Source organism: Leptodactylus fuscus, chromosome 2 (genome assembly GCF_031893055.1).
Source record: "Leptodactylus fuscus isolate aLepFus1 chromosome 2, aLepFus1.hap2, whole genome shotgun sequence".
Classification (NCBI taxonomy): Eukaryota; Metazoa; Chordata; class Amphibia; order Anura; family Leptodactylidae; genus Leptodactylus; species Leptodactylus fuscus.
Genome location: NC_134266.1, coordinates 129,627,620 through 129,886,529, shown reverse-complemented (window position 1 = coordinate 129,886,529; position 258,910 = coordinate 129,627,620). Strand labels below are relative to the sequence as shown.

Sequence of the window (258,910 nt, the reverse complement as noted above, 5' to 3'; positions counted from 1 at the left end):
ATTGCTGTCAAGTCATTGCCTCTTTCTGTCCTGGGACCCTGCCGGTCTTTTCTCGTCTGTTTGGCTCTTGTCTTGAACTTTTGGCTCTGAGCCAAGAATATATGCTCATAGCATATCACAGGTAGCAGCAAGATTATATAATAATAATAAAAAAAAATTATTTATATGGCGCCAACATATTCCGCAGCACTGTACAATTAGTAGGGTTCAAATACAGACAAAAAGAAACATTACAAAGAAAGTCATTTCACACAATGGGACGGAGGGCCCTGCTGCAAGATCTTACAATCTATGAGGTAGAGGGGGTGACACAAGAGGTAGCAGGGGCGGCATTGCTTATACAGAGGTCAGACAATTTTGTAATAGAGGTTACTGTCATTACACAAACATAAGACTTTGAGCCGTCACCAGTCGTGTCCTTTAACATGTGAATAGTGCTTGGATATATAGAGTTACCCTGAAGTGGCATCATATCATGTGGGGTAATGTGGGAGCTGGAACAGAGGAGGGTTAGATTTTGGGGATTCCAATTATGGTATGGAAGGATTTACATTAGGAATTTTGATAGACCTGTCTGATAAGATGTGTCTTTAGTTTGCGCTTGAAGCTGTAGAAATTGGGAGTTAATCTGATTGTCCGGAGTAGAGCATTCCAGAGAAGTGGTGCAGCTCGGGAGAAGTCTTGTATACGAGCGTGGGAGGTTCTGATGATAGAGGATGTAAGTGTTAGGTCATTGAGTGAATGGAGAACACGGGTTGGGCGGCAGACAGAGATGAGGGAGGAGATGTATGGAGGTGCAGCATTATGGAGAGCCTTGTGGATGAGAGTGATAACTTTATATTTTATTCTATAATGAATAGGCAGCCAATGTAGCGACTGGCACAGACCCGAGGCATTATTGGTGATTGTGGTCCGAAGGTTCATGAATGACCTGACTCTACATCTAAATGTCATCTCAGCCATGCAAGCTATCCCCAAGCTGTTTTTCTGCAATTTCAGCGGGATCACAACAGGCGTCCAACAGCGCAAGTGTGAACACCCCCTAACCTATGGGCCAATCTTAGCCTGAAAAACCAGGTTTATAACAAAAGTCCCACTAGGCAATAACCACTATTTTATAGTTCTTTAAATGGTTTCCACTAAGTTTATTTTTTAAATTTGGATTTTCTTCAGTATCTTTGTGTGAATAGGTGAGAAGTGTTTAGAAAAGCATAAAGAATTCTCCCAGAACGGAGGTGAACAATTAATGTATTAGTGGGGCGACAACTTTTAAACGGTCGGTCCTTTTTTATGAATGGGCAACATGTAATGCTATATTTTTCCTGTAGGGGCCACTGCAGGAATGGCAAGCTGCGTCTCATCCAGACAATATGTTCAAGGTCATTTCTGATCCCTGGAATGACATTCTGAGTTTGGGGTGGTGGGGTATCTGTGATTTACATTTAGTCTCAAGACAAACAAAGCACTTATATGAAGGATTGCCCTGCTTTGCCAAACCGCTTGGCACACCTGCGGTCACCCCTCTTACCTTACTGTCCACTCTCAGCCTGAGAGTGACCGGGTCTTATAGGATAATACGAAACAAGCTTTATAAACTTTATATATTTATTAACCCCAAGTGGGTCTCTGGAGTTCTTCTCATAATAATCAGGGCACATTGCTTAGACTCCTTAAGTAAGCCTCAGACTTTTGGGATGGCTTTCCCCATCAGTAGAACAGTCCAGAGCAGACCAGAGCACATGGCTTCTGCAGTCTCAGCACATGGTGTCCAAAAAACAAGAGATCACAGTCCAGGCGTGGCACATATCGTATCCAGGGTAACAGAACATGGAACAGATGCTTTTAGTCCATAAGAGTTCCTCAGTCCCATCACATGGCTTCCACTCTTTTATAGCCCCTGATGGCATGGTCTTCTGTATAGCTTGCCATGGGGCAATTTGAGCCCACTGTTGCTTCAGCTCATTGAGGTTTGTGGGCATTTGTTTATGCACAGCACTCAAGGTCCTGCCATAGCATTTCAAACGGGTTGAGGTTGAGACTTCTCTTTCATCCATTCTGTTGTAGATTCAATGGTGTATTTGTGATGAATGATCTGTTGCCTTGACCCTTTTTTTTTTTTTTTTTTTTGGGGGGGGGGATAGCTTTAGCCCTTCCTTGCAAGTCATACTTGATATTATGTTTTTTGTTTTAATTTTATTGCTCTGTTATGAACTTGATCACCTAACATGTTAACTGAGGCCTGTGGTTTCTCATATCTGAGCATTACAGTCTGACCTTAGGATGAATTTGATGGGATGTCCACTCCTGGAAAGATTGTCAATCATCTTTAATGGTTTTCCTGTTTGTGAATTAGCCTTCTCAATTTAGTCTTCTATATAGACATTGTGGTGGTTATTCAAAATTATAGTAGAATATCAGACACAATAGAAGCACACTCAATGACAGAAAAAAAGGCATCTAAATAGAAATGTTGGATTGCTGTATAACAGTATCCTGTCTGATGAAGATTTGTAAATTACCACAACAGTTTTGGAAATTACAGAAAATTACGCGCAGTGGAAATGCTGCAATGTGTAGATGGGATCCTCTAGAATTCCATCCGTTTTGCAGGGACTGTAAAATGCTACAGTTTTTGCCGTGGCATTTCTGCTATGTGGAGCTCTGCTTTTAAGTAGCTACTTTTGGGTAGTGTACCTCTTAGTGAAAGATTGACTGCTAGATATTTTGCTTTGTTGATAGATTTTGAGAGGGAGTGAATCATTGTACTGAGAGAAACAGGGTGGTCATCTTGTAAAACTGTCTGCCATCTAGATTATTCTGACCTACTTCTTACAAGGTGTTGAAAGTAGCATTTATGTGAGGGTATGCCCACAAAGCAAAAAGGCTCTAGAAAGTGCCCGGACTGACTACCAGTAGAAAGGACCATTTTGTCTGTCGACCAGCATGAACAGCTCCTACAGTTTCCTTATCCACTGTTCAGATACTGTTGGCGCCTTAATTACACACACACTCACACTCACTCACTCACTCACTCTATGCTTAGGCCATTTCCAGGTGCTCAGCAGAAGGAGATTTGATGTTCAGGCCCATTATTTGTCCTTCCTTGGCCTCAATCATTTCCTTTGGTGTTGTATGCTGAGAAACCTGGACTGCTGTGAACTAAAACAGATGACGATGATGGTCTGGATTGAGTATGGAGGCCTTGTGGTGAGTACGTCAGTTCTGCCTTGCTCGTGGAGCAACACACTGCCTTAGCTGCTAGTGTCATGAGCTAGGGAAACATCACAAGGGCCAGTTGGTTGCCCCTAGCAGTGATACAAGGGACACTAACAACTGCAGGACAGCCTTTGTTCATGTTAGGACTTCCATTTGGTGTTTTTCTCTTTAAATTCACTTTTAGTTTTCAAATGTTAAAGGGGCTCTATCATTGGGAAAAGTCATTTTTAACTAATCACATCCTTGCATAGCCTTTAGAAAGGCTGTTCCACACATACCTTTAGTATATAAATTGCCTCAGAGGTTTTTGAATAAGTCCGTTTTTATTCATATGCATCGTGCACCCTCTTTGCTATTGTCTCCTATGCGTGTATACAGCACAGGCTGCTGCTGATGACTTACCTTCCTGTTTGCACACACACATAGGAGATAATAGTAGAGAGGAGTGCTGCTGGGAACTTCCTGTGCTGGCTGGAAGCTCGTTAGCATATAATTAAAAACGGACTTATTCAGAAACCACTGAGGCAATTTACATACTAAAGGTAAGTGTGGAGTAGCATTTCTAAAGCCTATGCAAGAATGTGATTAGTTAAAAATGACTTTTCCCAGTAATAGAGCCCCTTTAAGTCAAAACAAGCAAAAAAAAAAAAAAAAAAAAGGGGGAAGATGCAGCCTCCCAATAAAAACATAAACCAAATTAATAGAGATGAGCGAGTACTATTCGAAACGGCAGTTCCGAATAGCACGCACGCATAGCAATGAATGGACGGCACGCAGGGGGTTAAGCGGCAGGACGCCGGGTGCGTCCTTCCTATGGGTGCGTGCTATTCGAAACTGTAGTTTCAAATAGTACTCGCTCATCTCTACAAGTTAAACAATGTAAGGGTAAGCAAAGAGATAGCACAATGTGAGCCAATTGATTTTCTGAGGTAGAAAATGTGGGTGTCCACTAGGTGGCAGCGACGCAGGCCATTTACCCTGAACCTAATAACAGATGTATCTCCATAGAGAGACCTGAATATAATTACATTATGCACTCAGCATGACAGTCATCAGAGTACTGGTCTTCAAACTTATGATGAAACTGCTGTAATATGCAATCTTCTCTCCTCTCCCTTTTTTTGGGTGACCGGGCCTAAGAACTATGCTGAAATGTTGCCTGGTGTGGTGTTCTCACATTCACACCAGTGTATTAGAGCAATGCGGTGCATAGCAGTTTGGAGCAATGGAGCCAGTGCCACATACTGCTTATTTGCATGTACTGAAATAAAGGAATGTCTTAGAAACAGAGGCACAGAATTGTCATGGGGAAAAAGGTGTTGCATTCAGGTGACTCTGACCTCTTTGTAACCCGAGGAATCAGTTGCAGGTTTCTGTGCATCTGAGATCAGCTTTAGAGGCTAAGTTCTAAAGAGCGTGTGTGGGCTTGCGACCGTGTTTTGATTCTAAGGGTGGTTTCACACAGATTTACGCTTCGCTCTTTCAGACACGTAAACACGTGTCAAAGTGACCGCTGTAAAACAGAATCCCATAAACTTTAATGTGTGCCGGTCTTACGCGCGCTACACATTGAAATCAATGTGTTTAAAAGCCTCCCATTGATTTCACTGTGTAGCGCGTAAGTCCGGCACCCATTGAAGTCTATGGGATTCTGTTTTACAGCCGTCACTTTGACACGTGTTTACTAGAGATGAGCGAGTACTGTTTGGATCAGCCGATCCGAACAGAACGCTCGCATAGAAATGAATGGACGAAGCCGGCACGTGGGGGGATAAGCGGCTGGCCACCGTCAAAGCAGAAGTACCAGGTGCATCCATTCATTTCTATGGAGTGTGCTGTTCAGATCGGCTGATCCGAACAGTACTCGCTCATCTCTAGTGTTTACGTGTCTGAATGAGCGGAGCGTAACTCCGTGTGAAAGCAGCCTAAGTGTCGTTTTGGTTTCACAGAAGGGAAAAGATACTGAAAGAACCTTGATAGCCTAGTGGTGCTCCTTTTTGGGGAGCATGCATAAGATTAAGTGGCATCCACTGCAGATCTAAGCGGGATAGAATCCTGCCTAGATTTGCAGTGGATGTCCGTTAATCCTATGGATGCTCCCCAAAAAGGGTCTTAAAAGAACAGTATCCCGAAAATAGATCTTAAAGGGACAGCACCTTCCCCTTAGGTTTTTGCATCAGCAGTCCTGATAACAGGCTATAGGGCCAATTTGAGTTATAATAACCACTGAACGTGGCATTTATATATCATAGGAGGCTCCACTCTCTAAGAGGTTATGTGCTCTAATCTGGTTCTGAGATATTGTTGGACTGAATATATTTTGCTGTTCCCTCTTCCTGATTTGGATAGGCTTGGTGTTTATACCCAACATAGGAGGAATCTTTTATTTATAGATGCGATTTTTAATCAAATACTTAATAAAAGTAAAATGAAATTATTTTCTGTAGGCTATCAAGGTTCTTTTGGTAACTTTTCCCTTTTGTCAAACCCCTTTAATTTTTGGGAAAATAAATAGCCCTACTCTGAGACTTTATTAAGTGTGGCTTTGCGTTAAGTGTGACTTAAGATTAAGTGATTTTAGGTTCAGGGACTTTAGGAAGAAAACCAAAAAACATTTCAGCCTGTTCACTTTTTATTTGAATTGTGCTTATTTTACTTGTATTTTTTTGTTTTGGTATAATAATTCCCATTAGTTAAGATGTGCTCCATGTCTGCTACAGGCTCCACCACCTTGGGTAGCACAGTGAATTGTATAGATCTTCTGCACCTGGCAACAACCATTAATATTCATAAGTATCTCCTTTGGGAAGGATACACAGGAATGTGCAGGTATGCAACTTTCAGGTCCAAAGTGGTAAGAACATCGCTTTGCTGCAGGTAGGAGTTTACAGATCTTATGGTCTCCATTCGAAACCACTTTTTGCAAATTAAACGATTGAGGTATCTATAATCATACATCAACAATAGGTCTATAAACATCCTCCAGTCTCCCGATGGTTTGGGCACCAGGAAGACTGGAGAATAATGCAATCCCAAAGCTCGAGATGACTTCCCTTAGGCCTTAGGGGAGAAGTCCTCTTTATGCCTTTTCTCTAGTCTCCCTTCTTGCAAATACAGATCTTGAATGACAAGTCATCAGTGCATCTTAAGCACAAGTATCTTAATTGCACCTTTTTGTGACCGGATATCCCGCTTCACTCTTCTTCAGATCTCAGGGGAACTGTATTCCAAGATTTCAAACAGAGAATCTTCTTCATCAATGTCCAGTATTACACCCAGGCATTCATCTCTGTCTCACAGCTTGGAAGCTGAAAGGGAAATCCTGAGATCCAAATGATTCAGACGCAAATATTAATACCCTGAAAGTAGTTTTTCAGGAATTGAACAAATCCCATAGACGACCAGAGAAGGTGTAAATAAAAAATAAATCATACTCACCTGTCACTGGTGCTCAAGTGTCCATCTACTCTTGGATATGAAAATTTTTCATTTTTGTAATTTCTCATAACCACTCTGGTACTTCTGCTGACCATCAGCATTTTCATCAGGCTGGTTTGGGGACGGATTTGAGAACCATTGAGTGACTTACTTGATGTACTGTTTAATTCTCAGAACTGGATTGAGAGATTTATTAAGGACTTCTCTAGAATGAATGCCAGATTTATAGGTCCCCCCGGATCTCTTCTTCTGCTTTACTGAAGGTCTTGTTTGAACCCTTCGAGAGACTTCCCAGCAGGCCATTACTTTTAAAACTTCCCCTCTGTTAGCAATCACTTGTGCACATAGACTTGGGGAAATCAAGGCCCATGGATCTAAACCTCCTTATCTGACCAGTTAAATTGGGAAAATGATACTTAAACACCATCCTTCTTCCCTACTTAAAGTAGCATATGACAGTAAAAGTATTTTAGGCTAAACACAAAAAAAAAAAAATAAATGAGAAAGAGAAGGTTTTCCATTCCCCAGATATTAGACATTGTATTCTGTTGTACCTAATCAAAACTTTAAAAAAAACAAACAGAAAAACAAAACAAAAAAACAAACAAACAAGACTAGCTCTTTGTTCCAGGGTCCAAACTCAGGCAAAGGGGGAAGTGAGATCTTCATTTCCCAATGGATTAAACTGAGTATTATTGAGTGGTACAAGCCCATAGGTAGCCTCCAATATATCATGAGGTATTTTATGCCCTTGAATTTATTTTTTGGAGATGGCAGATTTATTTGTGTGTATGTCTTATAAGGGCATAGGTCGGTAGATTCATGGTACACTAACCACAGTAAAATGAAATACTCCCAGGTTCTCAAATTGTGAAGAAATATGGGGAAAATTTATTGCTGGTGTGCAAAATTAGCAATTTTGGTGCAAGAAAAATTACATTTTTGACTTGTTTTGCTCCGCTCATGCCTATTTTTTAAAAAAAGGGACAGAGACTACTTGGCCAATGCAGCTTTTATATTTTAAATAGGAAAAATAGCATAAACTGTACCTGAAATTTACGCCACCTCTAAGCTGTTTCTGGTCTATAGTTGGCCAATATAGTAAAGAGCCATGTTTCGCTTAAAGGATCCTATCATTCAATCACAATTTCTTTTCATTAACACGTCAGAATAGCCTTAAGAAAGGCTATTTTTCTCCTACCTTTCTTTGTCTTCTCCGTGCCGCCGTGCACTTGAAAATCCGTTTTTTGTCGGTATGTAAATGAGTTCTCTCGCAGCCCTGAGGGCAGGCCCCAGCGCTCAAACAGCACTTGGGGCGTCCCCAATGCTGCCAGAGAACTCTCCAGCGCCGCCTCCATCTTCTTCTGGAACAAGGTTTTCATCGAGTCTTCTTCTGTCAGTGGCTTGTAACTTCTAGGCCTAGGGCAAAGCTAACTGCACATGCCTGCGACCACAAGAAAAATGGCCGCTTACACAGTATTGTAAGCGGCCATTTTCTCGTGGCCAGTGGGCATGCGCAGTCGGCTTGCCCGAGGCCTAGAAGTTAGAAGACACCGCCAGAAGAAGACGCGGTGAAGACCTCGCTCCAGAAGAAGATGGAGGCAGCGCTGGAGAGTTCTTTGGCAGCATTGGGGACGCCCCCAGCATGCTCTGGACTAGGCCCATTAATTTGGGCCTACACCAGACCGCAGTGCCGCGACTGTCGGAAGTTCCAGCAGGCGGATTTTGGCCATATTCTGACGCGGCTTCCCACGTCAAAATATGGCCAAAATCTGCCCGTACGCCCCCCGGGTGAACTAAGCTTTAGTCGTAGTCTGGAATCTACTGCAATCTAGAAATATTTATGTTTTATCTCCATAAAAAGTAAATAAAACTGGATTTTAGAATTCATGGTTGCTGGATTTCGTCTTCACTTTTTCCTCCTTAATAAATTTGGTACATGTTACTTCACTGCAAAAAAAAAAAAAAAAAAACTACTGACAGGTTCCATTTAATCCCTTGTCAAATTGCAAGTGTATTTCTGAATTTGGATGTACAGTTACAGTATGTCTGTTGGAAACTGTGGACACAGGAACCTGCGGAAGCCAGAAATACTACAGTCAGGTTCTTGCTGCAATAGCCAGGACTGGACATAATCTGGTCAATAGCAACCATGGCATAAGAGACTGATGAAGGGGATCTTCTTCTCTCAGCCATTGCTGCATGATTGTTGGGGGGATGACGACTGTCATAGCAACAACAGCCTCTGTGCCTGCTGAGTATGTCAACCTTCTAGGTACAGCCAAACCCATATCTAGTAGGCAGTATGTAGGAGTGCAAATGACAGAACTGTCACATTATTTATTCTGCACAGTGAGCATTGTAAAAAAAAAAAAAATGTAATAAAAAAACAATGGCAGAATTACAGATTTTTGGTTATCTCATGCGAAAGAAGTGAATAAAAAGTGATCAGTCATATGTATTCCTAAACTGTACCAATGAAATTGTCAACTTATCCCAACAGTTAGTCCTCAATATTTCATTTGGCAGAAAACATAACATTACAGCAGAGACCTGGTAGCTATGGTAGACGCTCTGTAGCATAGTGGCCGCTATCCTTAAAGACCCAGCATCTGCTGTAATAGTAAGGCGGATGTTGGGAAGGGTAAAAAAGCTATCCAAACTATCCTGGTTATATATGAAAAAATAATTGCCCTTTATACCTAATGACTGGTTGTGCCATCCTTGGCAGCAATAACTGCCAATGAGTCTTTCACATCTTAGGGTAAGTTCACACAATGTAACGTGCAGTGTGATCTGGCACGTATACGGCGTGTCAGAGTTTGCGCGCCGTAGAAGCTCCCATTGATTTCAAAAGGAGTTAGGATCGTATACACCGCATTATTTTGCGGCTGCAAAATAACGCGGCGTATACGATCCTAACTCCCATTGAAATGAATGGGAGCAAACTCTGACATGCCGTATACGTAACGCTGCACGTTACATCGTGGGAAAACTTTGGTCCACACTTGTTTACTGAATTGTTTGTTGAATCATTCATATTGGAGAGTGTTATAGAAATTAAAGGGATTTTCCGGGCAGAATTTTTATTTCTATTATATAGGTGTGTTAGTGCTAGTAATGGATTAATAAGTACACCTATATACCTTTAGCAGTGTTTTGAGTGATTTCTGAGTGTCTCTGGTTGCTGCTGGTTTCTCTGTTTTTGTTTATTTGGTGTTAACTTCTTGCTTGTGCAGCTTCTTGCGTAGCTACTCTAGTTCCCTCTCACTCAGCTCCCCTCTCCCTGTCTCACTAACCTAGCGATTCCGCCCATTATTAGCCTCTCCCCCGTCTCCCTAGCTAACCTATTCCGCCTACTACTAGAAGACAGGAAGAGGGAAGAAGCGGTCCTGGACACAGGAAGGCTTAGCAAGTAGTGATGGGGAGCGGGAAGAGTGATGGTGACATCCCATTTTAGATGCGGTGAAATGGAATGTCACTGGATTATCAGAAAGTGTCCCTGGAGCGGTCACATGACAGCTCCAAGGACAGGGGTGAACCTTCCCCTTTCGCCGCCTGAGCTAACTGCAGAAAGCCGCCCCCCCCCCCCGCTGGGAGGAGGGGGCGGATCGGGGGCGTGGCCGGGTGGATCGGGGCGTGGCCGGCGGATCGGGGGCGTGGTCGAGTGAAGGGGCGGGGCTTAGCCCTGTTCCCCGGCAGAGAGTAGGCCCGGAGACTGCCTGCTCTCTGCCTGAGTGTGAGGGGAGACTGCCGGAGCAGCGCTGCTCCAGTGGCCTCCCCAAACCACCGCTCGGTGATAAGCCAGTCCAGGACAGCTTGTCCTGGACTGGCTTAGGTTAGCAAAAATGCCGCCCTCCCTGAGGCCCTGGCATAGTGCCGCCTGAAGCGCTCGCTTCAGGTCGCCTCATAGGAGCTGCGGCACTGTCCAAGGATATGGGTAATTTATAGATTTTTTTCTAAATTGAAGTTAATTTGAATTGAAATTAGAAGTTAGGTGTGGGAGGGGGTTTAGTGTAGGGGTTAATTTTTAGTTTATCCTGGACAACCCCTTTAATGTTTGATTTTAATTATTTTCTATAATAACTCATCCTGCTGTTAACGTCCTAAGGGCCATATACTAGCATGTCAATTAAATATAAAATGTGATTAGTTACTTCAAATGCTATGGCAGTAATAGGCAAGGCCTCAGGAATACAATAAATGACTCGTTGTCAAGGAATTGAACAGCATCTCTAGTGATCTGTGTTGCTTTCTCCCTGGCTGGCCAGACAGAGAGAAATTTACTAGCCATAATCTGAATCTCACAGACAAAGTGATTAAGTCCTCAAATTCTTCAGCAACAAGGATTTTCGAATGGCCTATTTAAGGTCATATCACGGCATCTCAATCAGATTTAAAGGGGCTCTATCAGCAAAATCATGCTGCTAGAGCCCCACATATGCGTGCATAGCCTTTAAAAAGGCTATTCAGGCACCGGTTAGGTTATATTAAACTACCCCCCCCCCCCGTTTTAAAATAATAACCTAAAAAAGAATGTGCTCTACTTACGCATCGTGCACGCTGGGCGGGCATTCAGGGTGTGTCTTCATCTTCTTCCCCGCCTCTTCTTCCTCCGATGTCCTCGGGTCCCGTCCTCCTCCGGCGCTTGCTCGCGGACACTGATTAAAAAAAAAAATAGCCTGGGCGCATGCGCAGTAGTCGTAGTAGAAGCCGCGTGCTACTGCGCATGCGCCCAAGCTAATTTTTTTTATCAGTGTCCGCGAGCAAGCGCCGGAGGATGGGACCCGAAGACATCGGAGGAAGAAGAGGCGGGGAAGAAGATGAAAACACACCCTGAATGCCCGCCCAGCGTGCACGATCCGTAAGTAGAGCACATTCTTTTTTAGGTTATTATTTTAAAACGGGGGGGTAGTTTAATATAACATTTATGGTGCCTGAATAGCCTTTTTAAAGGCTATGCACGCATATGTGGGGCTCTATCAGCATGATTTTGCTGATAGAGCCCCTTTAAATCTGATTGAGATGCCGTGATATGACCTTAAATAGGCCATTCGAAAATCCTTGTTGCTGAATTTGAGGACTTAATCACTTTGTCTGTGAGATTCAGATTATGGCTAGTAAATTTCTCTCTGTCTGGCCAGCCAGGGAGAAAGCAACACAGATCACTAGAGATGCTGTTCAATTCCTTCCATTCATTTCTATGGGAGCGTGCTGTTCGGAACGGCTGATCCGAACGGTGTTCGCTCATCTCTAGTAACTATTATTTATGAGAGGGCTGTTATTAATAATAGAGAACTATTACAAATAAGGGGCACTATTTATCATTTATAAGCGAGCTATTACTTGTGGTGTAATATTATTATAAGCAGGGATTATTATTTATAAGGTGGCGCCATAATAACTGATGACTAGGTGCAAAAATCTATTAGGCGGTACAAAGTTGCTCATTTGAACTATGTGAGGGAAAAGGGGTTGTCTACTAACTGGTTACTGTTTGGGGGCAGAAAGGAGGCATTATTAAAGGGGTTGCCACTGGAAGACAATGGTGTTGTTTGTTTGTTAGCATTTGAGGCCCCACTTTTAATTTTACCCAGGGCCACACTTTGTCTAAAACATGCAGACATTTCTTCGTGTGCTTGGCTTCTTTTTTTTTTTTTCTCTGAAATCCTGCAGAAAAATTATCAAAACTGCCTGAAAAGGAAAAATTGTCTTTTGTTACTGTATCAGAGCATTTTGAGAAATGAGAGTTGAACTTTGGTTGCTAAGGAAAACAAAGACCGTTTTTCCTTGTAGGAGGCCATCATTTCTTGTAGCTTCTCATATTGTGCTTTTTTCACATTTGTTACCATGCAGTATCCCACCGTGCATGTAAGATAAGAATTTCATGTTAATATTACATAATATCATCCTCAGGAGCTAGGAAGGAAGCAATTTTGTATTGTTTTGAGGAAGGAAGGGCGGTGAACTTTGAAATATACACAAACACAGGTTCTCAGAAATAGCATTTATTATAAGACTGGAGATTCTAACAAAAGGTTCCATTATTACAATCCTAAAAGACATAAGAAAATGTACAAATTAGAAACCCTAATGGAAAATACCAATATCATAACCAACTTCACTAATGCATAAGACACGACTAGAGATGAGCGAGTAGTTAAATACTCGAGATTCGGATATTCGATTCGAGTAGTCCTCAATATTTGACTACTCGATCAAATATCGAATTCCATCATAGTCTATGGGAATAAAATGCTCGTTTCAGGGGAAACCAAAATTCAACAAATGGGGAGTCACCAAGTCCAGGAGTAGCAGGAGGAGAGTGTTGAGGAGGAGCGAAGGAGAGTACGGAACTTTGGGCAGTCAGCACCGGGAACAGTGGCGTAACTAGGAATGGCGGGGCCCCGTGGCGAACTTTTGACATGCCCCCCCCCCCAACAGACACCGACGTCGAAGACCTCGACCGACCCCCTCCTCCGCACTCTATTATGTCCCTTAGTAAGCCCTGCACACAGTATTATGTCCCATATTGGCCGCTGCACACAGTATTATGTCCCTTACTGGCCCCTGCACACAGTATTATGTCCCATAGTGGCCCCTGCACACAGTATTATGTCCCTTACGCTAGGTTCACACCTGCGTTCAGCCCTCCGTTCTGTGCTTTCCGTCTTCTACATGCAAGAAGACGGAAAGCACAGACCGGGTGCAGGCATGAGCGGCGGTGAGCGTTTTATGCTCTCCGTCACAAAACCGTTTTTTTTAATCCGGACACAGAGTACTGCATGTCCGACTCTGTGTCCGGATTGAAAAACCCGGTTTTGCGGCGGAGAGCATAAAATGCTCACCGCCGCTCACGGCCAGACATCTTTCTCACCCATTCAAATGAATGGGTGAAAAAGAATCCTGCAGGCTTCCGTCTCCTGCTCTGTTTTATGCAGGAAACGGAAACCTGCATAACGGAGTGCCGGGCGCAGATGTGAACGAGCCCTTAGTAAGCCCTGCACACAGTATTATGTCCCATAGTGGCCCCTGCACACAGTATTATGTCCCTTACTGGCCCCTACACACAGTATTATCCCCCATAGTGGCCCCTGCACAGAGTATTATCCCCCATAGTGGCCCCTGCACACAGTATTATGCCCCATAGTGGCCCCTGCACACAGTATTATGTCCCTTACTGGCCCCCGCACACAGTATTATCCCCCATAGTGGCCCCTACACACAGTATTATGACCAATAGTGGCCCCTGCACACAGTATTATGTCCCATAGTGGCCCCTGCACACAGTATTATGTCCCATAGTGGCCCCTGCACACAGTATTATGACCAATAGTGGCCCCTGCACACAGTATTATGTCCCTTACTGGCCCCTGCACACAGTATTATCCCCCATAGTGGCCCCTGCACAGAGTATTATCCCCCATAGTGGCCCCTGCACACAGTATTATGCCCCATAGTGGCCCCTGCACACAGTATTATGTCCCTTACTGGCCCCCGCACACAGTATTATCCCCCATAGTGGCCCCTACACACAGTATTATGACCAATAGTGGCCCCTGCACACAGTATTATGTCCCATAGTGGCCCCTGCACACATTATTATGTCCCATAGTGGCCCCTGCACACAGTATTATGTCCCATAGTGGCCCCTGCACACAGTATTATCCCCCATAGTGGCCCCTGCACATAGTATTATCCCCCATAGTGGCCCCTGCACACAGTATTATACCCCATAGTGGACACCCATAAACAATTATTATACTCTGGGGTCTTTTCAGACCCCAGCAGCGCCGCACCTCTAATGAGGCGATGTGAGGCGGCCGCCTCGGGCAGCGCACGGGAGGGGGGCGACTTTTTTTTTTTACTTTGAACCAGTGCAGGAGAGCTGCTTTTCTCTGCGCTGGTTCAGACGTCTACGTATCTGCGTAGGCGGCGTCGCTAGGCCGCCTACGCACGCTGGTACGTATCAGCGTGCGTAGGCGGCCTAGTGACGCCGCCTACGCAGACGTCAGCCTGCAGGAGAAGAGGATCGCGGAGGCGGCGGGAGCAACAACAAGATCAGTAAGTATAAAAACTTTTTTTGTTTTATAATAGGCCGCTACCTGATGGAGTATCTCCAGCAGATAGCGGCCTATTTACCTACCTCCCCAGACCTGTTCACTGCCGCCCCCGCTTTCCCTTGTACTATAGGCCGCGGAGGCCGGCAGTGAGTAGGCCCGGGCAGGCCGCGATCCCACTACCGCTATTATTATACCCGGGGGTCTTTTCAGACCTCCGAGTATAATAATCGGAGCCCCAGGGGAGGTGAGGGAACATAATAAACAATGTAACTTACCTCTCCGGGATCCGATGTTACTCCTAGCAGGCTTCGGGCCTATATGGTAATGCCCAGACGTCACGTGGTCTGGAATATTACCATATAGGCCCAAAGCCTGCCCTAGCAGTACCATATAGGCCCGAAGCCTGTGCTAGTAGTAATAGCCTGTTACTGCTAACACAGGCTTTGGCCTGTATGGTACTGCTAGGGCAGACTTCGGGCCTATATGGTAATATCCCAGACCACGTGATGTCTGGGCATTACCATATAGGCCCGAAGCAGTGGTGAACCTAGCCTCTCTGCTGCCTGAGGCGGATGATCGATGTTCATCTTTTGATCGTCAGCCAAAGACAGCGGGGGGGGAGGGGGGACATTACAATAAATACAATGCAGTAATACTCACAGGAGACGTCTCCCCACATTTCCAGTCTCTTCCCCTTGGACCGCCATGACCACTTCTTTCAGCTGTGACTTAACTCTGTAAAGTTTGAAACATAGACATCTTTGACTCCTCAATTCTCCAAGCAGCCAACCGGAATATATGTGTATATACATATATATATATCTATATTATAAAAATGAATTTCTGTCTGTCTGTCTGTCTGTGCTCTAATGCGAACCAAACGGCTGGACCGATCTTCACCAAATTTGGTACAGAGATACTTCAGATATCCGGTAAGGTTTAAGATGAGACTCCAACTCGCTCGGACGTACCGTTGCTGAGATACAGCATTCTGAACACAATGCCCCCCCCTTAGCCAATACAAACCTGCAAGTCTTTCACTCATATTCCAACTGCAATACACACGGTCACTCCACATACACAATACAACACTGATATCCAAACTGAGATACACGCATCAGAGGATTAGATACACAGATCAGCACACAGTATCACACGACATAGGATTAGATACACGGGTCTGCACACAGTCCCACACACCAGAGGATTAAATACGCGCGTCTGCACACAGTTCCACACACTGAAGGATTTGATACGTGCGTCTGCACACAGTTCCACATGCCGAAGGATTAGATAAACGCGTCTGCACACAGTACCACATGCCAAAGGATTCGATACGCGTGTCTGCACACAGTACCACATGTTGCCGGATTAGATACGCGCGTCTACACACAGTTCCACACTCCAGAGGATTAGATACGCACGTCTGCAGACAGTTGTACACGCCATAGGATTAGATACACGTGTCTGCACACAGTTCCACACACCAGAGCATAAGATATGCACATCTGCACACAGTACCACATGCCGTAGGATTAGATAGGCGCCTCTTCACACAATACCACACAGGCGAGGATTAGATACGTGTGTCTGCACACAGTACCACACTTTGGAGGATTAGATACATGCCTCTGCACACAATACCACATGCCAGAGGATTAGATACGCGCATCTGCACACAGTACCACACAGGGGAGGATTAGATATGCGCATCTGCACACAGTACCATACGCCAGAGGATTAGATATGCGCGTCTGCACACAGTAACACATGCCGTAGGATTAGATACTTGCGTCTACACACAGTTCCACAGGCCATAGGATTAGATACACGCCTCTTCACACAATACCACACAGGGGAGGATTAGATACGTGTGCCTGCATACAGTACCACACTTTGGAGGATTAGATACATGCCTCTGCACACAGTACCACAAGCCAGAGAATTAGATACGCGTCTCAGCACACAGTACCACACAGGGAGGATTAGATACGCGCATCTGCACACAGTACCACACGCCAGAGGATTAGATACACGCGTCTGCACACAGTAACACTTGCCGTAGGATTAGATATGCGCGTCTACACACAGTTCCACACGCCGCAGGATTAGATACGTGCCTCTTAATACAATACCACACAGGGGAGGATTAGATACATGCCTCTGCACACAGTACCACACGCCAGAGGATTAGACACGTGCATCTACACACAGTTACACACGCCATAGGATTAGATACGCGCCTCTTCACACAATGCCACACTGGGCAGGATTAGATACGAGCATCTGCACACAGTACCACACGCCAGAAGATTAAATACATGCATCTGCACATAGTACCACATGCCGTAAGATTAGATATGCATGTCTGCACACAGTTTCACTTACCGGAGGATTAGATACGTGCCTCTTCACACAATACCACACGGGGGAGGATTAGATACGCACATCTGCACACAGTACCACACTAACAAGGATTAGATACTTGAGTCTAAACTCAGTACTACACGGGGAAGGATTAGATACAGCTTTACTCCAGGTATCCATAACAACTGATCACAGGTGTTTCACTGATATCCAAAATGAGATACACATAATCACAGGACGCTTATGGACATACATACAAACCACATACAAAATACCTCAGTGCAAAACTGGACAATTCTTATGGGGCCACTACACAAACATAAAATGTAATATACCCGTGCGAAGCCGGGTCCTCCCTCTAGTATATATATATATATATATATATATATATATATATATATATATCCCACAGCGGCCCCTGCAGCCTATATTATGCCCCACAGTGGCACAATAGAGGTTGCAGGGGGGCTGCTGTGGGGCATAGGTATCGTCTAGGTATCAGCGAGATACCTAGGCGTCTGGGTACGTATCAGCGTGCGTAGGCGGCCTAGTGACGCCGCCTACGCAGACGTCTGAACCAGCGCAGAGAGAAGCATCTCTCCTGCGCTGGTTCAAAGTAAAAAAAAAAAAAAAAAGTCGCCCGTCTGACTGACAGACTGTCAGGAACGCCCTTCTGACTGTGAAGAGTTACGGTACCGGCACCAATAGCTCTTCACCCGGGGGCACAGATCGGGAAAGCCGACAGTGCGCTGAATTCAGCGCACTGTCAGCTTTCCAGCAGTATATAGAACTGCCTTTGCCCAAACCGATGAAAGGTCCTCTTTAACATCGGGTCCCGGAAAGGTGAGTAACAGTGTTTATTATGTTCCCTCATCTCCCCTGGGGCTCCGATTATTATACTCGGGGGTCTGAAAAGACCCCTGAGTATAATAATAGTTCATGGGTGTGCAACTGTGGGGCATAATAGAGCTTGAAGGTTCCACTGTGGCCCCTGTAACCTCTATTATGCAAAACAGTAGCCCCCCTACAACCTCTATTGTGCCACTGTGGGGCATAATATAGGCTGCAGGAGCCGCTGTGGGATATATATATATATATATATATATATATATATATATATGTATATATATACATATATAGGGGTTGGGTGCGTGGAGAATTGAGGAGTCAAAGATGTCTGTGTTTCAAACTTTACAGAGTCAAGTCACAGCTGAAAGAAGTGGTCATGGCGGTCCAAAGGGAAGAGACTGGAAATGTGGGGAGACGTCTCCTGTGAGTATTACTGCATTGTATTTATTGTAATGTCCCCCCCCTGCTGTCTTTGGCTGACGATCAAAAGATGAACATCACCCCCCGCCTCAGGCAGCAGAGAGGCTAGGTTCACCACTGGACCCCAGAGTATAATAATCGGAGACCCGGGGAAATAAAAACATAAAAAATTACTGTTTCTTACCTGTCTCCGGCTCCTAGGCTGTCTTCTCCGCTGGCGTCCTTATGAAATGACGTCAGATGTCACATGACCCGGGACGCAGGCCGGGTTCATGTGACGTCAGAGACGTCAGAAAGGAGGCCTGGCAGGATCATGGAGAGGTAAGTAACACTGTTTGTTATGTTCCCTTACCTCTCCCAATCCGCCGATCATTATACTCGGGGGTCTGCAAAGACCCCCGAGTATAATGATAGTATTTGTGGGGCCCGTGGTGTCACTTACCGATCCAGGCCCAGCCAGAATCGGCAAGTGAATAGGGGCCGTAACGGCCTATTTTTTTTAAAAAAAAACAAAAAACGCAGCGGTAGTGGCTGTCACCGGGCCCCCTAATGGCCCGGGCCCTGTGGCAGCCGCCTCCGCTGCCTCTGCGGTAGTTATGCCCCTGACCGGCAACTATCTAGGGCAAGTAAAAGCAAAGTGGAAGGAGTCCAGACCCACATGCAGAGAATAAAACCATACATAGCAGGACTTGTAAGATTTATCCCCGCGGAGTCTAAGATGACAATGACAATGAAGACTGCATATTTAACATTAGAGCAGTCTTCATTGTGGTCTGATCTTACACTCTGCCTCGTCAAAGACGAGCCTCCTGCAGAACCAGCGTTGATTGGCCGAATGCTTTACACTCAATAGCATTCAGCCAATCAACGCTGGTTCTGCAGGAGGGATGCTGGGGATTGCTACTCAAAGGTAAAATACTATCCTGCGAGTCTATCATTCTCCCCGCGCCGTGTCCTGCTCTGTACGGTTCTCTCTCTGTATGTGGGACCGGACTCCTTCCGCCTCGCTTTTACTCGTCCTGCAGAACCAGCATTGATTGGCCGAATGCTATACGCTGTATAGCATTCGGCCAATCAACGCTGGTTCTGAATCAAATTTTTACTGCAAATAGCGAGTGGTATTCGATCGAATACTACTCGCTCATCTCTAGACACGACCTAAGTTAACATCTAGACTTCACTGTGCTCATTTTAAGGCTGCGCCCACAGGTGGCGGTTATAGAAATTGCACCTCAGCTTTTTTGGCAAATCACTGGTGATTCCACAGCAAAATACACATTGTTGTTTGAATTTGCAGCAGATTTTACTATTTGAAAAAGGGGAATCTGCTTTAACTCACTTAGTCCCCTTGCAGACAACTGTTTGACTGGTCAGTGTGATATCCAGGTTTTTCCTGTATAGCACACTAACCCATTAATTTCTATGGGCATGTGCAGATGACCGTGGATGACACAGTCACGTGTGGGGGCGACAGTCTGGGCCGCAAAATATGGAATAGGTCCTATTCGTGTGTGATTTCACGGCCCTGCTTCCGCGGCTCCTATTAATTTAATGAAAGGGCATGAAAAAGTACAGCCAGTGCAAGGGCAGCATATAGTGACATCTGCATGACCCTTTTGTTTTATAATAGACTGCTACCTGCTGGAGTACCTACAGCAGGTAGCGGCCTATTTACCAACCTCCCTGGGCCTGCTCTCTTCCGCCAACACTTCCCCTTCTACTATAGGCCTCAGAGGCCGGTAGTGAGTAGGCCCAGGCCAAGCCGCGATCCCTTTACCGCTATTATTATACTCAGGGGTCTGTTCAGACCCCCGAGTATAATAATCAGAGCCCCAGGGGAGGTGAGAGAACATAATAAACAGTGTTACTCACCTCTCCGGGATCCGATGTTACTCCTAGGAGGCTTCGGGCCTATATGGTAATGCCCAGATGTCACGTGGTCTGGGATATTACCATATAAGCCCAAAGCCTGTGCTAGCAGTACCATACAGGCCCGAAGCCTGTGCTAGTAGTAATAGGCTAGCCTGTTATTGCTAGGAAAGATTTTGGTCCTGTATGGTACTGCTAGCACAGGCTTTGGGCCTATATGGTAATATCCCAGACCACGTGACATCTGGGCATTACCATATAGACCGAAGCCTGCTAGGATTATTTATTTAACATTTTAGTCTTACACCAGTAACATTTTATCCCTCTCTGCATTTCGGTATTCATAATTTTTTACATTTTATTTCAATGTAGCTTTACAAGACCTTGTATTTTGTTGTTACATAAAATTTTTTGATCAGTTTTTATTACTTTTTGAGAAGTGAGATGATAAGAAAACTCAATTTTGGCATCTGAATTGTAAGGTTTATTGTGTTTATCATGTAGAATAAATCACATACTCATTTTATTTTAGGTGTTGTTACGGATGTGATGATACCAATTGTGTATGGGTTTTTTTTTTGTGTTAAATGGGGGGAGGGGGGAGTGGATACTTTTTTGCACATTTTGCTGAGGTTATTCAAGCCAAACACAATAGTGGCTACAAAGGGAAAGGGAAATATAAAGTACTTTTACTTCTACCTTCTGTTCAACTCACTCCTGGTTTTGGCTCTAAAAACCTCAACAAAATCTGCAGCAAAATATGCATTTTTTCCACAACAAGGGGCTTTAGCCTCACTCTCCTCCTCTCAGTCTCCTCCCAAATACACTGTCCCACACTACAGCAGTAGAAAATCAGGCTTGCATATATCATCTCCTGGGTTCAAACCCTGGACTGCACGTTAAAATGGAACTTTCACCATGCCCAACAAATCCATCTCTTTGGATGGCGCAATTGAAACTTTTTCTCTAGCCTGTACCTTTTCCAAGCAATAATTTCTGTTCCCGTCTCACAGTAGACACCCTAATTAGCATGTTGATTTTAACAGTAAGAATTGCTGAGGAATGGTGGAAGCTAGAGAAAAAATTCCAACTTTGCCACAATCAGCGGAGAAGCCCCTATTGAAGGCTGCAAAGAGATATGGAGTTGGTGGAGGTGGTGAAAGGTTCCCTTTAATGGAAAAAGAAATTATTTTATTTTTTTATTATTATATTTTAGAAATGACTAAAGTGTATGGTGGGAAAGTAAATAATAAACCTGTTTTAGTAATACACTTTATTATCACAAAACATAGAAAGTGACATTGGAAATTTGGTATCCCCATAGCTATTATCAACTACACAATAAACTTAACACAATATTTAACTTAAACAATAAAAGGCGTAAGTAAAAATAATGCAATTATTTATTTAATCAATATCGTAATATGGGGTCTAAGTATATTTAGCTGTGCCCTTTTATGGAGGTCATGGCCCTGGAATAGTCCATTCCTACTTGCTCTGTTCCGTAACTTGCTGTATCATAAAATGACTCTTCTTCTTTCTGTGCAGTGTCCTATATGTCAAGGCTATTTTAATTTTTACGAGATAAATCAAAAAGTTTCCGGTTCGAAACGTCTGGAAATATTGGGTCGAAACTGATTCACTCTAAACTGGTTCACTCATCTCTGCTCTTGACATGGGTCACATGAGCTTAACCACACTAAACCACTGCCTGCAGGTGGGACCCTTTAAGATATCTCTGAGGAACCTGCCTTCTTTGCTCTGACCAGCCACTTACTATACAGGAATAAGGATATCAGCTCTCCCATATTGTTAATTTCTACGTCAAGATAAACTTAGATGACATGTATTGTATATGTGATGTTAGCATCTGGCTTCATTGTTATGTTGCTGCAGTTCTTGATCTATAGGTTTACCTACATAGCTAGGATTTCTAAATATGAAAATCACAAGTGCTCAATGGGTCCACATTTTACCTGAGCATAGGATTTATATGTTTTAGACCCCAGAGTATAATAAGGCCAGGGGAGGTGAGTAAATATAATAATCCATCACACTCACCTCTTTTTGTTTTACAGCATCCAGTGCAGCTCTCCGGTTTCTTCAGCCTCCTGAACAACCTCAGTGGATCACTCAGACCCAGTCACAGGGGCAAGGAGTACGGCAAGACGTGATGCCTTTGTTTATTATACCCTTACAGACATTGTCAATCACTGTCCAATATAGGGCTCACAAACTACATTCCCTTACCAGTATGTCTTTGGAGTGTGGCTGGAAACGGGAGGAAACCCACATAAACATGGGGAAAACATACAAACTCTTTGCAGGTGTTGGCCCTGGTTAGATTCAAACCCAAGGCTCCAGCACTGTGGGGATACAGTGTTAACCATTGTGGGTAGCAAACCCAAACCTGACTTTCTTGGAACATTTGTAACAAACCCAGCTTCCAAAATATGTTCATTCCTACTAATGACAGAATGTGTATACAGTAAATAAAATGAAAATGTTACACTTCATCAATTGTGTTCAACTTAGAATAAGGGGAATGTGGAACTGATGTATCATTTTATTAAGTGAAAATATCTATTTATCATCTCAGCTATGACCCAAGACATATAATGTATTTGCCAGCAAGGATTTTTCTACAGAGAGAGCTTCACAGCAACGATATAATTAGTAAAGACATCTGTCAGACCAATAAGCTGGTTGTCTTGGAGTGAATGTGAGAAAGCCAGCTGCTTTACCATTTGTGCAAGTTAGCACTTTCAGCTTAAAACAGCTGTAAATAGCACATAGTCAATAATATAACAGAATGTAAAATCAAACCTAAGAATATATGGGGTCATTTTGTTTAGCACAAATTTATCACCTGCTGATTTAATTTTAAAAACAACGGACACCTGACAACAGCCCACCTGTCTGTTGTTCTGGTCCTCTGATGGACAACCAATGCTAATGGGAACTTGGTGTAAAGCCACAAAACTGCCATTGTGAAACTCAGTTCCCGCAAAGTGAGTGAGGTTTCATTCAATATAAAAAAATGCAGCAGTTAACCCCATAAGTTAATGGTCTTCGCAAGCCTGATGAAATGCTGAGTGCATGAAACAGTCGTTGCTTGATCTGCTACCATCTCTCCTCTGACGTTTGGAAGATTTTTAAAAATTATACAATAAAGGATTGTCGTTTTTTATGACCTGCTCTGGTGAGTGCCCTGATTTTTTTCTATTGTTTTGGAATAGTGACTTTAGATTCAGGACAAAGAAGAAACAAACAAACAAAAAAATTAGGTAGGATGTGCTCCATGTTTAGCAACACAGTCCAATGTACACCTTGCAACATGTATTCTCTGCTTGAGCAGCAACTTCAGGGGGCATACTGCTGTGTAAAATGGAAGCATATTGCACATTTGGAAGCCCAGATCATGGATATAAATGAGCAAACTGTAACTAGGAGAGGAGCTTGTTGTTCACAGAGCAGGAACTCACTAGGGTAAGCACAGAGGGGGATGGTACCATGGAGGTGCAGGAACAGGAGTCAGCTAGATAGGTGACAGTGAGAAAGCAGCGGGGTAGAGAGATGATTGCCAGGGAGGTTAGTCCTGAATTGATGCACCGTAACAAGTTTCCTAAATTGGTAGATGAGAGAAATGTTAATACATGGGAAACAGCAGCAAGGAACAAGACACTTCACCAGACAGCCTTGAGAATGTCTACTCCAGTATGAAGGAAAATAGGAGTACAGACAAGCCAGACAAACGCGGTTAGTTGGGGATTCAATTATTAAAGGGGCTTTATCATTGGGAAAAGTTATTTTTTAGCTAAGCACATACTTGCATAGTCCTTAGAAAGGCTATTTCACACCTACCTTTTGTATGTAAATTGCCTCAGTAGTTTTTGAATAAGCCCATTTTTATTCATATGCTAATTAGCCTCCAGCGTGCATCAGAAGTCTCAGTGAGCACTGTCTCTGCTATTCTCTGCTATGTGCTGCGTGTGAGACCATGGAGATGAGTCATCAGCAGCAGCTGTCTCTCTGCTCTCACACACATAGAGAATAGCAGAGGGTACTCACAGACACTTCCAGGGTGCACACTGGAGGCTAATTAGCATATGAATAAAAAAACAGCTCATTCAAAAACCACTGACGCAATGTACATACAAAAGGCATGTTTGGAATAGCCTTTCTAAAGGCTATGCAAGGATGTGCTTAGCTAAAAATGACTTTTCCCAATTATAGAGCCCCTTTAAGGGAACAGACAAGGCAATCTTTTAAAAAGACTGGGATTGCTGATGTCTGTTGCCTTCATGGTGCTTGAGATTGACACATCACGGATCTGGTTGATAGATTACTTGGAGGGACTGGTGTGGATATGGTGGTCATGCTGCACATTGGCACAAATGACATACTGTAGTTAGAGGTAGGACGAAGGTTCTTAAAAATTATTTCAAAGATCTATGACGTAAGCAGGAGATTAGGGAAATAAACAAGTGGCTCAAGAGCTGGTGTAAGAAAGAGACGTTTCGGTTTTTGGAGAACTGGGCCGATTTTGCTGTGGGCTACAGGTTCTATGGTAGGAATTGGCTGTACCTCAATGGGGAGGATGCAGCTGTGCTGAGGTAGAAGATGGCTAGACGGTTAGGGACTGGGGGAAGGGTAACAGATGTAGAGGGTAAGAGGGTCAAGACATGAAAAAAGGGGTAAATAATGTAACTGGGGGTGGCGTGAAAACATTCAGGAATCAGAGGTAGAGCAGGAAAAGAGATAAACACAAAAAATGCATGTATAACAATGATGACAGAAGTCTCACTAACAAGATGGAGAAAGTAGAAATGATAATGTTAGAAAGGAATGATATATAACAGGGGTAGGCAACCTTTTTTGTTCGGCGTGCCAATTTAAATTAAAAAATCAAAGATGAGGTCCTCGGAGTGCCGGTCAATAATTGTAAAGCTGATGACACCTACACTAAAGTCATATAACATAAACATAGGGGTGCTGTCATACTGCGCTCCCAGCCACATGCGCTTACCACTATTTGCCTGGATATACATGTTCTTTTCCATTAGAAGCAATGTAAGTACATGTGTAACCCACAATTAGTGGTAATGTATGTGATTGGGAGCAGAGTGAGGTAACACCTGTAAAGAGCTGACACACAATGCACCTGGATGCTGCATCCAGTCCTTGGCCGTTAGTAACTTCAGTTTTCTGTAAGTGAAACGCAGATTAATTTCAGTCACTTTTAGTTCCTGGCGGTGCAGTAACTGCAAAACCCCAGCCAGGAATTAATGGGTGTCACACTTACACCAAAGTGACCGCACTGGTGCCCAGGAGCTGGCTATAATTGCATTTAGTTACAGTGTCACCACCCAATAGAATCACACTAAGGCTGAGGCCCCACATTACAAAAATGCAGCTTTTTCTGTTGCAGATTTAGCTGCGTTTTTTTTCCGTCAAAGCCAAGAATGGCTACAGAAGGAATGGGAAATATATAGGAAGCTTCTTAGGGAGCGTTCACACTACCGTCATAGTCCGACAGGTAGTGTCTGCTGCTAGTGTCCATTCAAAATCTCGCACAGCAAAAGCTGACATGTAGGTTGTTTTGCTGTTTGCTTGAAAAGTCGGACATCTTTACAAACGGACAGTTAAGGAAGGGCACGGAGTGCAAAAGAACACACCCGATCGCCATTTAAATGAAAGAAAAGTGTCACGGACACAGCTAGTGTCTGCTGCTAATGTCCGTGCGAGATTTCGAACGGACACTAGCAGCGGACACTACCTGTCGGACAATGATGGTAGTGTGAACGCCCCCTTATATGTCTCCCTTCTGCTCAATCCACTCTTGGCTTCGGCTCAAAAAATGCAGCAAAATCTGCAAGGAAAAAAAGCTGTTTCTGCAACGTGGTGCTTTAGCCTAAGGCTGGGGCCCCCAAGTTGTGGGAACACACCTTTTTTTTTGTTGTATATTTTGCTGCGTTTTTCTGAGCCTAAGCCAGGAGTGGATTGAGCAGAAGGGAGACATATAAGAAGCTTCCTATATATTTCCCATTCCTTCTATAGCCAATTTTAGCTTTGGTTGAAATAAACCGCATCAAAATCTGCAACAAAAACACTGCATTTCTGCAACGTGGGGCCTCAGCCTTATGCCTCCTGCGCACAAATGGCACGGATGTGGTTTTCACTGACCTATATGTTAAAAATGAATTGACAGGGCCGCAAATGCAGACAGATATAGGGTATGTATAGGACCGATATAGGACCTGCTCCATAATTTTTAGTTCTTCATTTTGGCCTAAATACACAGCCACAAAAATGGCAGTATATATGGGTCAATTGAAATGTATAAGTCTGTACTCTTATCCAAAGTTGTGGATAAAAAGTCCGGTCATGTACATTACAGCTTAGTAACTCAATGTGCCTCATATTAATAGCAGTTAACCCCATCATGTCCCTCACATTAACCCCCTGTGTGTTTTACATAAGGCACACTGATATGTGAGACATATGGAGGTAATAAGTGAATATCTTCATTATATAGGTCCCTTATTAGTACCTCCATATGTCTCACACCTCAGTAACCCTTATGTGAGCCACACAGGGGTTAATGTGAGGGACATGATGGTGTTAACTGCTATTAATGTGAGGCACATGGAGTTACTAAAACTAAAGTAATAACCCCAAATGCCTGACAGTAATAAGAATGGTTAGTAACACACATGTACCTGGTGTTTTTACTTTCACTTTGCTTCCTCTCCTCCTCAGGGCTGCAGAAGGCAGGAGCTCCTCCTCACGTGTAACAGCAGGTCCAGGGAGCCCTTATCCTGTGCAGTGAGAGGCTCACCTCTGATTGGTGGCAGGGAGAGAAGGGGGCGTGTCCTACACCTCAGCTTTAGCAGAGCACTGAAGGGACGCTCTCTCTCTCAATTTAGTGCATGAAGGTTGCGGGCTGGCTGCCGTGCCAGCAAAATATGCCTCGCGTGCCACGGGTTGCCGACCCCTGATATATAATATAGTGGGGATATGCGAGACATGACTGGACTCTAGCTATGACCTGGCTGAAAATATACAGGGCTATATTCTGTTAAGAAAAGAACATGCAAATAGGAAAGGGGAGGGGGATGGGTTTGCTTGTACATAAAGTCCTGCATTAAGCTGATCCTATGTGATGACATATTGAAGGAAGATGAATATGTGGAGTATATATGGGTGGAAATAAGGGGAAGAATAGAGAATAATAAAATACTGATAGGGGTTTGTTATAAATCTCCAAATATAACGGAATAAGCAGAAAATACAGTATAATAAGACAGATGAGGTTTCAAATCATAATGAAGTCATTATTATGGGAGATTTCAATTCCCCGGATATAAACTGGGAGTCAAATATTTGCAAGGAAAAGGTTTTTGTCAGAAATTAAAAACTATTCGTGCATGACCCCACAAGATGTATGGCACTTTTAGACTTAATTTTGACAAACCTTCCCCACAGATTGTACGTCAGGGGTCATCTAGGTAATAGTGACCACAACATAATAAGTTTTCATGTACACTTTAATGAAATGTTTAGTAGAGGAGGTACAAAAACACCAAAAGGAGCTTAGCAGCATAAACTGGGATAATGTCCTCAAAATGAAGGGAACACAAAGTCGGGCCCCATGCGGATGGCAGTATACTGGATGTGATTGATACCATCCGTGTGCTTCTGTAGCCCCATTCCTGGCCACATATTTCCTTACTGAGCAGTAGGAGAAACAGCCGATGATGATGATCATGTGTTAGGTGTAGTTGTGGGATGCCTACAAGGAAGATCACGGGGAGAAGTAGGAACACAGGCTTCCTTACTTCTATCAGTGAAACTGTCAAGTCTATTTTTCCAAATAAGAGTGTGATGCCTTTTCATGTTAGTACGTACAGCTATCATACCTACAATTGTTCATTCACGGCCATGGCAGATTGGCATAAAGTATACTTGCACACAATGCTAACTGTTCTCATCCAGCTCATCAAAAAAAAAAAAAAGATAAAGATAAAGACTGCTCTTACTAGGAGAAATAGATTGCTCAGCAGGTGCCATATCACTAACTGGGATCTGTGTCAGTGAAGAATTTGAAAGAGACATGGATGACATCCCAGAAAAGCCCTGCCATAAATAAAGTGTTATGTAGGAGGAAGAAGGACACACACAAGCTTGACTCACACTCACATCACTCTTGGATGCAATATTATTCTGTGACTGAGATGAGTCAGCTAATTAATCAAAAACCTCATCTTCGCTCTCAGGAGGTGCAATAATCCTGCGGCTACTGGTGGTGCCACCAAAACCAGAGGCAGTGTTGCTCTTTCCAACCACATTCTTACTGGTAGTACATGTTTCCTCATCCCCCTCCTTTTGTCTGCCCCTGCCCTTTCTTTCCAGTCATTTTTTTTTACTGTGCAGTACAACCAAAAAAAAAATGCTGAAATAAGAGAGTGTTTTTGTTTTTTTTTGATTAGTGGAAGCATTCAGAGAAAGGCTTAAAGGGGCTCTATCATTGGGAAAACTCATTTTTAGATAATCACATCCTTGCATAGCCTTTAGAAAGGCTATTCCACACCTACTTTTAGTATGTAAATTGCCTCAGTGGTTTTTGAATAAGTCAGTTTTTATTCATATGCTTACTCTTGGTGCACCAATGTGCACACTCTTTGCTATTGTTTCCTATGGGTGTATACAGCACAGGCTGCTGCTGCTGATAACGACTTTCTGTTTGCACATACAGATAGGAGAGAATAGTAGAGAGGAGGCTGCTGGGAACTTTCTGTGCTGGCTGGAGGCTAATTAGCATATGAATAAAAGCGGGCTCATTCAAAAACCACTGAAACAATTTACATACTAAAGGTAAGTGTGGAATAGCATTTCTAAAGTATGTATTTAATGAGAATATGTTAACTCTTGCCCAAAAAAAGTTCTCCACTAACAGGATGTTAAACAGTATGTTTAAGCAATGTGTGCTAGATTATTGGCAATCAAAGAGTTAAGTGTCTGCTTAAGCAGCGGAAAAAGCCCAGATTCTGCTAGTCACAATGTCTATATGAACTTATCGTATCTCTATTGAATTCTAAAGCTGGGCTAATGTCCGCAGAAGATTTTAGCATTGGACACTAGCTGTGTCCATTTACAATTTTTCATTATTTTAAATGGGATATCGTGTAGTGTCCTTAAGTGTCTGTTTACAAAGATGTCCGATTTTTCAAGCGGACAGCTAAATCCTACATGTCTCACTTACAATCAGTTCAAGGAACATACAGCACATACGTATACTTATAGTGAAATACTGATCTGTACTGCTGTAAATTAGGTACTTTGGATGTGATGGAGAACTCCTATTTAGCTCCAGCATCTCTCTCTATCCTCTCCATAGACTTTAATAAACATGTACTCTGAGTTATGTGACCTGCATTCCAACTGAAGAAGGATATAAGAGGAATTTTCTGTGTGAAAGTTATTTTAGCAGAGGGCAAGTGAGTAGTGACCCAGCTTGATTAGAGACTGGCTCACCTAGGTAGCCATGAAACAGTAAAATAGTATAATTAATTATACAGAGCCTTTCGAAAGTATTCAGCCCCCTTGAACTTTTCAACCTTTTGCCACATTTCAGGCTTCAAACATAAAGATATCAAATTTACATTTTTGGGGGAAGAATCAACAACAAGTGGGACACAATTGTGAAGTGGAACGAAATTTATTGGATATTTTAAACTTTGATGAGCAGATGACTGATAATGAGGCCAGAAAATTACATTCATTTTTAAAATTGTGCATATCTAGCAAAAAAAAGTCCAGAAAATGTTGCTGAATTGTTTGATTCCTCTAACTCCTTTGAAGGAGAACTTCAGTGTTCACAAGCAGATTCAGACATGGCAACTTCGGAAGATAATTATTTGTTTAAAAAAGAAAATTCTGCTTAGTTAATTAAAAATGTTAAAAAAAAAATCATGGAAACAAGACAGGTTGTCCCATACGTTATGGAGATGGAGTGGAAATCTCTAGCTAGAAGATGTGACCTTGGTTCCAGATTTAAAACTGTATACAAATTAGAACCTGTGGAATGTGAAGCTTGGGAAGAGCCAGCCAGAGTTGATCCAGCAGTTGCAAACCTCTCTAGAAAATCCTTTTTTCCAGCAGATAATTCATATATTTGCATTCAAGAGCTGACATTTTTCTTAAGAAAGCATATGTATCCATAGCTATATCTATGATGGCAGCCTTTCCTGTGTCCAGGGCTCTGAGATCATGGTTAAGCCAGTTGAGAAGAAACATTCAAGATGGCGTTCCAAAGGAAGAACTAACAGAGCAGCTTAATTCACAAGCTTGCTGCAGACTTTTCTTCTGACTTTCCCTTAGATAACTTAAGAATAGCTGCAAAGAATCTAGGAGTTACCAATGCAAGACAAGCCATATTGCTAAAACCTTTAACAGAAGAAGCTACATCAATATATAATCTATGTTCTATACTCTTTGAACCTGGAAGACTTTTAGGGGAGAAGTTGAATCATATTTTAGAAGCTAATAAGAAGGCAAGAGCCCTGGTCTTTCCTCAGACCAATAGAAGCTTTATGACTCACCTTTGTTACCAAAGAAGATATGAACTGATCATGGTAGACCCTATCAAAAACTCAGAACCACTACCTACAAGTATTGGCAAAGATTTGACATCAGAAGTTGTCCAGTTGGAGGTTGTTTACAATTCTTTTTTCGCGCATAGTACAGCATCACCACAGACAAGTGGGTTCTGGAACTCTTAGGGAGCCTTCACATGGAGTTACGGTGCGCTCATTCTGATCATATAAATATGTTCAGAATAAGCGCGTAAAAAGCAGCTCCCATTGACTTGAATGGGAGCCGGCATACGTGCGCTCCCTATTGAAATCAATGGGTGGCTTTTTTCCCTATTGCTTTCAATGTATTACGCGCGTATGCCGGCACCCATTCAAGTCAATGGGAGCTGCTTTTACGCGCTCATTCTGAACGTGTTTTTACGATCAGAATGAGCGCACCGTAACTCCGTGTGAAGGCTCCCTAAGAAAAAGGTTGTGTAATAGAAATTCTCCACAGACCAAAGAATCACTTTCTTCTGAACGAGCAATAAATTCCACATTTTTCCTCTGATAAAACATTTTTTGGCAAAAAATGCCGTAGAAGAAGTCTGAAAAGAGGAATAATGTTCTGAAATTTATTCAAGAATTTTTCCGGTTCCAAGGGTCGGCAGTTCTTGGAGATTGATCATAGATCTCAGGTCCCTGAATTGCTATGTGAAGAAAATTCTCTTCATGATGGAGACAATATGGACAGTTACAGCCGCCTAACATAGAGGCCAAGTCCTGGCATCCTTGGACCTGAAAGATGCATATCTGCATGTTTCCATCCATTCCGTTTCAGCAAAATTTCTGAGGATAGTGATCAATCATTTAGGATCAGTCAGTTAATACCAATTCAAAGCACTCCTATTTGGTCTAACTTCCTCTCCAAGGGTCTTCTCCAATGTGGTAGTAATAGTCCTAAAAGGAATTGAAGGCGGGGCTACAGACCCATCTGTATTGTTCAAAGAAAGCAAAAGTTCAGTTACAGCCCAATTTTGTATATTTCCTCTGATGAGATATTGTATACTACATAGCTTCTTATAACTCACTTACTATACCATGTAAGTACAGTTAGGGCCAGAAATATTTGGACAGTGACACAATTTTCGCGAGTTGGGCTCTGCATGCCACCACATTGGTTTTGAAATGAAACCTCTACAACAGAATTCAAGTGCAGATTGTAACGTTTAATTTGAAGGGTTGAACAAAAATATCTGATAGAAAATGTAGGAATTGTACACATTTCTTTACAAACACTCCACATTTTAGGAGCTCAAAAGTAATTGGACAAATAAACATAACCCAAACAAAATATTTTTTTTTTTCAATATTTTGTTGCGAATCCTTTGGAGGCAATCACTGCCTTAAGTCTGGAACCCATGGACATCACCAAACGCTGGGTTTCCTCCTTAAGTCTGGATTTGAGCAAGTGAAATGCATGCTCAATTGGGTTAAGATCTGGTGATTGACTTGGCCATTGCAGAATGTTCCACTTTTTTGCACTCATGAACTCCTGGGTAGCTTTGGCTGTATGCTTGGGGTCATTGTCCATCTGTACTATGAAGCGCCGTCCGATCAACTTGGCAGCATTTGGCTGAATCTGGGCTGAAAGTATATCCCGGTACACTTCAGAATTCATCCGGCTACTCTTGTCTGCTGTTATGTCATCAATAAACTTAAGTGACCCAGTGCCATTGAAAGCCATGCATGCCCATGCCATCACGTTGCCTCCACCATGTTTTACAGAGGATGTGGTGTGCCTTGGATCATGTGCCGTTCCCTTTCTTCTCCAAACTTTTTTCTTCCCATCATTCCAGTACAGGTTGATCTTTGTCTCATCTGTCCATAGAATACTTTTCCAGAACTGAGCTGGCTTCTTGAGGTGTTTTTCAGCAAATTTAACTCTGGCCTGTCTATTTTTGGAATTGATGAATGGTTTGCATCTAGAGGTGAACCCTTTGTATTTACTTTCATGGAGTCTTCTCTTTACTGTTGACTTAGAGACAGATACACCTACTTCACTGAGAGTGTTCTGGACTTCAGTTGATGTTGTGAATGGGTTCTTCTTGACCAAAGAAAGTATGCGGCGATCATCCACCACTGTTGTCATCCGTGGACGCCCAGGCCTTTTTGAGTTCCCAAGCTCACCAGTCAATTCCTTTTTTCTTAGAATGTACCCGGCTGTTGATTTTGCTACTCCAAGCATGTCTGCTATCTCTCTGATGGATTTTTTCTTTTTTTTCAGCCTCAGGATGTTCTGCTTCACCTCAATTGAGAGTTCCTTTGACCGCATGTTGTCTGGTCACAGCAACAGCTTCCCAATGCAAAACTACACACCTGGAATCAACCCAAGACCTTTTAACTACTTCATTGATTACAGGTTTACGAGGGAGACGCCTTCAGAGTTAATTGCAGCCCTTAGAGTCCATTGTCCAATTACTTTTGGTCCCTTGAAAAAGAGGACGCTATGCATTACAGAGCTATGATTCCTAAACCCTTTCTCCGATTTGGATGTGGAAACTCTCATATTGCAGCTGGGAGTGTGCACTTTCAGCCCATATTATATATATAATTGTATTTCTGAACATGTTTTAGTAAACAGCTAAAATAACAAAACTTGTGTCACTGTCCAAATATTTCTGGTCCTAACTGTATTTGCAGAAATGTCAAAATTTACACAGTCCAACGAAATGTCATATAAAGTGAATAACATGGACAGTTGTCAATAGCTTCAAATGTATAATTCATGTTTTATCGCTTTAAAGGGGTTATGTCACACAGAATATGTGTCCTCCATAGGAAAAAGAATAAATATCTGATTGGTGTGGGTCTGACCCCTAAGCCCCACACCAATCCTGAGAATGAGGATGTTTTGAATGTAGACCTGCCTGTGTTTTACGGGATACATCCAAACTCCCATTCACTTCAATTAGGGCATCAAGGATAGCTGATGTATAGCACTCTGCTTTTCATGGCACTCCCAATGAAGTGAGTGGGAGCGTGGATGTGTCCTGAAGGCAATCTGAATGCATACTGGGTGTAAAACATCCATGTTTTCAGGATCAGTGGGGGTCTAAGCATTCAGACCCTCATTATCACTATGCACATATTGCATTTATTCTTTGTGGTAAAACCCCTTTAATAACTTGTATCCAAAGACAACATATTAAAAAATATGAAATAAAAGCTGTGTCCTTACAGCATGGGGTTAATAGTAAAATATACTTTCCCAATTGAACCCCTGGACTGTCAATACCAAAGCCTGTGTTTGCTTAGCTGTGAATGGATAGCTAAGAGGTTTCTCACGATATGCATGTAACTGTTTACAGGTCAGTTGGGCAGATACATTACTTTTTGTATAAGTGCAAAGCAAAGCACTTTCTACTTTATCGAAATAACCTTTTATTTTTACAACTACATTTTATCACGTTACAATACGGGCAACCATGTTTGTCACAGACATTTCTGTAGCTAAAAATCTGTTCCATACATCTGGATTTAGTTGCTGCATTCTTTTCTGCATTCATAATTCAGATGACTTGGACAATCACATAAACTTTAGCAATTTGCAGTTTGTGAACTCGCCCTAAGGCCAGCTCCACTTAGGTTGAATTGGCTGTGACTAAGGGGGCGTTCACACTACCGTCGGTGTCCGACATGTAGTGTCCGCTCCTAGTGTCCGCTCAAAATCTGTCACGGACACTAGGAGCGGACACTAGATGTGTCCGTGACACCTGTCATTCACTTTAATGGGCATCGGGTGCGTTCTTTTGCACTCCGTGCCCGTCCTTCCCTGTCCGCAAGAGAAGATGTCCGACTTCTCAAGCGGACAGAGGAACCCTGCATGCAGGAATCTGCAGGAAAAACTGTACTGTACTGTACTTTAAATAACTACACCTTATTTATTATTTTGGAAATCTGCTAAGTACTTCTTAATAAAATTCTGCTATAAAGAAAGCAGGAATATCTCCATCTTCTCCTCCATAATGAAATGGCTGAGAAGAGCAGCAGGAGGCCAGATGTCCCGAGCAGCTTCCTCTGCAATTAGAAACTATGTGGCATTTCCAGGGTTGCTTTGTTCAGCAAAAACATACAACGCTGCTGCCGCTCCTACAATACACAGTCACAGACACATTATCCTGGCACTGAAGCCACAAAAGCAAACAGATGAGTTAGGCCTACAGAATGACTACTGTGTCAATATACGGCATAACAATGCTGGAGGGTTTATTCTTTATAAGTAAGAGCAAGCATTGTAAATGGACCCCAGTTCACATTCAGGTTTACAGCTGCATTTGAAAGCAAAACCAGTAAGGCTAAGACCCCACTGGGCGGAAACGTAGCGTTTTTGGGCATTGCGGAAACACAGTGGAAATAAACACTGCGTTTTACAGTACCAGCATAGTCAATGCAATTTTATCTAATCCTAGCCCCACATTGCGGAAAAAAAATGCTGCGGAAAAGCTGCGTTTTTCAAAAATGTTCATGTCATGTCAATTATAGTTGTGGAAATGCTGAGTTTTTCCCTCCATAGATTTCTATAGAGAGTGTGAAAACCTCAGAAAAAACGCAGCATGATAAATGTGTTGCGGAAACTCTGCGGAAAAGCATCAAAATCTGCAGCAAAAACTCACTGTTTTGCTTGGTTAAGACTAAGGCAAGATGAAGGCAAAAACGCAATGAAAAACTCAACAGAAAACTTATATGAATTTCCGCAGCACAAAACTGAAAAACACATGTACATGAGAGGTTTTTTTCTGCGTTTCCGCCTAGTGGGGCCTTAGCATAAAGAAGTGAAAAAAATGAAGTAGCATACTCAATACTTTTACCCCTTTTACCCCCTTCATGATCTACCTTGTTTTGAGTTTAAGACTAGGGCTGCGCACAGACTTCCATTGCTGGCTGCTGTGTCTCCCTGCGACTTCTTCACCAATATATGCAAATAGAGTCTCATTGCGACCCAGGAGATCCTGTGACTTCTGGATATAAAGTCCAGCAGCGCTCAATCTTTTTGCAAATAGAAGTTACAATCGCAACACACCATCCAAGGTAGCAATATATTTGTCCAAGGCCTCATGCACATGCCTATTATATGACACTGACAAATCCTTATTTAAAAGGCCTAAAGAGTTGTTTTGTTCAGAAACTGTGCAATTCTCTGATGATCTACCACTGAGTTATACAGGGATTGCCTGATCACAGCAAGTACTCCCCTATCCACAAATACAGAGGTGACAACCCGGGACAGCTCTTCACATTGTGATTCGCTGGAAAAGTGGGAATGGCCTTTTTAAGGGGCGTGGTCTTTATAAAAGTAGATAACTACATATATTCAGACCCCATATAACAATATTAAACCCCTGCACATTACTGGTTAAATAAAGTAAACAATTGTGCCATTTTTATTTACGACATTTGGCGATCACTTTATACATTGTATTAATTTTCTAGTGTGATTCGTAATGGTCAGGGTGATACCAAATATACCTGTTACCTCCTTTGTTTTAGGGCAGTTGTTTAATAAATTATATTACAAAAATGAGTTTATTGTATTTTACCAAACTGTTAAAGGGAGTCTGTCAGCAGGAAAAAAGGCATTAGTTTACTCACAGTTCCTTGTAGGACACTGTTTCCAAATATGCTTGTGCTAGTTTGGACTGATGCTCGGTTGCTGAGAATTTAAGGGTTTTATAATTATACTAATGAACTAAAAAGGGGGCCTGTAATCTGCAGCCTGGGCTTTTGTAAATGCTGCAGAATAACACCCCTAACTGATGACCCCCCTTTCACGGGGTCAAATGACAACTCTACCTTGTTTGTAGCTCTCCTCAGGTTTGGCAAGCCTAGTACAGTACTGTGCTCGCCCCCTCCACCGGGAGCTCTACACTTGAGCTTCAGAGTAAGGCACCACTGTACAGGTTTTCGGGTGGAGTATGACGTTAGTGAGCATGCTTATTACACTCAGTACTGCGCTTCCTTTCCGAACCCAAGGAGAGCAGCAAACATGGTAGAGGTAGAGCTGCCATTCATCCTGTGGGGGTCTTAGTTGGGAGGTCATTAGGGGAGTTTATCCGCAGTGTTTATAAAAGCCCATGCTGAAGATTATTCGCCCCCCTAAAACCTCTTTTCAATTTATTACCAGAATTATAAAACCCCCAAATTCTCTGCAACCGAGAATAGGTCCAAAATAGCACAAGCATGTTTGAAATCAGTGTGAGTCCTACAATGTGCTGTCAGCAGATTCATGTCCTTTTTTCTGCTCACAGTCTGCCTTTAAAGTGTAACTAAACTTTCGGAGAACCTTTGATTTTCTGTCAGTATTTGTGTTATTAATACATTTAGTAAAATACTAGCTATAACCCGCGACTTCGGCGGCGGCACCCTGATGCCTGCGCAAACCACCTGCAGCGCGGGCCGTGGGCCCCAAGGCCCCTCTACTTGTGGCCAGAGCGGGCCTGCCCCCAGTATCTTGCCCCCCCATCTCTGCCCCCAGTATGTTGTCCCCCCATCTCTGCCCCCAGTATCTTCCCCCCATCTCTGCCCCAGCTTCATGTCCCCCCATCTCTGTCCCCAGTATCTCCCCCCCATCTCTGCCCCCAGTATCCCCCATCTCTGCCCCAGATTCATGTCCCCCCCATCTCTGCCCCCAGTTTCTCCCCCCCCATTTCTGCCCCCAGCTTCATGTCCCCCATCTCTTCCCCCAGATTCATGTCCCCCCATCTCTTCCCCCAGATTCATGTCCCCCCCATCTCTTCCCCCAGATTCATGTCCCCCCATCTCTTCCCCCAGATTCATGTCCCCCCATCTCTTCCCTCAGATTCATGTACCCCCATCTCTGCCCCCAGTATCTTGTCCCCCCATCTCTGCCCCCAGTATCTTGTCCCCCCATCTCTGCCCCCAGTATCTTGTTCCCCCATCTCTGCCCCCAGTATCTTGTCCCCCCCATCTGTGCCCCCAGTATCTTGTCCCCCCATCTCTGCTCCCAGCTTCATGTCCCCCCCGTCTCTGCCCACAGTTCACTTCATGTGCCCCCAGTGTCTTGCCCCCCATCTCTGCCCCCCAGTCTCATGTTCTCCCATCCCTGCCCCCACCCCCTACATCATCCCCCGTGTAGTAGCTCTCACCTTTGTGTCATGTCCTCTGCTCCTGTGTCTGCTGGCTGCCTGCACACATGTCTCGTGCTGCTCCCTGTGGCGTTTATGTAGCAGAGCAGGCCCGGCGTCATAGCAACCTGACGCCGGAGCTCACTGTGCTTCATACAGGACACAGATAGCAGCACGAGAAGTGTGTAGAGTGGAGGAGACACAGGAGCGGAGGTGAGAGCTACTACACGGGGGCCGATGTAGGGGGGGGAACTGAAGCTTGGAACACCGACCTGGGGACACCTCCTCCCCCCTGGGACCCCCCCCCTGGAACACCTACCCCCAGAACACCCCTCCCCCCCGCTGCACTGACCTGTATGTGTAGTGTGGGGTGCAGCAGCCTCCTCCGCGATGTGTGTAGGCAGCGTGGTATAGCTGCGGCTCTGGGACCCTGTGGGCGGCCGCCATCTTCCTCTCTGTGTCCCTGGTGAATCGGCACGCCCACATTGAGGCCCCAACCTATGGTGCCACAGTCCTGGCTCTATAGCCCACCCACAGCCTGCCATGCACCAATAGGAGGAGCGTGGACAGAGCAGCGCTGGCAGAATGCCAGCTTCTACACCCGAGCCCGGAGGGGTGTTTGGAGGGTGACAGTGGCGATTTGGGGTGAGTGACCCACATTTAAAGTAGCCTATTGCACTTTCGTGGGAAATATTGTAGGTGTGTGTGAAATTTCCCCAAAATCCATTCAGCCGTTTGGCTGTGATTGAGGAACAAACATCTGAACATCCAAACACACAAACCCACAAACTCACAAACATTCACCTTTATAATATTAATAGGATTTTGTTAACAAATTTTGGATCATTTCTTTTGAAATCCTGTATTTTTTTCACTCTTCTCTTTTGTACTAAGAGCTGTTTCTGCCTCTCACTGAATGTTACTGTGTACGGGAGTATGGGGCTGTATAATATGTAGAAAATGAGTGTGGGGGAGGGTCACTTCAGACAGTTATATCTTGGACATTATAAAACGTACAAACTTGCTTTTTGTGTCATATAAAAGGAGATTCTCTTTCATGTGACACTAAGGTTACACTAAGGAGGTATCTAAATTATTTCTAGAGACATCACTAGATGAAAACACAGTCAGGATTGGGATATTTATCTGCAGCTGCATAATAATACTGATATAAATATCCTAATCCCAACTGTGTTTTCTACCTTTCAACCAGTGCTATCTCTGGAAATAATTTAGCGAACAGCTCTCAATAAAGAAGTTGTGGCAAGTAGAGATGGGTGAATAGGTTCATATCAAGCGCGGGTTTACCCAGATTTTCCAAATTATTTGTTTTTAACAAAATTGAAAAAATGGAGATTCATCTCTGTGCCAAACCCACCACATAAAATTGACTGCTACAGGTTCAAAACGCGCAGTGAAAGACAACTTGTACTAAGCGTTTTTTTTTTTTAACAGAAGTGCATAGCTGCAATTTGTTTAAAACTAATCCACTACATTGCTACTGTATATTGCAGCAGGTTAGCTGCCAGCTTCTATGCCATGTGTGGCACATCAATATATACACTTACTAGTATAAGTGATAATGAACTTAGATGTGACATTTATACATAAATGAAGATGTTAATGAATGGTGAAATATTACAATTGTCTACTGTCCATTGTGGAATGCGGCAAGACAAGATAATAGATCATTATAGTAATGGAGAAAGAAAACAGTGACATATAGACAACATGGAAATGTGGAAGACTGGTTCTATTGTGCACCCTGTGGAAACAATGGCTCAAAAGAATTCTATATTGTATATTCTTCCACAATGACAGTCCATTCATATATACCTTTCACTACTGCAATAATAGAAGGGACTGAGGTCTCTTTGAGAAAAAGCTGTACTACAACCATCATGTGATGAGAATATGTTTTTAATAAAAACTTGAGGTTATTGGCTGTGGCGTAACTAAAGTCTTATGTGCCCCGATGCAAACTTTTTTTTTCTGGGGCTCCCAACCCCCTTGCTATAGCGAATTCTTGATAGTTATGAGTGCTGCAGTATATCTCAGATACAGCTTTAGTACCCACAAGTGCAGTAATCAAGAATACAGTAAATGAGCAGAGCCGTGCCCGGTATATAAACAACACTGGGAGCTGCATGCTGGGGGAAACATCTAAACAATATTTTCTAGGCTGGGGAAGTTGATAAAAAGAAATTTAAAAAACACACTCGCCTCTCCCCAAAGCTCTGGTGTTCTCCCAAGGTGGTCCGGCCGGCTGCCTTCTTGCGATGTATTTCTTGCCGGCTCAGTATTATATGCACCACAGTAGGGCCCCCAGACTCGGTACTATATGTACCGCAGTAGGGCCCTACACTCAGTATTATATGCGCCACAGTAGGGCCCCACACAGTATCCCACTCAGTAATATATGCATCACAGTAGACCCCCACTCAGTATCATGTGCATCACAGTAGGTCCCCCACACAGTAGACCCCCCACTCAGTATTATGTGCATCACAGTAGGCCCCCCACACAGTAGACCCCCACTCAGTATCATGTGCATCACAGTAGGGCCCCCACACAGTAGACCCCCACTCAGTATCATGTGCATCACAGTAGGGCCCCCACACAGTAGACCCCCACTCAGTATTATGTGCATCACAGTAGGGCCCCCACACAGTAGACCCCCACTCAGTATTATGTGCATCACAGTAGGGCCCCCACACAGTAAACCCCCACTCAGTATTATGTGCATCACAGTAGGGCCCCCACACAGTAAACCCCCACTCAGTATTATGTGCATCACAGTAGGGCCCCCACACAGTAGACCCCCACTCAGTATTATGTGCATCACAGTAGGGCCCCCACACCCTGAGAATTTTACTTACCTGAAGTTCCACATGACATGTCCCACGAAGAGCAGCCAGCGTCCTCCTCCATGTTCTAGCTGCCAGCGCTGATGACGTCAGTCCCTGGCAGACGCTGCGTCAGGGCAGAGGTCACTCCACAGTCAGTGCAGGCCGTGGGCCGCGCGACCACAGCCTGCACTGACAGCTTTCAGCGGTATGTGCATTTGCACATATTGCTGAAAGCAACGGTCCCTAACTAACGGGAATTCCAGTACAGAATTCCCCGTTAGTTCTGTGCTGGGGCGGCCGGGCGGGCAATTGCCGGGGGCCCCCAGAGGCTATGTGGGCCCCGGCACTTGCCGAACTATGCTCTGTGCTGCCGCTGGCCATGCGAACTGCGTTCCGGGCTACGCCGCTGGGCCCCGCCGGGCGCGGGGCCCCCGGGCGGTTGCCCGGCTTGCCCGGCCCTGGATCCGCCTCTGCATATCCTTCACGTATAGAGAAAGCCAAAGTACATTTGCTGAAGTGACCCAATATTCTTGTATTAAAGGGAATAATTGGAGAAAACGGCATAAGCAATTATATTTTCTAAAAATAGGGCTAAGATCATAAAAACATACAAAACTGTCCTTCTTTCTTTAGGGTATTGGATGATGTCTCAGTATCAATTGGCGCATCATAGGCTAACCTATAGTGTAAGTATTGAAGAGTAAATAACTTGCTTGTTTGTTCTCCTTTATTACATATTATGCATCCCTGGGTTGCTCAATAGAGAGATTTAGTCCTTGTCTTGTTGTCTGCACATATAGATTCTGATTTAATTGTCAAGAACATTCTTGATGTTGCTGTACTATTGTCCTTCCATCCTGCCAGCTTGGATGCTCAACATGCCCATCATTCAGAGACCTCACAGTAAAACTGGAACCATTCTTCCGGATAATTATCTGACACGGATATCCCCAGGGATATGTAGAAATTGCCTCTTGTATCTTTTCAAGTTTGCTTTAAGTAGCCTTCTTATTTGCAAAGTACGGTATGATAAATTGGTAAAGATTTATTTCTGCCCCCTGAACTGTCACAGAGTGTCTTTCCCATGCTTTCCACAAAATCTCCTCTTTCTTAAAGTATTAAGGTAGTAGGCATAACACATATCTGGAAGATAGATAACAATTTTCCATTTGTCTTTGCACTCCCATACAATGCATTCGGTGGAATCATGACTGATGTGTTTTCCAAAGACAGTGTTAAATATTGAGTGTGAATACGTCGATTTTCAACAAACCTGTTAGATCAACTTCGGATGCATCTGAAGACAAAATGTGTGCCTGTATCCATCCCACAACCACTGGCTGCCATATCCTGGTAATGTGTTTGCTGTAATTTTTAGAATAAACCATCAAGGTTTGCTCTAGTTGGCAGTGCAAGTAACAAATAATGTTGCTCCTGCAATTCTCCATGTAGTCTTCTCATCTGAGAATTTTCCTGCACTGTAGCCACTAGTTTAGGTTGTCTCACTAGTATTGTGGATTCAGCCACAGAAATATTGCATCTCCACTGATAGGTGAGGCCATTCAGATTTAGAAAAAGGCAGATGACATTGGTGTCCCTCCACGTCTATTGGGGAAAACGGAGCATAGGACTATTTGTGAATGTAAAAAATACCTACTGTGCCCGCTCTACCATTGCCACCTTCTCTTTGAGCATTTCACCCTTGTCTTTTATCACACATAAATCAAAATCTCAACACACAGTCTTTGTTCATAATCCGTGGTGCAATTCTTAATGGACATTTTAAACCTTTTTTTGTTTGTATGCTGTATATGTTTAAGTGCACAGTCCAAACACAATTCTTAAAGAATTATTTAATAACAAATCTTAATGCACATTTGTGCACCTTTCTTTGTGTACACTTTATGCTTAATTCTGAAATTGTATTTTCTAATGCACATGCTTTTACGCAGCTCTTAATACACTCTTCTGGCACAGTTCTTAATATAGACTTTGGCTACAAGATTATGTGTAGTCTTTATAAACCTTTAATGTACTGACCTGAAGACACTGTATACTGCTTTAGTCTCTGCACGTACACCATATTCTGTACTCTAAATTCTGAAGCACTTCTTTAGAGAACGCTCCTTTTGACACGAGCGGAGTCCCTCTCTTCTTGTTCAAGAAGAACATTCTTACCAGTACTCTATAAATACAGCTAAGCGTTCGTTCACATCTGCGCCCGGTCTCCGCTCATACAGGTGTCCGCTTCCTGCACAAAACAGGAGACGGAAACCTGTAGGACTCTTTCATACCCATTCATTTTAATGGGTTTGAAAGATGTCCGGCTGTGAGCGCCAGTGAGCGTTTTATGTTCTCCGCCGCGAAACCGTTTTTTTTAAACCGGACACAGAGTTGGACATGCAGTACTCTGTGTCCAGTTTAAAGAAAACGGTTTTGCGGCGGATAGCATAAAACGCTCACTGGCGCTCACAGCCAGACCCGGTCTGACAGCTTTCTGTCTTCTGCATGTAGAAGATGGAAAGCTCAGAACGGAGTCCGAGCACTTGTGTGAACCCAGCGTAAGCCATCTCCGTCCATGAATCTTAGGGCTAGTTCACATGGAGTCTTTTGGCAGCGGATTTTGCTGCGGAATCCGCCTCAGGGCTCGTTCACATCTGCGCCCCGGTCTCCGTTTTGCAGTTTTCCGTTTCCTGCCCGAAACTGGACAGGAGACGGAAACCTGCAATCATTTTTCAAACCCATTCATTTGAATGGGTTTGAAAAGTATCCAGCCGTGAGCGCCGGTCAGCGTTTTGTGCTCTTCGTGGAGAAACTGTTTTTTTTTTTTTTTAACTGGACACAAAGACAGACATGCAGGACTTTGTGTCCGTTAAAAAAAAACAAAACGGTTTTGCTGCGGAGAGCACAAAACGCTCACCAGCTCTCACGGCCGGGCACGGTCTGCCATGTTTCCGTCTTCTGTCGGCAAAAGACAGAAACCTGAAAATGTAGATGAAGAGCTGGTGTGAACCCAGCGTCAAAATCCACTGCCAAAAATGTCTACCATTGACTGCAATGGGAGCCACTCGCTTCTTTTGTCTGCTAGCTAGCAGTGGAAAAAAGAAGCGTGCTGCCCTATCTTGCCGCGGATTCCAAGGCTGAATCAGTCTCGGTATCCGCGGAGCGAGGCTCCGGCCCATTAATTTGGGCCTAATCCGGAGCGGAATGCTGCAACAGGATGCCAGTGCATTGAACCGGCATCCTGTCGCGGCTAGCCACGACAGAATGTTCACACACGGAGTTCATATAACTCTGTGTAAACTAGCCCTTACACAGCCACATTGTATAACAGTTTTTTTTTATCAGATATTGTGGTCCAGGACATTCTCTGGCAGTATATTTTAAAGGGATCCTATCATTCACATACAATTTTTCCTATGTACCACGTCGAATAGCCTTAAGAAAGGCTATTCGTCTCCTACCTTTCATTGTCTTCTCCGTGCCACTGTTCGCCTACAATCCTGGTTCTTGTTGGTATGCAAATTAGCTCTCTCGCAGCACTGGCGACGGGCCCCAGTGCTCAGACAGCACTGGGGGAACTCTCGAGAAAATGGCCGCTTACAATACTGTGCAAGTGGCCATTTTCTCTTGGCCTGTGGGCATGCGCAGTCTGCTATGCCCAAGGCCTAGAAGTTACAAGCCACTGCCAGAAGAAGAGGCTGAAGAGGACGCTCCTGATGAAGATGGAGGTGGCGATGGAGAGAGTTCTCTCGCAGCCTTTGGGATGCCCCCAGTGCTGTCTGAGCGCTGGGGCCCACCCCTAGTGCTGCAAGAGAGCTAATTTGAATACCAACAAGAACCCGGATTGTAGGCGAACGGCAGCACGGAGAAGACAACCAAAGGTAGGAGATGAATAGCCTTTCTTATGGCTATTCCGAGGTGGTAGTGTGTGAATGATAGTGTGTGAATGATAGGATCCCTTTAAACCTAATATTAATAACCACCAGGTTTTGTCCAGAGTATATAAAGGACATCAACGTTAGTTCTGCCACTTCAGTGTTTGTAGGATAGCTGACACTCCATAAAGTATGGGTTAGAGTTGCTGAACATCAGAAGGTTGGATCTTTAGACAGCAAGCCGCTGCTTTAAAGAGGACCTTTCACGTCAGCTGACAGTGCGCTGAATTTGGCTTTCCCATTCTGTGCTCCCACTAAAGAGCTATCAGTGCCGTTACCGTAGCTCTTCAGTGCCAGAAGGGTGTTTCTGATAGTCTTTCAGGAACGCACCTCCTCACAGTAGCGTCTGTGCCTGTCAGCAGTGTCCAGAGGCTGGAGGCGCTACCAGGCGACATGGAGGGGGCAACAGGCAGACATGGACGAGGAGGGCAACAACTCAGCAGCACCGCTACCTCCACCTTTGTGCAAGGAGGAACAGGAGGAGCGCTGCCAGAGCCCTGCTAAATGACCTCCAGCAGGACACAAATGTGCATGTGTCTGCACAAACGGTTAGAAACCTACTCCATGAAGATGGTATGAGGGCCTGACGTGCACAGATGGGAGTTGTGCTCACAGCCCAACAGGATGCTTGGTTTTTGCTACAGAACACCAGGATTGGCAACTTCGTGCACTGGTGCCCTGTGCTCTTCACAGATGAAAGCAGGTTCACACTGAGCACATGTGGAAGACGTGACTAGATATACAAACAAATAACACAATTAATACAAAACAGCAAATAACACACAATCACTGCCATAGAGAAAGCAAAATAATAATAAAACAAAACAACTCTCTAAAGAATAGAACTGAAATTAATCGCCTCATTCAAACCATAAGGAGACACAGTACTCAAAATAGTGATCTATCTTGTCTCCCTCTGGAGAAAAGCCTTTTTGAGGTCACCACCTCCTGAACCCAAATGTACATGGTCAATGCCACGTACCTTAAGTTCACTCAGGTTGCAGTTATGATATTCTTTAAAACGTCATGTCAACAACACTGCCAGAGCATGCGCTATATGCCTCCTGGGACGCCATCATGGTGGAGGTGCGCTCTAGACTTCGTCACCTGTATGGTCACTATATAAAGACCACATTGGTCTCTGGCAGGTTATATCTCCTGAGGAAGCCTTCTTTAAGGTGAAATGCGTCTGAGTTTATCTTCTCCCTATTTGTGACTCTGGGATTGCAGGTTGTGACTATGTCTTCAGGAATTTGCACTGCTATTATCTTTATCTCTGTTTGAGCTCTCTGGGATACACTTTTCCTTGCCTCCTCTATCCTTATATCTACATTCAGTTGTATTATGGGATTATGTGCATTATGGAGGCATGTGATTATGTAATATAGTGGATCTTTTATAAACACTCGATATATAGTATACACATATTATCCAGATATATGACATTTGCTATATATTTGTGACTATTTGGGTCTGACATTTATTACATTATACCTTGCTGAATATATATGTGCCACACCATTTGTGTTATACAGTATATCTTTTTGGGCCTTTTTCTTACTTTTATGTGTCTCATCCAGTCCGTTCTCTATTTATTTATAGTCCTTGTCCACCTATTGGCAAGATATATATATCTTATTTCATCTGCTCTGCTGTATTACATTTGATTCTATAGTCATTATTTTTGTGATTATTTATATATATATATATATATATATATATATATATATATATATATATATATAATTTTTTAATGGGTTTTTGGCTTTTTTCTTTTTCCGCTTATTCTGTATGTTGTTTGGCCAATTTACTATTCATGTCTTTTTTCGTGGTTTGTGCTCAGAGTCAAGCCTCTCCTACCAGTCTTCATGCATCTTCTAAAACTAAGCAGAAGACTAAATCTGGACCCTGCACTAGCTGTCTACAACACCTTCCAACATATGCAGTGTTTGCACACATGTTTCTGAGGATGAACAGATGACTGATAAGGAGGCTAAAAATTCTATTCATTTTTAAAGTTGTGTATGTCTAGCAAGAACAAATCTAAAAAATTCAAGCAAGAGTTTGCGGAGTTGTTTGATTCTTCTTACTCCTTCTTACTCCTCTGAGAGAGAACTTCAGACATCAGAATAAGATTCAGGCATGGCGATTTCTGAGGATAACTATTTGTTTCAAAATGAAAATTTGGTTAAGTTCATTAAAAATGTTTAAAAAAATCATGGAAACAGGACAGACTGACCCGTCTTCTCTGGACAGGAAGAGTCTGTTTTATTTCCCAAAACAAAGGCTACAGTTCTTCCGGGGCAACCAGTCTTATAATCTATTTGGAGATGGATTCTAGGTTTAAAACCATTGTGGCAAAGTTAGCTCGGTAGAAGAAGTGGTGTGGACCTAAACAGTCACGACAGGGACACAAAATATGCAGCAAACAGGTTTATTTAGAAAAAAAACCAGGAAAATAAATAAACCTTGACTTCAGGCACAAAATTACCAAAACAAAATACAGCCTTAAAGGGGTTGTCCCATGAAAAGCATCCTAGTTATACTGCTAGTTTATGTGGATTTAAGACTTTTCCTAAATACATTGCTTTATCAAAACTGCCTTTTTTGGCAGCTATCTTAATTTATTCACTTCATTGTTGACACTGCGTTTCTATGGCCACTGGGCTTATCTGCTCATTTCCCAAGTGACCTAGCTGCCTGCTCTCAGAGGGGAGGGAGGGGCTGACAAGAAACGGAGCTCCTCAGAGAGGGGAAGGGGAAGTGAGAGCTCCGGGATTACTGTGCTGTCTATCTTCAGCTTTTCTACTTATTATTGAATTTGGCTGATAAGGGCTGAGATAAGGAGTCTGTTACCTCTGTATGTAATGCAAGCTGACTCAAATCCAGCTCTGCTACATCAGTTTCCACATCAGGTTCATACTGTGGTAATGCATAGCAGATAGCAGAGCAAGTGAAACCCCGCCCACCAATGTGCCGAGAAAGCCAGGAAGTGAAGAGAGCACACAGTCTGCAGGTTGGTGAACAAGAGTTATGGGAATACCCCTTTAACTTCAGGCAAAAACAAAATAAATACCTGCTCGTCCGAGCGAATAACTAACAGAACAGATAACCTATTGGGGAAAAGTTAGATCAGCTTTTGGAGCCTAATAAGAAGGCAAGAGCCCTGGTCTTTCCTCAGACCAATAAAAGCTTTCAGCCTCACCTGCATTACCAGGGAAGCTACAAATTGTTTCTAGGGGAAATAAGAGGCGAAATAATAGACAAATTTATCATTGTAGACCCTATCAAAAATTCAGAACCACTACCTCAGAGAAATGGAAGAAAAAACATGAAGACGCTAGTGTTGGCAAACAGGATTTTTGACATAAGGAGTTGTCAAGTTTGTTTAGAAATTTTTTTCCCTGCATGGTGCAGCATCACCACAGACAAGTGGGTTCTGGATCTTATAGAAAAAGGTTATATACCGTATTTTTCGGACTATAAGACGCACTTTTTTTCCCCAAAATTTTTGGGGAAAAGAAGGGTGCGTCTTATAGTCTGAATGTGCCTGGCCTGGCACCCGCCGTAATAGAGAGGCGGATGCCGGGGAGGGATAGACGCCGGGGCCTGAGACATCGCTGCGCTCCCCTGCCCTGCATGAAGCCAGCAGCAGCGGGAGGAGTGATGCTATTCCGCTCCTCCGTCCCCCCACCGCTGGCTTCAGGCAGGGCAGAGGATCGTTGCGATGTCTCAGGCCCCGGCGTCTATATCTCCCCGGCATCCGCCTCTCTAGTACAGCGGATGCCGGGTCTGCAGTCTGTCAGCGGCCTCTTCACCCCCGGGGCCGGTCCCCACCAGCCCCGTACCTGTAAAGTTGCAGGCCGGCTCCTGCGCGGCGATATCGCAGGAGCCGACCTGTCCGGGTGACAGCCGGGAGCCTAATGAGGCTCCCAGGCCTGTCACTGCTATATATTAGTATTGCGGCTGGTCTCTATGACCAGCCGTAATACTAATAGACAGAATGTCCCATAGACGGCAATACACTTGTATTGCCGTCTATGGGACTTGCAATCAAGTGACCGCAGGTTCAAGCCCCGGGGGGGGAATAAAATAGTAAAAAAAAAAAAAAAACCTTTAAAAATATGAATAATAAAAGTTCTAAATCACCTCCTGTCCCTAGAATATATATATAAAAGTAGAAAATCATATGTCATAAACCACCGGGTTTTTTTTCAATACAAGGTGATCTAAGCAATAGATATTCCCCAAAATGGTAAACTAAAAAGTACTTCTGGCCCCGCAAAAAAAAAAAAACACTATGCATCCCCGTACAGCTGCAGGGTCACCTGTAAATGTGGCCTTGCAGCTGTTGCAAAACTACAACTCCCATTATATTAAATATTTTACCATTTTTTGCTTCAAATTTTTTTTTTCCCTATTTTCCTCCTCTAAAACCTAGGTGCATCTTATAGTCCGAAAAATACGGTAATAGAAATTCTCCACAAATCAAAAGATCATTTCCTTCTGAATGAACAAGAAATTCCACATTTTTTTTCCCTCTGATACAAGAATTTTTGGCAAAAAAATGCCATAGAAGCTCCAAAGAGGAACAATGTTCTGGAATTTATTTAAAGGGATCCTATCAATCAGACATGATTTTTTCTAAGTACCACGTCGGAATAGCCTTAAGAAAGGCTATTCGTCTCCTACCTTTCATCCTCTTCTCCATGCCGCCGTTCACCTACAATCCCGATTCTTGTCGGTATGCTAATGAGCTCTCTCGCAGCACTGGGGGCGTCCCCAATGCTGCGAGAGAGCTCTCTCCAGCACCGCCTCCTCTTCTTCAGCAGCGTCATCTTCAGCCTCTTCTTCCGGCGGTGGCTTGTTACTTCTAAGGCCTCGGGCCTTGGTCAGAGCAGACTGTGCATGCCCACAGGCCACGAGAAAATGGCCGCTTGCACAGTATTGGAATGGGCCATTTTCTCGTGGCCCGTGGGCATGCGCAGTCTGCTCTGCCCAATGCCCGAGGCCTTAGAAGTTACAAGCCACTGCTGGAAGAAGAGGCTGAAGATGACACTGCTGAAGAAGAGGAGGTGGCGCTGGAGAGAGAGTTCTCTCGCAGCATTGGGGACGCCCCCCGTGCTGTTTGAGCATTGGGGCCCGCCCCCAGTGCTGCAAGAGAGCCCATTAGCATACCAACAAGAACAGGGATTGTAGGCGAATGGTGGTGCGGAGAAGACGACGAAAGGTAGGAGACGAATAGTCTTTCTTAAGGCTATTCCGACATGGTACTTAGGAAAAATCATGTCTGAGTGATAGGATCCCTTTAAGAATTTTTCAGGTTCCAAAGGTTGACGGTTCTTGGAGCTTGATCATAGATCTCAGATCTATGCTATGTAAAGAGAATTCACTTCAAGATGGAAACAATAAAGACAGTTACAGCAGCCTTACAAAAATGCCAAGTCCTAGTATCCCTGGATCTGAAAGATTCATATCTGCATGATCCGATTGATCCTGCTTCAAGGAAATTCCCGAGGATATTGATGCATCAGTTACTACCAATTCAAAGCACTCCCTTTTGATCTAATTTCCTCTCCAAGGGTCTTCGTCAAAGAGGTAGCAGTTGTAGTAGTAGTAGCAGCAGCAGCTTTGATATTAAAATCAAAAGTTGGTGTTACCACTTGAGCAGTGGTGCAGCCCCTACACATTTTGAACCTGTCTAAGGGCTAGTTCACACAGGAACATGAAGGAGGATTTTAACAGCGGAATCCACGTCATAATCCTCCTCCATACAATGTTAGTCTATGTAGACAGCTAGCTTTTTTTTTTCTGCTAGCAGAGAAAAAGAAGCAACATGACCTTTCTTCAAGCGTTTTCCGCCTGAAGAAAGCAATAGAAGTGAATGGGAAGCGTTTTTTACCGTGCATTTTTTTGCAAAAAAACCCGGTAAAAAACGCAACGCTTTTTTTGCGGCCTGTTCTTTTAAAGGATGGGAAAACCGCCTGGAAGTGGTTTTTACAAAAAAACGCTCCACAAAAAGCATGCCACGGTCAAAAAAACGCTTCCTAATTAGGAAACTTTTTTTCCGGTGCCAAAATAAGCCACACGTTATTTACGTGTCAACTAAGCCTAATAAGTGCTGCCAGTCAGACTATGCAAGGACCACCCACCTGACAAGGAGATGGTAACATCCAGGTGTTGATTTAGGAGGAATAGGTGGAATAACAGAGGAACAGCACAACACAGAGGGAGAGGATTTATCTAGTTCTGTGTTTTGTACATAATCCCTGAGGATATTCCTGAATGATGATGAAGCGCGGGTTATAGATTAGATCCATCCTCTGGCAGGTAGTGCATCTGAAATCAACGCATTCTTATCAGAAAGTGTGAAGGGAAGCTTTACCCCTTCCTGGCATCCACCATACTACTACAGCGGATGACGGATATTTAAATATTTCGACTGTTTGGGAGTCGGGCGACCGCCATAGGTGTCTGCTATACAGACATCCATCGCTAATGCCCGTACTGATTGCGGACAATAACCCCTCCGGTGTAAATAAAACCGTATAAGGGTGAATTCACACTGAGTAAACGCTAGCTTATTCTGAACGTAAAACACGTTCAGAATAAGCGGCGTCTAAAGCAGCTCCATTCATTTCTATGGGAGCGGGGATACGAGCGCTCCCCATAGAAATGAATGGTCTGCTTCTTTCACTCCGTGCAGTCCCATTGAAGTGAATGGGGAGTGCCGGCGTGTACGCTCCGGCATGAGCAGAGCTTGCCGTATACGCCGGCACTCCCCATTCACTTCAATGGGACTGCACGGAGTGAAAGAAGCAGCCCATTCATTTCTATGGGGAGCGCTCGTATCCCCGCTCCCATAGAAATGAATGGAGCTGCTTTAGACGCCGCTTATTCTGAACGTGTTTTACATTCAGAATAAGCTAGCGTTTACTCAGTGTGAATGCACCCTAAATTTGGTATCCTTGGAGTCATGGTACAGAATAACAACTGGTACCATTATGAAGAACAATTTGTCCCACAAACATTAGGACCTCATATGGCTCCGAGAGCAGAAAAATAAAAAAGTTGTGGGGGGGGGGGGGGGTCATAAAGGAAAATCGAAAAATGCCTTTGGCACGAAGGGGTTAAGGGTGCCATGGGCCAACATTTTTGTAGCAACTAGTGTTTAGAAAGTCACAAATCCAATCTGTATTATAATATTAATACCAATATTCAATAATCAGACATTAGAGGTGGCAAGTAATAATGTAAAGTATAGGCTAGGATTATAGAGATAGCCAAGTATAATACTATGTACGTACATTAGAAGTTGGACTTCCCTAAGTAACTGGCCGTAGAGTGTCCCTTTATACCTGTTATACTCAGATGGGCGCCCCCTGCCTGTACTAGCCCCGCACTGCAGCTACAGGTGTCAGTAAATGCGCCAGCCCTAATCCCGAAAACAGTGAACTATTAAGAAGGGGTGTGTCCGACCGAGGTCAGGTGACCATATTTACATAAATATCACCTCCCTCTACGACGTGATCATTCATCGACTCCAGGGAGGGAGGGGGAAAGAAGAAGGCGAAAAGTTTTCTAGAAGTTGTGAAGTTTGCGAGTGGTCGGTCGGGGCTGCTCCTCACCTCAGTGGGATGGACGCGCTGAAGTCTGCGGGAAGGGCGATCATCAGGAGTCCCAGCCTTGCCAAGCAGACATGGGGAGGCGGGCGGCATAAGAGTAAGTGCGGGGGAGCGAGTATATATATGGGGGGATCGTCTATATATAACGTACACTTCTGCCTCCCGTCCTGTACGTGTACTCACTTGTCTAGTTGTGCTCTGTGCTGGCGCGCTGTAACATGGGAGGAGGGCTGCTGACAGGACGGGAATGGAGGCGCAGCCCAGTATAAGCTTATTATACGGAGTATCTGCGGGCTAGCAGCAGAGCTGAGGTGACTACCTATAACTACCTACATACCGTCTGGCAACTCTATTCTGGACTATCTTGTGTTTAGGTCTATACAGCTGGGCAGTTTAGAACATGGCTGACCATTGCCCTACAGATAGATAGGAATCCCTCACATGTCTGCTTCAGATGACCTGTGGTCACGCCATAATGGCAGTCCTATGTAGACTTGTGGCGTACAGATAGATCACTTACGCCTGGCTCTGAAGCCCAGCTGCCATTTGGGATGACCCAGTGTTATAAGTGGCAGCCCTGTTATGATTGGCATTGATGCCTCTGGTCAAGTCACCAGTCTAGCGTGACTAACCCTATATTCACCCAGCAGTGGAAAAAGGCTATGCAATGGCAATGACCTAATTACTGTTTGTAAATAAGGGGGAGGGGCTAATTATGACTGATAATCCATTATAATGGCTGCACCTTTAAAATCTAGGTTCTGTCCTTTGTCCCCTGCAATGTGTGAAGAATCTGAGAACAGGCACCCCTCAGGTGTAAAATGGCTATGAAAACCTGATTTCTCACATGCCCACAATACCTGAACTATTAGGCTTGTGGCTATGTACTTTCCCCTAACTTTGAAACAAGAAAATGGGATGTCCTAAGAACAATTTTAGTAGCAGTTTTTTTTTTTGTTTGTGTTTTTTTTTTTTTTTTTTTTTTTTTCTTTTTGTGGAATCTGTCAAAAGTTGGAGCACTGTGAACCTGTTGCCATTCTGGGTTGGTGGTGGCAGTTTGGGGACCTAAATCCAGTTCACCAGATACCTTCCCATCTTTGTGTCTTTACACCTTAGGCTAAGGTGTTTGTTACAAATCTCTCAAAAAATTGTCAGAAGACCCAATTATAGCTGGTGGGATCTTGGTGTTGGTTTGTGATGATCTGGGCTCATGTGACTGGTGACAAATGGTAACATTGCCATGACCGATTAGCAAATTTATTTATTTTTTTTTTACTCCTTGACCTCTTTTCTTGACCTTTTTTAAAATGTTCTAAATTGCAATCCACTTACTTTCGGAAGTCTGCTGGCATATACCCCAGCCCCTTTAAATCCTCACACATTGCTCTCAGGCTTCCAGCCTCACACTTGCTCACACAGTAGTTGGACTTCCTTCAGGGATTAACTCTGCACTCCTGATCTATCTCCTCTGGCACCCTAGATTCTATGCAGTTTACCCATTTTATGCCCCCTCTCCCTCAATCCAGGAGTTAAGATGGGGTCCCTGCTCTCAGACTGACCCAGTCTTTTTTTGTTTTTGTTTTTTTGTTTCTTGACTTCCAAGTCCTATTTCTTGTCTGATCTACAGACTTTTTTTTTTTTTTTTTCCTTTAAGTGGGGTTCATGACATTGGGCTGACCCCTCTTCAATTTTGCAGAGCACTGGAATTTACTCAGTTTCACCAAATGCCAACCAGTACCTGGATTCAGGATATGCTTCTTCAGTGCTCAGCCACCCCCGAACACTGACCCATTCACTTGTCAGCCCACGCACACAACCATGTATTACAGGTGTCTGCGCTGTGAAACTCTGGACAGGTCCTATTCCTGTCCAGTTTTGCAGTTGTTTCCACGATCCCTATCTGTTGAATGAATGGGGCTGAGGAAGCACACGGATGACATTCGTGTGACGTTCAATAACAGCCAGCAGATCTCCTCCTATATTATGGTCGCTTGGGCTTTTCTCAGGAATTTGACTGCAGTTGTAAATTACTCCTGCCAGAATATTTTCAGTAATGGATAGGGGAGGGGACAGATTGCACAAGCTCCCGGGGTGAGACAAATGTAAACAAGTTCACCCATAGAAGCAAAAAATTTCATAGTAGGAAATGTGTGAAGGCTTATAATGTCCTAGAACGGACTGCGAAGCAAGACCCTGCACATATTTTAACTTTTCATGAAAGCTCGGGTACCCCTTAAATTGCCAACTCCCATACATTCCCATCTATTGTGCAGCGGTAATCCCACAACCAAAACAAGTGTGTGGGATGGGCAGCAGCATTGTGAATGTGAATGCGGCTTCTATCTGGCTGTAGCTGTTGGCCGCAGTTTCATGTCAGGTTTTTCCTCTGTAATGTGGCGAGTTATGCTGATCGTGTGTGTTTTACTGTTGTATCTTGCTGGATAAGGTTACCTGGTGTGTAACTTTTAGTGAGACTTGTTCTTCTAAGAGTTGGTTCGACTGTCTTTTAATCAGCTTTTAACTACTTCCAATTTTCTTACAGCCTAAGGGCCCATGTTGTGTGGGAAACCTTGTTAAAAATGTGTGGATGGAATGTAGTATAAAACTTAAAAAAAAAAAAAAAAAAAAAAAAAGGGGGGGGGGGGGGGAGTGAAAGTCATGCAGTGCCTAAAATAGGAAATGGGCACTTGTGGCTGTGTTAGGGGGTACACTTATACCCAGATTTTCGTAGGTTTGTGACTAGATCAAAATCAGGCACTTCTGCAGTGTAAAATCTAATGTGTATTGCCAGCTTAAAACTTTTTTTTTTTTTTTTCAGCCACTTATATCTAATTATACAATAATTATAATATAATTGAGTAATATAAATAGAATTGGTAAATCTTCTCCTACCAGTCTCTAGTTCCAGCTCCACTGTCCTGCCATAAACTATGTAGAATGATTAAACATGTGTCTTCTAAACCCCAACCCCACCCCGTGCATGGTTTCTAAGTATAGGGATGGTTTTTACTCAAGGTCACTTGCGTTCATGGAAAGTAAAAACGCACTTTATGAACTTGTTTTATTTCTAGAGCTTCCAGAAAACTGGACGGATACCAGGGAAACTCTGTTAGAAGGAATGCTGTTTCATCTGAAGTATTTGGGCATGACCTTGGTTGAACAACCGAAAGGGGAAGAATTATCTGCAGCTGCGGTGAAGAGGATTGTAGCAACAGTATGTGTGTAATGCTTCCAAATTTCCATTGTTTGGCAAGGAAAAGGGAGAACCTTGACTTTTACAGCAAGGAGTAATTTTATCCATGCAGCTACAGGAAATGTCATTCTCCTATTTTTGTGTACAGTGCATAACTCGGGCATAAGTATATTACCAGTAGGGTGATAAAGTAGTTTACATGTCGTTTGGGGTTTGTTTTTTTGTTTGTTTCCCCCCACAAGCTTAATAGTGACTTAAGAAACTGGCCATTATTGGGCCATAGACATTAATGTCTGGAAAGGTAGGGCATTATCACTCTTAGAATTCAATATTGGCATCCCAAAATTTTATAAATGGTGAAATATCAATTACTCAAAAGTGTAATAAAAATTAAAGGGGTTTACTTGCAAAGCCTTTCATATTGAGAGTTCCTGGTATATGTATTGTATGCCAGAAATGCATAGCTAATTATGAAATGCATTGCCCAGTTGGGCCTGTAAGCACGGTTTGCAGCAGTCTCTGCACTCTGTCAGCAAACAAGTGTCCAAAAGCTTTGGGACTTGTTTAGCCACCTGAGCAGAGTCCAGAATTTCACACAGCAAATTCAAAGAGGCTCTCTTACCACTTACAACAAGTGTAGCTCTTTAAATGCCGTATATACTTGAGTATAAGCCGACCCGAATATAAGCAGAGACCCCTAATTTTACCACAAAAAACTGGGAAAACTTATTGACTCGCGTATAAGCTGGGGGGAGGGGGGATCCACCATTGCAGATAAAGTCTGGTCATGAGCATTACAGCTTAGTAACTCCATGGGGATCATAGTAATAACAGTTAACCTCATCATGTCCCTCACATTAACCCCCTGTGTGCCTCACATAAGAATTACTGATATGTGGGACATATGGAGGTAATAACTCGGTATCTTCATAATTAAGGTCCTTCATCAGTACCCTCATGTCTCTCATATTAGTAACCATTATATTGGGAACACGGGTTAATATGAGGGATATGATGGGGTTAACTGTTATTAATGTGAGGCACATGGAGTTACTGAAGCTAAATTAATAACCCCAAATGCCTGACATTAATAGGCAGAGTAAATAAAGGAAGGTACCTGTGTTTCACTTTACTGTCGCTTCCTCTCCACCATACAACAGACATCTTCCATAAGACACAATGAATCCTGGCCACTCATCTGCAGGGTAGATGCTAAATCCTAGTGTGCTAAAGGACATCTGATGACATCATGACCATGTGATCGGACCCTGGTGTGGGCGGAGCTACTAGGATTTAGACTCAACCTTATCTGCAGATGTTACATACCAGTGGCTACAGGACCTTTGACATCAGTCATGTGACCTCAGACAAGCCAATCATGGAGCAGTAGCACTAAAGGACCTCCCCTTTCCAGGTCCTTCCAGTTTTCTGTGCTTCGTGGACTGACTCGTGTATAAGCCGAGGAGGGCTTTTCAGCATGAAAAATATGCTGAAAAAGTCGGCTTATACTTGAGTATATACGGTAATAGGGGCTGCTTCATGGATTCTGGCACAGTTGGAATTTTTTCTCTAGCCCCAACGGTTCCTGAGCAATCAATACAGTTAGTTTTAGTACTGTTAGGAGGGTGGTGTCAGACAGGAGCAGTCAAGGGGTGTGATTCTGAGCTCTGACACTAGCTGTCTGACTGGAGCTCCAAATCTGCTCCTCTCCCCAGGCTGGCTCCACCCTTCTGACAGAACCGGGTATAAATGGCACATTGGGCACCTACGCTACCTGTCCTTGTTGATCAGGAATGGTGAGCGCTAGAGAGAACTTCAACTGTGCTGGAAATTGGTAGAGTGGTACCTAATCTGAAACTAAGGCCTAGAAATGTTAGATGGTGACAGGTCCTCTTTCAAATAAAAACAAACCAGAAAACTAGTGGACCTGAGACTTCTAGTGGATTAGGTATTAAAACTGTAACTCAGACTCTTGCTTGCATGTGGACTCAAATACAGCCGCAAGGACAAATGCTAACAATCACAGGTTCCCCAAATTGGTGCAACTGTTAAACTGTGGCAGCTTGCAAAGAAATTGTTCCTGCATCTGTCTCTAGCCAATTAAATGCAACTCACAATAGGTTCCCACTAGTGTTTGACTTTCTGTTCTTTGTGTCCACTTGGGGATCCAACCCCCCCCCCCCCCCCCCCCCCCCAAAAAAAAAGCCCCCAACCGTTGTGCAAATGCTTGCATGAAACCTACCCTTATCCCAAATGCTGCTGATTTTTAAAATGACGTCTTCATTGGTAACTTTCTTGCATGCAAGCATGGGGAAGTGACTTTCAAGAAGGAAATTGCAAGACGTTGAGGCAATTTGTCTGAAAGACCTGTGACCACTAGAATATATTGTAATGATCATGGTGTAAAAAATGTGATTTACATGAAAATCCTTGCTGTTTACTGTATTTTGCGGACTATAAGGTGCACCGGACTATAAGGCGCATTGCCCATGAGTGCCTTATAGTCCTGCCTAGGTCCATATATAAGGCGCACCGGACTATAAGGCGCAGCGCTGTCCGGTGCGCCTTATATGTGATGGAAAGCGGCGGCACGCCGACTTTGCCGGCGGCCGCTTAACCCCCCGCGTGCCAGCCGCTTCTATTCATTTCAATGGCACGCTTCCATTGAAATGGATGGAAGCACTCGGCATGCGATGAGTTAAAGGGATTCTACCATTAAAAAGTTCTCTTCTTGACCACGTCGGAATAGCCTTAAAGGCTATTCATCTCCTACCTTTACCAGCGCCGCCTTCTTCCTGAGCTGCGTCCGCCCCTTCTGTGTTGTCTTCTTTGGGCCTCATGGATGACACATGCGCAGTCGGCTCTAACAGGCTCTCGCAGCCAGAGCCGACTGCGCATGCGTCATCCATGAGGCCCATAGAAGACAACACAGAAGGGGTGGATGCAGCTCGGGAAGAAGGCGGCGGCTGGCTATGGTAACAGGTAGGAGACGAATAGCCTTTAAGGCTATTCCGACGTGGTCTGAGGAAAGAACTTATTTTAATGGTAGAATCGTTTGCAGCAGCAGGCAGACTTTGCTGGCGGCTGTCGCTTCCATACATTGCAATGGGAGCGCACTATTCAAATAGTATTCGCGCATCTCTAACTTCAATTGTAAGAAGTTGCAATTGAAGTTAGAGATGAACAAATACTATTTGAATAGCGCGCTCCCATTGCAATGTATGGAAGCGACAGCCGCCGGCAAAGTCTGCCTGCCGCTTCAAACGATTCTACCATTAAAATAATTATAAATATAAGGCGCACTTACGATTTCTGAGGAAATCGTATGATTTTATGTGCGCCTTAGTCTGGAAAATACGGTATATACGGTAATCTAATTCTTTTCTCAACATCTTAAGGCCAAAGCAAGTGGAAAGAAACTACAGAAGGTGCTTTTAAAAGTGACTCCCAGAGGCATAATCCTTTATGACAGCATCACCAACAAGTTGATTGAAAACGTGTCAATTTATAGGTAAGTCCATATGCAGAAGACTTCCCTTTTATGTAGGACTACATGCTAACATTGGTCTTGCAACTTGACATTTGCAGCTGCACATGACTTCAATATGACAGCTGGCTGTAGTTTTTGTTAAGCTCAGCTTTACTGTCGTACTGTCATGTGTAAATGTGACTTGTGGTTTATTGAACAACCAGAGGACAACTCAACAGTAGCTATGCAGCAACAGAATTCACAAACGTTTGCTTGGATAACTTGTTAACTTCTACATGACCCAGTGTTGTCCAATATGATAGTCTTGCACCGATAGCTAGCCTTTGCAATAGTTCCCCACAATGTTTGATATGTCTGTTTATAAATGTGTGGTGTTCTAATTGCATTTTATTGTATCCCTCCTTATAGAATATCCTATTGTACAGCTGATAAGTTACATGACAAAGTTTTTGCCTATATTGCTCAGAGCCAGCAGAATGAAACCTTGGAATGCCACGCGTTTCTCTGTACAAAGAGGAAAATGGTAACCTTGTCAAATATACTACACTTAAAAACACACACATGAGTTTGTCTTGCGACTGTATATAAAACTCCTTAAGGCTTCATGGGTTACCCATGGCAAAAAGTAAGATCCCGTAACCCCTTCCCGACATGCGCCGTAATAGTACGGCGCATGTCGGGTCTGTAACTATGGCGACCGCCCGGGAGCCGGGCGGCCGCCATAGCCGCCGGGTGTCTACTGCTTTAAGCAGTAGACAACCAGCTCTCATGCCTCCGATCGGAGGCATTAACCCCTCCGGCGCCACGGTCAAAGGCGCCAGAGGCGCCATTTTCCCCGGCGGCGCATGGGCGCCGCCATTTTGCCCGGGATCGCCAGCTCCTGGAGCATGCTCCAGGGCTGACGTCCCGTTGCCATGACAGCCGGGAGCCTGTATTAGGCTCCCAGGCTTGTCTGCAAATCCTCTTTTGCAGGCTGGTCTATGCAGCCTGCAAAAGAGAGGATGATTTTTTGCAATGCATTAGCATTGTAATGCATTGCATTAGTGATCAGACCCCATGGGGTTCAACACCCCTAGGGGGTCTAATAAATGCAAAAAAAAAAAAAAAAGTATTAAAAGTTCCCTAGAACACATATAAAAGTAGTTAAAAACTGAAACACATACATGTTAGGTATCCCCGTGTCTGAAATCGCCTGCTCTACAAATCTATAAAAATATTTTTCCTGTTCGGTAAATGCTGTAGCGGGAAAAAGTCGAAAGTGCCAAACCGCCGTTTTTTCACTGTTTTGATTCTGATAAAAATTTGAATAAAAAGTGATCAAAGCAATAACATTTCCCGAAAATGGTAGAACTAAAAAGTATACCCGGCCCCGCAAAAAAAAGACGCCCTATGCATCCCCGTACACTGACGTATAAAAAAGTTATGGCCGTCGGAATATGGCGACTTTTAGAAAAAAAATTTAACAGTTTGTTTTGGAATTTTGTTTTAGGGGTCAAAATGTAAATAAAACCATATAAATTTGGTATCCCTGGAACCGTACCGAAACACAGAATACAGGGGACATGTCATTTTGGCTGCACAGTGAACGCCGTAAAACCAAAGCCCGTAAGAAAGTCGCAGAAATTTTTTTTTTTTTTTTTTTTTCAAATCCACCCCATTCTGAATTTTTTTTCCTGCTTCCCAGTACATTATATAGAATAATTAATGGTGGCATCATGAAGAAAAATTTGTCACGCAAAAATTAAGACCTCATATGGCTCTGGGAGCGGAGAAATAAAAAAGTTATGGGGTTTAGAAGGAGGGGAGTCAAAAACGAAAATCAAAAAATGCCATTGGCGGGAAGGGGTTAACTTAGTAATGAGAAAAGGGTATATTTAAACCACAGAATATGGTGCTGAATTTGAGACATTCAGTCTCAAACTTGGCTTCAAATTCTGCCTGAAACCAGCCTCCATGGACTTCAGAGGGAATACAATGCTTAGTGAAATGTTGATCCCATAAATGTGAAAGGAGTAGTGATGCGCAGTCACTTGGGACTTTTGGGACTTGCGCGGTGTCAGGGTTTGGGGTTGCTAGGTGGTGTGGCATAGACTCACAAGTCCAGTTTCTTTTAGTCCAAAACAAAGGTAGTTTATTTTCACTTAAATACAGTGCAGCAACAAAAGGGAACAATACAAAAATAAATACCTGCCCGGCTAGGCTGTAACTAAACATAGAATAGGTTACCTCACCTAGAATAACAGAAATCCAAAAGCCAGTAGAATCATTCAGGACACAGCTCCAAAAATGTGACCTCTTTGGCTCTCCAGCCAAGCTCTGCCAAAGTGTTGCTGCTGGAGCTGGCTTCTTAAGCCTCCTTGACGAGGAGACTCTGCAGCCGAGTTGCTGCTGGACATTCCCAAAGTGTGGACTGGAGGAGGGTGGAATGAAAGGTCCTACCTGTCATTCCTAAAAATCCAGCCCAGTACTGAGCATTTACCAAAATGCTCAGCAGACAAAAGTTGTCTGCTGAGAACAAACTTTCCTGGAGTTTTCTCATCTCGCCCACCTGGAGTAGTCTGGGTGAGATGTACACCCCCTCCATTACCTGACCAGCCATCGGCTTACAGCGGGTATTCAGTGGTTGAATACCTTATAAGACTTGTTATCCACGCAGGATAACAGTGACACTTAAGTAGACTATTTCTTATCTGACAGTTTCATTTTTCCATATTAACAATCTTCTTTGAGAACTTAAATATGGTATTTCTGTAATTGTAATGACCCACCAGACAAAGTTGCCCTGTCACTTACTTTCCAGTGAATGCCTTAAAAACATAATGACAAAAAATGATTTTTTTCACATGGACCCCCCCAAAAGTTGCTAAAAGCAAATTAAAACCTTTAAATGTGCCCCAAAATGGTGCCAAATGAAAATACAACTCATCATGCAAGTCCTCGCATAGCTATGTCAACCTAAAAATAAGTTATGAATTTTGAAAGTCTGGGAAGGAAAATATGAAAGTTGCTGCACATGAAAGTAAAAAGTACCCTGTCCTTAAAGGGTTAAAAAATTTCAAAAAATGTAGCACCTTTTATATCTGAAGTATACATAATTATGTTCTGCTGTAATTGGTGGTAGAGGTAGATCTAACCGCCCCACAAATATGTAAAGGGATGAAGACTAAATATCTAAGACTCTTGGTGGCTGATTTGTAATGTCCTGGTCATAGCTGTCAAGAGAAAATTAAATTTTAAATAAATAGAAAATTCCATGATTTGACACGATAGTGGTCCAGCATGTAATGACAACTTTTTATACTGCATCACATGACTACTTTATGTTAACCTAATGAGGTGTATATAAACTTTGTTTAATAGGCACAGGCAGTTACTTTAACAGTCGCACAAGCTTTCAAGGTGGCATTTGAATTTTGGCAAGTTTCCAGAGATGGTAAGAATATGAAATGTATAAGAAATTTCAATTGTCCCCCACACACACACACCCACCCCTCCCCCTTCCCCCAAACTACCTTTCTACCTGAACAAAAAGCTGCTGAGAACTCTGTGCAGATGATCAGAATGTTCTGCTCACACAGCCTAATAGAGGCAGAAAAATCCTACATGAGTTTGAAGTATGGCTGGACAATTTTTATTTTTATCTTGCCTTTATTCAAGCCTATGGGCAATCTTCAGTTTCTTTAAGGAAAAATAGAGCAGCTCTGACACTAGGTGCACACCTGCATTCTGGTTTCCATTCTTTGGATTTGCATGGAGACCCAAAAAATGGAAACCCAATCCGTTTAGAGTGAAAACCCAAAGACCATAATGGGGTCTGCTAGGTTTCTGCCCCCAAAAAGCAGGAATGATGGAGCATGCCCAAACGGGTAATAAGTGCAGGTGTAGGTCCAAACAGATGACTTATAGTCAGTGTGAGTTCCCCATCCTTCCAGCCAACTATTGCATGGAATATATCAGCATTCATAACTATCTTTGACTTTACAGTTCTGATGAAAATAAGATTTGTATTTGGGGCTGGAGCTCCATGATGCAAAGTTTCTGCCACAGTCAAACCGTGGCGTTTTACAAGTATTGTAAAAAGCTGTGTTTTTGCTGCAAAGTTTAGGCTAATCCATTCCCATTTTGAAAACTGCATCATGTGAATTGTACTCTCAGAACCCTCTTTTACACTTCCCCCTCTGCTTGATGCAACTATCTAGTAACAGCTGTGCATACTGCAGATCTAATATAGAGCATGTCACTTATAAGATGTAGTGCCTGTAGCAGTGACTGTGGGGCACATTGGATTGAGGTAGTCTAACACTAGTCAGACTTGAGAAATGTCAAATGAGCTTTCAGAATTATACTGCTGCCTTGCTTTTTAAGGGAACTTATAATTTTTAACAAATGCAGTCCAAAAAAACTGGGCACTCACCATTGGAAGTCTGCGATAAAAATCCAATCTTTATTTTAAGAACCCATTTTAAAATGTATACAGGAGGAGGCACGCCTGAAGAGGAAGAGTGACAGCTGTTTCATACTGGTAGTACTTTCTCAAGCTCTGCGAAGTACTACCAGCACGAAACAGCTGTCGCTCTTCCTCTTCAGGTGTGCCTCCTCCCGTATGTATTTTAACATGGATTCTTAAAATAAAGATTGGATTTTTTTTATCGCAGACTTCCAATGGTGAGTGGCCAGTTTTTTTTCCTGTTTTTGGACTGCATTTGGACTTTTCACTTACTGTGAGCTCCACCTATTAACTGCACACATCAGGGAGAGTGTCTGCCTACATAGGCAGTAAAGAGACTTAAAAGTCATTCTTGCTCTGCTAGGGATTCTGGGTAAAAAATATGCAAATCTATTCTCCAGGATGTAATTAGGAGAACACTGCATGAAGGTTACCCCATTATTATGCATATATTCAGTAGTGCCACCCTACTCTTCATACTGACCATATAATTTTTAACATCTGACAGGTGTGAGGAAGGGAACTACTTTATCATGTGGCATATCAAGGTCCATATGCCTCTTATGAAATCAGTCATTGGCCTGTTCTGTGTAGGGATCTAAAGCCTGGAAAGGCAGTGCCTTCTCTGCTAGACTTGGCTAAACCATACAATAGAAGTTCACCCCCAAGTGTGCAGCTTCCTATATGAGCCTGAGGGCTTTAGATGCTACACTTGTAGTAATCAGGATGCCTGGCAAACTTGCTTTTGAATGAATTTGTACTCTATTTTTGTTTTACTCCAGGAAAAGAGAAGAGGGAAAAGGCTGGCTCTGATGGTGAAGGGACAAGTAGTTCTCAGTCAGAAGGGTCATCAAGTATTACTAGCCTTAAAGGAGGTGAGTATGTGGTCTTAATTTAATGGTTACTCCATGACGTTACTTATACTGAAAGTTTTTGGGGATGTTTGACTTCATTAAGGGATTTTAATGTGGATGACTGCATTCAAGCCAACATGTAAATGTTTATGGTGGTATACGAGCCTATATTCACATGGCTGTGACAAAAAATAACAGTGTATAGAGGGATTCATAAATACAGCACATGTCTGTTAAAACAAAATCAAGTCCTCTTCTGCTTTGCATTTTAGTTCACTGGCATTTGAAGACCACCAGAATAAACTTCTCCAAGAGACATTATTGGTGTCAAAAGATTGGAGACTATTTCTTTTCCTGTATTTTGAATGCACGTCATAAAACTGCCTGTAAAAGGTTGCGTTGAAAGAACTAGATCTTGCTGACCCTGGCAGCATAATGAGTGCATGGAAAAACGAATATGAACGACATTACATGTAGCTTTTACTCCATGACTAATGGGAGGGAAATGGTAATGATGTAAGTGCTGCTGTTAGCATGTCTATACTCTTCACTGAATCTTAGTCACTTTGCTTTACTTGTGAAAAATGAAATGCAGGACAGACTGCAGCCCCTGATCTCTAGTTTAAGTGAGATGTACAATGGTGTCTGCTTTTCTCAGTCTTATTAGACACTAAATTTGGGGTACCCCTCAATCCACCCACATGAATGGAACATTCATCTCCTGTGCCATGTGACTGATTTTAATGCCACCAGTACATGGCAAAATCTAGGCTCTGACAGCTGATCCTAGGTTTTGGACCTCCATCAATCACATATTGATGACCTAAGTCTTGCCAAAACCCTTTTCTTACATTCCATTTAGCAGCCTTTGTTATATAGGATTGCAAAACTATAACCTGGAGGCTTTTGTATGTATAAGATACACAGATCCAAAGTCATAACAGTATAACTAGTGTCATCACAGAAGTATCAGGGGACTTACACCTGGTTCACATCTGCATTTGGTAATCCATATGAGGAGACCGCATTGGGGTTCCTCCCCCCCCCCACCTTCAAAAATGAAATGCCAAACGCATTGGCAAGCGGCATGCAGTGAAAGCACATGCACTCCATAGACTATAATGGGGTCTGTGTGCTGCCCACACGAATCATGCAGACATGAAAGTAGATAACAAAGTACTTTTCTATCTGCATGTTTTGTTTGGAGAGGACATGGACCCCATTATAGTCTATAGGGTCCTTGTGCTTTCTTTGCACACTGCTTGCCAATGCATGTGGTTTTCCTTTCGGGGGTGGGGGGGGGGTGTCGTACGTGTGTTTGGCTCCTAGACTGCATCTAATGTCTGTTTCTATTGAGGGGTTCAAATCTTTCTAATTCAGGTTTGTTGATTCCATTTAGCTACAGGTAATCTGTTAGATTTGGAGGAGGCATCGAAAACATTGGATGCATTAAATGCCAGTGATAATCATTTAGAGGGTGTGTTTGAACAAAGTGCCCACAATGAGAATAACGTGGTATGGGTAAGTTGAACATGCTCTTCTCTTAAACTAAGCCTGTTAGCAGGAAATCGGGGAAACAAATCACAGTACCTTGTAGAGATGTTGGCACAGTTTGCAATGACCTATTCAGGCCTGCTGCTCCATTCTAGTAAACAAATCTGCCTTTCTATCCTTATGCAAATAAGCAGCATTGTGCCTTGTGGAGACGCTTTAAATTGCTTGGCTCACTGCTGCCCAGCTTATCCCCTACTAGTTAATGGACATCTCTCTGTGGCACTTGTCTTCTGTCTCGACTGCAGTACATAGTGCCAAATCTACTGCGCTGGTCTGATTACAACACACTGGACTCTGAAGTGCCAGGGCAACCAGTGTCTTCACTACATGCATAGCATTACATTCTTATGTGGTACAGGCCTAGGAGGTTTAGGCCTGAATTATAGACATAAGTGTGTATCTATATATCATAACTTAACTTTTTAACAAAAAAAAACACGTAATTTTGATTTCCATTATCCTGCATTTTTCATTGTGATTACTTAGGGCTAGTTCACACGTGAACTGCCCGCGCGGGTTTTGACACAGTGAGAGACGCGGCGAGCCGCGTCTCTCTCGTCAAAACCCGCCCGCCGCGACCATCGCTGTCGCGGCTTAACCCTCTGCTGTCGGCTCAAATGAATGAGCCGACATAGGAGGGAGCAGCTGGGGGCGGAAGCCGCGCGGCTGAGCCTGCGCGGCTTCCGCCTGAAGAAAGGACATGTCCTTTCTTTTCTCCGCTAGCAGCAGCTCGCCGCTAGCGGAGAACAGAAGCCCGGCGGTCTCCATAGACCACCGTTATAAGGGGAGGTTTTGGACGCGAAATCCGCTGTCAAAAACCTCCCCTTATACTCACGTGTGAACTAGCCCTTAGCCCAACGGACTAACTCGTGTCAGTTTTCCTTGCAGCTTTACCATCAACAGCCTCACAGTTTAGAAAGGATTATAGAATAAAACACCCCTATAGTTCACACCACTGACAATCATTGTATCCACTATTGACAATAAAGGTTACAGCCCGAGGAGTAACTTGAAGCTAATGGACCATTACCGCCTGGGATGGGACTTCTTACCTATGTTATCTATGTCAAAAGGACATTAGGGGGGCTCCCTCAGGGTCCAAAGCCCAGTGGCAACTGCTACCCCTAGAACTATGCCCTTAGTCACAGCTTTTCTGCTCCTCCCTAGACAAAGCATGTCTAGGAAATTCTCCATAGACCTCAGTGAGTCTGCTCTGACTATTCTATAAAGCATATTTTCTTTTGCTTGTTTATATAGTATCAGCATATTCCTCAGATCTAACAGATATTATAAACTTTCCCAAGTAGGACTCTTAATCTAAATTTTCTAGCAGTGGAGGTGATCAGGCAAGATGGCATCCTCCGTAATGTACAGAAAATTAATCTGCAATCATAGTATAAAATCTGACAGTAATATTTGAAAATCTAATTTTAACAAATTGGCACTACATTACCTTTTAACCTGAGCATTACTGTGACCTCCTGGATCAGTTGTAAAGATAGCAAATTGCTCTGCAGTGGGTAGCACAGAGTAGACTGTACACAGATTGTAAACCTTATAACAATGTGCTAGCATTAGCACAAAAAACATGGGCAAAAAGCCAAAAAACACACTTGTATAGCTGCAAGTAGAATGTGGAACCTGCCAGGGCATGTTGATATAAAACAGTATGTATGAACTGTGCTTAATCTTGTAGTCTGAACTGCTAACTGGGTTTTGTCCTTAAGCTTCAAGTGTCTTGTGACTTACTGATGAGAACAAAGATACATGGGACTATCATGGCCTTGCACTCAGTACTCCTTATCAATACTATCTTATACTTTCTCCCCACCTCAGCTGACTCTTTGCAGCTCTGTCCCACAGATGGAGAGGTTGTCTGATTAGATTTACAGCCCTGTCAATTTATGTACTGACTCCCGTTAAAATTAATGGGAGGTGGTTTTTGAGGGCTTTGCCTCAGAATCCTACTGTGAGCTTAATTTCTCACTACTCAAACCACTTTCTGGTTTCTCATGCAGCCTATCCTTCTGCATGCCCCCATATTCTACAGTATAGGAGATGGCAGTCATTTCACTTATCCCACAGCATGGTGGCTCAGTGGCTAAGCGCTGCAGCCTTCCTGGTTTGACAAAGGATAACATCTTCAAGGAATTTGTATGTTCTCCCCATGTTTATGTGGTTTTCCTTCCACACCCCAAAAAGCCTACGGAAGGGGAAATGTAGATTGTCACTGTCTCGTATAGGTCTCACAATGTCTGTAAAAGTGCTGCTGAATATATTGGTGCTATAATCTAGTAGAATCCAATTAAACTCAGTGGAACTTTTTTTTTTTTTTTTTTTGTGTAGGAACTTGATGATGGTCTTGATGAAGCATTTTCAAGGTAATATGCAGTTTATTCTTATAAAATGACTTAATGCCACTTCTGCTTTGACATGAAGTAGTCTCATTTAGGGCCATTTGTTAGAAGTAATGGCCTTAACCCCTTCCCGCCGATGGAATTTTTTGATTTTCGTTTTTGACTCCCCTCCTTCTAAACCCCATAACTTTTTTATTTCTCCGCTCCCAGAGTCATATGAGGTCTTAATTTTTGCGGGACAATTTTTTTCTTCATGATGCCACCATTAATTATTCTGTATAATGTACTGGGAAGCAGGAAAAAAAATCAGAATGGGGTGGATTTGAAGAAAAAATGCATTTCTGCGACTTTCTTACGGGCTTTGGTTTTACGGCGTTCACTGTGCAGCCAAAATGACCTGTCCACTGTATTCTGTGTTTCGGTACGGTTCCAGGGATACCAAATTTATATGGTTTTATTTACATTTTGACCCCTAAAAAAAATTCCAAAACGGTGTTAAAAAAATTTTTTTTCTAATAATCGCCATATTCCGACGGCCGTAACTTTTTTTTATACATAAGTGTACGGGGATGCATAGGGCGTCTTTTTTTGCGGGGCCGGGTGTACTTTTTAGTTCTACCATTTTCGGGAAATGTTATTGCTTTGATCACTTTTTATTCAAATTTTTATCAGAATTAAAACAGTGAAAAAACAGCGGTTTGGCACTTCTGACAATTTTTCCTGCTACGGCGTTTACCGAACAGGAAAAATATTTTTATAGATTTGTAGAGCGGGCGATTTCGGACGCGGGGATACCTAACATGTATATGTTTCACAGTTTTTAACTACTTTTATATTTGTTCTAGGGAAAGGGGGTGATTTGAACTTTTAATACTTTTTATATTTTATTTTTTTACTTTTTTTTTTGCATTTATTAGACCCCCTAGGGGTGTTGAACCCCAGGGGGTCTGATCACTAATGCAATGCATTACAATGCTAATGCATTGCAATGCATTGCAAAAAATCATCTCTTTTGCAGGCTGTATACACCAGCCTGCAAAAGAGAGAATTTGCAGACTGGCTGGGAGCCCTTAACAAGGCTCCCGGCTGTCATGGCAACGGGGGGTCGGCCCTGGAGCATGCTCCAGGAGCCGGCGATCCCTGCCAAAATGGCGGCGCCCATGCGCCGCCGGGAAGATGGCGCCTTTGACAGCAGCGCCGGAGGGGTTAATGCCTCCGATCGGTCCGGGGACCGATCGGAGGCATTAGAGCCGGTTGTCTACTGCTTAAAGCAGTAGACACCCGGTGGCTATGGCGGCCGCCCGGCTCCCGGGTGGTCGCCATAGTTACAGACCCGACACGCGCCGTACTATTACGGCGCATGTCGGGAAGGGGTTAAAGAGTTCCTTTCATGTCCTCTGGCACATGCAGTGTGATGCACCGCTAGAAAACCGACAGTGCACTGAATTCAGCGCACGATCGGCTTTCCCGTTCTGTGCCCCCGCTGAAGAGCTATTGGTGCCATTACTGTAGCTCTTCAGTGTCAGAAGGGCATTCATCTTTAAGAGGACCTTTCATGTCTTCTGGTACCAGCGGTGGTATATCCTGCTAGAAAGCTACCAGTACACTGAATTCAGAGGGGGCATTCCTTACCACCCAGCAATGACAGCCCTTCTGACGGGTCCCTAAATTCAGTACACTGTCAGCTTTGTAACTGCATATAATGGTACCAAGACAGGAGTTCCATGTTAACATTAATATATTTAAAGAAAAACTGCTAAGTAGTTTACTTAATAGGGTAGCCTATTGGCTGAGGCTCCTTTCCATTTTAACTGCAATGGAAACTTTTGTATCCAAGGTTAATGTTGAAAACTTCATTTTAACACTGGAAGCAAAGTACTTGCTTACATCATTGTTATGCTCCATTACACCTGAATTAGCATTAGAATAGAATAGTCTGTGGCAACTTGAACACTGACACGGCCTGTTTTTATACGAGAACCCATTACCTATTCTGTTAAAAATGGAAGCCATAACTAAAGTGTGTGTAATATATAATTATAAATGGGTCTGTCTTTAATAGTTATATTTTCATCTGACCTCTTTTGTAATATTACACTTTAGCGGGTTTTGTTTTGTTGGGGTGGTTTGTGAGTAAAGCTCGACCAAATCCTAGGTCAGCCTTTTGCATACACTTGTGGGGAGTTTATATAGTTAAGTATTCAATTTCTTGGACATGAATTTAGTAGCTTCTCAATTAAGACTTGAATTTGTGATTCGGTCTTTTTTTGTTTTTTTTTGACCCAAAGGCTTGCAGAGTCCAGGACCAATCCTCAGGTTCTTGACATCGGTGTGACAGAGACTGATATCCAGCCTGAAGAATGCTTCTCCCCTTCTACTTGGGACAGAATGGAGTTGAGCCCTTCAGATGGAGATGAACTGTTTATGTTCTGACACTGATGATCTTTCAGCTTTCAGTGCAATAGTCCCAGAAAATAAAACCACTGAAAATGAATGTGTTTTGACATGGGACCATAAAACCAAAGCTTTAACATATGTATTTTTCACAATATTATGGAGGCAACATGAGGGTTTTTTGTTTTTACATCAAATACCATGCCTTTTCTTGCTCATTCTGGAACAACAAGAGTTAAAGTTCTTTATGGGGCTACCAACAAAGTTAAGTCTGCTTTAGGAAATGTGAGAATGTTACAACTTTGCATCAGTATTTCAACTAAGTCCTGCATACAGTGGCTTGATACAATATTAATGTCAAATATATTTTATTTTTGGTAACACTGTGGTGGGCAGCCAAGGTCCTGGAAGTGTTTATGGTGACTTGCCTTTTTAGGGATTAAAAAAGATTTTGATAACTGGATGACCATTTCTTCTCACTAGTGTTCAGCAGATTCTAAGCAATGACACAACATTGGCTATTTACACTTGTCCTACGCCAGCAACGTTTTAGGATGGGCTTTTCTTAGTATTCACTTTTGTTTATGCAGTATTTTGACACCATACATTTCACCTTTTTATATTCTTAAATAACGGCACTTCAATGAGAACTGCACTTATTGTATGTTTTAAGATTTTTTTTCTACTTGCATGCTTTATTTATATTTAATACCATGCTGGTGATGACAATGTACCTTTTTTTTTTTTATTTTTGGAGGGTGGAGGAGGTTGCCTATATAAACCTAGAGAATAAATTTATAAATTGTATGGCTAACTCGGTCTTGCCACGAATGAAGTCCTTTCCAATTGGTTGTCATATGCTTCTGTATGTCTTCAGTTTACATGTCCTTGTTGGATCTCTCCTTTATGCAGAATTTTCATGTGGAAGTGGTGATGGGATAAACACTAACTGCCTACAAAACTGTTACAACTACTACCCAACTCTTCATTTTCCAAACTCTAAAACCTTAAATCTGATTCCCTTCATACTTCCTCATTTGTGTAACTGACATTACAGAACAATAAGATATTGGGTGGTGTAAGTGTGATTTAGATAAACTGGAGCTTATGTGAAATAAAATTGAGTTATGTATGCTTTTTATGTTAAAATTCTTGTTATAGTATTTTCTATGTGCATTGTAATACAGCTTTTTATTACTTGAATGTACACCTGTAACTTAAGACAATCATTCTAGAATATATTCTGCTAAAGAACTGAAACAGTTTGACTTGGTACAATTTTTTTTTTTTTTTTTAAACTTTTCTACCTTCTCACATTCACAGCAAGAGGCACAAGTCTCGCAATCCCTGATCTAGAGATGAGAACAATCATGGTACTTTTGTTAAAATGGTGTTACAGATCCATATTAGCACCAAAACGGATGTTGGGAAAGGGTTATATGCAATACATAGAGCTACGAAAATTTGAAATGATAAACTGTGGACGCACACTTACAATACTTTAATTTCATCACGAACTAGTGTACCTGTAAGATTTGGAGTAATGTTTATTCAGAATCAAAGTATCCATATGGACCACTTTGGACAAAAAGGCATGCTTGCGTGCCAGAAGAATCTGAGCATCTTGACTGTAGAACATATGGCAGAAACCCGATAGTTTTCTGCGGAGTCTGACTCCATTAAACTTTGTTGACTCAAATTCCACTTGCTGGTAGATATGAGTTGGTTATGTTTACTGCATTTGAATCAGCGTGGGGTGAAAGGGGGGGGGGAGACTCTGCCTTTATCTACTCTCAAAGGGAATATTTCATTCTGTGGGGTTTTTTTTTTTTTTTTTTTTTTTTTATATAGAATGGGACTTAAAGGGGCTCTATCAGCAAAATTATGCTAATAGAACCCCACATATGTGTGAATAGCCTTTAAAAGGCTATTCAGGCAACGTAAATGTTATATTAAATCCCGGTCCCGTTTTTAAATAAAACCACTATGTGACGTCAGCTTCAGGCATGCCTGCCTCTCCTGTCTTCTTGTAGTAACGCCCTCTGGTTCCGTGTCCCATGGGGCTTGTTTGGTAAGATTTGCATATGTTTTAATGCTTTTATTTAAAAACTGGACCAGGATTTAATATAACATTTTACGGTGCCTGAATAGCCTTTTTAAAGGCTATTTACGCATATGTGGGGCTCTATTAGCATAATTTTGCTGATAGAGCCCCTTCAAACAGCCATTGTAAATATACAGTGTTTTAGATTTTAAAGGGTGTTTCTCATCTAAGAAAGTTATCTCCTATCCTGTAACGTGCAGATTGGTGGAGTCTGACTGCTCCATTCATTTCAATGGGAGTGCCAGAGTATCTTGGTTAGCTTTGCTCTCATTTGACCTTTAAATAGGACCTCTCACCTCCTGGGGCACATGCGGTGTAAGACACTGCTAGAAAGCGGACAGTGCGCTGAATTCAGTGCACTCAGCTTTCATGTTTTGTGCCCCTTCCTCACAGTAGCGTCTATTGTGCTGTACAGAGGGGACGTTTCTTGCTCCCCAGCGATAGCGGTGAGGAACGCTCCCCCTAGTACTAGTCTATGGACGAGTACAATAAGTGCTACTGTGAGGAAGGGCGTTCCTGACTGTTAGAAACTCCCTTCTGACTGTGAAGAGCTACGGTACCCACACCGATAGCTCCTTACCCGGGGGTACAGAACATGAAAGCCGGTAGTGCCCTGAATTCAGTGCACTGTCTGCTTTCTAGCTGTATATAAAACAGCATGTGCCCCAGGTGGTTTAAGGACCTGGAGTGTCTGCAGCAATAAATAGTTGTGCTCCATTTCCAGGGGAATTGCCAACATTTCCGTTAAGCATTTGTTCAAGAAGAGAGTCACTGTTAGGCTACTTTCACAAACAAGTTTCTTCCTTTTAAACCCTATGCATTTGAGCCACATTTACTGCCCTGATCAGTGATGGGAGTGGGTTCCTGAGTCTTAGTTCTCCATGCTGCTAGGGGTCCCTGCTTTTCCTCTACATACTGTCCTGTAGTGATTAGTTACAAAGCAGTATTTCACTGCCCTATAGGGACTCATAGCAGCATAAATAACTATTATTCCAGGAATCCCTCTCCCCATTACATTGTTGGACTGGTAAATACTGTTCTCTCACTGTTTTACAGATGTAGCTTTAACCAGAGTGAAGAGCTAAACTAGCCCATAGTATGGATAGTCATTCACCTGGCATCTGTAACATTCAGTGCAGTTATTACATTTCTTGTTGCATTTGATTCACCCTTCCTGATGTACAGTCATGGCCAAAAGTTGAGAATGACACATTATATTTTCACATGATCTGCTGCCCTCTGGTTTTTATGTGTGTCAGATGTTTTTATCACATACAGAAATAGAATTGCAATCATTATGAGTAACAAAAGCTTATATTGACAGAATAAGTTAATGCAGCAAGTCAATATTTGCAGTGTTGACCCTTCTTTAGGATCTCTGCAATTCTCCCTGGCATGCTCTCAATCAACTTCTGGACCAAATCCTGACTGATAGCAGTCCATTCTTGCACAATCAATGCTTGCATTTTGTCAGAATTTGTAGGTTTTTGTTTGTCCACCCGTCTCTTGATGATTGACCACAAGTTCTCAATGGGATTAAGATCTGGGGAGTTTCCAGGCCATGGACCCAAAATCTCTGTTTTGTTCCCTGAGCCATTTAGTTATCACCTTTGCTTTATGGCAAGGTGCTCCATCATGCTGGAAAAGGCATTGTTGATTGCCAAACTGCTCTTGGCCGGTTGGGAGAAGTTGATCTTGGAGGACATTCTGGTACCATTCTTTATTCATGGCTGTGTTTTTAGGCAAGACTGTGAGAGCCGATTCCCTTGGCTGAGAAGCAACCCCACACATGAATGGTTTCAGGATGCTTTACAGTTGGCATGAGACAAGACTGGTGGTGTAGCGCTCACCTCATCTTCTCCAAATAAGCTGTTTTCCAGATGTCCCAAACAATCAAAAAGGGGATTCATCAGAGAAAATGACTTTACCCCAGTCCTCAGCAGTCCACTCCCTGTACCTTTTGCAGAATATCAGTCTGTCCCTGATGTTTTTTCTGGAGAGAAGTGGCTTCTTTGCTGCCCTCCTTGAGACCAGGCCTTGCTCCAAGAGTCTCCACCTCACAGTGAGTGCAGATGCACTCACACCTGCCTGCTGCCATTCCTCAGCAAGCTCTGCACTGCTGGTAGCCCGATCCCGCAGCTGAAACACTTTTAAGAGACGGTCCTGGTGCTTGTTGGTCTTTCTTGGGTGCCCTGGAGCCTTTTTGCCAACAATGGAACCTCTCTCCTTGAAGTTCTTGATGATGCAATAGATTGTTGACTGAGGTGCAATCTTTCTAGCTGCGATACTCTTCCCTGTTAGGCCATTTTTGTGCAGTGCAATGATGACTGCACATGTTTCTTTAGAGATAACCATGGATAACAGAATAGAAACAATGATGCCAAGCACCAGCCTCCTTTTAAAGTGTCCAGTGGTGTCATTCTTAACCATAACAGATTGATCTCCAGCCCTGTCCTCATCAACACCCACACCTGTGTTAATGGAGCAATCACTGAAACAATGTTAGCTGGTCCTTTTAAGGCAGGGCTGCAATGATGTTGAAATGTGTTTTGGGGGATAAAGTTCATTTTCAAGGCAAATATTGACTTTGCAAGTAATTGCTGTTAAGCTGATCACTCTTTATAACATTCTGGAGTATATGCAAATTGCCATTAGAAAAACTGAAGCAGTAGACTTTGTAAAAATTAATATTTATATCATTCTCAAAACTTTTGGCCATGACTGTAGCGCTTATTTTTTTTTTTACGTGAAATGTCGTCCAGCTATATAGATTTACATTCTTTTTATTTTTACGGCATCATAGGTCTAGTGACTGACTAGCATTCTTGCATGGTCATAGGGCACGTTTCTGGGAAGTAGGGTGTAATATTTAGAATTTAATGAGATCAAAACCACAATGTTACTGGGGTTTTTCTAGAGGGCAAATATTATGTCTGACTATAAATTTCTGCACAGTCATTTCTATGATTGTAACCCTTAACTTATAACTGTTTCACAGAATATATTGGATACCATTTACAGGGATAAGTTTGGTTAAAATAGAAGTTGCAGCAGCTATTCATTATGGGGTTGCAAAAGATATATATACCCTGCTTCTCTGAAAATAAGACGGTGTCTTATATTAATTTTTTCTCCCAAAGATGCGCCATGTCTTATTTTTTTTTTTCAAAGAAGAATTCACATATATTGCTAAACATAAAAATTAACATTTATTAAATACTGTACAGTATAAAAATATTTTTATAGATTTGTAGAGCAGGCGATTTTGGACACGGATACCTAACATGTACGGTATGTTTCACAGTAGTTACATACTTTTATATGTGTTCTAGGGAAATGGGTTGATTTGAATTTTTAATACTTTTATTTTTATAAATATATATATAATTTTTTTTTTCTTTTTTGCATTTATTAACCCCCTGTAATACATTACAGACGGGTAACCTGCCTTCGAAAGAAATGACGATTTTTTTGCATTAGTGATCAGACCTTTGCATTGCAAAAAAATCGTCATTTCTTTTGCAGGCTGCGTAGAGCAGCCTGCAAAAGAAAAGCACTGCAGACAGGCCGGGGAGCCTTTACAAGGCTTCCGGCTGTCATGCCAACTTGACATCGGCCCTGGAGCATGCTCCAGGTGCTGGCGATCACCGGCGCCAGAAGGGTTAATGCCCACGGTCGGTGTGGGCACCGACCGGAGGCATTAGCGCTGGATGTCTGCTGACACCAGCAGACCGCCCGACTCCCTGCCGGGTGTTAGCCGCCTGGTGTCTGCTGGTGTCAGCAGACAAACAGCGCTAATGCCTCCTGTCGGTGCCCACACACGCTCCCATAGAAATGAATGGAAGCGCCCAGCACGCTGATTAACCCCCTGCTTGCCGGCTACTTCCATCATTTCTATTCACTACGTCTTACTTTTGGGGGAGCGCCTTATATTAGGCAAGGCAGCAAAATGTCTGCCATGCCTTACTTTCGGGGTACATTCTATTTTTGGGGAAACACTATACATATATATATATATATATATATATATATATATATAAATTTTATTATCGCCATTTACATATACCTGTATTAAGTATCACAAATCACTAGATTCCCAAAGACCACATTCATGTGCACTTATTAAAGTGTCTAAAAGCAAAACAGCCTTACTACCTAATTACAATCCAGCGCTTTTTTTTTTTTCTTCCTTTCTTCAAAGCAGCATACAAGAAGCTGCACTGGTTGGTATAGGCGTCTAAGACAGTTTTGCTTTTAACACTTAGGGCTCGTTCACATCTGCGCCGGCACTCCGTACTTGAGGTTTCCGTTTCCTGCCTAAAACAGAGCAGGAGACGGAAACCTGCAGGAGATTTTCTCACCCATTCATTTGAATGGGTGAGAAAGCTGTCCGGCGGTGAGCGTTCTGCGCTCTCCGCCGCGAAACCGGGTTTTATAATCCGGACACAGAGTCGGACATGCAGTACTCTGTGATAGGTGATTCCTCAGGCAAGCCCGACAGGAGTGGAGGAGTAGGGAGTAAGCACGCACACCAACGTATGATCTTGAACAGTTTATTAAACACGACGCGTTTCGGGCATCTGCCCTTTCTCAAGTGTGATACAAACTATAAAAAGAACAGTCCAATATGGTAGCAACATATTAAAATCAATCAATATATACAAATTTCCATCGTTAGCCAATGTGATCATCCAAAATCATATAAATACTGACACATGTACTAAAGGTTTCAATACTACCAACAAAAAGGTGTTTGGCTCATCACAATAATATTTACTCTTAAACCAAATGATCCTGAGTAGAGCAGAATACAGAATACAGCGCTGTATCAAAAGGTGCTTACTAATCAAAATAGTATTTACTATTAAAGCAAAAAGGGTCGGGGTACAATAAAAAACAGTGCTGTAGTAAAGCTTCTTCTAGTTCTTACCTGTGTAGTGGTGAATACCAATATGCTGCTTCGCTTCTGCGTGTCCCCCTGGCATCTACAATGCACAGGTGCACACTATACGCTTACTTGTAAACTTAATGCTAGGAACATTATATGAGCGTATGTCTGATAGCAAAACTGCTTTCTGAGAATTAAAGTTATCTTACTAGTTTTGAATTAATTAGAAGACTAGGTTATCAATAAATAAATAAGTTAAAGGTATAATACCAAATGGTAACCATTGAGGATTAAATTTACATAAATACATAAAATTTGCATGCAATAATAAAATTTGCATAAAATGTATAATTAAATATTAATTAAAAACATAATCCAATAGAAATGCCCATAATTTTGATATAAAAAAAAGATAAATAATAAACTTGCAGAAACTCCAAAATCTTCCAGTTAATATTTTGTTATATCCTCTAAGGTTTCGTTAAGTCCCATAGGGGTTAAGGTGTTAATTTTGTATATCCAGTATATCTCCTTTTTGCTCAGACTCTCGAAACGATTCGGTTGGTTCTCAGGTATATGATCGATCGGAGTTACTGAGAAATCTTTAAAATTACACATGTGGTGTTGTGCCCCATGACGTGACACACTATGTTTTGCAAAGCCATTATTCACATTAGAGCGATGCTTGTTAATGCGTTCGCGTAACGTCATTATAGTGCGACCGATATACTGTAGCCCACAAGTACATTCTAACAGATAGATGACATAACTAGAAGAGCAATTCATATGATGTTTAATTTGAAATCGCTCACCCGTAACACTGCTAGTGAAAGAAGTGGTACGATTTTTAATTGATTTGCAACACTTGCACTTTTGGTGGCCGCATTTATAGCTCCCTACAATAGGTTTGATTAAACTTTGTCCAGTATTTTCTTTGATTGGCCGTAGCCTGCTAGGGGCTAATATATTTTTAAGAGTTTGGGCCCTTCTAAAGGTAAGCTTAGGTTTGGGTGGCACAATTTTACATAACACTGGGTCGTTCTGGACGACCGGCCAATGTTTTGTAAGGATGTTTCTGATTGTCTTATGAGATGAACTAAACGCTGTTATGAAGTTGAACTGGTAAGAGTCATTATTTTCCTTTTGATTAGGTTTAAGACATTCACTCTGAGTCAGTTGGCCTGCTCTAATGCGTGCAGATTTAACTAGACCTTTGGGGTAGTGTTTCATATGAAATCTCTCGGCCAGCAACTTACTTTGTCTATTATATTCTTGGTTTTCAGTACAGTTCTTCCTAATTCGTCTGAATTGACCGTATGGAACGTTAATTTTCCATTGGGTATGGTGGAGACTTCTGTAGTCCAAAAAACTGTTGCAATCCACGTTTTTAAAATTGGTACTTGTGATGACCCGATCACCCTTGGATGTCAATGCTAGATCCAAAAAATCAATCTGACCTTTAGCAGAACTCCCAGTCAGCTCTATTCCCATTAAATTGTTATTCAAATATTCTTTGAAAGTATTGAATGTTAAATCATCACCATCCCAGATAAATATAAGATCGTCGATATAACACTTAAAGTATATAATTTGGCTTCGCCATGGATGGTTACTCAGAATAAAAGTTTGTTCAAACACGCCCATGAACAAATTTGCATACGCGGGCGCGAAACGCGTGCCCATCGCGGTGCCACACGTTTGGATGTAAATTTTAGACTGAAATTCGAACACATTATGGTCTAGTATAAATTGTATACTTTGAAGTACAAATTCTTTTTGTTTATTTGGCATTGAGGAATCCTGGTCTAAAGTCAATCTAATGGCTTCGATGCCTAATTTATGTTGAATGTTGCTGTATAGTGAGCTAACATCCAAAGTTTCCCATCTATACGTTTCTTTCCACTTGATAGTTAACATGTCTGAGAACCAACTGAATCGTTTCGAGAGTCTGAGCAAAAAGGAGATATACTGGATATACAAAATTAACACCTTAACCCCTATGGGACTTAACGAAACCTTAGAGGATATAACAAAATATTAACTGGAAGATTTTGGAGTTTCTGCAAGTTTATTATTTATCTTTTTTTTATATCAAAATTATAGGCATTTCTATTGGATTATGTTTTTAATTGATATTTAATTATACATTTTATGCAAATTTTATTAATGCATGCAAATTTTATGTATTTATGTAAATTTAATTCTCAATGGTTACCATTTGGTATTATACCTTTAACTTATTTATTTATTGATAACCTAGTCTTCTAATTAATTCAAAACTAGTAAGATAACTTTAATTCTCAGAAAGCAGTTTTGCTATCAGACATACGCTCATATAATGTTCCTAGCATTAAGTTTACAAGTAAGCGTATAGTGTGCACCTGTGCATTGTAGATGCCAGGGGGACACGCAGAAGCGAAGCAGCATATTGGTATTCACCACTACACAGGTAAGAACTAGAAGAAGCTTTACTACAGCACTGTTTTTTATTGTACCCCGACCCTTTTTGCTTTAATAGTAAATACTATTTTGATTAGTAAGCACCTTTTGATACAGCGCTGTATTCTGTATTCTGCTCTACTCAGGATCATTTGGTTTAAGAGTAAATATTATTGTGATGAGCCAAACACCTTTTTGTTGGTAATATTGAAACCTTTAGTACATGTGTCAGTATTTATATGATTTTGGATGATCACATTGGCTAACGATGGAAATCTGTATATATTGATTGATTTTAATATGTTGCTACCATATTGGACTGTTCTTTTTATAGTTTGTATCACACTTGAGAAAGGGCAGATGCCCGAAACGCGTCGTGTTTAATAAACTGTTCAAGATCATACGTTGGTGTGCGCGCTTACTCCCTACTCCTCCACTCTTGTCGGGCTTGCCTGAGGAATCACCTATCATTGCATCACGCTGTTTCACAGTGTAAGGGAAAGAGCTGCTGCTATAACACCTTTTATATGCTCATATGGAGTTGTGACTATTTCACAACACCAATAGGTAAGAGACTAACTACATATCATCACCAAGAGTGTTTATAATTACTACACTATATTGGCGCTCGGTGTCTCTCCCATTTTATCTTTATGCAGTACTCTGTGTCCGGATAAAAAAAATCCGGTTTCGCGGCGGAGAGCCTAAAACGCTCACCGCCGCTCACGGCCGGACCCGGTCTATGGTTTCCGTCTTCTGGCATGCAGAAGACGGAAACCATAGAACGGAGACCCTGAACGCAGGTGTGAACCTAGCGTTACCTGACATCCAGTGTACTATTTTCCCGGTGGCTTGTGGGGGTCAACACTTTTATTATTAATTTATATAGCACCATTATTTCCATGGTGCTTTACATTTGGGGGTTATATACAGTACACAAAATATACAGGCAGATATAATACTAACAGTGACTGATTGGCACAGTGGGGTAGAGGGCCCTGCCCGCGAGGGCTTACAATCTATGAGGGAAGAGGGATAGAGACAGAAGGAGAGGGGGAGACTGTTCAGATGGTGATGTGGTGATAATATAAAATATAATAATATAAAAATAAAATATTGGAGGTTGTAGGCCTTCCTGAATAGGTGAGTCTTCAGGGCCTTCTTGAAGCCTGTGATTGTGGGGGTCAGTCTTATGTGTCGTGGTAAGGAGTTCCAGAGTATGGGGGATGCACGAGAGAAGTCTTGGAAACGGTTGTGTGAGGAGCGGATGAGAGCAGAGCGGAGTAGGAGGTCATTGGAGGATCTGAGGTTACTTGTGGGCAGGTAGGTTGGATATATATGGAGGGGACAGGTTGTGGATGGCTTTGTGTGTTAATGTTAGTAGCTTGAACTCAATTCGCTGGGCTATGGGTAGCCAGTGGAGGGTCTGGCAGAGGGGAGCAGCTGATGAAGATCGGGGGGAAGAGGTGAATTAAGCGAGCAGCGCAGTTTAAGGTGGACTGGAGGGGGTTAGCTGGGAGTCCATGGAGAAGGGTGTTGCAGTAATCTAGGCGGGAGATTATGAGGGCCTGGACGAGCGTCTTAGGCTTGGTTCACACATCAGTATGCCATCGGTGTGCGCTCTGCTTGGCTGCATCTCCGGAGTAGTTGAGCTGAGCGCACGGCCCAATGTAGCAGTGTCCGATGCAGCAGAACTGAGTGTGTAGCAGGTCCAGCTCTGCTGCATCGGACTGCTACATCGGGCCGTGCGCTCAGCTTAACTACTCCGGAGTAGCCGAGCTCAGCGAACGGCCAGCTCTGCTTCATCTCTGATGTAGCAGTGCTGGCCGATGTAGCAGTGTCTGATGCAGCAGAGCTGAGTGTGTAGCAGCTCCAGGTCTGTTACATCGGCCACTGCTACATCGTCCAGCACTTAGGGTTGAGCCGATCTTGACATTTCAGGATCGTTTTTAAAATCAGATTTCCGATAATTTGGAAAATAGCATTTTTATTTTTCTATTGAAGGAGCTGGTTGAGGGATTATTTTTTTAGTGGGACAAGCTGTGCTTTTTATTGGTACCATTTTAGGCCATTTATAACTTTTTGATTTCTTTTTATTACATGCCTTTTGAACCGAGATGGCAAAAATCATTACTTACTGGAATTTTTTTCAATATATATATATATATATATATATATATATATATATTATGATCTTCTTTGTGTGAGTTAACTAATGGTTTAGTTTTATTCTACAGTTTAAGGAACGTGGAAAAATGTTTGGTGATTTATACTATGTTTTGTGTTTTTACATTTTTTATATAATATATTAAGTGGCAGTTTGTTAGAGGTTTTTTTTTTTTTTGTTTTTTTTTTTAACATGTATTTCTTTCTGTGCCAATAGGGAGTTTGAACCAGCTATGTATAATGGATGTCTAGCCTGGCTAATCTGGCAGAATCAAAAGTAGAATAATAAAGAATTTTACTAAGTTATTGGGAAATGGATCCTTGATGAAATATTTAAGAAGAAACAGGTGGATGGGGTATATTGGAGAATTAACTAAACTGAGACATAGTGCTTACAAGAGATTTATACAGCACTATATTCAGAACACTGTCAGTGAATAATTCCAACAATTATGACACATGAGGAAGGGAGACAGCTTTATAACCAATTTCATTATCCATTATTTGTGTGTTAACAAATTTGCATAGAAATGAGCCTTTTAGATTGTTTTACTATTGTGTTCAGATTTTATATAAAACCCTAAGACTGGCTTACACAATTCTTTCTCCTGTACTTTAATGCACGTGTGTATTTCATGTCTGTTTTTTGTATTTTGAAGGTTCTTGTAATGGGGTAGATGGCAGAGATCACACAGGGAAGGGAGACTAGAAAGGTATCAAGCAAAATGTATTAAAGCCCACCTTTCTAACACAGTATTCACAGGAATAACAACTCTGGGGCTACCACCCAGTATTCTGACGCCAGGTCATATTACAATCATAAGTCCTTATTGGGCAATATATAGAGCCTCTTGGTTTCCTTCCTCCATCAGACTACATCAGGGGTAGATGTGATCCATGTTCTTATGATCTGTGGGTATCCTGACAGTCAGACCACCACCAGTCAACTAGTTGTCTCACAGTTGTCTTTCCCTTACCTTTTAATAATTTGTCCTACTTATCTATCTGGCCTATCCTTTTCATTAATATTTCAATACTAACAGCTTATAAATCATAGTTATTAGAGATGAGCGAACAGTGTTCTATCGAACACATGTTTGATCGGATATCAGGGTGTTCGCCATGTTCGAATCGAATCGAACACCGCGTGGTAAAGTGCGCCAAAATTCGATTCCCCTCCCACCTTCCCTGGCGCCTTTTTTGCACCAATAACAGCGCAGGGGAGGTGGGACAGGAACTACGACACCGGGGGCATTGAAAAAAATTGGAAAAAGTCATTGGCTGCCGAAATCAGGTGACCTCCATTTTAGACGAATAGTGGATTTCAAATCCGGGTCATATGAGAATGTGAACTTTGTGACTATGAGACAGGGATAGCTGTACAGGCAGGGATAGCTAGGGATAACCTTTATTTAGGGGGGAATGTTATTAAAAATAACTTTTTGGGGCTCTATCGGGTGTGTAATTGTGATTTTTGTGAGATAAACTTTTTCCCATAGGGATGCATTGGCCAGCGCTGATTGGCCGAATTCCGTACTCTGGCCAATCAGTGCTGGCCAATGCATTCTATTAGCTTGATGAAGCAGAGTGTGCACAAGGGTTCAAGCGCACCCTCGGCTCTGATGTAGCAGAGCCGAGGCTGCACAAGGGTTCAAGCGCACCCTCGGCTCTGATGTAGCAGAGCCGAGGGTGCACTTGAACCCTTGTGCACCCTCGGCTCTGCTACATCAGAGCCGAGGGTGCGCTTGAACCCTTGTACACACTCTGCTTCATCAAGCTAATAGAATGCATTGGCCAGCGCTGATTGGCCAATGCATTCTATTAGCCCGATGAAGTAGAGCTGAATGTGTGTGCTAAGCACACACATTCAGCACTGCTTCATCACGCCAATACAATGCATTAGCCAGTGCTGATTGGCCAGAGTACGGAATTCGGCCAATCAGCGCTGGCTCTTCTGGAGGAGGCGGAGTCTAAGATCGCTCCACACCAGTCTCCATTCAGGTTCGACCTTAGACTCCGCCTCCTCCGGCAGAGCCAGCGCTGATTGGCCGAAGGCTGGCCAATGCATTCCTATGTGAATGCAGAGACTTAGCAGTGCTGAGTCAGTTTTGCTCAACTACACATCTGATGCACACTCGGCACTGCTACATCAGATGTAGCAATCTGATGTAGCAGAGCCGAGGGTGCACTAGAACCCCTGTGCAAACTCAGTTCACGCTAATAGAATGCATTGGCCAGCGCTGATTGGCCAATGCATTCTATTAGCCCGATGAAGTAGATGCTTAGCACACACATTCAGCTCTACTTCATCGGGCTAATAGAATGCATTGGCCAGCGCTGATTGGCCAGAGTACGGAACTCGACCAATCAGCGCTGGCTCTGCTGGAGGAGGCGGAGTCTAAGGTCGGACCTGAATGGAGACTGGTGTGGAGCGATCTTAGACTCCGCCTCCTCCAGCAGAGCCAGCGCTGATTGGCCGAATTCCGTACTCTGGCCAATCAGCACTGGCTAATGCATTGTATTGGCGTGATGAAGCAGTGCTGAATGTGTGTGCTTATCACACACATTCAGCTCTACTTCATCGGGCTAATAGAATGCATTGGCCAATCAGCGCTGGCCAATGCATTCTATTAGCTTGATGAAGCAGAGTGTGCACAAGGGTTCAAGCGCACCCTCGGCTCTGATGTAGCAGAGCCGAGGCTGCACAAGGGTTCAAGCGCACCCTCGGCTCTGATGTAGCAGAGCCGAGGGTGCACTTGAATCCTTGTGCACCCTCGGCTCTGCTACATCAGAGCCGAGGGTGCGCTTGAACCCTTGTGCAGCCTCGGCTCTGCTACATCAGAGCCGAGGGTGCGCTTGAACCCTTGTGCAGCCTCGGCTCTGCTACATCAGAGCCGAGGGTGCGCTTGAACCCTTGTGCAGCCTCGGCTCTGCTACATCAGAGCCGAGGGTGCGCTTGAACCCTTGTGCACACTCTGCTTCATCAAGCTAATAGAATGCATTGGCCAGCGCTGATTGGCCAATGCATTCTATTAGCCCGATGAAGTAGAGCTGAATGTGTGTGCTAAGCACACACATTCAGCACTGCTTCATCACGCCAATACAATGCATTAGCCAGTGCTGATTGGCCAGAGTACGGAATTCGGCCAATCAGCGCTGGCTCTTCTGGAGGAGGCGGAGTCTAAGATCGCTCCACACCAGTCTCCATTCAGGTCCGACCTTAGACTCCGCCTCCTCCAGCAGAGCCAGCGCTGATTGGCCGAATTCCGTACTCTGGCCAATCAGCACTGGCTAATGCATTGTATTGGCGTGATGAAGCAGTGCTGAATGTGTGTGCTTAGCACACACATTCAGCTCTACTTCATCGGGCTAATAGAATGCATTGGCCAATCAGCGCTGGCCAATGCATTCTATTAGCTTGATGAAGCAGAGTGTGCACAAGGGTTCAAGCGCACCCTCGGCTCTGATGTAGCAGAGCCGAGGCTGCACAAGGGTTCAAGCGCACCCTCGGCTCTGATGTAGCAGAGCCGAGGCTGCACAAGGGTTCAAGCGCACCCTCGGCTCTGATGTAGCAGAGCCGAGGCTGCACAAGGGTTCAAGCGCACCCTCGGCTCTGATGTAGCAGAGCCGAGGCTGCACAAGGGTTCAAGCGCACCCTCGGCTCTGATGTAGCAGAGCCGAGGGTGCACAAGGGTTCAAGTGCACCCTCGGCTCTGCTACATCAGAGCCGAGGGTGCGCTTGAACCCTTGTGCAGCCTCGGCTCTGCTACATCAGAGCCGAGGGTGCGCTTGAACCCTTGTGCACACTCTGCTTCATCAAGCTAATAGAATGCATTGGCCAGCGCTGATTGGCCAATGCATTCTATTAGCCCGATGAAGTAGAGCTGAATGTGTGTGCTAAGCACACACATTCAGCACTGCTTCATCACGCCAATACAATGCATTAGCCAGTGCTGATTGGCCAGAGTACGGAATTCGGCCAATCAGCGCTGGCTCTGCTGGAGGAGGCGGAGTCTAAGATCGCTCCACACCAGTCTCCATTCAGGTCCGACCTTAGACTCCGCCTCCTCCAGCAGAGCCAGCGCTGATTGGTCGAGTTCCGTACTCTGGCCAATCAGCGCTGGCCAATGCATTCTATTAGCCCGATGAAGTAGAGCTGAATGTGTGTGCTTAGCACACACATTCAGCTCTACTTCATCGGGCTAATAGAATGCATTGGCCAATCAGCGCTGGCCAATGCATTCTATTAGCGTGAACTGAGTTTGCACAGGGGTTCTAGTGCACCCTCGGCTCTGCTACATCAGATTGCTACATCTGATGTAGCAGTGCCGAGTGTGCATCAGATGTGTAGTTGAGCAAAACTGACTCAGCACTGCTAAGTCTCTGCATTCACATAGGAATGCATTGGCCAGCCTTCGTCCAATCAGCGCTGGCTCTGCCGGAGGAGGCGGAGTCTAAGGTCGGACCTGAATGGAGACTGGTGTGGAGCGATCTTAGACTCCGCCTCCTCCAGAAGAGCCAGCGCTGATTGGTCGAGTTCCGTACTCTGGCCAATCAGCACTGGCCAATGTATTTCTATGGGGAAAAGTTAGCTTGCGAAAATCGCAAACTGACAGGGATTTCCATGAAATAAAGTGACTTTTATGCCCCCAGACATGCTTCCCCTGCTGTCCCAGTGTCATTCCAGGGTGTTGGTATCATTTCCTGGGGTGTCATAGTGGACTTGGTGACCCTCCAGACACGAATTTGGGTTTCCCCCTTAACGAGTTTATGTTCCCCATAGACTATAATGGGGTTCGAAACCCATTCGAACACTCGAACAGTGAGCGGCTGTTCGAATCGAATTTCGAACCTCGAACATTTTAGTGTTCGCTCATCTCTAATAGTTATATGTGGCATATAACTATATAGATAGTTATATGTATAGTTATATCAGTGGATTCGTACAAGTGTAATATGTGCACATTTTCTTGCTCATATTACAGCCACCCGTACATGTGCCATTCCTCATCTATATGTGGCATCTGGTGGTAGGTTGGGGGTCTCTCATTCTAGATATGTGATATATATGATATATGAGATAGATGTGGGTTTCAAATATAATGTGGCTATGCCATAAATGTATTTAATGGTAAAACCACTTTAACCAAGTTCAAGGAGATGTTCAGCAACTATATTCTACCGTAAGTGCTTGTAAATCATTGATGTCAGCTTTGTTTTTCAAATTACAGGGTAGAAAAGTACATTGCCATTTATCTAAGATAGGTTGTCTCACGTAGAGATCCTATACTCTTCGCCTGACTGCTGGAACCTCTGATGATCATTTGTTGCAGCCTGGGGAAGTTTAGTTTGGCTGCTGCAAGGAGAATTAACTTATTTCTTGCCAGCCAAGGAAGCAAATGGGTAACCATATAATCTATGGATAAGCTGGGTCTGGCAGAGAAAGAGCCTCTTTGACTTATAAAGGGATCGTCAGACTAGACTTCCTGAATTTGAAGGAATGCCCCAAGTAGCACTTGGGGCTTATGTGCATATTTCTAAAATGCAGAACTTCTCAGTGCTGGAGAATCAAAGCGCAATACATAGGTACCAATGGAATCTGTGAGAACTGCCCTACAGTACTATGTTCGTCTGGAAGTGATGTATCTGCTGACAGACTCCTTTTAATGAGTCTCATAGGGAAAGGGATGAGAACTGTTGAGCTTTCTAAATAAAACAAAATTGCTGAAGCCTAGTAAATCAATAAATATATCAATCAAAATATATATGTATATATACAGTATATATATGTGTGTGTGTGTGTATATATATATATATATATATATATATATATATATATGTATATGCAAATGTTTCTAACAGGTGTGAAAAAGTGCTTGTTATAACACTTATATTTTTTAAAGTATTCTTTGCATCATTTTTCAATACCTGCCTAAACTTTTTTGCACGCCACTGTATATTTAAACGGAATGGGGCACCCTGAATGGGGCTCTTCTCTCAATGGCATACACTATATGGGTGGACATGTTCTCTGCTTCTGTAGCATCACCATGAGGCCACAAGCTGAGTTGTTACTTCTCTATGCTAATACGTTGGGCTGATTTAAAGTCCATTAGGACGGTTAAGGCATGCTTGAACAGCATTAAATAGTGACATTCAAAGTTGTGCTGCAGACACTGAATTGTAACATTCTTCAGCTGCACGCCTTGCAGACATTCATCTCTGGTCCAGGTCATCATCTCAACAATGACAAGATTTTTGTTCTTTATTTGATTCGCCGCCTAGCAACTGTTGGTGGGAGATGGAGACTGCTCTGCCAGGCAGCTGTTATAGGCAGCCCTGTCTCTTGCAGTTGCTATGTGATGAATCTATTTACAGTGCAACCCCTTTCTTTTGCCTTTTAGGACAAAATTAGAATAAATTATTAAATTATTATAATAATGTTATTATTAATAAGAATTTGAACTGCAGAAATATAAGATTATATATATATATATATATATATATATATAAAAAAAGAAAAATTATAAATGTATAGTAAATATATATATATACTGTGTGTATATATATATATATATATATATATATATATATATATATATACAGTATGTCCATCTGGAGCCTATTTTTTGTGTTGCTGTGACCTCACATAACTATCTCCAAACAATTAGGTATGAAAAGCCTAGATGGCAGGAAATTTGTCCAAATAACCATCCTTCTTCTCTCGGTCTAATGATGTGCCCCTTCTCAAACTCTGTCACTGGGAAAAAAAAAGTCTTTTGTCTTTGTTTAGTTGCCTAGTAGTAAGAGGTGCATTACCCAAAGGTAGCCTCTGAGAATCTTGCTATTGTGCAGCAGGAAAAGTACTTTCTTGCCCTCTTGTGGCAGGACCCAGTGCCTAACCAGATCCCGCCTGTAATAATTTACATATCTGCCTTTGACATAACTGTATGCTGAGTTTTGCAGCAATATACCATTTCTATCTGAGTGCTTTATTTTTTTTGTTAATGATTGTAAAGTCCATAAAATACCTTCCAACCTAATACATATTACTTCTAGTTTAAGTACTGCCATATCTATATATATAAAACTCAAATTCTGTAGTAGTCTGCTCTATACAAATCTACAGTTCTCACCCGATTTGGGTGAAATTTGGCACGCCCTCTCTCCACCCACAGGAGCAGAATACACGTTACATCTCGCTAGCATCCCCCCGTCATGAGATTGGGGCCCCCAAAGTTATTCCCTATACATATAATGGGGAAATGTGAACGGGAAAGTGCTGAGGGAAAAACAACAGTTGTGACTGACAAGGATGGATTATAGCAACGGCGCCAAAGAGTCGCTGCTAAAGGGGCCGCACCACCACCCACAACACACAATCATGTCACAAACACCATATGAACATCACACAGTCAGCACACATACACCAACCCTCAAGCACAACACCACACAAATGCCACAACACACCACACAAACACCACCCCACAAATACCACATGCACACCACACACACACATACACACACATGCAAGCACACTCAGATGAATGAACACTACGCATATGGACGAACAGAGCACGTGTACTCATATACAACTATCGCACGGATGGACACTCGCACTGCGCACGCACAAACAGATGGATCACATACGCACATACACGCATACATATACACGGACCATGCACGTGCATGCACACACGTGTGCACACGTGCATACAAACACATGGATCAAACGCGTGCACACACACATGACACGCACTGACAAAACATGTCTGGTATCCTTAGTGGCTGTTTGATCACTACAGTATTTTTCATGGGCCTCCAGGCCATGGATTTAGCAGTTCCTTAGATTTCTTTGTGCACAAAGCTGTGAATTTTGGCAATTATGGCTCAGATTTACAATGGAAATGGGGGACTATTTTCCTAGATGCACCAGAAGGTTCTGCGAAAACATTTTTAATTAATTTGCTGCTTGCAGAAATTGGCTTAAAGAGGACCTTTCACCATATCTGGGCACAGGCAGTGTTATATACTGCCAGAAAGCTGACAGTGCGCTGAATTCAGCGCACTGTCGGCTTTCCCGATCTGTGCCCGGTGTAAAGAGCTTACGGCCCGGTACCGTAGCTCTTCTATGGTCAGAAGGGCGTTTCTGACCATTAGCCAGAGACGTCCTTCTGCCTCGCGGCGCCAATCGCGCTGTGCTGTGGAGCGGGGAGGAACGCCACCTCCCTCTGCTCACACAGCTTGTCCGTAGACTAGCACTATCAGGAGCGGGAGGGGGGAGTTTCTCCCCACTCCACAGCAAAGCGCGATTGGCGCCGCGAGGCAGAAGGACGTCTCTGGCTAATGGTCAGAAACGCCCTTCTGACTGTAAAGCGCTACGGTACCGGGACCGATAGCGCTTTACACCGGGCACGGATCGGGAAAGCCGACAGTGTGCTGAATTCAGCGCACTGTCAGCTTTCTGGCAGTATATAACACTGCCTGTGCCCAGATATGGTGAAAGGTCCTCTTTAAACAATGACATTGCCTTGGCTGTTGCATCGTCTGGGATTGTGGCCACTCTTTTAGATGGAGGGCGCACGGCTCATTCAACATTAGGATTGCCCTTTAATTTAGCGCTGTCTGTAATATCACTTAGGCTGGGTTCAGACGGGGTTATTGGTCCGGATTTTGACACGGAATCAAGCGTCAAGAAAATGCCTCCCATTGAATTTAATGGGTACCTTTTTCTGCAAGCGGATTGCTCCTGAGAGTGAACAAGCCGTAACGTATCTATTGGAGTTCCTGAATTCTTTGGAGCCTCCTGGAATGCCACCGCATAAGCTCACTTTTAAAGGAGGCACAAAAATTTTGCTTTGGAAACTTGACCCACCAAAAATGTATAATGGCACAAGATTGTGCATTAAGAGTCTCATGCCCAATGTTATTGAAGCCACTATTCTTATGGAAAACTCTAAGGATCTATTCATACGGAGTAAACGTGCGCTCATTTTGGCAAAATACATATGTAAAAATAAGACTCCCATTGACTTCAATGACATTTTTTACACGTGTAAAAAATGCACAAAAAAACATGATTCATTTTTTGAGGTTTTTTGCGCGTGTATTCTTTTCACATGTATTTTGCCAAAATGAGCGCGCATTTACTCTGTGTGAATGGACCCTAAGGCAGCAAATGTTTTCATTCCGTGTATTCCTTTGCTATCAAGCGACAGGCCCTTCAATTTTAAGCGTCTGCAGTTCCCAATCTGACTTGCATTTGCTATGACTACAAACAAAGCACAAGGTCAATCACTTAAAGTAGCCGGCATTAATTTGGAGAGCCTGTGTCTTTCAGATGGACAGTTGTACGTTGCTTGCTCGAGAGTGGGTAACCTCAAAAATCTTTCATATACAGGTATGCACCTGAAGGTAAAACAGGAAACATTGTTTAACAAAAAGGACCACAATATATAGTTGTGTAACTAGAAATCAATTCTTTGGTCCATGACCTACTTGTAGATTACACTGGAGGGAGGGGGGAAGGGTTGCACTATGTTGTTATTTGGGTGTAAATGTTTTATATGTTTGCGTAAGGGGCATAAATTTGAATTTTTATTAAAAAAAAATAGTTCAATAAATAGTTGTAAAAGTTTATACTACATAATATGTAATGAATATATAAAATCACTAAAAATGTTGAAATTAAAAAAAAGTTGTTCACATCAATGTTACAGCAAACTAGTAAAATGACAAAATAATACAAATTTAAAGTGGGAAAAAAAGATTTACTGTAGCTCTCTGAAAATGTCACTTTTAGTGTGACACGGAAAATTTTACTTTAGCATAACCAACAATTTAACATATTTTCTGCGAGCGAAGCCGCGGGTATTCTACTAGTATTATATATATCTCACTGATATTTAGACACTTATATATTTTGGCATAATCAAGATAAATCTTTATAACATGCCTAGATTCCAGCAAAATACATATGCCTAAAGCAATATCATAACATGCCACCATATGAAAATCTGTAATGTATAAAGCAATGCTGGTTTCCTTCTCAGAATCTGTGTATGATTTATCTATATTTCACAGACAGGCTTTCTTGGGAGTTAGAGAGAATTTGTCTTTTTTTTTTTTGTTTATTAACACCACACGGTGAAATATACCAAATTTTTCTAATGTATTTTTATTGTCTGATTGTATATTTTTATTTCTATTTTATGTATAATGATTATGGGGGCCGCCACCATGCCTGAGGGCCAACAATAGTATGGCATGGACTCATTGAGGTCATTCTGGGAATGCTCTGCACAAGGAGATGGAGTAGATAGATCTGTAATATCATGTAGTAGATGTAATGAAGAGTCTGACTGCCTTGTCTGTAATAGTCAAAGAAGTGACTGCTGAAAAGAAAAGCCTATAGAATTGGCATGTGCTAGTATATTATTAGGCTTACAGATTTAATACTGAGATTTAGTACTTTTTATAAAAATACTGACATGGAAATTTTTTTAAAAAAAATCACCTATATATGTTTAACACAAAAACTTAGTTTAAAAAATAGGTCATTCTCTGGTGATGTTTTCCCTTTAAATCTACTCTCCCTAGCCCCCTCCCTTTCTACGTAGGATCATTTGCCTCAGCATATGTGCAGAAATGACCTGATTTTCTTACTGGTTGCTTAGTAATGCATGCTTTATAATTCTTCTTTTGCTGTAATAGATCTCCATACAATGTAAGGCTATGGTGACACTACAATTATTACATTCTGTTGCTCTCAACCGTCATAGGATGACAGCAATTGACTTTAATAATTGTAGAGCAATGGATGCAGACAGAACCACCTCCATCAGCATCCGACCATATTCACTAGAATGTAAAAAAACGTGACAGACGCTATATTCCATCATGGTAGTTTAGTTTTGCTATGGAAGAAGGAGTCTCTCTCCCATCAGAAAAGTAAAAATCAAAGTAAAAGTAAAAAGTAAGAAACCTCTTGTCAAGTTTTTTACATGAGTTGAATGTAGACAGACACCTGATGGAGGGGGCTCCATCTGCATCTGTGATTTAAGTAACAGTAGGATGAATCCATCCCAAGAAGGTGGAGCTGCAGTGGGGAGGAAGACCAGCAGACTGAACCACCTTAGACTTAGTATGTCTACCTTAGGGCTAGTTCACACATGAATAGGGGGTGGCAGAATTTGGTCCAGACAAAAAACCCTTCGGGAATTAGGAAAGTGTTTTTGGACATGAGGCGGTTTTTGGCAAAAACCGCCTCAAAACACCACCAGGCAGTTTTTCCCTCCAGCAGAGTGAATGGACCTTGAAAAACTGCCTGGTGGTTTTTTGAGGCGGTTTTTGTTAAAAACCACGCCGCGGTTTTTGGCAAAAAGCCGCTAGCGATTTTCCGCCTCCCATTCACTTGTATTGATTTCCTGAGGCAAAAAAAACGCTAGCGGAAAACAAACGCTAGCAGTCTTCATAGACCACTATTGTATGGAGGCGGATTCCGCGTCCAAATTACGCCCCACTGGCCCCGTGTGAACGAGCCCTGAGACTTCCTGTTAACACTGTAGTTAATTTGAAGACACCGATCATTGCTGTTCCTAAGGCTAAGTTCACACTGAGTTTTTTGGTCAGGGTTTTGGCCGAAATCCACCTCCAAAATGCTTCTGAGTCTTTTCCTCTAGCATTTTTTTTCCGCTAGCGGCAAGAAAGAAGCGAGATGTTCATTCTTTTTTGAAGCCTGAGCGTTTTCCGGCTTACGGCTTCAATGCAAGTCAATGTGAGCCTGTTTTTCTTGCTCACGTTTTTTGGCAAAAACCTGATCAGGAAACGCCAGGTGGTTTTTTAAAATATCATTCATGACCACATCCCAAGAGGAAATGAATCAGGAAACTCCTTGAAAAACACCTCAAAAAATGCTTCAGGAAACGCTTCAGATGGCAAAAACGCCTCAGGAAACTCCTCATGCATTTTCCGGTCCGGTTTTGACAATGCCAAAACCCTGAATAAAAAACTCTGTCCCTGATATATCCATTGCAGTCTCAGGCCTTACTATAACTCCTAGGTAGCAGGCCCGCTGCCTCGGGGTTATGTTTGACTCAGACCTTTCCTTCACTCCCATATCCAATCACTTGCACGCTCACGTCATCTTTACCTCAAAAACATCTCATGAATATGCTCTTTCCTTACCAGAGATACATTAAAGACTCTTATTGTGCTCTGATTCACTATCGTCTTGAGTACTGTAACTCCTTACTAATCAGTTTTCCCCTTACTAAATTCTCCCCTCTTTAACTATTCTGAATACAGCGGCCAGGCTCATCTATTCTAGACACTACAGCGATGCCTCTGGTCTGTGCCAGTCACTACATTGGATGCCTATTCATTACAGAATACAATATAAACTTATCACCCTCATCCACAAGGCACTCCATAATGCCGCACCTCCCTACATTTCGCCCAACCTGTGATCTCTGTTCACTCAATGACCTAAGACTAACATATTCTATTATCAGAACCTCCCACGCTCGTATACAAGACTTCTCCCGAGCTGCACCACTTCTCTGGAATGCTCTATCCTGGACAATCAGATTAACTCCCAATTTCCCAGGCCTATCAAATTCCTAATGTAAACCCTTCCATACCATAATTAGAATCCTAAAATGAACCCTTCTGTGTTCACGTTCCCACTTTACCCCACACGATATGATGCCACTTCAGGCTAACTTTATATGTCTAGGCACCATCCACATGTTAAAGGACATGACTGGTGACGGCTCATAAAGTTTTATGTTTGTGTTAATGACAGTAACCTCTATTACAAAATTGTCTGAATACTGTATAAGCAATGCCTCCCCTGCTACCTCCTGTGTCACCCCCTCCACCTCATAGATTGTAAGCTCTTGCGAGCAGGTCCCTCAGTCCCATTGTGTGAAGTGACTATTTCTTTATAATGTATCTTTTTGCCTGTACTTGAACCCTACAAATTGTACAGTGCTGCGGAATATGTTGGTGCTATATAAATAAAATGTATTATTATTATATTATTATATGATTTTGTGCTCCTGCCTGAAAAGTTGGCTTAAAGAGTTCTATCATTGGATTTCCGCTATTTTAGATAAACATATGCTTGAATAGCCTTTCAAAAACATATAGTAATGGCAGGCAATTATAGGCATGGAAATAATTGTGTTATTTGTAAAATAGCTGCTAACAAATGCACAGGTCTTATATGTATGAGCTTACTGTAAGAGGGAGTGAATTTATAAACACAATAGCAGGAAAAATAATATCAAAAGAGCCGAACCACTATTTGTTCGTTGTTTAACCGCTCATAAAAATTTAAATAAAAGGCGATCAAATCAATAAACATCACCCACAATGGTATATTTACCATTTACATCTGTACCTGCAAAAAAAGGATGCATGCCCGTGTACAGAATAAAAAAATTACAGGTGTGATAATATGGCAAGGGGTTTTTAAGGGGTTAAAATGTAAAAAAACCCCAAACGACTATATAAATATTACTGTAATTGTACTGACCCATAGGCTACACATGACATGTCATTTTGGCTGCACAGTGAACACAGTTAAAACAAAGTCCATAAGAAAGTTGCATTTTTTCTCCAGTTCCACTCCATTCTGATTTTTTTTCCAGCTTCTCAGTACATTGTACAGAATATTAAGTGGTACCATTACAAATTACAATTTGTTCTGCAAACATTAAGCCCTCACATGGCTTTGTGAACATAAAAATAAAAAAAATTATGGTGTTTGGAAGACGGAGTCAAAAGTGAAAATTGAAAAATGCATGCAGGTAGGAAGGGGTTAATCACTATAGCGACCTTTGACATAGAAAAAATATTTTTACATATATTAGTAGTTATTGTGAGTTACAATAAATGCATTAAAATTCAGGCTACAATTGCAATCTTCATTACTAATCCTAGTTTCAGACTTTTCCTTTGTGGCCATGTATAGCACATACTAGATGTGTTACCTGCACCAAGGATACTGCTGAATTCATCATCAGTGGGGTAGCTATAGTTTGGTAACTTGTAGCAGTTTGTGATCATTTTTTTGTTACAAATCCGTTTATTTATATATACAGATTCGCAATGGGTGGATACCAGGCGTAGATGTGAACATATCATAAATGCTGTCAAAGAGGACCTTTCAGCACCTCCACCAATTCAAGATCTTAGGATCTGTTAACCCCTTCCCGCCGATGGCATTTTTTGATTTTCGTTTTTCGTTTTTGACTCCCCTCCTTCTAAACCCCATAACTTTTTTATTTCTCCACTCCCAGAGCCATATGAGGTCTTAATTTTTGCGGGACAATTTTTTCTTCATGATGCTACCATTAATTATTCTATATAATGTACTGGGAAGCAGGAAAAAAAATCAGAATGGGGTGGATTTGAAGAAAAAATGCATTTCTGCGACTTTCTTACGGGCTTTGGTTTTACGGCCTTCACTGTGCAGCCAAAATGACATGTCCCCTATATTCTGTGTTTCGGTATGGTTCCAGGGATACCAAATTTATATGGTTTTATTTACATTTTGACCCCTAAAAAAAATTCCAGAACTGTGTTAAAAAATTTTTTTTCTAAAAGTCACCATATTCCGACGGCCGTAACTTTTTTATACGTAAGTGTACAGGGATGCATAGGGTGTCTTTTTTTGCGGGGCCGGGTGTACTTTTTAGTTCTACCATTTTCGGGAAATGTTATTGCCTTGATCACTTTTTATTAACATTTTTATCAGAATCAAAACAGTGAAAAAACGGCGGTTTGGCACTTTCGACTATTTTTCCCACTACGGCGTTTACCGAACAGGAAAAATATTTTTATAGATTTGTAGAGCGGGCGATTTCAGACGCGGGGATACCTAACATGTATATGTTTCACAGTTTTTAACTACTTTTATATGTGTTCTAGGGAAAGGGGGGTGATTTGAACTTTTAATTCTTTTTATATTTTTTTAATATTTTTTTTAACTTTTTTTTTTATTTTTATTTTTGCATTTATTAGACCCCCTAGGGGTGTTGAACCCCAGGGGGTCTGATCACTAATGCAATGCATTACAATGCTAATGCATTGCAAAAAAGCATCCTTTCTTTTGCAGGCTGCATAGACCAGCCTGCAAAAGAGAGGATTTGCAGACAAGCCTGGGAGCCTTTTACAGGCTCCCGGCTGTCATGGCAATGGGACGTCAGCCCTGGAGCATGCTCCAGGAGCCAGCGATCCCAGCCAAAATGGCGGCGCCCATGCGCCGCCGGGAAAATGGCGCCTCCGGGGACCGATCGGAGGCATTAGAGCCGGTTGTCTACTGCTTAAAGCAGTAGACACCCGGCGGCTATGGCGGCCGCCCGGCTCCCGGGCGGTCACCATAGTTACAGACCCGACATGCGCCGTACTATTACGGCGCATGTCGGGAAGGGGTTAATATTTGCTGCTCCACTGATTCCAGCATAGTTGTAATTTCCTCAGTAGCCCCCCACCATTCTTGAGCAAAAATCACAAGTAGTTTTGATGTCTAATGCGCTATTTAAGCTCTGTACTGTCAGAAGGGCGGTGTCAGGCAGGGGGCGTGATTCAGAGCTCCAATCAGAGGCAGCCAGTGTCAGAGCTCCGAGTTACAACCTTTGCCTGTTCCTGCCTGACACCTTCCTCCTGACAGTACAGAGCCTAAATAGCATATCAGAAACTAAAACTAAAAGCATAAATTGCTCAGGAACAGTGGGGGCTTGAGAAAAAATTCCAACAGTGCCAAAATCAGTGAAACAGAGCCTATTAATTGATGCTGGAATTGTTGAAGATAGAAAAAGGTTCTCTTTAACAGAACAGAAAACAAACAAATCAGAAACCAAAAACAAAACAGAAGAAAATTTAGATTTAATAAATTATGCTGATACCTTCTTTTTAATTATGCTTTTAGAAAGCAAATACTGTTTATGGCTAAGGCCCCACAGACGTCCCACAGCAAAAAAGTGCTGTGGGAAAAATCGTGGTCGCAACGCATTGCCATTCTTTCTTCTGCGGAGTTTTCCTTTGTGGACTTTGTTACATCTATACATATGGGGAAACCGCCAGCGTTTCCATAGGGATAATTGACATGCTGCAATTTCCAAAACCGACACAGCGTGTCCGCACCGCAGTTTTTACCGCAAAGTGGGATGGGATTCGCTCGAATCCCATCCACTTTGCCCTTACTGTAAAACGCCATGATTGTTTGTGGTGTTTCCATCCCGTGGGGCCCCGGCCTAATACAGTTATCAATCTGAGCACAGATTGGAAGATTTACTACCTGCTCATACCAGTTTTACCATCATTTTTTCTTTCTGCATTGCTGATATATCATGTATCATTAATGTATACTGGATCATTAAATGTAACCATAAGGCTTCTGTTAGATGTCTTAATGCGAACGCAACCTGTATCAAAGCCATCTGAAAGTGTTCTGAGAATAATTTGTAGCACATAACATACTTTCCCCAACGTTGTCATAAGGTTATATTTTCATGAGATTATAGCAATAATGTCTGGACACTATAGGTTATTTTTAATCCGAGTGGATGCATTAGGAAGTGGTCAGAGCCAATTATTTTATCCCCAATTATCATTATTTCCCGCTGTAAGATCTCCTATATTCTTCTTATTAGTTTCTTCCTTGTATAAATGAGATATACTGTTGTTCCCTCGACAAAAGCACAGCAGTGTATTATACATTGTTAAGATTGTAATTCTCTAATTACATGTCTGGGATAATTCTTCAGCTAAAATTGAATGCAAAAACCAAAACATTTCTTCCGATGAATTAGTCATATAAAATAGTAGTTTCCAAGCTTCTCCTGCACTCCTGGAGCTCAGCTCTTCCCATTGTACAGACCTGTCATTGCTCCTAGGGATGTGACAGAGTGAACCTCAGGCTGCACACGGCCCCTGACATGTAAAGGCCATCAGAACAATCCCATTAGGACCAGCCTATAAGAAAGCCCTGTGTGTGACCAATCCAAGCCTGCTTCCAGCTAACCAATTGCAGCCTGCTTTACATCCAATCTACTAAACTGCTTGGATGGGGTTTAAATGTGGTACCTCCGAGTGATGCCTAGTATAGCAGGCACATCTACACACTTTACTGCACACATTGCATCTGGAATCCAGTTTATGATTTATTCAATGAATCTGACCGCTTTGCTAGAAATAATGCACGCACACAGCAGACAAGCTGAACAGCTCATATAAGGCAACTGTATGTGTTTGCAGTTAGTGCTCGAGTTCCCAAATGTAGACAATTATGCAGTGCCGGGATAAAGCCTTTCATTGGGAATTATCAGCTGATCTGGCAAATGGAGCATGCAGCCCTATTGAGGAGACTGAGGAATTCTTGTGTTTGAAAAGAAGCGGCTCCTGATCCTGCAGACACACAAAGCAATACATGCAAGGTAAGAAAATGAATGGCGTAGAATAATACCACAGCTCCTATGTCTTCCCCATAGCTGGGATTCCATGCTGTTATGTCTTTCCTCTGTGTGACCACTCTTGTCAATTTTACATGTATTAAACTAGCGATGAAGTGGTCAGTGAGAACCCATAATAAAGCTACCTTTATTTTTTCTTGCTTTAAGAATAACAAGGGAAGCCGCTACATCCCAGTGATGTCTATACCTTTCATAGTCAAGAGTGTATATTGCTGTCATTATAATTCAGTTTCTGTGCTGGGTGTGGATTAAGGGATGTATACATATAGCAACCACAAACTGACTTATAATAGCAATAATCGCTTTGTGTGATTGGTAAAATGGTATCGTCATTACTGACAAGATCTCATTGTGGGGAATATCATGGGATTATTCTGTTATCATGAAAAAAGTCCCTTCAAAATTCTTCCTATACTTGCAAAATGTTTTAAGGTGTAAATGACCATTCAGCCGATAACCCTATTGAGAATTTTTTGGTGTCTATCTGATGGGGAACGGAATTAAACCCAACTAAAGAAATGATTGTATTTGCAGGGGAGAATCTGTCTGCACTGGGATCGAACTCTGGTCTCCAAATGTTTCTAGGTGCTTGGAATGTCTATTTTCAAAGCATCACTGGCGTCTTGATGTTGTATCCTATTAGTGTAAGATATCAGGAGCGAGGGTAATAGCGAAGTATAAACACCTTAGGATTTATTGATCTAGAAATGTAATAAATGTTAATTGTCAGGCTGGGGGGGCTCTAGGAATCCAGTATATTTTGGCCAATTCCTGCCCCTTAAATCAATATAGTGACTGCTTACAATAAATTCCCAGGTGGGTGTTTTTGTAAGTGCTATTTTTAGACACAAAACACAGAATTTATAGTAGCCACAAACAGAATTTCACCTCCTGGAGGAAATGTAGCTCCCATTTTAGGCTTTACACAAAGCCCCTCCACAGCACAGTATGTTTATATAGCATCTCTGTAGGAAAGTAATGCAATCTAAACCCATCAACCCTATAATAACTTTACATCCATAATTACTGTTTTCACATTGTGTCCCATTGTCAATCCTCCTCCCTAGCCATCACATACACTCTGCATGATGTACCCTACACATACTACATGTTACACATTCACACTATCTATTCTACAAAGACATTGTCCCCATTTTTATCGGAAAAAATTATACCTGAACATGTAACAGAGAATCAGTAAGGAATGTACTGTTCTGGCCTCAAAGATCTTATGACTGATAGTTATGATTTCCAATTCCACTTCATTAATATGTCTGCCCTGGACTGGCTAAATATACATATTACTTGTGTGTGGGTGAGTCTTCAAGCACCTCTACAACTACCAGTCTTGGGAATACAACTTGTCCAATTCATTTTCCACCTAGTATAATATAGCAGCCCCTATAGATATCAGAATGTTGGCCATCATACGTGCACACACACAACTCCCATTATTAAGTCAGAAATGTAATGATTTTAGTGATAAAAATGGTATATAAGTAAATATAAGGACAATGCATCACTGATTTATGAGGAATCCACAGCATTTATATTATTCCCTGTTGGCTATTATAACACATTAGAGAAATACCCTTTATGCCAACGTCTATAGGCATAGGTGTCTTGTAGCTCTCATCTCACTATGGTGCAGTACCTGTACCCAAATATTGCTGGACGCTCTGTGGGAATGCCAAACTGTCTGCCTATTCTACTGGGGGCAAACCTTGGAATACACCTAAGAAATAAGAATAAACTACTTTATGATGGTTAAACAGTGGTGAACGAAATGCAAATATGGGTCAGTATCACAAATTAGATAGTGTTAGAAATCGGGCTGTACGCTTGGCCTGGTTGGGGTAAAACAATACAAATGTCCCTTTGATATTATAACTTATGGTAGGTTTAACAAAGGGTTGCAAAACAATTTACTAAAACACATAGAACTGGCCCATAGTTGATAACGTATACTACAACATTGCAGGTGACATCTAGCTACCAATACCTCCGTGCAAACTGCAGAGAATAACATTTTACAGTGGGTTTACTAATACAATACCCAGCTGTTGATGCATTTCCAAGAACTGTTTGTACGCTTTAATGTTATTTAAACCAGAAAATCCTTTTGGCAACAGTTCTCTCAGTAACTTCTCAAAGGCAGAACAATATATTCTAGCAATTTCTTCTCGACTTTTATTGCAGCAAACCTGGTATCACACTGGGATCCAGCTAGGGACTGCAGCTTTCAGTTGTGTCAATACATATAGAGTGCGAGACAGATTACCTGGACCAGTGTATTTAGACTGTTTAGACTATGGGTGATCTGCCAAGGTGATGCTGCTCTACCACTGATTCCTCCGTGCTGGTGGCCTTATGTCCCTTGTCTGTGTCCCTAGAGTAGGACTCTCGGCATTCAGTATTAGACACATAAACTCTCTGTTCTTTCCATAAGGTTCTGCTCTCTCTTCCTTCCTTAAACCCCTTCCTGTAGAGGGAATTTACATCTTCATCTAGATCTGGGCTCAAACAATCCACTGCATGTCAGTACAAGAAGGCTAATGCCTTCTTTTGTGAGATTTAGCTGTAGCATTCTAGGAACAAAAAAAAGAATTGAGCTGCAGACAGATCCATCACATGACAGACACCAACAAAGTAGGACAGGTCCTATTTACTATAATGGAATCTGTCAAGTTTCTATCATAATGTTGGTCAGTTTAATGGGAAAGAAAAGTACAGTATTTCCACTCCGCATGACTCATCTGGACACCATGTGGAAAACACACGGACCCATTATAGTCTATGGGGTCCGTGTGCTTTCATTGCTCACCGCTTGTCAATGCGTTCGGAATTCTGTTCAGGCGGCCCCAAACAGACTGCCCGAACGGAATACTGAACGCAGATGTGAACCAGGCCTTACTTGAACAGAAGCAGCCTGCATGCAGTAACAACTGACCTGTGTGAGATTTGGGTATTGTGCCCCACAAATCACATAATGGCGACGTATCCTGTGAATAGGTTATTGGTATAAAAAAGCGAATTCCCCTTTAATCCTCTGAACTCAGTATTACCATGGCTACTACAATTCAATGACCAGTGACTGCCCAATAAGTTTCATATGTATCTGACAAGTTGGTCTTGGTAATTTCATGAACCATAACTTTTAATAAAAAACGCGGCCTATATTTTTAACACCACATGTACACCAGCCTTATATTTAAAAAAAAATGGGCCTATGTTTAATAGAGCTTTCCACATTTACCATGACACCTGGACTGGTTAGCTTTTTTTTTTGTCTACTGTTTCCTAATTTGTTGAAACCCTGACAGCAGTAGAAGACTTTTTGTATATTAAGATTTATAGAAGAGAAGAAAAAGATTCCAATTGTGAAACATTAAGTACACTTAACAGACTGGAACAAGTTCACAATACGTGCTGCCTTTCTATTGATCACTCCTCATTCAGTACAGAGATTGCAGATTCCCAGAGGATGGTAATGACTATGTGGCAAAGATGGAAGACAAAAACCAGTATGATTTAATACAAGCAGAATCATGAAAGCAACTGTGGGAGAGCGCTGGCCTATTGAGTACAATGGACTCACAGTACGCTTTGAATATTCCTATTAGCCAAGTGACACATCATTTTTTTTTGTAGAAATAGGATGACATATTATGGTGGCATAACTGCTTTAAATATTTCCATACTGAAAAAGCAACCAAGTGGTGTTAGAGGGCCAACTGGCTGCTGCACCCACTGGCGTAACTATAAGGGTTGCTGTGGTTGCTTCTGCATTCTGGAGCTGGATAAGCTTCTTTGGTTATCTAATTTCTTTTCCCCCTACGCCCAACAGCAGCACAACTGGGGTAATCCTGCCCCTATGAGCTGTTAGGACAGGTGGAATATTTAATTTAAAAACCCATGAACTGGCTGACGCGTTTCTGGGTATGCTATACCCCTTAATCATAGCTATGGCTCAATCATGGCTTAATCATGGCTATGATTAAGGGGTATAGCATACCCAGAAACGCGTCAGCCAGTTCATGGGTTTTTAAATGCACTTTTTGTGTTTATCACTGTCACTTGTTATTTTATATATTGGATCTACCCATTGTTATATGGACAATTAAAGGATAGTTTTTAAGTAAATCTCAGGAGTGCGGACTGGAATATCTTTTCTACTACTTGACCTTTCGTCTTCCCCTGGAGTCCGGGATCATTCAGCCGTGCACCCTGAAGATTGGTGAGCCTATGTTTTAAACTTCTTCTTTTTGTTTTACAGGAATATTTAATTACCTAACAGCAATCAACCCCTATAAGAGGTCAGAGGACCAACTCCCCTTTGTGTTTTTTTCTGTCCTGTGGGACAGGACAGGTGGATGGGGGAGAGGTGCTCTGGCCTCTTACAGGGGTCCCCTCTCCCCCCCCTAAGTTTTTTACCTTGCTGCGTGGTCCGGATGAGTCTCTCCCCCTGCTCCGGTCCGGGTCCCCGCTGGAGCGTGTGTGCGGCGGCATCGCGGACGTCGGATACTGCAGGTGCCGGCAGGTAGGAACATTCGTCTGCCGGCAGGGCCTGGGAACTAGTCTTTTGGTTCCCGGGTTCCGCCCGAGCCAGGGACCGTTTCCGGGGAAACCACGCATGCGCAGACCGCGCGGCCAGTGTTAGATGCCGCGGCTGTCGGATGACAGTGAAGATCAGCAGGTAAGCCACTGCTGGTGAGGTAGCCCCCCCCCCCCCCCTAGTGCTCGGGGAGGGGGGGTGAATAACTTAAAGCTAATAGGAGAAGTAGCTCTGACCCAGGTGGCGGGGGCGTGGCTCCGCCCCCTGTCCCTCCCCCAGCCGGCCTATTTAAACCCCCCTCCACCACAAGATGGTACCTGTCGCTCCGGTTACAGGTACTTCTGAAGCATTGCTGCCTCAGGATTCAAGGCTCAGGAGCTGGAACTGCTAGTTCGTGCTATCAAGGTTGGTGGAGGGGAGAGTGGGCTGGGGCTGAAACTGTGGTCCGGATTTTTTTATATAGTGCTCCTTGGGTTCTTGTCTCTCTCCTTCCTCCCTTTAGTATGTCCTCCTCATCATCCTCGACCCTCCCTCGGAGGAAGACCACGGCAAAGAGGAGACATTTGTCTTGTGCCCAATGTAAAATCCCCCTCCCTGATGCCTGTGAATACAGGTACTGCCAGGGATGCAGAGCGCCTCCCTCTGAAGCTACCCCGATCAGAGAGATGGTCTCCTGGGTTAAGGACTTCGTGTCCCAGTCCATGAGAAAGGTGGACGAGACCATTTCCCACCTCGCCAAGAGGCCCCGGCTGGAGGCTTCGGAGCCCTCCCTCCCGCCTCTTGAGAGGCTTCATATTGGGGAGGTTGAGTCCTCTGAGGAGGACCCTGTGGAGGTGGAGAAGGAAGTGTTTCCCCTTGACAAGATGGGCAGACTTTTCAGAGTCCTCAGATCATGTGATCGGGAGGCAGGGGAAGGGCCAAGCAGGAGGGCTAAGTCCTTTAAGGCTAATACTGACCTGGTCCAGGTAATGGAGGGCGAGTGGAAGCGTCCCGAGAAAGCATTTACACCTTCCGCTAGATTCAGGGCACTCTTCCCTATGTCAGAGTCCCAGCAGGGTGCCTGGGGACCACCGCCTAAAGTTGAGGTGGCAGTTGCTAAACTATCCCGCCGGACAGTCCTGCCAGCCGAGGACGGCTCAAGTCTGCAGGACCCGTTGGACCGCCGCGTAGAGGGGTCCCTGAGGCGGGCATATTCTGTCGCCTCGTCACAAGCCTCCGTGGCCATATCGGCTAATGAGGTGGTCTCTGCCCTGCAGGCCGAACTATCTTCCCTTGCTAGGGACATAGACACGGGGGTCCACCGGGACGACCTCCTATCGGCTATGACCGATATTAATTTATTGGTGGACCACTTGGCTGAATCCTCCAGGTCGCAACTAAAACTCGCCTCCAAATCTATGGCCCTCACCACTGTGGCCAGGCGACCGTTGTGGGTTAAACCATGGAGGGTGGACAACGCCTCCAGACTAGGGCTTTGTACCCTGCCCTTTGAGCCAGGTAGGCTTTTTGGTAAAGCTCTGGACAAAATCATGGAGGATCTGGCGGACACTAAAACCAAAAATCTGCCGCAGCCACCTGAAAGGAGAAGAACTGCCTTTCGGGGCTGAGGATCCTCCACCAGAGGCTTCAGGGGGTGTGAACGCTCCGCTCCCCAGGGCAGAGGTAGAGGACGCGGCACTTTCCGCGATCGTAAGAAGGATCCCTGACCCATCAGTGGTCTGCCATCCTGGGAGAAATCGGGCCCGTCCATCTAGGGCCCCGACGCAAAGGTCCCAGGGTCATTTGCTACATCAAGGCTCCACCGGCCGAGAGAACATCTTGCCCTTTTTAGGGCCCCAAACAACTTCATCTTTGAATACCCGTCCAGAAGGATCTCTCTCCAGGCTTCTTGGTTTCCAGAATCCTGGGTGAAGGACTCAGGTTCATCTTCGACCTAGACTGCTTCCGCCACGGGATGCGGTTTCCTTAAGGGACCTTCAGGCCAGGTATACTCGCAGGATCTCTCATAGTTCGGCCCAGGACCTTAGATCAAAGGGACGAACACCCAGATGGAAAACCTTGTCCTCAAGTTTCCACCCTCCCAGACAGCAGAACTTCAGCCCCCCCTATTTCCAGGGGAGTAGTATCCACGGGTCTTTCCCCAGCCCCCTAGTAAGGCTGGGGAGCCCTGTAATGGGACAGAGGGCTTCTCTAAGCCAGGATCAAGGAAGACCCGTTAGGATTTTTTACGATTCCATCAAATCTAATCCAGTTCCGGGGATTCACCAGGGACTCTCCTACCTGGAGGCACCTTCTCTATGTCAAGAAGCTGCGAGTCCGGAATCGCTGTCCCTAGGGACTAAAAAAGCCTATCCAGTGAACCATCAGTGCCCGGCCATGATTGGCCCGGCAGACCCATCTTCGCGATGGCAGGTCCTCGGTCAGGTTTACCTAGACCCTGTTGACCACAGATGCCTCCCTGTCCAGGGGAGCTCATCTGGGGGAGACCCTGGTACAGAGCACCTGGCGTTATCTGAAGAGAACGCGCTTACCCAGCTGGCGAGAGATTACCAGAGCTCAAGTGAAGCTTCTGACGTGGACTCTACAGTTTCGGGAGTAAAGGACCAGGATGGACAGCCTGATCACAGCCGATTACGGTCATTCCGGACGGAGGATGAGAGCCCTCTCCACGTTACCAGACGCCAGGATCCTCATCTATTCGGATCTATGAATCTCCCAGCGGCCAGCGGTTCAGATTCCAGGTTACAGTCTGCGGGACTGACTCACCAGAATGTGGATGACCTTAGCCAGGTCATCCCCCGACCAGGGTGCTCTCCACTATCCTACCAAAGGATGAGGTCTCCCCGAGGTGGATCTGATGGCCACCTCAAACGGCGCCGCAATAGAGGAACGTTGCTCCCCAGTTCGGGAAGACAATCCTCCGGCGCTGTATGCCCTGTCAATACCCGGGAGGTTCAGACGGAAGTGCGTCTACCCTCATCAACTGAGGATTCGGAAGGTATTGACAAAACGCAGGCAGAACCAGAGCTTGGCAAGGAGCTCGCCATTCTGGTTAGAAAGGGCATGGTTCACCGTCTTCACTCTCATGAGACGGAGGAACACCTGGAGGCTTCCACCAGTGTAAACTCTGGTAATCCGGAACAGTCGGCCCTATCAAGGCCTGAACAGATGCAACCTCACTGCCTGGAGGGTAGCCAGCCTTTAGCTGGCGAAAGAGGATTATCCCAGGGAGTGCTAAGAACTTTGGCGCACTCAAGAGCGGAGTCAACTAACCAGAGCTACCGGAGGGTCGCCCGAATCTTTCAGAACTGGTGTTCGAGTAACCAGCGTGACCCTGATAGGAATGCAGTCTTGGAGTTCCTACAAGACGGCCTGGAGAAGGGGCTAGCACCTGCTACCTTGAAAGTCCAAGTCTCAGCTCTGTCCACACTCCTGGAGACCCGGCTAGCACTAGATCCTCTGATTAAACAATTTCTAAGAAGGGCTAGTAGACTTCGTCCTCAGGTGCAGTCTCCGGTCCCGAGCTGGACCTGGCCGTAGTTCTGCAGGGGCTCTGTGCGCCCCCCTTCGAGCCCCTATCTGAAGTGGCATACAAGATAACTTTCCTGTTGGCAATAACCTCCGCCAAGAGGGTCGGTGAGCTACAAGCCCTAGCGGCTTCTGAGCCATTTATAACCTTCTTTCCAGATAGAGTGCAACTAAGGTTCGTCCCAGGATTCTTGCCAAAGGTACCCACACCTCAGAACATTAACCAGGCAATCGTCTTACCAGCGTTTTTCCCCTCTCCCACCTCTGAGTGGGAAGAAAGGATGCACAAGTTGGACTTGGTGAGAGCGTTGCAGATTTATCTTGAGCGGACTGCGTCCTTTCGGAAGTCAGAGAATTTGCTGATCAATGTGTTTGGCCACACCAAGGGGACCAAAGCATCCAAACCAACTCTATAAAGATGGATTAGAGAAGCCATTATCTGCTCCCTACGTGCTCAGGACCTCCCGGTACCAGACCTTATCCGTGCCCATGCCACCCGAGCAGTGACGACATCATGGGCCGAGAGACGTTTTCTTTCCTTGGAACAGATATGTGCAGCGGCTTCTTGGAGTTCTCAGCTAACTTTCGCCAAACATTATAGACTTGAGTGGCGAACAAGGGAGTCCACAGCATTTGGACATTCAGTATTGGCATCAGCTTGCCAGGATCACCCGCTCTAGGGTAAAGCGATACTTGCTAAATCCCCAGTTGTGCTGCTGTTGGGCGTAGGGGGAACGAAAGATTGTGAATGACAATCTGTTTTCCCTTAGCCCAAACAGCAGCACAAGGCTCCCTACCTATGCTGTATTTGTACTATTTGTTTGTACTATGTCATATTACTCCTGTTAAATAGATGTCTATTTTTTACTTGCTACTAACACAAAGGGGAGTTGGTCCTCTGACCTCTTATAGGGGTTGATTGCTGTTAGGTAATTAAATATTCCACCTGTCCTAACAGCTCATAGGGGCAGGATTACCCCAGTTGTGCTGCTGTTTGGGCTAAGGGAAAACAGATTGTCATTCACAATCTTTCGTTGATGGCTCTCGGTTTGTAAATTTATCAACCTCTGCCTTCTGGAATGGAGTGAGAAGAAGTGTATCTGTGGAGGAGGTTTTGGCACAAAAGAGGGCACGATAGCTGTGTATTGGGGTCACCGACTGGAAATGGAAATAATTGTAATAATAATGGTTGTCTACACAGACATGTTGTGAACAAGTGTTCATGTCAGGCTGAACACAGGTATCGAAGAAAAGGAAAATGTAAATTGTGCTAAAATGTCTGGATTTTACACAGCTGGTGGGTGTGAAGAGAAGGTGTGCAAGGGGGATCCCAAGCTGAGCTTATGCCTCAGGGCCCGTGAGCCTTTAGTTATACCACTAGCTTGTCCCATTTTTGACTTCTCACTTTTGATTTCTGATTTCTCACTTCATTAGCAGGTGTGTGATAATACAGAGATTGAAAATAAACACAATGGTACACATTTAAATACGTCAAAACATACTAACCCTTAGGTGAAACGTGGTGTAATATTACGGTGTGGCCGCCTGGATTCTAGACAGCAGCTGCTGTGCTATTACGGTGAAAGCCTCCCGCTTGCTCAGACTCTGGAAAAAACTGATCCTGCCACTATAGGAGGATGTTAGTTTATGCTGACTTCCTCTATACACTGCAATGCATGTGTATACACATGTAATGCAGTATAGAGTACTGAACCAAGGATCAGAGTATCACTGGTTCAAGTCCCCTAGTGGGACACCAAGAAATGTAAAAATAAATAAACAATATGTGTTAGAAAAATTTATAAATTAATTAAAACCCCCAAACTCCCGCAACCTATATAAAATGAAATTATATATCACAATACATATTTGGTATTGCTACGTCTGTAACAACCCATACAATAAAACTGAAACATTACTTTACTTACACAGTGAATGTCATTAAATAATAAACAAAACTGAAAGAAACACTGGAAGCAGGGGCGTAACTACCATAGAGGCAGTGGAGGCAGCTGCCACAGGGCCCTGGCCATTAGGGGGCCCGGTGACAGCCGCTACCGCTGCGTTTTTTTTTTTTTAAATTGGCCGTTACGGGCCCTATTTACTTGCTGATCCTGGACATAATACTGTGTGCAGGGGCCACTATGGGGACATAATACTGTGTGCAGGGGCCACTATGGGACTTAATACTTTCTGCAGGGCCACTAAGGGACATAATACTGTATGCAGGGGCCACTATGGGGTATGATACTGTGTGCAGGGACCACTATGGGGGATAATACTGTGTGCAGGGGCCACTAATGGACATAATACTGTGTGCAGGGGCCACTAATGGACATAATACTGTGTGCAGGGCTTACTAAGGGACATAATAGAGTGCAGAGGAGGGGGTCGGTCGAGGTCGTCTGTGTCGGTTGGGGGGGGGGGGCCCATGTCAAAAGTTTGCCATGGGGCCCCGCCATTCCTAGTTACGCCACTGACTGGAAGTAATGATGTGTCACAATCTCACCTAACAAAATATACTATAAAATGTGATCAAAAAGTCATATGTTCTCTAAGTATAAAGAAAAATCACATCTTGCCCTGCAAAAAATAAGCCCTGAACCAACTCTGTCAACTGAAAAATAAAAATGTACAGCTTACTGTGTAAGCGGCCATTTTTCTTGTGGCCACGGGCATCCGCAGTCTGCTCTGCCCGAGGCCTAGAAGATTGAAACCCAGGAGAAGAAGACACAGGGAGAGAACGTTCCAGAAGAAGATAGAGGCGTCACTGGAGATTTCTCTTACAACATTGGGGACTCCCCCAGTGCTGTTTGAACACTGGGGTCCGCCCCCAGTGCTGCAAGAGAACTCATTTGCATACTGAAGAAAACTGGGATTTTCTACCAAATGGCAACGCGGAGAAGACATCTAATGGTAGGAGAAGAATAGCCTTTCTTAAGACTATTCCTACGTTTTAGGGACAATGATAATGATAGAATCCCTTTAAGCACTTAGTACTTTGGATTTTCTTAGTGATTCTCAAAGTAGGTATCAATATTTTAATATGATATAAATTCATAAAAACAAATAATAAAAATACATAAAATTGATGTAAAAAACCCCCTAAATTAAATAAAAAATATATTAATACCATTATTTTTTATATTGATAAATGATTATTTTTCTATAGTTTTAAGCTTCCCCGTTTATTATGAGTTTAGTGGTGAGAATATTATTTTATCCTGTTCCTAAATCTCATGCATTTTGTTTCCTGATCAAGGCTTTGCCAGCCTGCTAATAGGCATTGGTAAGGCTGGGTTCACATCTGCAGCAGATTCTCCTTTGGAGACTCCATTACAGAGTCCGCTGAATATCGGCAGAGAAAAAAGTCCTGCACAGAGTCAATGTTGTCCACAGGGTTCTATGTTTAACTATCATTTTTAGCGATCTACCTCTCAGTTGTTTGGGTCCATGATAGACCTGAGCAACAGTCAGAGCCAGTGTGAACCTAGCGTAAATTGTTATTCAAAGATTGAGATTAGTTTTTGGGTGACTGTAAGAAAATTTATATGCAAATCAGTTCTCTAATTTTATACTATGGACCGTTGAATCAAAAAAGTATGTGAAACAATTCATTTTTCACTAATCTATAACAAGCAGCACTTTTCTCTCCACATGTTTCGTGCAGAAACCAAGGGGGAAACAACACGGACCCCATTATAGTCTATGGGGTCTTTGTTGTTTCTTAGCTTACCGCTTTTTAATGCATATAGTTTTCCATTCGGTAAGTCCCCAAGCGGACAACCTGAACGGAATACCTAACGCAGATGTGAATTGGACCTTAGTTCTTAAAAAAAAAAAATATTATGGTGTTGTTACCATTACCTAAATTTATCATTTAGGGAGCTATCGATTGTGACTATATCATTGAACACATTGCGAAAGCACAGCATTTTGGCCAGGACGTTTCCGCTGAATTTTACATTACCTACAAAGTGGATAGGATTCTGGCCAATCTCATCCACACATTGTAGAATACAATCCGGTGTTAACTACATGCTCAAAGTGACATAATGGTACGGCACTGAGCAGGAAGGGGTTAAGTAAAATTTAGTCTTTCTATACTCACTACAATTTCCCAATACCTGTTGTCTGGGAAAACTGCCTCAGTTTGCCTTCTCCCCCTGTTGCTTGCAAAAATAGAACAGTCATGGATTCCTATGGCAACCTCTCCTACTCATTCACATTTACACATAAGTTAAATCTAATGAGTTGGAAAGCCAGGGCAGAAAACATATCAGCGCAGAATGGCTAGAGTAAATTCATAGAAAAAAAGATCCGTATCCACTTGTGGAATTCATTTATTTTGCCTTGAATTTGTTGTATTTTAGTTTTTGCTGGATTTTTGTGATCTGAAAAAACAACAGTGAATGCAGATCTTAAGACTGTCTGATACTTCTTGGAGCTGTGATTCTTTGGTTTCTTGTAAGGATGTTCATCTGCCTTTACCTGTTTCCAAGTATTTGAAGAAATCTCTTAATATAAATTATGACAAACATTAAGAACTCTTGTCCTTTGAGATCTTTTGGGTATAAAATGCATTTTTTTCATTTTCGATTAAAAATACAATATTAATGTTGTCAATCATGCAGTTTTTAATGCTTTGATATCCTAAATATACAGTAGATATCATTACCTTACAGTCAAAATTTTATGGAAAAAAGCTTCAAAGTGCTTTTGCGCTAGTATTACCTTGTAGCACTGGGATCCTGGCTGACATCTGACCGGGCAGCGTCTGTAGGGAATTTGTATGTTTCTTCTATGTTTGTGTGGGATTCCTCTAGCAATTCTGTTTCCTTACACTAGGTTCACACCTGCGTTCGGCAGTCCGTTCTGTGGTTTCCATCTTCTGCATGCAAGAAGACGGAAACCACAGACCGGGTCCGGCCGTGAGCGGTGGTGAGCGTTTTATGCTCTCCGCCGCGAAACCGTTTTTTTAAATCCGGACACAGAGTACTGCATGTCCGACTCTGTGTCCGGATTTTAAAAAAAAACGGTTTTGTGGTGCAGAGCATAAAACGCTCACGGCCGCTCACGGCTGGACAGCTTTCATTTGAATGGGTGAGAAAGAGTCCTGCAGCTTTCTGTTTCCTGCTCTGTTTTGTGCAGGAAACGGAAACCTGCAGAACGGAGAGGGGAACGCAGATGTGAACGAGCCCTGACACATTGGTTATTTGGCTTCCTATAACATTAACTCCGCTATATGAATTTGAGGCAGGGAAATTGGATTGAAAGTCCCATATGAGTGAGTGTTGATAATCTTTGCACATCAGTGAAGAAAATCATGTATAAATCAATACTAAAATAACTGTATAAATTTATACAAAATACATTTTCTATAAATATTGCAGAGGACAGAAATGAGTCATGGAAAATTTAAGACACAATCCCAATCTAGATGATTTTTCAGTTTTTTTGGTTACATTTTCTGAACATTCTTTGACATTATCAATCCCACCAAGATCAGATTTTAGCTCCTTAGGACCTAAGCTTCAACAAGATACAAGATAATTTTCGGTTTCAGCGCTCCCGCCCCTCCTTTGTTGAAAGCTTTGATTAGTCACTTCTGCCACCATCCACTTAGACATCTTGATGTGGAAATAAGTATACAGATGTACAATGGAGACATACATAGACCACTAGTTCTGTAACTTCTAAAATAAGTAACTTTCGAGATTGTCGATGATGGCGCATGCTCATGTAATACCATAGATACACAGTTACAGACCGGGACCTGTTTACTTTTCACCAAATATCTCTCAGTACCACTGTAGGTTCGCACATGGATATCACAACGGAATCTAAGTATATACCAAGTTTGTAGTCTGTGTCTATAGAGACATGTAGGACTGTGAAAAGAAACTGGTAGAGGGTCTTCCAAGGGTACCTGTTTTTTCATTGAAATATAAGGTAAATGCTTGTGTTTGTTTTTTTTTGTTTTTTTACAAACTATTCATTGAATTCACAGTGGTTTATTGTTCTTACATTTCATCTTGTACTCCACCATGCCCGACATTCTTGGGGGTATGTATGAGGTGTAATAAGGCTGCTAGCATGAAACTCCTACTTTCTGTCATTGCTGTGTGCATTTTGACAGAGAGAGGAGGTCCAGCAGAGTGAAAGCAGCAAGCACCCACATGCACCCAGTTCCTATAACCCATCTCAGAATCTCTATTGCTAGAGACAGATTGTAGGCCTGGTTCACATCTGCGTTCAGTATTACAAGTTTCCAAGAGGACTCCCCGAACGGAATACCGAAAAGCGGAGAGCAATGAAACCACATGGAACCCATAGACTATAACGGGATCCAAGTGTTTTTCATATGGTGTCCGCACGAGTCATGTGTAGAGGAAAGTACTTGAACTACTTTTCTCTCCGCATGATTTGTATGGAAAACACACAGACCTCATTATAGTCTATGGGGTCTGTGTGCTTTCATTGCTCACTGCTTTTTAATGCGTTTGGTATTCCGTTCACAGATGTGAATTAGGACTAACATGACAAGAGACAGTGCATAAGTATAATGGAGTACAAGATAGAAGATGGACTACTGGGCAACGTTTTGGAGTGATTTTTCAGTACAAAATTTATATTTTGTGCAAATGATTTACAATTTTGCTAGTTATTACATAAACATACATTTTTTTTTATCCATTCAAATCAAGGCTATTTACACCATTACTATATATTGTATGGTCGTTACATCACAAGGATTATGCCACAAAAGCATATTTGTCTTCTCGCCATAGGGTCTGAGGGGTGTTTTACCCCGATTCTGAATGCAACCTAAATGCAGAGCTGTATTATCCTTGTTCCCATTCACTTTAATCCCATTATGAGGATTGGTGGGTGTCTTAGCGGCCAGACCCCACCAATCAGCTGTTTATTCTCTATCCTATCGAATAAACCCATTAAATCAATTATACAGATTGATGGAAAAAGTGTAAATATACTGTAATGTTACTTTATATTGTATTATCCTGCCTCAGAATCTGAGTAAATTACAGTTGACTATTTGTTTTCTTTGAGGACATCTGACAGATCCAGTTAATATGAACACTGAATTGGTAGCCGATAGCCCAGTATCATAAATGGCCCACAGGGGACTTGTCATTTTATTAAGGGAATGAAAGGTTCTTCCAATAACTTCCGCATGTGATTCAATAATTATTATATGCTTTCTAAAACACAAATCTAAAGCTTCTGAATTGGCTGACGCTACAAACAAATTCTATGTGAGATATTTACGTTTTGCCCTTGTTTCTTCCATTTACTCTATGTTATATAAGTCCTGCCTTAGGGTATACCAGAGTATAACACTCAATCATTCAGACACTGGCTTAATATTTTTGACTTATGCCAGTATTTCTTTGTGTCTGGAATGGGGTTTGATTGAAATGGATCCCAGCAGAGGCAATAAATTCTGATGCAGTAAGGGGATTACATTATTATTTAGGATGAAGAAAGAAAAAAGCTTATGCTTGACCCAGTTTTAAGTGCAATGACAAATAGTAACTGTATGTACGGTTGAAACGGAATATTTCTCTATTTAGCATGGTAAAGTCATAACCCTGTTCTTTTAAAGGGAATGTATCATGGATTTCATTTTAGTTTCATTCATTAGATTTCTGTCCGTAGAAGAAAACACTAGGTGAAATTGATGAAACTGCCGTCCCGACAATTACGTCATTCACGTAATAATAACAGAGCCCTCCAAAAGAACAATCTATAATCGAAACATACGAAAGAAAAAAGAAGAAAAATTGCCAGAAAAAAAACATTTTGATTTAATTAATCAATAAACAGAATCAGTATAATAATAAATAACAATGATCTTGTAAAGAAATACAATAAGGGTCAGATGACAAAACAACCAACCATCAATATTACAAGGAGAAAATATTTTCTCATAACCCTCAATCAAAAGGATCAAGTATAGGTTTCATGAATAACCAACTGCCAAGAGTATATATAAATAGCAAGCAAATACTGAGGGCATATATAGATAGTGTAACCACCATTACAATACTAATCACATGAATAGCATACCATTAGACATGTCGATGACTTACCTGGTAATATCGTCAGGTATGGCGCAGTGCCTCGACGTGTTTCACCAGCATCCAACCTAAGCCACGCAGACAGGGATCAAAACAGCGCATGCGCAAGAACAAGCAAAGAGTCAAGCAGTTCCAAACTAAACAAAGGGCGGCAATCCAAATCCGATGAAAAATTAATCTTTAAAAGATTCATGATATCAAATGATAAATTAATAAATCCATCATTATGACAATAAAACATGTGAATAAATGAGTGAATGACATAGTGTGCAGCCGAAATTACAATACAAATAATAAAAGCGTACAATCAATGAATTACATTGCAACCTGTGCCAATTATTTAAGAAGTACAGTGTGTGATTATAAACTAAGTGATATTAATATACGATATAAAACATGTTGCTACAAATAAACAATACTTAAGAGTTAAAAATCATATTTATCTATTTTTTTTTAGTTATCTTTATTCACTTTTTTATTTCATAAGTATATATTATTTAAAATTTTTACATTCTGCCTTTTTAGTAGTTTTCTGTATTCTGCATTTTAGTAGTTTTCCTCTCTGCAGGCTCTTTCTCTATTTCTCAGTGGGTTTAGAGTAACTGCTATGATGATACACACACTGCACAAGGAGAAAACCGAAGATTCCCTTCCCTAAGGCTACATTAACACAATGGGGCCCTGTACTCGGCTGTTAAAAAAAAGTACCTTTTGGCAGCCAACTGCACACCCGAGGGCAATTCAGGTGAATATTTAATTTTGGTATGTCTTATTATATAAACCCAAGCATTTAATTAAGAGTTAACTCTTTATAGACACCGCCTAAGAGTACCTTAAAGGGAGTCTATCTGTAACGTCTCTGCCTGTTCAGGTCGCTGTGCCACCCTCTGCTCGCATGTGGCGGTGCAGGAGACGTGTGCAGTTTGGTTCTTTGCTTAAAGTTTTTGGTTGCACTATGTGAACACGGCTCTAATTCTGTGATTGAATTTGCACCACACCTGTCTTCTGCCCTTGTCTGCCTCTGTTCATGAAATCGTTAAATTTGGTCTTGCCCTGTAATTGACAGCCTGTCTTCCTGTCAGGTCCAGGGCGGGTTCATCCTCTCCTATTTAGTCTTGGCTCACATTCACACTGGTGCCTGTTATTGCCTTGTGCTTGCTGGTGTTTTCTCTTGCTGTTTTGTTACCGTATTTTACGGACTATAAGGCGCACTGGACTATAAGGCGCATTGCCCATGAGCGCCTTATAGTCCGTCTCGGTTCATATATAAGGCGCACCGGACTATAAGGCGCAGTCCGGTGCGCATTATATGTTATTGAAAGCGGCGGCAGGCAGGCTTTGCCAGCGGCCGCTTAACCCCCCGCGTGCCAGCCGCTTCTATTGGAAGCGCTCGGCAGGCGAGGAGGGGCTCTATCAGCAAAATCATGCTGATAGAGCCCAACCGTAAAAGTTAGATTAAACTACCCCCCCGTTTTAAAATAAAACCCTGAAACAGAATGTGAAACTTACCGAGCGGTGCAGGGTGGGCGGGCATTCAGGCCTCCTCTTCCTCCGATGTTCCGTCCTCCTCCTCCGGCGCTCGCTAACTGATAATGGCCTGGGCCCATGCGCAGTAGCCGTAGTAGAAGCATTATGATATTGCGCATGCGCCCAGGCCATTATCAGTTCGCGAGCGCCGGAGGAAGTGGTCAGGACATCGGAGGAAGAGGAGGCCTGAATAATCGCCCGCCCGCCCTGCACCGCTCGGTAAGTTTCACGTTCTGTTTCAGGGTTCTGTTTCACGCCGGCGTGACAGCAGGGCTGCCGGACACTTCCCATTCATTTCTATGGGAGCCGGCATGCGAGCGCTCTCCATAGAAATGAATGGACTGCTTTTTTCCATTCATTTCTATGGGGAGCGCTCGCATGCCGGCTCCCATAGAAATGAATGGGAAGTGTCTGTCCATTCATTTCTATGGGGAGCGCTCGCATGCCGGCTCCCATAGAAATGAATAGGAAGTGTCCGGCAGCCCTGCTGTAACGCCGGCGTGTACGGCTGTGATACACGCCGGCGTTCCGTAGTGTGAATGCACCCTTACGGTGCCTTTTATGTATGTATGGAAGCGGCATGCAGACTTTGCCGCCGCTTCCATGCATATATATATATTTGGCGCACCGGACTATAAGCCGCACTTACGATTTCTGAGGAAATCGTAGGTTTTTATGTGCGCCTTATAGTCCGGAAAATACGGTACTTGTATTCTTAATCCTGACCTTGGCTGTTCCTATTGACTACTCTTTTGGACTTTGATTTGGCACTGCATTGCTCGACTGTTACTGACCCCTGGCTAGCTGACTCCCCTTTGTTGTTGTTTGTCTTGTCTGCATTTTGTGTATCACATATATAGGAAGAGATTGTCTCAAAATTGCCACATATTACCTAGGATAGGGCCTGGCAAGAGGAAGGGACAGTGGGGGGCTTCAGCTTAGGGCTGACTGTCTCTTGTGCCCCTTTCTCCAGGGTTTCCAGCAGCTACTGGGGAATTGTCATCTAAGCAATTTCCTAACACTATCACTAGAATACCCTTTTTAAACTAAATACATGTAGGAATAGCGTTAAGAAAGGTTATTCTTCTCTTACCTTTATTATTCTGATTCATGCCGCCGTTCCTGAGGAATTTCTTCTCTCTTCCTTATGTCAATGAGTTTTCTTGCAGCACTGGGGACGTTCCCCAGCGCTCAAACTGGTGGTGTCCCGAGTGCTGCTTGAAAACTCTCCAGTGACACTTCTATCTTCTTCTCCGCCTCTTCTCTCACGTTCCCATTGCAATTTGGTCCAAAATCGCCGATAGCGCATGTCTGTCGGCCATTTTGGACCAAGATGATGCACACTGCACAGGAACAATCAGTCATGCAGTCAGTCATTCAGACCCCATACAATTTGTGTTATGTGGGCAGCACATTCCTTGCTATCGCTAGGTTCACACTAGGGTTTGGTGACTCCGTCCCCCATGCTGAAAAATAGATGGAAAGAAAAGTCCTGCAAGCAGGGCCTTTCTCTGCTGATTTTATACTGAAATTGCCAGACAGACAAGTCCAGCTTGCAGTCTATGGGGTCTGCGGGTTTCCACAGGTAACTGCTTTTTAAGTGGATAGGGTTTCTGTTTTTAGGGTCCCCAAGCAGACCCGAAGTATGGAAACCGGAAAGCTAGTGTGAACATAGCGTAATCCAAATTCGCATTGGATCAATTCACAAATGAGTGTTGAGCTCCTTTATCATCTGATCAAGGACATGTTCACATCAACCAATTATCGTTTACTATGCTGCCTTATCTAAGCCTTTAGCTGTACAATGGAGCTATTTTTACATTCCCTGCTACCTGACTTGTCCCAGTCTACAAAGCAAAGCTACGACCTCAACTGCAAAAAACGAACCATTAGCCTATCATGTCCGCTGTAATGGCCAGTGTGAAAATCGGAATATTTAAAACATTTACAAGAAATGCCATCATCCACAAATATATAATTTTTAATATGCAATTTACTGATGATGAATTCCCTTTACAAATTTGACACTTTCGTTAATATAAGAATATATGAATGTAAACCTACTGTAATACACAATGTAATTTTGGAATCCGTTGTGGCAAAGTATTTTGTACATATATAAGTATACTTCATATTGTATGAGGAATTCATTGTTCTACAGCCCAGTAAAATCCATAGCTGCTACAAAGTATACACACATACATTCATCCTGCTTTAAGCTAATTAGTGCTCATTAGTCCACTATTGTTAATAGCAATGGTGGTGACATTTATACAGAAGAGATCTTAGGAAAGAACGGCACAAAAGGCAAATGGGATTTGTTACTACAGAATCTATTGAGAGGTTTTGTTGGATTGGTATCGATTTGATAGTAGCTCAAAGAAATGAAGAAACATATGAAGATTGTTTAGAATAACTTAAGACCTACCTTTGTAACTATTCTTTATTTGCCTCGACATATGTAAAATGCCCAAAAGAAGCAACTTTAAAAAATCTAAATTAAAGTGTCCTCGGTGTCTTTGGCTCTTTTGTGTATTGATAAGCCTCAATAGTAATACACTACATAGTCTGCAGTCATAGTATATACTATTGTCCTTTGCTTCTTGGTAGTTTAGCATGAAATAGGAAGTACCGTAGTAGGACTATAGGATCATACTACACAGAGTTTGTAGTCTGTTGCTCCAGGGACACATAGGTCTGGATTAAAGCTGAAGACACAAAGTGTCTATATGTTGCTATATGAAATTTAGTGCATTACAATTGATTACCTATAGTATCCTTCTCTCAAAGCTTCTGTTACCATTGGGAGTCATGGGGGCCAGATTTTTTTTTTTTTTTTGGTATAACATCATCCATTTTACTTGACTTATCTCTCCATTGCAGATATACGGGTCTGCCACATTAACCTTCTGCATGAAATTATTTATCTAGCTCTCTGTGAACTATGTCTGTCACATCATTTGTTGATTGTAATCACTAGCTGGCTGGAATTTGTTCCAGACTGTCCCACTCAATTTCCTGCTTCAAGGAACCAGTGCCATAGCTGCCTGTGTTTGATCAATAACAAATTCATCAGTCCAAAAATACATTTTAATATATGAAGGACAGGCAAAGACCAAGGTGATATTGGAAGTAAAGTTTGTGCAGTGAGCCTAAGAACCTGCTCCTAATACTGTATCAAGGATTATAGACTAGAGGTTGGCGAAGATATTGTGATTTTGAGCCAACCACAAGAAAAATGTAATACACATTAGGTATCGGCACATTACAGAATATTAGGTCATATCTACATATCACAAGAACACAAATACATAAGATCACATGGAGTGATATATATATATATATATATTACATGTACAACATTCCACATAACCCAAAAACTTGTATACTATATAATACTGCTATAACTGAGAAGGAACATGGAGGATCAATTGAGAACATAAAATATAACTTTTTTAAAGTTGCGATATATAGTTTCTAAATAACAACTATAACAAAAAAAAGTAAATATATGTAAAGGCACCATAGCCCCACAAAGATAAAGCTTCACACGAGTGCCGGCATCCATCATCTCTTTTTGATTGTGGGGTTATATCTATACACCTCCATTTGCGGTCTCCTTAGGAACTCCTTATTCTAATTCGAGGGGGCAAACACATTGAGACAATATGGGATAGTATTTATTGCCACGAGACCTATTGCTTCATTTATCTTTAGTTCCTATCATGTAGTGAATGCTTGTATCACATGGAGGATATACTTATAAACTACATGGCTATGGAATTGATGGCATATTTATCCATTTGCCATAAATATATTTTATGTGATGAGTGAATATAATCATTGGATAGGAATTACAGCGATCCCATAATTACTATCAATATATAACAGCAAAGGAAAGCCCAACATATTTCCATCTAAATTATAGAATTCATCAGGCGCTATAGCAGCTGGAAAAGTGACTATGAACTGGGTGATAAACAATATAACACACCTCAGGCTATATTCACACCTGCGTTGGAGTCTCTGTAAGGAGTCTACATCGCAGTGTCCGCCTATAACGGTTGGACGAAAAAGTCCTACACGTATGACTTTTTTGTTTGGCACCTTCAGTTTAAAAACAACACCCACTCACTGGACCCCATTATAGTGAATAGGTCCGTTGGGCATTATTTTAGAGGTTTTGCAGCTGTGCAGAAAAGAATACCTGGCGCACGTACTAATAGCTTTTAAGATTCAGTGGAGAACCACCAGCACAGTTACAGCTCTTACTCGGACACCAACCTGTGGATGAGGCCGTGAAAAATAACAATGAGATAAGAAAACAACTGGGAAAATGGTAGAACGCTACTGGAAAATAATGACAGATTGCCAGAGGAACCTGACGTAAAAAACTTAACTTTATTGGTTCCAAAGACAGTGATAGTCTACGCGTTTTGACACTGATCAGGTGTCTTTGTCAGGCCAATAATAACCGGACTGTCAGAGCACGGGAACTAAATGGTTATCAGCGTAGCCTATCACTGTCTTTGGAACCAATAAAGTTACGTTTTTTTAAGTCAATTTCCTCTGGCAATCTGTCATTATTTTCCATAAGTGCTCTATTTTCTCAGTGGTTTTCTTATCTCATTGGTATTTTAGAGGTCTGCCTGTCCATTTGGTGGATCAGAACAACAGACAACCTCATACTAGTGTAAACCTAGCATTACTTTCAACCCTTACTAAACATGGTGGTGCAGGCAGTAGATGGTAGGCCCATGGTAAAATTATTGAAATGTAAGAGTAATAAACATGTGTACTAGATATAATAAAGCTTTCTCAATTTATTATGTGCTGTTGTTACAGGTGTCACGACGTCAGGATTTCCATGGATCAACTATCAAAGTCAACTAAGAGTTTTTAAATTGAAAATATGATGTCTATGCAATGTAACATCATGATGTGCACGTAAATACCAGTCTCAAAGTGTTAGATGCAAATTAAAATAATGTTTCTTAGAAAAATTTCTGGGATATTTCCAGCTGGATTTGGACTTCGTCTATCACAGAAATTTGTATTTTTATTGTTTCTGTCTGGATTTATTACACTGTGCTTTGGGACACTGTTTCTTTTACCAGACACATCAAAATTTAGAAGAATATTTTTATCTAGTACACAGAGCCAGAATGGTGAAAGATTACACAACTATGCTAGTAAGAAAATGAACAAAAAAACTGTTGAAGATCAAAAGTCACTGCTACGGAATACAAATCAGGAAAAGTGGAGATCCAAAGACAAGTTTGATGTGGATGTAAAACCACTGGGATTTCTAGCTAGCAACTATGAAACACAAAAAGAAGATGTTTCATTGAACAGAGAACGCATAGTAGCTGCTAAAGCTAAAAATAAAGAGAGCGAGCTATCCGCCGCTCAGAAGAACCATGCTGACTTTGTTTTTGATTACAAAGCATTCGAAAAATCCCTGAGACATCGACCACTGGGAAATCAACCCGAGCCACATGACTCCGAAATACGAGAGAAAAGACAGAAGATAAAGGAGGTAACTATTCCACTTAAGCATCGATTTACAATTTCCTCCAAATACTAGTGAATGATCCTAGACAATTTTGATCTGCAGAGTACCATGCCTTGTCTTCCTGTCCACTTTAATTTGTTCTTTCTGACTTACATATTTATAACATGTTCCTTAGCTGGTTATACTGAATTTATTTTGTATTTTGTGCCTATTTTATACTATGCCTTTTCTTTTAAAATTACACTATATGAATGGAAGAACCAACCTAGAGGAAGAATATTGCCCACTCACCAGCAAACACTGGAATGCCAAAAGATTCTTGTTTCTTTTATTGGTCTATAAATTATCCACATTGGATAAGCTACAAAAAATAAATATAAAAAAATAAATCCAGTTAGACTTTTGGCAACAAAACAGCATCCAAAGGGTGGATTCATACACTGAGTTGAATGGAAAAACAACTCTGCAACTTTTGATGCAGTTTTTTGAGCCAAACCAGAAATGTATCCAGAAGAAGAAGTATAAGTCTATATTCACACAACCGAGGTGGAAAATGGTTCATTTTTCACGTCGATCTTGCACCACCCGAGGAGAACCTCATGTCACGGATCTCACATTCATTTGAGTGTATGGAGAGATCAGTGAAAATGGACAAAAATAGGACATGAACTATGAACACTTGAATTGAATTCATTGCTACTGTGTGATGTTCGTTAAAAAAAACTAATTTCACACAACCATTTATCACTATTGTGTGAATATAGGTTAAGGCTAGTCATACGTATTAGACAAAAATTGACAGTGGAGCAGCTGATCATTCAACAGTGGGAAAGTTCGTATGAATGATCCAACTATAAAAATAATCAAATTGCATGATCAAGAGAGCCAGTATATCAAAAAAAATGGCATGTGTAAAATTGGAAAATGATTGGTCAAAGTTCTCCGATCATGCCAAAAACTTTAATTTATAGCTGACAGATGGCAAAAAAATTTGAACACACTAGATAAAACTATGCTGTTGGCCATCAATAATAGTCATTTGTAGCATTTGTTGAATGATTGGTGGCCAAAATGGCCAAAATCAGACACTGTGACTAACATTCAATGTTAATGGTCACCTTCAGTCCTTTCTTTATATTTCTTATCCCCATTTTGAATTCACTCCTTGAATTTGTGCAGGAAACTACATAAAAAAGAAATAGCATTTTTCCAAACAATATTGTGTGTGAGACCACCATAAGGTTGGGGACACATAGGGAGCAATTGCAGCTTGTTAATCACCGCAAACTCACCGCTAACCTGCTGTAGTTTATAGAAGCAGCATACCGGGTTTCACCCGTTCAGCCACTTGTTGCCAGTATTTTTTTTGAAATAACATATGCATTATGACCATGACATGGGGATATTCCCTTAGGGCCCCTTCACACGGCGTAAGCGCGCCGCTCCTTTAGACCCATACACGCGAGCACTTCAAAACACATCCCATTCACTTCAATGGGAGCGTGCGTAAAGCCGGTGAAGCGCTTACGCCGTGTGAAGGGGCCCTTCAGAACATGGCCTATTTTGGCCTTTAGGATACTGCAATTTTTTTTATTTATTCTACGTCTGTCTTTAGTAAGACATAACTTTTTGATTTTTCCATTATAGTTAAAAGAAAGAGATAAGTCATATTTTAATGGGATCATATAGGGTATACATAAACTTTTATTATTTCGGGAAAAATAGAAGATTGTAATTCTGCAATTTTGGGGTTTTAGGAGCTTTGTTATTACAAAATTAACAGTGTAAATTGATGTTAGTTTAATTCTGCCGGCTATCACTGTTACAGGCATGGCAGCCATAACTTTGTAATTTTATATTTGATCATATGTTTTTGCAGTATAATTTTGTAATTTTTATCAGTACGCTTTCATATTTAAATTTTTGAAGATGAGCTGATAGCAACAAAGTTAATGTTTTTCTTAATGACATTTACTTGTTAAATAATGTTATAACTTTTTAGTTCAGGTCATTTCAGATGTGGAGGTACCTTATTATTATATTATGTTCAGGGTTTCTTTACTAATTTTTTTTTAACATAATGAAACTATACAAGTAGAAAAACATGACTTATTTTGTGTTTAACATTATATTAATTTTCTTTTTTTTACATATTTTATTAGTCCACTAGGGTACTTGACCATGCATTCTACCATCTATCTACCATCTACTTAATCATCTACTTAACCATGCATTCTACCATCTACCATCTACTTAACCATGCATTCTACCATCTACCATCTACTTGACCATGCAGTCTACCATCTATCTACCATCTACTTGACCATGCAGTCTACCATCTATCTACCATCTACTTGACCATGCAGTCTACCATCTATCTACCATCTACTTGACCATGCAGTCTACCATCTATCTACCATCTACTTGACCATGCAGTCTACCATCTATCTACCATCTACTTGACCATGCAGTCTACCATCTATCTACCATCTAGGACATAATGGTCTTGAAAACTATTGCCATAATTCAACAACTGAACTGAGAATACTATCTTCTGTATCTGACATTTAACTTTTTTGCTTTGACCGAGTTAAAGAAAATATTCCTGCATTTATACAATATATTTTTTGAGCTTCACCAGTTATGCATCAAACACATTAAATGTGTTCTCATAAATTTTTGAAGTCTTCAAAATAAGATTGATGAAGTGAATTGATTGTGTTGGAGGAGAATTATGGCAATGAGTCATCTTGAGTGATGACAACGGAAGTGTGGCTAGATGATAAAATAGGCTAGGCTATAATTTTACAGGAGAATAGCATTTTTTTGATTGAAAACATTGGAAACAGGAGTGATTTGTTTGTATATTTCTATGGCTACTTTACAAGGTACACTGGGAAAGTATTGTGGGTGTTTTTAAATCTACTATAGATAGACAGTATGGGAGATACAAACATTGTGGACAACATGAAGAAGAACTAAAAGGAAGCCAAAATTCTGTGAAATGATAAAAATATATAATAATCTAATTAAAAAAATAAAAATATTAAAATAAAAAATTCAAGAGCGTAGCCTTCTCACAAATAATCTAGTAATGTTTAAAGAAGACCTTTCACCTCCTGGGGCACATGCGGTTTAATACACTGCTAGAAAGCCGACAGCTTTCTCGTTCTGTGCCCTGGTGATGAGATAAATAATGCTCTTTGTAGCTGCTTTCCTTTTTGAGGATCACTTGCAAACAAAAATATCTGTATTTTTGTAATATTGTATTATGTAAGGTAGTTGACACAGAAGGTTGGAATACAGGTCCCATCCAGAGTAACAACCATTTATAATGATCAGGCATACAGACAAAACAACATGTAAGCAAACAGAAATGCAAGCAGGACATACATAGCAGAAGCCTCAAAGACCAACACAATTAGCAGAAATCCATATTTGTGAAGTCCCAAAGGTCAACCATACATAGCAGAAGGCTTGGAGACCAAGGTATGTAACAGAGATGAATACATGGTGGAACAATATAGATGGCAGAAATGATAGCAAAGCTCAGATACACAGACAATAGCACAACAGAGCTCTGGTCAAAAGTGCATCTAGTTGAAATGTGGAGTGGTAACATACAAGAATAAAGACAAATTAGAGTATTGCTTCATCATACAGAAGAAAGACAGCATGAATCCAAACAGCAGGTTGTGGAAAGGAAATCTGAAGTACTGCTCAGACATACAGGCAGAAAGGAATACATAGCAAAGACTAAGGCATGACTATAGGATACAAACAGAAGGTCATGTGTCCACACAGGAGGTCACAGCGCTTAGAAATGCATCAGAAAACAGGGCACAAGCAGGGCATGGCTAGAGAAGAATTTTATACACCCAGACAGATAGTGATTGGCAGAAGGAAACTTACAGATGAGGACACTAATTCCTAATGAACCAGGAGAGTGGACAGAGGAAACTAAATCTACTGGCAAAGGTACCATGCTAACAATTGCAAAGAGTCAGCTTTACAGCTAGCAATGCCAGTGATCTGCTACAAAGGGCTAAATATTTACGTGTTGCATGAAAAGGGGCATAGATATACTATATCATTAAAAAATAATGCTGTCCACGTAAAATAACTAATGGATTTGTTTATGTGACATATAATAAATAAGCATTTATATTGTGATAAGTACATTACAGATTAGCTTACCTAATACTTTATATTTATTTCCTTGCTCAGTTAGTCACGTAATCTTGTGTTTTTCACCATATTCCTAAAATTATCAACATTTTACAAAATTTTTTATGCATGAAATAAAATAATCACCTTGAATATCGCAGCCTTAGATCATTTTTAGCAAGGCACTATAAACGGTTTATTGTTAATACAATGTGTCTTTCTTTTTTACCTTTTTAATAGATGATGATATTTGCATGGGACAGCTATAAGAGATATGCTTGGGGAGAGAATGAGCTACGTCCAGTAACTAAAGATGGACATTTTGGAAGCCTGTTTGGTAAGGTTGTTCTTAGCAATCTTTTGTGGTTCGCTTTGACATTATCATTAATATATTGAATTTTGTTATACTCATAAACATGTTAAGCCTTTAGTATCACCAGCCATGACTGCCAAGACTTATTTACCAGTACATAGAGATATGAATACACAGAGATATATGCATTAAAGGGATATTTAATAATATATGTAATACAAGTAATTTATTCAGTGTAAAGAAAGTGCAAATCATACTCTGCTTTACTTTCAAGATTCAACAAGAAAATAGAAAAGACGAGATAATCGATCTTGACTTCTGAAGGAATGGGTCTTGAAACAAATAGTTTTATTTTATCTGTTTTGCACAATGTAAATCTTCTAGAGGAGAAAGCGTTAAGGGCATAACTGTGAAAAATGCTCTTCTCTACTCAAAATGTGTGCACATTCTGGTGTGGCTCTAGTTACTCACACTGCTCATGTTAGCTTGTTTTACTTATTGACAAAATACTAGTGCATCTCCATAAATTAGAATATCATCAAAACGTTTTTTGGATTTTTTTTTTTTAGCAATTTGATTGAAAAAGTGAAACTCCTATATAATATTGAGTCATTGCAAACAGAGTGAACTCTTTCAAGTGTTTATTTCTGTTAATGTTGATGTTTATGGCTTATGGCCAAGGAAAACCCAAAAGTCATTATCTCAGAAAATTAGAATATTATATAAGCCCACTGGTAAAAAAAAAGATTAACACAGAAATGATGGCCAAATGAAAAGTATGTGCAGCAAATGCCCTCAGTACTTGGTGGGGGCTCCTTTTGCATGAATGACGACATCAATGCGACAATGTGGCATGAAGGTGATCAGTCTGTGGCACTGCAGAGGTGTTATGGAAGCCCAGGTTGTATGATAGCAGCCTTCAGCTCCACTGCATTGTTGGGTCTGGTGTCTCTCAACTTCCTCTTGACAATACCCCATAAATTCTCTGTGGGGTTAAGGTCAGGCGAGTTTGTTGCCCAATTAAGAACAGTGATACTGTGGTTATTAAACCAGGTCTTGGTACTTTTGGCTGTGTGGACAGGTACCAAGTCCTTTTGGAAAATGAAAATTCCATCTCCAAAAAACTTGTTGGCAGAGGGAAGCATGAAGAATTTCCTGGTAGACGGCTGCGCTGACGTTCATCTTGATAAAACACTGTGGACCTACACCAGAAGAAGACATGGCTCCCCAAACCATCACTGATTGTGGAAACTTTACACTAGACCTCAAGCAGCTTGGATTGTGTACAGCAGCCTCTACACTCTTCCTCCAGACTCTGGGACCTTCCAAATGAAATGCAAAATTTACTTTCATCTGAAAACACCTTTGACCACTAAGCAACAGTCCTGACCTTTCTCTCTTTGGCCCAGGTAGGACCCTTCTGGTGTTGTCATGAATGGCTTGACACTGCCATCCCCCTCCCTGACTCAAATTTTACTAAGCTTCAGTCTACCCTTTCCAACTACATTTGGGAGGGTAAGAGATCCAGGGTCCGACTTAAGGTGATGACGCGCCCTTGGTCCCATGGGGGTGCAGGTGTCCCTGATGTTAGAAAATATTATATGGCGTCTATCTTAGATCAACTTAAGGCCGGGTGGGATGAGACCTCTAAATGGCGCTGGGCCGAAATTGGGGAATGCCTTTTAGATGCCCCGCTTATGAGCATTTTACGCCCTAAGGATTTGAGCCTGCCCATCGCTCCCTCTCCCTTGCTGAGTATTAGGGCCTCGGTTTCTGCTTGGCGTTACTTTTTGTCATATACCTCCAGGGAAGACCTGGTCCCTTTGTCGAAGCTACCCATATTGTATTTGACCTCTTTTCTCCCCCAGCTGCGACTCCGTGGATGGGTCTCTAGGGGTCTCTATAAAGTGGCCCATCTATACTCTGATGACGGGCTTAAGTCGTTCTCCATGTTGCAGGAAGAGTTCCAGCTCCCTAAAACAGACTTCTTTAAATATCTGCAGTTGCGTCATTTCTTTCAATCCTATGAGCCCTCTAGATTGACCTTTCCCAGGCTAGCCTTAAAACTGTGGAATAGGTCCACGCCTGTTAGAGGTGGGTTATCTGTGTTTTACGGCTTTTTCTCTGTCCCCCCGGAGCGGGTCAAGCCTCTTCACCTGCTCCGTTGGGAAGCGGATCTTGCCAGAACCATCCCTCTGTCGGACTGGTATACGGCAGCTGGATTTGTTAAGCGCGTATCTAAGGGGGCGGCACATTGGGAAACGGCTTTGAAAATTATGCTGAGGTGGTATAGGACCCCGACCCAAATGGCGCACATTGATTCTTCGTGCTCCAGACTCTGCTGGAGGGGGTGCGGTCAAGTAGGTTCCTTCTTGCATTTATGGTGGGACTGCCCACCGGTTCGTGCCTTCTGGATAGCGGTATTTAATTTCATGTCCACCATAGCTGGTTTTGATATCAGTCCTTCTCCTGGTCTCGCCCTTTGTTTCTTAGATGTTGGTAGTTTTCCCTCGGAGATGCAGGTCGTTCTGGGTCAGATCGTGCTCGCAGCTTGGGCCATGATTGCTCGTCAGTGGAAGTCTGCTCTTTGTTTGACCTTAGCTGAATTATTTCACCATGTGAACTTGGCATGCACCTTGGAACGTCTGTTGTCTAACAAAAACCATACTTACGCCAAGTTTCGATCCCAGTGGTCTCTTTGGATCTCGTATGTAGAGTCTAATAAGGGTGTTTTTCTCCTCGGCCTCAGGCTGCTCCCATGGGGACCCCTTGATCACTATCTGCCTACTATGTTGTTATCCCAGGTGGCTTTATTTTATTTTATTTTATTTTCTTTATTGGATGTAATTTGTGTCTCCTCAGTATTGTATTCAGGTATGTGGTTATGTTGTTTATGTTACTGTTTGGTTTTCCTGTTCTTTTCTGTTCCTATTCCGTCTCCCCTATTCTTTCTTTTTCCTTTTCCCTTCCTGTTCCTCTCTGGTTGTGTTCCCCTTTTCGTTCTTTTCCTGTCTTCTCGTAGAATTGGTGTCTTTGTAGCGTTTGTATATCTGGCCCTTTGGTCTTTGTTCGTTTGGTCATGTTTGTGTCATCCATATATTTGGGTTGCAGCCCGACGTTCCAACTTGTAATTCCTGTTCTACTGATTGGACCTATGCCGATTCTTCTTATGTTTGTAACAGTTTTCTTTTTATTATATTGTAAAAGTTTTCTTCTTTTCAATAAAAATCATATTTAAAATAAATAATGAATGGCTTGACACAAGGAATGCGGCACTTGTAGCCCATGTCCTGCATACATCTGTGAGTGGTTGCTCTTGAAGCACTGACTCCAGCAGCAGTCCACTCCTTGTGAATCTCCCCCAAATTTTTGAATGGCCTTTTCTTAACAATCCTATCAAGGCTATGTTTATCCTGGTTGCTTCTGCACCTTTTTCTACCACATCTTTTCCTCCCACTTAACTTTTGATTAATATGCTTTGATACAGCACTCTATGAACAGCCAGCTTCTTTAGCAATGACCTTTTGTGGCTTACCCTCCTTGTGGAGTGTGTCAGTGACTGCCTTCTGGACATCTGTCAAGTCAGCAGTTTTCCCCATGATTGTGTCACCTACTGAACCAGACTAAGGGACCTTTTTAAACACTTAGGAAGCCTTTGCAGCTGTTTTGGGTTAATCATTCTTATTTTCTTAGATATTGATGTTTGGGTTTTCCCTGGCTGTAAGCCATAATCATCAACATTAACAGAAATAAACACTTGAAAAAGTTCACTCTGTTTGTAATGACGCAATATAATATACATGTTTCACTTTTTCAACTGAATTACTAAAAAAAAAAAAAATTTGTTGATGATCTTCTAATTTATTGAGGTGCGCTTGTAGTTAGGCAATGCCAAGAAACAACCAGTGATTGGAGATTTAAAGTTTGAGAACTTCCCATATTTGGGCTTCCCATGCATGTGACATGGTGGGCGAGGGTATGATTTCTATCTGTAGACATTCTACATCTCTAACAAACGTGTGCTCGTTGCCACTCACCATGCCCCGGTTGCCAAAGGGTGCACGACCTGCTGATTCCCCGGACTTCAAGGGAAAAGGGTTCCACTGAAGAAAATATATGCAAATGGTCCGCAATGCTTTGATCTCAGAAAAATCCTTTAAGTGTATTTAAGATAAGGCCTTTTTTCGAGATTCTTATAATGTAGAGATGTAGAATGAAGAAAATATATGCAAATGGTCCGCAATGCTTTGGTCCGGTAAAATTTAACTTTTATTTAAATATTAAAAGTCCATATCCATATCCATAGTGCAAAACAAAACAAACAAACAAAACGCATAAAAAACGCCTTTTTATGCGTTTTGTTTGTTTGTTTTGTTTTGCACTATGGATATGGATATGGACTTTTAATATTTAAATAAAAGTTAAATTTTACCGGACCAAAGCATTGCGGACCATTTGCATATATTTTCTTCATTCTACATCTCTACATTATAAGAATCTCGAAAAAAGGCCTTATCTTAAATACACTTAAAGGATTTTTCTGAGATCATACAATCTTTGCCCAAGAAATTGGATAAAATGTTGGTACAGTGATAGGCTGCAGTGGTCATGTGTAGTTGAGGGCACAACATCACAGCAGAAAGGAGCAATTGGGAGTTCCAGAGCAGAGGGAACTCTATTAAGTTCTTGATCTTTTATTATTGTTATTGTATTAGTTATTTTTATTAGTGTATTGTATTTATTATTGTATCCCAGTTATTTTTTTATTAGTGTATTGTATTTATTATTGTATCCCAGTACCCCTCTCCCCCATAGCAAATTTGGCAGATCTATGAAACCCTTTTAATTCCCGACTAATGGGATGCATTATGTATCTGTGATAGGCTTAATAAATACCGTTGTGGATATCATTAAAGAAGAAGGCATATTATAACTCTAGTGTATTGGATGTGGGCCCACTTTTTCACTAGAATAGCATCAGCTTCACTTTGGGTTACTCATGAAGTTGCTGTCTAAGGGTCCATTCACACGGAGGAAAATGGTAAGGAATTTGGTGTGGAATTTCAGCACTGCAAAAAAAGCCTCCCATTGATGTCAATGGGAGGCTCTTTTTTCAGCACTGAAATTCTACACTAAATTCCTCATCATTTTCATCCGTGTGAATGAACCCTTAATGGTCTTTTGGTTTCCACACATTTAACCCCCTATACAGGGATCTATTTGTTGCAGTTGACCACAGGCAGGTTTCAGGCTCAGGTTTTGGAGTACAGAGAATATAAGCAGGACAGAGTCTCAAGTTTCAGGGTTCAAGGGACACCAGAATACAAGTTCAGGTTTTGGGGTCCTCAAGATACATTAGATAGTAGTTAGTAGCTGAAGCCAGTCCAAATGAAAGAAGACACTCCTCCAGCATCACTGCTAACAGGGGATTCCCTAGAGGTTAATGCCTACTATGCACTGCTGCATACACAATACAACTGCTCAAAGTGATGGGACTGGTGCAGTGTAATATATTAATAATATAATATATTACAAGGTGCGTCCAACCAGACCTACTAGAGACTCCCTGGGAACACACACAGTGTTACATCCAGTTTGAGGTTGTTTCTGTTCCTATTACTTCTTGCTTTCACTTGGTCATGCCACTTATTTCACTGCTGCTAATATGTCCTTGACTTTTTTACTTATCTTGGATTAATATGACAAATTCATTACCTTCACTGTTTTATGGTTTGCTTTAAGCAACCGCATATGTAGCTTGTGGCAAGGTTTATTTAGCCAAGACCGTGTTCACACACACATCCTATTCATTATAGTCATGGCCATAAGTATTAGCACCCCTGAAATTTTTCTAGAAAATGATTGCAATCACTCATGTTTTGTTATACGCATGTTTATTTCCTACGGGCTTATTTCATGCGGAATAAAAGTATTTACTAAAACAAGTAAGGAGACAGGACTTTTATTAGAGAAAAAAGCTCAAAGCGGACTTGCAGCATTATATCAATCCAAATTCTTAGATTCTCTATTCATTCTAATCTAAACAATTTTAGTGTGATAACCAGGCATAGGAAGCAGAGAAATAGCAGATTACACAATTTACATATTTTAACTATCTTGAATACTACATACAGAAACAAAGTACTCCACATACAAACCTATTCTTAATGCTTTACAGTCCATCACTTAAATTTGTTTTCTAGTAAACCAAATCTTTTAAGGTGGATTTCAGCTTCGAACAATATATTATTTTTAGGTCCTAAATTCTGTGTTGATTCATTTTTTCATTTATCTTTATGATGGTCATAATAGCTCTTGAGTTTCAATTAACCCACAGTCAGGTGGACAGTGACAGTTCACAAAAAAATCCTAATAATTCAGAAAATGTGTGAACAATTCATAAAACATAACTTTTAATAAATTATGGCTTGAAATCTATTACAAACCAATGAATATACACATAATGCATATAAGATCAAACATCCATTCTCAAATCACCAAAAAAGCCCTTGGTTTAAACTGTTTAGTATAGATAGGGGTAAAGTATAGAGTGGAGAGAGAGTCTCGAGAATTGGGACAATCTTACACAGATACTTGGAGGGCAACTCAATGGCTCAGTAGTTAGCACTACAGTCCTGGGTTCAAATCCTGCCAAGGAGTTTGTATGTTCTCCCCATGTTTGCGTGGATTTCCTCCCATACCAAAGATATACTGATAGGGATAAATGTAGATTGTGAGCTCTATATGGGGCTCACAATCTACATAATATATATAAAAAAAAATCTTACTCGGATACTTGGAAATAAATGGTATGAGGGCCAAGTCATCCCATATGAGAACCTTCTACTGATGTCATGAGAGGGGTGAGGAACTAACTCACCCTACACTGAACCTCAAAACCACATCTTCTGCCCTAACAAGGTTTTAAACCATATTTATGTTTTATGAATTCTTCACACATTCACTGCATTTATTATAATTCACACCAGGCCAAAGCCTTGGGATAAATCAGACCTAAGCTGCTCCTGTCTGGCCCGTTATTAAGACTGGTGTGCAAATAAATCATCTCTAGCTGCTGATGGACATCACTATGGCAAAAAGATATAGGAAGTACTTCACACTATGGTGAAATGGGTGAACCATGATCTTGATTCTGCTTTACTTTAAATAATGAAGATGTATTGCACATGCTAATAATTTTTCGAGGCATGTATCTTTTATTAGGAAATTAATGTGAATTGTTACCAATGTATGTGAAATGTGAATACAGATGGCTGTTCTTTCTTGATACAGCCATATTTTATTAATATAAATGACAGTGTTATTGTGACTATTTTATTTTTTATTTTGAATTTGGCATTTGTGTCTTGAGAGAACTTTGCCCGGTCTCCCTGTCAGCATATAGCCATAACACATCTGCTTATTTAGCTAGGTAATTATTAACACTTATTGTGTGTCCATCTCCAAGTACTCTTTGTAATTTCTGCTGAGTAAATATTTGTATACTAGATTTCTCATGAAAACCTTGGCTGCTATACATATGCCTCTGGTTGGATAGGATTTATTGAATACACTAACTTGGCATTGGCAGTAGTAAAGCAGGTCATAGGCACAAGATAGCTGTTTACCTAAATACCAATTCATCCACTGACATGACCGTTTTGCTTGGGCAGACGGGTATGCTATTATGTTGAACTGAGGATGTCAAGAAAAATAAAAATATGACCTTTGGAACAGTTAGGCTGCCACTGGTATGGATGTTACTGGCTCTCAATAAAAGTGGCAATTTGCCAATGAAAATTTCACGTGATGTCAAACAATTTTCTCTATACTGGTAGCTGATTGTAAACCCACTGTGCTACCAAACCACTGTTAATGCCACCTCTAAGGGCGTTCTCTGAGAAGACACCCTGGTTTGTCCCCTTTAACCACCATACAGAGATCTGGACTTTGCGTTGGGGAGTCTGCCAGGTTGCTGCTACCCCCTTAGATGGTCTCAGATTGATAGCAGCTCACCAGGCAGGTCAGTATCATGATGCTGCACTCCAAAGAAACAGACAAAATGCATATTGTGAACATAGGCTAAAAACAGTGTTGACAGAATCCATTCACAGATTAAAACCTAAGTGTGATTCACGACTGGTAATGAAGGTACAAAATCAGGAACAGTCTAAAATAAGAATCCATGGTAGGAGATATAGCAGACGTAAAAACATGGCAGGAGCCTGAAGGCTGCAGGTAACAGAGGGATAACAGAAGCCCAAATGTCACAGGTACCAGAGGTATTGCAGAAGCCTGAAGCCCACAGGCAGCAGAGATATTGCCAAAGGACACAGGAATCACAGATGTTGCAGAAAACTAAAGGCAGAGGTAACAGAGGCATGTCAGAAGACCAAAGGCCACAGGTAGCAGTGGAATTGAAAACAAAGGCAGTGGTATTGCAGAAGGAGAAAGACCAAAAGTAGCAAAGACAATGCAGAAGACTACAGACCACAGTTAACAGAGCAATTGTAGAAGTGCGAAGGTCGCATGTAGCCGAGGTACTGCAGAAGACTCAGGGCAACAGGTAGCAGAGATCTATAAATAGTGAAAGGACATACACCGAAACATTACAGGCTGTGACTAAGACAAACTACAGACAGTGCACACAGAAGGACATAAACGTCTACAGGGGAGTACAGATGCAAAAGTGGCAGAAGGATAAAGCATCCTCACAGAAACAAGCAACAGAAGAACAACAAATCCACACAGGAATATTCAAAAGAAGGACAATGTGTCCACACAGTAGCAGATGTATATGGCAATTTTTGAGAATGTAAGGACAAATGTCCAAACATGGCAAACAGGGACTAGGACACAATTCAGGCATAGCAGACTGAAGGACATGTGTACATATAGGGAAGATGGAGAGTGCAACATAGTTCAGACAGTAGACAGAAAGACTAGTATCGAAATATGGCAGATAGAGACTAGGGCACAATGTGTTACCACACTATCTAACGCCTCTTAGAACCCCCTTACATTATAATGATACTTTATTGCCCCCCCATACACACACAGAGTAGTGGCAGCAGGGAAATTGACTGATGCACATTGTTGCTACTGTAATGTATAGTGCTAGGGGTGGGGGTTGGGAGATCAGCTTACTCCTGTTAGCTATCATTATAAAGGGGAAAAGAGGCAGGACAGATGGTGGCCTGTTCCGCCAGTTGACTATTCATGCACTATGGGGAGGGCTGTGTAGCTCACACAGTCCACCACAGGACAGGATAATGAACGTCATGTATTCAGTGCATTCATTTTCCTCTCTCCTATCTTTCACTGATCTGACAAGGAGCAGGGAGAAAAAGAGCTGTGCAGTGTGATTAGGTAAAGTCATATATACAGGAACTGTGCAAGTAATATGTATCATCAGTAACATCTAATAATCTGCTTCCTCAACACTGAAAATACCAGCAAGGACAAGCTGCAAGGTTATACAAATCAAAGACGTAGCAAGTGTCACTAAGATCTCTAAATGATCACATTTTCAAGCACCTAGCTGCAATCTGTGGCATATGGGAAGAGCATAAAAGCCAGATTGAAGCAAATGTGAGCCATTAGCCATGTGAAACCTCAAAAATTGAATCAAGAGGTATAGAATGATTGTGCAATGCCTCCTGTTTGTCGATGTGCTATATGTGCTATCATGGCCTACATCATCTCAGGACTTGTCTCCCATCAAACACATCTGCAATGTCATTATTCAGCAATAGAGATGGGATCACCTCTCAGGATTTGTTTCTTTTTGGCTTCAGGTGGCTCAGGTCCAAGATTTGACCCACATCTTAAATAAGCTTGCAACATAGTGTATAGCATTGTCAGGGCTCTTAGAAACCTACCTATTTAATTTCTACTTTTATAAATAAAAAAAAAACACAGCCAATGTTATGTTGTGATTTTCAATACCATTGCTACACCAATGACACTGAAATATATCTCTCTGGACTAGACATTACCAGTCTATTATCCAGAGTTTCAGAGTGTCTAGCGGCCATAGCCTCCTTGCTCTCCTCCCTCTTTGTCAAACTGAACAAGGAGAAAACAGAGTTCGTCGTCTTTTCCCCATCTCGCACAGCCACTCTACCTGACCCATCTATTAAAGTTAATTGGACCACACTTACCCCAAAGGGCCGCTGCCTTGGAATAACCTTTGACTCCGACCTATCCTTCAAGCCACAAATTCAAACCCTCAACACCTCCTGCTGCCTTTAACTCAAGAACATCCATCGAATCCGCTTCTTCCTCACACCTGAAACTGCACAGATGCTAGTAAATGCCCTCAAAATCTCTTACATAGACCACTGTAACACCCTTCTCTCGACTCCTTTAGTCCACCACTCACTAAATACACCTATTCCCCCATTCTTTATTGGCAACTCTCCTCTGCCAATCCCTTCACTGGCTACCTGTTGCCCAGCGAATAGAGTTCAAAATGTTAATACTGACATACAAAGCCATCCACAACCTGTCCCATCTGTACATCTCTGATCTAACCTACTGTAGCCTCTGATTCTCCCAAGACCTCCTACTCCGCTCTGCTCTTATCTGCTCTTCACACAACCGTATCCAAGACTTCTCCCGTGCATCCCCCATACTCTGGAATGCACTACCACAACACATAAGACTGTCCTCCACAATTGCAAGCTTCAAGAAGGCCCTGAAGACTCATCTATTCAGGAAGGCCTACAACCTCCAATAACACTACTGTCACCACACCATCATCTGAACTGTCTCTACCCTCACCTTCTGTCTCTATCCCTCTTCCCTCACAGATTAGAAGTCCTTGCGAGCAGGGCCCTCTACCCCACTGTGCCAGTCAGTCATTGTTAGTATTGTGTTTGTTTTGTATATTTTGTGTACCGTATGTAAACCCTCAAATGTACAGCACTATGGAATTAATATAACGTACAGCACCATAGAATTAATGGTGCTATATGAATAATAATAATATGAAGATGTAAGTATTATACCTGTGGTCTCTCTGTGACATGTGCAATGATGTTCCATATCCTTTTGTTAGTTTGCTGAGGCAGCTGATTGGCATCAGCAGTCTTGTGTGGCGAGGATTTCAGATGGAAAAGCCCCTGGGTACCGTGGGGTACACCTTCTGTTTTCACCTTCTCCGGCCTCCTGCCACAATACTAAAATATCATGGACAACCCCTTTAAGATTACTTGTGATGGGAGTTGCTGTAACATTGGAAAAGTCTGGCTAACTATAAAGGGTTGATCACTGTTAATAAACTGCACAAACCTATGCAATGTGTGACAAAATTCAGTGGGATTTATTTGGATATTATTAAGGACTCGTTCACTGGGGTCTCCATTATGCAGGTTTCTGTTTCCTGCACGAAACTGGGCAGGAGATGGAAACCTGCAGTCATGTTTCAAACCCATTCATTTGGGTTGGAAAAGTGTCCGTCCGTGAACGTCGGTGAGTGTTTTATGCTCTCCGCGGCGAAACCCTTTTTTTTTATACTGGACACAGAGTCTGACATGCAGGACTTTGTGTCCGGTTTAAAAAAATGGTTTAGCCGCGGAGAGCATAAAACGCTCACCGGCGCTCACGGCCGGACACTGTCTGACAGGTTTCCATCTTCTGCCAGCAGAAGATGGAAACCTGATGCGGAGACCCGAACGCTGGTGTGAACCCAGCGTAACATATTAAAGAAAATACAAATGATATGTGCAGAATAGTGCTAAAATTCCATATATAAAAAAAATTTGCATACGTTTTTGAGTGGCATCTTTGAACATATTGAGTTTGTTTACAGCATGTTCATAATCTGTTGGTCTTGGTGTTATAGACAATATGTTGTGCGAGTCTGTTTATATCACTATTTATTTGAAACACCTTCAGCTTTTTTCATATTGTTTACTTTATTTTCAGTAAGCAAAACTTCATTGTCATTCATCATGGTTAAATCGTTTTTTTCTTCAAAAGAAAAAAAAAATTAGAAGCTTAACATCTACGTGTCATGAATTCACATACAGCTCTAAAATGTGCTTGACATTTATTATGTATGTATGGATATCTACACTAGGCTGATAAATCTCAAGGCAGTCACCAAAAAACTGTTTCCTTTGGGGTATATACATGCTTAAGTGGCTAGAAGCCGTCTTCTTTAGTATTTGGAAAATCTAGTATGTTATATAAATTTAAAGAAAAAAATGCACTTTTTACTGAAGGAGATTTCAAGGCAAAAATATTTTTTTTGAAAAAAAGATCAGTTAGTGCTATTAAATAGGACCTTTGACGTCCTCTGGCACCCGCAGTATTCTATACCGCTAGAAAGCTGACAATGAGCTGACTTCAGTACACTCTCAGCTTTCTCAATGTGAGCCCAGGTGCGGGAGAAATCGGTGCCATTAGTTTCGGCGCCGATATCTCTTCACTGTCAGAAGGGCGAACCTTAACAGTAATAGCATTGTACTGTGGGGGGGGGGGAAGAAGCGGGATGTTCCTTACCACCCAGCGATGACGCTTAGGGTGCATGCACACTGAGTAACGCCGGGCGTGTATGAGAGCCGTACACGCCGGCATTACAGCAGACTGCCGAACACTTCCCATTCACTTCAATGGGAGCGCTCGTAACAGCGGCGTTTACGAGCGCTCCCATTGAAGTGAATGGGAAGTGTTCGGCAGCCCTGCTGTAACGCCGGCGTGTACGGCTCTCATACACACCCGGCGTTCCGTAGTGTGCATGCAGCCTAAGTTGTAAGTCATGCTTTTCTGACTATGAAGAAATATTGGTTCCGAAACATGGCGTATACCGTCAAAGCTGATAGTGTGCTAAATTCATATATACCGCGTGTATTCATATATATTATGTTATACCATATGTGCCAGAGAACATGAAATATCCTCTTTAATAGGCTAATAAGTGCACCCAAATACCTTCAGCAGTGTTTTGAGTGATATGTGGGTTTCTCTAGGAGCTCCTAGCATCTTCTGCATTTGTTTACATGGGTAGCTTTCTGTATGTTTTCCTACAACTACCATGATGCATTGCATTTAGCTAATAGCTGACTCACACTAGCTTCCCCTCTCACTCACAACCGCCCACTACTAGCCCTTCTCAACTGACTAATTTAACCCCTCCACCCTCCCACCCCATCATACTTACCTGTCTTCCTGTCCTGTGCAAAAATGAGTCTTAGGAGACCATTCTAATTGACAAGAATTCGACTACAGGTGAGTCCAGCAGACAGTTAACTATAAATGGAATGTCTTAACAAATAAAATCCCTTCCCATATCAGTCAGAATACTGTAACGAAAGTGATGCAATGGTGCTAAACCCAGCATCAGTTAATTGGAGAAATGCATAGGTTATCAAAGGTCCATGGTTGTGAGCAGGGCTGGTTTTAGACAAACTGTGCCCTGGCAAAATTAAAAGCGGGACCTCAAATGTTGATATACCACCATATTTTCAGTGACAGTACCTTTAATAATGCCCCTTTCTGTCCCCAAAACAGTAACAACCACCCCTCCTTATGACCACACACAATTCAAATAACCACCTTTGTACCGCCTAATAGATTTTTGCACCCCCTCATCAGTTCTTATAGCGCCTCATTATAGTCCCTGCTTATAAACAGTGCCCCATATCAGTAAAAGCCTCCTCATAAATAATAGTGCTCCCTTATAAATAGTCCCCCTTATTAATACTAGCCCTTCTCATAAATAATAGTTCTCCTTATAAATAATAGTTCACTTTATCAATATTAGCCCTCTTAAAATAATACCCCCTTTAATAATGCCCTCCTTAGAAAGTTTCCCTCTTATAAATAAAAGCAACCACATTATAATAACTGCATATATATATATATATATATATATATATATATATATATACTGTCTGGTGGCCTATTATAAATAGTTCTTTCCTTATAAATAATAGCCCCCTTATCCCCTTATATATAATTTCCTCTTATAATAGCCCACTTATATTTAACAGTCTCCCCCTTATAACAATTCACCTTATATATAATAGTTTCTCTACTATTATAGACCCTTATACTGTATATAATAGTCTCCCCTTATAAATAACAGTTCGCTGTGTATATATAACAGACTCTTCCTTATATAATAGTTCCTCCCTAATACATAATAGTTACATATATATAACAGTCTTCCCCTTATAACAGCCCCCTTTATATATAAGTCCTCTCTTTTAATAGCAATCCTTATATCTAATAGTTCCTTTCCTGTGCATGTCCCTTGGATCTCTACCGGGGTCGGAGCACTTCTCCGTTTACTAAAGTCCACCACCATCTCCTTGGTCTTCCCAGCATTAATCCTGAGGTGATTCTGCTGGCACCATTCAACAAAGTCCCGGTTTAAGTCTCTGTATTCCCCATCGTTACCATTCGTGATGAGGCCTACTATTGCAGAGTCATCGGAGTACTTCTGTAAGTAACAGCTGGATGAGTTGTGCCTAAAGTCAGCAGTGTACAGTGTGAAGAGAAATGGGGCAAGAACTGTACCTTGTGGTGCCCCTGTACTACAGATCACAGTGTCAGACACACAGTCCTGGGCTCTCACATACTGAGGGCGGTTTGTGAGGTAGTCTAGGATCCAGTTGGACAGGTGATGGTCCACTCCACCAAGGTTCAGCTTCTCCCTCAGTAGCCCTGGCTGAATGGTGTTGAAAGCACTGGAGAAGTCAAAGAACATTATTCTCACAGTGTTCCCGGGTTTCTCCAGGTGAGAGAGAGCTCTGTGTAGAAGGTGGATGATGGCGTCATCTACCCCAATGCCCGGCCGATAGGCAAACTGTAGGGGGTCCAGAGTGGAGCTCACTAGAGGGCGTAGGTGTGTCAGGACCAGTCTCTCTAGGACCTTCATCAGGTGTAATGTCAGTGCTACAGGTCGGTAGTCATTGTAGCCCATCTATATATATTAACCTCCTATAAATAATAGTTTGCCCCCTTAGCCGGTAATCCCTTTCCAGAAAACCATAAGTTTTGTACTCACTTTACCGCGCTCCCATGATGAGCGGAGCAGCCGAAGTCTCTCCTTGTAGTAGTGGCACTGGTGGCGTGAAGCAGTGATGTCATTATGCCACCTTCTCCACGACATCCTGTGTGCTATCAGTGGTCCTCTATGGCAGAGCAGGGACTCTTCAGCTCAGCACAGTACGCGATACAGCTGTGGAGTCTGATACTCCCCTTGGGGACAGGGGACATAGGCAATTGCTCAGTTTGCCTCCTCCCCCCAACGCTGGCCCTGGTTGTGAGTTCCCTTTGATGACTTCAGTTGCTTCAAAAGTTATTCAAGGGTCAATGTTTTGCCTAGGGACAGTGGAACATGCTGTGGTATTTAATGGTATAGTCGACGATCAATATGGGGTAAAGTAACATCCCAACCCACACTGAACTCATCAAAAAGTTATTGAGTCATGTTTTAAGACCAAATTGTTGCTTAACCCTTTCCTGCTCTGTAACGTACTATTACATTGTTCTCTTTTCTACTCTTTTTCCACTCTAGAAAATCTGCATAAAAAAGCAGCTTTTTGTGGCCTCAGCCTAAAAACACTACTCAAAGTGCAGACACTCCTTAATATCAGATGATATTTTGACCAAAATATACAAATGTGCAACCTTAGTCAAGGGTTCACATTATGTTGGACTAGGACTGAGTCAAAAATACTATACTGAACTGTGCTGTGTGAACCTGGCTTAAGGGTCATATTTTACCATATTCTTTTTAAGCCACTAGCATTAATACAGAGATTCTTCTTATATCCTTGTAATAGGTTTAGTGACATCCATAGCTTTCCAAGTATAGCAGTGTTATATAATATATTAGGTACCCTGTGATGAATATAATGGGCTTGAATGCTTTGTTTGGTCTTGACTTGCAATTGTCATTAATCATCATAATCTAACAAAGGGATTACACTGCAGTTATTTCCTTCTTCCAAACAGGGGGATTAAAAGGTGCTACAATAGTGGATGCCCTGGACACTCTCTTCATAATGGATTTGCAGGAAGAGTTTGAAGATGCAGCAAAGTGGGTAGAAAACAGTCTAGACCTGAACGTGGTAAGAATTCGTCTCATTAAAAACTATATATATTCCCATGACCCGTGTGCAGGTCGTATTTTCCAGACTTAACACGGTTGTGCAAACAGATTTGGCTGCCTCATAGTCAGTTATGATGCAGTGAGCACCTGAATGGCTGGATTGTTACTATAGTGAATGGTTCAATACTCTAGTGATATGGCCATTTGGGATCTCATTGCATCATACCTGACTGATACAGCGAGATCTATTCACACAATCATGTTCAGTTCTATAAATCCCATCCATAGACCAGGTTTCCTAACCAATATTCTCTTGTGTGAATTTGGCCTTAAATGAGCATAGGATGCACACATTACAGTTAGATAGCATTGGCAGTGTGCCGATACTTCAATATAGTAAATCTGTGCCCGTCCCTGGTTCAGCGGCACACAGAGAATTAGATTTTGTGAAATGAAAAACTGATCGAAGAAAGTCCTTAGGAGAAAATATAGCCTATTCTTGTAAACCACAGGGTAACATAATAGAAGCACATTTTCCACTTGATATAGCCTGTTGTTATGTTTGTAGAGTATTCCTGAAATATAAATTATAACTCACTTAGACGTCTATTACATGCCTTAATGAAGTGCTGTTGACTGTCCTCCAAGCTGAAGAAGTGTCTCCCTCTGGATGCAATTACTCTGATCAACTTTATGATTATATACTACTTTAAGAAGGGTAGATGATGTATGACGGATCTCTAGCCACATAAAGTGTAAGGGTATCTAGCCTTCATGTTGCATTATACTATACAGTGTATCTTTTTTCCCTTAGAACGGAGAGGCTTCATTATTTGAAGTTAACATCCGATACATAGGAGGGTTGCTCTCTGCCTACTACCTGACAGGAAAAGAGGTAAGAGAAAATTATTTTAGGCCAGGGCTCCACATTGCGAAAACGTTGCAATCTGGCCATTTTACCTGCAAAGTGGATCGGATTCTGGCTAATCTCTGCAGACGATTTTGGCTGCGGCACGCTATGTAGGGCTTTAGCCTCAATGTGTCTTTTTATATTGTGTATTGAAAATGTGAAACATAGTTTAGATCAGCAGGATGACTTTGTCTGCAGTGCTGACTACAAGCAGCATAATACAATAGATGAACAAAGATTTCCTACACAAAGTAGGAACAACTGAATAGGAAGTGAAGTACTCTGAAGATGTTTTATGAGGCTGCATGTGTTTTTCTTGCAGATTTAGCTGTGGTTTTGGTTGTCAAATTTTTTTAATAAAAGTTTCTACAAATAAGAAAAAACAGTGAGACCTGAAAGGTCATAAAACAAAAAAAAACAGAGTGGCCAACATGGCCCAGATTCTCGAGTACATAAAGGTACGTAAAGGTACTGCAGGTTAAATAAGGGACCCGACAAGTTACATTATACGGTATATCATTAGCTGAACAGAATAGGTTGAGAGCTCTGATAATATGTAATGCAAAACTTGGGCAGATAGCCATGACACTCGAGACAAAGAAATGCAGATGCTGAGAACAAGACTTGCATAAACAAAAGACAAAGAAGTTAAAGATGTGTATTAAAACTTTGGGTGAGGCAAAGGGTTAAAGAAGAGAAAGGGAGCTGGTGGAGGATTGTGAAGATGAAACTCCACCTCAGCTGAGACCACCATTGTAGGTGTGCTTCCATGGTCCCCGTATGTTTTCGAATTTGTCTATCAGGTCGGCTAGCATATTGAACAAATCATTATTCACCATGATCCATAACATCTTTGTCAGTAGTGTAACTTTGTAACTTTGCTGGGCCACCTACCCTCTCCCCTATTCTTCTCATTAAAGATTTTATTAGGTTTTTCAGTAATATATTTAACATCGATTGAAATATAACTGCATCAAGAACAATGTTGGGGTGAAGGGAGGAGGATGTGGATAGGCAGCGGGAGGGAAGACTACACATAGGAGCTGGACAATAGGAAAAGGGGGCAGGGAGGGAACATAAAGTTCTGTTACAGCAGAGCTATACATCATGAGAGCAACTTAGACTCAAACAAAGTCAATCAACTGAGGGGAATGTTGGCCTCTCAACAATTAGAAGCTTGTAATTAAGTATTTGGGTGTTAGGGAGATAAGGAGGGGGAGAGCAGAGGCGTAAGCTGGTAACATGAGGGTAGGAGAGGTTGGAGAGGGTCTAGGGAAGAGAGGTTGGAAAGGCAAATTGGAAGGCAGTAGAGTAATAAATAGCGTTCCACAAAAGCCACACTTACTGGTGTGAGCTATCATGTTTGAGTTCAGCAAGAAGGTCCTCCATATGGCAAATGTGAAGCACTTCCTGCAGCCAAATCACTATGGAGGTAGAGAAGTATGATGGACCTGGTCGCAACTAATAAAAAAAAACAAAGTCAATCAACTGAGGGAGATGTTTGCCTCTCAACAATTATAGGTGTAAGCTGATTACCGGCAAAATAATTGAGGGGGTGTACATCTCACCCAGACTACTAAGATGGGTGAGATGAGAAAACTCCAGAAAGAATGTTTCTCAGCAGATAACTATTGTCTGCTGAGGGTTATTTCAGAGTTCTGGTTACTGGACTGGATTTTTAGGAATGGCAAGTAGGATTGGTAGTGGGACCCGTCATTCCACCACCCCCCCTCCTGTCCACACTTTGGAGATGTTCCAGCAGCGACCCAGCTGCAGAGAATCTTCTCATCAAGGGACCTTAAGAAGCCAGCTCCAGCAGCAGCAACACTTTGGGCAGAACTTGGCTGGAGAGCCAACAGAGAGGTCATATTTTTGGAGCTGTGTCCTGAATGATTCTACTGGCTTTTGATTTCTGTTATTCTAGGTGAGGTAACCTATTCTATATTTAGTTAAAGCCTAGCCAGGCAGGGATTTATTTTTGTATTGTTTCCTTTTGTTGCTTCACTATATTTTTGAGTGAAAATAAAACTCTACCTTTGTTTTGGACTAAAGAAACTGGACTTGTGTGTCTATGCCACCCCACCTAGCAACCCCAGATCCTGACAGAGGCTTGTAATTTAGTATTTGGGAGATTAAGGAGATAGGGTTTAATTACTCTGCGTGTACTTTTTATTACTCTGCGTCACCTGCAGCAAAAGGGCATGCGGGAGATATATATAGTCCAGTCTGCTGTACGAGTTATGGGCATGGGATTAAACTTAACAACCCCTCTCTTCCATATTAAGAATGCACCAGGAGCCGCACAGCAGCATGGAGTGTAGGAATTTTTGAAGCTTGTTAAGAGCGTTGTAGGGGATATGTATCTTACCAGAGGAGGAGTCAAGTAAAAGGTTAATGGTTAGGCTGAGATCGCCACACAGAATGAGGTGACCTCGTGTGAAGGACTGGAACTTGGTTAGAGTAGATATGAGGAAAGGTACCTAGCTAGAGTTGAGGGAATAAAGTTTAACTATAGTCATACCTCAATAGCAAAAAAGAAAATAGGAAGGGCACTCACCCACAAAGAGGCTCATCTTCATAAAAAAAACTTCCTTTATTAGGGTATCACATCTTTAAAAACAGATTCTTCTAGGGAGGGAAGTACAGCATCAATGGCAAGAAAGGCAAAAGCCGTTTCGCGCTTCTACATGTGCTTTTTCAAGCCTCAAAATTTGCATTTGTTTCTCAATGCTGCCCATCGGTTGTTGAGCACTCCCACGGCTCCATATATAAGAGGTTGTATTCCTTCTATTTGCCTCCGGCCTACCAGCAGTTACATCATATACAGGCTCAGCAGTGCCATCCTGACCATTTCTGTACTCTTGCATTCGATTACATAGTCATACCTCCCAACTTTTGAAGAGCCGAAAGAGGGACAAAATATGCAGCGCACGTGCGCGTCACGGAAAACTTAGCTCCGCCCACTTTTATGTTTACTCCGCTCATTCTCATTCATTTTTCATGTGCCCCCACACAGTATAAACTTCCTACAGTCACCTGTAAATTATATTCCCCCCTCCATCTCTCCCAATTTCATATAACCCCTTTATCTGCCCCCAGTTTATGTCCCCCCCTCCATCTCTGCCCCCAGTTTCATGTCCCCCCCTCCATCTCTGCTCCCAGTTTCATGTCCCCCCATCTCTGCCCCCAGTTTCATGTCCCCCCATTTCTGCCCCAGATTCATGTCCCCCCATCTCTTCCCCCAGATTCATGTCTCCCCCCTTCATCTTCCCCAGTGTCATGCCGTTCTCCCCCCTTCATCTGCCCCAGTGTCATGCCGTTCTCCCCCCCTTCATCTGCCCCAGTGCCATGCCATGCCGTTCTCCCCCCCTTCATCTGCCCCAGTGTCATGCCGTTCTCCCCCTCCTTCATCTGCCCCAGTGTCATGCCATTCTCCCCCCTTCATATGCCCCAATGTCATGCCGTTCTCCCCCCTTTCATCTGCCCCAGTGCCATGCCATGCCGTTCTCCCCCCATTCATTTGCCTCAGTGTCATGCCGTTCTCCCCCCTTTAATCTGCCCCAGTGCCATGCCATGCCGTTCTTCCCCCCTTCATTTGCCCCAGTATCATGCCGTTACCCCCTCCTTCATCTGCCCCAGTGCCATGCCGTTCTGCCCCCTTCATCTACCCCAGTGTCATGCCGTTCACCCCCTTCATCTGCTCTAGTGCCATGCCATGCCGTTCTCCCCCCCTCATATGCCCCAAGTTTCATAGGCCCCCTACATTACATTCCCCTCACTGTTTAACACAAACAAATACTTATACTCACCTTCCAACGCTCCCCCGCCACTCTCTCCGCGCTCTCACTCCACTCACATAGTTGTAGGCCCGATGTGACGTCATCACATCGCGCCTACACATGCCAAAGCCGGAGCGCAGCGGTAAGGCAGGAGCTGAGCTGTGACAGCTCCTGCTTTACTCGCTTATATGTTCAACTCCTCCAGACGCCGATGAGTTGAAATCGGGACATACCTCCCGCCGACCGGGACCGCGGGACAGGACACTGAATTCGTGAATGTCCTGCGGAAATCGGGACGGTTGGGAGGTATGACTATAGTGTATATGACACCATATATTTTGCATATAATGAATAAATATCAAGCTTATGGATGTAAGAGTGAGTCAAGTATTTTAAATGGTAGGTATTTGTGGAAGAAGGTAGCCACCACTTTAGGTTTCCCCAGTGAGCTACTGCTGTGGGACCACAGAGAATAATAGCAGTTTTTGATCATAGCTGTGTACAGCTAGAAAATGGGTCTCTTGTAGGACTTGTGAGCGGTTTTCTGGCATATTTCAGCCTTTGACATTAAAGAGTGACAGAGAAATTTCTGACATGGGAAGAGGTGGGACTGAAGGAGGGATAAGAAAAGTGGGGGTTCAGGAGCAGGAGTAAAGAGGAGAGAAAGTTGATTGTAGGGCAGGGGAGAGGTGGATAGCTGCTTTCAGAGGGCCCAGAGTATAATAATTGTTCATGGGTGTTCACAATGCGGCATAATACTGTTTGTAGGGGCCACTTTGGGGCATCATACGGTTATAGCTTTATAAAACTAAATAAATGGAAAAGATTAACGAAGAGGTGAACATTTTAATACAGTAGTTTGAGATTGTGTTTTGGCATACATATGCCTATGAATGGCGCATGCTATCAATATGTATAATTCATATTTGGATTTACAAAGCTGAACCAAAATATAATATGGTATAATGAAATATGATGCCCTGTGTCTGTACAGCAGAGCCCACTTATAAGGCCCTCTGCTTTTCTATGGCGGTGTTTTCTATATTTGCTTTGGAATTCAGCGGATTAATACATTGCTTTGGCGTTTTAGTGCTATTTTTGTTACTTCCACCCTTCTTGTGAGTGCAGCTGATTACAACACATACATAGGATCATGAAATGTTAATCAAACATCTCAGGGGTATCATCTCCGCTGACTCCATCCTACAAGCTGCAGATTACTCTCATCAAAGTCTCAATCATGTAAAACAGATTTCTGTTTTATATGCTGAAGGAACTATGCAGACATTTTTGTGATTTTTGCATCTGATTCACATTGGGAAAGATATTTCCTTTTCTAAATAAAGAATACCATTTCTGTTAAAATTGCTAATCTTGCTACAAAGAAGGATAATGTGAAGCTTATCTAAACGTTTGAACAACTTTTGATTTTCTGCCAACATTTATGTCATTAATACATTATTTAACATTCTTTATTAAAGGGACTCTAAGTTTATTCAACTGTCACCAACGTGTAACAGAGCACCATTGTTATGTATGCCATTTATGTAGATACGGAAAAAAACAAGTTTGGAATCTTATGGAAATGAGACAGTTATTGCACTGGAGGACGGCCTCCAGCCCTGGGAGCATTGCTTTTGCAGATCAGACCCCTACCATCTCTGTCTACATCACCCCATCCAGTGGGGGGAGAACCTCTGTTTTATACATTATCTGTCCTACTTGAGTAGTGTTCCAGAAGCTGAAGGCCCGCCCCCAGTGCATCAGCTGCCTCATCTGCGTATCACTATAAGGCTGAGACCCCACATTGCGGAAACGCAGCTTTTTTTGTTGCAGATTTTGTTGTGTTTTTTTGAGCCAAAGCCAAGAATGGCTACAAAAGAAATGGGAGATATATAGGAAGTTCTTACACTTCTCCATTCTGCTCAATCCACTCCTGGCTTTGGCTAAAAGAAAACCGCAACAAAATCTGCAACAAATAAATCTGCGTTTCTGCAACATAGGGCCTTAGCCTAAAGATGTTTTTCTCCAAATCTACAAAAGTGGCATACATACCAAAGGTATGCTGTTTATCACTGTAATGTTCTCTATAATGTGGTGGAAGCAGTTGAAAATAGTAGTTGTGAGAGGTGGTAGACTCCCTTTGATGGATTTTGGCTTCTTTCCATGAAATTTTGCAGAGATCTATAGAGAGAAGTTGAGGCTGTGGGGGGCATTTTAATTTCTTATATCTCATGTATCCTAAAATGTAGAAACATGCTGTAATAAATAATGAATGCTACCTATTGTATCTTGAATTATTCGTTGAGACTTATAAAGATATCATTTATCAGCTGTGCTATGTAAAAGTACAGGATTTAATGTGTGAATGGGGGTTTAGTATTGTCACTCACATTGAGTTTAAGAGGTGCTGGCAGGCATTCAAATTCTGGTCGTGGCTGCCAATGCGAGGGAGATGACAGCCAGATTTCTGTATGATTAGCATTTCTTTAAAATCACCATACATACTCTTAGAATATAAAAATTGCCCAGACAGATACACAGTACGGGATTTAGCTATAGACAGTGCAGAAGTAGAGGTTGAAATCACAAAGATGTCACTCATTGAAAACATAGGCTATAGAAGCGGTATATATGTATATAGAGCTCCCATAATCTGACTGTGTTATTAAGTGGTGATTTCTCTGGAAATAATAAAGGTAACTGCAGCATATTAACCGGTTAAGGACCAGGCCCAAAAGTATGTTAAAGACCAGGCCTCTTTTTTCAAAACTGACATGTGTCACTTTAAATGGCAATAACTTTGAGACGCTTTAACTTACACAAATGAATTTGAGTTTGTTTTCTCGTAACACATTATACTTCATGTTAGTGGTAAACACTAATCAATATTTTTGCATTTATTTATAAAAAAAGCTAGGAAATTTGATGGAAATTTGAAAAAAATTGCAATTTTCAAAATGTGAAATTCTCTGCTTTTCAGGCAGATTGTCATACCATCCAAATACATGAATAAATATTATCTCCCATATCTCTGCTTTATATTGGCATCATCTTTTGATTGTCTTTTAATTTATTTTGGACGTCACAAGGCTTACAAGTGTAACAGCAATTTTCCAGATTTACAAGAAAATTCTCCAAACCAATTTTTTAGGGACCACTTCAGTTCTGAAAGTAATTATAAAGGCCTGTATAATAGAAACCCCATAAATTACCCCATTTTCAAAACTGCACCCCTCAAATTATTCAAAACAGCATTTGGGATGTTTGTTAACCCTTTAAGCATTTCATAAGAATAAAAATAATATGGCAGTGAAATTTAGACATTTCATTTTTTTTCACTAATACATTCATTTAGACCCAAAATTAACACATTCACAAAGGGTTGAAGGAGAAAATGCATCTGACAGTTTATTGTGCAATTTCTCCCGTGCACAGAAATACCCCACATGTGGGTGTAAACTGATTTTTGGGCACACGGCAGTGCATGGAAGGGAAGGAGTGACACTGGGTGTTTGAACAGCAGATTTTGCTGGAATAATTTTCAGCGCCATGCCTTATTTGCAGAGACCCTAGAGTACCAAAACAATGGAAACCCCCCAAAAGTGACCCCATTTTAGAATCCACACCCCTCACAGAATTCATCAAGGGGTATAGTCAGCATTTAGACTCTACAGTTGTTTCACAGATTTTACTAACATTGGGATGTGTAAATGAAAAATTACTAAAATGTCACTTTCTCTCCAAAGTTTTCATTTTCACAAGGGGTTAAAGGAGTAAAAGCCCCCCACAGTTTGTTAAACAATTTCTCCTGAACATGGCAATACCCCATATGTGGCTATAATCTGCTGTATGGGAACATGGCGGGGCTCAGAATGGAAGGAGCGCTATTTGGCTTTTGGATGGCAGATTTTGCTGGAATAATTTTAGGTGCCATGTCGCATTAGCAGAGCCCCTAGAGAACCAATACAGTGGAAACCCCCTAAAAGTGACCCCATTTGGGAAACTACACCCCCCACAGAACATATTAAAGGGTAGAGTGAGCATTTTGACCCTACAGCTGTTTCACAGATTTTATTAACATTGGGCCATGAAAATGAAAAATTACTTTTTTTCCAACAAACTGTCAATTTAGCCCCAAATTTTTAATTTTCACAAGAGGATAAAGGAGAAAAAGCTCCCTAAAGTTCGTTACACAAATTCTGCTGAACACAGAAATGCCCCATATGTGGTCATAATCTGCTGTATGGGAACATGGCGGGGCTCAGAATGGAAAGAGGGCTATTTGGCTTTTGGAGGGCAGATTTTGCTGGAATATTTTTCAGGTCCCATGTCGCATTTGCAGAGCCCCTAAAGTACCAATACAGTGGAAACCCCCTATAAGTGACCCCATTTTGGAAACTACACCCCTCATAGAATTTGTCTAGGGGTAGAGTGAGTATTTTGGCCTCACAGGTGTTTCACAGATTTTATTAACATTGGGACGTGAAAATGAAAAATTACTTTTTTTCCCAATAAATCGTCCATTTAGCGCCATAGTTTTAATTTTGCAAATAGTTTAAGAATTAAAAGCCCCCCACAGTTTGTTACACAATTTCTTCTGAACACGGCAATACCCCATATGTGGCCAAAATCTGCTGTATGGGTACATGCTGGGGCTCAGAATGGAAAGAGCGCTATTTGGATTTTGGAGGGCAGATGTTGCTGGAATAGTTTTCAGGGGCCATGTCGCATTTGCAGAGCCCCTAAAGTATCAATACAATGGAAACCCCTCAAAAGTGACCCCATTTTAGAAACTACACCTGTCAAGGAATGAATCAAGGGGTATTATCATTTTGAGCCTAAAATGCTTCCCAAAAATTAATGTACAAAATGAAAATTGAAATTTTTAAAAATATGCCATTTCGGTGCCCAATACGTTGCACCCACTTTGTGTTGTCAGAGACCTGCACTCCTAAAACTATTAAGTGGGCCATCCCGGGGGTCAAAAAATTATATATGTGGGTGTAAACTGCTGCTTGGGCACACAGCAGGGCTCAGAAGGGAAGGACCACTGTGCGTTTTAGCTTTTGGGGTACAGATTTAGAGGGACCCTCTGGGCGCCATGATGTTTTTGCAGAGACCTGGAGGTTCCAGTAAACTGGAATTCACCAAGAAGTGACCCCATTTTGTAGGGGCAATTTTAGGGTCTCTGCAAATGTGACATGGTGTCCAAAAACGAAGAATCTAAATCTGCACTCCAAAAGCACATATTGCTCCTTCACATCTGCACCCTGCTGGGTACCCAAATAGCAGTGTATGCCCACATGTATGACACTGGTGTACCCCGGATAACGTACTTAATGCCATATGTGGGTAGAAATGGCTGTTTGAGCACAGCTGGGGACAGAAGGGAAGGAGCGCTATTTTGGTTTTTGGAGCACAGTTTGGTTTTTGGACGTCATGCCACTTTTGCAAAGCCCCTGAATTGCCAATAAAGTGGAATCCGCAGACATGTCACCCTATTTTGGACATTACCCCACTGATGGGATTTATCAAGTGGTGTAGCGAGAATTTTTAACCCTTGAGTGTTGCATTTATTTAGTTTCCAGAAATGAAATCGCAACTGATAGAGAAGTTAAAAATGAAAATTTTACAGATTTGCCATTTCAGTGTGCAACATGTTGTGCCCGACTTATGTCAGCAGAGACACTCCAAAAACTGTTTAACGGGTATCCCAGGCACAAGAGCTTTTAGAGCGTTCATCTCTGATACAAGGTGGGCACAACATATTACGCACTGAAAGGACTTATTCCTGGAAAAATGGTCATTTTCACCTCTCACAATCCACTACAGTTATAGTTATATATATAAAGTTATAGCAACACTTGGGGGTTAAAAATGCTGTCTGTACCCCTGGATAAATCCTTCAGGGGTGTAGTTTCCAAAATAAGGTAATTTATCAGGGGATTCCAAATTACTGGTGCTTCAGCTTTACAAAAGTGTCATGGCATCCAAAAACCAAACCGTCTGTGCTCCAAAAACCAAATGACCCTTCTTCCCTTCTGTGTCCGGCTGTGCCCTAATATCAGTTTATACCCACATATGACATTACGTGCATTATCCCGGGTACACCAGTGTCATACATGTGTCATACATGTGTCATAAACTGCAGTTTGGACGTACAGCAGGGCGCAGAAGGGAAGGAGCGCTATGCGGCTTTTGGAGTACAGATTCAGATGTTTGGTATCTGGACGCCATGTCATGTTTGTAGAGCCTGTAAGGTACCAGAAAAGTGGATTCCAGGGGGTACCAGGAGTGACCCCATTTTGAAAACTGCACCCCTCAAAGAATTTATCAGGGGGTGTAGTGAGTATTAGTATCCCGGACGTGACTGCACAGCGGATGGCGAAGAGGGAATGTATAAGCTGTGCGGAGGACATTGCAGACACCAAATTCCCGACTATGTCCCCGTAGCTCCTATGATTGGGGGAGTCACTCTGGGGGTCACTTTAGGGGTCACTTCTGGTGTCTGTTCCCTCATAAGCTGTAAATCTGGGGTGTCCCCTGATATTCGCTTGCACAGCTTATATATTCCCTTCCTGACGCCGCCAGTTGTATTCTAATAATTTGGCGATTTTTGAGGGTTTTTGTCTTCACATTGTGAGATGCTATATTTTCTTTATTTTTCTGGTGACGTGGCCATATAAGGGCTTATTCTTTGCGGGATGAGATGCATTTCGTAATGAAATCATTTTTGGGTGTCTACATCTTATTGAATACATTTTATTAACCCTTTTTTGCTGGATTTAAAAAAAAAAAATCAATCCTGGCATTGAGTTTTACTTTTTTAATTTTACACCATGCAGCGTACAGTATAAGTAACATGTTCCCTTTATTCTGCGGGTCGGTACGGTTACGGTGATACCTCATTTATAGTATTTTTTTATGTGTTACTAGTTCTGCAGAGGAAAAACACATTTGGGGACATAAATCAATGTTTTTTGCATCGCATCTTCTAAGAGGCGTAACATTTTTAATTTTCGGTTGACAGTGTTGGTTGAGGGCTTATTTTTTGCGGGACAACCTGCGCTTTTTATTGGTACTGTTGTCGGATGCATATGACTTTTTGATCACTTTTTATAGCATATTTTGTATGGTGAGATGGCGAAAAATCATTACTTCCGGCGAGTTTTTTCCGTTTTTTTTTTTCCGGCGTTCGCCGTGTACATTAAATATTATTTCAGTTTTATTGTACAGATTGTTACGGACGAGACAATACCAAATATGCATTGTTTTTATTACTTTTTAGTTCTTTTTTTATATAATTCATTTTCTATTGAGAAAAAGGGATTTTTGGGCTTTATAACTTTATTAATTTTTTTCATACACTTCATTTTATTTTTTTTTACATTTTTTTTTTACTTTTTCATGTGTCCATTTAGGACACTTCAATCAGCAATACTTTGCTGATATAGAATGCCATGTGAGACACAGCATGCAGGTGTCCCACATGGCATTCCGTAGCAGGATGTCAGGCTGTGTAGACGCACAGCCTGACATCAGAAGGTCCTGGCAGGATCACCAGGTATGTGGGGGCTCCGGGCAGTCTGGGGTCACTGGCCAGACCCCAGACTACCTTTTACTGCTATCGGCACCCTCCGATCTCGCCGCGGGGGGTACCGATCAGCTTCAATTGTCGGCGGATGCCTTTCGATCGCGCCGTGATGTTTCAGTGATGTAACTCAGTTCCGACTGGACGTTATTGAGGAAGGGGATAGGTGTTAGTAACACCTAACCCCCGTCCTCCCCGCACCCCTCCCCCCGCGAAATAGGTACCTAAAGACAGGACGTATTTTTACAATAGTCCGGTCTTTAGGTACCTGGACCGCAGGCCGTAAATTTACGTACGGCGGTCCTTAACCGGTTAAAGTTGAGAATATCTTCTTTCATATGTCCGACTGCATGTACGACTTTGTGTCCGACTAAAAAAAAACCCGTTTCGCCGCGGAGAGGCAGAAGATGCACACGGGCCGTCAGTTTGCAAATCCATTCAAGTGAATGGGTTTGAAAACTGACCACTGGGTTTCCGTCCCCTGTCCAGTTCCTTAGGCAGAAGACGGAAACCAGTTGGTTTGGACAAAGTGGAGACCGGGCGCAGATGTGAACCCTCCCTTATCAGAAGTAGCTAGGTTTTCAAGGTGGAGAACATGGATTTCAGCACAGAATTTCACAGATAGGAGCCAAAATGTGTTAATTTATAGAGATGAGCGAACAATGTTCTATCGAACTCGTGTTCGATCGGATATTAGGCTGTTCGGCATGTTCGAATCGAATCGAACACCACGTGGTAAAGTGCGCCATTACTCGATTCCCCTCCCACCTTCCCTGGTGCCTTTTTTTCTCCAATAACAGCGCAGGGTAGGTGGGACAGGAACTACGACACCGGTGACGTTGAAAAAAGTAGGAAAAACCCATTGGCTGCTGAAAACATGTGACCTCTAATTTAAAAGAACAGCGCCGCCCAGGTTCGCGTCATTCTGAGCTTGCAATTCACCGAGGACGGAGGTTTCCGTCCATTTAGCTAGGGCTTAGATTCTGGGTAGGCAGGGACAGGCTAGGATAGGAAGGAGAAGACAACCAACAGCTCTTGTAAGAGCTAAATTCCAGGGAGAAGCTTGTCAGTGTAACGTGGCACTGACAGGCTCAATCGCCGCAACCCAGCTTTCCCAGCATCCTGAATGGAATACACTGACAGTGTATTCCCGTATACCCTATACATACACCCAAAATCCCCGTTCCAACGTTGTGCCCCCCCACCTTCACCCCAGAAATACCCTGCAAGTCCCCTAGCAATAGAATTGGGGCTATATACACCCACTATTTTTGCTACTGCCGTATAGTGCCATTGTCTGACTGGGAATTCCAAGAATATATTGGTTTTACAAATACCCTCATTTCTTGCTACTGCCATATAGTGCCATTGTCTGACTGGGAATTCCAAGAATATATTGGGTTTACAAATACCCTCATTTCTTGCTACTGCCATATAGTGCCATTGTCTGACTGGGAATTCCAAGAATATATTGGGTTTACAAATACCCTCATTTCTTGCTACTGCCATATAGTGCCATTGTCTGACTGGGAATTCCAAGAATATATTGGGTTTACAAATACCCTCATTTCTTGCTACTGCTATATAGTGCCATTGTCTGACTGGGAATTCCAATAATATATTGGGGTTACAAATACCTTCAAGTTCTGCCACTGACATATAGTGCCAGTTTCTGACTGGGAATTCAAAGAATATATTGGGGTTACAAATACCCTCATTTCTTGCTACTGCCATATAGTGCCATTGTCTGACTGGGAATTCCAAGAATATATTGGGTTTACAAATACCCTCATTTCTTGCTACTGCTATATAGTGCCATTGTCTGACTGGGAATTCAAAGAATATATTGGGGTTACAAATACCCTCATTTCTTGCTACTGCCATATAGTGCCATTGTCTGACTGGGAATTCCAGTAATATATTGGGGTTACAAATACCTTCAAGTTCTGCCACTGACATATAGTGCCAGTTTCTGACTGGGAATTCAAAGAATATATTGGGTTTACAAATACCCTCATTTCTTGCTACTGCCATATAGTGCCAGTTTCTGACTGGGAATTCAAAGAATATATTGGGGTTACAAATACCCTCATTTCTTGCTACTGCCATATAGTGCCAGTTTCTGACTGGGAATTCAAAGAATATATTGGGGTTACAAATACCCTCATTTCTTGCTACTGCCATATAGTGCCATTGTCTGACTGGGAATTCCAATAATATATTGGGGTTACAATTACCTTCAAGTTCTGCCACTGACATATAGTGCCAGTTTCTGACTGGGAATTCAAAGAATATATTGGGGTTACAAATACCCTCATTTCTTGCTACTGCCATATAGTGCCATTGTCTGACTGGGAATTCCAAGAATATATTGGGTTTACAAATACCCTCATTTCTTGCTACTGCTATATAGTGCCATTGTCTGACTGGGAATTCCAATAATATATTGGGGTTACAAATACCTTCAAGTTCTGCCACTGACATATAGTGCCAGTTTCTGACTGGGAATTCAAAGAATATATTGGGGTTACAAATACCCTCATTTCTTGCTACTGCCATATAGTGCCATTGTCTGACTGGGAATTCCAAGAATATATTGGGTTTACAAATACCCTCATTTCTTGCTACTGCTATATAGTGCCATTGTCTGACTGGGAATTCCAATAATATATTGGGGTTACAAATACCTTCAAGTTCTGCCACTGACATATAGTGCCAGTTTCTGACTGGGAATTCAAAGAATATATTGGGGTTACAAATACCCTCATTTCTTGCTACTGCCATATAGTGCCATTGTCTGACTGGGAATTCCAAGAATATATTGGGTTTACAAATACCCTTATTTCTTGCTACTGCCATATAGTGCCATTCATTGTCTGACTGGGAATTCCAAGAATATATTGGGGTTACAAATACCCTCATTTCTTGCTACTGCCATATAGTGCCAGTTTCTGACTGGGAATTAAAAATGCGCAAGGCTCCCAGAAAGGGACGTGGACGAGGCCGTGGGCGAGGTCGGGGGAATGGTTCTAGGGAGCAAGGTAGCAGTGAAGCCACAGGGCGTCCCGTGCCTACTCCTGTGGGGCAGCAAGCATTGCGCCACTCCACAGTGCCAGGGTTGCTTGCCACATTAACTAAACTGCAGGGTACAAACCTTAGTAGGCCCGAGAACCAGGAACAGGTCTTGCAATGGCTGTCGGATAACGCTTACAGCACATTGTCCAGCAGCCAGTCAGACTCTGCCTCCTCTCCTCCTATTACCCAACAGTCTTGTCCTCCTTCCTCCCAAAATTCCCAAGCTTCACAGAACAATAACCCCAACTGTCCCTGCTCCCCAGAGCTGTTCTCCGCTCCTTTCATTGTCCCTCAACCTGCCCCTCCATGTCGCAATTCCACGAACCTAACAGAGGAGCATCTGTGTCCAGATGCTCAAACACTAGAGTCTCCTCCATCTCCGTTCGATTTGGTGGTGGATGACCAGCAACCCACCCTCATCGACGACGATGTGACGCAGTTGCCGTCAGGGCATCCAGTTGACCTGCGCATTGTGCGGGAGGAGGAGATGAGACAGGAGTTGGAAGAGGAAGTGGTGGATGATGAGGACACTGACCCGACCTGGACAGGGGGGATGTCAAGCGGGGAAAGTAGTGTGGATGTTGAGGCAGGTGCAGCACCAAAAAGGGTAGCTAGAGGCAGAGGCAGAGGTCAGCAGCTTAGGCGAAGCCAGGCCACACCCGGAATCTCCCAAGATGTTCCAGTTCGTACCCAGCCCCGAAAAACTCCCACCTCGAGGGCACGTTTCTCGAAGGTGTGGAGTTTTTTCAAGGAATGCGCCGAGGACAGATATAGTGTTGTCTGCACAATTTGCCTCTCGAAATTGATTAGGGGCTCTGAGAAGAGCAACCTGTCCACCACTTCAATGCGCCGTCATTTGGAATCCAAGCACTGGAATCAGTGGCAGGCAGCAACGGCAGGACAAAGGCCGCCTGCCGTTCACGCCACTGCCTCTGCCTCTGCCACTGTCACTGCTGACTGTGCTGGCGATGCACTCCAGAGGGCGAGCCAGGACACCACTTCATCTGCCTCCGCCACTTTGTTGACTTCTTCCTCATCCTCCCCTGTTCCTGTCTTATCTCCTTCTCCTGCACCATCAAAGGCACCATCAGGCGCTTCTTTACAACAACCCACCATCTCTCAGACATTGGAGCGGCGGCAGAAATACACCGCTAACCACCCACACACGCAAGCCTTGAACGCCAACATCGCTAAACTGCTGGCCCAGGAGATGTTTGCGTTCCGGCTTGTTGAAACTCCCACCTTCCTGGACCTGATGGCAACTGCGGCACCTCGCTATGCCGTCCCTAGCCGTCACTACTTCTCCCGGTGTGCCGTCCCCGCCTTGCACCAGCACGTGTCACTCAACATCAGGCGGGCCCTTAGTTCCGCGCTTTGCACAAAGGTCCACTTGACCACCGACGCGTGGACAAGTGCATGCGGACAGGGACGCTACATTTCACTGACGGCACACTGGGTGAATGTAGTTGAGGCTGGGACTGCTTCCCAAACTGGCCCGGTGTACCTCGTCTCCCCGCCTAACATTCCTGGCAGGGACACGAGAAGAACACCCCCCTCCTCCTCCTCCTCCACCTCCTCCTCCTCCGCCACCGCCTCCTCCTCCACCACCGCATCCGCCTCCTCCTCCGCTGTTAGATTGACCCCAGCTACGAGTTGGAAACGTTGCAGCACTGGCGTTGGTAGACGTCAGCAGGCCGTGCTGAAGCTGATCAGCTTGGGGGACAGACAGCACACTACCTCCGAGGTGAGTGATGCCCTCCTCGATGAGATGGCAATATGGTTTGAGCCGCTGCACCTGGGCCCAGGCATGGTCGTTTGTGATAACGGCCGGAACCTGGTAGCAGCTCTGGAGCTTGCCAGACTCCAACATGTTCCATGCCTGGCCCATGTCTTCAACCTAGTGGTGCAACGTTTCCTAAAGAGTTACCCCAATGTTCCAGAGCTACTGGTGAAAGTGCAGCGCATGTGCGCCCACTTTCGCAAGTCGACAGTAGCCGCTGCTAGCTTAAAATCTCTCCAGCAACGCCTGCATGTGCCACAACACCGGCTTTTGTGCGACGTCCCCACACGCTGGAACTCAACGTTTCAGATGTTGAATAGAGTGGTTGAGCAGCAGAGACCTTTGATGGAATACCAGCTACAAAACCCTAGGGTGCCACAAAGTCAGCTGCCTCAGTTTCTCATCCATGAGTGGCCATGGATGAGAAACCTTTGTGACATCCTACGGGTGTTTGAGGAGTCCACAAGGAGGGTGAGCTCTGAGGATGCGATGGTGAGCCTTACAATCCCGCTCTTGTGTGTTCTGAGAGAATCCCTGATTGACATCAGGGATAACTCAGATCACACAGAGGAGTCAGGGATAGCATCCGATCCGTCACAGCTGAAGAGTAGGTCCACACATCTGTCCGCTTCATCGCGTTTAATGGAGGAGGAGGAGGAGGAGGAGGAAGAAGAGTTGTCCGATGATGTGATGGTGATACAGGAGGCTTCCAGGCAACTTCGAATCGTCCCATTGTTGCAGCGCGGATGGGTAGACATGGACGATGAGGAGGAAATGGAGATTGAACTTTCCGGTGGGGCCAGAGGAGTCATGCCAACTAACACTGTGGCAGACATGGCTGAGTTCATGTTGGGGTGCTTTACAACCGACAAGCGTATTGTCAAAATCATGGAGGACAACCAGTACTGGATCTTTGCTATCCTTGACCCCCGGTATAAAAACAACATCTCCTCTTTTATTCCGGTAGAGGGGAGGGCCAATCGCATTAATGCTTGCCACAAGCAATTGGTGCAGAATATGATGGAGATGTTTCCAGCATGTGACGTTGGCGGCAGGGAGGGCAGTTCCTCCAGTAGGCGACCAAGTTCTCACCGGTCCACACAAACGAGGGGCACACTGTCTAAGGTCTGGGACACCTTGATGGCACCCCCTCGCCAAAGTGCCGCCACGGAGGGTCCTAGTGTCACCAGGCGTGAGAAGTATAGGCGCATGTTGCGGGAATACCTTTCTGACCACAGCCCTGTCCTCTCCGACCCCTCTGCGCCCTACACGTATTGGGTGTCGAAGTTGGACCTGTGGCTTGAACTTGCCCTATATGCCTTGGAGGTGCTGTCCTGTCCTGCCGCCAGCGTCCTATCTGAGAGGGTGTTCAGTGCAGCCGGTGGCATCATCACTGACAAGCGCACCCGTCTGTCAGCTGAGAGTGCCGACCGGCTCACTTTGATAAAAATGAACCACCACTGGATAGAGCCTTCATTTTTGTGCCCACCTGTGTAAAGCACCCCAACATGAAACTCCATGTCTGTGCTCAACCTCTCCAATTCCTCCGCATCCTCATACTCATCCACCATAAGCGTTGCACAATTCTGCTAATACTAGGCTCCCTCCACCCTGATTCCCCCCAACTCTGCTGGTTAGAGGCTCCCTCCACCCTGATTTCCCCCAACTCTGCTGGTTAGAGGCTCCCTCCACCCTGATTTCCCCCAACTCTGCTGGTTAGAGGCTCCCTCCACCCTGATTTCCCACAACTCTGTTGGTTAGAGGCTCCCTCCACCGTGCTTTCCCACAACTCTGCTGGTTAGAGGCTCCCTCCACCCTGATTTCCCACAACTCTGCTGGTTAGAGGCTCCCTCCACCCTGATTTCCCACAACTCTGCTGGTTAGAGGCTCCCTCCACCATGAATTGGTCCAAACTGGGGTTTTTAGAGGCTCCCTCCACCATGAATTTGGCCAAACTGGGGTTTTTAGAGGCTCCCTCCACCATGAATTGGTCCAAACTGGGGTTTTTAGAGGCTCCCTCCACCATGAATTGGTCCAAACTGGGGTTTTTAGAGGCTCCCTCCACCATGAATTTGGCCAAACTGGGGTTTTTAGAGGCTCCCTCCACCATGAATTGGTCCAAACTGGGCTGTTTAGAGGCTCCCTCCACCATGAATTGGTCCAAACTGGGGTTTTTAGAGGCTCCCTCCACCATGAATTTGCCCAAACTGAGGTTTTTAGAGGCTCCCTCCACCATGAATTGGTCCAAACTGGGCTGTTTAGAGGCTCCCTCCACCATGAATTGGTCCAAACTGGGGGTTTTAGAGGCTCCCTCCACCATGAATTTGCCCAAACTGGGCTGTTTAGAGGCTCCCTCCACCATGAATTTGGCCAAACTGGGGTTTTTAGAGGCTCCCTCCACCATGAATTGGTCCAAACTGGGCTGTTTAGAGGCTCCCTCCACCATGAATTGGTCCAAACTGGGGTTTTTAGAGGCTCCCTCCACCATGAATTTGCCAAACTGGGCTGTTTAGAGGCTCCCTCCACCATGAATTTGCCCAAACTGGGCTGTTTAGAGGCTCCCTCCACCATGAATTGGTCCAAACTGGGGTTTTTAGAGGCTCCCTCCACCATGAATTGGTCCAAACTGGGGTTTTTAGAGGCTCCCTCCACCATGAATTTGCCCAAACTGGGCTGTTTAGAGGCTGCCTCCACCACGAATTGGTCCAAACTGGGCTGTTTAGAGGCTCCCTCCACCATGAATTGGTCCAAACTGGGGTTTTTAGAGGCTCCCTCCACCATGAATTTGGCCAAACTGGGCTGTTTAGAGGCTCCCTCCACCATGAATTGGTCCAAACTGGGGTTTTTAGAGGCTCCCTCCACCATGAATTTGGCCAAACTGGGGTTTTTAGAGGCTCCCTCCACCATGAATTGGTCCAAACTGGGCTGTTTAGAGGCTCCCTCCACCATGAATTGGTCCAAACTGGGCTGTTTAGAGGCTCCCTCCACCATGAATTGGTCCAAACTGGGGTTTTTAGAGGCTCCCTCAACCATGAATTGGTCCAAACTGGGGTTTTTAGAGGCTCCCTCCACCATGAATTGGTCCAAACTGGGCTGTTTAGAGGCTCCCTCCACCATGAATTGGTCCAAACTGGGCTGTTTAGAGGCGCCCTCCACCATGAATTGGTCCAAACTAGGGTTTTTAGAGGCTCCCTCCACCATGAATTGGTCCAAACTGGGGTTTTTAGAGGCTCCCTCCACCATGAATTTGCCCAAACTCTGCTGGTTAGAGGCTCAATCCACCCTGATTTTCAAAACAAATGTTGGTGCCATCCTCAACTTACTACAAGGGCCAAATTCACTGCTGGTGACAAGCTCTCCTCACTCCAAGTGCCAAATACACGTTTCAAGGTGTTTTCCTACTGTCTGAGAGGTGGTATTGAGTGTGTAAAGTGTGTAGTTGTTAGGCTGTGATGTTGGGGTAATAGAGGGTCTTTGGTGTGTTAGATGCCCCCAGACATGCTTCCCCTGCTGTCCCAGTGTCATTCCAGAGGTGTTGGTATCATTTCCTGTGGTGTGATAGTGGACTTGGTGACCCTCCAGACACGGATTTGGGTTTCCCTCTTAACAAGTATATGTTCCCCATAGACTATAATGGGGTTCGAAACCCGTTCGAACACACGAACAGTGAGCGGCTGTTCGAATCGAATTTCGAACCTCGAACATTTTAGTGTTCGCTCATCTCTATTAATTTATTGATGACACAAAAGCTTTTAGAAAGTTCAAGTTCCGGGGCCCAATGTAAAACCTGTAACAGAGCACCAAATTACAATGTACTTTACTACATTTATACTACTTTGGGCGCCTTCTGGTCCAACTACTACCTACCGGCTTTACACTAACCTAGTAAAGTATAGCTTCAACTTTTTATGATAAAGATTGGAGCAGTCTGTACCAAGCCCATTGTTCATTTTATATGGAAAACTATGGTACAGGTCCTCTTTAAGGTCTGTTGTGCAGTTATCCTATTAATATTATAAAATGTTCGGATGTTTGTTCCTCAATCACAGCCAAACGGCTGAACGGATTGGGGGGAACTTTCACGCACACCTACATAATTCCCACGAAATATGCATAGGCTACTTTAAATGTGGGTCACTCACCCCAAATCGCCACCGTCACCCTCCAAAGACCCCTCTGCCTCGGCTATAGAAGCTGGCATTCTGCCAGCCCAGGTCTTTCCACGCACCTCCTATTGGTGCATGGCAGGGTGTAGGCGGGCTAGGGAGCCAGCGCTGCAGCACCATACGTTGCCGGCAAGGTGTGGGCGGGCCGATTGACCGGGAAGACCGTAATAAACATGGCCCACCACCCCTCTCACCCTTAAGCAAGCTGCTCCCGCAGCTCAGCTGACTAAGATGGCATTTCCTCTGCCGGCGCTGCGTGGTGTGTGTGCCGCGCTGGCACCCGGAGAAAGCTGACCTGTCCTGATGTCCTCTGCCGGTGCGTGGGCGCTACGCTGCTCCTTCCCTGCTATATTCCTTCTCCGCGTCGGCAGCCGGACCAAGCTGCGGGGCCGGCGTCATGTTCCTATGGCAGCCGGGAGGCGTGCGCAGGGTCCCTGTCCTGTCGGTCTTTTGCTCCTACTGCAGCCTAGGCTACACAACCTGCAGTAGAAGCGCTGGTATAGCTTAGCATAAAACCGGCGCTTCTACTGCTACGTGCCATAGGCTGCAGTAGGAGCGAAAGACCGACAGCCCGGGGACCCTGCGCACGCCTCCCAGCTGCCATAGGAACATGACGCCGGACCCGCAGCTTGGTCCGGCTGCTGACGCGGAGAAGGAATATAGCGGGGAAGGAGCAGCGCAGCGCCCACACACCGGCAGAGTACATCAGGACAGGTCAGCCTTCTCCGGGTGCCGCCGCGGCACACACACCACGCAGCGCCGGCAGAGGAAATGCCATCTTAGTCAGCTGAGCTGCTTGCTTAAGGGTGAGAGGGGTGGTGGGGCATGGGTGATCTGTAGGGGCCGAGGGTGGGGGGGGTTGCTGGTTTAGGGGTGGTGCTGGTGGTAGGGGTTAGAGAGGAGGCAGGGGGGGGTCGGGTTTCACACCAGAGGACAGAAGGCAAGTAGGGGGGGGGAACCAAAGTCACGGGTGGGTGGTGCTGGGGGGAAGAGGTAGGAGGTGACTGTAACTCTAAAGGGGGAAAGGGGGCCGGGGACGCGGGTGGGGGGTAAGGGGAGAGCCGGGGGTGCAGGTGGAGGGAAAGGGGAGGGCCAGAGGTGCAGCAGCGGGGCCGTGGGGTCCTGGCCCACGACACTGTGGGAGGTAACCGCGCTGGATGCAAGGAAAGGGCCATGGGGTGCCACAGGCCGGATCGCGCAAGGGGGAGGGGACAGCGGACGAGGTCGCGGGCTATAGCTAGTATTTGTAATAAAAAAAAGTAGAAACTGAAATATGAGCAAGGCCTGAATTGAAATATTGCATTTGTTTCCAGGTTTTCCGTGAAAAAGCAATCGTTCTTGGGAAGAAATTGTTACCAGCATTTAGTACGCCTACTGGAATCCCTCGTGGTATTATCAACCTTGGAAAGTAAGACTTTCTTCTGAATGTATGGATGGCAATGCAATAAAAGCACTTTAAACTATGCAGCCATAGCTTGGTATTCAATCTCGTATTGTGCTGACATTTAGAGGTTCATTCTGCACATGATATCGCATGTACCCATTAGATAATTTCCGATTCTTCTGTTGGGCTGTCATGTTTGATTTCTTTTATCATTGATTTGTGCTGGCTGAATTGAGTAGAGTCTTTTGAAAGAACAGACTTGACTGTAGATGAGTAACTGGCCTCTTTGGCTGACAGCTATAACTGAGACAAATTGGAAACAGATAAGGTCAGTGTCCCTAGAATAGTTTCTATTTTAGAGGATAAGCCACAGGTCAGATCACAGTCAACACTTATGTTAATACCAAGTAAGAATATCATTTAAGGTGTTATGGCACAAGGCGAGAACAGGAGGTCCTTTACCCTGGTGCGCATTTAGCCACGCTGAATGTAGGTGTGTTTGGTGGTGGACGACACCATTCACTTCAATAGGAGCACCAGAGATAGATGATTGCTGTACGTCATCTATCTATCTTGTTCTCCAATAGCCAAGTGCTCCCATTGAAGTGAATGGGAGTGCCATCCACCTCCATTAAGCCTGGCTGTGGTCAGGGATCATGGGGGTCTCAGCAGTCAGGATCACACCATTCCAATACATAGAGGATAAGTACTTTCTGTGGCATAACCCCTTTAACTAGGTGCACAGAAAAAGTTAAATACATTTATGTGCGCTCAACTCTGCTATACCTGAGATGTAGCAGGGCTGTGCGCTCTACTCTGCTACATCTGAGATGTAGTAGAGCTGTGCGCTCAACTCTGCTATACCTGAGATGTAACAGAGCTGTGCACTCAACGCTGCTACATCTGAGATGTAGTAATTCTGTGCGCTCAACTCTGCCACATCTGAGATGTAGTAGAGCTGTGCGCTAAACTCTGCTATACCAGAGATGTAGCAGAGCTGTGCGCTCAACTCTGCTACATCTGAGATCGGACCATAATGGAGACTGCTGTGGACCGATCTTAGACTCTGCCTCCTTCGGCACAACCAGCGTTGATTGGCCGAATGCTGTACACTGTATGGCATTAGGCCAATCAACGCTGGTCAATGCATTCCTATGAGAAAAAGTAAGCTCCCACTGTGCGCTCAACTCTGCTATACCTGAGATGTAGCAGAGCTGTGTTAAAAAAAGTCAGCTCCCGCATTATTAGTGATGTAATACAGTGACTTGGGCGTGTTAGATGCCCCCAGGCATGCTTCCCCTGCTGTCCCAGTTGCATTCCAGAGGTGTTGTCATCATTTCCTGGGGTGTCATAGTGGACTTGGTGACCCTCCTGAGTCGAATAGTGGTTTCCCCTTAAACAAAGCCTTTTCCCCAATAGACTATAATGGGATTTGATATTCGTTAGAATAGTCGAATATTGAGGGGCTATTCGAAACGAATATCGAATATTTCACTGTTTGCTCATCTCTAATAATAATGTTAAAAATATTAAGTTGTTAAATATCATTCTAGACATTGCTGGAGCTGAGAGGGCATCACCACATTCACAGTTTTAACATAGTTTTTGAGAAATTGATGAGCTACTTGTAACGTGTTGGTACGAAGCAAATAGTAAAAAAATTATTGAAAAAAACAACATTTTTTAATCCACATGATGTATTTTCTATAGGAAAAAGAAACAGTGTCCTGGTTATGACTCAGTACACACGTGTAATTTGCTGTCACTGCTAGTATCCTTTCTTTGACAAGATAATTTCAGATTAAGGATTTTTGGAACATCTAATCAGTAAGAGTTATAATAACTACTTCATGTCTTGCCTCCATCTCAGATTATTATTACTCTCTTCTAACCAAAATAGAAACATCCACAATATATTGAGACTTGGGAATTCTACTGTGTAAATAACCATGGATTACAAATATATGTTTTATAATTATTTTTCTCTAGTTATATCAACGCTTTGTATTTACTTGTAACTAGATGGAGAGGATGCTTGTTTCATGAACATGCCGAAAAAGAACAATAAAGAGTAGTAAATGGTCTTCAGTTTTCAGTTTGCCCTTGTGGCTTTAGTTTTGGTAGATATCTCAGGTCTACTGATATTTAGAACATGTAGGCTATAGACAAATCCAGAGATACCAAAGTATACAACGAAAGTTGAGTTGTATTATTACTCTATTCACATTGACCTGGAATTGCGCTAGTATAAGTCTATCAAGGCTCACAGAACTGTTTTTTTTGTCAATTACCAGACCTTACCATTTCAGCAAAAGCAACACACAAGACTTGGTTCAGAAGTGGGATATTACAGGATCTATGGCTGATGCCCAAAAAAAAGATTGACACCTACATATTTGGATATCCAGAAGCATATTATATGTGCAGCTGCTGAAACAGGGAGCCAGCTGCAACTACAGCCGAAGGACTCCTAGAGAAGGCAGAGACGTTTACTACCATCCCTGCCTTCCTGATCACTGTCTACACAATGCTCAATGAGAGCTGTATACAAAGCTATAGGCACCGCTATGATGCAGGTTCCCTCTGACCAGGCGGTGACGTGATCCACTGGGGATCAGAGTCTGTTAGAGCTGCTGGGTCTTACATGACTCTAAGGGCCCCTTCACACGGCATAAGCGCTTGGCTCATTCCGAGCCGTACACGCAAGCGTTTCTAAACACTTCCCATTCACTTCAATAGCAGCGCTCGTAAAGCCGGCTTTACGCACGCTCCCTTTGAAGTGAATGGGAAGTGTTTAGAAGCGCTCGCGTGTACGGCTCAGAATGAGCCGAGCGCTTACGCCATGTGAAGGGGCCCTTATCAGCTCTATAGCTATGGGCTAGGCTGTATTCCTCATGTAACTCGACTAAATGTTACAGCCCCAGTTACAGGGAAAATCAACCTCCCCCACAAAAAAAAAATAATGACCTAATTGGGAAAAGAAAGAAAGTAAGTAGAAAAGTAAAATAATTTAAAAAAATGTCAATAACAGGAAAAACTATTCAAAACAGTTTTTAGTAGCATTTTGTGCTATTAAATAAAAAGGAAAAGTGAAAAACAGACACGTTTTCCCCTCTCTTTTGTTAATGTTTTCCCAGATATAAAAAAAATTGAAACACATGCAAAAATAAAAACAACTTAAAAATAAAGCTGTGAAGCACCTGATGCAACAAATAACTCAGTGAGTTCTGGTCAACTACAACCCCCAAGCACTGAGGTAAAAACAGTCCTGGGTGTGCTCTGCTCTCCAAACCAGAGCGGAATCAGGCTCCAGAGTTCTTCACCAGATCTCCTGAGTTGGACTTGGTTAAAGTCCGGGGCCCAGATACGCCACTGCCCAGAGAGTGATGCACACCCAGCGAACCCCAAATAGGAAGACTCAGTAGGACTCAGACACTAACCATAGAGTGAAGTCCAGGAGAGCAGGATGGGCTTGAGTAACAGGTGAGCAGGAGGGTAATCCAGGGGAGTCACGCAGATACCCAAGGAACAAATTTGTGGTCAAGCAAGCCAAGTCGATAACTGGAGGTCATGTGGTAGCAGAAGGCAGAGTCAGAAGCGTAGTCAGGGAAGCCAGGTCATACACTGGAAGTAAACGGAGTATCCAAAAACAGCATCCAAAAGGGAGGTCAGTTGGAAGCCAAAGGTCATACACATGAGGTCAGGAAGGTGCCAAATCAGGATTACGGAGGAGAGGTCTGTAAAGCAAGCCAGGTCAACAATCCAGGAATCGAAGAACAGGGACAGGAGGCAGGAGACAGGTGACAGGGAGCAAGGATGGAAAACGCAACACAGCAGAGGCCCTGGCCTGTCCTAACAAAAGCCCTATATATCACTGAAAAAAGACACAGAAATTAGTTGAATAATGCAAATGATAAAGATGTTATAGCCCTTAATACGTACATACAAAAAACCCGAAAATGTGTCTGGTCCTGGTGGTTAAAAGGGTTGCCACTGGAAGTGCTGCAACTGCCTACTTAATTCAATGAGTATGATGACATTGTTGGTATATCAGTATTTGGGGCCCTGCTTTTAATTTTGGCCAGGGCCCCACTGTTTATATTAAACTGTGGACTGACCACCGGTGGCATTTACACTAGACTGTGGACTGATTGCAGTACTTACACTTGCCTGTGGACTGACTAGTGGCAGCATTTATACTAGACTATAGTTCATAGTTCATCCGGGATACACACAAATATAGAGAATAAACCATGGGAGTTCAGATTAAACATATAGAAAGATTCTTTTCAGAGAAGACCCTAATAGAAATGGAGGTGATTGTCTTTCACAATTGTCATAAAAGGTTCACAAGTTATTCCTAATAAATGCAAATGTCCATGAAAAATGTTGTATCCACAGATGTCCTATATGTCTGCTGAGCATGAGTAATTTGTTTTCCTAAATTCAGGCAGCATTGACAGCAGAACGTATTGTGAACAAAATGTTGTGGCCTCCATGGACACCAGATCTAACATTGTGCAACTGTGGAGCTCTCAGAACAAAAGCGTTATAAAAAGGATACCCAGAATTTGGCCAAACTGAAACATTCAGAATATTGAATTTAAAGTGTTACAAAAGATGTTTCTGAATGTGACAAGAAATATATTGTACATCTTTATTTTTTATGGCTAATTTCTGAATTCTAAGCCAGAACATAATGTCATGCAATGTATTCACAAATTTGCCTTTAAGATTTTATGGTGTCACCTTTATGTATACTATATATAGTATGCTATGTATACTATAATCTGTATATGGGGTTCAAAACTGTAAAACTGCATTGATGTTACCAATGTTTGTAGCATGCGTCACATTGTAACTAATTATTATATTGTACGATTATTTTAGTGGCTTGAACTGGAGCTGGGGATGGGCGTCTGCTGGGAGCAGCATTTTAGCTGAATTTGGAACTTTGCACTTGGAGTTTCTGAAACTGAGTGAGCTATCTGGAGACTCAGTATTCATTGACAAGGTATAAACTGTCACAATTTCAGATTTTGTCTACGGAGATGTATCATAGAAATATAATCTGATCTTCTGCAACATACTTTCAAATAATTGTAAATCATGTTTATTATCTAGTTCCACAGGAAGTGGAAAATCCATTATTAAATTCATTAATATTATTGATTAATATTGTTTATTTATTTTCTGCAGGTAAACACCATTAGGAGAATATTGAAAAAAATGGAGAAACCTCATGGACTGTATCCTAATTATTTCAGTCCTGTCAGTGGGAGCTGGGTCCAACGTACGTACTGCAATATAAGCTCAGTTGATTCACAGAGCAGGTCTTTTCTGAAACAGTTGTGGTATAAAAATGAAGGCTGTAGAAAGTGGTAGTAAAAAATAACATTAAGGCTGAGCCCCATGTGACATAAAATTTGGCTGCAGCGGACACGCCGTGGTAAAAACCGTGGCATTTTGCATCCACACATTACAGAAAAATATGCTGTGATTTCCACAACCATTGTGATTTTGGAAATTGCAGCAAGTCAATTATACTAAGGGTCCATTCACATGGAGTTTTTTTGGCACTGATTTTGACGCTGAATCTGCCTCAGAATCCACGTGGAAAAAAATCCTCCTATTGACTTCAATGGGTTTCTTTTTCCAGTAGCTTTTTTCCATGTGGATTTTGAGGTGGGTTCCGCGTCAAAATCAGTGCCAAAAAACTCCATGTGAATAAACCCTTAAAGGGGCTCTATCAGCAAAATTATGCTGATAGAGCCCCATGTATGCGTGAATAGCCTTTAGAAAGGCTATTCAGCCACTGCTAATCAAATTTTAAACCCCCCGCCTGTTTTAGAATAAAACTATAAAAACATATATGTAAATGATACCTGAACATGCACGCTGTGCGGTCATGCCCGATCCAACGTCATCTTCGGTCCCTCCTTCCTCTTCTTTTTTCTTCCAGCGACATCCTCCTGTCCTGGCTCTTCTCCGCCTTCATCTTCCTTTCTTCCGGATATGAAGAAGTTCGCGAGCGTTCTGCGCATGCTCACGTAGTTCTAAGGATACTTAGAACTACAACAAAAATGGCAGCGGCATGTGCGCAGTAGCACTCCATAGGGAACGCTACTGCGCACGCGTGGGATTTGAACACAACCCGCCGGAAAAACAGAAGATGAAGGCGGAGAAGATCCAGAAGAGTAGGATGTTGCTGGAAGAAGAAAGAAAAGGAAGGAGGGACCGAAGATGACGTCGGATCGTGCACGACCGCCCAGCGTGCATGTTCAGGTTTCATTTACATATATGTTTTTATAGTTTTATTTTAAAATGGGCGGGGGTTTAAAATTAGATTAGCGGTGCCTGAATAGCCTTTTTAAAGGCTATTCACGCATATGTGGGGCTCTATCAGCATAATTTTGCTGATGGAGCCCCTTTAAGGAAACAGTAGCGGTTTCCTGATAGTTACAACTGAAGCGGACTTTCTGTGAAAAGCGCTGCGGGAAAAACTGCAATGTATTTCTGCCATGGTGTTTCCTGCAGCACTTTTTTGCTCCGTGCTGGAGGTGGGTCGCCCAGGTGGGCAGCGGACGAAGTCGCGGGAAATGCTAGTCAAAAATATATAAACAAACATTTGCTTCCAGTGTGAATAAATTAAGGGACATAATGTGCGAATACCTTCATACCTACAGCAACATTTATCTACTGAACTGGTAATCCTATATTTATTGATTTATTGAGAGGCTTTCACATGGACTTGACACAAATATCCATCACATGGTCCATTCATTTGAGTGAACAATATGTGGTAGTACTTTCTACTGAATTATTGTTAGGTTTTCCTTCATCCTTGGAAAAGTCTTATCTTGCTTGCTTATCTTATCTTGCTGTAGTCCTGTATACAATTATATAATCCTAGATGAGCAGCATGCTTGCTGGCACTGGCTACACATGCTCCTTTGGTCCTGCCATAGGCACGAATGTAGTTGTAGGGGGTGCAGAGGAAGAAGTCACTAGCAAACTCTGGACACCTTTGGCCACATATCCATTCAACAGTCATTTGAATGGATCAGTGGTTATGATGGCAGCCTTCTTGTGCTTCTCTGCTTTATAAGAACAGCCAGAGTTTGCTGTACAGCAGTCATATGGAGCATCAGAATCTGTAGCTTGTAATATATTGACTTCTGTGAGAAATTGTTGTGGTTATGCCCTGTGGGAAGTAAACTGTGACTATCAAAGGGACTGTCCAGGATTTTGTTTATGGTCTATTATTAAGATAGACAATAAATGTCTGATTGCTGAGGCTGTCAGACTGTCTCTGCATGGATAAGCTGTTCGGGATTGTTTCTAATGTCCACACTATACAGTGCTCAGAGCAGGAAGCAGATAGCTCCATACACTGTATAGTGGCTGGTGCTATTACTACTTCGCTCCCATCAACTTCAAAATAGACTAAAAGATGAAAAAATAAAAAAAGCTTACTTTTAAAGACACTTTGTTAACTTGTAAGTTCCTAGACGCTTTAGACTTGACCCAATATAATCCAGTGGGTATGGATTGTATAAAGCATTTCATTATGAATCAATCATATGACAATGTTGAGTGAAATCTGGAATTTAACAGACACTTGGCATGGATGCTTAACAGCAAGATTTGCATGTGCACAAATGAAATGTCGGATTAATTTTCTTATCATCCTTCCTGTACAAATTGTGTGTCGCTTCTCCTTCTATAGATCATGTATCTCTTGGAGGACTTGGTGACAGCTTCTATGAATACTTAATCAAGTCTTGGCTGATGTCAGCTAAACAAGATAATGAAGCAAAGGCCATGTATTACGAAGCTGTAGAGGTATGAAACACATGTTTTGTCTTGTTTTTCTAGTAATGTACTATCTGATATTTAGATGTATGCAGATGGTACCTTGAGTACATATACATGTATATATCCAATAGGCATTATCAAGTCGTTAGGATTTATATATGTAAAAGCCAGGGGTAAAAGATAGAAGCTGTCTGGAAAATCACCAAGATTACAAATACACAACACAGTGTAGGTGGAATCTACTTTATAAAATTGTGTCAAACACATTAGATCATATGGAAACAAGAGTATAAGTAGGCGAGGAAAATAAGACAGAACCCTAGAATAGTAAATGAAATGAGTAGGACTTAACAGTGTTGCCTGGTATGCCATAAACGTGTGGCACTGATCCCACTGGCTAAAATCACAACAAGTAGACTCTACAACAGCAGCAAAATTGCTTCGGGAAAATAAAAAATAAAAAATAAATAAATAAAATATATTTAAAAAAAAAAAAAAAAAGGTGACATTCACCTCCTCCTTCACCGATTGAAATCAATGGGAGCCTGTCATTTCTTTTTCCGCGAGCGATCTGTTCCGGCTCCCAGAAAAAAGAAGCGACATGCTCATTCTTTAAGAGGATGCCGTAGCCGATTCAGCCGTGGACGTCTGGCCTGAAGACACTCCCTCCTGACTAGATCCATACATTTGGGCCTAATCCAGAGCAGAGTGCTCAGCCTTAAAAGATTATTTAAACTACGTTTGTAGATAAAACGCAGTTTTTGAACATTTTTGCAGTATTTTTTTAGCATTTTCCATGTCCCTATTAATACACCCAAATGATATGTTGTAGCTTTCACTGTGGCAAATAGACCATTCACAACAGAAAAACTTCCTGTTTAAGTCTAAGGCCCCACGTTGCGAAAAAGCTGCTTTTTTGTTGCAGATTTAGGTGTGTTGTTTTTTTTTTTTTAGCCAAATGGAGGAGTAGCTCCAAAAGGAATGAGAAATATAAAGGCAGCTCTTACACAGTAGCTTTCCATTATGCCACTCGTGGCTTTGGTTCAAAAAACTAAATGTGCAACAAAAAAAGCAGCTTTTCCAAAACATGGGGCCTTAGCAAATCAGGTAGTTATCAACTCTGCTGTACAGAGTGGGTGTGTTATCAGAATCGCCCTCTTACTAGTCAAAGGGTAACAATGACAGATGACAGAATCCCTGGGAGAGGGTTGGGTGCAGACTGTGATTGCCAAGCTGCATCAGACCAGAGCACTAGGGGGAGGGGATATTACCAGGGAAGGGGCATTATTCCTGTAATAGTGCCCCCACATGTAATAGTCCCCTCACATACTGTTACTATAATTATATTATACTTACAGAGCACTAATGGGGTGCTCGGGACACGTTCAGGTATATAGGAAGTGTGAAAGGATGTTTGGAGATGCCGTGGAGAGCGTTTGGCTTCCTGTCACATCCTTCAGCATGACCGGTTTGGCAGTGGGTCAGTAATGTGTGGGGTGACATTTCTTTGAAGGGCTGCACAGTCCTCCATGTGCTCGCCAAAGGTAAATTGACTGCCATTAGGTACCGAGATGAGATCCTCAGACCCCTTGTGAGACCATATGCTGGTGCGGTTGGCCCTGGGTTCCTCCTAATGCAGGACAATGCTAGACCTCATGTGGCTGAAGTGTGTCAGCAATTCCTGCAAGATGAAGGCATTGAAGCTATGAACTGGCCCGCCCATTCCCCAGACCTGAATCTGATTGAGCACATCTGGGGCATCATGTCTCGCTCCATCCACCAACATCACGTTGCACCACAGACTATCCAGGAGTTGGCAGATGCTTTAGTCCATGTATGGGAGGAGATCCCTCAGAAGACCATCCGCCACCTCATCAGGAGCATGCCCAGGGGTTGTAGGGAGGTCATACAGGCACGTTGAGGCCACACACACTACTGAGCCTCATTTTGACATGTTAAGGACATTACATCACAAATGGATCAGCCTGTAGTGTGTTTTTCCACTTTAATTTTTTTGGTGGGGGACTCCAAATCCAGGCCTCCATGGCCTCCTTGGTTAATAAATTTGATCTCCATTGATGATTTTAGTTTGATTTTATTGTCATCACATTCAACTTTGTAAAGAACAAAGTATTCAATGAGAATATTTCATTCATTCAGATCTAGGATGTGTTGTTTGAGTGTTCCCTTTACTTTTTTGAGATGTGTATAAAAAATATATATATATATATATATATATATATATATATATATATATATATATATATATATATATATATATATATTATACACATCCTTGCAGCTGAAAAGGAGTATCCATTTATAAAAAAAAAAAATATGGGCCAAATCGCAGGATGCATCAATACAAAACACTTCCTGATATATATCCTGTGTAAATTCATCCTCGTTTATCTGATTTATTTTCTGGTCAATGACCTCAGAGTGACGCTATGTTTGTAAACTCACTACCTCCTCTATTGTTTAGTCCATTTTTCTGCTCCATAAATAAGAATAGAAGAACAAATTAAACAACAGGGGGTCTGTTGGATATCCGTTAATTTTGCTGTTATAGTTTACAATTGTAGATGTACTCTGAGATGGAGGCTCAGAACAAAGCCTCTGATGAAGATAATAGAGGTCCTGTCATCAATACAAATTACTAAAGGCCATTCATCATTTGATTCTCACTCCACCCCTGATCAATTTGGCATTTTTAGTTCTAAAATCAATGCACCCCATCTAAAGATATTGCTCCTGGAAGATTATGTGTACAGTACACTAGCTCTTACTCCCCAAGTAGGTGGAAATCTTTTGTTTTTCTCATAAAGGCTATTCTTCCCCTACCTTTAGATGTCTTCTCCACGCCGTCGTTCCTTAGATATCTCGGTTTTCCTCCATATGCTAATTAGTTTTCTTGCAGCACTGGGAACGGTCCCCAGCGCTAAAACAGCACTGGGGGTGTCTCCTGTGCTGCGAGAATACTATCCAGTGCCGCCTTCTTCTTATTCGTCTCTTCCGCCTCTTCTTCCTTGCCCGTCATGTACATTTCAAAAAGCGTCGACTGCGCACGTCTGTCGCCATTTTCCTGTGGCCAAACAGGAAAGAAGAGGTGGAGGCGCCGAATAAGATAGGCAGGGGCGACACTGGATAGTTTTCTCGCAGCACTGGTGATGCCCTCATGCTGTTAGCATATGGACGAAAACCGGGATATCTAAGGAACGGAGGCGCGGAGAAGACATCTAAAGGTAGGAGAAGAATAGCTTTTCTTAAGGCTATTCCTACAAGGGTTTAGCTAAAAACGGGATTCTAATGATAGAATCCCTTTAAAGAGGACCTTTCATGGATTTGGGCACAGGCAGTTCTATATACTGCTGGAAAGTCGACAGTGCCTTGAACGCCCCCTCCCTCTGCTCACAGTACTCGTCCATAGATGAGTATTATCAGGAGGGGAGGGAGGCGTTCCTCCCCACTCACACTGTACAGCACGATAGGCGCTGCTGTGGAGAAGGACGTTCCTGACAGACTGTCAGAAACGCCCTTCTGACTGTAAAGAGCTATGGTACCGGTACCGATAGCTCTTTACCCGGGGCACAGATCGGGAAAGCGAATGGTGCGCTGAACTCAGCGCACTGTTGGCTTTCCAGCAGTATATAGAACTGCCTGTGCCCAAACCCATGAAAGGTCCTCTTTAACTCTATGCTGGATAAAGAAAGTAAATTAAAAGTTGTTAAAGCAGATGTTAAAGTCGACACTATAGAGGTACAAGAAGACAATGAGGATTATGTGCAGATTCTCCATGCAGATTTCAATGCAGAAAATCCACTGTGCAATCCATTAGCATACCTCTCAACTTTCAAAGTACAGAGAAAGACGCCACTCGCGCCGAAGAAAACTTTCAACTAACTTCTAAGTTGATTCCAGCATTTCCCATTTATTTCTCTTTGTGCTCCCACACAGTATAAGTCACTGTAACATTATATGCCCCCTCATTATAATGTTCCCCTCCAATTGACCCCACAGTATAAAGTCCCTCTCTTGGTGCCCTAGTTTAAAATCGGGGCAACTAAAGGCAGGATATTAAACTGGGGCAGCTGGAGGAGAACGTTAAACTATGGTGCAGCTGGAGGTTGACATTAAACTGGGGGCAGCTGGAGTGAGACATTAAACTTGGGGGAAACTAGAGGGGGACATTAATGTCCAGCTGTCCTCAGTTTAATGTCCTCCTCCAGCTGCCCCAGTTTAATGTACCCCTCCAGCTATCCCCACGGTTTAATAGCCTCCTCAAGTTGTCCCCAGTTTAATGCCCCCTTCCGATTGCCCTCAGTTTAATATCAGCAGTTTTTGCTCTTGGAGTCTTCAGGGAGATGCAGGCGTGTTATGAATGACGTCATCACATTGCGCCTACAGCTCCTGGTGCCAGAACACACAGGGGCACAGTAGAAAGTTCCTGCTTCACCACTGTATTCAACACATATGTGTCTTCTGGGTGCAGATGAGTTGAAGTCGGTACATACCTCTCGCTGACCAGGACAGGACCCAGAATTCGGGATGGTCATGCTGAATTGGTGAATGGTGAATTGGTGGTTGAGAGGCATGCCCATTAGCATTAAAAATAATGGAAAAATTACATTTTTCATGCCCGACACAGATTACTTCAGAGCAGAAATTAACCTACAGTGCAACATGTTCATTCATTTCTTTTATCCAGCACGTAAAAAAAAACTGCTTCAAAATCTACATGTACATATATGAAAATCCACACTATGCATATACATGTAGATTTTAGTGCAGATTTTTAGTACCGTATTTTACGGACTATAAGGCACACTGGACTATAAGCCGCATTGCCCATGAGCGCCTTATAGTCCGTCTCGGTTCATATATAAGGCACACCGGACTATAAGCCGCAGTCCGGTGCGCATTATATGTTATTGAAAGCGGCGGCAGGCAGACTTTGCCAGCGGCCGCTTAACCCCCCGCGTGCCAGCCGCTTCTATTGGAAGCGCTCGGCAGGCGAGGAGGGGCTCTATCAGCAAATCATGCTGATAGAGCCCAACCGTAAAAGTTAGATTAAACTACCCCACCCCCGTTTTAAAATAAAAGCCTGAAACAGAATGTGAAACTTACCGAGCGGTGCAGGGTGGGCGGGCATTCAGGCCTCCTCTTCCTCCGATGTTCCGTCCTCCTCCTCCGCCGCTCGCTAACTGAGAATGGCCTGGGCGCATGCGTAGCCGTAGTAGAAGCATTATGATATTGCGCATGCGCCCCGGCCATTATCAGCGAGCGCCGGAGGAGAAGGACGGAACATCGGAGGAAGAGGAGGCCTGAATGCCCGCCCGCCTGCCCTGCACCGCTGGGTAAGTTTCACGTTCTGTTTCAGGCCGGCGTGACAGCAGGGCTGCCGGACACTTCCCATTCATTTCTATGGGAGCCGGCATGCGAGCGCTCCCCATAGAAATGAATGGACTGCTTTTTTCCATTCATTTCTATGGGGAGCGCTCGCATGCCGGCTCCCATAGAAATGAATGGGAAGTGTCTGTCCATTCATTTCTATGGGGAGCGCTCGCATGCCGGCTCCCATAGAAATTAATAGGAAGTGTCCGGCAGCCCTGCTGTAACGCCGGCGTGTACGGCTGTGATTACACGCCGGCGTTCTGTAGTGTGAATGCACCCTTACGGTGCCTTTTATGTATGTACTAGCTGGTACCCGCGACTTCGTCTGCGGTGATTGTAGAAGTGGGTATATACAGGTGCGGGTAAGGTTTTCGTACTGTGTATAAGGTATGGGATATGAAATGTAACTTTGTATCTTGTTTTTTCTGTAATTCAGAGAATACGTGAGACTTTTGTGTTGAAGTTAATTTGTATTTGAGCTGCTATATATACGGTGTTGTGAGAAACTTTACATAGTGACTTTGGGACAGAAGTATTTGAAGTTAACCCTTTCCCGCCGATGGCATTTTTTGATTTTTGTTTTTGACTCCCCTCCTTCTAAACCCCATAACTTTTTTATTTCTCCGCTCCCAGAGCCATATGAGGTCTTAATCTTTGCGGGACAAATTTTTCTTCATGATGCCACCATTATTTATTCTATATAATGTACTGGGAAGCAGGGAAAAAATTCAGAATGGGGTGGATTTGAAGAAAAAATGCATTTCTGCGACTTTCTTACGGGCTTTGGTTTTACGGCGTTCACTGTGCAACCAAAATGACATGTCCCCTGTATTCTGTGCTTCGTTATGATTCCGGGGATACCAAATTTATATGGTTTTATTTACATTTTGACCCCTTAAAAAAAATCCAAAACTGTGTTAAAAAATTATTTTTTGAAAAGTCGCCATATTCCAACAGTTGTAACTTTTTTATACATGCGTGTACGGGGATGTATAGGGCATCTTTTTTTGCGGGGACGGGTGTACTTTGTACTTCTACCATTTTCGGGAAATGTTATTACTTTGATCACTTTTTATTCAAATTTTTTGCAGAATCAAAACAGTGAAAAAATGGCGGTTTGGCACTTTTGACCATTTTTCCCGCTACGGCGTTTACCGAACAGGAAAAATATTTGTATAACTTTGTAGAGCGGGCGATTTAGGACGCGCGGATACCTAACATGTATGTGTTTCACAGTTTTTAACTACTTTTATATGTGTTCTAGGGAAAGGGGGGTGATTTGAATTTTTAATCCTTTTTATTTATTTTTTTTATATTTTTTTTACTTTTTTAAAACTTTTTTTTTTGCATTTATTAGACCGCCTAGGGGTATTGACATGGGTGGGCGGTGTCGCGGATTGTCAGAGTGGTGCTGGTCGGCAAACATGGCTGCTCCGGAGCGTTAAAGAGCGCCTCCTGGAGTATCGTTAAGGTGAGGGGCAAAGTGGTAAAGTATATGTATATGTGATTGCGTGGGGTTAGGGGCTAGGCTGTAGAGAGCAATATGAATTTTGTGGCTTGCTATGGTCCAAAGTGTGTGAGATTGCAGAGATGGTGGTGTGAGTTTGGGTTTTGTGGGGGTCCTGGCACAAACGTATGTGCGCTATTGTGACGAAAAGTAGCCTATTGTTTAATCGAGTGTAATGACTATGTTTATGGAAAATTTCAGCCAAATGGGTGGAGCAGTTTTTCCGTGATTTAGGAACAAACATCCGAACATGCAAACATCCAAACACACAAACCCACAAACCCACAAACTTTCACATTTATAATATTAATAGGATAGGATGGAAGCGGCACGCAGACTTTGCCGCTGCTTCCATCCATATATAAGCCGCACCGGACTATAAGCCGCACTTACGATTTCTGAGGAAATCGTAGGTTTTTATGTGCGCCTTATAGTCCGGAAAATACGGTATGTAAATCCTGATCATGTGCATATACCCTAGGGCAATTTTCATTTGCATGAGAAACAGAATTTGACTGTAAATGGGTTATGTATTATGCTGCAGATTTTCCACTTTGAATTACATGCAGAGCATTTGCACATAATCCTGATGGTGTGCATGTGCAGTGACTGACTTGGTAGTGTATGATCACTATACATACTGATAAATGGATGCATATAGAAGTAAAATAGTTTCATTCTCTAAGTTTCCTGACTGATTGTATTGACATTTTTCAATAACATTGCCAATAACTAGAAGTGGAAAGAATAAAACTAGCTCGCATTTACTGTTATATTTATGACCCGTAGGAGTTAATGCTGAAGATACAGTGTTTTTACTGCTCTGTATAAAATGTGATTACAGCTAATGGATTAGACTTTGTGCTGCTAAAAAGCTGAATCTACAGTTTGCAAACTAGTGACTGCTGAAGATTGCATTCAGTATTTATATTCAATCTTCTGCTTTTGTGTAATTTGTGGAACATTAAAAGGATGTCTTTCATTTTGTCTGGACATTATCACCATAGTAACTAACAATAGGATGCTTCAGTGGTATACATATGTATATGCACAAAAGGTACATTTCAAGAAAAAGCATACAGTACAGTACATTCTCTCAGTGAATTGTGTTACAGTATGTTTTATCACGCCATATCATCCACTTTGGAATTTGGTAATTGCACATATTGTTTTATGTTAAATAATAGTCATTTGTAGCTTGATAAGAAACATATTGGGGACATTAATTAATATTGGCGCATAGGATATAGCGGGGGGGGGGGGGGGGGTCGAAGAGTTCTCTTGGCTTTCTTATTTGACTTAATTCCACTTACTTTTCTATAATGATAATAAATACAAATTTTATTTATATAGCGCTATCATATTCAGCACTTTACAAATATTATGGTACATGGAAAGAGATTATTATAGTGTACCAAAATAATTTAGGTTTTCATAGGATAGGCCATCAATATTAGGTCTGCGTGGGTTTACCACCACTAGGGTTGAGCCGATCTTGACTTCTCAGGATCAATTTTAAAATCCGATTTCCGATCATTTTTCATTCAAACCCGATCTCGATCCCAATTCCAATCCCAATGCAAGTCAATGGGATTTTTTTTATTAATCGGAGATCGGATTTTAAAAGCAATCCTATTCACTATACAGCATGGAATCTAACAATTGTTAGAATCCACGCTGTGTAGTGAAACACTAAAGTAGCCAGAGAATTTCTTTTTAATCCTCTGGCTACTTAGTCCCCCCTGGTGTCCACTTACCTCCAGAGATGGCTGGTCCTATGCCCCGTGCCTTCCTTCTTCTTTGCCTCACTGCTGCTCCACGCTGCTCTTCTCCCTTTGCTGCCCCCTCCCTGCCAGGTTAGGAGAGTGTGGGCGGGTTAGGAGAGTGTGGGCAGGTACTGGGAGGGGAGACGTCACGTCACTCTCCTAAGCCACAAGCCCCGCCTACCTAGCGCTTTAAACACTAACCTGGGAGGCGGGGCAGCGAGGCAAGAAGACTGCAGTGTGCAGCGGCAGCGAGGACAAGAAGAAGGAGGGCACTGGAGCAGCCATCTCTAGAGGTAGGTAGCTGCTAGAGATGTTTAGTTTAGCCTCCCATTCGAATGAATGGAGGCAGCCGGCGCGCAGGGGGTTAAGGCTATGTGCCGGCTGCTTCCATTCATTCCTATGGAACTGCAGTGGAGCCTTCACACTGAGTATACAGCGTATACTCAGTGTGAAGGCTAAGCAAAGCATTGTGGGAAAAGATCACCGATCTCGATCCCACATAAAAAGATCGTGTTCGGAATTCCGATCGCGATCGTCGCCGATCGGTATCCGATCTTTTCCAAACACGATCGCTCAACCCTAACTACCACACATCATAGGTTCTGTAAACCTGATAACACCAGGTAAGATAATGAGGTCTTAGTACCCTAACTGTGAAATAAGAGGAAACTATGGGTAGAATGTGAAAGAGAAGGTGGGAGGCTTTGGTGAATCTGAGAACAATCTATGCTCAAAAACAGGATCATGTGAACCTCTAGGCGAAGGTGGGATAACAGAGGACATAGTGAGTAGACAACCGTTGTTATCAAGGGGATGGTCTTTCTGACAGTTTAGAGAGTAAAAAAACACCTGAGTGTCCACTTAAGTGCTCTTATAAGGACACTCTGCAACCTAAACAAGAAAAATGCCTCTATTATTTTTGCAAGTAATCCTTCTGTTCTGTCCTGTCATCTCTGTGTGTATCATTACATTTGTCACTGTGTTAAGACACTGGCAGCTATTTGCACAGATTCCCCAGTAGGAATGCATGGTTGGAGCAGTTAAGTGAGATTTTTATTTCCATAGGGTGAGAGGAATAACTCACTGCCATTGGTATCTCCTGGGGAACAAAAGCCAAAACAAGCATATTAGAATGTTCAATCCCTGCTCCTCCCAATGATATATTACTTATCTCCCTATATTATAAAAATGAATTTCTGTCTGTCTGTCTGTCTGTCTATCTGTCTGTCTGTCTGTCTGTGCTCTAATGCGAACCAAACGACTGGACCGATCTTCACCAAATTTGGTACAGAGATACTTCAGATATTCGGGAAGGTTTAAGACGAGACACCAACTCGCTCAGACGTACCGTTGCTGAGATACAGCATTTCAAACACAGTGCCCCCCCCCTTAGCCAATACAAACCTGCAAGACTTTAACTCATATTCCAACTGCAATACACATGGTCACTCCACATGCACAATACAACACTGATATCCAAACTGACATACACGCATCAGAGGATTAGATAAACAGATCAGCACACAGTATCACACACCAGAGGATTAGATACACGGGTCTGCACACAGTCCCACAAACCAGAGAATTAAGTACGCACTTCTGCACACAGTTCCACACACTGAAGGATTTGATACACGCGTCTGCACACGGTTCCACATACCGAAGGATTAGATACAGGCGTCTACACACAGTTCCACACTCCAGAGGATTAGATACGCGCGTCTGCACACATTTGTACACGTCATAGGATTAGATACACGCGTCTTCACACAGTTCCACACTCCAGAGGATTAGATACGCGCATCTGCACACAGTTGTACACGCCATAGGATTAGATACACGCGTCTTCACACAGTACCACATGCAGTAGGATTAGATACGTGCGTCTACACACAGTTCCACACGCCGAAGGATTAGATACGCGCCTCTTCACACAATACCACACAGGGAAAGATTAGATACGTGTGTGTGCACACAGTACCACACTTTGGAGGATGAGATACATGCCTCTGCACACAGTACCACAAGCCAGAGAATTAGATACGCGTCTCAGCACACAGTACCACATGGGGGAGGATTAGATACGCGCGTCTACACACAGTACCACATGCCATAGGATTATATACGCGCGTCTGCACACAGTACCACATGCTGGGGGATTGGATACATGCGTCTACACACAGTTCCACACACTGTAGGATTAGATACGCACCTCTTCACACAATACCACACAGGGGAGGATTAGATACACGTGTCTTCACACAGTTGTACACGCCATAGGATTAGATACACACGTCTTCACACAGTACCACATGCAGTAGGATTAGATACGCGCGTCTACACACAGTTCCACACGCCAAAGGATTAGATACGCGCCTCTTCACACAATACCACACAGGGGAGGATTAGATATTTGTGTGTGCACACAGTACCACACTTTGGAGGATTAGATACATGCCTCTGCACACAGTACCACAAGCCAGAGAATTAGATACGCGTCTCAGCACACAGTATCACACGGGGGAGGATTAGATACGCTCATCTACACACAGTACCACATGCCATAGGATTATATACGCACGTCTGCACACAGTACCACATGCCGGGGGATTGGATACATGCTTCTACACACAGTTCCACACACTGTAGGATTAGATACGCACCTCTTCACACAATACCACACAGGGGAGGATTAGATACACGTGTCTTCACACAGTTGTACACGCCATAGGATTAGATACACACATCTGCACACAGTACCACATGCCATAGGATTAGAAACGCGCGTCTACACACAGTACCACATGGGGGAGGATTAGATACGCGCGTCTGCACACAGTACCACATGCCGTAGAATTAGATACGTGCGTCTACACACAGTTCCACACTCCAGAGGATTAGATATGCGCGTCTGCACACAGTTGTACACGCCATAGGAATAGATACACACGTCTGCACAGAGTACCACATGCCGTAGGATTAGATACACACGTCTACACACAGTTCCACACTCCAGAGGATTAGATACGCGCGTCTGCACACAGTTGTAAACGCCATAGAATTAGATACACGCGTCTGCACACAGTACCACATGCAGTAGGATTAGATACGCGACTCTTCACACAGTACCACACAGGGGAGGATTAGATACGTGTGTGCACACAGTATCACACTTTGGAGGATTAGATACATGCCTCTGCACACAGTACCACAAGCCAGAGAATTAGATACGCGTCTCAGCACACAGTATCACACGGGGGAGGATTAGATACGCGCCTCTTCACACAATACCACACAGGGGAGGATTAGATACAGGCCTCTGCATACAGTACCACATGCCAGAGAATTAGATACGCGTCTCAGCACACAGTTCCACATGGGGGAGGATTAGATACGCGCGTGTGCACACAGTTTCACTTACTGGAGGATTAGATACGCGCCTCTTCACACAATATCACATGGGGAGGATTAGATATGTGCATCTGCACAAAGTACCACACCAACAAGAATTAGACACTTGCATCTAAACACAGTACTACACGGGGAAGGATTAGATACAGCTTTACTCCAAGTATCCATAACAACTGATCACAGGTTTTTCACTGACATCCAAAATGAGATACACATAATCACATGACGCTTATGGACATACACACAAACCACATACAAAATACACCAGTGCAAAATTGGACAATTCTTATGGGGCCAGTACACAAACATAAAATGTAATATACACGTGCGAAGCCGGGTCCTCCCTCTAGTGGATATATATTAATGGTCCCGCACACTCAGGGCTAGTAATATTGGTGGTACTTGTGGAAGGTTTTCCCAACCTGCTGTATAGTAGATAGATGTCACAGCACACACCTTAAAGGAGTATTCCCATGACACTTGTTCACTAACCTGCAAGCTGTTGGGCTCTCTTCACTTCATGCTTATCTCGGCACATAGGTGGGCGGGGTTTAACTTGCATGGGATTGGTTGTAAATGAATTACCACAGTGTGAAGCAGAGCTGGATTTGAGTCAGCTTGCATTACATCCAGAGGAAACGGACTCCCTATCTCAGCCCTTATCAGCCAAATTCAATTTAATTGGAGCTCTCACCTCCCCTATCTGAGAAACTCCGCTACTTAAAAGACACAAACAGCTCAGAGTTGCTCCCAGCCCCTCCCTCCCCCTCTGAGAGCAGGCAGCTACATCACTTGACAGATAATCCCAAGGGCCATAGAACCGGAGTGTAAACAATGAAGTGAATAAATTAAGATAGCGGCCAAACAAACAGTTTTGATAAAGCAATGCGTTTAGGAAAAGTCTTAAATCCACATAAACTAGTAGTATAGATAGGATCCTTGTGATGGGACAACCCCTTTAAATAACAGGTATGTGAAGACTGAATATAGTTTAGGGCCAATAAAGGGGGCAATATATTGAATGGAAGCCAGTAAAAGGAGTAATTTTTCCCTCCTGTAACTTCACCTCAGACTGAGCTCACACAAAGGCAATCAATCATTTCTGCAGTTGTTACCACAGTCTCCTGTCAGTGCTGCCCTTAGAATAAGGCTAAGGCTACACAATGACTTGGGAAATGACTCCTGACCCCTGGCCAAAGATCACCAGATAGCCCTGCAACTACATTATATGTAAAAAAAAGTATTGAGAGATGCCTCGTAATCATTGAATTCAGGTGTTTCACTCAGACCTATTTTCTATGTGTAAAATATAGCATCTAGCCATACAGTCTGCCTTTATAAACATTTGTGAAAGAATGGGTCAGCCTAAAGCACTCATTGAATGCCACCATGATACTGTAATTGGATGTCACTGCTACAAGTCAGTTTGTAAATAGTGAAGGAGTCATGGCGCTTGCAAAAGCACCACAGCATCTTGTAACAGTTGATCAGCAGAAGCTCCATATTTTGGACCTCCACTGATCTCAAAGATCTCTTAGACTATTAGGACCCCGTAGCTCAACTGTTTCTCACAGCACGCAACTCCCAGTATTGTTTACATGCTGGGTACTGTACTACTCACTCACCATATTCTTGATAACCACAAGTGTAGGTACTATAGGGTTGTATCTAGAGATGAGCGAGTATCGGCTGATCCGAACAGCATGCTCCATAGAAAAGAATGGATGCACCTGGTACTTCCTCTTTGACGTCGGCCAGCCGCTTAACCCCCCACGTGCGGGCTACGTCCATTCATTTCTATGCGAGCGTGCTGTTCGGATCGGCTGATCCGAACAGTACTCTCTCATCTCTAGTTGTATCCCTTTCAAGTATCTGAGATACCACTGCACCACCCGTAACAGGTACTATTAAGAACAAGCTGTAGGGAGAGAGTAGACAGCCCTGGACAAAGTTTGCATCGAGGCCCACCTGACTTTAGTTACGTCACTGCACATGACCCCTCTCACATGGTTATTAATCTACTATAGTCAGGTCAGATGTGTGCAATATGAGGAGGAGCCATGTACAGCTGCTGTGTAGACATCCTTAGCAAATTATTGAGAATAGGGTGGGTGTGGGAAGTAGATAAAAACTTTTTCTAAAGCCAAAAACCTGTGGTATTATATCAAAGTATAAAACACTTCACTAATACAGGTAAATGCTCATCACTTATCACTAATATGAGTAAATAAAATAATTATACACAGTATTTTATTGTAGGGAAAATCCAAGCAGCAGCGATATTGTGCTTGGTATTGCTAAAACTGTTCTACTACTTGCTCTTTTTTTTTCCTTTTTTTTTTCTACATTGTTTCAGGCAATTGAAGCGCATTTAATAAAAAGATCTGCTGGAGGTCTCACGTATATTGCTGAGTGGAGAGGTGGAGTCCTGGACCATAAAATGGGACATCTGACTTGCTTTGCTGCAGGGATGTTGGCACTTGGGGCAAATGATGCACCAGACAAGAAAAAAGATCATTATATGGAACTAGCAGCAGAGATTGCCAACACATGCCATGAATCTTATGTACGTACAGGTATGAATTATTCTTATCATATCCATTATTTGTTGAGTGCAATAATGCTAATCATTTTTTATTCCATTTTGGCACATTAGCAGCAGAAAAACTGGCACCTCAATGATCTCTTCAATATAGGACATCTATTAGGATTCCCATATAAATATTTGCCAGTGAATGCCATCACAGCATAACAACCCACAAAATATATGTGATACAGCCCTCAAAATAATATGATACAACTCTATTAACATATATATGATACAATCTTATCAAAATATATATGATATTCATAAAACAGCACAGCCCCATGGCTAATTAGCCAAATCAGATCATTAAGAACCTTAAAAAAAGGAGTTGGGAAGCAAAACACTGGACTTCCTGCAGCAAACCTGAAAATTCCAATGTCAACTGAGCCTTGCCCTTGGGTCACATCTGCGTTTGGTAATCCGTTCGGGGAGTCCGCATGAGGACCCCCTGAAAGGAATACAAACGCAAATAGCAAGTGGTGTGCAGTGAAAGTACACGGTCCCCATAGACTATGATGGGTTCTGTGTGTTTGCTGTGCGCTGCCCGTACGAATCATGTGGACATGAAAGTAGATCTCGATCTTTTTTTCTGCCTGCATGTTCCGTGCGGACAGTGCGCGGAGAGCACACGGACCCCATTACAGTCTATGCGGTTTGGTGTGCTTTCACTGTACACCGCTTGCCAGTGCATTTGGTATTCCGTTCTGGGGGGTCACCATATGACTCCCCTGAACTGATTACCAACGCAGATGTGAACGAGGACTTATTACTGTAGGACCTATAATCGTTGTCTATGAAGTTCAGTGTATCAGCCCAACACCTGGCTATCCAAGTCCACATTTATAATCCTTGTTGTCCAACCTCACTTTTCCCATACTGATCTCTGACTGGTTGCTAATGAGTAACTTTCTGTTAGATGAGAGGACAGTAGTTTAGTATTATAGTGATGTTATTTCAAACTGTAGTTAGTACAGCTTAGAAGAGACATATGACCCTCAAGTTAAACCAAGGAATAGGAAACAGACATGGTTGAAAGGAAGACAAAAATTGTACGTAAGCATCACTGTTATTTTCCTCTAAGAACCAGCTAGATGTTCATGTAGATGTCAGTTGTTTGTGCTGTAACCAGCTGCTGAAATAAACTATTCACAGTTCTGCTAGTGAAGAAACTTTGTCACCTCTGGAGATTAAACCTTATTTTCTCTAGATAGAGTGCCCACTTGGCTTCTGAGGGAATTTTATATGGAACAACTTTCCCCCCATTTATAGATTTATACAGGTCAGTCATGTCACTCTTATATGCCTCTTATCAATTCCTTTAATCTCTCCTCATAACCGAGGTCCTCCATGTTTATTATCTATTTTTTGGATCTCCTTTACTCTTTTTATAACTTCAGGGAATGCCGCAACGTCTCAAACCAGGTAAGGTCAGTAGTTGGTCTCCTTCCTTAAGAGTTAGGCACAATTTTAATTTGAGGAACAGAAGGAAGTTTTGAGCTAAGGCAGGAGATATTGCATGCAAGGCATTGTGAATAGAAAGGGGGCCTTCAGAAAAAAGGTCGGGAGACATATCGATTCAAGTTCCAAGTCCTGGGGATGCATTGAGGACAGGACTAACCCTAATAGATCCAGGATCTTATTTGTTTCTTTTTTGCTTACTCCTATAGTACCATATAGTACCACAGTATCATATTCTGCAGCGCTTTACAGATGTAGTCAACACTGTCAACAAATCTGCTGATATCACTTCACTTATTTTAAGAGTCCCACACTGACAGGGATGCCTTGGCCAATAATTCAATCTGAGGCACATGTGTACTTGTTTTCTGCGAATGCCTTAAAGGTGACCTAAAGCAAGGCCCGCCAGGGACTTCTAGACTGGCACGCATAGCTAGTATGCAGGAAGTTTATACCAATATTTATTCTTGACAGTTAGGTCTAGAAAGTGATTGATAAGCTATATGTGGTTTCTTACGGTACTAGCCCAGATATAGCGTGTAATGTTCAAGCGGCATTGTTTAAAAAAGGCTTGTGGTAATAGGATAAGGAAGAAGTACCATCATGGTATACAGGAGTTTTGGAAGAATAATTATTTGGATAAGGATAAGGTTTGGGTGAGAGAGGGAGAATCCTGGTACAGATGTGCTGGGTCAGAGGTTAGGTTAATGATCAAATATTTCAGGGAATGAGTTGCTATGACTGGGGACAGTGCTTTATAAATTTCAAAGGATGCCACCAACACGACACGACAGACTTATAGCTTTTAAATGCCCATGTTCCCCCTTTTTACAGTAGGCATAATCCATGGTGATGGAGTATTATTGGTATTCAAAATAGACTCAAAGCTCTCCCATTTTGCATCTGTTACACTATTTGACAATAGCCGCTCATTTTATATGTCCTGAAGTGCAGCCCTTAGCCTGAGGATATTGGCCTTTCTAAATCAAAATGTTTTTATCCTCCCGGCCTGTTTGTCGGCAGAATGTAATTACATTATGGTTGTACCAGATTGAGGATCTGGAGGATGGGAGTAGTAGTGACGGATGCTGTGCCACCAGATTGGTTGATGGCACTCAGCCTCTCTCCCCCACTCAACTCCTAGGTTGAACACAGATGAGGGGGCCTGCTGTGCTACCTGATGTTGATGGTAGTAGTTCCCCAGCATTGCTTCCAGTTGCAGAGGGAAACTCTCTACTGAGTTGGTGTGATGATGTTCATAAAGGCCCTGATGGCAATTCACATGGAGGAATTTGCCACAAATTTAGGGACAGATTCCGCCCTCGAATCTACAGCAGATTTCAACCAGGATGCTGAAAAAATAAGTGTTCTGCTCGATCTTGCTGCAAATTCTGTGGCTGAATCAGCCGTGGATTCTTCAGCTCAGATTCTCTCTCCTGATTAGGCCCATTCATCTGGGCGTAAACAACAGGGGAAAAACCTGACAGAATGCCGATGCTGTTCATTAGCATCCTGTGGCGGCTAGACTGCACCAGAATTCAGCGGCAGAAAATGAAGAGGAATTCCTCTTCATTGTTTTGCTGTGCGAACTTACTAAATTGTCTATAACAACCAATCACAATACATCTTTCATTTTGTATTTTGCTGCTGGAAATGAAAGCTACATTGCAATTGGTTGCTTTGGCCAACTGAGGTAGTTTTGGTTATAAACCATTTAATAAATCGAACCCATTCTGCACAAAAAATAAACTTAATATTGTATATTCAACCACTCAAAAAGTCCATGGAATAACACTCAACAAAACCAAATTAAAAAAAAAAAAAAAATCTCTCACCAAAACCCAGGCTTGCAGATCGTTAAGGTTGCCTAAATAAAATAGTGTTTCCCCTTGTGAATCAATGCTTCTGTCGCCAGGTTTTTGTTAACATGCAAATTAGCTTTTTGGAGTAAAGTTTCAGGTCTGCATGGGGACCCAAAAGACGGAGAGTCAGATGGCTTAAAAAGCAGATACCCACAAACACCCTTAAACTCCATAGACTGTATTGGGGTCTGCCAGGTTTTTTGCCTAGTTTTCGCTAGTTTTATACTTGGAGGTCCACCAAATCTGTGGCAGAGTCTCCTACATAAACTCCAATGCAGATATGAACCTAGCCTTACCTGCATTTACACTAAGGAGACTGTATTGTGTAGAATGATGTTCTATTTAGAGATGAACGAACACTAAAATGTTCGAGGTTCGAAATTCGATTCGAACAGCCGCTCACTGTTCGAGTGTTCGAATGGGTTTCGAACCCCATTATAGTCTATGGGGAACATAAACTCGTTAAGGGGGAAACCCAAATTCGTGTCTGGAGGGTCACCAAGTCCACTATGACACCCCAGGAAATGATACCAACACCCTGGAATGACACTGGGACAGCAGGGGAAGCATGTCTGGGGGCATAAAAGTCACTTTATTTCATGGAAATCCCTGTCAGTTTGCGATTTTCGCAAGCTAACTTTTCCCCATAGAAATGCATTGGCCAGTGCTGATTGGCCAGAGTACGGAACTCGACCAATCAGCGCTGGCTCTGCTGGAGGAGGCGGAGTCTAAGATCGCTCCACACCAGTCTCCATTCAGGTCCGACCTTAGACTCCGCCTCCTCCGGCAGAGCCAGCGCTGATTGGCCGAAGGCTGGCCAATGCATTCCTATGCGAATGCAGAGATTTAGCAGTGCTGAGTCAGTTTTGCTCAACTACACATCTGATGCACACACATCAGATGCGCTTGAACCCTTGTGCACACTCTGCTTCATCACGCCAATAGAATGCATTGGCCAGCACTGATTGGCCAGAGTACGGAATTCGGCCAATCAGCGCTGGCCAATGCATCCCTATGGGAAAAAGTTTATCTCACAAAAATCACAATTACACACCCGATAGAGCCCCAAAAAGTTATTTTTAATAACATTCCCCCCTAAATAAAGGTTATCCCTAGCTATCCCTGCCTGTACAGCTATCCCTGTCTCATAGTCACAAAGTTCACATTCTCATATGACCCGGATTTGAAATCCACTATTCGTCTAAAATGGAGGTCACCTGATTTCGGCAGCCAATGACTTTTTCCAATTTTTTTCAATGCCCCCGGTGTCGTAGTTCCTGTCCCACCTCCCCTGCGCTGTTATTGGTGCAAAAAAGGCGCCAGGGAAGGTGGGAGGGGAATCGAATTTTGGCGCACTTTACCACGCGGTGTTCGATTCGAACATGGCGAACACCCTGATATCCGATCGAACATGTGTTCGATAGAACACTGTTCGCTCATCTCTAGTTCTATTGTCTTAATATTTGAATGATTTTTCTCAGGTATCAAAGCTTCTTAGGAGATAACTGTAGATTGTGATTCTTTGCTTGATTTGTTTTGACCCTTTGGCCAGAATTCTAATAAAAGCTTAGAAAAAAAATAAACACCACAGGCTAACTGAGCGCTGAAATCTCAAATGTTCTTTTTCATCTCCTCGAAATTGTTCAGTTGTAAAATTCACTGGTTCAGTAGGGAGTTTTCTATTTCTCAGGGAGAATGGATATGCATAATTTTCAGCTAAATAATATTGTTTTGGATAAAAACCTTTGTTTTATTTCTTATATTGTTGCTTATATTTTTATAATTCTTTTTTTTTTTTTTTTTTTTTTTTATTGTAGATTGTGAGCCCCACATAGAGCTCACAATGTACATTTTTTCCCTATCAATATGTCTTTGAAATATGGGCTGGAAATCCATGCAAACACGGGGAGAACATACAAACTCCTTGCAGATAGTTTTTTGACCTTGGCGGGATTTGAACACCAGGACTCCAGTGCTGCAAGGCTGCAGTGCTAACCACTGAGCCACCGTGTGGCCCCATATTTTTATAATTCTTGTTCGTAGACTTTTCTAGTAAAGCAGTAATGGGTCCTTAGCATACAAGTACAGATGGCCCACTAGTATAGTTATACAGTACAGACCAAAAGTTTGGACACACCTTCTCATTCAAAGAGTTTTCTGTATTTTCATGACTAGTTTCATGACTTCTGGCAGAAGACGGAAACCCGAGTACAGACACCGAACGCTGGTGTGAACCCAGTGTCATACAATCACTCCAAGAACATCACATCTCTATGACGCTGTATCTCTCATAGCAGGCTCTCCTCTGGCTTCCCCTTCATTGGTCCCTTTGATTGGAGATTGCTGCATGCCTCCATCTTAGTTTTTTGGTTTTTTCAGTAACAAGGGCCACTGCCCACCATGTGACTTCACCAACACACTGACACACTTCTTGTTAGTAACAGTTTATAGAAACACTGGACTCTGGTGCTACAAGATAATTTATGAGGAGCACACTGTGACTGCTGGGGGAAGGAAAGACAGTAGCTCTAACTACTGTGGGGGGCGGGGGTGCTTTCACTACTTATGGAGTTGCAGAGAGCCTTTTTTAATCTGTTGTTTCTCTATGGCTTCATATTTATTATCTTTATTTATTTTTAGGGCTTCATTAGTTTCATGGTGCTATACATTTAAAGGTTTACATACAATATATGAAATACATAAAACAAGTACAATACTAAAAGTCAACAACTGGAACAGTGGGTTAGGGGGCCCCGCAAGGGCTTATAATCTATGAGGAAAAGAGTAATAAAGACAGTAGGTTAGGGTAGAAGCTGTTCAGAGGGTGTTGTGGTGGAAATAGTCTTATTGAAGGTTTAGGCCTTTCTGAAGAGGTGAATCTTACAGGTCTTCTTGAAGCTTATGATTTGTGGGGGACAGCCTTATGTGTCGTGGTAGTTACTTCCAGAGAATGGGGGATGCATGAAAAAAATCTTGGAGACGGTTGTGTGAAGAGCAGATAAGAGCAGATCGGAGTAGGAGGTCTTCAGCGGATCGGAGGTTATGTTTTGGTAGGTAAGAGAAGATTAGGGCACATTATGGAGGGGGACAGGATGGATTTATATGTCAGCATTATCACTTTTAAAACTCTATTCACTGGGGATTGGCAGACAAGAGTGGCTGATGAAAAATTGAGAGAAAAGGTGGACAGCAGAGTAGCAGAGTTTAGAGTGGACAGGAGGGCGGCAAGAACATTTGCTAGGAGGCCTTGGAGAAGAGTGTTACAATAGTCTAAGCAGGACATTATGAGGGCATGCACTAGCATTATTGTAGTTTTGGGGGTGAGGAAAGAGTGGATTCAATGGATGTTCTTCTATTGGAGGCAGCAGGAGGTGTTTGGATGTGTGACTTGAAGTCAGAATCAAGAGTTATCCCAAGGTAATGGACCTGTGGGACTGGGGTAAGTGTGGTAGCATTAAGTTTGACAAGTAGGTCAGGTAGGGGCACTGTGGGAGGAGGGGTAAAGATGATTAACTCAGTTTTTTCCATGTTGAGTTTGAGAATGCATGAGGATAGGAATGAGGCTATAGCTCCTTGACAATCTGAAACTCTGGACAACAGAACGCATTGAGGAGATTGTGTGCAAGGGCAGTGGGCATTGAATGTGTGATTGATGAAGTATCAAGAGATCCAGGAGAGGACCAAGTTGTCACCAACTCATAAGAGAGTTTGCATTAAGAGGGAGTAGTCAACTGTGTCTAAGGCGGAGGAAAGGTCAAGGAGGAGGAGAACAGAGTAGTGCTGCTAGAATTTGGCAGTTACATTTGTGACTTTGGTTAGGGCATTTTTTGTGGACTGATTGGGTCGATCACCTGACTGTAGTCTGTCAAAGAGTAAATTGGGTGAGAGATAGGATAATTGTTCAAAGTAGACATGTTGTTCAAGGAGTTTTGAGGCGTATAAGAGCAGTGAGATAGGGCGATAGCTGACTGGAAAGTACAGGTCGAGGGATGTTTTCTTAAAGAGGACCTTTCACCATATCTGGGCACAGGCAGTGTTATATACTGCCAGAAAGCTGACAGTGCGCTGAATTCAGCGCACTGTCGGCTTTCCCGATCCGTGCCCGGTGTAAAGCGCTATCGGTCCCGGTACCGTAGCGCTTTACAGTCAGAAGGGCGTTTCTGACCATTAGCCAGGAACGTCCTTCTGCCTCGCGGCGCCAATCGCGCTGTGCTGTGGAGCCGGGAGGAACGCCGGAACGCATTGTCTTTTCAGATCCATTACATTAGGAGACACTATAATTGTATTGTATTTAATATTCATATAAGTAAAAAAAATATACAATTTAAGTTCAAATAGTCCATTCTTTAACCATCCATGATCAGAACACTAAGAAGACTACGGTCCTGTCTGTGTGCAAGAATGCTACAAGAGACGATATTGACTTGGTTCAACTTCAATAAAAAAAAAATTGCACAAGCCCTGTTGAAATACGATGTACATCTTCTGGTATACGATGATTTGTAGTGTATGGCCTTTTGGAACATAGTTATATGGGTTACAATGATATACAGTGATGAGTTCTATGTGTCTTTTTTTTCTTTACAGTTAAAATAAAATGCCTTTTCATGTGATTTCATGGTGTAATATGAATGAATAAAATGTAGATACAAGCTAGTCTCAGCAATGTCATAGGAAATAATTCAGTGGATATTCAGTCAAAGCATGTAGTCTACACTGAACTATCATAAAGGGCTTTATTAGGTAGGGAGATTACATTTTGGAATGGAGATATATTAGCATCAGAGAGAAAGGTGGGTTGTAGGTAGTTCGTCTTATCTCTAATAATTTACTATTAACCTCTACTTTTCAGATACTAAGCTTGGTCCAGAAGTTTTCAGATTTGATACCGGGGCTGAAGCTACATCAACTAGGCTGAGTGAAAGATATTACTTATTACGTCCTGAAGTGGTGGAGAGTTACTTATACTTGTGGAGAATGACACATAACCCCAAGTATAGAGAATGGGGCTGGGAGATCGTGCAGGTATGGAAAAATTACATTACTTCAATTTCAATAAAAAAAAAAAAAAATATCGAAAAGTATAGTAAGATAAAACAGGTCTCAATTTCTGCACAAAACAGTCTTAGTTTGACTGCTGTTAACTGTTACGTTATCTTCTATTATTATTATTATTATTATTATTATTATTATTATTATTATTATTATATTATTATTATTATTTATATAGCACAATTAATTCCATGGTGCTGTACATTATTACCGTATTTTTCGGACTATAAGACGCACTTTTTTCCCCCCAAATTTCGGAGGAAAATGAGGGTGCGTCTTATAGTCTGAATGTGGGTTTGCAGCATGGCCGCGCTACTGCCACCGCTGGTTTTCTTCAGCGGCAGTAGCGCGGCAATCCGCAGGCCCCGGCAGCTAAGACAGTCCCCGGCATCTGCTGTAATAGACCGGCGGATGCCGGGGAGTGTCTTAGCTGCCGGGGCCTGCGGATTGCCGCGCTACTGCCACCGCTGGTTTTCTTCAGTGGCAGGAGTGTGACAATACTGCAGGCCCCGGCAGCTAAGACACTCCCCGGCATCCGCCGGTCTATTACAGCAGATGCCGGGGACTGTCTTAGCTGCCGGGGCCTGCGGATTGCCGCGCTACTGCCGCTGAAGAAAACCAGCGGTGACAGTAGCGCGGCCATGCTGCAAACCCACTGCTCCTCCGCAGGTCCCGACAGTTAGTTAGCCCCCCCCCCCGGCCTCATACCTTTAGTGATGCAGGCCGGCTCCTGCACGGCGAGGCCGCAGGAGCCGGCCTGTTCCGATGACAGCCGGGAGCCTAATGAAGGCTCCCAGGCCTGTCATAGATATATATTACTATCGCGGCTGGTCTATGACCCTCCGCGATAGTAATGTATAGAATCTCCCATAGGCGGCAATACACTTGTATTGCCGTCTATGGGACTTGCAATCAAATGATTGCAGGTTCAAGCCCCCTAGGCAGGGGATATTAAAATAGTAAAAAAAAAAAAAAAACACTTAAAAAAAATATAATAAAAAATAAAATAAATAAAAGTTCACCTCCTTTCCCTAGAATACATATAAAAGTATAACATTACTGTGAAACATATACATTAGGTATCCCTGTGTCTGAAAATGCCCGGTCTACACCTGGCCCCACAAAAAATACGCCCTATACATCCCCGTACAGCTGCAGGGTCACCTGTCAATGTGGCCTTGCAGCTGTTCCAAAACTACAACTCCCATATATTAAATATTTTACCATTTTTTGCCTGAAATTTTTTTTTCCCTATTTTTCTCCTCTAAAACCTGGGTGCGTCTTATAGTCCAGTGCGTCTTATAGTCCGAAAAATACGGATATTATAATATATTAATTCCATGATGCTTCACACTTCGGGGTTTACATACAGTACACAAAATATACAAAACAAATATAATACTAACAGTGACTGACTGGCACAGTGGGATATACGGCCCTGCTCACAAGGGCTTACAGTCTATGTGGGAAAAGGGATAGAGACAGAAGGTGAGGGTAGAGACTGTTCAGATGATGGTGTGGTGACAGTAGTGTTATTGTAAGTTGTAGGCCTTCCTGAATAGGTGAGTCTTCAGGGCCTTCTTGAAGCCTGTGATTGTGGGGGTCAGTCTTATGTGTCTTGGTAAGGAGTTCCAGAGTATGGAGGATGCACGGGAGAAATCTTGGAGGCGGTTGTGTGAAGAGCGGATAAGAGCAGAGCGGAGTAGGAGGTCTGTGGAGGATCGCAGTATATGCTTGTTGGTTGAAGACAGAGAGGGGGGAATATTTTGGCCAGCATGTGGCTGTAGATCAGGGCAAGTGTTGTCGAACATAGTACCCCATCTCCAGTTTCAGGTGAGAATGTGTGCAGCAGCTCGCGACAGAGCAGTTAGTAGAATACAGTGAGTACAAACTTTACACTTCCTATGTCAAAGTTGAGTTTGCATTGTTGGACATGATAACTGAGTATCTGGGGGGAGGGGGAATGTAACCTCCTTAGATTACAATCCTAGTGTCTGTAGTGTCTATATGATTAGTCCCTGCCAAAGATTGGTTGCCATCATAATAAGAATAGTATTGATTCTGTTGCTTGTTGAACTTTTTGTTATGTGTTTTTCCCAAATGTGTTCTGCATTTTAGTTTGTGCAAATTGCATTCTGCTGTTTTGTGGATTATTTTCAGCTAACTCAAGTATACTTGCCACTTCTCTCAGAAGTTTCAGGAAGCTCTCATAAAGAGGGGTGACCTAACGGACTCCCATAAGATCTACAAAATCTCCCACACTACTGGGGAAACAATTACTTTTGTATGTAACTTGGGTACTTTATCTGAAAAGGGGGCATGGCTAGAACGTGTAGGGCCCACAAGAAAGGGGGCTTCCCTATGCCTATAGGGAACATGGCATCACCAAAGATTGAAAAGGTTGGTTGCGCTGAGGAGTTGTGCTTGGGAAGGAGTTGTGGAGGTACATCCCAAAGTACAACCCTGTGCTGGCTGAAGTGTGATTTTGAGTTACACTGGGGCAAAGGACTGCTTTATATAAAAAGCAGCCGTTGCGCCTTTCCAGGAGTTGAGCTTTGGAATCTGTTCTGGTTAGTCAGTTGTACATGAAGTTGGGAAACATCTCAGGAGTTTAAGGCTTAGTCCATCAGTATGGATGGGGGTGTCATCTGTGAGAACAGGAGGGCCATCTACTGGCTCTATAGGCCAGTGAGTCCTGTGTGACTCTTGATACTGTTTTGTGTGACGTATCCTGCAAATATGTCACACAAAACAGCTAAGTAAAGTCTCAGTTCAGGTAAATAAAGAGCGTCTGGTTTCCTTTGCCTGACCACATCACAAAACTGTGAGTGCTGTGTGAGCAGTCTGTATAAGGTGTGGTTCTCAGGACTGTCAAGATATGTAGGGACCTCACGTAGTCACAGAGGATGTGGTAGATGTGACACAGAAGATAAATTCTTGAATATTTTAATAAAACGTGAAAGAGTATATTGAATGCCTTATGAATCTTTAGACCATACTACCAGTACTTCACTAGTATGTACAAAAGCATTATTATATAAACTCTCTACTTGATAGTATAGTGTAACTATAGACTGTAGTGCTTATATAATATTGCCAACTATAATACACATAAAAGGGCTTCAGCTGCAGGGCTTATATAATATATAGGATGTGTGACTTCTTGTATTGACGCTCCAGGCTTTCTTTAATTCGATACCATATTTATGCTGTAAACTCATTTAGTTGGAAATTTGTGCAGCCTATGGGGGTGATAGCCTCCAGCTCCACCAGAAGACACTAGAATAAAAGAAAGCATCAACAGCCGTGGTCAAACATAGAGTTGACCTTATTTTCTTTCTGTATATTGTGACTAGCTAGAGCAGACTCATCAGTTTCTATATGATATGTTATGACCACAGTAAAACTGCATCCGATAATGATTCTTTATCGTATGACATAATCTTTTATAACACACGGCATAATTCTTCCAGCATTCTCCCATAACCTAATCTCTGCTTCGCTCGTTCTCATGTAGAATTGAACTGAAAGGCTTCGTCTTATTTTCCTTGAACCAAACCGCACTTATCAGGCGCTTTCACATTTTATAACAAACAGCCCCAAGAAAAGCCACAAGTTACAAAAAAAGGCAAAGCCTTGATGTTATTCATATTAACAGGAAATCAGAAATCATTACGAGGAGCATCAGAACTAACGGCAAGGAGAATGTCATGTTTTATAAAGTCATTTTGCAAGTGTAATTAGCTTTATTGTATTATGAATAGCTTTGGCCCGTCAAACAGAATGTCACTTATAAATGAGTAGCCTATTTTTACACCATTCTAAAGGTCCCTTTACATGGCGGTATTATTAGGCCATGCTGCTTACACAAGGTGATATGCTGCTAACACCTTTTATGTGGCAAGATTCCAGCCATACTGGTTCACTCACCTGTTGGCCATGAAAATTCCTTGAACATCAGCTGTATTGGATATCTGTGACTGCTGATCTGCTTAAGATATTACTGTTTGGCAGGCATGGCCAGAAGTGGTTAATCATCAGCCAATTTCTGCAGATTTACTGCTTTTCCTTTTCAGTTCATTTGTTAATGTTGATGTGGGATCGTTCCTACGAATGACTCTATTATCGGCCAAAATCTAATATGTATCTCAGTAGATACATGTAGTACCCCAGGAGATCGGCTGTTTTTATGGGACTGTTCCTTTTGGCATTTTTTTACATGTTCGGAATTGCATTATTCAGCCGATTCAGCTAAAGCCATATGTTACGGAAAAGCAGCTTATTTTGTTGCAGATTTTGTTGCAGTTTTTTGAGCCAAAGCCAGAAGTGAGAAGCATAAGAACTTCTTATATATTTCCCATTTCTTTTGTAGCCATTTTTGGCTCTGGCTCAAAAACGGCAACAAAATCTGGAACAAAAAAAGCTGCGTTTCCGCAATGTGGGGCCATAGCCTTAGAGCGTTTTCACTGTACTGGTACTTCAGTCTACAAATAATAAATAACACCTATTAAATTAGGTACTGTGTGCTGACGCACATATCTATTCCTCCAGCGTGTGCAGACGCGCGTATCTAATCCTCCGGTGTGTGGAACTGTGTGCAAACGCACGTATCTAATCTTCCGGCGTGTGGAACTGTGTGCAGATGCGCGTATCTAATCCTTTGGCTTGTAGAACTGGATGCAGATGCGCATATTTAATCCTCTGGCGTGTGGGACTGTGTGCAGACGTGCGTATCTAATCCTCTGGCGTGTGATACTGTGTGCTAACCTGTGTATCTAATCCTCTGATGCGTGTATCTCAGTTTGGATATCAGTGTTGGATTGTGCATGTGGAATGACCATGTGTATGGCAATTGGAATATGAGTGAAAGACTTGCAACTTTGTATTGGCTGATGGGGCGGGGGTGTCATTGCTTTGGGAAAGCTTTATCTCAGCAACAGTATGTCGGAGCGATTTGAGGCCTTGTCTTAAACTTTCCCAGACACCTGAAGTATCTGTGTGCCATATTTGGTGAAAATCGGTCCAGTCGTTCTGTCGCACATAAAGAACAGACAGACAGATAAACAGACAGACAGACAGACAGAAATCCATTTTTATAATATAGAGATTGTGTGATGTCTGTGTTAGTGGAGCATATTTAGTGACACAATTTCATATAAACTGACATTATATTGATGTAGATCCTGAGATCCTTCAATATATCTAAGGGCATACATAAATGTATGTCCTTAGATCCTTCCATTATACTGAACCTCGTATTTTCGCTATGCTATAAGAAAAGTCAAGGAGATTTGTGCTTGAAAACACAAAAAGCTTTTGACTGTCAGAATCTTTCCTTACTTCCATGGCCTTGTTCTAACCCTGACTATTGCATGGCTGACTTCATGAGAAGAAAAAAGATTGCTGTCACTTGCTCCAATAATTTTCTGTTATGCTCTGTTACCCCACCTATTTTAGATTTTAAATGTATTCTTTTGTCTTAAAATCTATGCCTTTTTATTTTTTTTATTTTTACCCAGGCCTTGGATACCTACTGCAGAATAGAAAGTGGATTTTCAGGCATCAGAGATGTGTACACTACAAATCCCAACCATGACAATGTTCAGCAAAGTTTTTTCATGTCAGAAACATTAAAGTGAGTAGAATATATTAATAGAATTATTAGTAGAATATATATTAAGTTGCTATTGACTATTGATGAGATTCTGATACAACATTTATAGTTATGCCTTTTATACATCGTTATTGTACTGATTTTCTACCAGGTTGTTTTATATTCTTCTACCTTTTTTTTCACTTTGCCCTATGTTAAGTTCTGCTTAATATTATTGTACTATCAGAAAGCTTTAGATATTTAATACTGGATTACTCACTGCATAAGTACTGCATCACATGTTAAAGTGCAGAGCCTAACAGGTACTGTAAATGACCTGTCTCATGACTGAAGATGGTAAAAGATCTTTATTGTTGTTTAGGGCTCGTTTATATTATGAAAATTGTTGAGGAATTTGAAGGGAACTTCAATTTCCCCTCCCCTGCCCCGACTCCCTGCAGTGGAATACAGAAGCAGAGCATTGGCATTCCACCTTTGATTGGGTGGTGGAATGTCCTGAGCCATGGACTGTTCCTTTAAAGGGGCTCTATCATTGGAAAAAGTCATTTTTAATTAATCACATCCTTGCATAGCCTTTAGAAAGGCCATTCCACACCTACCTTTTGTATGTAAATTGCCTCAGTAGATTTTGAATAAGTCTGTTCTTATTCATATGCTCTCATACAGAGCACACAGCAGGGAAAGGAGAGCTGGCTGACAACTTCCTGTGCACCGAGACCCTAATTAGTATATGAATAAAAATGGACTTATTCAAAATCTACTGAGGCAATTTACATACAAAATATATGTGTGGAATAGCCTTTCTAAAGACTATGCAAGGATGTGATTAGTTAAAAATTACTTTTGCCAATGATAGAGCCCCTTTAAAATAAAATATTTGTGCTAGGTTAAAGAGAATTTATCATCACTTCTAAAACACTTATATGCTGTTGTAGGGTCCACTTTTTATTTTTGTGTCAAAGTGCAATCTTTGTACTGAAAAGTCAAATTTGAATCCATATGAAAATGAGCTGGTTTGTTTGCAGACGGCATGCCAGGGACTTGTTTTTGCCTGTGATCACTACTGAATGCCGGCCCCTAACATAATCATTTACAGATCCCAATGTGTGATAACCACAGGCAGAAACAGGTGCCTAGGTGGACACGGCCATGTCCTAGGTGCGCTGAACATCTAATTTGCGTACAAATTAAAAGTTGATTTTCTCAGCAACAACATTGTATTTTGACACAAAAAGGTCCTGTGTCCCTACATAAGCATATAAGTGGTCGGGAAGCAATTTTGGTGGTGGTAGATACATTTTAAATGTAGATATTTTGCTGTTCAAATCAACTGAAAAAATTAGATGATTTGTGGTTTCCAGAGGTGGAGAGTTATAGGAGGGGAGAATGTGCTTTTGTATGCTTGAAGGAATAGTTAGGATGGGGTGAATAGTTTGCTCTGTATTCACAGTATCAGAGGCCTTTTCTGACATCTAACCTATGTATTGTATATATTTGTTATTGCAACTACTTATTAAATATAGGTATGCGATATTACTGAGAAAGTATATCTCTACATCACTCTTTATGTATATATTCATATATTTTTTTTGTATAAATACTCGTGGAGGATGGTGCAAAGTTTAGAAAAATGTATCTTTTTGTATAAAATATATTGTTTGTTTTTTTTGTACAGTCTGACAAAGGTCAAAAGTGACTATAAAATGTTACTTGATCTACATACATGTTGTTTGAATATTGGTGAATAAATTCATGATTTCTTTCACATCAAAATACATGTATGGCGTGAATATATCTGTGAATATTATAGGTTGAGACCCTACTTCATCACAGTCTGCAAGTCCCTCCCTTCATCATTCATTCCTCATGTACACACACACATAACAGTTTATTCCAAAAAGTGGGCCAAAATACAAAATGATAGTATATGACTATGCTTTATTTTGTCCTCTTACATAATTTACCCAACAGAGCTACAATATGCTTACATTATCTCTTCTTACTAAACAAGACATAGAGTAGACAGCACTAAAAGTAGTTAGTTTGTAATTTTCCATTAACTAGTGTTTGGTTTATTAATTTTAATAATACATACAGTGCCTATTTCATTTGCATATATAATGGTTATGATTGAATGATTATCTTTTAAAACAGGACTTCACTTTTTAATCTGTAATGGGTGCAACCCCTGATACACTCATCAATCAGCAGAACAAAGTGAAAGGGGTTGAACTTTACTGCCAGACAATTCCACTTGTATAGATACAGTATGATACTGTGTCTGGAACAACAGAGAAGGTACTGACTGGCACAAACTTTAAGCAAGATCAACATTAAATCAGCTTTAGCAAATGAATTACAAGAGAAGTACCTATGTCAGTGAACATTAAAGGTGTTGTCCAGGATAAGAAAAAACACAAATATAGGAGCAGGAAAAGTTGAGGTCAAAGTCCATGCTTTCCAGTAAAGGTCTTTATTGATTACTCAAAACACGCATTTCGGGGATGAGGTACTTCTTTTTCAAGTGTACATGAGGCATGAACTGTGAGAGTACAACCTTACCATTGACCTGTATACATGTACTTCTGCATTTGGATGCCTTTATAGCCATTGTGAATATTTTCATCTTTCAAAGGGAGAGTACACACAGACCACTGATTACAATCATATCCGAGCAAGAGTACTCGCCATACCACACTATTTCTTCTGTGCGCAGGTTCACGCTATGTGCCATTCAGTGTTGTTATTTTCCTCTCATTTCTAAAGCAGGATAAAGAAAGCAATAGGTCCAAGGCATGTGTGTGCATCTCCATAGGTCTTAAAAGGGATGAGGTGCAATCAGTGACGTAACAAAAGTCTTGTGGGCCCAGTGCAAACTTTCATGGTGGTCCGCGGCCAGCTGGAAATGGCCGGGGCCTGGTACCCCTCCGGGCCCGATCGCAGTCACACCCTCTGCGACCATGATCGTTTCGCCACCAGCTACAATACCAAAGACAAGAATTTGGCTGTTAAAAAAAAAAAAAAAAAGAAGCAAACTTCTCCCATATGAGAAGTCATTACTATGAAGAGACACGTTTACTATACTTTGTTACAATATGACTAATGCATTTTATGTATTTGTATTTTCTGCAGATACCTCTACCTACTGTTTTCAGAAGATGACATGTTATCATTAGAAGACTGGGTTTTTAATACTGAAGCACATCCATTGCCAATAAATAAGCTAAAATCCATTTAAAGCACAAGAAACCAATACGTATCTATTCAGTGTTTTTATCTGAAATGTAAATTTTCATACAAAAGAAATTCTATTTTGTGAGCTAATTTGAAATACCAAGAGTTGCATAAAATACAATGTCAGAACCTGTTCCTTGTTACATTTTAGCACTGAAAGAAATGGTGGCCTTTTGCAGAAAATTCTGCTCTTCTTATTTCTGTTCTTATTATTGTTACAAACAGAGAATTATAGTTTAGAAGAAAAATGCTATGTAAATGTGTGAAGACAATGTCTGGGATGCTCTTGCTAGTGCTACGTGCCAATTTAGATACATGCTCACTGTTTATCAGATAGTGTGACAGTTCTGCTGAGGTTTTGTCATGTTAAAAAGCTCTACTTTATACTCGTAATATTCTACATTTTGCAACAATTTCTGAATATGATTTCATTATCAGGAATCCTCTAGAAAAGATTTTGGAAAATTACACTGACTCCTCAGCTAAACATCTTTAAATCCGGCCATGGAAATGACATTTCCACTAGCATTTCTATACAAACATTTACAGCCATGCCAGAATGGAAAAAAGCCCAGTGTCATAATATTCAGTTGTTGGGTTTCAGAATGCCATCCTCACCTTTAGTTCTAAAATTCTGCATGATAGCAGTTGAATGGACAATACTTTGCTCTGTCCTTTACCTCTCATATATTATCAGCATTATTGATTGTGTCCAGTTGGTTGTACATTGACTTCCTACCTCTCATCCAAGTCCTTCATTCAGTTGGTTAATATATTACAAAAATTCCCCTAAATCCAACACAACAGGTTAGAATTCTCAGTAGATTGTTGGTTATCATTTGCTTACCTGAAGATACATGGTCAGTTAATAGCTGGTAAAACCAATCTGCTTCAGCTTTGATCTAACTATAGATATAGTCTATTTAGTATTGCCTGTGTCTGCGATCAGAACATAGTCAATATGACCATTCATACAACAATATGGCTAATATGGGTTAATAATATGGGTTCACACTACTGTTATTCAAATGGATCTAATCCATCACAGGGGTGAGGAGCAGCTACATCTAGTCGCACGGTCATCACACTAAACCAAGCCCTGTGAGCCTGGCATATAGGGTACCAAACTAAGGTATGGCACTGCATGACATGTCGGTCTCATCACACGGTATCATTTAACACTTTAACTGTGACTAGATAAAGCAGCTACCCGTCCCATTAAGGTAAATTTGTATATCTTTTAAAAAGCTTATAACTTCACTTTTGAGAAACAGAAAGCTTAGTCAGGGGCACGATAGGAAAGGTCATTACTTGATCCTATATATGTTGGGGTCAGTTTAGTGTGGAAACCAACCAGACAGGGTCCCTGCTGTTGTATACAAATACCACTCCATCTGGTGTCCATCTGTATTCACCCTTATGTGAAAAACATGATGAAAGCTTTCGCCTATGGTATTTTTTACTTTTTAGGCAGAAGAAAAAGCTGTGAATGCAGTTTTTCTTTCGTTACAAGAAAGTTTCTGTCTCCTTTTACATTAGAGTCAATGGGAAGGGCCACCGATGGAGGGCGCTCTGTGTGTGTCACTCTCTTGCTGTGAAAGGGATCCTATCATACAAACACATTTTTTTTCTTAGTAATTCTTCAGAATAACCTTAAGAAAAGCTATTTGTCTCCTACCTTTCGTTGTGTTCTCTGCGCCGCCGTTCTGTAGGAATCCCAGTTGTTGTCGATATGCAAATGAGCTCTCTCGCAGCACTGGGGGCCTCCCCAATGCTGCCAGGGAACTCTCTCTAGCGCTGCCTCCATCTTCATCAGGAACATCCTCTTCATCCTTTTCTTCCAGCACAGGCCTCAGACTTCTAGGCCTTGGGCCTTGGGCAGAGCAGACTGCACATGCCCACAGACCACAAGAAAATGGCCGCTTACCCAGCATTGTAAGAGAGTTATCTGGCAGCATTGGGGACGCCTCCAGTGCTGTTTGAGCGCTGGCGGACCGCCTCCAGTGCTGCGAGAGAACTAATTTGCATATCCTACGGGACGGCGGTGCGGAGAAGACAACGAAAGGTAGGAGACGAATAGCATTTCTTAAGGCTATTCCGACGTGTTACTAAGAAAAAAATGTGTTTGTATGATAGGATCCCTTTACTGTCTATTGCTTTAGTCCTATGATGGATAAGAGCAGTGGACGTTCACAACAGTAATATGAATATTCCATTAGGTCATATTAACACAACACATTAAAGAAATACAGATTTCTGTAAACAACAGACAATACTTTGATATTGATCCTGGGCAGCAGCAACAAAAACTCCAGGTTATGATTAGACGATTAATCGTAACTTATATTAAGAAAATAGAAGTCACATATTTCTGTAATGCAATTGTAGAGCAAACCTCTTAACTTAGCTTTAAAAGAGATTTTCAAAGCATGATATATTTGACCAACATTACTAAAGAAACTTGCGACCACTTATGAAAGATTCAGACTCCATTATGTCTTTTGAGATCAAAAGGAGGCTTAAATCTTACCAAGAGACATGACAAAGGTTCCCAAATATTTCCTTAGTAAATGTTTCAGCTCTCCTTTTTGCTGCAGTCTGATTTTTTTTTTCATCTGAAAAAATGTAATATAATAAATATTTCCCAAACGTGATATGCAAGGGGACTTTGCAGCTTCTAGTTCTAAAAGAAAGGTTATCCAAACCGCAGCACGCAGTTTTCTGAAATCAAGTTTCTATTTTATTTAGTTACTAGAAGCCATTGCTCATCAGTTTGCATGTTATTGTGTTAAGCATGGCTGGCCTTTTTAGTTGGCATAATGCATCATCCCAGGTCACCATTGATGTAATTTCAACTCAACAGGATGCAAAAATGTAGTTCATTTTGAATGCCAAAATGTATTGCCTCTGTATGTTTTATTCATTAAAAGCCTCCTGCTGTTTTAATGGAACATGACACACACGGCTTCTTTGATCGATTATACTTATCTAACAATGTACAACTTGTATTCTTCTATATTTGTCACCCCATGACATAAGCATACATTTGCTAAAATCTATAGAGTTGAATATTTCAACCAATATTCCTTGGTTATGTATGATAACCTATTTCCCTTAGTCCAAACAGCAGCACAACAGATGGGGTATTCCTTCCCCTGTGTGCAGTTTAGGACAGGTGGATTTTAAATTAAATTAATAAAGCAATTAACCCCCCCTATAAGAAGGTAATAGGAACCTCCTTCCCTTGTGTTATAAAGTAATAATAATAATAGCAAAAATAGCCATAATAGTGAGGGAGTCTTGTACTGCTGTTTAGACTAAGGGAAACAGGGATACATAACCAACTATTCCCCCACGTCCAAACCGCAGCACAACAAATGGGGATGTAGCGAGAGATCCCCTAGGGAGAGCCCCCTCGGCATACAGATGACAAGACAGTTTGGCCAAAGGCGGTAGCCTCTGACCCTTGAAGGTCTAAACGGTAGTGCTTAATAAAAGTGGCTTGAGACTGCCAGGTAGCAGCGGGACAAATATGTTCTAAGGAGACCGAGAGCTTTTCCGCCCATGAGGTAGACATTGCTCTAGCAGAGTGGGCTTTAACAAAATCCGGGGGAGTAAGCCCCTGATATACAAAGGAAGCCTTATTGCCTCCTTGATCCATCTGGCTAATGTGGGTGTTGAGACCTTAAACCCCTTGGATCACCCTAGAAAAGAGACTAGCAAGTTTTCCTCTTTTCTAAAATTCTTAGTACGATCTAAGTAAATACGTAGGCATCTCACTATATCCAGAGAGTGCCATTTTTCCTCCTCAGTAGAGGAGGGAGGAAAAAATACAGGTAAAGAAATTGCCTGATTCAGGTTAGCATAGGTAGGGACTTTAGGCAAAAATCCAGGCAAAAATCTCAATTGAACACGATCAGGAAAAAAAGTTGTGTAAGGCTCATGGGCTGACAGAGCCTGTAATTCACCTACACGTTTAGCTGATGTTATTGCTAAAAGAAAAGCCATTTTAACAAACATAAATCTTAGGTCTACTTCCTGCATTGGTTCAAATGGAGGATTACAAAGCCCCACTAAGACAGTAGAAAGATCCCACTGGGGAACCGGAGAACTTATAGACGGCTTCAGCCTGGTTGTACCCTTGAGAAACCGAGATATAAAGATATCTTGGGATAGGCACCTGTTCTGACCGGCAAATAAGGCGGCCATCTGGACTTTAAGTGTGGCAGGAGTGAGGCCCTTATCCAATACGTCTTGCAGGAACTCCAACAGAGACTGTGTGGATGAGCTGTCATGAGGCACTTGTTTGTCTACACACCAGGATTTGAAGGTGTTAAAAACGCTGAGATAAGCCTGGTTGGTAGCAGGAGCTCTAGAATGAGCTATAGTGTTCCGGTCGGCTGAGGATAACTCTCTTAGTCCAGGTATGGACCGGTCAACTTCCAGGCTGTCAAGTTGAACCTCTTGAGATCTTGGCATACTCTGGCACCTTGAGTGACCAGTTTGTGCACTGGGGGGAGCCTCCAATATATCCCTCGACTCATATGAATGAGTTGGGTAAACCAAGCCCTCTTTGGCCAAAACAGTATGATTGCTATCAGTGACACCTGCTCCTGTCTGACTTTCATCAATATCCTCGGTATCATGGAAAGTGGAGGGAAGATGTATGCCAGCCTGAACCTCCATGGAATCGACAAGGCGTCTACTGCCAAGGGCTCGTCTTCCAGATACAGGGAACAAAAGTTCTCCACCTTGGCACTGTACTTGGTGGCCATCAGGTCCACCTTTGGAACTCCCCACATCTCGGTAATTTGATGAAAAATGTGTTTGTTCAGAGACCATTCACCTGACACAGTCAGACCCCGACTTAACTGGTCTGCCAACCCGTTCAAGGACCCTTTGATGTGGACCACCATGAGATGTGTGAGATTCTTTTTCTGCCCAGAAGAAAATAAGATCTGTTTCCCTCAGAAGGGCAGGGGACCGGGTACCTCCCTGCTTGTTCAGATAGAGGACTGCGGTTAGGTTGTCCGAACATACCTTCACTGCCTTGCCCCGAAGTAAGGGTGCAAAATGTAGAAGCGCCAGGTAGATGGCTCTGATCTCACGCCAATTGGATGACTTGGCCTTCTCCAACCAATTCCATGCCCCTCTCGTGTGCATCTCGTCTAGACGGGCTACCCAACCGATAAGAGATGCATCCGTAGTCAACAGGGTCCAGACTGGCTGGACCGTGGACCTTCCGTCTTTTAGATGAGACCACCACCTGAGTGACAGACGGGTATTGAGGGATAGGTGGATCAGTGAATCCAAACTTAGAGGGCTGCAGTTCCACAACTGGAGGACCTCACTCTGGGGAGGACGCATGTGCCAAAGTGCCCAAGGGACTGCATCTGCAGCCGTTGACATGAGACCAAGGACTTTCATGGTCGTTCGGATTGACACCCACAGCCTCTGGAAGAGATGGTTGACCGCCGTCCGGATTTTCTCCTTCCTCTGAGGAGGAAGGGATACTGTCATCTGGGTGGAATCTAGGACGCACCCAGTTGATTATCCACTCGAGGTTCTGGAGGAAGGAGGTGGTCACTTGTATTTGGTTTCTTATTAGCTCCTCTGAGTGAGCTTTCAACAGCCAATCATCCAGATATGGGACTATGAATAACCCTTGAAGCCTGAGGTAAGCAGCAATGGGTGCTATGACTTTCGTGAAGACATAAGGAGCTGAGGTGATGCCGAACGGCAGGGCCGCAAACTGAAGATGACATAATTGGCCGTCTAATAGCACGGCTATTCTCAGATATTTCCTGTGGGGAGGAAAAATCGGGATGTGGAGATAGACATCCTTGAGATCCAAGGTGGCGAGGACGTTGCCAGGTTGCAGAAAAACGACTACTGATTTTATAGTTTCCATGCAGAAATGTAACTTGTGGATGAAACGGTTCAGGTACCTGAGGTCGATTATCATCCTCCAGCCTCCTGATGCTTTTTGTACCAGGAAGACTGTAGAATACACACCTGCGCCTCTCTCGTCTCAAGGCACTGGTTCCAGAACCGCTTTGTCCAGATACTCTTGAATCATGCCTTCTAGGCACACTTGTTTTTGACTGGAGAAAGAGCGGGTTGCGATATATCTGGCACGAGAAGGAGACACAAAATCTATGCGGTATCCGTGTTAAATTAGTTGGAGGACCCAAGGGTCCTGGATGTTTTGGCATCAGGCTGGAAGAAAGCTTTTTAGGCGACCTCCGACAGGTAGAGAGCTCTCCACAGGAGAGGTACAGTGATTGTCATAACGACGACTTCTTTGGTTCCTCCTTGGAGAAACGATGGCCAGATCCCCTGAACTGGAACCCAGATCTTCTGGCATACTGCGGCCTAGAAGAAGACTTGCGCTGGGAACCCCTAACATGAGATGATGTACCAAGCCTACCTCTGTAGGACTGAGGAAGGGACTTTCCCTTGCTATCTGCCAGCCCCTCCATGATCTCATCCAACTGTCTGCTGGATTTGAATGGAAGACCACAGATGTTATATTTAGAGGCATTGTCTGCCTTCCACGGCTTGAGCCAGAGAGGCCTTCTGGCGGCAGCTGATGAAGCCATACCTTTGGCGGCTGCTTTCACTTGGTACGTGGAAGCTTTGGACAGAAAATCAGTAGATCACCACAAGGGACTCCATCATCAATATCCCACTGTAATTTTGCCAGGCTTGACTGTAGGCTGTTAGAGACTTCAAAGGAGGCTACACCTATGGAAGCCTGAGAAGCAGCTGCACATAGCAGTAGAAAATAGCGCTTTAGTTTCTGCACTGGACACAGGAAAAGTTGGAGAGGACTCAGCTTAACTTACAGCTGGCAATGAACAAGCTGCAACACAGCTGAAAAAATGTCAGCAACAGGAAAGACAAAAGACTGGAATATAAACCCAGATCTTTCTCTCAGAATGATAGAAAAAGGAGAATAAGAAGGCACCTTCCTCCAAACCATACAGGAGGCTAGAAAGCCTCTTCCACCTGTCCCACACACAGGACAGAAAAAAAACCACACAAGGGGAGGAGGTTCCTCTTACCTTCTTATAGGGGGGGGGGTTAATTGCTTTATTAATTTAATTAAAAATCCACCTGTCCTAAACCGCACACAGGGGCAGGAATACCCCATCTGTTGTGCTGCGGTTTGGACGTGGGAGAAATTGTATTTATAGACTAAAGGGTAAAAAACAAAAGTATTTTATGTGGTTTATTTCCCCTTATGTTTTATAGAGACCTATATTTTATTGGAGGATTCAAATAAGGCAATTATTTCTGATAAATAAGTGGTACCACCCTACCACCATCCTCAAAAAATGTGCTTAGGTGGATATTAAAATCAGATATTGATGTTCAGATGCCCAGCATCTAACCAATACACTGCATTAATAGTTATAGAATGCACTGCAGGGGTAAAATAGAAAAGCAATATGCAATTGTAGTGTCAATGTACTCTATTCCGTCCCTATGTGAATTTTTGTTTTTAACTAGAGGGAACGCACAGATCCATTAAGAAATCCTGTTCATCTTTATGTCTGGAATAGGATCCATTTTTTACCCGTTTAACAATAAACAATGGATAATGGAACACTTTGCAGTTTTTAAGATTAGTTTCATAGTTAAAGGGAGTTTGCCATCACAAAATTGAGCTATAAATTAATAACAATACCTTGTAGAGCTCAGCACAGTTTACAATGCTGTTTTTCTTATTCTGCACCTGGAAGTGAAGGAAGATGGCTCCAGATGAAAGTTGATTGTGTCATCATCATACATGCACAGTACAGTTAGTGGACAGAGATGAGCAGCAGTTAGCAGCAGCACATAGTAAAGCCCATTGATAGAAAGCCATGCTCCTAAAACCCATTGATGGAAAGCAATGCTCATTTTCATAGGGAAAAAGGCAGATTTTTATAAGAATGGAGAAGCAGTCCTGAATAAGAGATATATAGTTGTAAACTGAGCTGACAGCTCTACAAGGTATTGTATTAGTTTATATTTCAATTTTGTGCTGACATAGTTACATAGTAGATGAGGTTGGATGAAGACATCAGTCCATCAAGTCCAACCTATGACCCTACAGTCCCCTACAGTGTTGATCAAGAGGAAGGCAAAAAAAACCATGAGACTTCCTTTAAAAGAATTTGGTTTTTGATAAACAGAAAATGCAAATATTGCATCAGTTATTCATTTTGTTTTTCAAGTCAGTTTGGTGGGACATTGAAAAATGGATCTAATGACTAATGAATCCCGACATGGAGAGTGATCAGGTATACTAAATCTAGGACTTTAAAAGACTGGTATAGAGATTACAACTTACAACTGGCCAGGTAATAAGCGTCTGATCGGTGGAGATGTGACTGTTGTGGTTATCATAGGCCAGGGATGTTAAACTCATTTTCGTTAAGAGCCGCATCAGCTTTATGGCTGGTAATAGCTCTCTCCAACACACACAAAAGTAATGTGGATGGGCACCATTACAGCAATAGTGGCCTAAAAGTACCCTCCAAAGGTAATAGTTCACTCATATACCATTTAATACTCTGTATCTTATTATTATAATATTATTATATTACAGTGATGAGATGGGGCAGGCAGGACACAACCTGTGTGCATCTTCTACTTTCCTCCCGAGACATTGACCCCTAGTCTTTGATACCACTGAGAGGAAAATAGAAGATGCACACGGGTTGTGCGCCCTCTGCACCACTGCACTGTATGTAGAATAATTGTAGAGTTCAGAGAACAAGGGGAGGGGCGCCTCTAATAGTATGGAGGCAGCAGAGGGTACTGCAGGAGATCTACAGGTGGCTTCACAGGGGAAGACAGTAGTGCAGCTCTGTACTCACTGGCTGCGCCCAAACTGTTTGCCAATACCAACCCCTTAGGGACTCTCCTCATGGCAGATGCAGCCTGCAGGCCTGATGTATGACTAGTGTTCTTGCCTGCCTTTTTAGAGTAAGATGATAAGAGAAATGAAAGTGAAAAAAAATGTTTGCTTCAATGTGCATAGCAAAACTGCATACTTTAACCCTTTACTGGAGCACATAGAATCCCTTCTGGCCCCTATTATGGAGATTTATCATGACAACGTATGGTAGCTCTTTGATATTACACACAGAGTATATCACATTTATTTTCATATTCATATATATATTGAGAGGCATATGGAGGTACAGTATGCATGCAATGCAGTCCTTTGCATGCAATGAGTTGTTAAATAAGGGATAAGTGTCTGATCTCTGGGAACCCAACCAGTGATCGGGAGAATGACTAAAAGTCCCCCTAAAGCCTCCTTGTGACTGGAGTGTAGTGCTATGGGGCTGCCAGAACTGCACTCTCCTTAAGCACTCGCAACCCCATACAAGAGAATGGATCACACAAGTGCAATGGCACTTTATTGATAAGGATACTTAAGGGGGACTTTTGTTCCTTTGTCCTCCTAATCACTGGAGGGGCAATCATAACAGGACATCCCCTTTAAGGAGCCATACAACTCTACTAATTAGATTTCAAGTAATAATGTGCCTATTCTATTTTTTAGACGTAGCAGCTATTATTTTATTTTAGTCATAGACCTTTGCCGGAGCAGCTTTATAAAGAGATGCACTTTTCTTTCTTGTATAGACAGTATAGAAATATGGGTATGTTGTATGATGGCTGAAATAAATGAGATTCAGTTGACAGAGAAATGTCATGGATTTTTACAGCCTCCAGAAAGTGATAACATACAGTCTCACTTAGAGATCAGAGTGACAGAAGAGATGCATATGGAGTCTTATCTGTGCATAGTGTTACAATTCTACATTATTGAGATGACAACATTTTGTAAGGCTGGTAATAAGCTTGCCGACCCTCTATTAATAAGAAGACGATTCTGCTCATCCTATTAGTCTATATAGCAAAGTCGAGACGTCTACAGAAAGCAGGAAATGTCATCCTACTAAATTTGCTCTTGTATTTTAAGATTTTTTAAATCTGGATATTCCCATTAAAATAAAATATGTTTAGGATACAATAATATGTCATTTTCTGATATTTAAATAGTAATTCAAGGATATCAGTGTAAAACCGTGGCCTCTGTGATTCTGTAATATCTTAAGAATGTGCATTTAACACCCAGACCCACTGACCCGAAATCTGCATGTGTCCTGACAATATCTTTGCATTGCTATGGCAATACGTGTTTTGTAGCAATACATTCTTTTAGATGACTTGTTGATAATGATTAGTTGAAGATTAATTATTACTTGTATACAGGCTTTAGTTTCAGCTCATAAAAAACAGGTCTATCATTTGGTGTCTTATTAGTAGAATAATATAATTACTTCCTCTGCTATAATGCTAGCCTCACATAGCGAGCCGCAGCGTAAAAGACTATGTAAAAGACTCCGGAGGAAACGCATTGCATTTTTTCCACAGTTTTTCTTTGCGGATTTTCTGCTACAATTATACCTATACAGAAAATTCCCCGCGTTTCCGTAGGTATAATTGACATGCTGCGATTTACAAAAACGCAATGTTTTTTTTCTGCAGATGTTTTTCTGCAATGTGTGAGTGGGTTTTGCCAGAATTGCACTACACTCTGCAGGTACTGTAAAATGCTACGGCAAAATGGCGTAGTTTACGCTACATGGGGCCCCAGCCTAAGGGATATATTTTACGAATTAGTAAATGTATTTGTTTTGTTGTTTACATATCACTGCATTTTTAACTGACCAGTATTCACAAGATATTATTTATATCCCAAATACAAAAACCACATATCACAATACTTCATAGAGAATACAATACAAAAAAATAACTGGCAACTATCAAATGATTTTACGTGTGTACTACATATGATGTCATGAAAATGCTGCATTGGACAAAGTAAGCAAATACCTATTTGGTTGCCATGTTATAGGGAAAATCTTTTTACATAAATGTAATATTAGTCCATGTTTCACTGACAACTCAGCTTCATAATTATGTGCAACTTAGAAAGTGCCATATTGACATGACTATCCTTTTTAAAGGGAACTGTTTAGATGGTTTTTCCACTTTAAACTGGCCCCATCATGTGCAGGATGAAGTAATTGCCTTTCCATTGGTGCTCTTTGTAATTTTTCTCTTGCAGAAAAGTGAAATTATAAACCCGATAATAGTACGGCAGATGTCGGGTATTTAAATATGGTAGCCACACAGGAGCTGAGTGGCTGCCGTAGCCACCAGGTCTCTGCTATATAATACAGCAGAGACCCGGCACTAATGCCCATGATCAGTCCCTGTATTGATCGCAGGCATTAACCCCACTGGCACCTTGATCAAAGCTGACCAAGATCCATTGGCATGACTTTTACATATGACTTTTTAAACTTCAAACATTTATAATTTCACTTTGCTGAAACATAAAGACTTCAGAGAGCACAAATGGAGAGGGAATTCCTTCATCCTACATATGATGGGATCAGTTTAAGGTGGAAAAAAACAGCTGACAGGTTTCCTTTAAATGTCTATTCATTCTATGCAGAATTGAAAATAATTTAATTTGTTAGTAAATGTTAGTTATTTCATGAATAAAATGAACATTGTAATGTATTGTGATAAAATAAATTTTCTGGAAATGTGGCATTATTAACTACCAGTGTTGGATTTTATTGATATTGAATTTGTGTAATAATTTGCCGCCAATTCAGTTCACCAAGATGCAGTCTCACTGCTTCATATTACTGTGTGACTAGTGCTCTGTTTGAACATAAAGTTCAGGGCTCCATGGGGCATAAACGCCGCGATTTTAAAAATCGTGGCGTTTTAGAGTCATGGCAAAGTGGATGGGATTCTAGCAAATCCCATGCCCACTTTGCAGTAAAAACCACGGTGTTGACACGCAGCATGTCAATTATACCTACGGAAACACCAGTGTTTTCCCCATAGGTGTAATTGAAACAGAAAGTCCACAGAGGAAGGCTCTGCAAACTTTCTGTCTAAAGCGCTGAGGGAAGAACCGTGATACGTTGCCACTGTAGTCTTTCCCGCACCACATTTTTGCTGTGGGACGCCCCATGCATGTGGCCTTAGCCTTAGGGTCCATTCACATGGAGGAAAATGGACCCACTGGATCCACTGACTTCAATGCTAGCAGAAAAAGGAACCCATTGAAGTCAATGGGAGGCTTTTTTTTTCAGCGCTGAAATGCCACACCAAATTCCTCACCATTTTCCTCCATGTTTCCTCCGGTTCACACTAGCCTATGTATTCCATCCTGGACAGAATACAATCGCAATTTCAAGCGCTTTGCTGTAAAAGCACAGCACAGTGCTTGAAATTGCAATTGTATTCCGTCAGGGGGGACTCCATGCGGACTCTAACTGGACGGAATACATACGCTAGTGTGAACCAGGGGTAAGGCTTTTTTTTTTTGTTGCAGATTTTACTGCTTTTTTTTGAGCTGAAGCCTGGAGAGGACTGCTCAGAATGGAGAAGTATAAGTATTTCCTATATAATTCCCATTCATTTGTAGCCAGTCTTGGCCTTGGCTAAAAAAAATCTGCAAAGAAAAATGCTGCTTTTCCACTGTGGATTTTTTTCTGCAATGTGTAGATATTATTAACCAGAATCCCATCCATTTTGTAGGAGCTGTGAAGTGCAGAGTTTTTTTGCATTGCTAAGGCTAAGGCCCAAAGTTGTGGAAACGCAGTTTTATTTTTATTTTTTTTGTAGATTTTGCTGCAGTTTTTTGAGCCAAACCCAGGAGTGAATTGAGCAGAAAGTAGAAGTATAAGTACCTCCTATAGATTTCCCATTCCTTTTGTAGTCATTCTTGACATTGACCCAAAAAAAGGCAGCAAAATCTGCAACAACAACAAAAATCTGAGTTTCCACAATGTGGGGTCTTACTCTAAGGCCGTTTCCACGGAGTAACGCGCCGCTCATTTAGACACATAAACACGTGTCAGAGCGAGGCGCTTCAAAACAGATCCAATTGATTTCAATGGGTGTCGGCTTACGCGTGTTACACATTGAAATCAATGGGTTATAAAGCGTGTCTACGTGTATACGTGTCTAAATGAGCGGCACGTTACTCCATGGGAACGGGGTCTAAGGCTTTATGTTGTGGAAAAGCAGTAGAGAAAAATGCTGAATTTTACAGTAACAAAAAATGAATGAGATTCTGGTTAATCCTAGCCACCAATGTGGGGTTAAAAAAACGCTGTAAAAAACTGCATTTTTAAACGCAGCATGTCAATTTTACTTGCAGTAACGCTCACGTGTTCTACATAGATTTAATAATGGAAGAAAAAATGCAAAGAAAACTGGAGCAAAAAATGCAATGAAAAACCCTGCGGAAAAAGAAAAATGTGATGTGGTTCCACTGCATTTTATTTTAAAGAGCCATTTTTAGCAGTTTTGAAGTGGGGACTTCATTCCCCATCTATTCCCTACAACAAGTTTCTTTGATTCATGTTGCCTGAGACTGACAATTAATGTCCTATCATTAGAATGGGTCACTAATGTGAGATCAGTAGGATGTCAGACACCCGGACCCCACACCATTCAGATGTGTTTAGCACATTGTACAGAGCTGGAATATGGCTCCATGCACTGTACAGTGGCCAAGCCACAGCTGCACATTGTACTGCTTCTGTACAATATGCAAAACAGATAGTTTGAGATCTGGGTTTCGGACCCACCAGATATTATTTGTGTAAGTAATAATTATTAGGATGTGATCTTTATTACGGAAACACCCCTTTAAGGTCTCCACTGTGGATCTTCTAATTTTGCAGCAATAAAATGATTTTATTATTAATTATTTATTATTTTATTTTATTTAGTCCTGAATGTGGGTCTAGTTTTATTAACGCAATTCCTTAAAAAGATATTTAAAAATGTATTTTCTAAAGTAGATAACCCTTTATAGAAATACACTAATACCTTATTCTTCTTGTCACTTCATGAGAAGAACCTATTCATTAGACCATGCAATATAACCTTGCTGCTAAAGAGTTAAAAAGTCTGTCTAGAAGAAGAAAAATCCCTAGTCATGCGTTATTCTTTACTGTTAAAATAATGGCTTTTATCCCTTCCTTTATTTTTTTGTATCTGCTCCTATAGACAGCATAAGTGATGCATAAAATTAATCAGCTATGCCCTAACGTAAGCAATTTTAGCAGTAATGTAAACTGGGCCTTAGTCCAAAAACTATCAGCTGGCAATACAGAGAACAATTGCTCACAGTTACTGTGCTATAACATGCATTATAGCTAGTACTTAACCGGGCAAATTACAAAGCAATGTGAGAATCCCTAGTAATCCTTTGTTAAGGAATAATATACTCGCTGTACATGTATGAGCCAACTGTCCCTCAGAGAATTACCATAACTGGACCAATATCATTGGTCAGGGTCAGTTCACACTGAGTTTTTTGGCAGCAGATTTTGACACAGAATCCGCCTCAAAATCCACTGCCAAAACCAGTTCCCATTGACTTCAAAGGGATCCACTCGCTTCTTTTTTTCCACTAGCTAATAGCGGAAAAAAGAAGCAAAATGATCCTTCTTGCCGTGGATTCCGTGTTTTTGCGACGCGAGGCTCCCTCCCGATTAGGCCCATTCATTTGGGCCTAATCCAGAATGGAATGCTGCGACGGGATACCGGAGGATTGCACTGCACTGGCATCCCGTTCCAGCTAGCCATGCAGAAGTTTTCACATACAGAATGCAAATTCCACTGTGTGAACATACAGTGGGGCAAAAAAGTATTTAGTCAGTCACCAATAGTGCAAGTTCCACCACTTAAAAAGATGAGAGGCGTCTGTAATTTACATCATAGGTAGACCTCAACCATGAGAGACAAAATGAGAAAACAAATCCAGAAAATCACATTGTCTGATTTTGTAAGATTTTTTTTTCAAATTATGGTGGAAAATAAGTATTTGGTCACCTACAAACAATCAAGATTTCTGGCTCTCACAGACCTGTAACTTCTTCTTTAAGAGTCTCCTCTTTCCTCCACTCATTACCTGTAGTAATGGCTCCTGTTTAAACGTGTTATCAGTATAAAAAGACACCTGTGCACACCCTCAAACAGTCAGACGCCAAACTCCACTATGTTATAGAGTTAGAGAGCTGTCAAAGGACACCAGAAACAAAATTGTAGCCCTGCACCAGGCTGGGAAGACTGAATCTGCAATAGGCAACCAGCTTGGATTGAAGAAATCAACTGTGGGAGCAATAATTAGAAAACATACAAGACCACTGATAATCTCCCTCGATCTGGGGCTCCACGCAAAATCTCACCCCGTGGGGTCAAAATGATCACAAGAACGGTGAGCAAAAATCCCAGAACCACGCGGGGGGACCTAGTGAATGAACTGCAGAGAGCTGGGACCAATGTAACAAAGCCTACCATCAGTAACACACTACACCGCCAGGGACTCAGATCCTGCAGTGCCAGACGTGTCCCACTGCTTAAGCCAGTACATGTCCGGGCCCGTCTGAAGTTTGCTAGAGAGCATTTGGATGATCCAGAAGAGTATTGGGAGAATGTCCTATGGTCTGATGAAACCAAACTGGAACTGTTTGGTAGAAACACAACTTTTCGTGTTTGGAGGAAAAAGAATACTGAGTTGCATCCATCAAACACCATACCTACTGTAAAGCATGGGGGTGGAAACATCATGCTTTGGGGCTGTTTCTCTGCAAAGGGGCCAGGACGACTGATCCGGGTACATGAAAGAATGAATGGGGCCATGTATCGTGAGATTTTGAATGCAAACCTCCTTCCATCAGCAAAGGCATTGAAGATGAAACGTGGCTGGGTCTTTCAACATGACAATGATCCAAAGCACACCGCCAGGGCAACGAAGGAGTGGCTTTGTAAGAAGCATTTCAAGGTCCTGGAGTGGCCTAGCCAGTCTCCAGATCTCAACCCTATAGAAAACCTTTGGAGGGAGTTGAAAGTCCGTGTTGCCAAGCGACAGCCCCAAAAACATCACTGCTCTAGAGGAGATCTGCATGGAGGAACGGGCCAACATACCAACAACAGTGTGTGCCAACCTTGTGAAGACTTACAGAAAACATTTGACCTCTGTCATTGCCAACAAAGGATATATAACAAAGTATTGAGATGAAATTTTGATACTGACTAAATACTTATTTTCCACCATAATTTGCAAATAAATTCTTACAAAATCAGACAATGTGATTTTCTGGATTTGTTTTCTCATTTTGTCTCTCATAGTTGAGGTCTACCTATGATGTAAATTACAGACGCCTCTCATCTTTTTAAGTGGTGGAACTTGCACTATTGTTGACTGACTAAATACTTTTTTGCCCCACTGTACCTTTAGGCTGCGGCCACACGTTGCAGAAAAGCAGCTTTTTTGTTGAAAATTTTGCTGTGTTTTTCTGAGCCAAAGCCAGGAGTGGATTGAGCAGAAGGTATAAGAGCTTCCTAGATATATCCCATTCCTTTTGTACCCATTCTTTGCTTTGATTTTAAAAAAGCGCAGCAAAATCTACAACAAAAAAGCTGCGTTTCTGCAACGTGGAGCCTCAGCCTTAAGAATATTCTTGAAAAGTGTCCACAGAATACCTCCATGAAGGACCATAAAAACAATTCCTTATAGTGCCCAAATATTACTACTTTTACCCAATACACACATAAATTGGATGATGATATCAGTGTCAGAAATGGCTGCCCAAGCAGATACAGTTCTCCCTAACAGCCAGGAGGACAGTCCAGCTAGTAGTTGGAAGGGAGACAGTAGTGTAGGGAGGGCAAGGCAATTAATGGTTAAAGGGGAATCTATAATCAGGAAGAGGGGTAGAATAATTTGTCACCAGGACCACCTCAACCAAATGGTTTGCTGTCTTCTTGATGTCAGGGTTTGGCATTTGGTGGAACAGATGGATAAATCGATTGGAAGGGCTGGGCATGGCCCATCTGTCGTGGTTCATGTGGGTAACAATGATAGAATAAATGGTAGGTGGAAGCTCCTTAAGAATAATGTTAGAGAACTAGGCTATAAGCTGAAGGGAAGGACCTTCAAGGTTGTGTACTCTGGACTACTGCCTATGCCATGCGCTAGACAGGAAAGTCAGCAGGATATTAGGAAGTTAAAGGGGCTCTATCATTGGAAAAAGTCATTTTTAACTAATCACATCCTTGCATAGTCTTTAGAAAGGCTATTCCACACATATCTATTTTATTTAAATTGACTCAGTAGATTTTGAATAAGTCCGTTTTTATTCATATGTTAATTAGCCTTCTCCGTACACTCCGGAAGTATTTTTGTGCACTGTCTTCTGCATATACAGCACAGGCTGCTGCTAACTCCTCCTCCATGCTCTCATACATATCACACAGCATAGAGAGGAGAGCTGGCTGACAACTTCAATAAAAACACTACTGAGGCAATTTACATACAAAAGGTACGTATGAAGTAGCCTTTCTAAAGGCTACGCAAAGATGTGATTAGTTAAAATTGACTTTTGCCCCTTTAACTGCATGGTTCAAGTCTTCATGCAGGAAAGAATGGTTTGAGTTCCTAGAACACTGGGCTGACTTTCACTGGGATCAGGGTCGGACTGGCCCATTGGGGAATCAGGGAATCCCCCGGTGGGCCCCGAGCCCTGACTGTTAGTACTCATTTTGTCAATGCAAATGCATTGGTTAGGGGCCCCGATCGAGCGCCTAACCAATGCATTTGCATTGACAAAATGAGGGCTAATAGTGTCAAGTGCCGGATCCGTAACCTCGGGGGCCCCAGGCTGCAGGCAACAATGTAATAATTAAAGATGGCCAGCTGCCGGCAATTGCCCAGGTCCTCAGCACACAGGGGCCCCCTGCCAGTGCATACTTTCCCTATCGGGAGGTCATCATTGATGCTGCAGCAAATGGCTGCTTGTCTTTTAACCCTTCCGGGCACTTACCATCCTCAGCTATCTCTGCCACTAGCTGCCACTTCATAAAGACTTGTCAGTGCTGCCTGAACTTCCCCCCTCCCCCTCCTCCTCATAAACTAGTGAGTCATCCCTTAGATCGTAGCGTGTGGGGACAGAAGCAGTCTGCTGCAATGCTTCACTTCTGGAGAATGTGAGTATATTCTTTTGGTAAAATCTGTATATTTAATATGTATACGTGTGTACATTTCTTTACTGTATGTGTCTTGTATACTGAGTACTGTATGGTTGTATATAGGTATGTGTGAGTATATACAGTGTGCTACAATAATGTGTATGTGTGAGTATATGTGAGTATATATAGTATTCATACATTCGTATAAGTATATATATGACATATATGGTATATGAATGTATATAAATGTATATATGCTATAATAATGTATGTGTGTTTTTATATATGAATGTATATCTGTGAGAATATATGGTAGATCTATGAATGTGTAGGTATATAGTGTGTGCAATCCCATCCACACATTGCAGAAAAATACAAACAGTGGAAACGCTGCAATTTCCAAAACTATTGTGGTTTTGGAAATCGCAGTGTGTCACTTATACCTACAGAAACACTGGCATTGTCCCTATAGGTATAATGGAAGTAGAAAGTCCTCAGAGGAAACCTCTGGGGAGTTTTAGCAAAAAAGCGTTGTGGGAAAAACTCATGCGTTGCTGCCGGTATTTTCCTGCAGCGCTTTTTTGCTGCAGGACACTGTGTTAGGCCTTACCCTTCATTCACATCTGCATTCAGTATTCCGTTCGGGGAGTTCGCATGGGGACCCCCGAACGGAATACCAAATGAAAATGCAAGCGCTGTACAGTGAACTCATCAACCCTGGGCATGGGATAAGCGTCAAACTTGTAAATCTCATTCAATTTTCTAAAATCATTGCAGAACCGCTAAGTATCATTGGGTTTTGGTATCAATACAATTGGGTTAGACCACTCACTTTTGGATTCGTCAATTACACCTAACTCCAGCATACGTTTAACCTCAGCTGACACTACCTCCCTACGTGCCTCTGGTATTCTGTAGGGTTTGAGGTTTACGTTCATCCCAGGTTCTGTCTCTACATGGTGCTCTATCAGGTGTGTACTCCCTGGTAGGCCAGAGAACTTGCGTCTATTTTTCTGCAGGAACTCTTTTGCCTCTTGTTGTTGGGGAACTGAGAGGGTCTCATTCACACAGACTGGAGGGATTGGTGGCAACGAATCACCCGCCTCTGTATTTGAGGCCACCAAGGATTCCAGGGCTTAATCAAATTCACATGGTAGATTTGAAAAGGCTTCCTTTTCCCTGGTTGGTGAACCTTATAGTTGACTGGCCCTACTTTTTCCACAATTTCATATGGGCCTTGCCATTTTACTAAGAACTTGCTCTCCACAGTAGGGACCAGAATAGGGACTCTGTCACCTGGGTTAAACTCTCGGACTCTGGCAGAACGATTGTAAATTCTGCTTTGGGCCTCTTGTGCTCTTTGCAGATGTTTTTTTTACAATTGGCTTGACTGAAATGCGATCCTGCATTTGAGCTACATGCTCTATGACACTACGGTATGGGGAAGCCTCAGTTTCCCAGGTTTCTTTGGCTATATCTAGTAAGCCCCTGGGGTGTCTACCATAGACTAATTCAAAAGGGGAAAAACCTGTAGAAGCTTGTGGAACCTCTCTAATAGAGAACATCAGGTATGGCAATAGGCAATCCCAGTCACGGCCATCTTTTTCTACCACCTTCTTAAGCATATGCTTGAGAGTCTTATTAAAGCGCTCCACTAACCCATCTGTCTGGGGATGATACACAGAGGTCCGTATGTGGGTAATTTTAAATAGCTTGCATAGCTCTTTCATCACCTTTGACATGAAGGGCGTACCATGGTCAGTCAGTATCTCTTTAGGTATGCCTGTTTTTGAAAACATATAGAATAACTCACGGGTAATACTCTTTCATGTCGTACTACGCAAGAGAACCGCCTCAGGATAGCAAGTAGCGTAATCTAAAGACAACCAGAATATATTGGTGACCTCTAGCTGACTCGACTATTGGACCGACAAAGTCCATACCAATCCTTTCAAAAGGCACTTCAATGATGGGCAGGGGAACCAAGGTAACTGACACGTAGGACAGGATGCACAGTAGTCCTTCACTTCCCTGTACACGCCTGGCCATTAAAATCTTTGGAGAATCCTCTCCTGTGTTTTCTCCGCCCCTAGGTGTCCCCCAAGCACATGATTATGGGCCATATCAAGTACCACACGGCTGTATGGCTTTGGTTCAAGAAGCTGCTCCAGAATTTCCCCATTACTTTTTGCAACCCGATACAAGAGGTCATTATTCATAGCAAAATGTGGGAATTGGTGGTCAGCATCAGGTTCCTGAGGCATATTGTTAACAACTGTCACATTATCACGAGCATTAGCAAGAGTGGGATCTTTTAATTGTGCAGTACCAAAATTATCCCGTGAGAACTCTAATTCAGGTATGTTAGGCTCAGGAGCTGGGGAAGAGGCATCCTCCTCCTCTCCAGCTAGGACCTGTAACGGAAAGGTGTCGCCCTCCTCATGCACTTTGGGCGTAGGCGGGGTTTCCACCTTTGGCTGTCTGGTTGTACCTTTTCCCCACAAATCCCAGAACAAAGGGAAATCACGTCCCAAAATCACATTATGCATAAAGTTTTTTTACAACACCCACTTCATAATAAACAGATCCTAATATAGTCTCTATTGTGACCTTGGACATGAGGTAGTCCTTGATATCCCCATGGATGCAACAAACACTCAACAAACATTCCTGGAGTTTTCTCATCTCACCCACCTCAGTAGTCTGGGTGAGATGTACACCCCTCCATTACCTGACCAGCCATCGGCTTACATCAGATATGTGCATTCTTGAATGTGTGAACTTGGATGGCAATTTAATGTTAATGTTCACGAATGCCAGAAGCCTAGTTAGCAAACTGGGGGAGCTTGAGGCCCTAATCCAGGAGGAAAACATTAATATAGTTGGTGTGGCTGAGACGTGACTAGATTCTTCACATGGCTGGGCTATAAATGTTCCAGGTTTTATACTTCATCACATAAATAGGGAAAAAAAGAAAGGAGGTGGACTGTGAATGTATGTCAGATATGGCATATGTGAAAGAGGCAAATGTGGTGAAGATTTTGAGGAGGTGTAAGCCTTGTGGGTGGAATCGCATTAGGATACCACTACTAATAAAATACTATTTGGTATAATCTATAGAGAAGTTATAGGGTAAGTTTTACAAGGAAACTGAGTGGGAGACACAGGCGGGTACGGTGGTCTTGATGTGGGATTTTAACTACCCAGATATTGACTGGGATCATGATACTGCATTGCCTGTAAAGAGGAGGAAATTCATCAACTTGTTGCAGGACAATTTGATGGTGCTGCTTGTAGAAGATCCAACTAGAGGAGATGCTCTTCTGGATCTGATCATTACCAATAAAGCGGAATTTGGAAATGTCATTGCTGGTAAAAATCTTGGTAATAGTGACCAGAATCTAATCAGAGTAGAGGGTTGCAATTCGAGATGTTGGTTGGTGTGAACGTAGGGTCCCAACCCTAAGCTTGCAGGAATGATGGAACGTCACACTTGGATTGTGCCAAAATGCTTGGTGGTTTATTTAACCTTCGTGATGTCAGTAGAGACAGAGTTAAACGTTTTTCAGTATATACAAATACCTTCATGAGATACTACATCAAGAAAAAACAGGGGAAAATAACAATCGGTGAATAATGCAGTGCACAATATTTACAATATATTACAAAAAGGCCAAGATATAGCGTTGTAGGTGATAGGATATGGACTTACAAGTATTCGGGATGAAAGAAGAAGCAACACAGCAAACTGCGTTACGAGAGAGATAAAGTAATAAAAGAGTATCCGTAAGGCAATCCTGTGGCATATTGGGGTATCTAGTCAGGCAGAACAGTCAAGGTCTCTACACAAGTTGCAATTCTGTACAAGGCAGTAGGAAACAATGTTTATACCTTAATGTAAACTGTTAGTAACACGAAGGGAATATCCCCATCTGTTCATGGAAAAGGTGAGTATCAGCAAGTGTGACGTTCCAGAATCTAATCAGATTACACTTATATTGTAAAAACAAAAGGTTGGGAGGGAAAATCCCTTAGTTTTAAAAAGGCCAGTTTTCCCAGGTTAAGGTCTATACTTCAGGATATAGACTGGGAACAGCTGTTGTCAAATAGTGATACAGAAGCTGAGTGGGAGATATTTAAAGCTTCATTGAGCAAGTATATAACAAAGTGTGTACTTATAGGGAAGTATAAATGCCTTACCCTTGGTTCACATCTGCGTTTGGGAATCCGTTCAGGGAGTCCACATGGGGACCCCCAAACGGACTACCGAATTTCTGATGTTCTTTATGGATCACTACAATCACTGAATTTAATTGATTGTGCCTCTTAGAATAACTGATAGGAGGCTTGCTAAGATTGTCTCCTAAGGGCCCACCAAAACTTGGAGCTGACGCTATGTCTTCTTAGTAAGGCAGGTGTACACTTGCCTGGAATTAGTCTATCACTAAACTGATTATTTTAACCCAGTTTGGAAATCCCATACCTTGCCTGACCACAAAGGTTCCTTGGTTCTTGTTTGTGTACTAAGCTGTAAATAAGGTTTTGTGATCATGACTTTATTTTACAAATGTATGCCACGCTATGAAATTCTGTTTACAAGACACTGGGCTCACATCCTGGGGATTCATTTCATAAAGTCGATAGTCCTGGGGCATTTTGAGCATTGAGCAATCCCTTACACCCTTCTCTAAACCTAAACAAAATACTGTCTGTTTATTGCAGATTCCTTCCTTATTGTGAAAACAGATAATTACCTAACTGTAACAAAATGTATTGTCACTAATTACAGAGTAGTAAAAATAGTAATAATAGTATGGTTAGTTACAGTATCATAACAACAACTTAATCACATTACTAAACAACAATATAAAATCGCCATCTAGTGGAGGGAAAAAGGAAATGCAAAAAAAAGTAGAAAACAATGTAACCTAAGTGCACCAAATCAAAACTGATTTTTTGCACAAATGTACAGTATATAAAGTGTTTTTTAACAGATTCAAGTTGTTGCATTTGGCTTCATCCACAGTAATTTCTTTAAATGTGAAATAACAAGAATGTGAAGCATAAAAAGTTTGACTATAACTGTTGTGCGCCAGTGAGTAAAGATAGCCATTTAAGCAAGTGGACATCATCGACCAAGGTGAAAACATTAAATAATTAGAAAGAGGAAAAACATTTCACTATATAATGATTAAGTAATCTGTATAAAAATAGTGGAACATGGCATCCACATGGTCATGGGTGAAAATGGCCATGAAAAATGTCTCATTGCCATATTACACCTGAGGGGCACCTGAAGTCGACAGAACTGTATATACAGTCCTATGAAAAAGTTTGGGCACCCCTATTAATCTTAATCATTTTTTGTTCTAAATATTTTGGTGTTTGCAACAGCCATTTCAGTTTGATATATCTAATAACTGATGGACACAGTAATATTTCAGGATTGAAATGAGGTTTATTGTACTAACAGAAAATGTGCAATATGCATTAAACCAAAATTTGACCAGTGCAAAAGTATGGGCACCCTTATCATTTTATTGATTTGAATTCCCCTAACTACTTTTTACTGACTTACTGAAGCACAAAATTGGTTTTGTAACCTCAGTGAGCTTTGAACTTTATAGCCAGATGTATCCAATCATAAGAAAAGGTATTTAAGGTGGCCAATTGCAAGTTGATCTCCTATTTGAATCTCCTCTGAAGAGTGGCATCATGGGCTACTCAAAACAACTCTCAAGTGATCTGAAAACAAAGATTGTTCAACATAGTTGTTCAGGGGAAGGATACAAAAAGTTGTCTCAGAGATTTAACCTGTCAGTTTCCACTGTGAGGAACATAGTAAGGAAATGGAAGACCACAGGGACAGTTCTTGTTAAGCCCAGAAGTGGCAGGCCAAGAAAAATATCAGAAAGGCAGAGAAGAAGAATGGTGAGAACAGTCAAGGACAATCCACAGACCACCTCCAAAGAGCTGCAGCATCATCTTGCTGCAGATGGTGTCACTGTGCATCGGTCAACTATACAGCGCACTTTGCACAAATAGAAGCTGTATGGGAGAGTGATGAGAAAGAAGCCGTTTCTGCACGTACGCCACAAATAGAGTTGCCTGAGGTATGAAAAAGCACATTTGGACAAGGCAGCTTCATTTTGGAAACAAAAATTGAGTTGTTTGGTTATAAAAAAGGCGTTATGCATGGCGTCCAAAAAGAAACAGCATTCCAAGAAAAACACATGCTACCCACTGTAAAATTTGGTGGAGGTTCCATCATGCTTTGGGGCTGTGTGGCCAATGCCGGCATCGGGAATCTTGTTAAAGTTGAGAGTCGCATGGATTCCACTCAGTATCAGCAGATTCTTGAGAATAATGTTCAAGAATCAGTGACGAAGTTGAAGTTACGCCGGGGATGGATATTTCAGCAAGACAATGATCCAAAACACCGCTCCAAATCCTCAGGCATTCATGCAGAGGAACAATTACAATGTTCTGGAATGGCCATCCCAGTCCCCAGACCTGAATATCATTGAACATCTGTGGGATGATTTGAAGCGGTCTGTCCATGCTCGGCGACCATCTAACTTAACTGAACTTGAATTGTTTGTCCAAAATACCTTCATCCAGGATCCAGGAACTGATTAAAAGCTACAGGAAGCGACTAGAGGCTGTTATCTTTGCAAAAGGAGGATCTACTAAATATTAATGTCACTTTTCTGTTGAGGTGCCCATACTTTTGCACCGGTCAAATTTTGGTTTAATGCATATTGCACATTTTCTGTTAGTACAATAAACCTCATTTCAATCCTGAAATATTACTGTGTCCATCAGTTATTAGATATATCAAACTGAAATGGCTGCTGCAAACACCAAAATATTTAGAACTAAAAATGATTAAGATTAATAGGGGTGCGCAAACTTTTTCATAGGACTGTAATTGAAAACAATGCAAGGCAGTATGAGGGCTAAATCTGCCACTGATTTGGGGGTGAAATCTACAAACACATATATATCAGTGTGTATATATATATATATATATATATATATATATATATATATATATATACACTCACATCGCAACTACAGCTCCATGACTGAGACTGCACACAGAGTAGCAGGGGAGTGAGGCAAGGTGAGTATCTGTGTTTTTTTTATGTTAAACTGAGTCCATATTGAGGGGGATCATGATGAATGGAGCACATGAAACTAGAGGCAGATGAAGGGGGGCAGATTGAGGAGGATATTAAACTGGTGGCAGACAAAGGGGGCAGAAATGAAGGGGGAACATTAAATTGAGAGCAGATAAAGAAGGAACATGAAACTAGGTGCAGATGGAGGGGGGACATGAAGCTTGGGGCAGAGATGAAGGGGGACATTAAACTGGGGGCAGAAGAAAGGGGGCAATTAAACTGGGGACAATTGGAGGGGGACATTAAACTGGGGGCAGAGATGGAGGGGGACATTAAACTGGGGGCAGAAGAAAGGGGGCAATTAAACTGGGGACAATTGGAGGGGGACATTAAACAATGGAGGTCACTGGATGAGGACATTAAACTGCGGGAGTAGCTGGAGAGAGACCTGTCTCTAGTTGGCCCCAAGTTTAATGTCTCCCTCCAGCTACCCCTATGGTTTAATGTCTCCATCTAGTTGACCCCAGTTTGGGGTTGTGCATGATAAAAAAAATTTTTTTATTATTACAGGTGAAAAAAATACATCCTAAACTTTCTCTCCTGTCCCCAGAGTCTAAAAGTGCGGTTCGGTCCTGCATATTTGTTGTTTTCTTCCAGCTGAAGTTTTCTCTGCATGTGACTACCTGTGATGTCACAGCACAATAAAGAGGAGCTTCACAAAAAAGTGGTGTCCAACCAAACGTGTTTTTATTAGTAGAGTTCAGTAGTAAACGTTTTCGGTCTTAGTCGACCTTCGTCAGACTCTACATAAATTTCAAAAAGAATAAATCAATAAATTTGCAGTGGTGATACAGTGGTGTGACACATCATGACACAAAAAAAAGATATATACAAACATATACACTATATATACAAATAAGCCATATAGGAGCCATGCATGAGGTTTGTCAACAACAAGGATGGTGGTGGGACCCTAGCTTCACTATAAGAGGTCTTGAGCCTGTATCCCTTTGAATACCTGTGATGTCACATTACCCCTGAGGCTAATCAGCAGCCACTGTACAGAGCCACTTTTGGCACCAGTCCTGTACACAAAACGGGGCCAGAAGCAGAAAGCTCTGTCCACTGTATATCAGCCGGCATCTTCACTGCATTTCCGCACTTATTGAAGTGGAAGCTGTGCTGCAGTGAAGGCGCCGGGCAACTAACCAAAGGATGGAGCTTTCTGCTTCCAGGCTTGTGTTGTGTACAGAACAGGGGCCAGAAGTGGCTCCATACAGCTGATGGGGCCATGTGTCAGCCTTCTACCGATCAGGCATTTATGGCCTATCCTGGGCATAGGCCATAAAAAAACATTAACCCTGGACAACCCCTTTAATATGCATCGCACAGTTTAATATCCCTCTCCACACAAAATGTCAGCCCCCATCACTGCTCCCGCACAATATAATGGCCCCGTCACTGTTCCTCTTACAAGTATGGAGAACCAGTGAAGTGGGCATAAAAATTTTGGCCCAAATCCTATACCTAATTGGTCTTTGCAGTCAGACAGATGATGCTTTTTTATTTATTTTTTATTTTACACCTCATGCCTGCCACATCAGTTGCTCCTCTGTAAATCAGCTTTTCCAGGACAGAGCAGCTAAAGATAATGGTAAAAATTCTAGAAGCCAGGCTGTTCACTTGCCATCCAGGGTGAAGCAGTAGGTTTAGGTAGTGCGTAGGTGCACATGGTATAGGGGGTGAGCAGCATGGCTCCCGACATGTTATTAGCTTTAGCCTGCCTGTACCGCTGGTCTTCAGGGGTCCAGATGGTGGGCTCCTAGAAACAATTCCATTGGTGGGCCCTAGACATCCCAGTACGACACTGCATCAACACATCGCGCCTACAGCTCTCAGAGTATATAGGGGATGCGTTGAATCTAGGACATACATCCTGCTGACTGAGACTGCAGGAGAGAACCCGGAATCCGGAACTGTCCCGCTGAATGCAGGAGGTATGCATTCGCTACTATGGCGAATAAAGATCTGAAGAAAAGGACACCCTTGACATCCCCACTCTCCCAACTCATCACAAGTAGCTACTCAGCAATCAGATCAGAGTGTGAGGAAGAAAGTCTGCCTTGTTCTTCCATTCACATAATTTAATTAATTTTAGCCAGCCATTGTCACACTAGTTGGTTTCTGCTTCCTCCACATCTCCAGAACACATAAATGGTTAGCTGCCTGAGTAATGATTGTAGTGACTTGATTCAGATGGAAGAGCCCCAGACCCAATTGTTCTAGGATTTCTTCTCACTAATTATTCATTTCACCTCCCTCCAACATAAAGTTCCAGCTCTTGACACTCCAACAATATGTGTATAATTGAACCATAGCATTCCCACATTTTCAACAATTAGGAGGGATGGAGAGAATAATCTTGTGTATCACTAAATTAAGCTGATGGGTTTTGTTTTTATGTTGTTCTCTGTTTGGTAAAAATGTCAGCAAGCAACGCAAGTCAACAAACATCTGCCTCAAATTCCATCTGAAATCTTCCTCCTATTTGTTTCAATGATGGGAAAAAATAAGTGTCTTGCTCATTCTTCAGATGGATTCTGCCTGAGAAGTCCCATTGAAATGAATGGGAAGCGAAAAATAGACCTTTTCCGTCGACATGGAAATTGTCAAAATCCACTCGTGGAATTTGGAATTTGGCCCTGCCCAATAAACGCAAAATACAGTGCCAATTTTCTTAAAATTCCAACAAAATGTTGGTTTTGTCAAGAAAGAAATTCCTCTAGTAGAAATTAAATTCTTACGTGTGAACACCCTTTTATTTAAAAAACAAAAAACTTGAGAGTCTTCAGTAGATTATACCTTTTTTAATGGCTAACTCATAATGATGACAGAATATAACGTTTCAAAGCTCTCGGCTTCTTCTTCAGATATAACTAAAAACATTTTCTGAAGGCTGCATATTTATGTACAACAGGACACATAGGGATAGAATTTTAGGAGGGGGGGGGGAGAGGCTTATTGGTGTGTACCCTTTTATTTGGAAGCTATGTTACGCTATGAGCTGCAGTGTGGGAAAAATCTAGTGTTGCTGTCCTGTGGAACAAACCCACTGAATTCAAAAGCTATCCTGGAGACATCTGGCAAATACCTGGACGTGAGTCAATGAGAGGACCATGCAAGTTTCTGGATAAGTTTCCAGGTAATTCAAGTTAGAAAATTCCTGAGGCATAGATATATGGCTTGCACAATATGTTGTGATTAATGAATACGTCAGGTATTCCCACAGTTGTTACACTGAATGTTCCAAAACTGTGTTGTACATATGATTTGTACCATGGAGAAGTTGAGGTCAAACCTACTGAACCCAGGGGAGAAGAGAGTCCAGAGAGCTTATTTGAGAGGTTGATTATAATCTGACTCATTATGAAAAATAGGGGGAGCTCACATTATTTGTTTATTTTTTTAATAAATAAGTTATAATTAAAAAAATATATTGGAGAAAATACTCAGTGTTATAACCAGCCAGATGCATTAAAGAAACAGCACCCAGGAATTACCAGGGTTGGGAAACCCATGACTTTTGGGTTTTACTGCCATGATAATAGCTGGCACTTAAAGAGGACCTTTCACCACTTTTGGGCACATGCAGTGTTATATACTGCTGGAAAGCTGACAGTGCGCTGAATTCAGCGCACTGTCGGCTTTCCCGATCCGTGCCCGGTGTAAAGCGCTATCGGTTCCGGTACCGTAGCGCTTTACAGTCAGAAGGGCGTTTCTGACCATTAGCCAGAGACGTCCTTCTGCCTCGCGGCGCCTATCGCGCTGTGCTGTGGAGCCGGGAGGAACGCCCCCTCCCTCTCCTGATAATACTCGTCTACGGACAAGCTGTGTGAGCAGAGGGAGGGGGCGTTCCTCTCCGCTCCACAGCACAGTGCGATAGGCGCCGCGAGGCAGAAGGACGTCTCTGGCTAATGGTCAGAAACGCCCTTCTGACCATAGAAGAGCTATGGTACCGGGCCGTAAGCTCTTCACACCGGGCACAGATCGGGAAGGCCGACAGTGCGCTGAATTCAGCGCACTGTCAGCTTTCTGGCAGTATATAACACTGCATGTGCCCGGATATGGTGAAAGGTCCTCTTTAAAGTGTAACTAAACTTTTGGACAACTTTTGATTTCTGGTAGTATTTGTGTGATTAATAAAGTTTTTAATATACTTTGTTAATCATTTTGGATCTCCTCTATGAAATCCTGCATTTTTTCACTCTTTTGTTTCTGTTTTGAGTTATTTTCTTGCCTCTCGCTGACTGTTATTGTATACGGGAGTAAGGGGGCTGTGTAATATGTAGAGAACGAGGTTAGGGTCATTTCATAACAGTTTAGCTACGCTTTAATGGTCAGATACTGGACCAAACCTGGCTCTACCTGATACCCTTGATTCTTATTTAGCAGCTAACACTAAGCTCCACCTTAGAAATGCATACTATAAACCAGTGTTCCTGCTCACTGTTTGTTCTTCAGGCATGAAAGGGGATGGAGCACCAGGGGACCTTATACTGTGTACTGTATGTACGTTACTATAATATAAGCGTTACCAGATGATAATTGCACTCAACCCTTCTTAGAACCAGGACTCCACAGTTCCTGCCTTAGGGGTTAATCACGTCTTCACAATTTGCAATACAGGAAGCTAAACAATATCCTTTTACACATGCTCCCTGATGCAAAGTGCTGCTATTCAAAGTGCTGGGGAGGATGGAGAAAGACTCATGTGCAGGTGTGATATTTTAAGTCTGTGGACAAGGTGGCTAGGCTACATCTTTACAATTCTTGACATTTTCCTCTTACCTTTCTCAGTGCTTACTTCCATGGGATGTTTCTTCTCAATCACATCACTCTTGTTTTTTAATAAATTCTCATTTCATAGATATACATATCCTGACTTCCATTCCTTCATAAATGGCTGACTGCCTTGGTCAATCAGAAGCAGGATAAAAAAGGCTGCTGAATGTTCTATGTAGGTTGTATGTATTTGCATAGGATTCTCCTGGATACTCCAGTTTCCTCTCCCACTCCAAAGGCATACTGATAGAGAATTTAGATTCTCAACCCTATATGGGACAATGACTCATGACAAAGTCTATAAAGCGTTGCAGAATATGTTGGCACTATACAAGTAAGAGAAAGAAAGAAAATAAGTGCCTTCCAACAATCCATAAATAATCTAGATCTTAACATCCTTGGTGTACTCAACAGTATAGAACAAGAAAACCCCACAAGGTTGGAAGTTTTTTTAAATACTAGCCTTGGATCTAGGACCGATTACCATGCCTCATTTTAAATTGCTTGCATCACCATTTCAATGTGGATTCACCCTGAAAAGATCCACAGGAAACCTGCTCACCTGATCTTATGCTTCATATTCACATCTATTTTCCAGACATCTCCACTTACGAAAGGGAAGGTTACTCTAAAAACAGGCCATTCAGTATACATATACTATATCATGGGTCAGCAACCAATGGCACACATGCTAACAGTGGCCTGCAAGCTATATTTTTGTGACATGGCATAGATTGAATCGGAAGGAAGCAGGCAGCAATCTCATTAGTAAGGGTTAACTCCACTGTAAACAGCCAGACTGGGAATGAACGGACAAATTATTTTGGATACTAGTGCTGGTACCAAGTCAGAGAAAAAGAAAACCAATTAATAAAGCAGTACTAGTGTCAGGACATTGTAAGTGGAGTTAACTCAAAGTGACCAGGGGTGACTATCCACAAAACCAGAAAATTCAAATAGGTAATCAATTGTAAAACTTAACTTTTAATACATATAGATAAAAACATGTATTAGAAAAATGTAAAAACAAGTCAACCATAACTAAGGCAGTCAGTATTGGTAGGCATGGCAGCCTGTGTATTGATAAATGAACCCAAGAACTTACTGTCAGGGGCGGATCCAGGGCCGCACCTCTAATGGGGGCGGCAGCCTGGACAATATATTTTTTTTCTTTTTTCGGTAAGTATGATATCGGTAAGTATAATAACATTTTTTTTTGTTTTATAATAGGCTGCTACCTGCTGGAGTATCTCCAGCAGGTAGCGGCCTATTTACCAACCTCCCTGATCACTGCCGCTCCCGCTTCCCCTTGTACTATAGGCCGCGGAGGCCGGCAGTGAATAGGCCCAGGCCAGGTCGCGATCCCACTGCCGCTATTATTATACTCAGGGGTCTTTTCAAACCTTCGAGTATAATAATCGGAGCCCCAGGGGAGGTGAGGGAACATAATAAAGAATGTTACTTACCTCTCCGGGATCCGATGTTAATTCTAGCTGGCTTCGGGCCTATATAGTAATGCCCAGACATCACGTGGTCTGGTATATTACCATATAGGCCCAAAGCCTGGGCTAGCAGTACCATATAAGCCCGAAGCCTGCTAGGATTAAAGAGGACCTTTGATAGGTTTGGGCAAAGGCAGTTCTATATACTGCTGGAAAGCCGACAGTGCGCTGAATTCAGCGCACTATCGGCTTTACAGCGGTATATAGAACTGCCTTTGCCCAAACCCATGAAAGGTCCTCTTTAACATCGGATCCTGGAGAGGTGAGTAACAGTGTTTATTACGTTCTCTCATCTCCCCTGGGGCTCCGATTATTATACTCGGGGGGTCTGAAAAGACCCCTGAGTATAATAATAGAGCTTGAAGGGTCCACTGTGGCCTCTGTAACCTCTATTATGCACCACAGCGGCCCCCCCTGCAACCTGTATTATGCCCCACAGTCAATACAATACTGCATTGTATTTATTGTAATGTCAGAATGTAATGGCAGAAAATATGAATCGCATTTGAAAAACGCATTTTTAGGGCTAATTTTTTCAAAAAATCCTGGGGGGGACAGCCAGACCCGACGTTCCCCCGGGGGTTTATTACATACCATCCAGATCCCCCGGTAAGTACGGCCCCACTAAAGTCAATTGCCCAGGGCCCAGCAAAGCCTGGATCCGCCACTGCTTACCGTGCTTCTGCTGCACAAATGGAAGACTTCCTAAGTAGGAAGGTGTGAAGCACCAGAAGATGGTCAAGAAGGGGACAATAGACTAGACAGGGAGTACAACAGGCAGTGTTGCAACATTAACCCAGCTGACATTCACTGCCCTAATGAGCATGTGCCCTGACCGGAACCTGTTTCTAAAATAGTGAGCCCTGAATATCCCTTCCTAAAAATACCAATATATACTAGCATGTACACATAAGGCTAACACCATTAAAGCACGTCAAGCCCGACATGCATGCTTCGTCTGTGTTAAAAAACAGACTCATCAGAGGATAAAGACAAAATTGCAGCCTATGGAGCATGCAAACAATTCACAGGCACCATACATTAAATAAAGTACAAATCAGTGTTCAAAGGATGTAGCACTAAAGTCACTTGCAGACGACCATGGATGAGATCAGCGTGCTATCTGTATTTTTCCTGAATAGCACACTGACCCATTAATTTCTATGGGCTCATGCACATGGCTGTGGTTTCCAAGGATCAGTGTGCGGGCTGTGAGTCCGTGCCGCAAAATATACAGCAGGTCCTATTCTGTGCAGTATTTGCAGCACAGACTTGCCCATAGAAGCCTATGGGAGACTAAAAACCACAGGTGACACAATGATGTACTCTGTGTGTCATCAGTGTACCGTCCCTATTTGTGGACAAACTAGAATCATCATTAGATGTATCCAAGGTTTTGTTGTTTTGCAGAATTCTAACCACCTGAAATCCTTTAGCTTGAACCATTACCATGATACTTGTAATGATCATGAAAATCATATACAGTGCTGTCACGCAAAGAAGAAACAAAGCAGGTAAGTCACCTGATGTGTAGTGGTACAATTAAGATGTCCTGAAAAGCTTACATTAGCGCCAGTGTCCAGGATTTTCTAGTACAGGTGCTTGAAGGGTGTCAGAGGGGGTGTGGCCTCCTAAATTGCAAACACTACAATGTGAGCACCAAGCAGACACTAACATCAAGTGCAGTTACATTAGAGACCATGGCAGGCACCATTTTTACAGTGTTTAAGGCACATATGGTCACACTGGGATACTAGGGATCACTTATAACACAGGAATGGAATAATACAATACTAGAGTATTCACGTGGATGTTATATAGGCCACAGGAAAATCTGAGAAAATATGTATAAAGTGCTGAATCTAATATCATTAAGATCTGGTAGGCATCACAATGAAAAATAGAGTCAATCTATTATAATACATATATATACAATCTATCTAGTAGGGATTAATACATATTAATAAAGGGAGGCCCACAAATGTGGTTGGTCACCAAACCCATATTTTCTATTGAGCTCTAGAGAGGACTCACTAGATACAGACGTTTCTTCCAGCTGTCCAAGGCATCTCATTCGGCCACTACCCATCAGGTAACTTACCTTCTTGTCTATATATAGCATATATTTTTGTGATGTGATCCAGTATCAATTACCCACATTATTTTCCATGATTATACATTATTGATTACGGGTTGTAGATGTCTGTTATATGTTGTTCCTCTATCTTATTTTATTGTTCCTATGTTCCCCTATACTTTGAAATTGTATCTTTATACTTACATAGGATTTTTTCATGATTTTATAGGCTGTGATCAAGGTCCAAGTGGGACCAAAATGTTGACCATGTTTGTTCTTGACTTGCTGGATCAGTAAATAACTTTTGTCGTTGCATCATACATGTAGTGTGCAGAGGTTTCCTTAACAAATGTTGACTTCCAGCATTTCAGCTATTTTGCTTATAGAGTCTATTAAAAGATATTTTCCAATAATGGAAGACTCCTTTAAGTTTTGGGGAGGGGAAAATCAGTATTAACTCTAAATATTCTCAGCTGGTGTTTTCACTTGTGACTATGCCTGGAGCACAGACAAACCCGAATTTCTGAGTCTTTCAGTGGTTCGACTTGCAGAGTGTAATGCTAGAACAGTTCAATGCAAGGAGATGGGAGATTAAGGTATACATTTACTGTACTGTATATGATATATACAATTTAATATTCCATAATGTGATATTAAAAATGGTTTCCTGTTATATGTAAATAAAGCTTAGTTATTGTATAGTTAATATAGCACTGTATTTATGGTAATTTTCTGACATAAATACACCCAAAAACATATTATTCAGGTTAAACACATATTTATGAAGCTCCTTGCCACTTTTTTAACACAAGCAAATGTAAGAAAACGTTGGCAGGACTTCAGGGCGTGATTCATTTAACAATGATTTCCAACACTTTTGTACTTCAAAACGTGTAGGAAAACAAGGTCAGGTCCACCCTGGTGTGGTTTTTAGCCTATGCCAGTTTTGTCATGAGGTCATGTAGATCCTGCTGATGAATTTTGCACACAGTACATTGAGGGAGGGGCAGGTGAACCTTTGATATGGTGCACTAACACCATAATGTTTATAAAGGCAGGAAATGCTCTAAAACACCAAAAATAGCATTGCTTATCTGTTCAATTTCCTGGTGTTCCAAGTGCTGCCACTCCAGCATGCCCAGCCAGCCTTGGTTTCTGGCACTGCTGCAATGTCATACCTGACGAACCTATGTGGCTACTGTAGTTGAACAATGTTTGGGTCATTGGACAACAGAACCCATATAGCAACATATGTCTCTGCTATGATGCATGTGTGGATATGGTACAACACATATAACCCATGAATGCAACTAAATTCACATTATAAATATAATTCCTTTATTATGCAAATATGTCACAGATTTTGCAACATAAAAAAACATTTACACAACTAGACATTATAAAACCTCAATAGATGAGAGACACACCCAGATACATATGACAACTGAATCATCAATAATTAACCTAATAGCTCCCAAAAATGAATGCTGAGTTGTTACATAATGTTCAATCAATAATAAGCACATAATTGGAAAAATGTCTTGCTCGCAATGTAATAATTTACAACTCAATAAAAAAATCATAAATTGATGATGTATTACATATGTACCAGTAAAAAAACCAAACACATAATTGAAAAGATTCCTTCTCATAAAATTATATAATCTACACCTCTACTAATGCATAATCTGAGAGCAATGTTAAATGATCAAGGAGTTATAAGCATGTTGCAAAAATACATTTCACTTAATAGTATACTGCAAATGTCCAAGGGGTATATATCCAATTCATCAACACATGCCTGTATACACCCAATAAAGGACAACGCTGATACAAACCCTACAGTTGTTAGACACATGACCATCCCAATGATCACAGAACTAGCGTATAATAACCATGTGTGAAATAGTACTGACCCTGGGGTGTTTCAACGCGCATTTCGTCCAAAACTTCCTGTAATAGACAGCCTCTTCCATTCCCCTAAAGGTACTAAAAACTAAATACCTATTATCTTAGTCTCAGCAAGGATCATGAAATCAATGCCATTCATTCTGGAAGCCATCGAATGATGGGTATTAGAGATGAGCGAGTACTGTTCGGATCAGCCAATCCGAACAGCACGCACGCATTGAAATGAATGGAAGCATCTGGTACTTCCGCTTTGACGCCGGCTGTTTAACCCCCTGCGTGCTGGCTACGTCCATTCATTTCAATGCGTGCGTGCTGTTCGGATCGGCTGATCCGAACAGAACTCGCTCATCTCTAATGGGTATATATCAGGGCATGAGTATTATCATACTCATAAAGTATTATCTCTTTTCATTTATTAAATACTTATTTCTTTATTATATTCTGGTGTGATTATAGTCATTCTTTGACCATTTTTAGTTAATTTGCAATATAAAAGCTTGTTTGCCTACGCTTCTTCAGGCTAAGGCCCCATGTTACAGGCCACAGCAAAAAAGTGCTGCAGGAAAAACCGTGACTGAAACGCATTGTGGTTTTTCCCTCTGTCATTTTCATAGAGAGTCCACAGAGGTTTCCTCTGCAGACATTCTGCTTCTATTATACCAACAGGGAAACCACCAGCATTTCCGTAGGTATAATTGACATGCTGCTTCCAAAACTGCAATGGGTTTGGAAATTGCAGAGTTTCCGCTGCGTGTATTTTTCTGCAATATTTTGATGGGATTGACTAGAATCCCTTCCACTTTGCAATGCCATGGTTTTTGAGCGTCATTCCGCCACATAGGGCCCTGGCCTGTAGTCTAGGCTGTTCAGTTCACGGATGGCTGCTCAGATACTGCATATAAATGTATTAAATTCTAAGCTTTAACTCTGAATGTTCCTATTCACTAACAGCAAACTGAGATCTTGAAAGTTTTAAGAATTACAAAGCTATGATAGCAAATTTTACGACTTGTATTTGTGGAGGAACATATGTTTCATGAACCTTCTGCTTATTAGTCAGCATTTGGGAGATAATGGTGGTTTGTAGAGCAAACACTAGTATGCATGAAACCTTGCATATAGAGTTTTTCTCCTCAACTATGGCCAATTGAGGTTACTCTAGGTTCACCTCTGTGCTTGGGTTTCTGTTCTTCAGGTCTGCTTGGGGACCTGAAAAACGGAAACCTAATCTGCTTAAAAATCTGTTACCTGCTGAAACTCACAAGCCCATAGACTATAATGGGGTCCACCAGGTTTCCACCCGAAAAATGCAGAGAGAAGAGGAATGTAGAACAGAATCCCTGAGTGCAGATGTGAACCTACCCTGAGACATATGCAATAACAGGATGTTGAGGGTAAGGCTACATGCTAAATTTTCAGGTTATGCACAACTTTTATGTGCAAAATCCGCACAGTATTTTATAAATCAAAGTTATTATTTTCATTGTGTGTACACAAATCTGGATATTTTCTGACCAGGGTGTAACTATTGCCAGGATATTCCATCATTTTATAATCAGTAAAGGTCTGTCCTTATGCTGAGAATAAGGGGCTGCGGTGCTATTTTTAGTGCTGTGTCTCCCCCTGCACTTTCCCACCTGGCTATACAGAGAACTCCCATTCACTTGCAGATCCTTACATAGCAGGTGGCTGAGGTATGCAAGGCAACAATAGTAAAGAGGCTGCAGAGTTTAGGCTAAGGCTACACTGTGACTTTGAGGCATGAAGTTCGCAATGTTTCATTGAGTCTAATAACTGTCAATGTTGTTACGTTGCAACAAATAACATGCATAGCAAGACCATGGCACGACAATTGCAAAAAAATCAACCTACAGGCCTTAATGAAAGGCTAAATTCATATCTGCATTGGAGACTCTGCCACAAATTCCACTTAAAATCTGCGGAGTGAAAAGTCCTCAAGGAGGACTTTTCTCTTCGCTGGTTTCAGTATAAGGCAGCCTTCACACGGAGATACGCTCCTCTCATTCTGAACGTAAAACTCGTTCAGAATGAGCACGTAAAAAACAGATCCAATTGATTTCTATGGGTGTCGGCATACGCACGCTCCCCATTGAAATCAATGGGAGGCTTTTTTAACTATTGCTTTCAATTTGATACGCGCAATAGTTAAAAAATGCCGGCACCCATAGAAATCAATGGGATCTGGTTTTTACGCGCTCATTCTGAACGAGTTTTACGTTCAGAATGAGCAGAGTGTAAGTCTGTGTGAAGGCTCCCTAAAACCAGCGAAAAACCTGGCAAACCCCATTGTAGTTTCTGGTTTCCACAGATAACCGCTATTTAAGCAGACAGACTCTGTCGTTTGTGTTCCCGTGCACACCTGAATGACGAAGAGTCGAACACTTGTGTGAATCTAGCATAAGGTGCATACATATCACAAGCAAGTAGCTGTTGTATGTTATTTTGTCTTTTTTTTTTTTTTTTTTTTAAACCCAGCTATATAATATAATCACACAACAGCAAGTTGCGGACACATTTCATATTTTTTTGTTTTGGTTGTATGAAACTTGATGTTCTGCAAACAGTTTAGCTAAATCAGGACCGCTTCCTCTTTAGTTTGTGGATTGGTTCTTCTGCTTATTATAAGGTAATGGATGGTATATCCTAACCATTCAACAACTGTTTGTTATTTTCGCTCACCTACCTTGAGTTATCATTTTTACTCTGGGGTCTGAGGAGATAGGAATAGCACTTTCAGTTTGTGCTGAATAAGAATATTCATTGAAATGAGATTTGCCCATCTCTACTTGTATGTTACCACTCTGAATGGGAGTCTGTCACCAGGATCAAGCATATTAATCCAGCAACACAGATAGAGCAGGCTCACCTGAATATAACACTATTTTCCTCATGAAAATTTCCAGTCTGCTCAGTTGCATATTCTGAAATAAATTAATATCTCTGCAATGGACACACAAATGTACATTACGGTGAGTCTTACCTATCTATCTGTGTTGCCTTAATATACGTCACTCCCTTTAAGCCCCTATTATACAGCCCAATAATGAGCAAGCCAATTATAAGGAACAAGCATTCATAAGAATACTTCTTCTTGAAAACTTCCCTTTATAAGGTGTTATTCACACTGGCAGTGTTTGGTCATTGATTTGCATTAGTGAATGTGTGCCAAAATCGGAAAATGGTTGAAAACGCTGAACAGGTGTAAATCTTTCCACTATGCTCTTTGTAGTTTCCACACCTGGTTTTGGCTCAAAATTACTGACCAAGCACTGACCTTGTGAATAAGAGCGAATTCACACAACTAAGTTTCAGCTGTGAAGCTGACTGTGTTTTGGCCAGATTTATCAGCCTGCAATATATGCCGGGAGATGGACTCCTAGCTGTATACTTGTCTATGCTGCTAGGAGTCCTTTCCTCCCAGTGACCTACTGTCCTGTAATTGGTATGGGACAGTAGGTAACTGAGAGGCAGGGACTCCTAGTAGCAAACGTAAATACACTGCTAGGAGTCCCTTTCCTGGCATACTGTTCTGGCCATTAAATCCAGAAAACACACGGCTGAAACTTGGTTGTGTGAATGTGTCCTAAGGCACTGACCATCTGACAAACGAGCAAATGCATGTTTGTTGGCTACTGAATATTCTTTACAGCATATAAAATAAAATACCAGATTGTTGGTCACTAGAGATGAGCGAATAGTGAAATATTCGATATTCAGTATTTGATTCGAATATTCCCTCAATATTCGACTATTCCATCGAATATCGAATCCCATTATAGTCTATGGGGAAAAATATTTGTTTAAGAGGAAACCAATATTCGACTAAGGAGAGTCACCAAGTCCACAATGACACCTCAGGAAATGATGCCAACACCTCTGGAATGCAGCTGGGACAGCAGGGGAAGCATGTCTGGGGGCATCTAACACGCCCAAGTCCCAGTATTACCCCACTATCACAGCCTATAAACTAGATACTTTCCACACTCAATACAACCTCTATGAAAGTGGAAAAATACTTGGAAACCTTCTTTCTTCTACAATAGTATGGACAGAGACAAATTTTAAGCTAAAGAAACATTAGCATGCACACCTTTAAATCATGTTGCCCATGACAACCATAGATGGCATAGGCAAGGGCAAAATCAAACCGCACCAACCCTTAACTGTCATTGTGTGTGTGATGTGGTGAGACCTCCAAAAATTACTTTTGTGGCCCTTGACGTGAGCCCTTCCAAATTAAGTTAGAGGCCCTTAAGCTGAGCCATACAAAAATTTACTTTTCAGGCCCTTGGGGTGAGCCCTCCCAAACTTAGCTTCAGGCCCCTGAGGTGAGTTGAGCCTTGTACCAGCAGAGTATTAGGCCCTTGAAGTGTGTTTCGCTTTGTTGGTGCAGAGTTTTAGGCCCTTGAGGTGAGTTGGGCCTTGTACCAGCAGAGTACTAAGCCCTTGAGGTGAGTTGAGCCTTGCACCAGCAGAGTTTTTGGCCCTTGTGGTGAGTTGAGCCTTGTACCAGCAGAGTTTTTGGCCCTTGTGGTGAGTTGAGCCTTGTACCAGCAGCGTTTAACTGCATTGTAAATAATAGCATTCAGAATTAACTCTATTGACACATTCACCAAAACCTAGGGCATTTGCATAGGTGTCAGTACGGTATTGCAGTGTCTCTGAGTGCCAGAATATTATACTAGGTACAATACGGTGTATATTAATTTATACTGATATTTTCTTCAGTAGATGCTAAGCTATACTTTTCCTATACATTTCTTCCACTTTTCCTTCATGGCATGCTCACATATCTTGGGCTAATGGCATCTCCTGTTTCCTGTTAATAGTGCCCAAATAGTGCCTAAAATTCTTCTTTGTATCTCCTTCTTGTGGTGGAACACACAATGGCAATAAAATAAAAACAGGGACAATGCAGTGCGCTACTGGGAAATGATGAGATTTATTTATTTTGGTTGTTGACAACATTTTATACATATTTTTAAATGTTTGTAACTTTTTTCTAAATGCTGTATTCCTGCTTTTTGTGTATATGGTCTGATAAAGACACCAGACCGGTGTCGAAACGCGTAGCTTTCTTTTACTGTCATTGGAACCAAATAAAATCAGCATTTTATTCAAGCCTACTCTGACAACTCATCATTTCCCAGTAGCGTTCTGCATTTTCCAAGTTTTTATTTTATTGCCATTGAGTCTAGCAAAGCTATTTAGTGTTTCCATAGTACAGTGGATTCCTCCGACCCACCTGACATTGCTGAACAATTGCACCATATCCCTAGCAACCTGTGTAGGTGTACATGGATTGGGACAGACTTCCAATGATGTGAAGAGTGGAGAACGGTTGGTGGCATGGACACACCTCCTATGTAATCAGGGCCTTCCCGCTTTACCAGCAAAGATACCACCAGCATTAGTGATGGGAATTACGGCTCTTTCCATTGAGCTGAGTTATTTGCTCCTCTCACTGATGAGTTGACTCTTTATGCTCCCAAACATCTCCCTAATACCAAACATCTCTTAATACCGTCTCCTGTGCTCTATAGACAGCAACCACATATTGTTGAAAGGAGCAAGGCTAATAGTTTTGGGTCAGGTTTAGTTGTCTGAAGAGCAATAAAACGAGTAAAAAGGATCTGCTTTCATCTCTCAGCCAGGAGCTGATTCCTGTTGTTCACTTATAAGAGTTGGCACATAGTGCTGTGTCGGTCAGGAATGACACATCACTAGCCAGCATGTTCCTTAGCACCCTGTAGTGCTGCCAGCCTGTATGGCTGCTACTATACTACTGCACAGTGTAATATACACTAACACTTTTCAACACCTTATATTGCACACCTTTGGTCTCTGTATGAATAAACTAAAGAGTAAACGCATAGGGACAGGATAGGCAGCGAGTGCTTGTGTATAATAATTATGAATCTATCCCTGGCAATGCTAGAGAACATATCAGTTGGGAGTGCAGGGATAGAATCATTAGGCCGGGAAAGTGCGCTACAAATATTATAGCAACAGCAATATTCACATGGTGGACCTTTGCATTGCAAACTGCTTACTATAATGAATATTATACTTGAATAAATATATCAAAGGCAGTATTTCTATAGTAGACTCTTGCATAGTAGAATGTTTAATATCAAAGATGTGCTGAGAGGTATATGTGGTAACCAGGGGCAACGGGCAATGTAGTGTTGTCACGTTTGGGCAGAGTGGGGTCCCGGTGTATCCCTGATTATCCACAACCCTTTCCACTCTTCCATTCACCCAGGTGCGATGTGCAGGATAACAGTCGACCACACAGGGTTAGGGTGAACAGGTTAACTTTACTGAAGAAACCGACAGTCTTACAGCGCTTTGCAGCAGCAGGTTCACAGTGCAATGTGACAAAGTCCAGTACAGGCACTGAAGAGTTAAGTGAGGCACCAATCACCAATCCTTATGTCCCTTAGCAGTAGTTGGGAGGACGGTTGCTATTAGCAATGTGAAGGTGTACAAATACAGTAGGAGAGTAGATGATAGGACAGGCCAGCCCTTGGGGGAGACAACGATAACTGCGGCTTCGTAACTTGGCTCGTTACGGATAAAGACTCACGTTTAGTGATGTCGGGGTGCAGTGGCTCGGGGACCGATGAAAGGCCACTAGCAAGGCAGGAGGGTCCTTGAAGTAGTTGCCCCTCCTGGCAAACAGTATGCACAATACTTTAGGGAGGTAGGAGACCTTGAAGAGTTTCCGCAGCTCGCGGGGCTCTGTCCGGAGAGGTAGAAGGTGCAGGAGTTGATTTCAGGGGTGCAGGCACTTCAGCCCAGCTGTACCGGCGGGCTATATCTTCCAGACCCGGATTTCAGCTTGTCAGGAGTCTCGGCTGAGACCTGCAGTCTCACTGCAACTTCAGAGAAAACAAGTGTGTATAGACCTCAGGCTTGAGGCCTACACAGGAGCTAAGAGCTGGTGGCAGGTGTCTGCCTTCCCTAGACTCTAGGTCTAGACTGCAGGCCTGAGAGGAAGGAAGCTCCTCCCAGGGAGAGGACTGGATAGGGATTGGTGCTCACAACTCACATGTTTAGCAGACACAGGAAACTTAAAGTGACAGTACATAACAATACATTTATAATGCAGAGTACATCAGAACCTATATAAAAGAGAGATACATCTGCCTAAATACTGACAGGGGTGCCACAGAGGTGCTGGGGAGCAGTGCCCAGGAGTAAGCTACTGGCCACAGGCGCACAAGGGCCCTAACTCACTATCAGTGGCCGCTCTGGGTCACTGCACACCCCCGGGCTTTGACAAAAGCCGGCCTCGGCGCAGGGCTCGAGGGCGACTGGTGGACAGTCTAGTCCCCAAACTAGAAGGCAGGGGTTCTGGGTCACCTCGGCTCAGGATTTACTGCAACCATCAGGCCCCTAGGGGTCCTGCAGGCTAGGCCTAAGAGAACCTGAGGAGGGAAGAAGTTAGGCACTCCAATACATGTAAACAGTTGTAGTGCAAACAAGGTATACATCTTTAAATATCAAAAATATACATATTGGCATAGATGTGTAAACAGTAGAAAAATACATAAAAGCATAAAAATCAAAGTGCTAATCCAAGGGGGCTCATAGTCTTTAGAGCCCGTGTAAAAGGGGGCAAGGTAAGTAAATTTATAACGTTCATGGCAGAGCCAGGCACACAGCTTAAACGTTGCATAACAAAGAAACAGTCCATAACAAGTGCAAGTCTTTGCAGGCTCAGATGCATTAGAGTCCATGCAGGAGATAAAGAATTTAATCCTTGTAGCGGGCAGGAGGCACACCTCTTGTGCTTCTCTCAGACCTCCTGAGAGCAATCTCCGCAGCAGGGGGAAGTCCGTGAGGTTCTGCAGCAGGCAGAAGTGGCTGTGTAGCCGGCAAGGTTGGTGCAGCCGGAGGCATGGCTGCAGGCTGTAGAGCAGATGGGTAGTACCCTGTCAGGAGAAAAGGGGTTTCCTGACACAGTTCACTGATGGGAATGATAGTTCTGAAGGTGGTAGAAGGAGGATGAGGAGGAGGTACCTCTGGAGCAGGAAGAGGGTACCTGATAGGAGCTTCACTCGGTGGCAGCACCGGTGCAATGTACAGTTCTTCCCTGTGACAGGGCTTTAGCCGGTTTCGGTGAACGACTTGGGGAGCTCTTCCTTCTTTAAAGATCTCACATACATCAGGGTAAGGCACAGCTGTGAGGATATATGGTTCTGGTTCCCACAGAGGTTCTAGCTTGTGGCTACGGTGCTCCTTCTTCAGCCAGACCTTGTCTCCAATCTGGAGGGGAACAGCATACGCTCGCTGGTTGAAATCTTCCTCCTGACGTCGGCGAGCTTCTTCCATTCGGAGATTAACAATTTCTTGTGCCTCTGTTATTCTCCTCTGATGTTCCGTAACCCAGTCATCCCTTGGCAGGGGATTTGTAGAGTCGGGTATCTGTATCCCAAGAGCTCGGTCTTTTGGGAGTTGTCCTTGTCGCCCGAACATCAGGTAGAAGGGTGTGAAGCCAGTGGAACAGTGGATGGTGTTGTTATAGATTTCCACCAGCTCAGCAAGGAGATTAGGCCACTCTTGTTGTTTCGCCACTGAGGCAGTGCGCAGCATGTTGATGAACACCTGGTTAACCTTTTCGCACAGCCCATTGCCTTGGGGATGGTAGGCAGTTGTCCGCAACTTCTTGCACTCATGGTACTGGCATAACTCCTGGAACAGCTGGGATTCGAAGGCAGAACCACGATCTGTCAGGACTTTCTCCGGGCAGCCATAGTGCTTCACGTACTCATGGTAGAAGACAGCAGCTGTTGTGCGGGCGGTAAGGTCTTTGACAGGGACAACTGCAGTCCATTTGGAGAAGTGGTCTACCATTGTGAGAGCGTAGGAGTAGCCAGACCTAGTAGGGGCCAATTTTACATGGTCCAGGGCAACAAGTTCATTAGGCCTTTGAGTCTGGATGGGGTGAAGTGGTGCACGCTGGTCTCTTCTTCCTGCCTTGGTCAAGTTGCAGGCGGTGCACTCCTGGCACCACTTCTCGATGTCGAATCTCATCCCAATCCAATAGAATCGGCGGCGGATTGTAGCTTCGGTCTTATAGACCCCGAAGTGACCAGACTGGTCATGGTAGGCATCCAGCACCATGTTGGCGTCTCTCCTGGGGATAATAATTTGATGAAGTCGTTGGTTGGATACTGGATCTAGGGTGTTTCGGAGGATCAGCCCCTTTTGGAGGAAGAGACGCTTTCTTTGCCGCCACAAACGAAGGAGTTCGAGGTCTGGACAAGATTGACGTAGGCGGACAGGAGTTCTTCCGGTGAGTAGGTAGTCGTGTATCTCACCTAGGCTGCGGCTCTCTTGCTGCAACAGCAGCCACTTGGAAGGTTCCTGTAGAGGATCAATTGAGTTAGATGGTGACGTTTCTGCTTCTACAGCAGCGGTAATGACGTTTTGCTGGGCAAATCTGTTATAGAAAGGCGGCATCTCGACTTCTTCCCATTCATCTGGGACAGCAGACTCTTCTCCATTTTGGAGTCGTGACAGGGCATCTGCGTTTGTGTTCGTCTTTCCGCTTCTATATTTTATAGTGAAGGAGTAGTTCGCCAGCCTAGAGGCCCATCTTTGTTCAAGTGCACCCAGCCGTGCGGTGTTCAGGTGCGCCAGGGGATTGTTGTCAGTGTAGACTACGAAGGACGATGCAGCAAGATAGTCCTTGAATTTTTCAGTGATAGCCCACACAAGAGCCAGGAGTTCGAGCTTGAAGGAGCTATAATTGTTATCGTTTTTCTCAGCTCCTCGGAGACTTCGACTGGCATAGCCGATCACCCTTTCACGGTTGTCTTGCACCTGAGACAGCACAGCACCAAGTCCTTGGAAACTAGCATCAGTATACAGCCGGAAGGGTTGACTGTAGTCCGGGTAAGCTAGGATAGGAGGCTGGGTGAGCAAGGCCTTCAGCGCCTGGAAGGCGGTTTCTTGTCTCTGGGACCACTCTACTGGCAGCTTTCTGTTGTAACTTTCTTTTGGGCACCCCCGAAGCAGTTCTGTCAGAGGCTCAGCAATCTGTGCGAAGTGGGGGATGAAGCGGCGATAATAGCCAGCGAAACCCAGAAAACTTCTGACTTCTTTGACAGTAGAGGGTGTCTTCCAATCCGTGACAGCGGAGACTTTGTCCGGGTCAGGTGATACGCCTTCTGCGCTGACGATATGGCCTAGGTAATTGACACGAGGTTTCAGGAGGTGACACTTGGAGGGTTTGATCTTGAGACCGTGCTCTGTGAGCACGTGGAACACTTCAGCAAGGTGGTGTAGATGGTCTTTGTAAGACTTGGAATAGATGATGACGTCATCCAAGTAGAGCAACACATGTTGGAAGTTCACATGCCCTAAGCATCTCTCCATCAGTCTCTGGAAGGTGGCTGGTGCGTTGCAAAGCCCGAATGGCATGCTATTAAACTCATACAGGCCCATGGGAGTAGTAAAGGCAGTCTTTTCGCGGTCCTCCGGAGCCATGGGGACCTGCCAGTAGCCACTTGTCAAGTCCAGAGTGGAAAAGTAAGCAGCAGAGCCCAGTGCAGTCAAGGATTCCTCTATACGTGGCAGAGGGTACGCATCTTTGTGGGTCACAGCATTCAATTTTCTATAGTCCACACAAAATCGGATAGTCCCATCCTTCTTTTTGACTAGCACAAGAGGAGCGGCCCAGGGGCTCTGACTTTCTCGGATGACATTGGCCTCTTTCATTTCCCGCAACAGCTGCTTGACAGGTTGGTACATTGCAGGAGGAACAGGCCGGTGCCTCTCTTTGATGGGAGGATGATCGCCAGTGATGATGCGATGCTGAATTAAGGAGGTCTTTCCATAATCAGAGGGGTGTTTGCTGAAAGCGTGGTGATGACGTTTGGCCAGGTTGATGACACCATTGATGTATTCTGGAGGTGTGTTAGCGTCCCCCACATTAAGCTCCATCCACCAGGGTGAAGGGCTGGTCCTATCTGTGTAAGGTGTGGTGGTAGCAGCCCGTTGTTTTGCCGTAGCTGTGTCAGCAAGGATATCTGCAGGGCACAGCTGGTGCAATTGGCCAACCGGTGTGAATTTGTAAAGGCTCACAGGTGTGTCACTCATGTTGATGAGGCGTACTGGAATCTTACCGTTGGTGACAGTCACAAGACTGCGTGCAGCTTTAACCAGAGGTTGAGTCTCCAGCTGGATGGGTTCCAGAAGAGCCTGATAATCTTCGTTCTTTACACCAGGGCGTGCGTGGCACCAGACGATCGTCTCAGAGTTGGCAGACAGAGTCACAGGGTGAGTGTCCCGGATCCGGACACGGCAGATCTCTCCGTTGCGGTTAGCGAACCGTTGATGTGCCACCAGCACCTTGACATGGTGTTGTATGGCTTTCCTGTGGGAAGAAGAAGCAGTGGAGAGAGACACGTGCAAGGCACTGATTATTTCATCAAGACAGTTCTTAAGGACATTCATGCCTAGCACTAAAGCAGCGGAGCCCTCTTCTTCTACCCCTGTGACAATGACACCTTGTTGAGGGAGACGGCAGTCGCCAATCTGGATGGTGGGTTCCCAATAACCCACTTGAGGAATAGACTGACCGTTACTTGCTAAGAGATCAAATCCTTGGCTGCCAATGTCTTTGGATAGGTCTCTGAGGTCCCAGTGTTGAACATAAGCAAACTTCTTTAGGGTAGTGACTTGAGAGCCAGTGTCTATAAGGGCCTCGAATGGGACTCCATTGATTCGGACAGTGATGTACGGACAGGGCGCAATGAATTTGGGCGCCTTGGAGGGACCTCTGTATATTCCTCCCGAGGGTTGGTCCTCTGCCTCGGGGGCATCCCGTTTAACTGAAAGCATTGGTTGCGATGGTGGCCAAATTTCTTACAATAAGAGCAAACAGTTCTATTAGCAGGTGGTGGCCTGTCAGGTGGAGGACGCCTGGGACGTGGATAGTACTGTTGTGGCTCAGGTGAGGAAGAGCGGGACAGGGAAGGCTCCCTAGAGGGAGGCACGGCTTGCACTGTCAGTCCCTCTAATTTTTTAACAGCACTTTCAACTATTCTGTCCATGCAATCTTTCAGACAGGCCACCAGATCAGGTGTAGAAACTTGGGCAGCCTGAGTAACAGCAGGAACAGCTGGAGCGGCAGGTAACAGAGGTGTAGGTGCGACAACCGGTCCACTTTCTAAGTTGGAAGGGTGAGAGTACAGGAGGGGGCTGTAAGGTGACTCGGTCCCTAAGACTTGGATGGCTAGCGACTTGAAATCTGCAAATGAAACGTCCTGATTCTGCACCGCTAGCATGCGGAGTTGGCTTTGCACTAGCCGGGAGTCTACGCCTTCAATAAATCTGTCCTTGAGCATCTTATCAGCTTCAACCGCACTAATGGAATCAATTTGCTGTACAGCCCGGAAAGCAGTTTGCAGGGCTAAGGCATAGTCTCTCAACGTCTCACCTGGTTGTTGTCTTCTATTGAAGAATCCCAGTCTCACCTCTGTAGAAGATTTTGGTTCAAATTCCCGCTTGAGCCGGGTGAAGATCTTTTCAACAGAGTCTTTATCAGCTGTGGGCCAGGAGCGAGCTTCTTGGAAGGCGACTCCTTCCAGCTGGCCCAGCAGTACGTTCACCTGCTGCAGTGGGGATAAATGTAACAAGTGAAAAGCCCGGAATATTTGTTCCTTAAAGTCTGTTAAAGTGTGGGGGTCCCCCCTATAACTGGGTAGGTGTGGAGCCCCCAGAAGAATGTTCACTCCGGTAGCTGCAGCAGCTGGTCCATCATCAGGAATAACATTTAATTGAGCATTGTCCGTGTCAGACATGATAGTAGGATAGTGTGGTACTGTCTCTTTAAATTTTTCTCGTGCTTGCGGCGCTGCGCCGGGTGGTCAATCAATTCACGCTTTCTCTCTCTCGCCAGCGCTGTTGGCTTACTCACTGCGCGGCTGGTCGTGACGTTACTCCTTTCCCAGGAGTGCACTGTGGCGAGCTGAGATGAAGGCACGCCTCCCAACACTAGAGGGGAAGCCCAGGGCTTCAGCAAGAGGGCGGCCGGAGCGGAGGCCACAAGAGGAAGAGTCGGCAGAAAGCAAGTACACAGTCTGTGGAGGGGGCGGCGACACTCCGGGGCTTTTGGCGCCAATCCAGGGGGCGGTTCTGGCGCAGCCTGAGGATTTTGGCGCCCGCGGCAATACAGTCCACAGACACGCCGGCCACACAGCAATGGCGGCGGTTTTAAAAGCACAGTACCCCTTTATACACAACAGTTCGTTACTCACTCTGAGATGGCTGGTAGTCCACAGGAGGGGTAGCGATGATGGAGTATAATGTCTAGCAATAAATTGGGGCCCAATTTTCACAAAGTTCAAATCCTGTTCGTGACGCCAGAAAAAGGGGTCTTGTGGTAACCAGGGGCAACGGGCAATGTAGTGTTGTCACGTTTGGGCAGAGTGGGGTCCCGGTGTATCCCTGATTATCCACAACCCTTTCCACTCTTCCATTCACCCAGGTGCGATGTGCAGGATAACAGTCGACCACACAGGGTTAGGGTGAACAGGTTAACTTTACTGAAGAAACCGACAGTCTTACAGCGCTTTGCAGCAGCAGGTTCACAGTGCAATGTGACAAAGTCCAGTACAGGCACTGAAGAGTTAAGTGAGGCACCAATCACCAATCCTTATGTCCCTTAGCAGTAGTTGGGAGGACGGTTGCTATTAGCAATGTGAAGGTGTACAAATACAGTAGGAGAGTAGATGATAGGACAGGCCAGCCCTTGGGGGAGACAACGATAACTGCGGCTTCGTAACTTGGCTCGTTACGGATAAAGACTCACGTTTGGTGATGTCGGGGTGCAGTGGCTCGGGGACCGATGAAAGGCCACTAGCAAGGCAGGAGGGTCCTTGAAGTAGTTGCCCCTCCTGGCAAACAGTATGCACAATACTTTAGGGAGGTAGGAGACCTTGAAGAGTTTCCGCAGCTCGCGGGGCTCTGTCCGGAGAGGTAGAAGGTGCAGGAGTTGATTTCAGGGGTGCAGGCACTTCAGCCCAGCTGTACCGGCGGGCTATATCTTCCAGACCCGGATTTCAGCTTGTCAGGAGTCTCGGCTGAGACCTGCAGTCTCACTGCAACTTCAGAGAAAACAAGTGTGTATAGACCTCAGGCTTGAGGCCTACACAGGAGCTAAGAGCTGGTGGCAGGTGTCTGCCTTCCCTAGACTCTAGGTCTAGACTGCAGGCCTGAGAGGAAGGAAGCTCCTCCCAGGGAGAGGACTGGATAGGGATTGGTGCTCACAACTCACATGTTTAGCAGACACAGGAAACTTAAAGTGACAGTACATAACAATACATTTATAATGCAGAGTACATCAGAACCTATATAAAAGAGAGATACATCTGCCTAAATACTGACAGGGGTGCCACAGAGGTGCTGGGGAGCAGTGCCCAGGAGTAAGCTACTGGCCACAGGCGCACAAGGGCCCTAACTCACTATCAGTGGCCGCTCTGGGTCACTGCATATACATATCAGCTTGTGGTATATAAGAACTTTGCACATCTTGACTTATTATTTTTACACTGATTTTGAGTAGGCATCTGCTATTATACCGTTTTATATGGAACAAAGGAAACCAGAGTAAAAAAAAAATGGCATGCTGGTTTGATGTTGAGCTCCACCACAATCCCAAAAAGTTTAAGGCAGCACCATAGTCAAGTGCTAAAAGCTTTATTTTATAGAAACAGAAAGAGTCTATGGGAAAACTTTGACCTTTCTGTGACTTAGAGTTGGTATTTATCCCAAAACTACTAATTTTAGGAATTTATAGGCTAAAGATGAATCCAATGAAACCAAATAGTCAAAGGTTCATGTTAATAACAGTTCTGCACAAAAATCAATCTAGGCTCTTTATAGATTCCTCTTTGTTACAAAGTTATGTGAAGTTGGACATGGCAGTCAGTATGGCATCCCAGTGAATGCTGCTTAAGTTTTTTGCACTATTTGCAATTATATTGTGTGTGTCACTGTGTCTGTACATATGTTTTATAGCTTCCATGTGTATTTTCCCTCCTATTAGAGAGCATTCCGCTGTGAAGGTGGTACACCCCTCCTTTTTGGGAGAGCTTAGTCTTGTCCAAACCATGTGACTTAGTCTCTTCATGGCAGTCCATTAACCTTCTAATGTGGAATGTCATATATGGAGGCTCCATGTCATCGTAACCCAAACGGTTCCAGTCTCAGATTGTCAGGAAATGTCCAAATTAATTAATTATATTGTGCTCAGGAATAATAACCACCAGGAGACCATGTGTTCTCAATGATAATTCTCTCAGGTTTATTGAGGCTACGCACAGGATTATAAAGGAAAATAATGACTTTATGCCAGCTTAGGTGTCACAAAATGCATCATATAAGAATGTGTGTTATAATTGGTCAAAGGATAAAATGGGGGATTTCACGTGACCGGCATGTGAAACTTCCGGTGTCCACCATCTTGAGCACCTGACCACGTTAACGCATTCTACTCATATATAGTCCAAAGACCTTGAAACCGTATCACATAATATTTTTAATAAGGCCTAGCTCTTATCACCATATTTCCCAGATGTGGGAGTATGGGAGTGAAATGTACAGCTGAATCATCATATTCCATACACCACTATCATACATGTATCATTATGATAGACACCATGATAGTACTTAAGGGTTAACACAGAACCTTGATTATAAAATGCAAGAACTTTCTGAAAAAAGACATTCTAATGAATATACTTCTATAATATACCCAGTATATTCTTCTTAAAGCGATAGACACAATTATTATTGATTACTGATTCTCAAGGCACTTTCTGATATTTTTCCACCACACTCCAGCTAGAGTCATTGCCCATCTTGTCATTGCTGCAGCCCAGAGACAGGCAAGAATGCCTACTGACAGCCTGCAGAAAAGAGAGATAGAGACTGCCAAGCGAGGAGATTAAGGTTAGCTAGAGCCTCATAAGTGGACTCAAGTCATCACCTCAAGTACACACAGATCCATGGGACTTACTTATTTCAGCGCCCATATATATTAGGAGAGGCAGAAGTATGGCTATATAGTAGTGTATAAAATAAGCACTGGAATTAACATCTTTATAAATGGCCTTCTTTACTGTAGTATCAGTTTCCTGGCTCACTACCGCCATCTACAGTGGAATTTGCATTGCATTACTATCCCATCTAGAAGTGCATCTGATGCTGTTACTGTATCATCTTCAGCAAAGTTCTATAATTGTTCAACAGCAACTGCTGTCTCCTGGAGTTATGTCTGTATTTACCATCAAGGACCCTTCTGACCACCATCACCTGGCTCATGAACTAAAAAGCTACCTACAACTGAGAGTGCCTGGGGGAACTATCACTATTGGGTACACCACAGGCCCCCTCAACACTGCCCCACCTTAGGAAATGGGCTGAAGGAGCAGGTCAAGTGTTACCAGCCACCAATGACAACCCTTAATGACCTAGGTTACTAATCTGGCCTCTGCTCAATTGTTTGACTTCAGGGCTTTTTTTTTTTCTAGTAATCTAAATTTTAATTAGATTGAGTTAGAGTTGCTATAAATATAGACAGTAGTCTCTTATCTATATATAAAGAAATTTTAGATAGGTTGTTTAAATGCGGTCACATTGTGGGGGTTTCCATTGATTTGAGACATGGTGCCTGAAAACTATTCCAGTAAAATCTGCCCTGCAAAAGTCAAGGAGCGCTCTTTCCGTTCTGAGCCACCACCATGTATCCATATATCAGTGTACCAGCACATATTGAGTATTGTCGCGTTCAGGAGAAATTGTGCAACAAAATTCGTGGTGCAATTTCTCCTTTAACCCCTCGTGAAGATGAAAACTTTGGAAACTGACATTTTATTGGGAAAAAAAATTCTTTTTTATTTCAATAGCAAAAAAACCCCAGAAACAAACCTGTGACCCTGTAGGGTCAAAGTGCTCACTAAATAAATTAAATAAATTCCTTGGATAAGAAAGCATAACTATAACTTAATTCATATATGTTAGTACAGAATTGATTATATTGGTTCAAATTGAATTTTTATTATATAGAGCTCTAAATCCCCCATTTCCCTTCACTTAGACATTTCCCTGAAAATAAGTAAGATGATAAAATATTGTTCATCTGCAACAGCCACTAGGGGGAGCTCACTGCTTAGGGATAATGACAGCTCCAATGACCTCAATAATAATAATAAATGTACATAAAGTGGTGCAGCCCTTACTACAGCCTACTAAGGAGATGGCTGTAGGTGCATCTATACTACCTACTATATGGCACTGGTCATTCGGCACTCTTGCTAGTGTTGCTAATGGAGGGGAACTTTAGCTGATATGTATCCGTGAGGATGGTTTGTCTACAAAGATTTTGGTCCCTGTAAAACAGATTTGTCTGAGCAGGAATGGCTGACTCTTATCTGCTTCTAA

General features: G+C 42.6%; 2 protein-coding genes across 2 annotated transcripts; both read left to right on the top strand.

The window, feature by feature from the left end:
* Positions 1 to 52,291: 52,291 nt before the first annotated feature.
* LDLRAP1 (low density lipoprotein receptor adaptor protein 1) lies at positions 52,292 to 71,815 on the top strand. The gene is made up of 9 exons (XM_075264635.1): positions 52,292 to 52,453; positions 55,428 to 55,570; positions 58,948 to 59,060; positions 59,448 to 59,562; positions 62,400 to 62,472; positions 64,269 to 64,361; positions 65,740 to 65,861; positions 68,241 to 68,275; positions 70,540 to 71,815. Exons 1-9 carry the CDS (start codon positions 52,369 to 52,371, stop codon positions 70,682 to 70,684), a joined length of 924 nt encoding a protein of 307 aa, XP_075120736.1. The 5' UTR covers positions 52,292 to 52,368; the 3' UTR covers positions 70,685 to 71,815.
* Positions 71,816 to 99,322: 27,507 nt separating this feature from the next.
* On the top strand, positions 99,323 to 206,363 carry LOC142195098 (mannosyl-oligosaccharide 1,2-alpha-mannosidase IA-like). Its single transcript, XM_075264623.1, has 13 exons — positions 99,323 to 99,686; positions 122,280 to 122,973; positions 127,357 to 127,453; positions 143,402 to 143,517; positions 144,313 to 144,393; positions 166,116 to 166,210; positions 171,077 to 171,200; positions 171,386 to 171,479; positions 173,916 to 174,031; positions 188,439 to 188,658; positions 196,842 to 197,014; positions 202,561 to 202,676; positions 205,788 to 206,363. The coding sequence occupies exons 2-13, from the start codon at positions 122,407 to 122,409 to the stop codon at positions 205,891 to 205,893; spliced, it is 1,905 nt and encodes a 634-aa protein (XP_075120724.1). The 5' UTR covers positions 99,323 to 99,686; positions 122,280 to 122,406; the 3' UTR covers positions 205,894 to 206,363.
* Positions 206,364 to 258,910: the final 52,547 nt, after the last annotated feature.

What these genes read in the sequence shown, in the direction of transcription:
- LDLRAP1 (XM_075264635.1), top strand. Translation starts at nt 52,369, where the DNA reads ATGGACGCGCTGAAGTCTGCGGGAAGGGCGATCATCAGGAGTCCCAGC. An exon ending in TTGGCAAGTTTCCAGAGATG is followed by an intron (nt 62,473 to 64,268) that starts GTAAGAATATGA and finishes GTTTTACTCCAG; the next exon opens with GAAAAGAGAAGAGGGAAAAG. An exon ending in CTTGATGAAGCATTTTCAAG is followed by an intron (nt 68,276 to 70,539) that starts GTAATATGCAGT and finishes TTTGACCCAAAG; the next exon opens with GCTTGCAGAGTCCAGGACCA.
- LOC142195098 (XM_075264623.1), top strand. Translation starts at nt 122,407, where the DNA reads ATGCAAATTAAAATAATGTTTCTTAGAAAAATTTCTGGGATATTTCCA. An exon ending in ACTACCTGACAGGAAAAGAG is followed by an intron (nt 144,394 to 166,115) that starts GTAAGAGAAAAT and finishes ATTTGTTTCCAG; the next exon opens with GTTTTCCGTGAAAAAGCAAT. An exon ending in GGGGCTGGGAGATCGTGCAG is followed by an intron (nt 197,015 to 202,560) that starts GTATGGAAAAAT and finishes ATTTTTACCCAG; the next exon opens with GCCTTGGATACCTACTGCAG.